The following is a 288,358-nucleotide window of genomic DNA, read 5'->3' as shown; positions in this document are numbered from 1 at the left end:
AAAATTTATGGAATTATAATTTTAAAAAATGTCATATTATGCTATTTTTGTTAAGGTTTTGGACTTGTTTTGATTCTTTTATTGATTTTTTTGTCACAATTTGATGCTTAGGGAAAGGAAAAATAACATATTACACAACATGGTGGCCATAGTATCATGCGATGATGGCATTGCATATAGTAGTGACCCTATAACCATGTGTAAAAAGACCCTCAAGAGCATCAATCTACAAATTCTTAGACTTGTGATGGATCCAAATCCAACAGAAGAGAAAGAGGCCACAAGATATGAATTGTGTCATAGAGCACATTGTCTAGAAGTAAGAAACAATGGATCTTTTGCTAGGATAATAGTTCAATAAAGCTTTATGTTTTATACTAATTTATGGATCATGAACCACAATATGTATATTTTGTTACAAAAATTTTTGATACCTTACCGAGTTATTCCACTTGACGAGGGTACCAGTGTAGCTCCTATAGGTATGTGATTTCAATTCTCAATCATCATAAGGGACATTATTTTCTTCATGATTATTATTGACAATTTTATATTATTGTTATCATGTTTTTGCAATCCATATTTTAAAAATAAAATACATTGTGTGTGTGTGTGTGTGTGTGTGTGTGTGTGTGTGTGTGTGTGTGTGTGTGTGTGTGTGTGTGTGTGTATGATTATTTTTTAGGTGTTGATGATGTGCATACACCTCCTTCCACTAGGCCGACCAGCACTCTGAGATTGCCGACTGCAGAATCGACAACAAGGACCATACAAACATCCACAACTACTACAACTAGAGCTAGTAAATCCTTGTTTTGTTGCATTTTTTTATGTGTTAAATATGATTGTTTTTGTACTTTCTTGTTCATTTGAGTATAGTATGACATTGATTTACTTTGTGCAAGGACGAGTACACCTTCTCATGATGATAGAAAGGATACCAGTATTGGTGATAATTTACCAGCCTTTCTTGGAGCAGCCCATGTTACTTCTACTAGATCGTTGGAGGCATCATTGTTGATGGCCGAGAAAGATATGATTCCCTTAAAATTGCCTAAGCTTCTAGGTACTTTAAAATTGTAATTAGTTAGAGTGTAATTGTAGTTTACTTATTCATAACTCATTTTTGACTAATGATCCCATGATGATTTTGTAGGGAACGACCTTTTTTATGAAACTTTTTATGATTTAACATTGAAGATATTTGGGCCCACACTACGTAGCAAATACGTAGCTTGATATAATTGGTTGCTACATTTTTTCGTTCATCCATTTGTTGTAATATGTTCAAGGTACATAGCTTGAACTAATTTTTTAATCTAACAATTTTAGTTTTTGTTAAAAGGTGGAATGAGCAAGGCCTTGAATTAAAAGATAAACTCATAAAAACTATGGAGGAGCTCTTTGGTGAAAATATTTTGAACGAAGTCCAAATTCTTAAAAAAGTTTGCAAACATCTAAAGGCTATGAGAGACCAATACAAAAGGGCTCTAAAGCTCAACCCAAAGTATGAGTGTCCTCCTATGGTTTTAGAGCTAGAGTGGAATGAAATCATTGAAGAAGAAAAAGAGATAAGACTAAGAGATAAAAGAATTAACCCACCACTCAAAAAAAAAATAGGTATGTGGTAGTATTAAAGTAATTATGCACAAATTAGTGATCTTTATATTTATATAATCTAACATATTTCAAAGTTTACATATACAGGCTACAGGACACATCAAAGGCTACATAATCTAAGAAAAAGAAGGTTGGTCAACATCATCTTAGCTCTGGTGGATATATGAAAATTTACTCACACCTTGTAAGTAGCAGTGACTAAAATTTCATATCAATTTTTTATATAAAATTAAAAATAAGAAATACATTCAATATTGAAAATATTATGCAAAAAAATGTAGGGTGTTGAATTTAATCTAGTGTCTAGAGAAGAGGGCAAACAAATTGGCTTCAAGCAAGGCTATAAAGTAGTGGTTGTTCGCCACCACACGAAGTCTAGTGGCTAAAGAGATGTAGAAGATTCAAGTACACCGGTTCACACTCAAGTAAATCGACCTAATGAATAATAATAAAATTGAGAACTTAATAAGAAATAATCTATTTGATGTTAATTTTGAACAATGATAACAATGTGTGCATGACATTTCACTGCAGCCTACTACTCCCAGCACAGATCTTCCTCATGATGATGAAGGCATGGATCCTACACATGACAAAGGCCTTGATGTGCATCACAATGATACAAGTACAAATTCAATTTATATTGAAAATTAATTATGTAATTATTAATAAAATTTAACATCTTGAATTGCAATTGGTGTAACCTTTATGTGGAATTGTTTTAGTATGTAAAGTGTGATGTTAGTGTTGAGCATGTTAAGGTTGGGGCTGAACAAAATGTGAGAGTAGATGATGTGGCACTATCAGGTAAAGAAAAATCCCTATTATGTTATTTAGATTAATGAAATACTTATAACATTAAAAAAATGTTTAGAATTAAACCCATTTATTTCTTATTGCAGGGGCACATCAACCTTGTCTTGAAAAAAAGAAGAGGAAGCCATGTCATAAGATCAGAACCACAAGAGCCATAGGAGAATATCGAAGATAGTCATGATGTGCCTATTAGCCTTTATATTAAACAAAAGAAGAAATGAATGTTAAAAACCTTGTTTGATGATGAATGTGTTGATATTTTTTATGAATATTTCTTATTAATGAGTTTTATGTCATGTTATTTATTATTGCTATGTGATTATAATGATTTATGTCTTCACGAATTAGTGATGAATGTTTATAGGTATTAATGAATTATATGTCATGTTAATGAATGTTATGTGAATATAATGATTGATGTGTTTACAAATTATCGATGAATGTTTATACATATTAATTAATTGTATGTCATGTTAACGAATGTAATTATGTGATTATAATGATTCAATGATATACTTCTAAAATGAATGAATTAAATATTTACTTTATTGTTAATAGGGAATTTAGAGTGATTATGTGGGGAGGGGAGGCCAAATGAGCCTCCACCTTCATGTGGGTGGCCTTGTTAAGTAGAGAATATGAAAGGATTCTCGAAACCAAGTGAAGCTCAAACTAAACCTATCAAAACTAAAAAATAATAAATGGTCCCATCAATTCTTCCCAAATGCCTTACCAACGTGACACTCAAATAAACCTTCACTAAATCTCATCATAACACCTAAATAGGATCAGATGGATCAAACTCATTTTCTTATTACAAAGGCTTTATGAACAAACTCCCAATGGAAGCTTCACTATTTCCATCAAAATCTGATTTGAATGTCATATTGTGACTATGGCATAACAATGACACATGAAAGGATCCAAACCTTCCCAATGTACACTTTAAACCAAATAAATAACCTCAATGCACTTGAACTATACTGATCTTGAGCCATATAGATATTGAACAAGCTCATTTTCAAGTTTGTCATCCTTTTCCTACTTCAACCCCATCTTCCTCTCCATGGCATCAAGCCTCATTATCTATCTCTTTCTCGATAGTATAGCTCTACCTCCTTTCCTCACACAATTTTTTCCTCTTCTCGTCTCGTTCTCTTTTCTTCTTTTCATTACTCAACGATCCCTTCAATGCGTTGTAATATTAGTCAAAACATATATATATGCTTTAAATGTTAATTATAAGTGTAATTTCCTCTATAATAGAATTCCTTAGTGACTTAAATGCAAAAACTTAGGAATGAAATATATGATTAATGGAGGGTCCTCTTGCGTGAGGCATTTTTTATTTGTAGGTTTTTCCCAAGGATGGTTCCATTCATATATTTCAACTTACAATAATGAAATTATTCTTCTAAGATTTGGATTAAATTTGTATTTTGGATGAAATATGTATCTTGGATTAATTTGCTTCATCCATCTTGGTTTCAGGCAATGTAGAAGAAGGCTCTAGTTCAATATGCAATCTCAATTGATATGCATGGCACATCAGGTGGAGCTAAAAAATGCAACATGTTTGCATTTTTTATACATGTCATTAATGTAAACATGTTGCATTTTTTCAGCTCCTCCTATTGTACATGCATATGGAATGTTGTTGTACATACATTCTCGATTCAAAGTGGTTGAATCTTATTTTGGATGGGAGGGAGAGAAACCAAAGACATATGGATGCTTAACTGGCTACAGACAATGATTCTTCACTATTTACATTCTATCACTAAGTACCTTTTTTTGACTATTGCTACATTCTACATTTTGATGTTATTAAAATTAATGTTTTCTTTTCTTTTTTGAAACATGTCATGTCTTCATTCACTAAAATTTATCTTTGCAATTGCAACCATATTGGTAACATGTTGATCTTAGTCTTCTTAAAGTTGTTGTTATAAATGATGAGAGCCAATTACAACCTATTTAATGTCATATTTTAATCCATTTTATGCAATTTCCTACTTACTTCCCTATTCCATTTCCATTCCCTTTCGTTCCATTTTACTATTTTATGTTGCATATGGTTTTATATATATAAGCAGTATTTAATGAAGTTTTGGGATTAAAATATGGAAAATGTATTATTGATTTCTTTTACTAACTATTATAATTACAACATGTTGATTTATGAGTATAGATGTTCCTACTGCCTATTTTACAAGCTCTTCATGTCGCACTTCAGACAAAGAACCAATGTATGTGGTTGATAAATAGAAGATCATTTCTATTTATCACATTATCTTGGTGCTACAACTACATTTATTAGTGTGACAGCAAAATCATCTACATAGCTGCATTTATCCGCTTATTTACTATTAAAAGAAGATTTTACCATCTTATTTTATGGGTGAGAAATCTACAAAGTATTATTACCATAAGATTCAAGGGAGTTGTTACTTCCAAATTTTTATAACTCCTTTTATATCTAAACAAAGGAGGGGAGTCAATTTTGTTGTATAATGCAAAATGTGCAAACCATTTCATGCCTAAATCTGCTCCTTTATAAAAAAAAATAGCAAAACCACCATATATGTCAGTTTGATATTAGTGATTTTAATTTGTACAAGTTGCTAGTTTGTTGGCCTTCAACCAAGAATAGACTATGCATTTTTATACGTACTTGATGTCTGGTATATATAAGAAATGCAATATAGAGATGTCAAGACAATTCTGTACTATTCCTTTCAGAAATAAAAGACTATCTATTGTGTTGATGAACCCCATGCTCAACGTGTTCTATCTCACCACTTAATGGACTAAGGAGGGGGGCCACTTCTCAGGACATCTGGTGTGTTTTATGGTTTTTATTTAAGTGTGTTATGTTTGTATTTCATTAATATCAAGTTTTGTTTGAATTAGTAATTGATTTGACTGTTGTCTCTGTATTAGGTGGTAATCTTATTTGTATTAATATGATATGTTTTTTATTCATGTAGCAATTTGTAATCTGATTTGTATTGGTATAATATGATTATTGTTTCCTTATAATTTGAATTACTAATGTTTTATCATATTTTTGATTTAGTGAATAGAAATAATTATATTGTTATTGTTGGTAGAAAGACGTTTTGATTTTTGATGTTTTTATTGTCCAAATCATTTTAGCAGGTTTCAGTCAAGTTCATGTCGCAGTTTGATTTCAGTTTTTCATAGATTCATTTTTCGTAGTTTTATTTCAGTTTTCCATAGATTCACTTTTGTGTGTTTTAGCTACATCCAGAATCGCTCAAATCTCAACTATCATCCCTTGATAGCATATTGCTTGGACAACTTTCGCAAGCTTACGCTCTCGGATTGACACATATAGACCAATAGAACTTCATCTTAAATTGTTAATTATTTCATAATATTTGCCCCAATGTTAACCTATCAATAAACGCTAATTGATGATGATTTCATTGTATTTGGTTATAGGGTACTAAGCAGTAGAACTCAAAAAATTAAGCTGGAGTACCCAAGTTTGACAATGATACTTGAGGTTTGTTACTACACTAACAATCCCTTTTATTAATTTATGATTTGGTTAAAACATTAGTGGTTTTAATTTCCCCATTAAAAGAATTTTAGTTATAACTTATTTTTGTATCATGTCATTATTATCTCTCACAGGCATTATTGTCATTATTGCAGATGGGGATGCTTGAACTTTGAAGTCTCCAAAACATTTGGATTGCTTTTGAGTTTTAGTTTCTGGATTTGATTGTGTGTAGTATTTTACCATCAACGTTTCAGATCATACTACATGATCCATCATCAAGATGTCAGAGAACAAGAAGAACATGATCCATTTTTTGTTCTTCTTGTTCTTTGGCATCCTGATGATGGACCATGTAGTATGATCTGAAACATTGATGGTAAAAAAATACACACAATCAAATCCAAAAACTAAAACTCATATTCATGGATTGTGGAAATCTCATAGATCTGATGGATCGCTTTTGTAAAATGACAGGGATCAATCACTCTCCCCATAAAAATGTTGAACGTATCATCATTGCACGTAATCTTGTCTTTAATTGATATATTGAAAAATGTGTGGTGATTCATGTGTAGCTTCTTAGAATGTTTGTTTCACTTACTCTTTCATGGAAATCTTAGTTTTCTTTGGTAAAAATAAATTAGGTTACAATATATGCAAGATTTTATTAATCCCTTTTATTAATTTATGTGAACTATATTTTCAATAGCTTGCAATCTTAGTTTTCTTTGGTAAAAAGAAATTAACTTGCAATATGTGTACTAACAATCCTTTTTTTTAATTTATGATTATTAATTGAGTCTAATCAAGTGCTTGAGTCTAATTTGCCATTGAATTTTATTTTTTAAAGTAAACAAAAGGTTTTTTTTGACTAAATTCATGCATTTTTATGTTTATTAGGAGTCTTCTATGTTTTGACATGAATTTGTAGGTATTTGAAGGAATTTAGAGTGAGATTCAAGAAAATTTACATAATTGACAAAAAAAAGTTGTCATGCAATAATTTTTGTTGCTGAACAACTTTTGCCTTCCCAAAAAATTGCAAAAGTTGCTCAACAATAAAAATTGTTGCATGACAACTTTTTTTGTCAATTTTGCAATTTTTATTGATTATCGCTCTAAATCCCTTCAAAATCCTACAAATGCATGTCAAAACATAAACTAAACTCTAAACTCTAAAAAAAATTGTCATGTAACAATTTTTGTTGTTGAGTAGCTTTTGTCTTTCCAAAAAATTGCAAAAGTTGCTTTGCAACAAACATTGTTGCATGCCGACTTTTTTTTGTCAACTATGCAACTTTTATTGATTATCACTCTAAATGCCTACAAATGCATGTCAAATTATCAACTAAACTCTAGACTCTAAAAAAAGTTGTCATGCAACTTTTGCCTTCCCAAAATATTGCAAAAGTTGCTCAACAACAAAAATTGTTGCATGACAACTTTTTTGTTGTCAATTTTGCAACTTTTATTTATTATTACTCTAAATTCCTTCAAACGCCTTCAAATTCATGTCAAAACATCAACCAAACTCTAAACTCTAAAAAAGGTTTTCATGCAACAATTTTTGTTTCTGGCCAACTTTTACCTTCTCAAAAAATTGCAAAAATTGCTCAACAAGAAAAATTGTTGCATGACAACTTTTTTTTGTCAATTTTGCAACTTTTATTGATTCTCACTCTAAATGCTTTCAAATGCCTACAAAATACATGTCAAAACATGGAAGACTCCTAATAAACATTAAAATGCATATATTAATATCATTTAATTACTTTGTAATGATAAATTTGACATAAATGTTTCCATTTAATATTTGTAATGTTTATTTGGAAATTATATTTTCTCATAGGAGCCAACAATGGGAGAACTACCATTAAAATATATTTTTCCCACTACTAAGTGCCATGTTGTTGGTGTAAAGAGTTGGAACTCACAGAAAGCATGGTTAACTACCCATGCGAGTGAGAGGTAAGGACTTAATCACAAATCATATCTTGGCAAATGAAGCTTGTTAGTGCCCAAATAGACTTTCAACATTTCCATAGTTCACTCGTACAATACACCTATCATAATTAATATTATTCAACACAAGTCATTGATATGATGAGGATTGTATTATATATACACTTTTCATTTTCAATTAAGTTGAAGTGTTAATATCTCTATGTATATCAATGAGTAAATGATATTGAATAGTGTTATTAACTTATAATATTTATGTAGGATGGCAAGCATAATTTTTATTTGATTGGGAAATAGTGTATAGTTCAAGAACCTCAATAGCTATCTAATACAGTAGGTAATGTTACCTATTCAGAAACAACCGATGAGATGGACAAGAATTTAAAGGTCCAAAATTCACACATACATTGTAAAATTTAAATGTATCAATCATAATTACGCTTTGGTATGCTCACTATTTAGTTTTCTAAGGATCTCATTGAGTGGATGAAGATGGAATTAGTGATGCATTCATTATTTTTCATGGTAAAACTTGTGACAAGTTGTAGGGTCTCAATTTCAAGCTGCAAATGAGAGGCCTCAAAAAAATTTGATGTCAAGCTAAGAGATTTAACACCCACTTCAAGATATAAATGAATTATAACCAAGTTTAGAGAGAAAAAAATTAATCTTGGATTATAATGGAGTTCTTGAGTTTAATCCTTTCTTGAAACAAGATAATTCAATTTCTTGTCTTAGACATTGAGGATGTGTTCTCATAATAGAGAAGTTTATTGACCCACCACTTACTGAACCAATAAGAAGATGTCACTTGTATTTATACCAAGCCACATCCAAAAATATTATTTTCATTATCCCTTTCCTCTCTCATAAAATTTAGTAAATCTAGACACAACATGATGAATTTCTTCCACTTGGACATTTGGCACATTCTCATTTGTTGAGGATAGGGTTGTTCCCTCAGCATACACATCCTATAAACTTGATAAATAATATATGATGATGAAAAACCCTTTTTGAACCTTCAATTTTGATGGACCATCTTCTCAATTTCTTCAAATCCTTTATGTTGTAATTTTTTCACTTGGCATCTTCTAGATTATGTTGATCTTGTTCTTCCATTGAACTTGATGAGTCTTTATTCGATGTCTTGATATCCTTGTTAGTTTGTGGTGACTGATTAGGAAAGTACTATACATACTTCATAAATTCTTTGGGGCCCCGAGAAAAAAAAATTGGGCCCTATTTTATTGGAATTTTGGGTTGACATGTAATTATTAATTATAACCCTAAAGCGTTAAAAATACTTGTATAAAAGGGCTTAGGGTTAGGGATTGTTTCATAAGGTGATGTGAAAATTGGTTCTTGCGGCGGTATTGAATTGTAAGGGATTATAGATTGTAATCAGGTTGTAATCACTAGATCATAAAAATATTGGACTTGTTACTTGGTGGACATAGCCCAAGGTTTGGGTGAACCACGTTAAATCTTGGTGTCTTGTGTTCTTTTTTGTGTGATCTATAATTTTTTGATATTCGTTAAATTTTCATGTAATTGTTATTTCTATCCATGGATTAATCCTAACAAGTGGTATTAGAGCGGTTGTTTTTCATTTATCCTCTGCAAGAAAGTTTCACAGTTGAGTGGGAGTCTCACAATTGAGTGGGAGCAATGGAAAATGAGGGTAAGCTGAGGGTTGATGGGTTTAATGGGCAGAACTTTCTATTATGGAAGATGCAAATGGAAGACTATCTTTATCAGAAGGATTTATGGAAGCTATTGGAAGGCAAAACCAAGAATCATGGATCTATGTCAAATGATGAATGGGATCTTTTAGACAAAAAAGAACTTGGAAGAATTTGATTATGTCTGGCACCATCAGTGGCATTTAATATTACAAAAGCAAAGATGATAGAAGAGTTGATGTAAACCCTAGCAAAACTATATGAAAAACCCTCTGCTTCAAACAAGGTATTTCTCATGAAGTGTTTGTTTAATATGAAAATGGCAGAAGGTGGATCTGTTGCAGATCATTTAAATGAGTTTAATACGATTACTAGTCAATTATCTTCTACAGGTATCAATTTTGATGAAGAAATTAGGGCTCTCTTAATTTTGTGTTATTTTCCTGAAAGCTGGAATGGCTTGGTAATGGCTATGAGTAATTTTGTTTCTAGATCTAGTACCCTAAAATATGATGATGTGATCAGTGTTGTTTTGAGTGAGAAAACTCGTAGGAAAATCTTAGGTGGATCTACATCAGGAAGTGCTTTGAACGCACAAAGTAGAGGAAAAATTACTGAGAGGAAGTAATTCTAAAAATCATGGAAAACCAAGAGGAAATTCAAAGGGGAGGAGGTCTCAATCGAGAGGATCAAATGACTGCTGCTACTATGGGAAACCAGGGCATAAAAAGAAGGATTGTTGGAATCGAAAGAAAAATGAAGGAGATAAACCATATGGAAACAAGGATGCAAATGTGGTAAGTAAAAAATTTGAAGAGGATTTTTTGTTTCTATCTTTAGAAATTATTGATGATTCATGGGTTTTAGATTCTGGTGCTTCGTTTCATGCTACACCTCATAGAGGTTATTTCATTGATTATGTCCAAGGGAATTTTGGGCTTGTTTATTTGGGGGATAATGAACCCTATCAAATTGTTGGAAAGGGAAAAGTTAAGATTAAGTTGCAGAATGGGAATCATTGGCTGCTAAATGAGGTAAGACATGTTCCAAGACTGAGTAGGAATTTAATTTCAATAGTGCAACTCAGTGATGAGGGTTGTGTAGTTACTTTTAATGATAAAAATTGGAAGGTTTCAAAAGGTTCCCTTGTAGTAGCAAAAGGTGTGAAAGTAGGCACCTTATATCTTTGTAAAGGTCATATTGTTACTTCTACTTTAATTATTTCAGAGAAAAATGAATGTTCAGGAACAATTGTTGCAGTTGAGCAGGGAGAACAAATAGTTGCTGTAGATTTTGATACAACGTTGTGGCACAACAGACTTGGGAACATGAGTGAGAAAGGTATGAAATTACTTCATTCAAAGAAAGTTTTACCAAGTCTAAAATGTGTTAATATGAATTTTTGTGAAAGTTATGTGTATGGAAAACAAAAGAGAGTGAGTTTTGTGAAGACTGGGAAGGAAAATAGAAAGGAAAAATTAGAGCTTGTGCATATAGATGTATGGGGACCGGCTTAAGTATCTTCCCTTGGTGGCTTTCATTACTATGTTACATTCATTGATGATGCAACTAGAAAAGTATGGGTTTATTTTCTTAGACAAAAATTTGATGTATTTCAAACTTTTAAGAAATAGAAATGCTTAGTTGAAAATGAGACTAGTAAAAAATTAAAATGTCTTAGATCTTACAATGGTGGTAAGTATTGCAGTCATGAATTTGATGATCATTGCTCCACTAATGGTATTTGTAGACAAAAAATGCTCCAAGGACTCCACAAGAAAATGGAGTAGTTGAACGCATGAACAGGACTATAATGGAGAGTGCAAGGAGCATAAGGTTGCATGTTGGGTTGTCTTTACACATGTGGGAAAAGGCTATCAATATTGTTGTATATTTGATTAATAGAGGTCCCTCTACTCTTTTGTATTGTGGCATTCTAGAGGAAGCATGGACTGGTCAGAATATGAATTATTCTTTTCTCAAGACCTTCAGTTGTGAAGCATTTGCTCATATAGGTTCTGAAAATAGAACCAAGTTGGAAGCTAAGTAAAAGAAATGTGTATTTGTTGGATATGGAATTAATGAATTTGGTTATAGGCTTTGAGATTTTGAAAATCATAAAATTATAAGAAGCAGGGATGTCATATTCAATGAGAAAGTGTTGTACAAAGATCTATTGCAGCAACATGAGAAGAAAGAAGATGATTATGTAGTGTTGGATGATACTCCAAAAGATAATGTTCCAACCATTCCTCATGATGTGCAACAAGTGTAACAACAAATACCACACACACTAGTGAATATTAGATGGTCAACAAGGAAAATTAGACCTCCAGAAAGATTTTCTCCCTCTTTATATTCAATTTTACTTACTGATGTTGGTGAACCTAAATGTTATGATGAAGCTATGCAGGTGGATACAAAGATTCATTGGGAGTTTGCAATGAAAGACCAAATGGACTCTTTGCTGAAGAATAAGACATGGGATTTATGCAAGTTGTCTACAGGTAAAAGAGATTTACATAATAAGTGGGTTTATAGGTTAAAAGAAGAGGAAGGAGGTAGAAAAAGATTTAAAGCCAGGTTAGTTGTAAAATGATTTTTCCAGAAAAAAAAGAATTGATTTTGATGAGATATTTTCTCCTATTGTTAAAATGACCTCTATCCGTACTATTTTAAGTCTTGTGGCTACTGAAGATTTGCATTTGGAGCAGCTTGATGTTAAAATAGCCTTCCTTCATGGTGATTTGGATGAAGAGATATATATGGCTCAGCCATAGGGTTTTGAGGTCAAAGGTAAGGAGAACTTACTGTGCAAATTGAAGAAAAGTTTATATGGCTTAAGCAAGCACCTTGGTAATGGTATCTAAAATTTGACAGTTTTATGCATAAGCATGGATACAATAGGTGTCATTTAGATCATTTTGTTTATATTAAGAGGTTGGATGATGACAGCTACATTATTTTATGTTTATATTTTGATAATATGCTTGTAGCTGGGTCTAATATGGATCATATTAAGGGGTTCAAACGCCAGTTAGCACATGCATTTGCTATGAAGGATTTGGGGGCAGCAAAACAAATCTGCGGTATGAAGATTTGTAGAGATAGGAAGAATATAAAATTGATGCTATCTCAGGTTGATTATATTGAGAAGGTGTTTCAATGTTTCTCTATGGAAAATGCTAAAGCTGTCAACACACCTTTACCTAGTCATTTGAAGTTGACTAAGAAGATGTGTCCCAAGACACAAGAAGAGGAGGATAAGATATCTAAGGTACCCTATGCTTTAGCTATAGGAAGCTTGATGTATGCTATGGTATGTACCAGGCCAGATATTGCACATGTAGTGGAAGTTGTTAGCAGGTATATGAGTCATCTAGGAATTGAGCATTGGAATGTAGTCAAATGGATTCTCAAATATTTGAGAGAAACATCCAATAAGTGTGTAGACTTTGGGGGCTCTACTACTGATTTACAAGGCTATGTTGACTCAAATTTGGTAGGAGATATTGATACTAGGCAGAGTACTACAGATTATGTCTTTACTGTTGGTGGGGTAGCCGTGAGTTGGGTTTCTAAGTTATAGAAGGTTAATGCTTTATCCACTACAAAGGCAAAGTATGTAGCTGCTACAGAGGTAGCCAAGGAGATGATATGGCTTCAGTTCTTCTTAGAGGAATTAAGAAACCCTCAGAAGGATAATTATTTGTTTACAGATAGTCAAAGTACCATTCATCTTGCAAAGAATTCAACTTTGCATTCAAAGACTAAACACATACAGTTGTGGTACCATTTCATTTAATCTATTTTGGAGGATGGACAATTAAAGCTGGGCAAGATACATACAGATGACAATCCAGCAAATATGTTTACAAAGGTAGTAACAAGGGAGAATTTGAACTCCTCTTCAGCTTTGGTTGGTCTTCTAGACTAAACATGAATAAAAGAACAACAGAGTTCAAGGTGGTTTGTGTAGACACCTAAATATGATTACATCACTAGGTAATCGTATTTAGTCATCTCTTAGGACATTATTGATTAAATATTTACTATTTAATTAATTAATCATCATCCCCTAGTTAATCAATTTATTTAATTAACTATAGTCCAATTGATAAAATTAAATGATAACCCAAAATCAATTTATCAATTAAATCCTTATTCCTCTATTAAATTAAATAAATTCTCAAATATATTTAATTTAATCTCATATCCCTATTTTATTAAATAAATCATTTAATAAAATATCTAAAACCCTTAAAAGCATCCCTAAACCCTATCCTAACCTCTAATCCAACCCATTCACCCATACTAACCTCACTTAGCCACCTAACTAACCCATCTCACCAAAGCTAAATCACTTACATCCTAACCCCCTTTCTAAGCTAATCCTAATCCCCCTCCTAAACATGTGCACAACCTTAAACAAGGATTAAGACTTGCTAACCCAAGCTAAATTCAAACTCATCCTCCCCTCACCCTCCAACATTTATGGCTCTTACATCCCCCTTTATGACTCTTACATGCCTCTTACATACTCAACCTCCCTCTTTACTCCCTTGACCAACCCTTATCCTATCCTCTCACACTCATCCTCCTTGTGACAAGTGTCACTTCCCTATTGGCTCTAAACAAGCACAATCCATGTGCTCTCTTTTGAGTGCATCTTGACCCTCCCTCACTACTTTGTCATCCTTGTATCTTGACCATCCATCTCTCTACCCCTTGGCCTATAAATGAAACCCTCTCCCTTCACAAAGATAATCCACCTTTTATGTAAAGTTATAATACTATTTTGAGAGCCTAAAAACTACCAAAATACCATCATAATATTGAAATCCTTCCATACTTCCATTGTTGAAACCCTCATCCATACATACACTTGGTAAAAAACCATATCCTTTAGAAGCTTGAGCATGTGAACATACATCCCCTCCCATCAAGGACATATCCACTTCATCATGGGTTATACCATAAGGAGCCTACCATTCTTGGTTTGCTTCTTTTTGTGGTGATAACCTTGGTCCTATCTTAAGTGTTAACTATTTAGTTTTATTAATACTCTTATTTAATAGTTAGTATTCATGTTACATTATTAGATTAGGTGATACAGTTTGATCTAGTGGGAGCCTCATGGAGTAGCGACATAGCTACAACATCAGTGTCCAAGTGGGAGATTATTGTTTAGTGTGGAGCCTGATCAGTCCCCAAGTGGGAGATTGTTAGTTTGTGGTGATTGATAAGGAAAGTACTGTACATACTTCATAAATTCTTTTTTAAAAAATTGGGCCCTATTTTATCATGATTTTTGGCCAACATATAATTATTAATGATAACCCTAAAGTGGTAAAAATACTTGTATAAAAGGGTTTATGGTTAGGGATTGTTTCATAAGGTGATGCAAAAATTGGTTCTTGTGGTGGTATTGAGTTGTAAAGGATTACGAATTGTAATTAGGTTGTAATCACTAGATCATAAAAATATTGGACTTGCTATTTGGTGGATGTAGCCCAAGGTTTGGGTGAACTGCATTAAATCTTGGTGTCTTCTGTTCTTTTCTGTGTGATCTATTATTTTCTAATATTGGTTATATTTGCATGTAATTGTTATTTATGTCCGTGGATTAATCCTAACAATCTTGAATTTTTTTTTTATAGTGTTCCTTCATCTTGAGATAAATCTTATCCTTGACTTCATATCATCTTTTTTTCAACATTTTGGAACCATTTATGATCTCATTCTTAATATCCTTTGATCTTGGTCTTGTACTTGCTACTTGAATCCATATAGACAACACCTCACTTGCACTTGAACCATCCAGCTTGTAGCCACCTTTTTCCTTTTATCTTTCACTCTTTCATAGAACTCCATGTGTTAGACTTTCATATTTCATATTAGAATCGCAACATAGTGATTAATGATGAATTTACTTCAAGATGCCAACCTCCTCATGAATTGACTTTATTGTCTAATAATCAAGGTGCCTCTAATATTTGTGCTCTAAATCTGATGCAACATTTTGAATAACATACTACATGAACCCACTCTATTATACAATTATAGAATCCAAGCTCTAAGAGAACCTAAAATTGTTTGACGAAAATTGGATTCAAAGCTCCAATCTAGAAGTAATTTGCAACTAGAGGGATCCAATTTTCTTCTACCCATCCTATTGGTTATCAAACTTGTGATTCCAATGATGAAGTTCTCCAAAATCATAAATATCTATCAAGTCTACAAACTTTCTAATCTAGTATGGGTTCTTGCCTTCAATTTATTTTGAAAAGCCCTATAATATTGTCCAATTGTGGAAGCTCAGCATGTCATTCTAGTTAGATTTTCATCTAAGTTATTGTATTTGTGGTCTTAAAAAAAGAATTTAGGTGCCTATTTATGCTTCTTGGACCTTACAAATTAGAGGGCTTCCTTTTAAGTCTATTTCATTCCTCTTGTTTTTGTGGATTAGAAGCACCAAAGTCTACCTTGTATATGCCTTTGCCTACCTTATTCAATATAATATCTTCCGAATCTTTGAAATGATTAGATTCCTACTAGGTTTTTCCTTAACTCTATCTTGAGGAACAATCCTATATGTTGCTTCAAATAAGCCCAATTTTATCTAATCTACTCTGTCACAATTAACTTTTACTAATTTTATATTGAAATAATTATCAAGTTCATAAAAAGGATAGTGTAGCATATTCTATCTTTGGTGTACCATTTTCCAAATAATATTAACTTCTTCCCCATCTTCCCTTGTCCATCAACACTCTTGTTATTAACAACCTTTATTCCATAATATGATTTCCGACTCAATAGGAACCAAGGTTCAGCAATCATATGACTATTATTAGCCTAATATAGTGAGACTATTTGATTTATTTTTTAAAAACTCTGGATGTTGATGACTCTTAGTCGATATTTCAACGACACCTGCCATCGATGGTATGACAAACTAGTCTATAAAAATTGCATTATCATCGATATTTTGATGTGGTCTATCATTGAGGGCATGGAAAACTTGTCGAAAACAATTTCATAAACGTCAATCTTTCTACCACAATGGTCGTCGATAACCATTGCATAATTGTCAAACTTTTGATATTTCATACTAGTTGTCTGACACTACCTTGTGACATAGATTGGGATGATTTTCAAGGGAGTGGTTCATTGATCAATCAATAGCCATGGACTACGTCAAAATTTTGACAAAATTATAGCGACAGTATTTTTTGACCTTTGAGCATCAAACTTCAACCAACGCTCATCGAAAAATAGGTTCAAATTTATTAGTGATATATCACATAGAATAGAACACAAGACACAAAGATTTAACATGGATCACATGATCCCTGGGCTACATCCACCAAACAATGAGTCTAATATTCATATAATCTAGTTATTACAACCTAATTATAATATGTAGTACCTTGCAACTCAATACTACTAGAAGAAGCTACAATCTCATCATACATGATGAAATCCCTAACCCTAAGCCATTTTATGCAAGTTTTTTGTCGCTTAGAAATTAGGGCTAGAGTAAGTTAAACAATAGAAAAATATAAGTTTTGATGCCTTTTACAATAGAAAATTCATTTTTGGCTTCAGGGGTGTTGCCCCTCAAACCTTCCCTGTATTGTGTTGTGATGTGGAGCCTAATTAGACTTAATTTTTTTGACTTTATTTGGTGTGGGTTTGTTGGAAATATAAGAGGAGTAATTTAGAGGGGAGGGGTGAATCAGTTACTACTAAAATAAATCTCAAATCCCTTAGATGTCAGTACAATAATACAATCTGAAAACTAAATAATTTTGATGCTCAATAAACGTACATAAAATATTGTAACTCGATAATTACTGAAAGTTCTCGGTAAATACTTAACATATAAAATTTATATATTATCTATGATTTCCATTACTTTAACTTAGTTGTAAACACATAAAATAAAATAGCATGAACACATTTGACACCAAGATTTAATGTAGAAACTCAATTTGGAAAAAACCACCTATTACAACTAGTTACTGTTTTCACTCTTCTAAAATGAGCCCTGTTAGGAGCCAACCCTATTAAAAGTTACAAAAAACACTGTTAGGTGTGATCTTGTTAAAGGATGTAATCACCCTATCAGGAGTGGTCTTGTTAGAAGTCTTGAGACAATTCAATAGAACTTCCACCTTGCTAGAGGTTTTACAAATAGCTGTTAAACCAACTCTATTAAGAGATTTAGATCACTACTAAAATGGTTAGAGAGTAACAATGAGATGGTTAGAGAGCAACTGAATTACTGATTATAGATCTTTGTTTTGGCTTATACTTGATCCTTCCTAATTGAATATAGTGTTTCTGCTCCAAAAGGATATTCTGCTTATCCTTCAAATTTGCTTCCTCTCTTCATCTTCAATACATTCATAATATCTTCATTTCTTTCACACTTTGAAACCACAACTTGACCTTATACTTATATCTTTCATATTGTCAAGTCAGCTCAAATACAACTTAGAATAATTAATATTCATCACCTTAGTCGGCTAGAACCAATAGATAAACCAATTAAGCTTAATATGCCAAAATAAGAAAATCCTTTATTAGCCAATCGTGCTTGGTAGAAACTAACTCAAAAGTGATTTCCTATGTTAACCAAGCTCGATTAACATTGCAAACTTGCAAGGATCCTTTGGCAACTGAGTGAGCTTGGTTAGTACTGGTTCCATTCAACTTTCCTTCGTTAACCAAGTGAGCTCGGTTAACACTCATCTTTTGCAATCTTTCCTTTGATGCTCGAGTGAACTCAGTAGACACTACCTTCTGAACTAGGCAACCACAAGAACGCTCAGTAGACACAAAAAACTATCTTCGCTATTCGAGTGAGTTCAACATATACTAACTGATAATGATATGACATTTTTGTAACATCAAAGACAATACACAGTTAATCAATTGTATCCAACAATCTCCCTCTTTGGCATTGATGGAAACACAACATGTCATAGCACAATAAAATTTTGGATTTATTCTTGAGAACTCCCTATGCCAGTATGAGCTCTTCCTTTCACTAGATTCTTCGTCTTTCTACAACAACTATTGCCAAGTTCATTCACAGAACTTTCTCCCTCTTACAGAAAACTTCTCCTTCTTTGAAATGACAAAAATTTCTATGAGGAATAAGATTAAACTTCTCCCTCTTTAACAACACATTCCAAAGACAAAAACTCTATTAATATCAATGTACCTTAAGTATTGATTCATTTGCAATATGCCCTTGCCAATTCTACACCAACTGATTGATTTTCAACTTAGCTCTTGTCGATGCATCACTAAACTTTATTTAGTGAACTTCAAATAGGGAAATGACCCCTAGCTTACCTTTTAGATACTAAAATACATCCTTAGATAATGGCTTGGTGAATATGTCTACAATATGTTCTTTTATATTAACATATTCTAATCTGACTTCTTTATCCTGCACCAACTCTCTTAAGAAGTGATATTTTATAGCAATGTGCTTTGTTTTGGTATGCATCACTGGATTCTTTGATATATTGATTGCACTAGTATTATCATATTTTATGACTATTGGATCCTTGATCTCTATCTTCATTCCTTCTAGAATTTATTTGAACCAAACAATGTTAGAACAATTAACTAATGCTGCCACATATTCTACCTCTATTGTGGATTGAGATGTACAATTTTTCTTCTTGTTTGTCCAAGACACTAGTCTTTTACCAAGAAAGAGTGCTCCACCACTAGTGTTTTTTCTATCATCAATAATTCCTGCCCAATTAGCATCAGTAAATACCTTCATGTCCAAATTGCCTCCAAGTGTATACTATTAGCCATAGTCTTTGATACCTTTCAGATATCTCATGATTCTCTTAATTTCCATCATGTGATTTTCTTTAGGATTTGCTGAGAATCTTGCCACTATTTTAACTACAAGAGCAATATCAGGCCTTGTATGTACTACATACTGCAATTTTCCAATCGTTGATTTGTATGTGGTCTGATCTACTTCTTTGGATCATCATTTTTGGAGAGCTTATGTCCAGTAGACATAGGGGTTCCAACTAGTCTTGAATCTTTTATTCCAAACTTCTTTAGTATTTCCTTTATATACTTAGATTGAGTGATGTAGATAATATTTTTGTTCTATTGTATCTGCAATCCAACAAAGAATTTTATCTCACCAAACATGGACATCTCAAATTCTTTATTCATTTCTTCTAAAAATGCTTTGCACAAGTCATCATTTGTTGTAAATAGAGTATCATCAACAAATATTTCTACCAGCACAATCTTTTTGTCTGGTCCTTCCTTGATATACAAACTACTATTATCATTTTTCTTTGAAAGCCAATCTATACCAAGTAATTATGAAGTCTTTCATACCAAGCTCTGAGATCTTGCTTGAGACCATATAATACTTTGTGTAACTTGCAAACCATGTCTCTTTTGCTAGGATTTACAAAACCTTTTGGTTATTCAATGTAGACTTCCTCATCAAGAATTCTATTCAAGAATGTAGATTTAACATCCATTTGGTATACTTTAAATCCTCTGTGTGCTGCATATGCTAGTAAAGTTCTAACACCTTCTAATCTTGCTACAAGAGCAAAAGTATCACCATAATCAATACCTTCTATTTGAGAATAACCTTTACATACTAGTCTTGCCTTGTTTCTTGAAACTTTTCCATCTTCATCTAGCTTATTTTTGAATAATCACTTTGTGCCAATTACATTTTTATCTTTGGGTCTAGGAACAAGGGTCCAAGTTTTGTTCTTTTCTATCTATTCTATTGTTTCATGTATTGCCTCAATCCAACTTTCATTGTCCAGAGCATCTTTAACATTTCTAGGTTCAAATTTAGCAAGTAAATATGTACCTTTTAATTTTCTTCTTGTCATTGTTCCATCTGATTTGTCTCCAATGATTTGATCAGGTGCATGATGCCTTCTAACATATCTTGCTAACATAGGCACTTTGGGTTTTGAATGAATTCCACTATCTTCATCATGAATTTTAGTTTCAAGCTTGGGTCCTTTTGTCTATAACTCAGGTCCATCAGTCTCAATTTGAACTAGCTCGATAGCTTCTAATGGTGACTCTGGTCCTTCAGACTGTAACTCAAGTTGCACTGCCTACAACTCAATAACTATTGGAGAATTTGGGATATGGGAGATGAAGCCTCCTTTCTTTCAGATAGATTTGGCAGGGTATTAGGTTCATAGTAAACAAATCTTTTGTAATCGTATGGCTCCTCGTTGCTTTCTTCTTCACTCTTTTCTACAAACTCATCAAATTTAATATGTGCACTTTCTATTATTTTATGAGTAGACAAAATCAAAAATTTGTATTCTTTACTTCTACAGGAGTATCCTAGAAATATGTCTTCATCACCTTTTACATCAAATTTGTCTTTTCTAGACTCTTTCAAGATATAATATTTGCTGCCAAATACTTTTAAGTAACTTACATTATGTTTGCAGCCATACCATAGTTGATAAGAAGTTTTGTTTGATTCTTTCTTCAACTGTACTCTGTTCAAGGTATGAACTACAATGTTGATAGCTTCCTTCAAGTATTTAAGAGCAACATTATTTTCAATCATCAGGGTTCTTGCACAATCTATGATAGATCTATTTCTTCTTTCAGCTATACCATTCTGTTGTGGTGTACCAAGGGCTGATACTTGTCTTTTAATTCCTCTTTCAATGCAAAAATTATTGAATTCATTGGAGATGAATTCACCATCTCTATCTGATCTTAAACATTTCAACCTCTTTCTAGTTTCTTTTTCTACTCTTGCTAGATACCACCTGAATTTTTGAAAGGCTTCTGATTTTTCTTTTAGATATATTACAGTCATCATTCTAGAATAGTCATCAACAAAAAGAATGAAAAAAATTTCTTCACTATAACTCTCTATTCTAATTGGTCCAGATAAGTCTGTATGAACAATTTCTAAGACTTCTTCTAACCAATAGTTTTTTCTTTTGAAAATAGTTTTTCCCATCTTAATAATTTGGCAATTCTTGCATAAATCCATATCAGGCTTCTTCAAACTAGGAATGCCTCTTACTCTTCTATGTTTTCTTATCTTAACCAGATTATCAAAGTTTACATGACATAACCTTTTGTTTCATAACCATCTTTCTTCTACTTGAGCAATAAAACATGAACAATCACTAAGATCAAGATAAAATAGATTACCTTTTTTTTGCTTGTCAGATCCAACCAAATTTCATTTTCCATCCAGTAGTTTGGCATGTCCATTCATGAATTCTACCTTGAATCTAATGTTATTCAATTGTGCCACACTCAGTAGATTATGCTTTAGTCCTTTAACCCAATAAGAATTTTCACATACAAGTTCTTCAGCCAAAGGAATATATCATTTTCCTTTTATGTTACAAGGTTCATTGTTTCCAAATCTCACACTACCTCCATCATAATATTCCATGTGCTCAAATTTTATTTTGTCTCTAGTCATATGATGTGAACAACCACTATCAATAATCCATATATCATTTTTTCTAACATGAGAGATAAGTGTCATTTTAACTCCTTCATCATCAGATTTATCTTTCACAACAATATATACCATTTCATCTTCATTGTTATCAGAATATTTAGCTATAAAACAAGATTTCTTACCTTTGTCCTTGTAGTTCTCGAAGCTCTTGAAATCCTTCTTGCCTTTGTGCTTAATGCTTTTCTTTTCATCTTTGATTTCCTTATTTGGACACCTTGTAGCAATGTGACCAACTTCTTCATAGGAAAAGTAGATTAGAGGAACTTTACCTTTTTACTTTCCTCTGTCTTTGGAAAAATTTCTTGCAAGTAGGGCTTCAACAACTTCAAGATCACTATCTAAAATTTCTTTTGATTCTTCTTCTTCACTTCCTAATTGACTAGACTTTGATTTCTTATCCTTTTCTTTAAGCAAGAGTTTACCTTTAAAAGTAGATTCAATAACCTTTGAACTAGGAACATAGTTATCAAAGTTATCTAACTCAAAAGTTGTCAATCTTTCAACTAGAGCATCCAAAGATAATTTATTATTTGGATTACATCTCATATCTTAAATAGAAAATACTCTAATTGCATAAATAGGAAGAAGAGTTCTAAGTACCTTTCTTACAACTATTTTCTCTTCAATGTCTCCTCCAAATGCTTTGATTGCACTTACACTTGCTTTGATCCTTTTCACATATTTTGCAATGTTCTCATCTTCTCTCATTTTTCATATGATCAAAATGACCTTTAAGACTTGCAGCCTTAGCTCTTCTTACATTGTCATTTCCTCCATATATATCTTTTAGTTTGATACACATCTCATGAGCTATCTTACAGTCTTTGACTTCATCAAATTCAGCATAACTAAGAGCAGACGCAATATCAATCATCATGATGTTATGATTCCTCTTTTCAGCAATATCTTCAATAGATAATGTTCCAGCAGTGATAACTTTAGGAAACCCCTCCTAAAAAAAAAATGCCTAAAATGCTAGTGAATCCAACATTTTGTGGGCAGGAAAATTTTAATGTCGAGGGTGATTTTTTTGTTCCATGTAGGGAAATAAAATATTATATGTTGGCAATTTTTTTCTTGCCCTAGAAAAAATCATTTTAAATGTGACAAATTAAATTTTTTTTTGCTGACGGATAAATAAATGATGGCTATTTTTTTCATTGCCAAAAATGAATTAATAATGTTAGAGGAGAATTACTTGTTTTGTAGGAAAATGAATAATAATGGTCTTGGCTAATCTTCAGTGGTAAACTACAAATTTCTTTAATTTGAAAGTGAAATTTGCACATGTATTGGCTAGTGATTGTACTAACTGTTGCGTAGTCACTTCAAGTTTCAACTTGTGTACTGTCTTAAGTGTATTATTATTATTATTAATGTCATAGCATCGTTATGTTAGTGTCACTATTATCAAGTTGGCTACCATCACTTTCATATTGTTAATAGTAAATACAATAGTTTTATTGACCATTGATTAATTAGAGATCAACGATAGAAGATGCATCTTGAGGCCACTCGCTTGAAAAGACTTGGAGTGGCATGAAATTCTCCAAAATGGAGACACGTGGAAAAGTTTGCATGAAAATCATTACTCAATGTTAGGCACTATCGACTGTCCAACATTAATGCCAGTACATTTTGACGTTTCACACACTTGAAAATTAACAGGAATATGAAAAAATAAGTTATAAGAGATCGTAAACGCCAAAGAATTAAATGCAACTGCCATTAAATAGCCTCTGCAATTCCTCTTTCATTATCATTTCTCATATTCTTCAATCTAAATTCAGTTTGTAGTTGCACTTTGCAGAGTTTCTTGAATCTTAGTCATGGATACGCCAATTCGCCTGAAATGCACTACAATGGCTCTGCAAAAGTCTTTTTTGGGCAGGATTCCTAATGATGTCCTTTCCATGGTTTGCAAGCTAGATGCCCGAAGTCCTTTTATCAGCCATGCTATATTTATGAAACTCGACCATGAATTCTTGAGAAATGATAAGAGGTACCGTGTGTCCAAGGATATTACCTTTCGCTTCCTCGTGTCTCTTCTCAACCTTGGAGGTAGTCAAATAGACATGTTCATGCATCTATGTAATGTTTTTAAGGAAACATTTTTAGAAGATAATGTCAAAATTATTGTATTGGTCGAGCAAGTACCAGGGCCAGGCATTGGCATCCCTTTTCTAGACGTAGCAAACAAGTGATGGGAGGAAGGCATAGGGTGCATTATACATAAGCATCATTTCCTACTCAACATGAACGAATGACAATTGACTCACCATCAGAAGTGAGCGTGGCTCGGAAGGGATTTTCTACAGAAATGGTTGTTGTTGGACGATGTCAGCGAGATCGACTTCACATGGCTGGACAAGTTTAGCTGCATCATCTTCTCCAAAAGATTCCTCATGAACAGACTTGAAGACCTTTCTGATTAAAGGCTTCAAGCCCTCGGCCCCTTAGCCCGATGATACTTCTAGCCTCCCTAGTTCCTTGGTTCCCTAATTCCTTGTTCCCTGTTTTCTGAATATTGTTTCCTTACCCATTGCCCTTAGGGTAAAAAATGTTTTTAAGATATTTGTATTTTTCTTTGGATTGAGCCTTTCCCTTTTTTGTAAATTACAAAATAGTAAAACCAGGTTGATTTAATCAGTTATTTTGAATATCTATGCTACGAATTAGTATTATGTACATTGTACAGTCTAAAATATTATCAATGAAAACAATAGTTTTTGGGTTCTCAAATTGTTGTTCTTGTTAGTCTATGACTTTGTACGTTTGTTTTTGGCATCTTGATTCTCAATTCACTGTTGAAATGTTACTGTTAGTCTACGACTTTGTTAAAAATACTTAACTATTAATAATTAACTATTTTTCTTTAATTTGATTGGTTAAAACAAATGGAGCTTCAAGGAAAACTAAAGATTAATAGATTGTAACCTTAACAAAGTTAAATATAATTTTGATAATTTAAGTGTCAAATTTTTATTTCATACCTATTTTGTCACCTATTTCTAACTTTTTTTTCATTATGAAATCTTTTTAAATGATGAAGAATAGTTTATAAAAAATTATCACAGTTTTCAATATATGTTGATAATTTATAGATATTTTAACTATATTATATTTTAATTTTAAAACTAAATAATAAATATGAATAAAAATATAGCATTTGCAATTATATTTTTAAATTGTAATTATTTTATTTACATTAAACTATTATCATTATTATTTCATATCTTGCACCAATTTTATTTTATAAAATTTAATATATCTTCATTGAATTTTTCATATCATCTTTACAATAAAAAGCTTATGATAAAAAAGAAAATCTTTTATTTATATATTAAAACTATTATAATAATTATTATAAATTATATAATATATAATATTTTATATAAATAATTAAATTAACATCATGATTTTGACATGCTCATTGCTCAAGCTTAAAAGTAAAATAATAATAATTAATAACAATTTCTTTTATTTTTCTCTATATTAATTAATATGCTATGTAAATTCTTTTCAATGAAAGCAACTCAATTTCGGGTGAAATTTTAAAAGATTGAAGATAAAGTCTATTTCCAACCAAAATCAGGACACGTCTACTCAAAGATTCTACTCGAAATCTTAATCGTTGCATAAAAGTAGGATCGATGGCCCGAGATGAATTTCGGGCCGATTTGGGGAATACTTTCCTATGTGCCTAGATTCATCCGGAATCGTGACAAGTGTTTGATCATTGCCAATTAGAAGACTTGGTTAATATTATTAATAATTATGTTTATAAACAATTACCACAATTATCGGAAAAAAAGTTTTAATGAACATAGATGGCATGGGAGTAGGAATAGGAGAGCTTTGAACACTAGAAGAAACAACTACCTACAAATGGTGGGGGAAACCTTAGATGGAATGCAGATGTCCAATCAAGGTTCCATCAACATGAAGGATGGTCTTACAAACAACAAATCAGCAATAGATGGCCTCTTAATCAATATAATAAAACTGGTTTCTAGTGATCGATACCCTATCGCCAACGAAATGATCATTTCAACCCTCCACAATAGAGACAAGTCAAGTGGAATGAGAGGAAATGGGGAAACCAGGCCCATGGACAATAGTCAATCTATAGAAAGTTTGACAGATTCGACTCCACAAAGATTGCTCATAAGTTTTACCAGCCAAAACAATAGCAACAAGCCCGGACAACAGAAAAAGATGCAGTCAAAGACTCTCCCCAAGGCCCAGAAGAGCATATCACCTACGAGGTAATGTCCACTGTTCATATAGATAATGTGAAATGGCAAGAAACAATAGGTGAATTAAAGGAAAAAGCATTCTTTTTCAAATGGTTAGGCCCATGGCCCTCTGTAAGAACTATAAGGTTAGGATGTAAAGCTATATGGGGGAAAGACTGTAGGCTAAAAACCCTAACAAATGGTTTTTACATGGGGTTAGCTCCAAGTAAAATAGACAAATGGGAAATCTTAAACAATGGCCCTTACCTTTTAGAGGGCAAAGGAATTTTTATGAAGGATTGGGAGCCAAATTTTGACCTAGATAAAGAAAAGTTGCAGACGTTTCCTTTATGGATTAATTTCTACAACTTACCAATAGAATATTGGGGGGAGGAAATTTTGGTAGAGACACGATTGGTTCTTTTGTTAGAGCAAAGGAGGTTCTAAGCATCAAAGATTCTTCCTCCCACCCAAGGATTTTAATCAATATAAAGGAAGGGAACCCCTGCCCAGACTTCATCACTCTAAGCATAGAAAATGGAGTGTGGAAATAACCTATAGAGGTATGGGAAGGGAAAGAAAATTAAATTCTTGAAGAGGCTTTACAGAACAACAACTTTATGAAAGGGAAAGGGCTAGAGGTGGATAAACTTTTAAAGGTTTTGGAATGGTGGGAAGGCTAGTTGGAGAAAGAAAAAAGTTTAAATAATAATGCTCACTTAAATGATCTTTGTGAAAATTAGGAGTGTCCAATAAACAATAATGTCAACAGTGGTGGAGAACATTTTTCTGGAAAAGGGAGCATGAGGATAAAGAGATCTCAACAAAAGTGGTGACAAAAACCCCTCTGGAACAATGGGAAGCAAACAGGGATGTGGACTTAAATATGAGAAATTTAGAGAATGACAAAGAGTTACAAGAATGGGTAAATGACACTCCTTCTATGCTATTGATGTCAGGAAAGAGCAGATAAATTTCCCAGCCTGAAAATTTAACATTTGAAGGCTTTGTAGGAAATGTTATGGAAACACCCTTGAAAATGCAAGATCATAGTGGGAAGACTATACTGGAAGAGGAAAACCAAGTTTTCAAGGATATAGAAGTTTCCCCTATCCAAAAATTAAGTGAATCCTTTGAGGAAACAATGGAGTGTAGTAGCACGAAGAAAGGAGAAGATTCATCTCAGGAGGCTCCAGGAGAGGAAGACAACCTAAATGACCTAGGCCTATTAGAATGTCCAGGCATTCAGGAGGAAAGATCAATAGAGAAAAAAAGTTTTAAAAAGAAGAAACCAAATGTAGGGAGCAAAAAGAAAAGAGGCCCTAAATCTATCAAATTAAAACTAGAGTTGGCAGGCAATGTTGCAAGCCAATCAAAAATATTGAGATCGGGAAAAGGCTTAGCCTTTTTTTGGGAGCCATGAAAACCTTATTGTGGAATGTAAGGGGTTGCAATGCCCTTGACAAGTTTCGATTGATCAAAAGGTGTCTTAATTAATTGAAACCGAACTTGGTGTTGTTATAGGAAACAAAGATTAAGGAGGAAGATATTACCAATTTCAAAAACAAATTTAGAAGATGGGAATTCTTGCTGACAGGAGCTCAAGGGGCCTCAAGAGGTATGGTTATTTTATGGAGATCAAACACTTTAGAAATAACTAAATTTGTTTTGGATACTTACTGGCAATGGATTAAAGTTAATGTTAAACAATTACATTGTTCTTTCTTGGTGTTTAATGTTTATGGTCCAAATAATAATTCTCAAAAAAGAATTTTATGGCAAACCCTATCCATAAAAGTGCAAGATTTAGATAATAATGTGGCAATCTTAGGAGGGGATTCTAATGCAATTTTGAACCCGAGTGACAAAAACGGTGGGAAAGGCTGGATTTCAGAAAGCCAAAAAGATTTTAGTAATTTTGTTAATGACAGTGGTCTAGTGGAAATTTGGTTCAAAAAAGGAGATTTCACATGGAGAAATAGAAGAGAGGGTTTTGTTCATATAGTGGAAAAGTTGGACAAATATCTTGTGGTGGGTAATTGGGCAAAAGAAAATTAGTCATGTTCAGCAGAAATTCTCCCTTATCAAGGTTCTGATCACTTCCTTATTTTCTTGAGGATTCAAGATGAAAACACTCTAGATAGGTGTCCTTTTAAATTTGAGGCCATGTGGATGAAAATGGAAGGCTTTGCAGACCTCATTTTTGAATGGTGGAAAAATGCCCCAACAAGGAAAGGTAATAAATCCTTCATCTTCTTCAAAAAACTATAATTTCTCAAGGAACAGCTGAAGATTTGGAACAGAGAACATTTTGGCAATATTTTTTATTAAAAAAAAGGATTTAGAGGAGAAACTAAAAAATTCAAGTCTTAAAGTCATAGAAAATGGAATGCTTGAGGAGGGCTTTAAGGAGGAGAAATTGCTTAGAAAGGAACTAGAAGCATGTCTAAATAAAGAAGGAATTTACTGGAGACAGAAATCAAGACAGGTATGGTTAAAGGAGGGGGACAAGAATACTAAGTTTTTTCATAATTTGGTTAAAATCCAAAGGGCAAATAATAAATCTATGAGATTCAAAATGCTAAAGGGGCTCTCGTCCAAGATAAAGAGGCAATTAATCAAGAAGCAGTAGATTTCTTCTCCCACAGAGGACAGCAGACTGTTAAGAATCAGAATGAGGTGGATGAGGTGTTGAATGTTATCCTAGAGTAGATTACAGCTTCCCAAAAAAAAGCACTAATGGACCCAGTCAAAGAGAGTGAAGTTGTGGAAGCTTTAAAAGGTTTAGGACGGGACAAAGCCCTAGGCCCAAATGGTTTTCCTACTATGTTTTTCCAAAAATTGAGTCTTATTTTACAAAAGGATTTATGGGAAGTGGTAGAGGAATCTAGTCAAGGTGGTTTCATCCTTAAATATTTCAACAACACCTTTATAGCTTTAGTGCCAAAGAAAGAAACACAAATAACCTTTGAAGATTTCAGACTAATTTCTTTATGTAACATAGTTTATGAGATTATTTCGAAGGTTACGGAAAACAGACTTAAACAAGTTCTTAGCTCTATCATTTTGACAGAATAGAGTGGCTTCTTACTAGTGATATCCATATTTGAAGAGGTGGTGGTAGCACATGAGGTAGTTCACTCTATTTGAACCTCAAAAAAAAAAAACATGATGGTTAAATTAGATATAAAGCGGGCTTATGATGAAGTTGACAGAGATTTTTTGTTGAGTGTGTTAAGGAGGTTCAAGTTTGGTTAGGAATGGTTACAATGGGTAGAAAGTTGCATATTTACAATGCGCTTTTTAGTGCTGATTAATGGAAGCCCTCTGGGCTTCTTTGAACAAGAGAAAGGCATTAGACAAGGGGACCCCTTATCCCCCTTCCTCTTTATCATAATGGCGGAAGTGTTAGGAAGGCTAATTCGTAGACAATGGGAGCAGGGATTATGGAGAGGAATCAAAATTGCAAAGACAGTGGAAGCCCTTACTCATTTACAATTTGTAGATGATACTTTTTTAGCAGGAGCAACAAGTATATAAGAAGATAGGATGATGAAAGACACTCTAGAACTTTATGGTAGAATCTTAGGATAGTTTATTAACTAGAACAAATCAAAGATCTTTTTCTTCAACACCCCACAAAATATCAAATTGAGAATATGTCGGATTATGAACATAAAAATAGGGTTGTTGCCAAATAAATATCTAGGGATTGCCTTTTTTTCAGGTAGAAACAAAGTGGAGCTATGTGATAAATTGATATAGAAATGTCAAAAAAAGATGGAAGGATGGAAAGGAAAGTGGTTATCTTCGGCAGGCCGAATCCTTATGCTCCAAACAATAATCTTAGCCACGCCAATTTTTGCAATGATGTGTCTTGATCTACCCAAAAAAATGGTCTGTATTCTAAAGAAGAAAATGAGAATTTTTTTTCTTGAATGGATCTAATGAAGGTGAAAAAAGCCCCCTACTAGCATGGGAAAAGATATGTCAACCCAAGGAAGAAGGGGGTGTTGGGATAAGGAATTGGCAACGTATGAATAAAGCACTAGGAGCCAAATTAATATTGGAAATGTTTGAGAATCCACAGCTCTATTGGGTGAGAATATTGAAAGGTAAATATTTAGACTCAGATGAAGCTCAAAGGATCTTGATGATTCGAGACCCACCAAAAGGTTCAGCCATATGGAACTTCATGCTCTCTTGTAGATAGCTTATAGTGAAGCGCATCTCTTGGCGTATTGGGGATGGAAAGCAAGCTAAATTTTAGGAAGACTCTTTGAATGGGTATAAATTTTTAGGGGAGGAGGATGGTAATTTGGATTTAAAAGCATACTTCAAAGATAAGTGGGGTAATCTAGTAGCGGACTACATGGCAAAAAAGGTTGGTCTATTAGGGAGGGAATGGTGTTGGAAAGATGTTTCAAATGAGTTAACAAATTTACAAAAGCAACAAATGCAAAGCATATTCAAAGAAATAAATTTGATGGTGAGTCTCAAGAAGGATAAAATAATCTGGTGTGGTTCCTTATCAGGTAACTACTTAGTTAAATTAGGATATAATATTCTGGCTGAAACAAATAGGGAGATCTTCACTTCAAAAGATCTTTGCTAGAATAAGGACATTTTACCTAAGGCCCCACCTTTGCATGGTTAGCCTACAATGGGAGAATTTTAATAGTGGAAATACTTAGGAGAATAGACATTATAGGTCCATCAAGATGTCCTTTATGTGAGAAGCATGAGGAAACAGTAGATCATCTTTTAATTCAATGTCAGTATGCAAGGAAATGTTGGGATATGGTGCAATTCAAATTAAGGTGGCAAGGCCCAAGAGCTCAAAGTGTCAAAGGGGTTCTTGATGGATGGCCAAGGGAGCAAAGGAAAACAACACTCTCAAGCATATGGAAAGTTACTCCATCTTTGATGATTTGGGAATTATGGAAGGAACATAACAGAAGAATTTTTAAAGGGGAAAAAAAAAATTTGAGAAGATGCTTAAATAGAATTGTAAATGCAATAGAAGACATAGTTAGCGTCTCAACTACAAAAAGACAAGCAATGTAGATTCCTTACACAAAAGAAGATAGTGTGCTATAATCTTCATGGCCAAGGATAAGGTTCAAATCTCCATTAGGGGCATTGGTAACCAAAAAGAAAAAGGCTAAGCCAGAAAAGATTAAGTGGAAAGTTCCACAGGAAGGATGGGTGAAGGAAAATTTTGATGGAGCTGCAAGTGGCAACCCAGGGATCTCAGGAGTTGGGATTGTGCTGAGAGATAGTGAAGTTCATATCTTTTGAAAGGTGCAAAAGAACTACCTACAAGCACCAACAATATGGTAGAATGTCAAGCAGCATTGCTAGTAGTAAGGTTAGCAAGAAAGGAGGGGATTAAGAAGCTACATTTGGAAGGCGACTCTCTTATAGTTATGCAGGCATTAGAAAAAATGCAAATCAGCACTTGGAATCTTCAAATGATAATCAATTTAATTGTGGAAGAATTAAGTTATTTTGAAGATTTTAAAATCACACATATCAAACCGGAAGGAAACGTAGAGGCAGATATCTTGTCAAAATGGGCATTGTCTTTAAATGATGAAACAATTAGAGTAAAACAAACAAATGAGGGAAAAATATATAAATTATAATTCAAATGATAAAGGAATGTAAGTAACCTCCAAGCCAACCAATGCAAGGACAAGGAAGTCGGAAAGGAAGATTTAGAAAGATTTATTAAAGATTTTACATCTTTGTGAAGTGTGTGTGTTTATTATGTTGTGTGGCAGTAGGATTGTTATTAAAGGGGAAGATAGTGGCAATGATAACGCAATAGAGACGATGTCAGCAAGAGTGTGTGAAGCTCTTTAAAACATGGAAGAAAGCTTTGTCATTAAAACCAAATTTTTCCATTGAGACGGAAATTTGGTGCAAATTTCATGGAGCCAACCTTCACTTTCAAAATAATGAAGCAACAGAAAGCACTTTTTGGGTGCGTGGCAGATCACCGTCTCAAGAAAATGGTGAAATTCCCTTCAGATGTAGTGATTCAAGCTATACAATAGACTTTAGGCCCTTTCTTTCATGAAGCTGACCACCGTTGGAAGGTTCAAGTGGATATAGCAGCGATGATAATGGCTTGGGATTTGCATGTTGAACACAAACAAATTGTTGTATGGGTGATGAGGGTGCTCTTTAAAGAGGCTCCAATTCTAAATTTGGCAACATTACTAGAATGGGTGCATCCAAGATGGGCCTTCGACTTTAGTGAGGGCTACGCAGATGAGGAAGGAGGAATAGAAAAAGGGATTTTTCCTTTTGTAAACTGGCCACATGGGCAGATTGACAAGGAAGCCTACACAAACGAGCGATGCCATGCATGGAATGCACTCAAATCTACAATCCTAGCCTACAATGAACAGAAGAAAGGGGCCACTTTCCCAAAAGATTTCCCTAAAAGAAAGAGGTCAGCAAGAAATTTTCATCTTGTGTGAAGTAAAGGAGGGCAATGATCATTTTTGAAATGACAAATGTAACTCGTGTTTTTGTTGGATGGGAATGCAAGAAGATAGTGGAATAGTGTTGCCTCTTAGCTTAATAGAGGAACTGTTTATGGAGAGCAGGAGGCTAGTAGGAATGGAAGAAAACGCAGATAAGGTCGTTTTGGCTCTGAAATGGAAGTTTTTGATATAAACATGCAACTTCAAAATATGTGTGTTTTTTGAGAAGACACTCAGTGAAAATGTTTTTGGATGCATCAAGGATATACTGGATGATGGTCTAGGTGTTGCTTTTTCAAAAAAAAAAAGGAAGATATGCTTTAAAGAAAATCAGCCAAGTAGAGGCTTTTTGTGCCATAGATGTATAGGAGAAATATATCATATTGTAAAGGATGGTCCTATAGATAGAATTAAGGACCTTATAATCTTGATGTAATTATTATTATAATATTAATAAAATCAAACTTATTATCGACCAAAATTTTTTTATCACAATTATCAATATATGTTGATAATTTATAGATAGTTAAACTATATTACATTTTTATTTTGAAAATAAATAATAAATATGAATAAAAATATAACATTTGTAATTATATTTTTAAATTTTATTTATTTTATTTAAATTAAACTATTGTCATTATAATTTATTAATAATTATTAGTACTTGCCGGTAGGTACTAGGCTTAGGGCTAAGAGCTAAATATTTCATTTTCAATGTGATTCATTACCATTAATCTTTTTACTTTTTTAATGTAAGTGCATTGGTTTATATTTTATATTCTAATAATATAATTTTTTTAAATTATAATATGTTTTTAATCATTCAATTAAAAATAATATTACTTATATTATATAATCATTTAAGATTTATTATTATTATAAAAATATTTTAATTTTTATTTATAACTATTTATTATATAATAGAACATATAATATAATTATTTATAATATAATATAATTATAACCATATGATATATATGTAATAGAACATATATATCAATCATTATATAATATATTTATTAATAAAATTTAAATTTAAATTAACATCATTATAGAAAAATATAATTATATTACATTTTTATTAATTAAAATATTTTATATATTATAATAAATTAATTAAATTTAAATTAGATTTATATAAAAACTAAAGGCAAGTACTAGTGGCACTTGTTTCGTATCTTGCACCAATTTTATTTTATAAAATTTAATATATCTTCATCGAATTTTTCATTCAAAAGTTTATGATAAAAAAGAAAATATTTTCTATAATAGAAAAGAAAATTATTTATTTATATTATATTATAACTATTATAATTATTATTATAAATTATAGCTTAGCTAATAAAGGTGCCGATGGAGAAAACTTACTTATATATAACCAAAACATAATAGGATAAATTTTCTTATTAGTTATTTATTTTATTGCCCAACTCATTCCCATTTCAAAATCATAAATATCATTAAATTGGGCCTTGTACCAAATTATGAAGCATATCTCTCTTCATAAGTGAAAATTCACATAATTATGATTTGAAGTGACATTTATGGACCCATTAGGACGTCCTTGTCATCATTTCGATTCTAGTTTTTTTCCTTGCAAAATCTATAACTAGTGGTTTCAGCTCGGAAGTGTTTATTCTCACTGTAGCCCTTAAATGTTACTTTGCTTCTCCATGTATACAAATATCTGCCTGTATCATGCCTTCGAAACCTGCACTATGGCCTTCTGCGGCCCTATCAAGCAAGAAAGATGGAATAGGTTATTTCGGCCAATAGATGATATGAGTCAAATTGTAGTTATCAAAGCGCTGGGTGAGGGGATTTTCGAGTACGAGTATTCTTGAAGGACTAATAGTCATATTATAGGGCTTTGGGTAGGCTGCCTTGCTAGGACAGGGGTGCAGACATGGGACATTGTTAGGCTGAGCTACAACCTTTTTGACCCATGTTGGTTGCTAGGGTTGGAGATAGTGGTAGCTAACATCGATGAGAGGCTATGGATCCCCCTCCCAGAAGCATACATGGAATATGAATTGGATAGTCCAGAGCTAGCTAGAAGCCCTAGGCAACTGTGTCTACTAATCAGTGACAACATTCAATTCTTCAAATAGTGGTTGAGGATGGAAGCAAGCATTAACTCCCTACTAAGATGGAGAGGTATAATTGACGATCTTGGTAGAGACTAGCTCCTGAATTATTTGAGGGCCTTTGATGCATACATTCACCCAGATGCAGATCTCTCTGATTTGGACAATGTGGCATTCTGCATTCCAAATTATGATAAATCAAGCAAAGGCAGGATGGCCTACAAGTTTCCTCTAGGTTAAAAGGCCACAAATCTACATGAGGCTTCTGAGATTATCATGGTTTTTAAGAAACAAAATTGACATACTTAGCTGTAATTCCAGGTCATTTTGGTAGTACTATTTTGACCCAGTTAATTATAGGGCATCGTACTTACATTTAGGTATCGATTATTTACTTCTCGCTAATTGGTTTCCAGTTATAGTTTCTTATTTGACAAGTTGTAGTAAGGCTGCATTTTATAAGTAGTCCTCTTATCTGCCCGAAACTATCCTGTATACAATTTTGATATGTAAATACCATTATCAATATATATATATATAGTGACTTGTTACATATCTTCCTACTTCATAATCTAACTTATGGTCTCTGTAATTTTGGCATATGGATATCATCTGAGTTTGTTAGTTTGGGTTTTTTTTCGATTGCATGTGTGTCACTTTCCAAATCGTCTTTTTGCCACGTACAATTTTTGACATCTTTCCTTCCTTTATTTGTATCGACTTTGCAGAGTGGAAAGCACTTTAAAATTATGAATTATATTTTTTATATATATAAAATATTTTATATAAATAATTAAATTAACCCGAAATTGGGACACATGTACTACAAGATTCTACCCAAAAATTGAAATCCTGACCATTGACTAAAAGAAAGATCGACGACTTGAGATGAATTTCAGGCGATTTGGGGAATGCTTTCCCAAGTGCCTGGATTCATCCAAAATTGTGACACGTGTCCTTGACAAGTGTCACGATTGACACATGTCACGATTTCATATGACTCTTGACAACAACGATATCACTCCACAAATTCACCCGAAAATCATATCGAATCATTGATAATTAAGTTCTATTTTTATTTATTTATTTATTTAAAATGAACAAATTTATTCAAATGTGTATCAATGTAATAATTTTTTACTTTTTTTTTTATTGTTATGTACATTACTAAATTATTGAATCTTGACTCTTTATGTTGTTTACATGTACATTGTACATACTATTAGTAAAGTACCTAAAACCATTAATTACTTAATACTTTCTTTTTAACTATTAACCCTCTATGTTTTTAGAGTATGAAGTTGAAAGCTCTCCAATTCAAATTCGATACGATAGGGTTTTAAAATTTCAAATTTTCAAAGACTGACAGAATTCCATTTTGTGTTCTAAAGACTGAAAGTGTGAAACTTCAGTATCAGACAACACCAATTATCCAATCTCGATTCCAGGTATTTAATTTTTTTTTTTTAAAAATTCATAGCAATTTGTAGCAATAGAAATCTTGATTTTAATTGTCTTAGGTTTACACTTTACAATTATTTTAAATAGGGTCTGAAGAAGAATATTGCACAATAACCAATAGCAGGCATGAGAAAAATAAAGTCAAAAACCTCCCGTACAAGTGCAAGCATAAAGGAAAAGAAACACATTATAGAACTCAGGCAAGTGCTACAAACCCCAGGTTTCATCGATGAAAGTCATGATATTTTTTATCCTGTTATCCATGGAGACTCTGGAATCATGGGAATTAGACATTTATTGTTTAATAAGTGGAAAGATCCACTGAAGGGGATAAATTATTACAAATATAACAACAGTATTCTTGCACATACAAATAAACTAGATGCTCTAGTTACTGGATTAACAAACCTTGGTGTACCCAAAGTATTCCCTTGCCCTAAAATTGTAATGCTATGTGCTCAGAATTATGATGAAAATAGAAAGGAAATTGTAAACCAAAACACTCAGGAGGAAATTTTATCCATAACTAAGAGTGAATTTTTCACTCTGTTAGACCTAGGGCTAGGGTTTAAACAAGAAATCTTTAACGAGCACATAAAATTGGATAAACTAGCATAGGCTTATGACAAACTTGAAAGAGTTTTTCAAAATTCATTTATTAAGGGTTTAAAAAACTCAGAGTCCTCTACTAGTGTTACACTAGACATAGATCATAAGCCTCCTTATCAGTATGATATTTTTGTGCCATGGGTTTAGAATACTATTTCTTTGTTATCATTTTGTTTGGGATTGGATGGTAACAAGGAAGTGGGGGCCAGTGTTCTTGAAATGATTTATAATATCCATTGTCGAGGTTAGTCAATTGAGAAGGTATATGTAAGATATAATTTTGTTTAGCACATTATTGAATCTATGAAACAACAATTACTAATAATTAAGAAAAGTACAACTACATGCAAGACGAAGACATTTAGGTTCACAAGTTACTTATGCTACCTTCTTTTAGCAAAGCATCGACCAATATTTGAGACATAGAACAACAACCTTGATATTGAGGTCTATAAGTTTGATGAGAAAACTTAGAAAAAATCAAAGACTCCAAGTCCAGTATATGAGTGGACACATAAGATGAGGATGACTACTGCAAATAAAAACTACAACCATTTTGTAGATTTCTTTTTGGCACCTATTTACCAAAAAATCACAGGCACTTTGATTCCTAGATTGCCTATGTCTTGTAAAGCTTACATTCAACTAGGAAGTCAGATTCAATTGGCTGACTGGTTCTTCATGGAAGAGTACACTATCTTAAGATTTTACCGTTCAGCAGTTGAACCCTACAAACTTCCAATGCATGCTATAAAAAGGGTTTTTGCACTGGAATATGTACAGCAGATGAAAAATGTAGATAAAATTTTCAATGGACAACAAAGGAAAATGATATTTCTTTCCTTGCCTTTTGCAATTACAAGCCTCACATTTGAGAGAAAGGCTTTCAAAGTGGCAAATGAATTGGTAACTTCTTTTGGCTTTGATTTTGTCATTGGAATTGTGATCCACTGAACATAATAAAAAAAAGACTTATTGCCAATGGGAACTCTGCGAGAAAATATCAACATCAGGAGATTCCATTGATAGAAGAGTTAAAAAATAAGGATTCATGGGATGAGGTTAAGAAAGAGATGGAGAAACATGCAACAGAGAATAATATTTCAATGCAAGAATTGTCATCCCAAATTATGACATTGCACAAATCAAAGCCTCTGACATACTTAAATTTCTACAAGAAAGCATCTAAACCTTCTAAGTGGTCTATGTTAAAAGAAATTAAAGAGGCATGTGCATCTGCTTTGTGGTGTCAAACCAAGATGACTAATTTTTGGAAAATGAGGCAAAATTTGGGTGAATCAAGGACATCAACTGGTTTTGATGAAATTAAGGAGGATGAACTTTACAGAAATTATTGGAATAAAGAGCATCCAACTATACTATATGATTTTGGCAATGATAGTGATAATGAAAGACCGAAGGACCTCAAGTTTGATGTTGACATTCAAGGTATTCAGGATTTCGGGTCAACCAAGGGTAGAGATATTGTAAAAGTTCAAATGAGTGATTATGTTAAACAAATGTATAGTAAAGGGGCAACTATGATACAAAAAATGGGTTATGCAGGCATAGGGCCCATTGGTGCAAGTGGTGAAGGGATTTGGAATCCAGTTCCAATACCAGACCCACCCAAAAGAGGATGTAATCCAATCATTGGACTCTCTGAGATTGAAGATGAGTCATCTAGAAAGGGCAAAAAACATTATACTTCTGCTTATGAAGGTCATCCCAACACATTATTTGTTAAATCTTCAAATCCAGTTGTAGTTGATCCCACTGGCACTGGCACTAGCATGGATGAACCTTGCGCAAAAAAGAAAAAAGTTATGACAATTACATTGCTAGTAATGTCAGCGGTTACTTCACCAATGTATGTACCAGTAACTTCTATACAAAACCCAGAAAATAGTCCTAAAACACCAAGATTTGGAATGGACCATCTTTAGTCTGTTGGCAATACTCAAAATACAATTGTAGTTGGAGTAAGTTTAACTGGAGTTGGAGGAGCATACAATGATACAACTAATAATTTACCTTTCAAACACTCAATTGTGTCAACAAATCTAGATTTTAGTTTGAACGAGTTTGCATCAAAGTTTGAATAGACAAGCAAAACAAATAGGCAAATTATGAAGACTTTGAAAAGTGATGCAGTTGTTGAATGTTAGGGATCTACTAACAGAATATTTCCAATATATGGTCCAAACAATGAAATGATGAACATCATGGTTGTTATGTTGTTGGGTAGAGATAATAATCCACCAAAAAATTTAATAAATCGTAATGATATACAAGTTACTAGTCTTCAAATGGATTTGTCAAAAGTGAAAAATATTGACAAAATCAATATATCAAAAGAGAGCAACAAAATAGTCTACTTTACACTTCTGAACGTGAAAAGGGAAAAAAAAGGCTTACAAAGAAAATAGAAAAGTTATAGGAAAACCTTGATAATGTGAAGGCCAAGGAGAAAGTAGCAGACAATAGGTTCAAAGAATTGCAAAACAAGATAAAGAATTCTTCTCCTATAGAGGCAATTGTCCAACAAGAAAAGATGAATGAACAAGTGCAAAATTTGACTAAAGAATTGGATGAGTTCCAAAAAAGACTTCAGCATGAACAAGCCTCTACTGTACAATTGTTCAAGTCTATAGAGAGTAGTGCATAGATCAACAATAAATTGAAAACTGATATGGAAGAAGGAATTGGAGAATGTGAAGAAAACAAAGTCTAGTGCTACTACAAGCACTAACACAATCCACCATATGAGGAGGGAATTAGAGAATGCAAAGAAAAAAGAGGAGTTAGCTGCAAAGAAAATCCTCGATTTGAGAAAGGAATTGGAGAATGTGAAGAGGAGTCTACTCAAAGACTCCATGATTTGAAGAAGGAATTGGACAATGCGAAGAAAAAGGAGTCCACTACAAAGACAATCCATGATTTGAAAAGGGAACTCAAGGATGAGATGAAAAAAGAGGTAACTACTACAAATACAATTCAAGATTTGAAGAAGAAATTGGAGGATGAGAGGAAGAAAGCAACTAATTGGCAAGCTCAACTAGAGGAAATATAGAAAAAGAGTGAAAAAGAGATGTCTGAAATGAAGAAAAAGATGGAGAATGTAATTGCACAAAATAGAACGACCTCTTCCGAAGACCATCATGTGAAGGATACTATAATAAACATGATTAAGTTTATCAAACAAAAAAATTGGGACAAAATAATGAAGAACAGTAATAGTTTGTTTGAATGGATTGACTTAAATAACAATCTCAGACTTGTCTTTGAAAATGTAAAAAATGATGTTCAAGGTAAAAGACAAATCTTCATCAATTCCTTAGAAAATCTTATTGATGAAATTTTGAATAAAGTAAAGAGATCCAGTGATAAGGATTTGGAAAACCATGGAATAAATAACCACTTGTATGCATCTATAATTACCATTGATGTCTGTCACAATTGTGAACAAGTAACAGAAATAGCTCAAGCTCTCAAAACTACTTCCAAAGACTTGATAAAGATGAATAACATCATACTGAACTTGATAAATGTTAGATTACCAAATCTAGCTATCTCATATAGAAAATTAATTGGAAAAGAAAATTACATGAAAAAGTGGTAGGACAACATGAATTCTGATTTAGGCAACTTGCCTGAGAAAACCACCCCAGAAAGAATTGCAAGTTACATCAAACCACTGTCAACAATGAATGAATTTATAGATAAATTCCTCGATTCATGTAAAACTATCTCTCAAAAGTATTCATTGTTGATGAGGTTACAACTATTTGGCTACAACCTCAAACAAATGGAGCTTCCAAATGATGCAGAATGGAGCACCCTAAACAAATTCATTGAAGTTGGGTTATCTTCTCAAATTGTTACTGTTATTGTCAGTGATAGTCGTAGCTAATAGCACTAAGAAGTAATAACTTAGTAAGTGATAGTACTATAATCGTTTTGTTACTTGTTACTCTTTAATTTCAAATTTTGGATTTAATTTCAACTTTGTTTAATGTTAATTGTTACAAGAATCCAAAGCCCGCATATCAAGATAGTTGGGCAACCAGGCAATGGCATACTATTACTACACAGAGCATATGGAAAATGTTTCCGTGCTAATTGAAAAAATTGTACAATTGGCAATGTGACAAATTGGCAATGTGATTGTATACCACAGTAACAAGAATCAAAATTAGATCAGAATCAGCAAGCTCGAATCAAATTGTGAATCAAATCATCAAATCGTGTGAATTGTGTGAATCGTCATGATTCTTGGAACTATGTTGTATACATATATTGTATTATGTAGTAATAATCTGATTATATATACAATTAGAAACCAACCTACAGCTAGTGTTGCTCCCTTGTATTTGCAAAAGGGAATTCAGGGTCAATGGTTATTTCAATTTGACATTGAGTCATTTGCAAAGGGTTGTAATTGTTTGTAACTGTTAAATGTATTATAGAGCATGAAACAATTATCCAAATTTTTGTCTAATTTGTTTCTAACCTTTGAATTTAGGAAGCCCAAAGTACTAAAAACTCTCTCATCCTCCACTGAACCTAATGTCATTGTCAAACATAAATTGGTAAGCTTGAAATATTCTGGTATTGACTCTCTCAACTGATTGCTCTCATCAAAGTTTTTCCAATGCTTTGATACTGCTACCTATTTATTTGGATTCTCCATAAGAACATATTGTAATAGCATGGATCCTATGTATCGATTACTACCATTAGATGAATCAAAGTTTGCAAAGTGGATAGAAATCACAGATTTGAACAATCCTCAAAAAATTTTACATATTGGTACAAATGATGAGGTTTATGCAAGGGTATGTGGAGTTGACATACCAATGCAGTACTATAACTATGTCAACCCTGACTCCAACCCCAACGAAGCAAGAAGAAAAGTTGAATCAGAACCAAAGAAGGTACTTTTATGTGTTACAAGTGAAGACTTCAAGAAGATCAAAGACTCTATGCTTGACTTTGTCAAGTGAGTTTGCTACAATCTTTCATCAGAAATTAGATTCAGATTCCCACCAGAGGAATTGCTCGAAGCAATGTCAATTGTCTTTCCATAATATTGGCCTCTAAACTATCCGACTAATTTTTGAAGAAGGGTGATGACTTTGATTCACAATTTTTGCAAACCTAAAGTAATCAATGGAGTAACTATAAATGGGAATTTAGATGAATCTAGATTAAGAGATCAATCATATTCTTTTGTAAACATAATGAGAGAACAATGTGATCTTATGGAGAACCCAAATGAAGAGGGAGAAATAACAAAGCTTTGAAAAAATCTTGGTGAGAGCAATTAGTTGAGAGAGTCAATACCAAAATATTTCAAGCTTACTGATTTATGTTTGACAATGATATTGGGTTCAGTGGAGGATGAGAGAGTTTTCAGTACTTTGGGCTTCCTGAAGTCAAAGGTTAGAAACAAATTAGACAAAAATTTGGATAATTGTTTCAGGCTCTATAATTCTAGGTTTGAGGTAGATAGTTTCCCTTATGGCAGAGCTCTTAGCATTTGGAGAAACTAATGTCAAAGAAGAGGGATTGCCAAAATTTCAGACCCTCAACATTTGAAGAAATCAATGTCAAAGAAGAGGGATTGCCAACATTTTAGACTCAAGTGGCAGTGGCAGTGGTAGTGGTGGTGGCAGTGGCAATGGCGATGGCAGTGGCAGTGGCAGTGGTGGTGGCAATGGTTCATGTTTTGATATTGGAAGCAATGAAGATGATGTTGACTTTGGCATGCATATTGATGTTGATAGTGAATCTGAAGAAAACAAAATGAACAATGAAATGTTATATGTAATAAATGAGGAGGATTCTAATGATAGTGATGTTGAGCCTGGTTTGATGATAGTGATGTTGAGCCGGTCCAGGTGGATTGGCAACTATAGCAGCTTCTCAACCTCAAGTTCTAACTTCTGCATGAGTCAAGTAGTAGGCCAGTAGTAGTAGCTTTGATCAAAGACTCTATCTACTAATTAATTATGTTTGTAGAAGTCAATTTATAGCCTTCATTCACTATCCTTTTATAGATGCTTGATTATTTTTTTGAACATGTTGATGTTACAAACTTACATGTTGAGATTTTCATTGATTGTATTTTTTTAACACGTTGAGATTTTCATTGAATCTAGTTTCTTTGAGAAATTGTAACATAATGCATTTAACAGAATAAGCTCTATTTAAAAAAAATTGTATTACAATTTATAATTATAAATCAGCCTATAACATAATACATTTGACAATTACAAACAATTACAACCCTTTGCAAATGACTCGATGTCAAATTGAAATGACCATTGACCTTGAATTCCCTTTTGCAGATACAAGGGAGCAACAATAGTTGTAGGTCAGTTTGTAATTGTATATATAATCAGATTATTACTACATAATACATTATGTATATACAACATAGTCCAAGAATCATGGTGATTCACATGATTCGATGATTCAATTTGAGCTTGTCGATTCTGATATGATTATGATTCTTATTACTTTGGTATACAATCACATTGCATATTTGCCACATTGCCAATTGTACAATTTTTTCAAGTAGTAGGGAGATTTTTTCCATCGGCTCTATGTAGTAATAGTATGTCAGTGCTTGGCTGCCCAACTATCCTGATATGCTGGCTCTTGATTCGTGTAACAATTAACATTAAACAAAGTTGAAATTAAATCCAAATTTTGAAATTAAAGAGTAACAAGTAACAAAATGGTTATAGTACTATCACTTACTAAGTTGTTACTTCTTAGTGCTATCAACTATGACTTCCACTGACAGCAACAGTAACAGTTTGAGAAAATGACCCAGCTTCAATGAATTTCTTTAAGGCGCTCCATTTTGCATCATTTGGAAGCTCCATTTTTTTGAGGTTGTAGCTAAATATTTGTAACCTTGTCAGCAATCAATACTTCTAAGAGATAGTTTTACATGAATCAAAGAATTTATCTATAACTTCATTCATTGTTGATAGTGGTTTGATGCAACTTGCAATTCTTTTTGGAGTGGTTTCCTCAAGAAAGTTGCCTAAATCAGAATTCATGCTATCCTTCAACTTTTTCATGTAATTCTCTTTGCCAATGAATCTGTTGTTTGAGTTAGTTGGATTTGGTAATCCAACATTTAGCAATTTCAGTATAATGTTATTCATCTTCATCAAGTCTTTGGAAGCAAATTTGAGAGCTTGAGCTATTTCCATTACTTGTTCTCAATTATGACAGACATCAATGGTCATTATAGAGGCATCCAAGTGGTTGTTTATTCCATGGTTTGTCAAATCCCTGTCACTAGATCTCTTTGCTTTATTTAAAATTTGGCCAGCAAGATTTTTTAAGGAATTGGTGAAGATTTATCTTTTGCCCTGAACATCATTTTGTACATTTTCAAAGACAAGTCTGAGATTGCTATTTAAATCAAGTGATTCAAACAAACTATCATTGTTCCTCTCCTTCACATGATGGTCTTAGAAAGAGGTCGTTCTATTTTGTGCAATTAAATTCTCCATTTTTTTCTTCATTTCAAACATCTCTTTTTCTATATTTCCTCTAGTTGCCCTTGCCAATTAGTTGCTCTTGTCCTCTCATCCTCCAATTTCTTCTTCAAATCTTGGATTGTATTTGTAGTAATTACCTCTTTTTTCTTCTCATCCTTGAGTTCCCTTTTAAAATCATGGATTGTCTTTGCAGTGGACTCCTCCTTTTTCTTCACAATATCCAATTCCTTCTTCAAATCATGGGGTCTTTGAGTGGACTCCTCTTTCTTCGTGTTCTCCAATTCCTTTCTCAAATCGAGGATTTTCTTTGTAGTTGACTCCTCTTTTTTCTTTGCATTCTCCAATTCCCTCCTTATATGGTGGATTGTGTTAGTGCTTGCAGTAGCACTAGACTCCATTTTCTTTGCATTCTCCAACTCCTTCTTCAAATCAAGGATAGTTTTTGCAGTTGACTCCTCTAATTTTTTCATATTCTCCAATTGCTTATTCAAATCGTGGATTGTGTTTGCACTAGACTCTTCTTTTTTCTTCTCATTCCCCAATTCCTTTTGCAAATTATAAATCATCCTTTCCCTAGAATCCACTTTTTTCTTTTCATTCTCCAATTCAATCTTCAAATTATTATTTTCTTTGACAGTAGAGTCCATGTCAGTTTTCAATTTATTTTTGACCTGTGCACTACTCTCTACAGACTTGAACAACTGTGCAGTAGAGGCTTGTTCATGCTGAAGTCTTTTTTGGCACTCATCCAATTCTTTAGTCAAATTTTGCACTTGTTCATTCATCTTTTCTTGCTGGACAATTACCTCTGTAGGAGAAAAAATCTTTATCCTATTTTGTAATTCTTTGAACCTATTGTTTGTTTTTTTCTCCTTGGCCTTCACATTATCAAGGTTTGCCTATAACTTTTATATTTTCTTTGTAAGCCTTTTGTTTTCCCTCTCCACTTTCAGAAGTGTAAAGTAGACCATTTTGTTATTCTCTTTTGATATATTGATTTTGTCAATATTTTTCACTTTTGAAAAATCCATTTGAAGACTGGTAACTTGTATATCATTATGATTTATTGCATTTTCTAGTGGATTATTATCTCTACCCAGCGGCATAATAGCCATGAAGTTCATCATTTCATTGTTTGGATCATATGTTGGAAATATTCTATTAGTAGATCCCTACCATTCAACAACTACATCACTTTTCAAAGTCTTCATAATTTTCCTATTTGTTTCACTTGTCTGTTCAAACTTTGATGCAAACTCATTCAAACTAAATTCTAGGTTTGTTGACACAATTGAGTGTTTGAAAGGTGAATTATCCTTTCTATCGTTGTATGCTCCTCCAACTCCAGTTAAATTTTCTCCACCTACAATTATATTTTGAGGATTGCCAACAGACTGAAGATGACCCATTCCAAATCTTGGTGTTTTAGGACTATTTTTTGGGTTTTGTACAGAAGCTACTAGTACATACATTAGTGAAGTAACTACTGACATTGTTGGCGGTGTAATTGTCAAAACTTTCTCTTTTGTGCAATTTCCTAATTTGGGATGAAAATTCTTGGATTGAAATATTATTCGTTGTTGCATGTTTCTCCATCTCTTTCTTAACCTCATCCCATGAATCCTTGTTTTTTAACTTTTCTATCAATGGCATCTCCTGATGTTGATATTTTCTCATAGAGCTCCCATTGAAAATAAGTCTCTTTTTTAGTATGTTCAATGGATCATAATTCCAATGACTGAAAAAATCAAAGCCAAAAAAAATTACCAATTCATTTGCCACTTTAAATGCCTTTCTCTCAAATGTGAGGCCTCCAGTTGAAAAAGGCAAGGAAGGAAATATCGTTTTCTTTTGTTGTCCACTGAAAAGTTCATTTGCGCTCTTCATCTGTCATACATATTCCAGTGCAAAAACCCTTTCTGTAACATGCATTAGAAGTTTGTAGGGTTCAACTACTTAACCGTAAAACTTTAAGATAGTGTACTCTTCCACGAAGAACCAGTCAACCAATTGAATCTAACTTCCTAGTTGAATGCAATCTTTACAAGACACATGCAATCTAGGCATCGAAGTACCTATGATTTTTTGGTAAATAGGTGCCAAAAAGAAGTCTACAAAATGGTTGTAGTTTTCATTTGCAATAGGCATCCTCATCTTATGTGTCCACTCATATATTGGACTTGGAGTCTCTGATTTCTTTTGGGTTTTCTCATCAAACTTATAGACCTCAATATCAAGTTTGTTGATCTCTATCTCAAATGTTGGGCGATGCTTTGCAAAAAGAAGGTAGCACAAGTAACTTGTGAACCTAAATGTCTTCGTCTTGCCTGTAGTTGTACTTTGTTTAATCATTAGTAATTGTTGTTGCATAGATTCAACAATGTGTTGAACAAAATTATATCTTACATCTACGTTCTCAACTGACTGACCTTGACAATGGATATTATAAATCATTTCAAGAACATGGCCCCCACTTCCTTGTTACTGTCCAATCCCAGACAAAATGATAACAAAGAAAAAGTATTATGAACCCATGGCACAAAAATATCATACTAATAAGGAGGCTTATGGTCTATGTCCAGTGTAACACTAGTAGAGAACTCTGAGTTTTTTAAACCCTTAATAAATGAATCTTGAAAAACTCTTTCCAGTTTGTCATAAGTCTATGCTAGTTTATCCAAGTCAATGCACTTGTTAAAACTTTATTGTTTAAACCCTAGCCCTAGGTCTAACAAAGTGAAAAATTCACTTTCAGTTATTGATAAAATTTCCTCCTGAGTGTTTTGGTTTACAATTGCCTTTCTATTTTCATCATAATTCTGAGCGCATAGCATTACAATTCCAGGGCAAGGGAATACTTTGGGTACAGTGAGGTTTGTTATTCCAGTAACCAGAGTAGCTAGTTTATTTGTATATGCACGAATACTATTGTTATATTTGTAATAATTTCTCCCCTTCAGTGGATCTTTCCACTCATTAAACAATGAATGTCTAATTCCCATGATTCCAGAACCTCCATGGATAACAAGATCAAAAATATCATGACATTCATCAGTGAAACCTGCGGTTTGCAGCACTTGTCTAAGTTCTATAATGTGTTTCTTTTCCTTTATGCTTGCTCTCATACAGGAGGTTTTTGACTTTGTTTTTCCCATGCCTACTACTAATTATTATGCAAAAAAATTCTTCAGGCCCTATTTAAAATAACTGTAAAGTGTAAACCTAAGACAGTTAAAATCAAGATTTATATTGCTGCAAATTGCAATGAAAAAAGTTTTTAAAAAATTAAATACCTGGAATCAAGATTGGATAATTTGTGTTGTCTGATACTCAAGTTTCACACTTTCAATCTTCAAAACACAAAATGGAATTTTTTCAATCTTTGAAAATTTAAAATTTGAAAACCCTATCGTATCGGACTCAACTTGGAGAACTTTCAACTTCATACTCTAGAAACATAGAGGGTTAATAGTTAAAAAGAAAGTATTAAGTAATTAATGGTTTTAGGTACTTTACTAATAATATGTACAATGTACATGTAAATGACGTAAAGAGTCAAGACTCAATAATTTAGTAATGTACATAACAATAATTTTTAAAAATAAAAATTTATTACATTGATATACATTTGAATAAATTTGTTCATTTAAAGAAATTAATTAATAAAAATATAACTTAATTATCGATGATTTGATATGATTTTCGGGTGAATTTGTGGAGTGATATCACTGTTGTCAGGAGTCATCCAGAATCATGACACATGTCAATTGTGATACTTGTCAAGGACATGTGTCACAATTCTGAATGAATCTAGGCACTTGGGAAAGCATTCTCCAAATCGGCCCAAAATTCATCTAGGGCCATCGATCTTTCTTTTAGTCAATGGTCAATATTTCAATTTTTGGGTAGAATCTTGTAGTACACGTGTCCCGATTTTGGGTTAATTTAATTATTTATATAAAATATTATATATAATATAATTCATAATTATAAGTGCTTTCCACTCTGTAAAGTCGATATGAATAAACCAAGGAAAGATGTCAAAAATTGTATGTGGCAAAAAGATGATTTGGAAAGTGACACACATGCAATCGGAAAAAAACCCAAACCAACAAACTGAGATGATATACATATGTCAGAATTACAGACACCATAAGTCAAATTATGAAGTAGGAAGATATGTAACAAGTCACTGTTTTTATATATACTGATAACGATATTTACATATCAAAATTATATATAGGATAGTTTCGAGCAGATAAGAGGATTTCTTATAAAATGCAGCCTTGCTACAACTTGTCGAATAATAAACTATAACTAGAAACCAATTAGCGAGCAGTAAATAACTGATACCTATATGTAAGTACTATGCCCTATATTTAACTAGGTCGAAATAGTACTACCAAAATGACCCAGATTTATAACTATGTCAATACTATTTCTTAAAAACCATGATAATCTCTGAAGCCTCATGTAGATTTGTGGCCTTTGAACCCAGAGGAAACTCGTAGGTCATCCTACCTCTGCTTGATTTATCATAATTTGGAATGCAGAATGCCACATTGTCCAAATTAGAGAGATTTGCATCCAGGTGAATGTGTGCATCAAAGGCCCTCAAATAATTTAGGAGCCAATCTCTACCAGGATCCTCAATTATACCTCTCCATCTTAGTAGGAAGTTAATGCTTTCTTCCATCCTCGACCACTCTTAGAAGAATTGAATGTTGTCCCTGATTATCAGACATGATCACCTAGGGCTTCTAGCTAGCTATAGACTATCTTATTTGTATTCCACGTATGCTTCTGGAAGGAGGATCCGTAGCCTCTCATCGATGTTAGCTACTACTATCTCCAACCCTAGCAACCAACAGGGGTCGAAAAGGTTGTAGCTGAGCCTAACAATGTTCCATCTCTCCACCCCTGCCCTAGCAAGGCAGCCTACCCAAAGCCCTATAATATCACTATTAGTCCACCAAGAATGCTCGTAATTGAAAACCCCCTCTCCCAGCACTTTGCTAATTGTAATTCGGCTCATATCATCTATTGGCCAAAATAACATATTCCATATTTCTTGCTTGATAAGGCCGCAGAAGGCTATAGTGTGGTTTTCGAAGGCATGATACAAGCAGATATTTGTATCCATGGAGAAGTAGAGTAACATTCAAGGGCTACAGTGAGAATAAATGCTTCCAAGCCAAAACCACTAATTATAGATTTTAGAAGGAAAAAAACAAGAATCGAAATGATGACAAGGACGCCTTAATAAGTTTGAAAATGTCACTTCAAATCATAACTATGGGAATTTTCATTTACAAAGAGAGATATGCTTCATAATCTGGTACAAGGCCCGATTTAATGATATTTATGATTTTGAAACGGGAATGAGTTGGGCAATAGAATAAATAACTAATAGCAAAATTTATCCTATTATGTTTTGGTTATATATAAGTTTTCTCCATCGGTACCTTTATTAGCTAAGCTATAATTTATAATAATTATTATAATAGTTATAATATAATATAAATCAAGGATTTTCTTTTCTATTATAGAAATGATTTTCTTTGCTATCATAAACTTTTTAATGAAAATTCAATGAAGATATATTAAATTTTATAAAATAAAATTGGTGCAAGATATGAAACAAGTGCCACTAGTACTTGCCTTTAGTTTTTATATAAATCTAATTTAAATTTAACAAATTTATTATAATATATAAAATATTTTAATTAATAAAAATGTAATAGAATTATATTTTTTTTGTAATGATTTTAATTTAAATTTAAATTTTATTCATAAATATATTATATAATCATTGATATATATATATATATGTTCTATTACAATATCATATGGTTATAATTATATTATATTATAAATAATTATATTATATGTTCTATTATATAATAAATAATTATAAATAAAATAATTTTTAAAATTTTATTTTAATATAATAACTAATAAAATGGTAAGCAAAGTGAAAAATACAAAACATGCAAATTTTGCGAATTTGAATTATGCAGGCAGGCGATTAACCAAAAGGTTTTCAAAAGGCAGAAAACTAGGGCTTGTCAAATCGAATCCCTGGTATTATGCAAGCAACCCTTTAAGACAAAAACATAGAATAGGAACAATAAACAAAGGGCACCGCAGCGATGAATCAAAAAATTCCTTCACCCTATTGGCAGGTTTAAAAGATGGGGATTCCAATAGGTCTGTAATTAAAAAACCTAAGAAGCTTCTCCCCAACCAATCGGTAGATTCGCAGATTAAGTCAGATTCAAGTATCCATACCCCAGAAAGCTTAGATAGGCAAATTACACGCCATTGACATTGTATTTCTTGTTCTCTTACATTTGTAACGTACTCTACTACCATGTTGAATTTCTGGGATCGTTGCAAATGTACTAAGCAAAGCCATGAATTTGGTATGTGTTTTCCAAATGGCAGCGAACTCTTATTTATAATGAGAAAAGTGCCAAGAAGAGACATGTCCCTTTATGGGACATGTCTATTCGTTAATTTGACAATTAATATAATAATAAATATAATCATAGTTATATATATTGTTATTATGTTAATTTATCTCATATCTACCAAACATCAACATGTACGATCCCATACACTTCTAATTGTCTGACCATTTTGCATGCCAGTGTACAGCCTTTTTCTTTCACCATACCTTGTTTTACCACCACACGGTCTTCATTTCCTCTGTACAGTACTATCCACCAAATATGCAAAGCTAAATTTGAATCCTTTTTACCTAAGGCAAAAGGTTTTCAAATTCTACACACACGCTGTAACCCCTCTACATCAGCAAGCTGCAGCCAAAATGTAGTCATCTGCTTTTTATATCCTGCCACACTGTAGAGAGCATTCTACAAACCAGGGAATACAAAACCCCCCTAAGAATCCTTGACTCCACTTCAAAGATTGTGAAGAAAACATTTTGATTATTAGTAATCAAGAGAGTGAGGAGTGTTGGCGTGATTGCCAAGATTTTGATCTCTTCGCCTACTAGAACGGCCCTAAAGCACATCTTCAACTTTTGATTGACTGGATGGAGGACCTTTGTGGCTACCAAGTAAGTATCTCTCTATACTCAGATAGATTAATTTTTCTACTATGCAAAAATGAAGAAATTAAAGGAGAATTTTTAAATATTTTTTATTGTTTTTTCAAGGGACATGCGTTGAGTTTCTTTGATTGGATACCTAATTGTAGAGAGGATAACTTAGACCTAATTACTCCTACATGGTTTGAGCTTAAATCTTTTCCACCAGAACTAAATGTCATAGAAATAATTAGAAAAATAGGTAGAACAGTAGGAGAACTTATTGGATTGGATGCTACTTTTGAAAGTTGTAACAATTCAAAACTTCTTATTAAACAGAAGATTAATATTTCAAACCCCAAACAGGTAAAGGTAATCACAAACATATCTATATATAATCTGAATTTTCAAAGGTATGAGGGTAGAATTTCGAAAATCATCAGATTGGATGATGACAAAAGGCCTTCATTCAAATTTCTTCCGAGAACTACCAACCTAGAAGACTATTTGGTTAAGATTGGAGTAAGGCAATAGAACTGTGAACAGGAAAAGTAGAAGTTAGGAAAACCTGGGTTATCCAATATTGTAAATGATTCTATAAATTTAAGGGTAACCAACAGAGAGGATAAGTATAACAAACAAATACAGGAGGAAGGAATTCCCAATAAGGCAGATTTACAGGGTTGGGGGTCTACTTCAAACAAAGAAAGGACTTCAAAGGAGGATACTGGTAACTTGGAAGAAGGATTTGAATCCAAGGATCTCTCCTTGGATTGGGTAGATCAATAAGATTTCTTAAATTTTGGAAAAGAGTATTCAGAAGAATCAAATAGGAAAAGACTACAAAGAATTATAGTGGATGATAGGAATCTGAAGAAGAAAAGGGTGACCAAAGGCTTTATTACTAGTGAAGAAATCCAGACATAAAGTAAGAAAAAGGAACATAAGGAGTTAGCAGTCTCCCCAAGGATTTTAGAGGATAAGGAACAAGAACTATTATTTGAAGTAATAGCAGAGCAAGGCAGAGAATTAAGTGAACACACTCTAGTAAGCCAAAGGATTGTATCTCCTCAAGTAAAGGGCTCTATTGGTATGGTTCTTGTTAAAAGGTTGACCAAATTCTAGCAAACCCCATCCCCAAAGAAGGACCATTCATCCGGTTCTAAAGTTGTACTAGAAGATACTTTCGAAGACATTCCTATTAAAGATTTTCAAAAGTTTCTGAATCAGAAAGAGGATAAGAGGAAAGAAATGGAAATAGATCAGCTAAATATGGAGGAGTGTGATTATATAGAACAATTGTCAGAAGAACTAAGTAGAGTTTTTGACTCTAACAATGAAGATCAAGATAATATGACACAAAAAGAGGAACTCTTGAAGAAGGTCCTATAGCTAGGAGGAGAAAATTATACATTTACCAATCTTAAAAGGGATTTGCAAGTATTTGATCAGGAGGATAAGAGGGTTAATCAGGAAGAAATGAAAAATACACTTGAAGAAATCGAAGATATAGATACAACATGTCAAAAAGATCTATCTGAACAATGGCTACAAGAACTTAATTCGAAGGCTATCACAGAAAAGGAAGAAAGTGAAGAAAAGGAAATAGTCAAATGTGCACAAGAGACTATGGAATAGCTAGGTATCTCAAAGAACATGGAGGGGAATAAATTCCCTAACTGTGAGAAGACAACAATAAAAAGAGGTAGGAAATCACTCAAGGAACTTAGAAGTAGATGGTAAAGCCTGGGAATAGTAGAAAATCAGTTAGATATTTAATAAAGGGAAGGGGAAGAGCCTTCCCACAGAGCCATGAAGATCACAACATGGAATATTAGGGGATTAAATGCCCCTAATAAACAAAGAATTTTAAAACAAAACCTAAAAAAAATTGAATCTGACATTATCCTATTACAAGAAACTAAACTAAATAAAACATAAGGTATTGTTTTAGGTAAAAAATTAAGCTTTTGGAGTAGTAGCTGGCATGAATCTTTAGGATCTTCAAGGGGTTTAGGGTTTATATGGAATCACATGAAAGTCTATTTACATATCTTAATGTCTAATAACAATTGGATTAGTGGATTGGTAAGTAGTGTTAAATTTAGTATTAATTTTATTTTGTTTAATATTTATGGTCTAGTTAATATAGTAGAGAAAATATAGTTTGGACAGAAATTAGCTCCTATATGGGAAATTTTCAAAATATTCCAATAATCATATGAGGAAATTTTAACACAATTTTAAATCTAAATGAAAAAATGGGAGGAACTGTAGGAATCTCTCAGCCCATGAAGGACTTTCAAGAATGATGCTCAAACAATAATCTAATTGATATCCCTTGCTATAACGGAATAGTCACATGGAACAATAGGAGGAAGGATTTTGCATATATTGCAGAGAAACTAGATAGGGTTTTTATTAAAGGAGATCTAGATATCAACAATTTGAACATCCAGACTGAGATATTGCCTTTTGTAGGCTCTGATCATTTTTCAGTTAGATTGGAATTAACCGAACCTCAAAAACTCATCAAGAGTGCATTTAAATGTGAAAAAATGTGGTTTCTGAATGCCAGTTTTCTAGAAAATATTAAAGTATGGTGGTCTAAGGGTGACTTTGAGGGTTCAAAAATGTTTTTTTTTGTGTCCAAAATGAAGATGCTTAAAGAAAACATACTTATATGGAACAAAGACCACTATAAGAACATTTTTAAAGAAAAACTTGAAACTAAAGAGAAATTAAAGGAACTTAATATAGAATTAATCAAACATGGAATGAATAACGAGAGTTATGAATTGGAAAAGGAACTATTAGCAAAACAAGAAGACATCCTGACTAAGGAAGAAGTCTTCTGGAAACAAAAATCTAGAGAAAAGTGGCTGGAAGAAGGAGATCGAAATACTAAGTATTTTCATAACTCAACTATATATAATAGAACAAAGAATATAATAACTAGGATCAGAAGTAAGGGAGGTCAATTAATCGATAACCCTCCCGAAATAGCTGAAACTCTTGTAAATCATTTTCAGCAACTCCTAAACAATATGGAGGGTTCAAATAAAATAGAACAAGATAAAATGTTGAAAGTAGTTCCCAAACTGATAACCCTTGAAGACAAAAAATCTTTAAATCAACCTATAACACTTGAAGAAGTTAGAAGTGTGGTCTTTAGCCTAAATCCTAAAAAGTCACTAGGACCAGACAGTTTTCAGGTTTTCTTTTACCAAAAATGTTGGGAAACCCTCGAAAAAGATTTATGGGAGGCAATAGAAGCCTCAAGGAAGGGTGGATCCCTTTTGTTAGAAATTAATCACTCATGTATCACCCTAATACCTAAAAAATCAGAGCCTGAAAATCCTAGTGACTTCAGGCCAATTGCATTATGCAATATTATCTATAAAATCTATTTTAAAATCCTAGCAAATAGACTTAAGCATGTCCTACCTAAAATTATATCAGAAGAGCAAATAGGCTTCGTACTAGGTAGATCCATTCTGGATGGCATCATAATTATATAAGAAGCCATTCATTCAGCTATTAAGAATAAAGAAGCTTGTATGTTTATGAAGTTGGACATACAAAAAGCTTATGATATGGTTGATTGGCAGTTTCTTTGCAAAACTTTAGAAGCCTTTGGTTTTTCTCGTCAATGGATCAAATCTCATTTATAAGTGTATTTCTACCACAAAGATCTCGGTCCTCGTAAATGGGTCACTTGAAGGTTTTTTCGAAGTCTCAAGGGGAATAAGACAAGGGGATCCTTTATCCCTGTTCCTATTTATCATTATGGATGAGGCTTTTGGTAGAGTTATTAAACAAGCTCAAATAAATAAACATATCAAAGGGGTGATGGTAACTAGGAACATTCCAAATATCACCCGCCAACAATATGCGGATGATACTATCTTTCCAGGAGAAAGTTCATTGAAGGAGGTAGTTAACTACAAATTGATTATAGACAGTTACATTAAAGCGTCAAGACAAAAAGTTAATGAAGTGAAATTAGAAAAAAAAATTCCTTGATACAGAAGAAAAAATGGAAAATAAAATCTATCAAATAATGGGTTTCAAAAAAGGAATCTTTCCATGTAAATATCTTGGCATTGATTTGGAAAAAAATTTGAAATCAGGGAAGGTATAGTACAATACCTTGGGTAAAATGGAAGCTAGGATTGACAATTGGAAAGACAAATGGCTTACAAAAGCTAGTAAGAGTGTTAAGATAAGAACGGTACTATCAGCGATTCTGACCTATCCCCTCTCATGCCTCCCTCTACCAAAACATTTGTTCCATAAGTTTGAAGCTAAACTAAGAGATTTTTTATGGAAAGATAGTGAAGACTCCAAAAAACTAGCTCTCATTAAGTGGGATAAAGTATGTAAACCAAAAGAGCTTGGACGATTAGGTATCAAAAACCTTTTATGGAAAAATGAAGCTCTAGGACCTAAATTGGTGTGGCTTCTTTATTCTAGTAAAGATCAAAAATAGGCTAAGATTTTGTACAATAAGTACCTTAATTCAGAGGATCCCAGTTCTATATTTAGAATGAAGTCTCTCCCAAAGGGTTCAAAAAGCTAGAATTTCATGAGCAAGTGTCGACACTTAATTTGCAAATTCCTAACATGGGATGTCGAAAATGGCGAAGAAGCTCTTTTTTGGGAAGATTCATGGGATGGACACCCTCCAATAGATAAGGATATGAATTTAGTTAGTCTTAAACAAAAGTTAATTAATCTTTGGGGTAGAAGAGTTAAGGATTACAAATCTAGGTCCACCTTGGACAATAACTCTAGTGGGAATTGGAAATCAGTGGAAGGAATAGATCTGAATCCCGAGGAGATTAGGGCATATAAAGAGATCATATCTTCTAGGACAATCAAACAAGTTGATAGGAAGGGCAGTTTAATTTGGGAAACTTCTAATAATGGAAAATATAATGTCAAGGATGGGTATAAGGCCCTTATTAATTCCAAAAGATGGGAAGAAGTGGAGATGCCTCTTCAGTTATGTTGGGACCTGACTTGTTTACCTAAAGCAGGCTTTTTCCTTTGGCTTGCTTTTCAAAATAGGATTTTGACAGCAGATAGACTCAAGAGAATTGGTATGGTAGGCCTGTCTAGATGCTATCTTTGTAAAAACAACTATGAAGATGTCGATCATTTGTTCTACAATTGTCCCTTTTCTTGAAATTGATGGGAGTGGCTCTTTCACAATTTAGGCTAGTCTACGGTGCTCCCTGAAAATTTTAAAGATTTCCTCAAGGGATGGAAAACTAATATTTATAAAGGCATATATATAAGCTGTGGAACATTAGTCCATCCATCCTCATGTGGGAAATTTGGAAAGAAAGAAATAGGAGGATTTTTCGCAATGAAGAGATGACGGTAAAAGAATTGTCTCTTAAGATAGAAGCTAGTATAGTCGAGAATATGAATTCCTATCTTAGAATGTTAGAAGGCTCCTTTTCTATATGGGATGGTACTATTAAGAAGTGGTGGTCCAATTTGATTAACCCCCCTTTGGTATACTCTAAGGTGGATAAGGAGGCTAGGAAAAATTGTAAATGGTCACCTCCACCGAAGGATTGGACCAAGCTCAATTTCGATGGTGCTACCAGAGGCAATCCAAGGAAGGCTGGTATTGGATGCATTGTCAATAATGATTCAGGCAATTGGATAGCTAAAATAGCTAAACCCTTAAACCCAACCTCAAATAACCTAGTTGAATTCTCAGCCTTGGAAGAAGGTTTGAATGTTTGCCTTCAGTTAGGGGTAGCTAAGATGATTATTGAGGGAAATTCTCAAATTGTAGTGAATGCTATAAGGAAGAGATCAACTCCTAATTGGATTCTCAACTCAAGACTACAAGAATTCATCCTCTTGTTAGACAAATTCAAAAAGATTAGAATTTTTCATATATACAAAGAAGGAAATGTAAAGGCAGATTCATTAGCTAATATAGGGGCCGATGGTAAACAATTATTCATGTCTAGATTAGAGGCCCCTTTTAGTTAGGATGTTCTTTCATATCTGCATTAATATTACTAAAAGAAAATTCTTAATTAATCCCTTATTTCTCTCTAGTAATGCTTTCGTTTACTAGTTTTAAGGTTGCCTTTCTATAAAGGGTCGACGATTCATTTTAAGTATAGGCTTAAGCATGGTTTAATGGTATTTCATGTGTTAAGTTTCTTTCACAAGTTTTGGTAGTTACTGGTGAACTAGGACAATGCACTTATTAGATAGAATGGGGTATCGCTTAAGTACTTGACAGCCCATTTTCATCATTAGGTGGTAAATTCCTAAATTCAGTTTCAAGAGTCTTTGATTCAAGATTTGGGGCTCTATTTCTTTGAATTGTTAGCAAAAGGTAGGGTTTGTAGTAAGATCATGGATACCAACATATGTGTATTCTATACTTCTAAGGCAAGAATGATGGCTTTTATGGGGAATCTGAAGCTAGAACACTGGAATAACATTCTTAGACTAGTGGATGGAAAGACTCGAATTGCTATCAGTTGTGCAATAGGCAAAGGAGTGTTCAAATTGTTAGAATTCTTTAGAATAATTGAGAGTGGGGGGGTGAATCAATTATTCAAGGTCCAAATGCCCTAATAATACTTTTTCTACACTTTTAATAAATCCATACACTTTTCATCCATCCAAACTTAAATCAACCATATTAGTAAGTTACAGTAAATCAACATGCAGAGATGAAACATTCAAGATCAACACATGACACAATGATTTACGTGGAAACCCAATTTGGGAAAAAACACCAGTAACATGCTACTTGATTCTCACTCTTCTGAAGTGATGCCCTGTTAAAGGCTTACAACACACTATTAAATGTGACCTTGTTAGAGGATTTCACCAAACTATTAGGAATGGGCCTGGTTAAAGGACTTTAGAACATTCACTTGGAATGTCACCCTATTAAAGGATTTATCTCATGGCTATCAAACCAACCTAAGTCCATAGGATTTAAACGAACTGTTACAATTGCTAGAAAGTAATGATAATGGCCTTTTGATCTGATATAACGTACAACATACTTTGCAGATTTCATATCACACTTTTAGTTCAATCCTTATGCTTGGCTTCAATCGCTTCAGCTCTAATTTCTTGTCTTCTTATCAAGCTTCATCTCCTTGAGTCTTCTTACTCATCATGTAAATACATCCATATCTGGGGTCTTCTTATTGAAACAAAGTAATTATGCTCTCTTTTCTCCTTAGCACCTCCTTCAGCATTTTATGCTTTCATGCTTGACAGCCTCTCTCTCTCTTTTCCTTATGAACTTATGACTCCTTAAATAGAAATCTGATTTTGCCTTTGCCGCTCAATTCTTCTTCTCTAATTTTAGGGTTTCAAAATGCATTAGGTAGGATACAATGTATTTACCTCATATCTTGTTCTCATCTAGAAATTTTGTCAGTTGTATCCTTAAAAATGTTTTACATGGTGTTCTGTGCCACCAGCTCATCATTCTTATCTTCCATTTAATTTACAAACTTCTAAATAACAACCTTGTCGGTTTAGATCTAGCAAATCTTCGATTTTCAAAATAATGCAGCAGCTTGGCATTATTGTTTTTACTGGTGCTCGACATCTCTGTGTTACTCAACACTATTGGTTTTTCTGGTGCTCGACTCTTTGAAGTTTATTCGGCACTTGATATCACTCGACACTTGAAGTTTACTCGGCACTTGATATCAATCGGCACTTGAAGTTTACTCGGCACTTGATATCACTCGGCTTCAACTAGCTTGCTCGGCTCCCTCTCTCTAATGAACTTTAGTTAAGCTTTACAGTTGTCTTAGCTAAAAACCTTACATATTTGATATGTTTCAATCTGCCCATTCTCTGTGTCTTATAGTATGTCATCAACACACTTTTTCATCAATGGCTTAGCTAATCATTGTACTTCATTGCAACATCATAACTTCAACCTTTCTCTTGGTGTACTAGTTATATCTTATTGATTGCCTCCTCCTTGTCAATCAACTAATTGATAGTATTTGGATCACTAAAGCAATTGTCATTCCTACAAATAGCAAGTTTGACATCAATGACAAAACAATGATTGAGAACGTTCTTTACCATTTCCATATATCATTCCAACAACTTTCCTCATGATCTTTTCAATCATTTCCAACAATCTCCCTCTTTGGCATTGATGGCAAACCAAACTGATCAATTGATCAACTTAGTTACCACCAAGATTGTATACGTTATCTGCTACTTTTCTTTGCTGGCTTCATCTTTACTAGCTGATCTCATATATCTCCCTCTTTCATATATATTTCCCTCTTGCTTTGTATTGACTAGGTTTCACATTTCTCCCTCTTTGACATAAATGCCAAAGATGTAGCATCTTTATTATGCAAAATATGAGCTTTGGCTTCTTGTTGTTTTCTCCCTCTGTCACCATGCTTGTGACTGATTTGGAGTTTCTGCTCCTACTGTTATCCTCTACATCATTCTTCTGATATTTCAATGATTAATTGCTAGTGATGGAGAGCAGCTTCCTTGCTACTTTAAACTGCTTGAGTTAGGGGTATTACCCCCAACTTGCCTCTAAGATATTCATAAGCATCCTTTGGCAATAGTTTGGTGAAGATATCTGCAGTTTGTTCCTTTGTGTGAATGTATTCCAACTTCACTTGTTTGTCTTCTACCAGTTCTCTAACATAATGATATTTGATTGCGATGTGCTTGGTTTTTGCATGCATTACTGGATTTTTGGATATGTTTACAGCACTTGTGTTATCACAATACAATATCACAGGTTTTGTTACCTCTTCTTTCATTCCTTCCAATAGATGTGTGAGCCACACAATGTTTGTGCAATTGACTATTGCTGCCACATATTCTAACTCTGCAGTGGACTGAGATGTGGATGTTTGTTTCTTGCTAGTCTACATAACTAGCCTTTTGCCTAGAAATAATGCACCTCCACTTGTGCTTTTTCTATCATCAATGTTGCCTCCCCAATCTGCATCTGTATATGCATTGAGCTCAAATTTTCCATTCTTTTTGTAGTATAGACCAAAGTTATCAGTTCCTTTAAGATATCTCATTATTCTTTTTATTGCTATGAGATGATTTTCTTTAGGATTAGCAGAGAATCTAGCCACTATTCCAAGTGCTAATGCTATGTCTAGTCTACTATGTACAACATATTGTAGTTTTCCAATCATGGATATGTACATTGTTTGATTGACTTCAGCTGATTCATCATTTTTGAATAGCTTATTTCCTATTGCCATTGGTGTGCTGACCAGTTTGGACTCCTCTAATCCAAATGTTTTAAGAATTTCTTTGATGTACTTTGATTGTGTCACAAATATACCATGTTTGAGTTGATGTACTTGCAATCCAACAAAGAATTTGATTTCTCCAAACATAGACATCTCAAATTCATGTTTCATTTTGTCAGCAAAGCCTTTGCAAAGCACTTCCTTTCCACCAAACACTATGTCATCCACAAAGATTTCAGATACAATAATGTATTTACCTTCTTCTGCTTTGATGTAAATGTTGTTGTTATCATCAGTTCTTTCAAATCCTATTTGTATTAGATACTTGTGAAGTCTCTCATACCATTCTCTAGGTGCTTGTTTCAAACCATAGAGTGCTTTATGTAGCTTACAAACCATATCCCTATTGTTTTCATCAACAAATCGTTCTGGTTGTTCAATGTAGACTTCTTCTTCTAATATGCCATTTAAAAAAAGTAGATTTTACATCCATCTGATAGACTTTAAAATCTTTATATGCAGCATATGCAAGTAAAGTTCTTACTCCTTCCATTCTAGCAACAAGGGCAAATGTTTCCCCATAGTCTATTCCTTCTTCTTGAGCATAACCCTTGCATACAAATCTAGCTTTTTTTCTGGTAATTTCACCATTCTCATCTAGCTTGTTTCTAAATACCCACTTGGTGCCAATCACTGTCAACTGGTCTGGGAACCAAACTCCAGGTTTTGTTCTTCTTTATTTGATCAATCTCTTCTCCCATAGCTTTGTACCAGTCATCATCTTGTAATGCACCATATATTGTCTTAGGTTTAGATTTTCATATTAGACATGATTCATGTCTTAGTCTATTCCTTGTCATTGGTCTTGCATCTTTGTCACCAATTATCTATTCAGCAGGGTGATGTCTTTTTACATATTTGGATAATCTTGGTTCTGTCCTTGTTTCCATGTTTGATATTTCTGATTCAGGGTCACTATGTACTGAGTTTTCAGGTTGTTCTTCATCTCTTTCATATGTACTGACTTCAGAATCAGATTGTGCATTTTCTTCATTTTGCAACTTGGCTTCTGAATGCAACTTGGCATTCACTGGTTGTGAGTCGGCTGAAACTAAAACTTGTTGTTGAGTTTCAATTTGATTGTCATCATCCTCATTAGTCATTCCTTCATAAGAATACACAAAGGTTCTGTATTCATCCATTCTTTTTGGTTCTTTAGCTTGGACTTCTGTATCTTCATCAAAGTTTATATTTGCACTTTCCACAATTTTATTATTGTTAGTATTCAAACACTTGTATGCCTTACTTCTAGTGGAATAACCAAGGAATATGCCTTCATTGCTTTTTGCATCAAATTTTTCATTTCTAGCATCTTTAAGGATAAAACATTTTCAACCAAATACTTTTAAATGTTTTACATTAGGTGAGTGACCATACCATAATTCAAAAGGTGTTGTATTTGTAACTTTCTTGACTTGTACTCAGTTCAGTGTATGAACAGCTACACTTACAGCTTCTCTCCAGTATTTTAGAGCAACAGTCTTTTCCATCATTAATGTTCTGGCATAGTCAATCACAGATCTATTTCTTCTTTCAAGAATTCCATTCTGTGGGGGAGTTCTAGGAGCTGACGTTTGTCTTTTTATTCCTTTATCATTACAAAATATCTCAAATTCATTTGATGTGAATTCACCACCTCTGTCTGATCTTAGGCATTTCAAGCTTTTTCCTGTTTCCTTTTCAACTCTAGCCACATAACATTTAAACATTTGAAAAGCATCAAATTTTTGTTTTAAGAACATAACAGTCATCATCCTGGAATAGTCATCAACAAACAACATTATGTATTTATCTCCTCTATAGCTTTGTACTTCCATTGGACCACATAAGTCAATATGAACTAGTTCAAGTACTTCTTTGGATGTATAGTTTTTGCTTTCAAAACTTGACTTTATCATCTTTCCTAACTGACATTGTTTGCACATGATATTATTAGGCTTCTTCAATTTTGGTAAACCTCTGACTTTCTTCATTTTATTGATCTTGACCAGATTGTCAAAGTTGACATGACATAATCTTCTATGCCACAACCATTCATCATCAAATTTTGCAATAAAACAAGAAAAATCATCCATATCAAGGTAAAACAAATTACTCCTTGTTTGATCTCCTTTTCCTATCAGTTTACCATCAGTATCATAGATTTTTGCAATTTTGTTTCCAAATTCTACTTTGCATCCTATATTGCCTAACTGTGAGACACTCAGCAAATTGTAGTTTAATCCTTCAACATAGTATGCATTATCACATGAAATTTGTTCTGTGAGCTTAATGGAACCTTTTTCTTTGATTTGACATGGAGCATCATTACCAAATCTAACACTATTTCCATCATTCTAAGTAAAGTTAACAAACTTACTTTTGTCTCCTATCATGTGATGTGAGCATCCACTGTCTATGACCCACCTGTCATTCTTGTTCATACATGTTACCAGTGTTGTGGGCTCTTCTTCGTCAGATTGATCCTTCATGGCTACATAAACAACTTCATCATCATTGTCATCAGAATTTTCTTCAACAATATAACACTTCTTACCTTTTTCTTTGTAATCTCTCTTGTCATCATCTCTTCTGAGTTTGTTTTTGTTGCCTTCCTTGTAATCCTTTTTTTGTGTACACCTGGCAGCAATATGACCTACTTCATTGCAATTGAAATAAATGATAGGCATCTTACCTTTGAATTTTCCTTTACCTCTGTGAAATCTTCTAGCAAGCAATGCTTCCAGTTGTTCCACATCTTCCTCATCAGTGCTACTGTCACTAGATACATACTTCATTTTTCTTCCTTTCTTTGATTTCACCTGTTCAACATCTTTTAGTGATAACTTGACCTTAAAGGCAGATTCAGAATTCTCTAGTCTATAGTTGTCAAAATTAGATAACTCAAATGCAGTGAGTCTACCTATTATACCTTCAAAACTTAGATTGTTTCCTGGTATACATCTTAGTTCTTGTATTGATGATACTCTAATAGCATAGATAGGGAGCAAGGTTCTTAAGAACTTACTATTAACAGTATCTTCATCTAGTTGACCAGTTAAGCATCTTATTTCACTTACCACTTCTTTTATTCTTGCGCCATACTGAGCAGCATTCTCATTTTCCTCCATTTTCATATCATCAAACTTTCCTCTGAGACTTTCTCTTTTTGCTCTTTGTACATTCTGATCTCCTCCATAGATGTATGATAGGGCTTTCCACATTTTGAATGTAGTGTCACATCCTTTGATATCATCAAATTCAGCATAGTTGAGTGCAGAGGCAATCTCCAGCATTGTCTGATTGTGTTCTTGCTTTTTTTTCATGTCTTTTGAAGTAAGGGTACCAGTTGGATCTAAATGTTCAGTGACAATTGAATTTTGGGCATAATATCCTATGGATCCAAGATAAAGCTTCATCAAACTTTTTAATGCAACAAAGTTTTCTTTGTTGAGCTTGGGAACTTCTCTCTTAGGCATTTTGATCTTTTTTGCTTATAGTTCCTTTAAACTGAATCAGCAGTTCAACTCTGATACCAATTGTTAGAATTCTTTAGAATAACTGAGAGCGGGGGGGGGTGAATTAGTTATTCAAGGTCCAAATGCCCTAATAATACTTTTTCTACACTTTTAATAAATCCATACACTTTTCATCCATCCAAACTTAAATCAACCATATTAGTAAGTTACAGTAAATCAACATGCAGAGATGAAACATTCAAGATCAACACATGACACAATGATTTATGTGGAAACCCAATTTGGGAAAAACCACCAGTAACATGCTACTTGATTCTCACTCTTCTGAAGGCCTGCCCTGTTAAAGGCTTATAACACACTGTTAAATGTGACCTTGTTAGAGGATTTCACCCAATTGTTAGGAATGGGACTGGTTAAAGGACTTTAGAACATTCACTTGGAATGTCACCCTGTTAAAAGATTTATCTCATGGCTATCAAACCAACCTAAGTCCATAGGATTTAAACTAATTGTTACAATTGCTAGAAAGTAACGATAATGACCTTTTGATCTGATATAACTTACAACATACTTTGCAGATTTTAGATCACACTTTCAGTTCAATCCTTATGCTTGGCTTCAATCACTTCAGCTTTGATTGCTTGTCTTCTTATCAAGCTTCGTCTCCTTGAGTCTTCTTACTCATCATGCCAATGCATACATATCTAGGGTCTTCTTATTGAAACAAAGTAACTATGCTCTCTTTTCTCCTTAGCATCTCCTTCAGCATTTTATGCTTTCATGCTTGACCGCCTCTCTCTCTCTCTCTTCCTTATGAACTTATGACTCCTTAAATAGAAATTTGATTTTGCCTTTGCCACTCAATTCTTCTTCTCTAATTTTAGGGTTTCAAAATGGATTAGGTAGGATACAATGTATCTACCTCATATCTTGTTCTCATCTAGAAACTTCGTCAGTTGTATCCTTAAAAACATTTTACATGGTGTTCTGTGCCACCAGCTCATCATTCTTATCTTCCATTTAATTTACAAACTTCTAGATAACAACCTTGTCGGCTTAGATCTGGCGAATCTTCGATTTTCAAAATAATGCAGCAGCTCGGCATTATTATTTTTACTGGTGCTTGGCATCTCTATGTTACTCGGCACTATTGGTTTTTCTAGTGCTCGGCACTTTGAAGTTTACTCGGCACTTGATATCACTCGGCACTTAAAGTTTACTCGACACTTGATATCACTCGGCACTTTAAGTTTACTAGGCACTTGATATCACTCGGCTTCAACTAGCTTGCTCGGCTCCCTCTCTCTAATGAACTTTAGTTAGGCTTTATAGATGTCTTAGCTAAAAACCTTACATCTTTGATATGTTTCAGTGTGCCCATTCTTTTTGTCTTATAGTATGTCATCAACACACTTTTTCATCAATGGCTTAGCTAATATTTGTACTTCATTACAACATCATAACTTCAACCTTTCTCTTGGTGTACTAGTTATATCTTATTGATTGCCTCCTCCTTGTCAATCAACTAATTGATAGTATTTGGATCACTAAAGCAATTGTCATTCCTGCAAATAGCAAGTTTGACATCAATGACAAAATAATGATTGAGAACATTCTTTACCATTTTCATATATCATTCCAACAACTTTTCTCATGATCTTTTCAATCATTTCTAACACAAATATGACCATACCTGGAGGACAAAAAACAATGTTATTGGTACTTTTATAGGCTACATGGAAAGGATTGGATTTAGAAAGTGGGCTATGATTCAGCTGTGTCTAAATTTATTTCAATCCACTTGGTGTAAAGGCATAGAGGAGGCGATAATGGATATTGATGAAAATCTGTGTCTTCCACTCCCTAAAATGTAAATGAAGCATTCCCCGGGGAGTCTGATCATTGCAAATATCCCGAGGCATCCTGCTTTAGTTATCTGAGATAGGGTAGCATTTGAAATGGCAGGGCCCAACATGGAGCCCTGTTTCCATTTTCTAATGGGGTGGGGGAAGATTATTCCGGTGTTAGGGCACGAGTGGCTGGTTAAAATTCACAAGGCATATATCCATCTAGGGGTTTCGTTTGAAGACCTTGACAAAGTTAACTTCTATACTCCAAACATTGAGAAGACCAGTAGGGAGAAGAATTCATTCAAGTTCCCTCCATTTTTTAGGGCAAAAAATCCAAGCAACATCGCTGAAGTGATTATGATATATTGGAAAAAGTAACGAAGGCTACAGTGCAGTTGGTCATTTTTATTGTCTTAGTCAGTTTAGTTTAATGAAGCGTAAACGATTCGAGGGTCATTTTGGTCTGTGTATATTTTTAGCCCTATAATATAATTTTAGTCTTAAATGTGTCGATATATAGTGCTTATGGAAGTAATCAGTATTAGTATTGGATGTCTTAATAGCATCCCTGGTTGTAACTTTTTGTATTAATAGACTGGATATGGTATAGTAATTATGATCAATATTATGTATAATTCCTAATTTCATATAGGATCAACTCTCTGTAAAACAATTATGTGGTTTATGGATAATATAATACTGGTTTAAATAATTTGAGTTTTATGGACTCTCTCTAGTATAAATTCAATAGGTTACCTTAGAAATGTGAATGGCTGGTCAGTTTTCCTTATAATTTACAGTGTAGTAGGTTTTAATCTTTCCAGGTGATGAATTAAATGATGGAATTTGTATTGGTTCCTGCTAGTCTTTAATTAGGTATAGCTTGTTTGGCATCAGATTGCCTCGTTATTCTGAGTTATCATCTCTATTAAGTTGGTATAATAGATTAGCTCGGATCCTTTGTACGTAAGAGTTTTTAGTAGGATATTTGTAGGTAGATCAAATATAATAGACTGAATGTGCTTTATAGTTTATAGCAATAATTTTATTTATGTGTTATGGATTTTAAGTCTTAGGATCTTTTCCCTTTGATTAAATGGTGGAATGGTGTCCTAGTTATTTAATTAATATTAAGGATACTAAAGAATTTTTTCTTGAAACGCCTTTTCGATAGCAGTATAATAAATACTAATTTGGAATTTTAGTTATGCATCAATAGATGTATGTTCCTCTTTGTTGAATTTATTAAAGCAGGATATTGTGAGGGTGACGATCCCGTTGCTAACAATTGGTTATTTCCTTATTACTTTATGATCTCTAACGTGTGTGATTGATAAGTTTAGTAGATGAAGTATGTTGTCAGCACAAGAGGCTTGGATAGCTCAAAGGTGGAATTAAGCAGGCTTAATAAAGATCCTTTATTTGACATCGATGTACTATAGAGGAGAATGCTCCCACAAGCTTTGTAATGTAATATTTGTAAAATTCACTGGGTATGCCCCTTTTAAAATGTAATAATACAGGGCCGATGTCCCGAGCTAGACTGGAGGTTTTCTTCCCCGTTCTTTCCTACCAGTGCCCATTTGAACGAAGGATAGCTATTGTAATTTCTATTTAATTTAATAAAATTTATCTAGGCCTTGGGCATTTACCGATCAAATATATATATATATATATATATATATATATATATATATATATATATATATATATATATATATATATATATATATATATATATATATATATATATATATAATTATTATTTTATGATTATTAAAAATCTTAAATGATTATATAATATAAGTAATATTATTTTTAATTTAACGACAAAAAACATATTATAATTTATAAAAAAATGCATTATTAGAATATAAAATATAAACCAATGCACTTACATTAAAAAAATAAAAATATTAATGGTAATGAATCACATTGAAAATGAAGTTTTTAGATTTTGGAAAAATGTTGAGCAGAAAAAGACATGCAAAAAATTTGAATCGCAGGAAACGAGTAAACAATCTCAAACCCTCTTCGAGGACCAATACAGGAAAATATTTCTTGTGACTTCCCCCAACACTCAAACAGTTTGGAAAATTTTTGCATAATCCTCGAATCCAAAGCAAGGAAAACAACTATGGTTACTTCGGTGCAGCGAGGTTCCATACCTCAAATCACTATGTTTTTTTGGCAGATATGCAGATCGAGAAGGAGGAGAACATGATAGAAAGATTCAGCCAAGAGATGCCATCCAAAATATTCTCGGTCTCAAGCTTAGACAAACAGATTGCGATGTTCAACTCAACTAAGTACACTAGCCTCAACCAAAATCTTCCTTGCCTAGGGCATGAGGGTTTCACTCATCCTCATCAATCAAAGATTCCTTTTCATCCATCAATCCACCCGTCTTCACTTTTGTCCCCTATCTACATACCCCCACACCGCAGAGCAAGCATAAACCCCCATCTAAACCCTAGACCCTCCCAATCCCCCCATCATCCTTTCGCAGATCCAGAAGACATGATTCTCATCATCAATGATCAAGATAGTGAAGAGAAATGGGTAGAATGTCAAGAGGTAGGCCTCTTCGCCTATTGGAATGGCCCCATTACTGATTTGCATAAATTGATCAACTAGCTTGAAGAGTTCTGTAGCACTCAGGTATGTATTTCTAAATTCTCTGATAGAATTCTTTCCCTCCATTGCTATGATGAACTAGTTAAAAAGGAATTTCTTAAAGTTTATAATTGCATGTTTAGAGGTCATGTGATTTGTTTCTTTGATTGGATACCTAACTGTAATGAAGGTGATTTAGATTTATCAATTCCTTCCTAGTTTGTAGTTCACTCACTACCTCCAGAATTAAAGCACATTAACATCTTAAAAGGGATTGGTAGATCACTAGGAAATCTCATTGGATTGGATATGGATTTTGAAAAAAGCAATAATGTTAAACTCCTAATTAACTGTCAAACAAACAAATCCAATATCAAACATTTAAAACTCATCGCTAATAGATCCAAGTATGATTTAAAATTTCTCAAGTCTGAGGGAAGAATATTAGATATTATCAAACTTGATGATGAAAGAAGGCAGTCCTTCAACATGTTGGAAAAAACATCAGATCTTAGCAGATCTTTACCTCTTATCAGAAGTAGACAACTCAAGATGCTTCGAGAAGGACAAGATTCAGTGGAAGGCTTTATAAGAATTGGTTTAGACTTTACTAAACCAAAGCCAATCATGGAAGATCACAAGATAGGGCATAAGGCAAAGTGCCACAAAGGCATTACAGATAAATTTGAAGATAGGAGTACCCAATCAGATGAGAATGTTTTGGAAACCAATGGTAAATCCTATCAAGAGGATGTTAAAAAAGACAAGGATAATTCCTCTAACATATCCAGCAGACCCAGGTTACAAAGCATCATCGTGGACAATAGGAAATAGAGAAAGAATGTAAAGAAAAGGAAAAAAGGAAATAGCAGAGACAGAAAATATCAAATTACTCAGGGACAAGGAAATATGGATAATAGGGAGGAATCTCTTAGGGCCACCTTAGCCAACCACAAGAAACTTAAGGAGATACCTTCTGAGAAAGGTTCAAAAGACAAATTTTATCAGACACATGAAGATGATAATCCAGAAGTGATCCTTGGCATCCAGCAAGCAGGTGCTTTAGAAGATAATAAAAAAGGACAACTAGAGGAGCTTGGGAATCTCATGTTGTTTACTTCTTGTAAGGTAAATGAAGAAGAAGAATCCCAAAAGGAAGCAGTCTTACTGAAACTTAGTCACATTGGGTTGGCTGACAATAATTTGGATACTCCGGTCAAGAATAACAAATTTTGGCAAACTCCATTTGTAACAAGTAGCTCTCTATTCACACATATTAGTAGGCATCACCATAGGGAAGGAGACAGTGAACAAGCAAACAAGCTACCAGTTAAAGAACTTCGAGAATTTCTAAATAAGGAAAGCTACTTGGAACCAACAAATGTTGAACTAGACATGATAGAATCAGAAGAAGAAAATCTAGATCAGCTCACAGATGAATTAGTTCAAGTTTTCAGTGCAGATAGAATTGACAAAACCTCAGCAGCTCAAACGAAAGAACTTATTCAGAGGATCCTTAAACTTGGAGGGGAAAACTACACTTGTGAAGATCTCATAAAAGATTTATCAAACATTGAACTGGAAGACATCTATGCTATTCAATTCCAAATGACAATATTAGATCCCTCTGCATGGCAAAGACACAATGATACCTCTAATGATAGTAAATTGGGTTGTAATTTAGAGTATATTAATCAAGTCGATTGCTCTCCTCAGAACATTTCAAAAGCTGACCTTAAGGTACAGGAACAGTCCTCAGTAGAGAAGATTGATATAGTACAAAAGGCGAAAGCTAACCTAGACCAGCTAGGTATCTATATGTCTCAAGAAGGGCTCAAATCCCCCAATTGTGGCAAAGTTAAGGGCAAAAGAGGAAGAAGATCACTAAAGGAGCTTAGGGAAGCAGATGGCCTCAGCAGGGAATAGCAGAAGATAGATCAATTTTTCTACAATGGGAAGGGGAAGTGCCTTCCCAATCAGGTATGAAGATCTCTACTTGGAATGCTAGGGGTCTCAATGCCCCTAGCAGAAAGAGGTTATTAAAACATAACCTCAAATCCTTTAATTCTGATATTGTTCTAATTCAAGAAACTAAATTAAATATAGTAGAAATAGCTAAATTAAGTAGGATGTTAGGATTATGGTATTCTATATTTCAAAAATCTTCAGGGGTATCTGGAGGACTAGGCATCATCTGGGATTCCAAGAAGGTTAGCATCACCATACTTCATAGTTCTAACAACTGGATTAGTGGTAATGTTCAAAGTTTAAAATCAAACCTTAAATTTATAATCATAAATGTTTAAGGCCCGATTGATAATATTGAAAAAAAATTATTATGGAATGACATTGGTCAATTTATGGATAATCATAATAATGAGTTATTTTTATTAGCAGGTGATTTTAACACTATCCTAGACATCAATGAAAAGGTAGGAGGGACTCAGACACTATCACAAGCGTCCAAAGACTTTAAAGAATGGTGTGCTTTACATAATTTGATTGACACCCCAACCAATAACAGCACTTACACATGGAACAATAGGCGAAAGGATTTTGCTTATATCACAGAAAAACTTGGCAGGTTTATGTTAAAGGGAGATCTAGATGTGAGCAATCTAACCATTCAATCTACCATTTTGCCTATAGCTAGGTTTGATCATTTCCTAGTCAAATTCAAATTCGTTGAGCCCCTCAAACCAGCTAGGAACCCATTCAAGTGTGAAAAAATGTGGTTCCTAGACCCAAATTTAATCAATAATATTAAACTATGGTGGGCCAATCACAGTTGTGAAGGCTCAAAAATGTTTTTATTTGTCAACAAATTAAGAATGCTTAAAGAACGTATCCTTAGGTGGAACAAAGAACATTTTAATAACATCTTTAAGGAAAATTTGGATATAGAAAGCCAACTAAAAGAACTAAACACTGAAGTAACTAACAAGGGCATGGATAATAAGAGCTATCTTCTTGAAAAAGAATTGCTAAACAAGAAAGAAGACATTCTATCCAAAGAAGAGATGTTCTGGAGACAAAAATCTCAAGAAAGATGGCTAGCAGAAGGGGATCGCAACACTAAATTCTTTCATAACTCCACATTATACAATAGAGCTAAGAGCAGAGTCACGTGTGTCAAAAATCATCAAGGTGTCTTTACTGAAAAACCAGGAGAAATAGCAGAAACCTTAATTAAACATTTCCAAAATATACTAAATAACCATGAAGGCTCAAGTAGAACAGTGCAATCAAAACTTCTGGAAGGTATTCCTAAAGTTGTAACTCAAGTAGATAATAAAAACATAATAAAACCTATCACCTTAGAAGAAGTTAAGAAGGTGGTTTTCGATATGGACCTGGATAAATCTCTGGGTCCAGATGGATTCCAAGCATTTTTCTTCCAAAAGTGTTGGGACATCATAGGTGTTAACCTATGGAAAGCAATTGAAGCATCCAAAAATGGAGGTTCTCTTCTTACTTAAATCAATCATTCATTTATCACTTTGATCCCAAAGAAGTCTGATCCGAAATCTCTTTGTGACTATAGACTGATTGCCTTGTGCAATACAGTCTATAAAATTCTCTCCAAGGTACTAGTAAATAGGCTTAAAGAGATCCTTCCCAAGATTATTTTGAAAGAACAAACTGGATTCACGCCGGGTAGATCTATTCTTGATGGTATCATCACCATTTAGGAAACCATCCACTCCGCATGTTCAAACAAAGAATATTGTATGTTCATGAAATTGGACATCCAAAAAGCATATGATATGGTTGATTGGAGGTTTCTATGTAAGATAGTAGAAGCATTTGGGTTTTCCCATCGGTGGATTAATCTAATCTTCAAATTCATATCCACTCCTAAAATCTCCATTCTAATCAATGGTATGCCTAAAGGTTTCTTCGATATATCTAGAGGTATTAGAAAGGGGGACCCTTTATCCCCTTCCCTATTCATTATCATGGCAGAGGCTTTTGGGAGAGAAGTGATAGATGCATATAACAAACAAAAGATCTCAGGTATCATAGTCACCAAAAATCTGCCTAATATTACCCACCAGCAATTTGTTGATGACACTATTCTACCCAACAAAAGTTCGATTTCAGAGGCCCATGCTCTTAAATGGATTATAAATACGTATATGGAAGCTTTAGGACAAAAGGTCAATGAACTCAAGTCAAAAAATTTCTTCATTAAGACTAAGCCAGACTTAGAGCAACAAATTTGCATGGTAATGAGTTTTAAGAAAGGAACCTTTCCTTGCAAATATCTTGGTATTGCACTAGAAAAAGGGACTAAATCTAGTAAGATTTGGGACAATACATTAGAAAAACTAGATTCCAAACTTTGCAATTGGAAGGATAAATAGCTCACAAAGGTAGGAAAATGCACAAAGATCTGAGCGGTCTTATTAGCAATTCTAACTTTCCCTCTATCATGCCTCCCCCTTTCTAAGCAGAATCTCCAAAAAATTTGAATCTAAAATGAGGAATTTTCTTTGGAAAGATCGAGATGAAGATAATAAATTGGTTCTTATCAAATGGGAAAGTATTTGCAAACACAAAGAATTAGGTGGCTTAGGGATCAAGAATCTAATTTGGCAAAATGAAGCCTTAGGGGCTAAACTTATTTGGTGCCTATATGACAAAATAAATCGTAAATGGGCCAAGATTCTTTACAATAAATATCTCAATGCAGAAGATCCACTCTCGATTTTTAGAGTTATCACTCCTCCTAAGGGGTCAAAAAGTTGGAATTTCATAATAAGATGTCGAAAGCTAATTTGTAATTTTTTAACCTGGGATGTAGGTATGGGTGATGAGGCCCTTTTTTGGGAGGATTCCTGGGATGGTAAACCTCCCCTTTCTCTCAGCAGCATCTCTTAGTTCCTTAGAAACAAGTTGTCTAATCTTTGGGGTAACAAAGTCAAGGATTATAAGACCTTGGTATATATAGATGGTACCCCTAAATGGACATGGAAATATCTAAATGGATTGGGTTTTGATGCTGAGGAGGCCAATAATTTTGAGAAGATTCTAGAAGATAGGAAACTCAAGCAATTTGACAAGAAAGACATCTTAATTTGGGCAGCATCTAATGATGGGAAATATAATGTTAAAAATGGATACAAGGCCAATTTAGAAGCTCACAAACCAACTTTGGTGGATATCTCATTAAAGCTCTGTTGGGACTCTTCTTGTCTCCCGAAAGCAGGTTTCTTCCTATGGTTAGCTGTTCAAAACAAGATTCTAACTATGGACAGATTATACAAACTCGATATTCAGGGCCCTTCCAGGTGTGTTCTTTGTAAAACAAGCTCTGAAGACTCAAACCATCTTTTTTTAACTGCCCTTACTCCCAAAGTTGTTGAGAGTGGCTCAAGTGAATGTTGGGTTGGTCTACCCCTTCCCCAAATCCTTGTTTGATTTGCTTAGAGGTTGGCCTATGAATCTAGTGAAGGGTGTTTACAATAAGCTTTGGAACATCTCCCCTTTAATCATGGTCTGGGAAATCTGGAAGGAAAGGAATTGTCGCATCTTTCAAAATTTGGAATTCAATCTTGAAGATCTTATCACCAAAATAGAAGCCAGTATTGTAGAAACTACCAACTCTTATTTAAGAAACTCGCGGCTAGAGGAAGGTTCTTTCTCGAATTGGGATGGACTCATGAATAAATCTTGGCCTAATTTAATTAATCCCCTTTTATTCTACTCAAAGAATAATAGGGAAGCTAGGAATAATTGTAGCTGGGAGCTGCCACCTATTGGTTGGGTCAAGCTAAATTTTGACGGAGCTGCTTGTGGTAACCTGGGTATAGCAGGCATCAATTGCATAATAAATACTGACACTGGGTGTTGCATAGCTAAAAAATCTATGTCAATACATCCTACCTCCAACAACCCAACAGAACTTGAAGCTCTCTATCAAGGTATTCAGTTATGTCTCAAGCTTAAATTAACAAAAGTCATCATTGAGGGAGGCTCCCAAATTATCTTGAATGCCATCAGGAAAAGGTCCACCCCTAAGTGGGTTCTCAATTCCCAATAAGAGAAGTTCCTTGTCTTAATAAACAAACTTGAAGACTATAGGATTTTTCATATATATAGGGAAGGTAACCAATTTGAAGATTAGCTAGCAAACTCGAGAGCAGATGCAGTCAATGCGTTGATTTTCAACGATGGCTACTCTCCACCTCTCTAAATTTGTGCTTTTTCTCACTTTATGTCCCCTCTTTTTCTAAATTATTTTTTAATCAAGATTAAAATGTTTAATATTTATTTGACAGTTCTATGTCGAGGGTGTGACTTCACACTTTATACACTAGGTCAGACTTCTTTGTTTCACTCCCTAAGTGTAATGTTATCCTTATTCATTTACCCTAGGTAACATTTGATTTTAAAGTTTATATCACTCGACTAGTTTTTGCACATTCCTTATCATTACTACGACAACCAAAGTTTTAGGCTTCACTAAGTACCATGTAATTATGCCTCCTCTTATGGTGATTCTCGTGTCTTGGTACTCTGCACTTTATCACCACTAATTGATTTGATCTCAATGACATCACGACTTTAGTTTCCATGATTGCATCCAGACGTTTCCATTTGTTTTACTTGGGTGCCCCCATCAGTGCCTTTCATTATCATCATCACCGTTAACCATGGATTCAAATGTTTATCTGTTTCATGCTACTGAAAGTCAAACCATGGCATTCTGTGGGTCAGTGAAACCATAGAGGTGGAATCAAATTTTGTATTCTGTGGATGACATGTCTCGAATTGCAATTAGCCGAGCTTTGGGGGAGGGAGTCTTCGATTATCAATATACTTGGAGAACCAACAGTGATATCATAGGGTCTTTTATCAGTTGCCTGGCAAGAGCCAAAGTGGGAGCGGAGGATATTATTAGGCTCTATAGAGATATGTTTGTCCCTACCTGGAAATAGGGCTTGGAAAAAGCGATATATAGCATGGATAGCAAATTCAAGATTCCCCTTCCAGAGAAGTATATGAATCTACCCCTGGGGCATCCAGACTTAATAACTGCTTATCATCATCCTTCTCTGGTCGTTCGTGAGGGCTTAGCATTTTCTCGAGAGTGGCCTAAAATGGAGGCCAGTTTGCACTTTCTCCTTAGATGGTGGGGGATCATTGCAGATGAGAGCAAGGAGTGGCGTCTCAACTATCTTAATATCTTTAATGCATACATTCAACGAGGGGTGACATTTGACAACCTCAATGATCTAGACTTCTATACCCTGAATACAAAAAAAACCAGCCGTGCAAAGTTTGACTTTGAATTTCCTCCAAACTACTATGTGGAGCAGCCCAACGACATCCCTAAAGTGATTATGGTGTACTAGAAGCAAGGCAGGGGCCTGGCTTGATCGAGGAAAGTTTTCTATGGTTAAGGGTTAGTACTATAGGGCTTCATAGTTTTTCAGATAGTTATCAGATTGCTAGTAAGCTTTATTATCCGTGACATTATCAATTTTTTGTATTAAACCCATAGCACGAGATTTTGTTTCTCTCGGATTAAATCCCTAAGACTTTATATTATGTATATCTATGAATAATATTAATATTTAGTACTTGGTATTTGGACTTTGCCCTAGTTTCCTAATGGTTTCTTGATTTATGCATTCATTCTAATTATTTAGGGTTAATTTTTACACTTCGAATTAGATGGGATGAAATTATCTAGTTGGATGGTTCCATTTAAGTAGGGTTTTGATTCCTTTTGGCTAGCAACATAGATTATATGGTTTGGTCAGGAACATTTCTCAGTTGATTGAAACAAGACCGTTGTCAGGATATGGATTCATTTTATGTCGATGAGGTCTTTGCTTGCCTACCATTTTCGATGATCTCTTTCTATTTGGTTTTTCATAATTGTGAATGTTAAATTGTCAGATCCCCTTTACCAAGACTAGCTGGTGTATTATGGAGCTCCCTAATTCGGGATTCTAAGGTAGCTCAAGTGATACCTTGCCTGCCAGGCAAACAAAATTGTGGAGGGTAATTAATGACAGTCTTTATATCATGTTTGGTTTAGCTATTCAATCTTTTTATGACAAAGCTAGGGATTTCATTTGAAATAAGCACTAATGAAGTTTTAAATTTATTTTGTATTTCTAAAAGATAAGCATTCTGGATTATCTATGTGAAACAAAGTCCATGCTCTGTCGCTGTATTGTGTACTCTTTGGCATAGTCTTAGATTAACCATAGTAATCTAGTGAGAGCAATGTTAAAATGAATTATAAATTATTATTTTACGTGCAACGTGAGCGAGCAATTTGATTTGGAGGTCCATGAGAATTGTGAACTTTGGTAGTATTATGGTTTTTCATTATCTGTTGATGGTGATTTGTTGTTATTATAGTTAGATCAAATGAGCGTCTTATTTTCCTTGCTTTGTGGGGTTTTGACATTTCACAGATCTGCTAATGTTGCTTACATGCCTTAGTAGTTTCAGTAACTTCTTTTTAGAAACATGATGATATCTATTATCTCTCCCATTAGGTATGTTTGTTTTATTTTATTAGATCTATTTCCTCGAGATTGATTTTTAGTCTTTCTCGAGACTTCTTTAACTTTGTTTCCTTTTCTCTTTTGATAGTTATGATAGGTTTTATTATATTGTTCTTGTGTGCTTATATCCTCCTAAGATTCTTTCCTATGTCATAGGTAATTGTAATCTATTTTAATTAGGAAATTAGTCCCCTTGGTAATAAGGATGGTGAGGTGTTTTATTTAGCTTATTACTATGCTCTTCTAACAAATGTTTTAAGTTGACCAGGCAATATAAGGGATTGACCTGAGCAAGATATTCAAATTCAAAGGTTTTCGTTTTATGAGGGCTCAAGTTTTTCTATGATGTGATATATGGGTCAACGTCTCTTAACATCAGGGGTATGCCCCTGTCCACAATGTATATATAAATGAAAATGAAAATGTTAATTTATTTATAAAATTTCACTAGGGTATGACCCTTTTAAATTGTAATAATATAGGACATCTGTCTCGGGCTAGACTGGAGGTTTTCTTCTTCGTTCTTTCCTACCAGTGCCCATTTGAACGGAGATAAGCTATTGTAAATTGTTATTTATTTTAATAAAATCAATTAAGGCCTTGGTCGTTTACTAATAATAATAAAAATCACATTGAAAATGAAACATTTAGTTCTTAGCCCTAAGCCTAGTACCACTAGCAAGTACTAATAATTATTAATAAATTATAATGACAATAGTTTAATTTAAATAAAATTTAAAAATGTAATTACAAATGTTATATTTTTATTCATATTTATTATTTAATTTCAAAATAAAAATGTAATATAGTTTAATTATCTATAAATTATTAACATATATTGATAATTGTGATAATTGTTTATAAACATAATTATTAATAATATTAATCGAGTCTTCCAATTGGCAATTACGGGACATGTGTCACGATTCTGGATGAATCTAGGTACATGAGAAAGCATTCCTCAAATCGGTCTGAAATTTATCTCGGGTCGTCGATCATTCTTTTATGCAATGGTCTAGATTTTGAGTAGAATCTTCGAGTACATATGTCCTAGTTTCGAGTAGAAATAGACTTTATCTTCAATCTTTTAAAAGTTGGCCTGAAATTGAGCCACGATCATTGAAAAGAATTTACATAGCATATTAATTAATACAAAGAAAAATAAAAGAAATTATTATTAATTATTATTATTTTACTTTTAAGCTCGAGCAATGAACATGTCAAAATCATGATGTTGATTTAATTATCTATATAAAATATTATATAAAATATAATTTATAATAATAATTATAATAGTTTTAATATATATAAATAAAATATTTTCTTTTCTATTATAGAAATGATTTTCTTTTCTATCATAAGCTTTTTATTGTAAAGATGATATGGAAAATTCAATGAAGATATATTAAATTTTATAAAAAAAATTGATGCAAGATATGAAATAATAATGCTAATAGTTTAATGTAAATAAAATAATTAAAATTTAAAAATATAATTGCAAATGCTATATTCTTATTCATATTTATTATCTAGTTTCAAAATTAAAATATAATATAGTTAAAATATCTATAAATTATTAACATATATTGAAAATTGTGATAATTGTTTATAAACTATTTTTCATCATTTAAAAGATTTCATAATGAAAAAAAAGTTAGGAATAGGTAACAAGATAGGTATGAAATAAAAATTTGACACATAAATTATCAAAATTATATTTAACTTTGTTAAGGTTATAATCTATTAATCTTTAGTTTTCCTTGAAGCTCCATTTGTTTTAACCAATTAGATTAAAGAAAAATAGTTAGTTATTAATAGTTAACTATTTTTAACAAAGTCGCAAACTAACAGTAACACTTCAACAGTGCATTGAGAATCAACATGCCAAAAACAAACTTACAAAATCGTAGACTAACAAGAACAACGATTTGAGAAGCCAAAAACTATTGTTTTCATTGATAATATTTTAGATTGTACAATGTACATAATACTGATTTATAGCATAGATATTCAAAATAACTAATTAAATCAGTCTGGTTTTACTATTTCGTAATTTACAAAAAAGGACAAGGCCCAATCCAAAGAAAATATAGATATCTTAAAAACATTTTTTACCCTAAGGGCAACAAGTAAGAAAACAATATTCAGGAAACAGGAAACAGGAAACTAGGAAACCAAGGAACCAAGGAGGCTGGAAGTATTAGCGGGCTGAGGGGTCGAGGGCTTGAAGCCTTTAATTAGAAAGGTCTTCAAGTTTTTCCACGAGGAATCTATTGGAGAAGATGATGATGCTGAACTAGTCCAGCCATGTGAAGTTGGTCTCACTGACATCGTCCATCAACAACCACTTTCGTAAAAAATCCCTTCTAAGCCATGCCCACTTCCAATGGTGAATCAATTATCATTCGTTCTTGCCGAGCAGGAAAGGATGCTTATGTATAATGCACCCTATGCCTTTCTCCCAACACTTGTCCGCTACGTCTGCAAAAGGGATGCCAATGCTCGACCCTAGTACCTGCTCGACCAATATAAGAATTTTGACATCATCTTCTAAAAATGTTTCCTTAAAAATGTTATGTAGAAGCATCAACATCAACATGTCTATTTGACTATGTTAGAAACATTAATCTTCCCTTGGATGTATTTAATTGAGATATTCCAAGGATCCCTAAATGTAGTTTGTCCTATTGTACACATGTGGAGGACATGTCATTATTTTTTCTTTATTCCACATGTGAGGACAACTCATTTTTATAACTCTTTTATTAAGGAATTTAGTTTATCCTCCTTAAGAGGATTGTGACACTTTGCACACACCTATTATGAATGTAGCATTCATAGAAATGGGAGTTACACATGTAACTCCTTTCTCATCTCTTTAAAAGAGATGCTCCTCTTTCTTTCTTCTCTATACATCACTTTGATGTTATTATATTGATCTATTTTGCTCCACCACTCTCTCTCTCTCTCTTCTCTGGGCATTTGCCTTCATTCATAATACTCACAAGGGGTTTTCTTTGCTTTCCCCTTATAAATCCTTGTCTCCATTGTTGAACTATCTTGGTGTATGCTCTTGGAGTTTGCGTATCTCATGGTAACATTGTTTCACACTTAACTTACTTGGATTTTTTTTTGTTCCTTGCTCTATCCTATCGTTTCTTTCATGGTATCAGAGCTTGGTTACTAATCCTCGTTTTAAGTTTTTTGTGTTGATGGTTGCCATTCATTGGAGCACACCTTATTTGGAGACGTCATTGAGAGAAGAAGTTTGTGTTGTGGTTGTTTGCTCATTCTAACATCTTGTGTGTGCAGGTTTTATTTTATCGTCTTTTATCAATTTTTTTTTAACTAACCCTCTTTGGAAGGCTTGCCGCCAAAGGGTTTTCCTATAAAAAAATTTAATTTTTTTTGCTCTTGTTTTGGAACGCATGCCGCCAAAACAAGGAGCATTTATCATTCATATTATAGCACTCATTTATTATAATTGTGCAATTTTTTAATTTTAATATTTTAAATATTTATTCTAGTGTATTTAAAAAAAAAAAACCTTAGAACACACAAATAGATTAGTTTAACTTATGCATTTTGTTTTAAAAAATTTTAAAACATTTCCCATTTATTTATTTAAACTCTAAAATATTAACTATTTTTGAAATTCAAAACTCATTTTTTTAAAAATTTATCTTAAAATATCTATTTTGAAATTTAATTTTTTAAATCTATGAGATTTTAATTCTTTTTGGTATCTCTGTTTTTCAATTTTAGCAACTTTCCTTGTCGATTTCCTTTGTAAATCTTCTCTAGCATCTTTCCTATTTTTTTTTTTGTTTTTTCTTATTCGTATATCTAACCAAGCTTTTTTCCTATCTTGTCTTCATTCCTCAAATCTGAATTTCTACTCTAGTTCGTGCCTCTTTCGACCTCAAATCTAGATTTTTGGTTCGGCTTACTACTTTTTTGTTTGGCCCTAAATCTGGCATCTTCACCTTTGTCGTGATTGACTTTCAGCAAGGTTCGAACTTGCACAGGCTTATCCCATTTGCCGTAACCCGACTCGATTTAAACCCCCTCACTGCCTCAGTTCGGTGCTTGATTTGTGCTTGGTCTTTATAAATTTAGTCTTGTAACCCCAGCGAACCCCAAAATCCTTTTTTATTGCGACCACATTCTTCAATCCACTGCTGGTTTCGTCCTCGTCGCCCTTTGATGGCCATTCGATCTCTGTGACGACAAAAGCCGAAGTAGCTGCAATTTCGGCTTCAAGTTGAGCGCCGAGAGCAAGGTTTTTTTTTGGTTTTTGTTTGGATTATTCTTTTTGGTAGTTTTTTTTTAAGTTTTATTGTTTGCTCAAAGGGTTTTACATTTTTCATAATTCGGCTTCAAGTAGCTATAAAGCGTTTGACGTTTTTTAAGTCATTATGCATTACAAAGAAGGGTGTAATTTTTTTTAATTACGTTTTTAGAGTTAAAAGAATATTGCATTTTTAACGTTTTAAAAAAAAGTGTATTAAGTTCTTTTGAGTTTTGTTTCTTTTAAAACTATTAAGGGTTGTTAAAAAAATTTAACTCTTAATCTTATTATTATTTTAATCTTTTTTTTTAATCAAAGTTTTTACTTTTGGTTTCAAATCAAACCTTTTAATAAAGTTTTCTTTACCAAATCCTTTATATATAATTAGTTATTCATAAGTATTTATAAGTTCTTTTTTCTTCAATCATTCTGAATCATTAGGGATCCTAATTATAGCTAATTAGAATCCTGTGTTATTTTTTTTGTAATAATCATTTTATCCTTAAAACACCTCTGCTTTATTCCTTATTAATTATTCTAAAAACACCTCTGCATTATTCTTTTGTTATAGATTAATAATCATTTATAACATCTGCTTGCAGGGTTCTATCATTCTGTTTCACCTTCATGATTCGTACTTATTATTCTAACATTTGTCTTGCAGGTTTTTTTAGTTCCATTAGCAAGTTTTTTTTAATATTCCAGTTAACTTTTACGTCATATTTCTATTGGGGGGGACATTTTTTTATAAAAATGTCAACCTTAATTCCAGAAATAAAACTTAATCATACTAATTATCATTCTTGGAAAACACACATTTCATTTATTTTTCATTTTAAACACCTGTTCGAGATAGCCACTGATCCTTCTATTGAACCTGGCTCAACAGCTACCCAAGATGAAAAAGATACTTGGAAACTTAAAAATGAAGAATCTTTAGGGTTAATTGGTGTTTCCATTATTCCAGATTTATATGTTTTAATTGCACATTGTTCTAAAGCCCATGACGCCTGGTCAATTTTACAAACCAAATATGATAGTGCAGATGAATCCCGCAAAATGCAATTGCAGGATCAACTTGAAGATCTCAAGTATATAGATTTTAAGACCATGGATGAATTTTTGTTAAAATTTGCTTCTATTAAAAGTCAACTTGTTGCTTTAGGTGTTCAGTTAGATGACATTCACTTAATTAATATTATTCTTAAAAAGTGTCTTCCTAGACAGTTTCAACAGTTCATAACTAATATTCATGCTCAACTTGCTATTCCTACATTAACTTCTCAGTTAACTTATGTTATTTTTCAAAATTTATTAAGACAGGAAGAAGCTAAGCTAATTCAGTTTGGTACTCTTAAATCAACTGAACATGCATTTATGTCTCGGAATTCAAATAATAATAATTTTCATTCAAACAATAATAATAATAATCATAATAACAAACACTATAATAATAATTCTAATAATTTCAATAATAAATCTCATGCCAAATATAACAATAATAACAATAACTATAACAATCATCATAACAACAATCGTAATAATAATAATCAAAGGAATTATTCAAATTCCAAACCTCATTGTTCTTATTGTGGCAAAGATGGTCATGTTGTCAATAACTGTTTTAAAAAGAAAAATGACAAAAAACCTACGAATAACAGTAACCATAATAAAAAATCAAATCATAAAAAAAGTAACTCTACCGGTTCCAATTCTCGTCATGCTTTTACTTGTAGCTTTAATGTTTGTAGACCTTTAGAATGGATTGTTGACAGTGGTGCATCACAAAATGTAACTTCTCATAAAGAAATTTTTGATTCTCTGCAACCTGATATTGCTAACATTCCTATTTAGTTAGCTAATAATCAGACTTGTAAAGTTGAAGGTTTAGGTGATGTCACTATTCCTAATGGTAAATTGCATGATGTATTATATGTACCTGATCTGAAAACTAATTTGGTTTCTATTTCAAAGTTATGTCAGGACTATAAAGTTGAATTCTATAAAGATACATGTTATGTCATAGATCCTCAAACTAAACAAGTGATTGCTCATGCTAAAATAGATAATGACAACTTATTTAAATTCCATGAATTTTCTAGTTCACGATATTCTTTACATACTTCCATTGATTTCAATATATGGCATGAAAGACTTGGCCATTTAAATTTAGATTATATTACTTTAATGAAAAAAAGCAATATGGTTGATGGCTTGCCTCACATTATTCCTTCTAATATTTCTTGTACTAGTTGTATGAGTGGTAAGATGCATAGGGAGCCCTTTCCAAGTGGTAAATCATGGCGGGCAACTCATAAGTTGCACCTTGTCCATAGTGACCTTTTGGGCCCCATGGAGAATAACTCCATCCAAGGTTCTCGGTATGCACTTACCTTTGTTGATGATTTTTCTAGACGAACTTGGATCTATTTTTTGCATAGCAAGGATAAAGTTCTTGATATATTCATTGAATTTCAGTTACATGTTGAAAGGCAATCTAATTTTAAACTTAAAATTCTCAGAAATAATAATGGAGAGGAATATGTGAATAATTATTTTCATTCTTATTTGAAATCATGTGGAATTAAACACGAGCTTACTATTCCTTATAGATGCATGTTACATGCTAAGAATTTGCATTATAAATTTTGGGCTAAAGCCATGTTTTGTGCAACTTATATTCTTAATAGGACTCCTACCAAAGCTCTCAAGGATATTACTCCAGAAGAGGCTTGGTCTGGTAGGAAACCTAATTTACATCATTTGCAAATTTTTGGATCTGTTGCTTATGTTCATACTCCTAAACAGAAAAGACATAAATTAGATGCTAAGTGTTCTCCTTATATTTTTGTTGGTTATGATGAAAATACTAAGGGTTATCGTGTTTATGATTCTACTACTAACAAAGTTCAAGTTGCTAGAGATGTTTGCATTGCAGAAAATGGTGTTCATGACTGTTCTACTACACATGATGCAGAATTCAGTGGCACTAAAATTGTGCTAGTGCAGGACCAACCTCCTTCTCTTAACCCTACTCCTCCTCTTAACCCTAAAACTCAAGCACCACCTATTATTTTTGCTTCTACTAGTAATGATATTCAAGTAGCTACTAATGATGCTTTTATTGATAATGATTCTTCCTCTAGTGATGATTCCATTATAACTAAACGTAAACCTAAATGGGCTCAAAACTTAATCAATGAAAGTGATGACTACATTTCTAGATTTGGTGGAATTAAACATAGAAGGATTAATTATTGTAATTATGCTTTGATGACTACTATTATGAATTCTAATGATCTTAAGTCTTTTGATCAAGCTAACTCTCAACCTCATTGGCAAAAGGCCATGCAAGAGGAATATGACTCTTTAATTGCTAATCAAACTTGGGACTTAGTCAAGTTACCTCATGGCAAGAATATAGTTTCATGTAAATGGTTATACAAAACAAAATTGAATGCTAATAATGAAATTAGTAAATTTAAGGCTAGATTAGTTGCTAGAGGTTGTTCACAAATAGAAGGATTAGATTATAATGAAACTTTGGCTCCTGTTGCTAAAATGCCTACTATTAAATTAGTTATTGCTTTAGCATCTAAAATGAATTGGCCTGTTCGCCAAATGGATGTTAAAAGTGCCTTCTTAAATGGTGATTTACATGAAGAAATCTATATGGCTCAACCTCCTAGATTTGTTAAGAAAGGTAGTGAAAATCTGGTTTGCAAATTAAAAAAATCTATTTATGGTCTCAAACAATCACTTAGAGAATGGTATTCTAAAATTAATTCATTTTTTATTTCTCAAGGCTTTTCTAGAAGTAAGAATGATCCTAATTTGTTTATTAAACATATTGAAGATGATATTATCATTGTTATTGTTTATGTAGATGATCTAATTCTCACTTCTAGTTCAGATGCTTTGATTTCTGATATTAAGTTTCAACTGAAATAGAAATTTCAGATGACTAATTTAGGTATTTTACATCACTTCTTAGGTATGCAAATTTGGCAAACTCCTAAGGGTATCTTTCTTTCTCAAAGCAAGTATGCTCATGACCTTTTAGAAAAAATTAAGATGAATGATTATAACCATGTTTCAATTCCATGTGAATTAGGAACTAAATTAATGGCTGATATGAATACTCCTTTTGTTGATGAAACTTTGTATAGGCAATTGGTAGAAAGTTTAAATTATTTAACTCTTACTAGACCTGATATTGCTTATAGTGTTGGTTTAGTTTCTAGATTGATGTCTAAACCTCAACAAACTCATTTTAAAGTTGCTAAAAGAATCTTAAGGTACATTAAAGGAACTATTAATATGGGATTATTTTATGATGCCAATTCTGAATTTATTTTACTTGGCTATACTGATTCTGATCTAGGTGGGGATCCCAATGATGGGAAATTCACTTGTGGCTATTGTTTCTTTGTTGGTTCAGGTGCAATTTCTTGGAAAAGTAAAAAAGAACACTCTATTTCCCTTTTCTCAACTAAAGCTAAATACAAAGGTTGTACCAATGCAGCTAAGGAAGCCTTATGGCTTAGAAGAATTCTTGAAGATTTGGGTCTACCTCCACAAGCACCTACCCCTCTACATTGTGACAATCAAAGTGTTATTGCCTTGGCAAAGAATCCAGTTTTTCATGCAAGGACCAAACATAATTCACTTCAACATCACTTCATTCGAGAACAAGTTGAAGACCAGCAAGTTACTCTTCTTTATTGTAAAGGTGAACATCAAGTGGCTGATATTTTGACAAAACCACTTTCTAAAGAGAGATTTCAATTTTATTGTAAAAATTTGGCTTTACAACCCTTTGATGTAAACTCCCCAAGTAAAGATTAAAGGGGGGTGTTAGAAACATTAATCTTCCCTTGGATGTATTTAATTGGGATATTCCAAGGATCCTTAAATGTAGTTTTTCCTATTGTACACATGTGGAGGACATGTCATTATTTGTCCTTTATTCCACATGTAAGGACAACTCATTTTTATAATTTCTTTAGTAAGGAATTTAGTTTATCCTCCTTAAGAGGATTATGACACTTTGCACACACCTATTATGAATGTGGCATTCATAGAAATGGGAGTTACACATGCGAACACATGTAACTCCTTTCTCATCTCTTTAAAAGAGATGCTCCTCTTTCTTTCTTCTCTACACATCACTTTGATGTTATTGTATTGATCTATTTTGCTCCACCACTCTCTCTCTCTCTCTCTCTTCTCTAGGCATTTGCCTTCATTCACAATACTCACAAGGGGTTTTCTTTGTTTTCCCTTTATAAATCCTTGTCTCCATTGTTGAACTATCTTGGTGTATGCTCTTGGATTTTGCTTATCTAATGGTAACATTGTTTCACACTTAACTTACTTAGATTGTTTTTCGTTCCTTGCTCTATCCTATCATTTCTTTCAGACTGCCTCCAAAGTTAAGAAGAGATGTGAGGAAGTGGGAAGTAATATCCGTGGACACATAGTACCTCTTATCATTTCTCAAGAATTCATGGACGAGTACCATGAATATAGCATGGCGAATAAAAGGACTTCGGGCATCTAGCTTGCAAACCATGGCAAGGACATCATCAAGAATCCTGCCCAAGAAGGGCTTTTGTAGAGCCATTTTACTGCATTTCAGGCGAATTGGCGTATCCATGACTAAGATTCAAGAAACTCTGCAAAGTGCAATTGCAAATCGAATTCAGATTGAAGAATATGAGAAATGATAATGAAAGAGGAATTGAATAGGCTATTTAATGGTAGTTGCATTTAATTCTTTGGCATTCACAATCTTTCATATCTTATTTTTTCGTATTCCTATTAATTTTTAAGTGTGTGAAACATTGAAATGTACTAGCATTAATGTCGGACAGTCGATAGTGCCTGACATTGAGTAATGATTTCCATGCAAATCTTTCCACATGTCTCCATTCTAGAGAATTTTGGGTCACTCCAGGTCTTTTCAAGCAAGTGGCGCTGAGATGCATCTTCTATCATTGATCTCTAATTAATCAACGATCAATAAAACTATTGTATTTACTATTAACAATACAAAAGTGACGGTAGCCTACTCGGTAATAGTGACACTGACATAATGATGTTACAACATTAATAATAATACTAATAATACACCTAAGACAGTACATAAGTTGAAACTTGAAGTGACTACTTAGCAGTCAGTACAGTCACTAACCAATACATGTGCAAATTATACTTTCAATTAAACAAATTTTTAGTTTACCACTGAAGATTAGCCAAGACCATTATTATTCATTTTCCTACAAAACAAGTAATTCACCTCTGACATTATTAATTCATTTATGGCAAGGGAAAAAATAGCCATCATTTATTTATCCATCAGTTAAAAAAAACATTAATTTGCCACATTTAAAATGATTTTTGCTAGGGTAAGAAAAAAATTGCCAACATATAATATTTTATTTCCCCATATGGAACAAAAAAATTGCCCTCAACATTAAAATTTTCCTGCCCACAAAATGTTGGATTCGCCAACATTTTAGGCATTTTTTTCGAGAGGGGTTTCTTAAAGTTATCACTATTCAAAAACGTTGGATCTTGGAGCATTTTTAGGGCATATTTTGGCATCTAGCACACAAAATGCCTTATTTGTTGCCCTTTCCCATTCAAATTTGCAAAGTTGGAAAAAATCTTAGTATTTTTGGAGAATTTTTCAACATTGGAGAATCTTTTTCCTTCATTTTTGGCACTTAATCTTCATGTAAGTGGACTTCTTCTTTCTTGCTATTTAATTTGTGCTTATCTTGCTGATTTTATGTACATAATTTCTTGATGATTGCCACTTGTTGAAATCTATGTCATGGAAAGTGCATTTTTCCTTTAAAATTGAAGAATTTGTTCACTTTAAAGTTTTTGGTTCTTTCCTCAAGCTCTAATTTTGAATTTGTGTGTTGAAGTGCTTTGCATCTTAGTATATTTGAGTCACTTTCCAAAGGTATGATTTGATTTTGAAGTTTTTTTTTTTTTTTTGTGCTTGCTTTCCGATTTTCTTCACTTTGGAGAAGTCACAAGTTCTTTCCTAAGAACTTGTTGTTGTTTCACTTCATGCAAAAGCATCATCACATTTCACTTCCATCTTCCATGCCACAACATCTCACATCTCATTTGACAAGTGTGATTACATGTTTTCCATATCATGGATGCACATGCATGTAATCTCATTTTTCGCTTCCATTTTCACTCATATTACTTTTTGCATCCACTCGCACAACACGATTACATGAAAAGCCTTATGTATAATTACATCTCAAATGTTCGATTTTGATTAAAAGTCACTTTTTGAAAATTAAAAAAGATGTCATTTTTATCTTTCATGCACTTTGACTTCAACTTTTCACCAAAGATGACTATAAAGTTCATTATCCCTCTCCCATTTTCCATTTCCATCTCTCCATATGCATTTGAGCCTTCGTGAACAAATACATCTTTCCACATCTTTCCATGCTTTCCATCTCATCCATCATTTGCACTTACATGTAAGATCATTCTCTATCCGCATTTGCATGTCATCTCACTTTCTATTCTTCATTACATGTTGCATCTACATGTAATTATTTTTCATGCAATAATGCCTTGAAAGCTCAAGTCACCTTTGAAAACCAAAAGTTTTCATTTGCATGCATTCCCATGTGCCAAGAACCTTCCTTCAAAAAAAAAGAGTTAAAGGTGTTGATGGAAAGTTATTCTGAGTTTACATCTGGACATCGTCAAGTAGGTTTTCAAAGTGTCAGAGAATCCAGAATGTGCCAATCTACAAAGGAAAATTCATGACAACTTGAGCAAGAAAAGCTTGATCACATCAAGTTTTCAAATGACAATGGACAATTCAACAAAGAGAGTCAAGCTATCAAAAGATGTAACACTGTGATTATCAAGGTGAATGCAGTGACACAGAATACAGGAACTCCCAATCCTGTTATTATTTGGGATAACATCGCCAAGTACAAGGCCTTTCAAGATAATCCCTAGGATTTTTTCAATTATCTTCCGTCTTTCTTCTTCTTCTTTCATGTTTGTAATGAAAATGGTGTATTACATAAAAAAATGTAATTACATGTAATGCAAGTTACATGTGTATCTAAAAGATGTAATGCAAGTTGCATGTGCAGTTGCATATAACCCTATATTTTCTCTTTTAGTTAGACTAGGTCAAAATTGGTTGAGTTGCTCCCACTTTTTCCTCCACCTTTTTCTCAACTCTTGTGCCTATTTAAAGGAGTGCCCCCTCATTGTAAAAATGATCTTTTGTTGTGTGCAAGAAAGCTCTACCACATTTGTGCGAGCGTAACTTTGATTATGTAGTACAAATTTAGGAGAAAAGTGAATAAAAGAAGCAATTGTATTCAAAGCTTTGACTGGAAGCAATTGCAATAGAGAAAATTAGAAGCTTTTATTGTAATTTGTGCCTATTTTCTTGATTCATGTTATTATTGTGTGTTCAATAAAAGAGCATAGTGATTTAAGAAGCAATTAGAGCTGAAGCTATGACTGGGAGTAGTTGTGGAAATATATAGCTAGAAGTTTTGTCTATAGCTTATACTTCTTTCTTAATTTGAAAAATAGTTAATTTATTCTTACTTTTAGGAGTCTTTTTGCCCTAATTGTAAAGCTTTTCCATATATAAGTACGACCAAACTTAGAACCAAACAAGGTACATTTTCAGCTAGCCTTTAAGTTAGTGAAGGTTTATAGGTATCACTATTTCTAGCTTTTGATAGAAGTGTAGTTAGTGTTAGGATTAACCTTCGACATAAATAATAGTTACATGCAAATATAACAAATATCAAAAAATAATAGATCGTGCTAAAGAGAACACAAGACACTAAGATTTAACGTGGCTCACCCAATCCTTGGGCTACATCCACCAACAATAAGTCCAATATTATTATTATCCAATGATTACAACCTGATTACAATCTGTAACTTACAACTCAATACCATTGCAAGAACCAATTTTTGCATCACACATTATGAAAATCCCTAACCCTAAGCCTTTTTATACAAGTTTTTTGCCGCTTACAAAATTAGGGCTAGAATAATAGAAAAAATAGTAGCTGACACCTTTTACAATATAAGATCATTTTTGGCTTCAGGGGCGCTGCCCCCCAAAACCCCCGCAGGGGTGTTACCCCTTGACCCCACCCTATACTGCAACAAGGACCACACCTGGGGCAAACCCTCCTAGAAATAATATGGGGAGAAAATCGTGCCCAATATACCTTTGAGTTTGATTAGGCTCCACATCACAACAATCTCCCACTTGGAGACTGATCAGACTCCACAACAATAACCTCCCACTTGGAGACTGATCATAGCACTGATAAACTTGTAGCTTCCACTAGAATATATCAAACCACCCTAAACTCTGTTGTTCTTTTATTCTGTTCAGTCAAGAAGACCAACTGAAACTGAAGAGGAGTTCACATTCTCCCTTGTTACTACCTTGGTAAACATATCTATTGGATTATCATTTGTATGTATCTTCTCTAGCTTTAACTGTCCATCATCCAAAACTGATTGAATGAAATGGTACAACTGTATGTGTTTTGTTTTTGAATGTAAAGATGAATTCTTTGCAAGATGAATAACACTCTGGCTATTTGTGAACAAATAGTTATCCCTCTATGGATGTCCCAACTCTTCCATGAAGAACTAAAGCCATATCATCTCCTTGGATGCCTTTGTAGCAACAACATACTCTACCTCTGCAGTGGATAAAGAATTAACCTTCTATAACCTAGAAAGCCAGCTCACTACTGCCCCACCAATAGTAAATACATAACCTATAATACTCCACCCAGTATCAATATCCCCCACCAAATTTGAGTCAACATATCCCTGTAAATCAGTAGTAGAGTCCCCAAAATGTAAACACTTATTGGATGTTCCTCTCAAATATTTGAGAATCCATTTAACTGCATTCCAATGCTCAATTCTTGGATGACTCATATACTTGCTAACAAATCCCACTGCATGTGCAATATTTGACCTAGTAATACATCAAGCTTCCTATAGCTAAAGCATAAGGTACCTTAGACATCGTATCCTCCTCTTCTTGTGTCTTGGGACACATCTCCTTAGTCAACTTTAAATGACTAGGTAAAAGTGTGCTGACAGCTTTAGCATTCTCCATAGAGAAACATTGCAACACCTTCTCAATATAATAAGCCTGAGATAAAGTCAGTTTCCTATTCTTTCTATCTCTACAAATCTTCATACCAAGGATTTTTTTTGCTACCCCCAAATCCTTCATGGAAAATGCATGTGCTAACTGACATTTCAGCCCCTTAAGGTGATCCATATTAGACCCAACTACAAGCATATCATCAACATATAAACATAACATAATGTAGCTGTCATTATCCAACCTCTTAAAGTAAACACAATGATCTAAATGACACCTACTATATCCATGCTCATGCATGAAACTGTCAAATTTTAGATACCATTACTGAGGTGTTTGCTTCAAGCCATATACACTTTTCTTCAATCTACACACTAAGTTCTCATTACCTTTGACCTCAAATCCCTGTGGTTGTGCCATATATATCTCTTCATCCAAATCACCATAAACGAAGGTTATTTTAACATCAAGCTACTCCAAATGCAAATCTTCAGTAGCCACAATACTTAAAACAATGTGAATAGAAGATATTTTAACAACAGGAGAAAATATCTCATCAAAATCAATGCCTTTTTTCTATGCAAATCCTTTTACAACTAACCTACCTTTGACTCTTTTCTTACCTCCATAATCTTCTTTTAACTTGTAAACCCATGTATTTTGTAAAGCCCTTTTACCTGCAAGCAACTTGCATAAATTTGAGGTCTTATTTTTTAGCAAAGAGTCCATTACATCTTTTATTGCGGACTCTCACTGAATCTTTGTATTTACCTACACAACTTCATCATAACATTTAGGTTCACTAGCATCAGTAAGTAAAATAGAATACAAAGAAGGAGAAAATCTTTCTGGAGGTCTACTTAGCCTTGTTGATCGTTGAACATTCACTAGGGTGTGTGGTATTTGTTGTTGCGGTTGTTGTAGATCACGAGGAATTGCTGGAACATCAGCTTTTGGAGTATCATCTAGCACCACATAATCATTTTCTTTTTTTTCATGTTGCTACAACAAATCTTTGTACAACACTTTCTCATTGAATATGACATCCCTGCTTCTTAAAATTTTATGATTTTCAAACTCCCAAAGCCTATAACCAAATTCATCAATGCTATATCCAACAAATACACATTTCTTTGACTTAGCATCCAGCTTGGTTCTATTTTCAGAATCTATATGAGCAAATACTTCACAATCGAAATTTTTGAGAAAAGAATAACTCACCTTCTTACCAGTCCATGCTTCCTCTGGAATACTGCAACCCAAAAGAGTAGAGGGACCTCTATTAATCAAATATACAATAGTATCGATAGCCTTCACCCATGTGTTTAAGGGCAACCCTACATGCAACCTCATGCTTCTTGCACGCTCCATTATAGTCCTGTTCATGCATTTAGCCACTCCATTTTCCTATGGAGTCATTGGAACAATTTTTTGTCTACAAATACCATTAGTGGAGCAATAGTATTCAAATTTATGACTGCAATACTCACCACCATTATCAAATCTAAGACATTTTAATTTCTTTCCAGTCTCATTTTCAACCAAGCATTTCCATTTCTTAAAAGTTTGAAATACATCAAATTTCTATCTAAGAAAATAAACCAATACTTTTCTAGTTGCATCATTAATAAATGTAATATAATAATGAGAGCCACCAAGGGAAGACACCTAAGTTGGTCCTCATACAACTGTATGTACAAGCTCTAATCTTTCATTTTTCTTTTCCTTCCCAATCTTCACAAAACTCACTCTCTTTTGTTTTCCATACACACAACTTTCACAAAAATCCATATCGACACATTTCAAACCTGGTAAAACTTGCTTTGAATGAAGTACTTTCATACCTTTCTCACTCATGTGCCCAAGTCCGTTGTGCCACAACACTATATCAGAATCTACAACAACTATTTGTTCTCCCTATGCAACTGCAACTACTGTTCCTGAACATTCATTTTTCTCTGAAACAATCAAATTTGAAGGAACAATATGACCCATATAAAGATATAAGGTGCCTACTTTCACACATTTTTCTACTACAAGGGAACCTTTTGAAACCTTTCATTTTTTATCATTAAAAGTAACTACACAACCCTCATCATCAATTTGCCCTGCTAAAATTAAATTCTTACTCAGCCTTGGAACATGTCTTACCTCATGTAGTAGCCAATGATTCCCATTCTACAACTTAATCTTAACTTTTTCCTTTCCAGCAATCTTATAGGGCTCATTATCCCCCAAATAAACAAGCCCAAAATCCTCTTGGACATAATCAATGAAATAACCTTTATGAGGTGTAGCATGAAATGAAGCACTAGAATCTAAAACCCATGAATCATCAACACTTTCTAAACATAGAAGCAAAGCATCCTCTTCAGATTTGTTACTTACCACATTTGCCTCCTTGTTCCCTTTCGGTTTATCTCCTTTATTGTTCTTTCGAGTCCAGCAATCTTTCTTCTTATGCCCTATTTTACCACAGTAGCATCAATCTCTCAGTCCTCTTGATTGAGACCTCTTCCCCTTTGACTTTCCTCTTGATTTTCCATGATTTCTGGAATTATTTCCTCTCTCAATCATTCTGCCTCTGCGTTGTGCATTCAAAGCACTTCCTGATGTCGATCCACTTGAGGTTTTCCTATGAGTTTCCTCACTCAAAATAATACCAATCACATCATCATATTTTAGGATATTAGATTAAGAAATAAAATTACTCACAACTATTACCAACCATTCTAGCTTCAGGGAAAGAACACAAAATCAAGAGAGCCCTAATTTCTTCATCAAAATTAATACCCACAGAAGATTATTGACTAGTAACATTATTAAACTCATTTAAATGATCTACAAAAGATCCACCTTCTGTCATCTTCATATTAAACAAACACTTCACGAGAAATACCTTATTTGAAGCGAAGGACTTTTCATACAATTTCCCTAGGGTTTCCATCAACTCTTTCATTGACTTCACTTTTGTAATGTTAAATGTCACTGATGGTGCTAGGCATAACTGAATGCTTCCAAGTGCCTTTTTGTCTAAAATCTCTCATTCCTCATTTGTCACAGTTCCCTGGTTTTTAGTTTTTCCTTCCAACGGCTTCCATAAATCCTTCTAATAGAGATAGTCTTCCATTTGCATCTTTCATAACTGAAAGTTCTGACCATTAAACTTGTCGACCCTCGGCTTACCCTCATCTGCCATCGCTCCCACTCAACCGTGAGACTCCCACTCAATTGTGAGACCTTCCTACAGAAGATTGTTAAAAAAAATGATGACCATCTGGCTCTGATACCACTTTTTAGGATTAACCTTAGACAGAAATAACAGTTACATACACATATAGCCAATATTAGAAAATAATAGATGGCACAAAACAGAACACAAGACACCAAGATTTAACATGGTTCAACCAATCCCTGGGCTACGTCCACCAACAACAAGTCCAATATTATTATTATCTAGTGATTACAACCAGATTACAATTTGTAATCCCTCATAGCTCAATACTGTTGCAATAACTAATTTTCACATCACACATTATGAAAATCCCTAACCCCAAGCCTTTTTATACAAGCTTTTTGCCATTTACAAAATTAGGGCTAGAATAATAGAAAAATAGTAGATAAGTAGGAGATAATTTCCATAGTAAGTCAAATTGTGATATTGCTATCAAGATTTAACTGTGGGATTTTGAGTCAAACTGATTGACCCGTGTTTCATGAGTAGCTATTCAACATTAATCCATCTCTCATGAGAATAAATGGAACACTTAACACTCATTGGATCTAGGTGATGCTTACATGGATGAAGCATCGAGACTTCTCGAGAGGTCACCCATCCTAGTACTACTCCAGCCTGAGTGTGCTTAACTACGTAGTTTCCTCCATGGTTAAACCCAAAGTTTGCAACACCATTTGCAAAACCTTCACCAAGTGTTGTGCCTTATGAACCATTCATTAGAAAGCCCCTTAAGCTCATCAATTGATGAGTAGGAGATAATTTCCACAAGAGAAAAATAGTAACTGACACCTTTTACAATATAAGGTCACTTTTGCCTTCCCGAAAACCCCCGCGGGGGCGTTGCCCCTCAACCCCACCCTGCTGCCATAGGACCCCGTAGGGGTGCTGCCCCCAAACCCTCGTAGAAATAATATGGGGAGAAAATCACGTTGAATAAACCTTTGATTCTGATTAGGCTCCACATCACAACAGTTAGAGATTCACCCTACCCATTACTTGCTCCATGAGTAAGTGAATTCTTTCTAGAGAGATGAGAAGAAAGGATATTGGTAATACCCATTTTATAAAACCTCTCGACTTCTTGCTTATCTTGAGCTGATCTAAGGAACAGTGAGAAGGGGGAGCCTTCCCTTTAAGGTAGGAGAGACTCTGTCTCACACGTTGTGGCTAGTCATCCTATTTTGCAACTGGATTTTTACCCAAAACTGTCGATTGCAAAATATCCACCCAACATATCACATGGGTGAACTCTCAATAAATCCTAGTGCTTCACCTCTGTGAGCATCACCTAAATGCGATGAGTGCAGAGTGTTCCATCATTCTCATGAGAGATGGGCTCTTGTGAACCATTACTCATGAAACATGGGTCAATGCATTTGATTAAAAAACTACATAGTTGAATCTTCATAATAACATCACAATTTGACTTGTTAGGGAAGATATCCCTTACTTGCCATTTAAAAATAGTTCAATTATTCATATCAAGAGTCACCACCTAATATTCTTTTTAAGACTTGCAAATGATTTATAACAAGGGCTCAGTGGAACACCAATCCCTGCATTTGGCTAGATTTATGACATGTGTCTGTTCGTTGGATAGGATGAATGAATTGAAGGGGATAGAAGTTAGTTGAGCAAAATGAATGGATAGAAGAGAGTAGTAGTGGTACAATATAAGATATGGAAAGATTGTTGGAGTCTGAGATTTAGTGCATAGTCAATTGCACGAAGAGAAGAGGTGGTTGTAAATGCAAGTATAAATAGCCATATATCAGCAACGAAGCCCATTGATGTAAGTGTGGAAATCAACTACCATATCCTTAACAAAGATGAGGAGAGACAATTCCTATAGCTAGATGAGGTTTGGTGCACCTACCTTTAATTGGTTCTATAACTGGTGGCTTCCCCTACCATCCTAAAGGTGTAGGACCCATGCTTATCAATACAACACTTGTCAATGTAGGCTAATGCTAATGATTGTATGAGGTCCTTTTCTTCATCAAAAGAATGAAGAATTTGAGTCGTGAATTTAATCATGCTCATTAAGTGCAAAGCCCATATGAAGACAAAGGAATCTAACTAGACATATCAAGCATTAAAGCAAGAGATCTACCAACATGTTCACTCTTCTAGTTTATTGTAGATCATATCATGTGATCATGCAATTGAGCCTTTTCGATTTCGCTTGCTGAATGGAGGAAGTACTATGACATCGAGTCAAGGAAGTGGAGTGCACAAAATTCATTTGTCTAAATGGAATAGTTAAATAGTGTGTCCAGGAATCATAACAGACCTAGATTGTAGATAATTGTCCGATACAGTTTTTACAATATGGGTGTGGAAATAAAACATAAAATTTAAGTTTTTTTACAATAAATGATAGAATTTTATCATTGCCACCATGAATAGCGAATCAAAATCTAGTAGAAAGCATTGAACTATTATAAAATCCCTTGTGGAGATGACAAGTTCAGTTGCAAAGCCATCTCTTAGCTTCCTGAGAGGTGGCATCTTCTTAAGTCCATTTGTTTCTAATTTTAGAAATAGTGAAATTATATTAAGAAAATATCACCTAGTACAAAAGATATATATGAGCAAAAATTTGTTGTATATTTCAATATCCATTGTCAACTCCATGTTTTCCCCTAAGTAAGTATAACTAATTACATTGTCCAAATTGAATGGCTTTCAAACAGAGATAACCATTGGACACTCCCAAAAGTTGGATTTTAATTTGCCCAAAAACTAAACTCTTGACTAAAACCAAAGCTACAAGAGAATGCCCAGTATATGTGCATCTTGTACTTTTTCTCAGCACAGCATGTGGAGGATACCTCATAGATGAAAGAATCAAAAAGAGGAAAGTTAGGAAATAGCGAATCGAATGATATTCTATAAAGACTGCTATTGGGCATGTACTCATAAATCAGGAGTCTTTCTTGGCCTTGTTTGCAACATCTAGGTAAATGCATAAGATATATGTGATGGACATTGGAAATGAGTTTTGCTTTGCTTTCGAATTTAGAAATTGCACTGGCAAAAGGAAATAATGTGAACTTTTCTACTGCAACAACTTTGCCATTTTAAAACTTATCTTGCAAATATCAAGTAACCCATCATTTTAATATGTTAATGTGCAAGCCTAATGAGGAAAGCAAATAAGTGATAATATTTTACCTTGAATACTTCACCAAACACTCCTTGTCGAGCTTATTTGCTTGAGCAAAATTGTCAGTTGCCTTTTTCAGTACATTGAAGTCAAAATCTTCTGGCCCATAGAGTTTTGTTGCTCCTTCAATTTTCATTGTTCCATATATTCTAGTTTGTTATATTAGTCATAATAGAGATCAAATTAGCGTGCAAGAATTTTTCTCCTTCTCATAATATATTAGATTTAGCCTTTAAGAAAACCTTGACATAAGAAATGTGTGAAGTAGGTAGTCGCATTGCTTGGAAAAAAGAGTTTGAAATCTAAACACAAGTTGCAGCTGGCATCAACAGCCTATCCCTAGGAGTGAGGAAAGCATATATTAATGTTGTCCTGGGCAATATCAAGACACTATTGGCAGGAGTCCCTAGTGAGGGAATGAATACAGGAGGCATAAAGAAGATAAGAGTAGAAAGGCATGAGTGGGCTTGGTGAAAAGACTATCATTATTACTCACCTAAAATTTTGTAGAAATTGGGTAGTGTTGAAGAACCATCCTAAAGTAGCGGGACGCCTAAAAAAGAAAAACATACTAACTTGTTCAACTCTACTTTTTTTTTTTGATGAATAGTCCCTTCCTTATATTAAAAAAATACAATAAAGTTACATATTCACAAAAAAAGGGGTCGGGGGATACAGGATCACCCCGCGCGTTCATACGGCCACTGGTTATAAATTAGGCATTCATCAAAAAATTGTAGAAAACAACAAAAAATAAAGAAATCCTCAAGTTGTCAGTGCAACGCTAGTCGAGGAAGGAGGATCCTCATCATCAGAGCCCCACCCAAAAGTGGGGAGAGTAGATGGCTCAGGGGGAGCCCAACCATCATCCGCAACAACAACATTATCTTCGTCTTTCTCTTCCTTAGGTCTAGGAGGATAAATGGCTAAATCTAGTTGAGGAAACACCCACTTGGGGTCTGGGTGAGTAGAGGGCCAACCAGTAGTAGGAGGATCCATTAGGGACCACCTCGAACGAGACCTCTGAGGAGGCGAGGCTGAGCGGTGTCAATCACCGGAACCTCCAAAAATGCAGCGCTGACCAAAAGCACCACCACTGGGAGAGTGGTGCTGTTGAGAGCGAGGTGTGTGCAAGTGATGAGCAAAACTGCTACATCCTCGATGATGACCACGAGGAGGGGTACAGTCGCCAGAGACCAAATTTGGCAGAACACGAGCAACCATACAGGAGGCATTTCCCCAATAAGCCAAAAGCTCCTATAAGTGAGCCACCTCTAGAGCCACTTTATTCATCTGTACTTGAATCTACAACATGACATTGTTATAAATACATGCTTTAGAGTACATAGCCACATTAATGTCAAGTGTGTTGTGAGCATAAATGATTGCATTGAGGTCTTTCCAAATGGAAAATAAGATCTCCAATTTGAAAGCGTGCCATATTTGGGCATATTTGAAGGAAATCAAGGTATTGTCACCTAGAAGAACCATATGCCAAGAAAAAGGTTCTGGGTAGAAGGGGCGAAAGATATCATGGATCCATCGCCAATAACACTAAGCTCGTCTACATAACCAAAAAATGTGCAAAAAGGACCCTGGTTGACCACAAAAAGGTCAAAGGGGGTCAACAACTCCCAGATGCCATAGTCGGGAGCCCAAAGGCAAGCCTTGGAAAAGAATACACCAAGCGATGTGCATAATTTTGGGTTCAGTAACGGTGTGCCACATAGTGGAGAACCTATGACTCCAAGTGCGATGTAAAGAATGCAAATGCCAACGTTGGTTGAAAACATCAACCATGGGCAGGTGAGGAACCAACCATTGGTAACCCATCCTAGGTTTATAGCTGGTTATTGGAGTGTCTAGATACCACTTCCAATCTTTCCACCAAGGGTAAGAAGACTAAATGCCCACTTTGTGTAAGAAATGTGAAGGCACCATAGAAACTAGAAGATCAAAAGTCTGTTGATCTGGACGAGTGAGCTGGAATTGCACTTGCATGTCTTCCCATGACCGCAAGCTCATAGTAACTTTGGATAAAAGATCTTTAGGGGTCCTTATGCTGCGTTTAAAAAAATGCAAAGCACTAACCCCGTGCATCTTAGCTAGGGGAACACCTTGTATAGCAAATAAATGTGACCACCAAAGATTATGCTGGTTCAAGGAAAGCCCATCTCTGAATCCATTGCCAACCCAGCGAAGCCAGGGCTTAGCTGCTTCCTAGGCTTTCCAAATACTCTTGGCAGCAAAAGTTCCCTGAATTTGAATAGGTTCACGGGTAATTAGAAGGGTTTGAAACCCAATCCCCTTCCAGGTTGGCTGGTGAACCGAAAAGCTTGAAGAAATACAATGCCTTAATAGAATCTTCTAGGCTTCATTGCCAGAAAGAGCTCAAATCACCCATTTGGCACATAAAGTAGTACCTTGCTTCTGGGTGGATAGCAAGCCAAGGCCACTAGACTCCTTGAGAAGACAACATAAATTCTAAGCAACTTTATGAAAGCCCTGGTGAGAAGCATTTGATGCCCAAAGGAAGTCACGCAAAAGGTGTTCAAGTTTGAGGTATGAGGCCTTTGACGGAGCCCAATAGGAAGAATAATAAATATGGGTGGCGACTAGCACTTTGGAATAAATTTGGAATTTTCCTGCAAGTGAAAGAGGTTTGGTGATCCAATACTCTAGCTTCTTCTCTATTCTAGCAAGAATTGCATTCCAAAGCTCAACAGCTGAGGTTTGGAATGCAAAGGGGATACCCAAAAAATGAAAAACTTCCCCCATGTTGAACCCATTTCTATTGGTATTGCTCAAGCAAAGTAGGACGAGGAAGGTAAGATTGTCTGTAACAAAGGGTTTTGTGCCACTGAATGGCAAACCCTGAAATAAGACAGAATGTGTCAAGACATTGCAAAGCAAAGGCAACATTCTCTTCATCCTCAATGAGAGTGAGGAAAGAGTCATCTGCAAAGTGACCATTCACAAGCTGGTCAGGGGAATCCGAAAAGGAAATACCTAAGACCCTTCTTTGGGAGATGGCATTTGTGAGCAAATACCCAAAACCTTCTGTTGCCAAGACATATAATGAGGGCACTAATGGGTAGCCTTGGCAAATTGAATGATAAAGCCAAAATGCTTGAGATTGACGACCATTAATGGAGATGCAAGTAGAGGCATCTCCAAAGAGCATTTGGATTGACTGCAAAAAGGTAGGGCCAAACCCAAGAGCTTGAAGCATGGCCATAATGAAAGGCCACTCAATCTTGTCATAAGCTTTAGCAAAATCAATTTTGAGAAAAATGGCCTATTGCTTGGAATGAGGAGCCCATTCCATCCCTTCCCACACAAGAATTATATTATCCAAGATATGATGGGACTTGATAAAACCCGTTTGTTTAGGGCAAATGATTTGAGGAAGAAGATGACGGATTTTAAGCGAGAGCCTTGGCAATGATCTTATAGGAAACATTCAACAATGTGATGGACCTCCAATTGCAGATGTCTTCAGGGTCGCCTGCCTTAAGTATGAATTTAATATCCCCTTTGTTAATAAGATGACCCAGAGAACGAGAATTGTATGCCTCGATATAAACCTTATGTAGGTCTAGACCAATCTCATCCCAAAATGCTTTGTAAAATTCACAAGGGAAGTTGTCGCAACCAGGGGCCTTATCATTTTCCATGGAGAAGACAACTTCCTTGAGGTCCTCCAGAGTGAGCTTCTGCTCACATAACACATATTGTTTTGGATCGAGTTTTTTAGATGTGACAGCCAAACAAGCCTGCAAGACTTGGTCCCTGGCCACTGAGGGACCCTGAGCTATGAAAACTTTTCCATAGTGGCAAACAAAGGCTTGAAGAATATCAAGAAGCTCACAGAGGGTATGCTAACCCTCCCGAATGCACTTGATCCCCACCATAGAGTGGCATGCCCTCAACGCATTAAAAAATTCCTTGGAAGCTTGACCACCAACCTCTAGCCGAACCTGGAGATCTGTATCAAACAGATTCATGGCAAGAACTTCAGTGGCCGTACAAAGATCTTTGATAGTGGCCTCATAGGATCTCTTGCAGTACATAGCCAATTGCCTCCCATAAATGCAAAGAAACCTCGTAGTACAGTTGATGGCATCATTCCACCACTGGATCCACCTAAAGGATGAGTGGGGCCTAGGTTTAAGGTTCCAAGTTTATAAAATATGGGCGGCGATGGGACACCATAGAAGTATTAAGGTAAAATTGAGTTTTACAATTAGGAGGGGCAGAATGTTAGGTAATGGAGAAGTGGATGAGAAAATGGTCCAAAAGAGTCACGTTAGGGAGCGAAGTGACAGGTAGCAGACTCATGTGAGAAAAAGAAAAAAAGGATTGAGTAGAAATCATAGCACGGTCCAACCTTTTAAGGACCCTATCAACTCCCTCTCAAAAGTTGGATCATGTGTACCAGACGCCATCAGTCTGACGGCGATGAACATTGCGATCAAAAAGATCCAACTTGTTTTGCATGTAGAACTAGGCTTCTCGCTCACCAACTGACCATCGAAAAGGCAGAAGGCCCACTTTATCAACAACCAACTCAATCATATTAAAATCCCCACAGAATAACTAGGTGGCAGGTGGCAAAGAATCAGCTAGCCACCTCCACAAGTGTGAGCGCTCAATCACATCATTAGAAGCATAGATATTGACAATGCCAAAAGAATGATTTTGAAAAGACAAAAAAATCTAAACTACTCTCTAGATGCGGTCAGAACCATGAGAAATAACAAAAGGAGAAAGCTGAGGGGAGAGGAGAGTGACTACACCACCTCGACCAGCTTCATGCTGAGAAGCAAAACTAACACCATTTGACCATATCACATGGCAAGTTGAGTTGAGAAGGAACTTAGAGACTTTAACTTCTTGCAAATAGAGAACATCAATATTGCTAAGCCTATGCTTGGTATCACAAACATAATACTTTCTAGGGAGGTATGTTAGCCCCCACACATTCCATGAGAGAAAATTCATCATAAACCAACTTGCATATTCTCCTCATCCTCAAGTGAGGAAAAACTGTTATGCAAGAAAGCAGAGGGTTCAAACAAAGAGTCACCCAAAGTGATGGCTCTTCGCTTATTGCCTTTAGGGCTGTGTGAGCGACGGGGAGACAAAGAAGAAATCATAGAAGTTGCTTGAGGTACCTGAACCCAGGCACTCGTACCTCCAGCTTAGTTGTCCTCTGCGATGCAGGGTTTGAAACGGGTGACAATGACACACCTAGAGGAGCTAGGTTCTTAAGAAATAGGGTTTGGCTTAGCAGCGCCCTTGCCTTTCTTAACAACCATTGTCCACTCATCTTTTTTAACAGCTAGAGCGGGCTTGGGTTCCTACACTAGAGAGTGATTGTGCTCAAGAAGAGGACAATCCTTGATCTTGTGACTCACAAATTGACAACAAAAATAAGTATTTGAGAGATTTAAGTAAAGAACCTTTTGAGAAAAGGTGGTAGCACCAATCTGAATTTCCACAGTCTCTTTAAGGTCCTTAGAAAGGTTGACCTCAACACAAACTCTCCGTTGAGGACGGGCATTAAGAAATTTGTTCAGTTCCACGCAAATGACTTTTCCCATAGTTTGGGCAATTTCAATGAGAAAAGACTAGCAAGGGATGGGCAACCCAGGGAACTCTACCCAAACTGGAACCCTAAGTTTGCGGTCATCCGAGACGCAACTCTACATTGCTGGTGACTTCTGCTTCAAGTTCACACTCTCACAACAGTCAATGTATTGAGGATACAGAGTTATGGCTTCTTCCCATTTTTCCCTCAGAAGTAGCTCATTGGGTTTGGATCAAATCTGATTGCCATCTTCTTGAATCTGCATGGTCTGCACTTCATAAGAGGCGAAATGATTATAGCAGATGCTCTCTCACAAAATGAATTACTCAAAAATTTGCCATTAGAGATGCAATAGAAGATGATCTGCCATAGGAATGATGAAACAATTCTCATTCACCTAGTTTTTGGAAACACTCATGCCTTGTAAGCTATGCATGCACCCACTAACAATGCCTATTTCGACGAAACAAGAAGGGGCCATGAAAGTAATGTTAGAGGCACTAGCTATACGCAAGAACGAATAGGTGGAATGCAGGCTACAATCAATTGATTTTTATGCCAACAAAATAAAAAAAGACAACCAGGAAAATTGTCATCAGCCAATAAAAATGCACGAAAATTCAGACAAAAACAGTGATAAATAGAAATGGAGTAAGCAGTTGGAATTTTTTGACATTGTTATAACGTTTTGCCCTACTCTCGAGACATGGATTAATAGAGAAGTGCATTGAATACATTAATCCCCACCTATGGGAGGCGGCAGGGACTAATAATTAATATATACTTATCATACCTTCGATCAACCAAGTCAATTTGTTTAACTTAATTTAATTAATGCAGATATAAAAAAGTCACGCAACATCCTTGTTTTTTTAATTCAATTTAATTAATGCAGATATAAAAAAGTCACGCAACATCCTTGTTTTTTTAATTCAATTTAATTAATGTAGATTTTAAAAACTCACACGCGACCATCTCCCCGCGCTCTAAGATAGATTACAGTTTTTTAACTTATTTATTACCAGAGCTTTATACGTATAATTTTCTTACCGTAGTGGAATCTATTCTTCACATCTAAATCATAGAACAGTACTACTTACAAGAAAGAGTTCTCTTGCGGAACCGCATATCCAGGTTCTGGTTTTTTGGAAAGGGAAAGAGGAACAATTTACTTGGAATTGGCTTCGACGTTAATTTGAAGATGAATGATAACTACACGGGCCTTTGAATTAAGTGAAAACGTCTTTGGCATGGCATCGCAGCAGCGATTACTGAATGCTTCTTTCAATCAGGATAACAGGTAATTAACCAATTGGCGTTTGTGCTTAGGGTTTATCTTGCCTTGTAAGCATGGTTCTGCTTGTTTGTCAATTTTTTCATTCCAGCCGATATAGGGAACTTTAAGAAGTCTTTTCATCTTTTCGAATTTTAGAAATTATTGCCGATCATTTAGCGTATGATTTTTTTCATGTTCTCAAATTATTGATACGCATGAGAGACAATTGGCAAAAATAAATCTTGACTCCAAATTATTATCACCACGGGTTAGTAATGAGTGATAATCGGAAAGAATTAAAAACAAGATCACATTGGTGATTGTTAATCCCAATTTTATTTTTGGTGTGGTTTTGGTTGGTAAATGGATGATTACAGACTTCGGTAGTGTAGTCATTGTGAAGTCTCCGGCGTAGCTTCAACATTTTAAGTCATCTGCCTACTTTGGAGCCACAGGCCTCGGACCTTTTAAACATGAGTTATGTGATGGTGTTGATTACTTTTAATGTTATTTCAACAAAGTTGGTTTATATGACCTATCGATATCTATACCTGATGCAGTTAATGCGAAATGGTCTTGTAAGTTGTCTTGTGCACGCTTATTTTTGGAAGCTGAATTGTACTGAGAAGGAAGCAATACTCATAATGCACTTAACAAAACAGTAAAATAGTAGACGATTATACATAGATACCCCAAAAAAGAAACAGTTGAGAGAGAAAATGCTCGTAGGATTTTGTTGTACAGAGTTGTGTTGATAAATCTTTCTTAATACATGTACTTCATTCTATTTATAGGTCAAGTACTGTCAAGATGGCAGCTCCCGAATAAAGATATTGAACAAAAGGAGCCAAAGAATTACCTTATATAGAGATCCATCAGACCCTTAAAAGGGTGCATTTTGTTTTAGGTTTGAGTCAGTATTGCCTTTTTTGGAGTGACATCACAAAGACATCGTATGGGACACGTTCTTGAGGCTATCTTTCTTTTTCCTTTGAACCACTTTCCACTCAGAATATTTAGATTGAGATGGGGGGGATCCATTTGAGGAAAGGATTCAATGACCGTGCCAGCCTCAAAGGAAGCATCAACATTCTTATGCTAGGGAAGGAGGAGCATTTAACTGTGAGATCTTGCTTTGAACGGAATGAACAATTTCTTCAATATTCAACTATTTTTAGGACAAGTTAGGCATTGGAGAAAGATTGGGGCTGCGTTCTCCTTTACATTATTCTCTGGTGGACCATCCATAGAAAAATGTTGTAGCTTGGCATTATGCCACCATGTTAACCTTGACTTGAGGGTATTTCTTTTACGTTATTCTCTGGTGGAACATCCATAGAAAAATGTCATAGCTTGGCATTACGCCACCATGTGGCTTGGGTACCATTGTTAACCTTGACTTGAGGGCAATCAACAATAGTGTGAAATATGGTGAAGGGTCATTGAATGCACGACCTGATAGAGGTTTTATCACTCTCAAGTGCTAATGGAATCTGGAATGCCTGGTACGGCTTCTTGTCTGTAGATTCTAGCAAACACTAGTACAAATGAATCGCAGTTGAGGAGCAAGCTGATTATGTAAGAAATCACAGGTACGAACCCACGACACTATAGGCGCAGTCTAAGAAGAGAGCCAATGAGATATGAAATGATAATACCAATGTGGAACACGATACTTGAATTTGCAGTTTCCAGCAGAGAACTTATGTAATATGAAAAATGCTATTGCAAATAGGGTGCACGACACTACATGTGCAAATCGCAACAGAGTAATATGGAAATGCTATTCAAATAATATTGATTCTAATCAGTTATGAAGTCTGAGTATATTTCAGACTGTATATTAAAACTGCTAACTGAATATATAATCTGATGTGATTGTAAATATAACTTGCTACTGTGTTTGTATCACTGGAGAGAAGGATATCGTTTCCTTTGTTATTGATGGTTCCTCCAGCAGCGATTTCATATATTATATGTATGTAGTAAAGAGACATGTCCCTGTAGGGACATGACCCTACGTGGTAATGTCCTTTCATACTCTCTTGAGATGTGAACAGGTATCATCTTTAATGATATCTATTAGGAGAATAGGTTATTAGATTTACAATGCTTAGATACAATGATCTGAACTAGTTCATCAAATAACCAAAATCACAATGTCATGAACTCTATCATGACAAGTATTATGATCTCTGGCACTCTGGGACAACAACTTAATGAAGTTTGATCATAATACGTTTGTTATCAAGACCCAATTATTTGGAATAACAACACAATCTTGTGAAGATAACAGGTCTATCACTTGTAAGATTGTCACCTTACAATGGTTACCTTTTGATTATATATGTCAATGAAAGATTGTCACCTTTCATTACATATCTGATGCAACCATAAGATAGTGGCATTTAATAATGAATATACATAAAAAAAAAGAGAACTGAAACCTGATTTCAGTGTTTATAATTATAATTTAATCATTCCAAGTTTGTCTCTGAAATATTCCAATTTGGGCTTGGCAAGAGGTTTGGTAAGTACATTTGCTGTCTGTTCATTTGTACTTATGTATTCTAGCTTGAGAACATCTCGATCTACCATATCTCTAATATAATGATAAGGTATTTCAATATGCTTAGATCGATTGTGAAAAATTGGATTCACTGAAAGCTTGATACAACTTTGATTATTACAGTGGTTGACTGTAGGCTTCAAGGGTTTCCCGAATAATCCGATTAGCAATTTTCTTAACCATACCGCTTCTTTGGCTCCCATGGAAGAAGCTATGTATTCTACTTCAGTAGAGCTTAAGGCGACTGATGATTGTTTTCTGCTAAACCAAGAGATCATAGCTGACCCGAGGCTAAAACAACATCCTGTAGTACTCTTATGATCAGTAGAGCTGCCTGCCCAATCAAAATCTGAATATCCATGAAGATTAATTTCAACTTGATCATATTTGAGACCCATACCAATTTTACCTCGTAAGTATCATAAAATATGCTTGGCTGCCATGAGATGTATCTTCTTCAGTTCACACATAAATTGACTTAAGGCATTAGTTGCATAACAAATATCACGACTAGTATTTATCAATTACATCAATGACTCGATAATTTGCCTGTAGTAAGTAGGATCAGTAGGTTCAGATTCAAATCCATCATTCTTTTGTTTATGTAGATTTGCTTCCATAGGAGTAGTTAAAGGTTTGCAATCCATCATTCCAAACTTAGTCAGAATGTCAACAATGTATTTTCCTTGATTTAGAAAGATGTAGTTCTTCTTTTGCCAGACTTCTAGACCTAGGAAATAATGAAGAAGTCCTAGATCTTTCATGTCAAATTCTTCTGTCAGTTCCTGTTTGCATTTTGCTATAAGATGTTCTTCACCTGTTATTAGTAAATCATCAACATATGGTACAAGAATAATCATATCACCTTCAACTATTTTGAAGTATATGTAGGATTAGCTTCATTTTTGGAATATCCTAATTTTGAGAGGTAGTTGTCTATTCTTTCGTACCATGCCCTAGGAGCTTGTTTAAGACCATACAATGCTTTCTTCAGTTTACATACATAAGAATTTTTGTCATGAGTGATAAATCTTTCAGGTTTTTCAATGTATACTTCTTCAATTTCACCAATTAGAAATGCAGTTTTAACATCCATTTGGTGTATCTTCCACCCTTTGGATGCTGCAACAACCATAATGGTTCTGACAAAGGTGTACCGGGCGAAAAGAGCAAAAGTTTCTTCATAATCTATTCCTTCCTTTTGTGAGAATTCGCGAGCTACAAATCTGACTTTGTATTTTTCAGTGCTACCATTTGGTGCATGCTTGATTTTGAATAGCCATTTAGAAGAGACAAGTGATTTAGCTTTGGGTCTGGGTACAACATCCCACACATCATTTTTTTAATATGGATTGATATTCTTCAATCATTGCATCTTTCCAAGGTTGGCATGATAATGCTTCTTCAACATTTGTTGGCTTTGTTTTGATGAGTTCAGGGAGTAGTGCTGCATAGCATGAATGGTTCCTTGTTCTCTTGTTTTCGCTGACTACTTCACCAAGTTCTATATGATTTTCTTCTATCATTTTTCTTGCCCAAAGTGGTCTCTTTTTATTGTTAGGATTTTCAGTATTCTCTGAATTTGGAATAGGAGGTGCAAGATTTCCAGTATCAATCTTCCTCTCATTCTCAACTGGAAGGTTCTCATCTAGTTTAGTAGTAGGTTCTGAGTATGATTCATCAATGTTCTTGGAGAGGTTAAAAGCAATGTCTTCTTCAAATTATACATCTCTACTGATTTCAATGGTTCTTTGCCCGGGGACGTAGATCCTGTAATCTTTGGATGATTCATTGTATCCGCTGAATATGCCCTTCTTTCCTGATGGGTCTAGTTTATTTCTCTTTTCTTTAGGAATGTGAGTATATACAAGGCACCCAAATATTTTAGGTGGCTTAAATCTGGTTTGTTGCTAGTAAATATTTCTTCAGGAGTTGTACTTTCCAATATTAAGTGAGGACATCTATTTTGGAAATAAATTGAGTGTTAGAGGCTTCAGCCCAGAAGGAGGTGTGACAATTTTGATCATGCATCATAGCTCTGGCTGATTCAATAATAGATTTGTTTTTTCTTTTTGCGACTCCATTCTATTGATGATTATATGGTACAAAAAACTCCCTGTTAATCCCAACAACGATGCAAAAATCTTTAAAAGTTTCTGAAATGTACTCATCCCCATTATCTAATCTTAGGGTTTTGATTTTCTGTTTAGATTGGTTTTCAACTAGTGCTTTAAATTCTTTGAATTTGGATAACACTTCGGTTGATTCTTTTTGTTTAAGGAAGTAAATCCAAGTTTTCCTAAAATAGTCATCTATGAAAATTACATAGTAGAGACATCCGCTTAGGGAAGGTACATACATTGGACCACATAGGTCAGTATGAACGAGTTCAAGTAGAGATTTGGATTTGTGTTCACTTTTGGGGAAGGACCCTTATGTGTTTTTTTTACCTAGGGCATATTCTTTGCAAATACCAGAATGATCAGGTTTTAAACTAGGAAACCTTGTTACTGTATTTTCTATGGATGATAAAGCACGAAAATGAAGATGACCTAATCTTCTATGCCAGATTTTGTTCGTGTTTGAGATTTTATGATTTAGGGCTAAATTTTGATGGTTACAAAGTTTGTACAAACTTCCATCTCTATATTCGATGGATATAGGCTGTAGCATTCTTAATTTTGGAGTTCTTTGGCCAGGATAGTACTTTATCTTCTTGGAATGTGATATTATACCCTTGGTTTGCAAGGTCAGAGATGGAGATCAAATTTCATTTCATACAAGGTACAAACAAAATATTCTTTAGTTGAAGAGTGATACCTGAATTTAGTTGAATTGAACACGATCTAATACCTTTTACCGGGTATGTAGAATTATCCCCAGTAGTTACTTCTTGAAAGGAGTATCCTTCAAAGCTTTCGAATTTATCTCCAAAGCCTGTGATATGACGAGATGCTATATTTTCTATAATCTAAGTATTTTTGTCAGAGTTTAGTCCACTTGAGAGTGCTAAGTAGAATGCAAAGTTTTCATCTTTTTCATCTCTGACTTTTGCTAGAGCTGCTTGTATTTTCTTTTGTTCCGGACATAAGTTATGAGTATGACCAAATTTGTCACATTTGAAGCATTGTAATTTTGACCAATCTCTTTTCTTGTATGTTTTGTCGAATTACTTTATTTTTCGTTTGAATTTACCTTTCTTTCCTTTATTGTTGGTATTAACTTAAAGAGCTTGAATATCTCCTTCTTGATTTAAACTAATTCCTCTTGAAATTCCTCTTGAATCTTCTTGAGTACATTCGTTATTAAGTTGTTTAAATTTAGGAAGTTTAGGTCGTGAGCTTAGTCCACGAATAAAGGTTTCTTAAGACAAAGGTAGTCCTTTTAGTGCTATAATGAAGGTAGTCCTTTTAGTGCTATAATGCAAAGTTCTTTGTCATCCACTTAACTTCCAATAGTTGCAAGTTGATCTTTTAACTTTGAGATTCTTAGGGAATAAGATGTAATGGATTCTCCATTGATCATTTTGATATATAGTAGATCTTGTTTTATGTTAACAATCTACTAGTGTTATTAATTTCGAATGTATTCTTAATAGTAGAAAACATCTCATAAGTTGTTTTAAGGCTTGATATAGATGGGAGGATGTGATCTTTGACCAAATCTATAATGATCTTCATAGCTTTATTGCTATGTCTTTTCCAAGTTGTTTTGTTTGGATCACTTTCTAGCATAGATTTATTTTCCTCTATGTATCCTTATAATTCCATTTCTCTTGGAATAATCATTACTTGTATTTTCAATGATGCAAAGTTGGAGGCTCCTTCAAGTCTGTCTTCCAGTCTTACGTGATTCATCATCATTTTAGATTGAAAATAAATTTAAATCTATTATAAGACTGACTGAATTTCTTTATGAGCGTGGCTCTGATACCATGTAAAGTTTATGGATCTGTGATAGAGATCAGTAGTTCCTAATCTTTCAAATAATATTGATTCTAATCAGTTATGAAGTCTGAGTATATTTCAGACTGTATATTAAAATTGCTAACAGAATATATAAGCTGACGTGCTTGTAAATATAACTTGCTACTGTGTTTGTATAGCTGCAGAGAAGGATCTCATTTCCTTTGTTATTGGTTCCTCCAGCAGCAACTTCATATATTATATGTATGTAGTAAAGAGACATGTCCCCGTAGGGACATGTCCCTACATGGACATTGGAACAATCTATATGCATGTAGTAAAGAGACATGTACTCGTGGGGACATGACTCTACGTGGCCAATGGCCATGTAGGGTCATGTGCCTATGTGGACATTGGAATAGTCTTAACGTAGAGTGGCGATGGTTCAAGCTGCCCGATACAACTTACAATATATCGGAGGATATAATAACAAGCTCAATACCCATAATGATGTTTAGAATATACTATATATATATATATAATTTATTTATTTATTTTCTTTTGAAATAAGATAAATTATACATATGATCAATTTCAACACTATATATATATATATATATATATATATATATATATATATATATATATATATATATATATATATATATATATGTATACTTATATGTGTGTGTATATATATATGTGTGTGTGGAAGAGTCACAATTCATATATTAGGTATAAGGTGTACTTTACTTCTACTAAAGCTACACTTTAACAGGTAGGTGGTGCCCTCACACCCTTTCCTTTTTTGACAATGCTTCCCCCCTTCATCGTGTTCCTGCAAAAGAAATTTACCATGGTAATAACATATTTATCATCATTTAATCAATTCAAAATTACTATAACAAGTGTTTATATGCCCATTTCCAATTCATATAACATCATAATGATTAACCATTATTCCAAGTCCCACGAATTTATAACGAATAGCCAACACTTCCATTTCACATGAACCATAATGATTCACTAATTTAACCAAATCAACCGAAGTTCTCAATGATTGTAAAGAATATTTTATATTTAAGTAGAAATAGGGATGTAACAAACCTAGAGAGACAACCAACAAAATTTAAAACAATTAGAAATTGTAATACAATAGAATTTAAGAGTGCTAATTCTACAAGCTAAGTGGCCTTCAAAAAAGGAAAAAAAACTGTGAAAACTTACTTGTAATAGGATCTTAATGGCAAGAGGCTAAAGGTACATATAATCTTGCCCATGTAGTTACCATAATCCAATGTCATCCATTCTATTTTGGTCATTGATTGCATTGGGGTTTGCATTTTTTCCTTGGACAAACTCTGCAAACTCTCTCCTAACATTTGATGCCACCTCAGGATCGCCAAAGAGCCTACTCAATGCCTTCTTATCCAACTAGCAACCTCAGGATCTTTGTATGGTCGAATTCTACCAGGAATAACAAGTATCTCACTGTTAGAATACTTGAGAGAAAGTGCACATGCTAGGAAATGTAAAGGTATATTCATCTCGTTCCAGCAATGTAGAACAATTGACTCCACCTTTCTGTACAAGGTGTCCTCAGGATCCTGCTCTCTCCTATGAATGACTTGGGATGTCAAAATCATGTTCATGTTAGTTATCTTAATGTAGTGTTAATTAAAATTAAAAATTAAAATCTCTCAATAAAAAAGGATAAAGTATTGTATAAAAATTTAAACTTGCCATTTTCACTCTATCTAGCATGGAGTCCATGGCATCATAGATGTCCCCCAAACAAGGCTCATTAGTGTCAGCAAGTTGAAGCATAAACATGATGGGCTCAGGGAATTCTAATACATAATCCACTTGACCCCACCAATCATCATCCAAGATGCCTTTACCTTTGAGCCCTTCTTGTATTCGATTGCTTCCATACTTTCCATTGGTTGCTAATAACTATTTGGGACAATGCATCTTTCACCCTCACAAGTCGTCTAAGGACGATAGTGTGTGAATGTAATGATCCCTCCTTGGTTCGATCAATAAAACTCTAATTTGAACTGACTGACTTTTTGTCAAGCAATTGGTGCGTAATCAATGGATTTTAAACAAGCACTATTTTAATATCACTTCATTGATTTACAACTCAGGTGCCAAAGAATAGTTATATTATCCATGAAATGGTGACTTCACTAATTTACCACTGTAATAATCCCTGCTTGTTCTGATCACAAAAAGTCAAACTTGGACTCGTAGAATTTCGTCAAACAGTTGGCGTGCAATCAAGGAGTCTTAAGCAAGTACTACTATAACAACACTTTACTAATTTCCAAAACGAATGCCATGGAGTAGTTGTATTATAAATGAAATAGTGACTTTCGGATCGTACATTAATACTGATATAATAACAACAATTTGAAATACTGATTCATGACAGTAATGACAAATTATCATCTGTTGTTAAAGGCACCATTGACTAGGCTTAACTATTTGAGGATTTACATAGACAAACAATACTGCAAGTGCGGTTTGGAGGAGGAAATACATACCCGATTGCAATGAATGTATACTTACTAGCGGTTGGGGAATGGACTATTCTTGCGGCTTTCGTATGGAGTCCTTGTTAGACCAGCATATGACTCCCGTAATCTTCTTCGATTTGCTTACTGTCTCATCGTCAACTCCTAATTGCTACTGCTGCACTGAAGGTGACCCTGTGTGAAGTGTACCTCGTAGAATAGCTAGGTGTCGGCCAACTGCTGCCCACTGTCACACGCATATACTACTGTCGGTTCACTGCTGGGAGGAACGTAGACAGTGAAAGGCCTCTGTATGACCTGGAACTGGACTCACGCCAACTCTATCTCAGCTATGTAATGGCTCTCCAGTCTATTTGCTGTTCAAACTCCAAACAATCAGACCATGTCCTGTACGTGCCATTGTTCTAGACTGATTCCTCATGCCCAATCTTCTATCTGATGTAAACTCCAACCTGTTTGAACCTACTGCCTGTACGTTACCACTATCTGGTATGAACTTCAAATCTCTATTGCTTCTACCTACTACGGAGACTCCAACTTCTGGTGCACCAATGTATCAATTCAACTCTCAGCTTTGAAAATGCAATGTGAGTACTAGGTTTGCGTCCACACTCACTATTTTCCTTAAGGGTTTTCGTCCTCAGAAAATATCCAATCACATTTAAGCAACCTTTAGGATTTATAAAATAACATATATTTGTTGTAACAATCCGAATGCGAATGCTTTCCTTTATAACTTCGAAATGAGGAGAGCTACGAACAACTTAGCAGTGTGGGATAAAAGATTATTTCGTCTTTTAGTCACTTAAGTTACTTTTGTCATAAAGTAGCTTTAAATCATAAAGTAATTTTATATTTGCACTTTATAATATTAGAGTGACTTTATTATTATAAGTTACTTTATAACTTTATAATAACATTAAAATATTTAAATAAATCGCTTAAGTCACTTGAACTTTAATATCTCTTGAAATATGAAATACTTGTCTGATTGCCATGTCGTCTGAAATAGGAATCTCTCCTCATAATTCCCCATGTGACCAAATACACTTTCTAAAAATAGAAAGGGTCTATCTCTATTACTCCTAACTTACTATACATAGTAAGTATGGCAAATGAAGTCCAAATGATATCGAATGAAGGCCAAATCTATAAATCCCTGAATGTTGGAGATGAATCAATCCTCATAAGACCCTCTAACCATTCTCATTAGCCTACAATGATCAAATATTAGGCTAATCCTTGAAATTCTGATAGTGGCAACAAATGGGGACATTACAATGAAGCAAACTGAGTTATACCAACCTATTACCATGTTAATTGTAAGTTAATAACACATTTCAAATATGTAACAACACAAAAAACATTTTATTCAATTATGTAAAGTATGACACAAAATGATAAATGAAACTAAATAAGGGTAAATATTTACCTTTAATAAGTCTAAGTGGGAAAAAGATTTGAAAATTGCTTGTGATATATGGTGGTTTCTTGCAAACATTTGGATCTCCTCACCCTCCTTGCACACTTTTTTCACGCATTCAATTTGCGTGCCAATTGCTTTCATCACCAAGTTCAAGGAGTGGATGGTGCATGGTGTCCAAAAGATATGATCATATTGTGCTTCTACCAAGCACTCGCAGCCCTACGAACTTTAGAATTGTCTATTAATGCTTGGACAACATTGTCAACGCCCACGTACTCTATGGATTCAATGAGAATTTGGGCAATAAATTTTGCATCCTTTACCAGCCCTTCACAATCAACCGCCTTCAAAAATATTGACCCCTTGGGGGAGACATTAGTCACATTTATTAATGTATGGTTTTTGCAATCTTTCCATTCATCAAAGACAATACTCACTCCCATTTGGACCCAAGGATCTCTTATTGGTTTGAGGGTGTCTACATTCTTTCTCTCACTATGCAGTAAGGTGGTTCTCACCTTTTCATATCTAGGGCCTCAGTGACCACAAGGTGCTTCATTTATTGCTTCCACTATCTCTTTCCAATAAGGTGATCTCACTAGATTGAATGAAAGACCATTCAAAAAGAGGCAACACCCTTTATGCAACATTTTCTCTCAATTCATTTTGAAATGCCCTATCTAATGGGCCTCTCTTGCGAGTGGTGGTTTGGGTGTTTCTACTTCTCCATCCGTAGAAGAGATAGGCAAGAAGGGATGATGTGTAGTGGTTGTTTGAGAGGGTGGTGTTGGTGGTTTGTGCTTTGATTTTTCTTGTTTCCTTCGTTACACTAACCTATCAACATCTTGTTGTCATTTTAACATAGCTGCTATTTGAGCAGCCAACCCCTTCTTATCTCCTTTTGAGCCCTCAAACATGCTGATCCCTTTATCCCCAAGGCCTATTAAATGATGTTTAACTCGGTAATAGGAGCTTCTATATTGTGTTTTGTGAAAATTGCATTTCCATATATAGCCCCCCCTTTAGCACATTGTTCAATTCTTGTTGTATACTTCCACAAAGGAGAACTTTTTTTAAATTTTAAATTTTTGGGATCCCTTCCCACCCATTGAACTCTTACTACTCATTTTTGCAATCTATAACAAAAATAAAAAGAACATATAAAACTTATACAAAAACTCGACAAAATTTAGAACAATAAAAAAGCATAAAACAAACTATGAAAGAAACAAAAGGAAGGATCAAAAGCATTCTTGGAACACTCAACATTGATTATTGGAAGAATTTGAGACTCCACAAACAATCTCTACAACCTTCTCTTCGAATTTGCAAAATGGACACGCTAAAATGAGAGAGCAAATGGGAGATTAGATGAGTGGTTTTTTTTATTAGTCTCTTTTTAGGTTTACATTAAAAAAAATTAAGAAAACATTCTTTAAGTTATTTTTTTTCATTTTTTGGACCCTATTCCCACGGGTCCTCTCGGGTTCACCATGGGTCCGTTTGAGTTCACTTGGGTTTGCCATGGTTCACTTGGGTTAGCCTGAGTTCACTTGGGTTTAGGTAGGGTTCGAATTTCAGACCGCGAATCTGTCTGGGTTTGCACCAGCACGGACTTGGACATACCTACAGTCCGAAATCTAGACCTAGCGCGGACTTGAACAGACCCACAATTCAAAATTTGGACCTTGTGCTGACCTACAGTGAACCTGGATGCGAATCCGGACCTACATGAACTCGAACCCGAACCTAGGTGGCAAGGTTCAAACCTGGTAACTTAGTCTAGAAGTGATGAGGCAAAGGTAGGAAGGAAGCTTTTTATGATGCATAAAGTGGGCATATCTAATAAGGGGATTGAGATACAACCTTATTTTATTTATGGAGATCTTTGGAGTAGGAATATCTCTTGAATTAAAAAATTGAGCTTGATTTTGCTTGTTTTTATGACCACAATAACATAGAGTTTGGAATGACATGGTTTTCTAGATTCAGATCCTTCTACAATTCTTAGTTTAAGGATGAGGCCTCTAAAGGATCACTTGAAAAGTCAAATGGATAAAGTGCGACAGGGCTAGTTAGAGGTTGGTGGCACTGGGGGATGGAGGAATATCAATCATGACTTTGAGAAGTGCTTTTGGCATTTTTGGTTTATGCATTGTATTTTACTTTTCATTTTAAAGTTCCTATAAATTTAAATAATTCGTGTGTTGTGAAGATTCATTTTTGAGATAGGTTCACTATTGTGTTGAGCTCAATATGAATTGTTGTACAACAAACTTTAGATTTTATGATTGAGAATTATACCCTTTCGCAGTCATTAGACAATGATAGAGATTTATCATATCTCTAAGGGATCATTGTCAAATAACTCAAGACTATGATTTGAGAGTTCGAGATTGAGAGCTTGAGAACACAAGTTGAAGCTACATTATTCCGAGTGTTAAGAGATAGCTTGATGGAGCTTCGCTTGGTTGAGAGTTTGTTTCTTCAAGAGATGATTCTCAACAGTATTCATTTATGTAATTACCCAAATTTGCTGCGTATGGCTTAAGGACGGTCTCTAGGGTAAGGGGAACTTGATTTTTTAGAATCAATGTATTAAGGCGGGGTCTGGGAGGGGAATGTTGGCATAAATACCTTGATTGGGTAACTCCACTGCAATATCTGTATAATTGTTGTTCAATTGTACTCAACTGTCTGTCTTCCCCTGTACATGTCTTTGCATTTGCATCATATGGATGAATAAATTGAATCATTCAACTCTGTTTTTATCAACCATAAATTTTAGTCTGCACTTGAGATAAATTTTTGCAGCTTCTTCCAATTAATCAACCGTATAGTGCACTTGATAGCAACCTAAGGCTTCTTCTAGCCATTGTTTTTACAATTTTTTGGGTAGTTTCTTTATTTGATGTAATTCAGTTTTTTTCTCTAACTCCAATTTTTTTTCACTAAAATGAAATAATTTTTGGATTGCATGTGAGATAAATCAGAGCAGGTTCTTCCAGATTCTTCAACATTATAATGTATTCAATGGCAGTATTACATTTCTAGATATGATGTATTGGGGCAAAGGTTTCCCATTAATAAATGGTGATCACCATCTCATGGCTTCACATTTCAGTGGTGTAATTAGAAGCACATTTAAAGCTCTTAATTGTTTTTAATTGCATTCAAAGATAATTCATTTGGGGATTTTACAAGTCATGGAATCATTAACCTACAGTTATTTAAGTTTTTTGAAGCTTAATTAGCTGCAATAATTTCTGCAATACATGCAGTTAATTAGGTCATGCTTCTTTGAGGACAGGGTTATGTAATGAGTTGCGATACAGGACTAGAGTTTATTTTGTTGTTATGCATGTGTAGGACTGATAGCTAAATAAATAAGAAAAAAAGATGACTTTTGAGTTTTGACTTAAATTGAGAGTCACTGTTTGATATTGCATTTCCTATTTAAGCTGCAAGAATCCTTGATTTTAAGAGAATTTTTTTTTTGAAGGATTTAACTTGTCTATTGTCGTTGAGGAATAGGTCTGTTGACTCCATTGAGCAACTTCTGTGATTTACTAGGAGATAACCTCAGGAAGTGATTGACTGCATGCTATTGCTGCCTGTTCAACATCAATCTTCATAATCGTCTATTATTGAGTCGTAATCTGAAGTACTGCCCCTGATCTATCTCTGAGTTGGATATTACTATCACAGAATAAAAGAAAGTGATAAGTGTTTTTGCAACATATGTTAAAATAAAATATTAAAATAATGTCTTTGTGGTTGAAGGCTTGAAGCACATTACGGTGCCACTAATTCCTGACAAATATTGTGCTATTGCACTCAAATTTTGCATGTTACAAACTCCATACAAATAATTAATATTCTGGGTAATTTATCATTTTCACTAGCATCAGCAAGTGAAATTAAGTCACTTTATTGAGTTGGGGAAATTGAAATAACTGTCTTGGGGACCACTCCCTTCATAATATAAAATATTAAAAATACATATATTTCAACTGTGGTTTTTAAGACCGCAGCAATCGAGTATAGCACTCCCTATAAACTGCACTGCGCCAGGTAAACTTTATAGGTACCACGTCAGTTGGGGAGGGGCTAGACCTCTTGCTTTACCACAGGTAGCTCTCACCAATCGAGCCAGTCCCCCCAGCCCCACTTTTCAGCTTTTCTTAGAGACAAGATCCATATAAATGTGCAAGGGAACAAACAAAAGTCTCTAATAAATTTGATTCTATACATAAACAGTTTTAACTCCCATCCACAGGCTGTCTATATTATTGTATGTATCGAGAGAAAATGTAGACAGACCCCTATCAACGATGAACTTACTCTTCCTGGGAGTTTTTGGTAATAAAAACTGAGGAAGGCTATTCCTTCTGTCATCTTAAACCTTAAAGCTTGTTTTAGAAAATCTAAGCCTTTCTCTGCCTCGGTTTTCCTCTTGGTTTTGTTCTTTAGCTACCCTTTTTAAATGAATGGCTTCCATTTTCCCCGAATCATTCTGTTGGTAGCTGTCAGATTCTTGTCCAGAGATGGTAAATCTGCGTCATAAACTGCTTATGCAATGATGTTCTCAATTCACCCAGAAATGTAGCTTTGAATGAGAGTTATAGTGATATTCTTTATGGAATCTTCACCTTCCCTAATAGCCACAAGTATTGAGGAGATATAAGAATTTACCTTGCACAATGATATGCTTCCAGGAGTTCATCAGTCAACGCCCACTGAATAAACTGAAATAATAAATTGCAGCACATTTTGAAAATGCATTTCAGGCTATTGTCTGATATTTCACCGAGAGAAGCTATTATCTTTGACTACTCACTAATCTCACTGCCGTATCCATTGAAATGCTCAGAAGAAAATGGGATTTGATTTCTCCATTGTGGAGTCTTCTTGAGATCTTGAGAAATACACCTATTATAATCCTTAATGCTTCATCTAAATGGTCTTGACCATATCTAAAAATAGGGGAAATCCTTTTCTGGCATGAGCTGATATGTCATCCTTAATGATGATCATAACTTGCCTGCCTTAGAATTTAATTGCATAATAAGTCTTGATTTAAGATATAGACATCTAAACATCTGAGTTCCATCCTTATAAGTTTGAATTGAATGAGCTCATTTTGTCATTCACACTTGTCCAAGAATCCAAGTTAGTGCCTATTTTTTAGATGTCTTATTGTTTTTGTATAATTGGCAAGAATATCAGCTTCAACATTGATTCCCCTGTAAACATGGTCAATGGTAAACTTTCTAGTAAAAAGGCTAAACTTGTAAAAGAAAGTTTTTAATTTTGTAGTTTGGATTAGTTATCTTTTTAACTGCATTGATTATAATTTATAATCATTGAACCACCTTCTCTTTCTACTTTTGGGTTATTCAAAATATTGTGAAGTTCAGTTTGCGTTTGCTTGGGTTCATTCAAGATGAACCCACAAACAAAAACAATGCTTTGAGGGAATACTGGAGTGATTGAGCTGGGATTCAATCCAGGTTCAAACTAGACTTGAACCTGGGGTCTTGGGGGAGCAAACCAGTAAAGTAGCAAGAAAATAACTGAAAATCAGGGAGAAAATTAAAAAACTGTAAACCATAGCAGCTGGAATGAAGGAAATGAAAATAAAAGAAGTGTTCTGTACTTCTCAAACACAGCTCATAAATTCTCTGAAATTGATTAATGCTGGCTTAGAATTGTATATTATTGCTTGTCAACAAATGCAGCCCACTCAAATATGCTGAAAGGTTGAAAGTTCAAATGAAACAATGTGTAAAATTAGTGAATCTGAGTGTCTTGAAGGATAGATTGGTCTTTGTATATCCTGCTGCATTTTTCTCAGGCTTGCAAGATTTTGCTGATTTTCTAGCTGGTAATTTGTCAGCCCTGTTTGTTGCATGAGTACTTAGTACAAACAAGGGTTAGCGTAATCCAATAATCTTATTAGAGGGATTCAATTAACTACATGAAGATTATTAGCAAATGGAATGCTTGAAGTTCTTCCACACAGAATACTAATAAAATATTGGCGAATTTTTTAAGCTCTTTTAAAATGTTCAAGTTCATCCAATGTTTTAACTTTTTTTTGATTGTTAATAGGAAGCCATGTTTAAGACTGCTAAACACTCAAGTATTCAAACCTGTGAGCTAAGCAGCCTAGCGTAGACACAAGCCTTAACCACAACTGTCTACCGGGGATTTGAACCTTACTGGCAATTGAACCCTACTGGCAGCCTCACTAATGAAGTGTTTTCACCACTGTTCTAAATGGGACACCTCTCAAGTTCGTCAGGACTTAAATATAAAAGAGATTTGTATAAACTTATATATTATAATTAAAATCAAAGAATATTAACATCAATAGAAAGGTTGATTCATTATGAGATATTGAACAAAGTTCGCAAGCTTGGACTTGGCTCGGATCGCCAAGACTGACTCGACTCGTGAATCGGCAATGATTTGACATGAAATTTAGAGATTTTTATCGATTCAAAATTTGTTTCAGGCACCCATTATTAAATAAAGCTTAAAGACACCATAACATAATCAAATAGAAGCTAATATGATCACATACATAAACATACATCCATCACATACATACAAATGTAAATTGTAGTTGAAGGAAATAGAAAACATGAATATATAGAATTATAAATGTTGTCAAATGTATATAAAATATGTGAAATCCATGACACGAAATGTTCCCAAACATGTGTGACTGTAAACAAAAACAAGTCTATGGCTCAGACTCTAGCTCATGCTTAGCCTCAAATCAGCCTCAAAGTAGTATGTTTGCCTCCTACAAAGGCGTCTAAGGTAGGTCCTGGACGATTGAGTAGCCATAGTCTATGCTTGTGAAGTGCTATAGTGATCAACATCAGTTGTGCTTGTGTTGGATTGTTTTCTATCCTCCTCCTCTTTTATAGCCTCAGCCTCTATGTTTGCTTGGTCAACCCACTCATGGTTCTCACTCTCAGTGCAGACGGGATCTATAGACTCAGGGAGCACTTAGACTCTAGATTGATCTTTGCTAGACTGATTGAAGAGGAGTCAGTGTCAAAAATCTATCTAGTCCTAAGATAGAAGTTATAATGAACAAAGACAAGCTCATTCAATATCTCCACAATCAATCTCTATTATGCCTCTTTGAATGGATGTGCTCAAACATGGACCAATTGCACTTACATCCATAAGTGCTCAGTGGCTGACTTAAAATACGGATGGCAAATTGTTTTAAGGTTTGAAGTTGAGGGCCTGAATGTTTGCCACCATCTATTTGAAATAATGAAAAGAAAAAAATCAGTCTCATTTCCAACTTTAAGGCTAGATTATAAAATAAAAAACTAAAATGCACAAGCCATAAAATTAAGAATCTTTACATATATTTCTACCTGGCTGAAATTGTGTCCAAGCCTGTATGCAAACATTGCTTGTGAAGATCACCTTTTCTTGATTATTATATTTATCTAGTTGGAGTGTTGCACTTGAGGCTGTGCCATCAATACACAACTTTTGTACCATTCTATCCACCTTGATGTCGTCTCGGAAATGAAATGCTGAATTGAAGTAATATGCTGTTGCATGGATGGGCTTGTGAGGCTGGTTTTGCCATCTCCTATCAATAATCTCTCAAATGGGGCCATACTTATCCTCAACTAGACCCATTTGAGAGATTATTGATAGGTCGAAGTATGCAAGTTTCTTATCTTTGTAAGATTGCCACCGCACAAAGATATTCATTTCATAGGTGCAAGGAAAATCACCACGAATTATCTCATGTGATGTTGTCATGGTTTCACACACACGAAACCCACCATGAACCATATTAGAGGGTGGAATAAGGTTTTCTCACCTCAAAACTTCTTTTTCATAGACAAGAATGCATTACTGGGAATTTCACCTCGAACTTCTCTTTGTTCAAGATTGCTGCCTGTACGCGTAGATTGCTGTCTGACCCCCTAGAAGCAAATCGTGTCTTGAATGCTTCTCGATCCGACAAGTATCCATCTATCTAGGAATGTTATAACCTAGATATCTGCTTAAAGACCTCCTAGCCTACATACATGGAACTTCATCATATGAATCATAGTCCTCTGAGTGTTGATCACTAGAGAAACCATCTTGACCTGGTTCACTCCCTCTGAATCAACATGATCAAGATCCTTGGATATCAAATAAAGTTGGATATCAAATAAAGCAAATTCTCTAGCTGCTCCCTCTGACACCAATATTCTTGTAATGCCCTAAAGGTAACTTTGTAAAATTACAAAAAAAAAATGGAGCAGGCGGGAATGAGCAAGAAGTAGGCCAATGACTTAGGAGGACGACTAAATCTGGACTGCAGGTATGCTGGAGATGGTCAGCAAGACTCTGGGGACCCATAGACTGTGGGGACCCCAATGTGCACTCAGCATGTAAGTTGGGGCCCTATATGGATCCTACTCTTCCACGCGTTAGAACCTGTTGCGGGAGGCCTCCAAGACAACTCAAGCTTTGGGGCCCAGTCTTCTAATGGAAAGGACGGTTCTTCGAGTGGTGTGGGAGAGTGGTTGTATTGGGACAAAAAGATCCAAATCCTAAATCTTGGACACTGCTCTTTGGGGTCAGACCCTCAGAGAAATCCTCCTTCCCATTGGTTAAGAATATTTCTGATTCGGCCAGTGTCCCAGACCAGTTAGTGGATCATTCCATTAGTGCTATGGCCTTTACCTTGGTTGGAAAATTCTCTGGACCTTGTCCCAAAATAGATGTGGTTCGAGGGTTTGTGAAAAACCAATGCAAAGTGAAAGGGAATGTTGAAGTGACAACCATGTCTAAAGGATACTTTTTGTTTGCATTCTTGAATAAGGATGATCTTGAATACGTCCTATGCGGTGGCCCCTGGACTATTGACAGGTCTACCCTGGCATTGAAAAAATGATCACCTAAGTTGGAGATGAACGATTCTATATTTGCCTCTGCTCCGGTGTGGATTCACCTACTTGGCCTTCAACTGGAATTTTGGAAGGAGGATGTATTTAGAGGTATAGTTGGTTCCCTTGGAGACTTGTTTTCTATTGATGCTATGATGACAACCAAGACAAGATTGGTCTATGCTCGACTATGTGTGTGTGTGTGGGTTGATATACTGACCTCCCAACCTTGGTGGATTTGGGTATCTAAATTGGACAGAATGGTGCAACTAATTGAATATGAGTCCATCCCCTTTGCTTGCTTTCTATGCAAGAAAACAAGGCATTGAGCAAAGAAGTGCCCATTAAATGTTGAAAAAATATAAACTCAAAAAAGACAGGAAATAAGAAAAGATGGATTAAAGAGGAAAAGGCTTACCCTGTTGAACAATTACAAGGAGAAGGTAATGGAAAGAGCATTGGAAACAAGGAAATAACGGTTACGCAAGAAGGTATTGATTGGAACTCAGACCTTGATTCTTGTATCTAGGAAGGTAGAGTGAGCTCTAAGGAGACAAAAGTGATTGAAAATGAAAAAGAAAACTCTTCTGATATCTCTCCTCCCTCTCTGCCAGATTTTGGGGTAGAGGAGGGAGAGATCTCAGTGGACGACCTCTCTTTGACTCTTCCATCTATGCTACTAGACTCTCACCCTTTGGCTCCCTTTGAGGAAGCTCAACAGTGTGGCGTGTTGGGGGATGATATTTGGGAGGATTTTGTGGCTGCAACGCCTACTAGATGGGGAGATATTGAGGAGGAAAATTAGAGTAAAGATGAAAATGAGGGGGGTTGGTCAACAGTCGACAGAAAGAAGACAATCCAAACAAAAGATAGCTCAATGTAGGGACTTGGAACAAAGTCAAAGCATGGCTCAATATCCAATGAAAAAAAATCAGACTAAGCGTCAAGCGAAGCAATATGGTGGAAGGGTAACTAGGAACAGGCCCAAAGTGGATGTTGGGTCTCCCAAATCCAATGTGGGAAGACCATCCAAAGTTGCTTCTCGAGATAAAGAGAGTAAGAGGGATATGGCAGATGGTAAGCTTACCATCATAGAGGTACGTTCCCTTGTAAAACCATGAAGATTTTATCTTGGAACATTAGAGGGCTAAATGATCCTCATAAGCAAAATATTCTTAGAAACATATGTAGAGACCATAGACCTGATATTTTGTTTATCCAAGAAACTAAAATGAGTAAAGAAAAAGTGGAAAAAATAAAAAATTTAAAGAGGAATGTTAATTGTAGGAGGGGATTGTAATGGGGCGTCCGATGGTACTGCTGTTGTTTGGAATCCCAGAAGTGTGCATGGTGAGACTGTGTTCATTAGTGTAATATCCTTATTATCAAATTCAAATGTCTTAGAAATGATTTTGTTTGGACTGCTGCTACTATTTATGCACCCAATGCTAAATATGCTAGAGCTAGATTCTGGCATTCTCTATCTGATGCAATTAGCTGCTTTACTACTGTCTTTTGGATGGTTATGGGGATTTTAGTACTCCTTTGACAGAGGCAGAAAAATCATGAGGTTTTTAAACCAACTTGGATAGTAGATTGGATTTGCAGAATTTCATTAGCAGCAATGGTTTTTATGATTTGGACCTTTATGGAGCGGACTTTACTTGGAGTAATCGGAGAGAGGGGGATGATTGTATTCAGGTTAGGTTGGATCGGTGTCTTCTTTCTTGTGACTAGATTGCTAAGTTTCAGTTCTCCCTAGGGACCCTTCCCAGAATTGGCTTTGATCATTTCCTTCTTTTCTGCAGTGCTTCTTGTTGGCAAAGTCAAAAGGCATGCCTCTTTCAGATTTGAGCGTATGTGGACTCTCCACTTGGACCTTTCTAAGTGCATCCTTTGTTGGTGGAACAGTGGTATCCGTGGCACTGCCATGTTCAGAGTGTCAAAGAAACTTAGGAATGTGAAAACCAACATTAATATGTGGAATCGGGTGGTGTTTGGGGATATCTTTGAATCTAAAGGCAAGGTGAAGCTGGATCTGTTCAATGTTCAGGAAAGTATGCAGGCTGATGGAGGTAACTCTGACCTGATTCAACTCGAGAAGGATCTGCTTGTTGCTTACCATGATATTATTTCAAAAGAAGTCTTTGGAGACAGTGATCTAGGATTGTTTGGTTAAAAGCTGGAGATAGGAATACTTGTTTCTTTCATCTTACTGCTTCCAAGCATAAGGTCTCTAATAAAATTTTAAGAATTGTTTCTGGTAAGAAAATCATTTCCAGGGAGGACATTAAGGTTGTTGCGGTTCAATTCTTTTCCAACCTTCTTTCTACTGAGCTTCCTTAGAGGACTGCTGAAAAATATTCCCCCTTCCATTTCTAAGGAACATAACAACATACTATGTGCCATCCCTTTGGAAAAGGAGATCAAAGATGCTGTGTTTTCATTTGAAGGGGACAAAGCCCTGTGAAGAGATGGATTCCTGATGTTCTTCTTTCAAGTCTACGGGCATATTGTTAAATTGGATGTTGTGAATGTTGTAAAGGAATTCTTTGGGGCAAGATCGCTTCTGAAAGAACTTAATGCTACTTTTATAGTGCTTGTCCCTAAAGTGCCAGGTGCTGATATCATGGAGAAGTTTAGACCTATAAGCCTTTGTAATTCAATTTATAAGATTATGGCGAAGTTTCTAACCATAGTTGGAAAACTCGTCAAGTACTCGGCGAGTTTTAAAAACTCGCCGAGTTTTAAAAACTCGCCGAGTTTCCTAGCTCGGCGAGTTTTTAATCAGTTAACTCGTCGATTCAAAAACTCGGCAGACTGGTAAAAACTCGCCGAATACTCGGCGAGTAATCGCGAAAAACTCGTGATTTACAGGTGAGATTTTCGCCCGCGACTTGTGACGGATTAAAGTAGCAGTGAATGTGTTTTTTTCTCATTTTTTCTTGTATTTGGATTGTTTAGAGCCTTGAGGAGTGAAGAGAAGAAGGTTTGGAGGCATTCTTGGCTGATTGCAAGTGATTCAAGGCGGATTTGAGTGGATTGTAGAGGATTCTAATCGATTTTAGAAGACAAATTTCTTTCCAGGTATGTTCATCTTATCATAGTTTGAAAACTTTTTATAGTTTTATAACAAATGTTCTTTTGTTTTTGTTGTTGTTAACTTGTTTGTAAATGTTTTCAAATCATTTAAAATCATTTTGAATCATTTTGATTTGAAACCCTAGCTTCTAAGGATATGGTTGAAGTTTGTTGTTTGCTAAGGATATGGTTGAAGTTTGAAGTTTGAAACTTTGAATCATTTGAAACCCTAGCTTCTAAGTTCTAACTTTGTTTATTCATTTTTCTATATATTTATGTGTAGGGCAGCAGTCAACCATTAAAAAAATGACAAACTCGCAAGAAGAGTGGCCATTAACACCATGCCCATCTGGATATATAGGCACTCGGCCTAAAAATGCAAGAGATAAGGCATGGCGGTATGCCTATGAAGCTCCAAATCCAAATGATATTGGGAAGGTGATATGCATTCCTTGTGAGAGAATTATTTCTGGAGGCATAAACCGCCTCAAATACCACCTTGCAGGCATAAAGAAACATGACTCAAATCCTTGTCTCAAGGTAACTGAGGAAGAAAAAAGATTCATCCATGCCCTACTTGCAGCTGCTGAAGAGAAAAAATTGAATAGGGAGAGGGCAAAATTAGCTATGAGGGCAGCCATAGCTGAATCAGAAGGAGCTCCTTTTGATATGCAAGAGGAAGAAGAAGCACTTGAGAACATACCAGGATCTCTTCGTGGCCCACGGATCCGCAAACAAAATTTCTCATTTACCGGTTCCACTTCTTCTACATCTCCTACTTCTTCATCATCACCATTCGGATCCCCATCAGGGATAGGTGGTTATTTTGTGCCTAGGAACACACCTGGAGCACAGCCATCATTAGAGGGCACTGCATCGTTTAAGGAGGTGCATGAGCAAACTGATATTGCAGCAGCTGATTTTTGGTTTTTCAACAATATCTCAATGAATGCCGCTGATAGTCCCTATTGGGTCAATATGGTGAATGCAATGACAATATCAGGCAAAGGGTACAAGCCGCCTAATCGCAAGAATATGAGTGGAAGGTTAGTATTTTACTATTTAGTAATTGTAAATAATTGTGATTCACTTTAGTTCATTGTTATATTTTAAATCTTAATTGTTATAACTTATTTCCTAATTTTTTACTAACACTTACACTTTATTTAATATTACACCTAAATTTTGTAGGTTGCTTGACGAAGCGGTTGGTAGGGCAACATTGTTGATAGAAGACCAAAAGAAAGAGTGGAAGAAGTATGGCTGCACCATTTTATCTGATGGGTGGACAGATGGAAGAAGTAGAACCATTATTAACTTCTTGACTGCTTGCAAAGATGATGTGGTGTTTTGGAAATCTGTCGATGCCTCCAACAAAGTGAAAAATGCAGCCACATTGGCTTTAATGTTGGAGAATGTTGTCATGGAGGTGGGAATAGAGAATGTGGTGCAAATAATCACAGATAATGCAACAGCATATGTGGCAGTAGGTAGATTTAATTTTTTATATTTGAATCAATATGAATCATGAATGTAATGCTATGGATAATGGTATTATTCAATTTAGATTTGATGTAATTTGTAAATTGATAAGTAGGAGATAATTTCCACAGCTTGCAAATGGGGTTGCAAGCTTTGGGTTTAATTATGGAGGAAACTTCGTAGTTAAGCGCACTCAGGCTGGAGTAGTACTAGGATGGGTGACCTCCTGGGAAGTCCCGGTGCTTCACCCCTGTGAGCATCACCTAGATCCAATGAGTGCTAAGTGTTCCATTTATTCTCATGAGAGATGGATTCATGTTGAATCACTACTCATGAAACATGGGTCATCGAGTTTGACTCAAAATCACACAGTTAAATCCTGATATTCATATCGTAATTTGTAAATACTAAATATAGAAAGTTTATTATTGATTATTGATTTTTTGCTAATCTTTTAGGTAGAATCCTCCAAGAGAGGCATCCCACACTTTTTTGGTCACCTTGTGTAGCACACGTCCTTGACCTTCTTTTGGAGGACATAGGAAAACTTGATTGGGTGAGTCCAATTGTGGAAGATGCTAGGCGAGTCACGAAATATATCTATAATCACCCATGGGTTCTCAGTTTGATGAGAAAAGCCACTAAAGGCAAAGATTTGATGAGACCTGCTATGACAAGGTTTGCAACGGTCTTCTTGACGTTGCAAAGTATTCTTGACCACATATTGGCTTTGAAGCAAATGTTTGTGTGTGCTGATTGGGTTGCTTCACCTTACTCAAAGAAGCCCGAAGGAGAGGCTATGGCACGAATAGTCTTTGATGATAGCTTTTTTGCAAAGGCTAAGGAGATTGTGGAGGTAACTTCATTATATTTTTAGTGTATTCAAGTTTCATTATCAATTCATAACTTACTATGTTATTAACTAATTTATATTTTTCAAATTTCAAATGTAGATGTCTCTGCCCCTGGTTCTAGTCTTGCGCACATGTGATGGGCAGCAATCCCCAATGGGAGGTCTTTATGAGGCCATGGATAGGGCGAAAGAGGCTGTTAGAAGTTACTATCACGGGGATAGTCTCAAATTTGACCCCATTTGGGAAATAATTGATAGGAGGTAGAACAATATGCTCAGGCTACTTCCTTAATCCCAAATTCAGGTACTATGATAATTGATTGTCCTTGAAGTTGGGATTTTAATAAGTCTTTATTTTACTTTACTTTTTAAGGTTGTGTAGTAAGACTTGATATCATTTTCTATTTGTTTTAGGGCTGATGATTCCTACTCAGATCCTAATGGAGAGGTCATGGAAGGTCTCTCTAAATGCATTGAGAGAATGATATCAAGTGAAGAGGAGAGAGACCTTATTGTGACCGAACAACAAATTTATGTGGAATCAAGGGGTCCTTTGTTCTCTTCTATGCTAGCAAAGAGAGCAAGATCTACTCAAGCACCAGGTAAAGCGTCAAACTTTAAAATTTTTGCTAATTGATAAGTTGTGCTTTTGATTTTTTTTTTATTGCTTTATAGCTTTTTTAATTTTGTTTTGCAGATGCTTGGTGGGCAAGTTGGGGTGGCAATACCCCCAATTTAAGGAAATTTGCTCTCAGAGTCCTATCCCAACCTTGTAGCTCATCCCATTGTGAGCGCAATTGGAGCTTATTTGAGTCCATCCATACAAAGAAAAGAAACAGATTGACTCAAAAATGGCTTAATGACCTTGTTTATGTGCACTATAATCTTAAGTTGCGCATAAAAAAGGCATAGCTCTTAGAACTACCTGGTCCGCTTGATCTAGATGAGATAGATCCTTATTCTGATTGGACAACACAGGAGCCAAGTCCATTGTTTACACCAGATGAGATCGCTGATTTGGAGAGGCAGGCCATGGAGGGGGAGGCTAACGCTGATTTTCAGTTCACTATGGATGACATTGAGGATGAGGACGAGGATGATGATGATTCAGGCGAGGATCAGGCATTACCATTAGGAGGAGATGCATCCTCTTCTAGGACGCCGAACCAATCAGAAGGGACGTCGAGCAAGGGGGCACAGCCACAGAGTTCATAGTCACGCAACTCACGCCCTATCCCAGTGCGGGGCACTTCTTCTAGGACTAGACCCCCTCGCTTTCCTACTAGTGCAAGTGGAAAGAGGAAGATGTGATTGACATTGTCAAATTGTATTGATGTATTTAGACTTTTAGTATTTACTTCTAGTTTGACAGATTGAAACTATTTAGTAATTTACTATTTTGCTTCCTACCATGAGCATTCTGCATGAGAATGCAATTTTGTACGCATTATACATTTATATATATCTAAACTTCGTTTCTTTCTTTTGTATTGTCTTTAATTAACTTATTAGATGCATCTTTTCATTAAATTTTGCAAAATAAATGTATTTTAAATTAAATTTCAGCGGTTTTTTAGGTTCCCGAGTTTTTCCCGAGTTTTTTTTTTAAATCGCCGAGTTTTTCCTGATTAAACTTTTGGGGGGCTTGGCGAGTTTTTGTATTTGGCGAGTTTTCCAACTATGTTTCTAACTACCAGATTAAGTAAAATTTTGCCTTCCCTGATTTCTATCCATCAGAATGGGTTAGATCTGGTTAGGCAAATCTTCGACGCTATTGTCACATTCCATGAGAATATCCATTCCTTGGCTCTTGCTAAGAAAGAAGGCTTCCTTCTCAAATTGGATATGGCCAAATCCTATGATAGGGTTGATTGGGGGTTCCTCATGAATGTCCTTTCTGCTTTTGGGTTTTGTTCCAAAGTTAAGGAGCTGATTTTCCAACTCATCTCAACAATATCTACTTCTGTACTGATTAATGACTCTTCTCTTTTTTTCTTCCCTTGAAGAGGGCTGAGACAAGGGGACCTTATATCCCCCATTTTGTTCATTATCTTGGCGAAAAGCTTCGGAAGACTTATTCAGTCTTTCATCAATAAAGGTATCTTAGAAGGACTAAGGCCTTCTTCCTCTAATCTCATTTGCTCTCACGAGCAATTCATGGATGACAACATTACTCTAGGCATGACTACGGTGGATGAGGCTAGCGGGCGATTGATATATATTGTGAAGGGTCAAGACAGAGTCAACTGGAGCAAAAGCATTATCTTCTTTATCAATACCTTGGATTCGATGTAGTAGAGAATCACCAACATCTTTGGATGCTCTGTAACTAATTTTTCGGCTATGTATTTGGGCCTTCCTCTGGGTTTGAAACCGGATGATACTTTTTGGAGCTTCCTAGTGTATAGATTTCAAAGGAAACCTATGGATGGGAGGGAGCAATCCTCAGTCAGGCTGGTAAATTACAGCTCCTCAAGTCCTTGCAAAATTTACCTATTTACGCAATGAGTCTCTTCAAGATCCCTCACAATTTCGCTAATTCTATTGAGAAGATTCAAAGGAACTTTCTTTAGAGTGTGATGGAGAGTAAAAAACAGTTACCTGTGGTGGTGTGGGACTTAGTATGCAAGCCTAAGAAGTGTGGTAGTTTGAGAATTGGAAAAATTAAGGAATTCAATCTGTGCCTCCTTTCGAAGCAAGCGTGGAGAGTTTTTATGATAAAGGCTAGGAATTGAACAAGATCTGGAAGGAAAAATACCTCTCTCATTGTAGGTGTTACATCCCAAATTTTGCGCTAAATTTTAAACTGATTATAGCCGTTGTATCAATTTATTTCTTCCTGATCATGTGAAAGTGAGTTAGTCAATTATAGCCATTGTATCAATTTATTTCTTCCTGATCATGTGAAAGTGAGTTATTTAATTATAGCCGTTGTATCGATTTATTTCTTCCTGATCATGTGAAAGTGAGTTAATTATAGCTGTTGTATCAATTTATTTCTTTCCGATCATGTGAAATGAGTTAGTTGAAATATATATGATAATGAGATATTTTCATAAACATCTGAAAAGAGTTAGTTATTCTGATGTTGATGAAATCTCTAACTGTCACTAGATGATTTTGAATTAACAATTTATAAATCTTGAATTGATGGCTTGGTGAGAATGTTGTTTGAATGATTATAGGAAGAAGACTGAAGAGAGAGGGGAAGCATTGCTAAATGGGGTCATCGAAAGGGGATGGTCGAATGGTCGAGTCATCAAAATCGACAGGTTTGACCTAAGACTACCTTGGGCAAAGTTACTAGGATTTGACAACATGTTACATGGTGGAACCGCATGAGCTATAAAAGGAACATTGTAATAAATAATATAAAATAAACACATTCTTACCTTTAAAGAATTATCAAAAATTATTATTATTTAATTATTATTATACATTCTCAAATACAAACATATGTATATAAAAATAAGATGACAACAATACATTATAAATTATAATCTAATGATGCCACCTTATCAATACGTACACATGAACGTAGATAAGAATAGATAATAATAAAATAATAATAACTCTTTAACTTCTTATTTTTCTTTCTTTTCTTCCCTCCTTTTCTTTCTCTATAATCGATTTGAATGGCTATCGAATGGATTCTTGTAACTGAAGGAAGCCATAGAGTCAAGCTTTTTTCTTTTTATGTAGTTTCATGATCATATCAAAACAATCCTTCTTTCTCCTTGCTATTGGGCTCTCTAAGCGACTGAGAACAGTTCCGATTGAGAATAGTTTCGACTGAGATAAATCCCAAATGAGATTAATACTAGTTGAGATTCTGCCTTGCGTATTTCTTCTTCATGTTTCTTGCCGTGGGAATCAGAACCAGTAAGTGGAGTCCGAACTCCCGATTTCAGAGCAATTCAGTATAACCAAAGTGTCAAGTAAGATTACTGTCGAACCATGTATGTCCCTTTTGTATTTCTTTATAATGCTTGATGGGTTTCATGTAGTACCCGAAAACTAAGTACATATATTACAGAAGTTGGTTGTCTATTCATTTCCATATAGCACACCAGTCATATCCTTATGCCCTTATTACATAGAATCCATATTGTTGATGTTTACTTATTTGCAGATAGAATGCAAGGGAATAACGTATAGATTTTAGAATATGGAGTTGTTTAATCATTGATGTTATTCAGTCAAGCAAGCATATAAATCATGTTCAATAAATATCAGCTCAGAATTTAATACATCCTTTTATATCTGATCCAAGATGGAATTGAAATCATGTAATCTGAACATCGAGGAATTCACCGGTAGTATTGCCATAATAGGTGAATAGGTGTAAAGCAATAGCAGTAAACTCACGAGCACCTAGGAATCATTGGCTTGGTAGCCTGAAAAGGTGAGGAGGTGTAGAGAGTCTGCACAAATAAGAATGGAATCAGATCAAATATATATATATATATATATATATATATATATATATATATATATATATATATATATATATATATAATATGATTAAAAACTATAATAGCTCATGCATGTTCCAGTTATGTAATATGTTGTCAAGTCGAGTGGTGGAGATCGGGTTTGTAGACCCAACTTGAAATCCTTGGCCAGGGTAGAGATTAGGCAGATATGCCGAACATGTGATCTTTGTTGATTGTCTAGACGCTTCAGTTATTTTGGAGAATAACTGTTGGAACTTCAACCCACTTGATTACTCTGATGACTGGGCTTATGAACATCCCAAGCCCGATCTTGAGGTAGGGAGGGCCGTTCTAGTAAATTAGAATATGTGGGGATAAGTAATGGTCTACGGTTGGGAGGTTAAGCCTATGTCAATGCTTCTACTCTCACCAATGCCAAGGTTTGGACAACGAGTTAAAGAGGTTCTTTTTTATTACTGTATGTTCCTTTCACTTTTTACCTCTGTAAAAATAGATAGATAATTTCATTTAAGATAGAGAGAGCATTTACTTACATATTGAATAAGCTTACAGTTGATATAATTAGTCGTTACTTTATTTTCAGTTGAATTAGAAATAGTTAAATTGATTAGCAATACTTGGATATCTCTTTTTGTTTCTCATGAAATTAGTTGAATATGTAAGATAGATAGAAAAGGGTTTCTTTCAGTTATAATCAGTTGGTACAAATCATTGTCATGTGAAATGAATACCGTTACTTGTGAAATTAGTTTAAATTCAAGATCAAAATTTGGTTATGAAAATTCGTATGTTACAACAAGGATCTTTGGGACTTCCTAGTTTTTGAGAATCTCTCAAATCGATCTACAATTTAGAGTGTGGTCTAAAGCACCAAAGAGATCCTCAGGAAAGGAATTAGATGGAAGGTTGGGGATGGTAGAAATATGCGTTTTTGGGAGGATATTTGGGTTTCGGATTCTGCTTTCAATGCACATGAGGAGTTCAGGGATGAAATGGAGCCTTTGCACCAACATATATGGTGGTCTAGTTGTGGACTACTGGAATAATGGCAGATGGGTTGACATTTCTTCCTTGGACCCAAGGCTTCAACCTATTAAGAAGATTCTCAATTTCTTTTCGGTGGCTTAGGATGGGTAGGACTTTTTAGTCTGGAAGGGTGAGTCTAAGGGAGTTCTCTTGGTCTCCTTTGCTTTTATGCTCTTGCAAGAGATGGGTGCTACTCCTTTTTGGATAAAATGCTAGTACAAGATTTTGATTCCCAAGATAAACAATTTTTATTGGATATGTATTCAAGGGAAATGTCTTATTATAGACAATTTAAGTAAAAGAGGTTTTATTATTTCGAATAGATGCTATCTATGTATGAAGGAAGCTGAATCGGCCATGCATCTCCTTTCCCATTGCCAGGTTTCCATGGAAGTTTGATCTTTCCTTATAGAGAAGTGGAATGTTCAATGGGTCTTTCCAAGTTCCCTTTAGGGGTTTGTTCTTCAATGGAAATGTCCTACAAGCCACCTGGTTTTGGCTTCTCTCTGGGATATCATGGCCCCTCATACTATTTGTGGGATATAGAAGGAAAGAAATAACATAATCTTCTATGATTCTGCCCTTCCCCCTAAAATTGTAGCTTTCAAGATTGCTACTCCCATTAAGTGAGAATATAAATATTTATGGCCCTCACCTCAAATGCCCCTCTTTCAACGAAGCTGATCTTAAGATTGCTTATCTTTGGGATCTTAATACTAATCAAATGAACAATAATGTCACAAAGATAGATCGTATGTCTCATTGTTGGATGTGCCCTCCAAATGAGTGGATTAAAATCAATTTTGATGAGGTGGCCAAGGGAAATCCTGGACTTACCGGATGTGGGGGAGTGTTTTGTGATGAAAATGGAATGGTTTTTGCAACTGTGGCACTCCCATTGGGTACCCAGACAAACCACATTGCTGAAGCTATAGGTGCCTTACAAGGACTCAAAATTGCTAGAACATTGGAGCTGGGAATGTTTGGATTGAAGGGGACTCTGTGAACATTATAAAGTGTTTTAGAGGCGATAGTCCCGCATCCTAGGCTATTGATAATAGTATTAGGGAAGCCAAAGAAATTTTAAGAAATTTTGAAAAATTCAAAATATCCCAGGTATACCATGAGCACAATATGGTGGCTGATCACTTTGGCAATGCGGCGGTTTCAAGTAATCACGTGCACATTTGGGAAAGGGAGAACGAATTTAATTATGAATTAAGGAGCCTACTATCTTATGATAGGGCTCATGGAGGGCAAGCATGCAACAAGTACGAGAAATGATGATTTGGAGGTGCTTGGATATCAATCAGATCGACATTTATGGAAGGTTTCAAGTTAAAGATTACTTGTCTTGCCTTTCACGCTTTTTGGACGCTTTTGGCTTGTTTCCTTTTGGGTCTCTTTGTCATTTGCAAAAACAATTTGCAACGGTTGGAGTTTGAGATCATGGGGGGAGACCTGAAAAGATTGGAACCGACAACTTGTGAACATGTCTGCAGAGACAAGGAGGTTTGGGAGAAGCTTGAGAAGGGTCATTTAACGTGTCTCCTGGAGAAATTTGGTGGTCATGACAGAAATTTGAGACTCAATTGTTGGTGGATGATTGGGATAAAGGATGCTTGACCATCCAGGGAAGGAAATTCACCATAAACAAAGAGCTCATAGCTGAAGGTACTGACCTTTCCATGGACGGTGAAAAGTTCTACAGTGATCGCAAACATGCTGAAAAGGCTTTTGAGAAATTACCTAAAATGAAAGAGGAGAGACCTAAGTTTGATAAGGGTTTCCATACGTATTATGATCCTGCACAGCTTAAGCCCTTTTGGCAATGTGTTTTGAAGGTTTTGCTTGAATTCATTACCATGGAAGGAAGGTATTCCATGCCCCATACCTTTCATTTTGTTCTCATAAATCATTTTAGGTACAAGATCAGGATTTCCTTCCCTTATTTCTTGTTTTCGTCCATGAACGCCAACATCTGTGATCATAACAAAACCCCTAAAAAAGCTATCTTGCATCAAGGTCTTATGGTAGTCATCTTTAATTACTTAGGGCTAAAAATAGTGTGAGCCCTGCTAATTAGGTGCATTAGGTTGAAGATACTCCTAAGAACACTCCAAAGGGTGATCCCATCAAAGAGTAAAACTATCTCCAACAGTGACAAAATAGAGGATAGCAACATGGGAAGCCTAAGAAGAAAAAATAGAAATCTACTTGAAAGATGGAGGATGAGAAAAGTGAGGGTAACCATATTGATGATAGTGTTGCCAGTCCTATTGGTAGGACCTCTAAATCACTCTCTTGGGAAGGAAGCTTTAGAGGAGACTCCCAATGCTAAAAAGACTGTCGAGCAGGGGACGAAGGTCTCATTTGTAATGTGCATTGGTTCCCCACCTTTGGTTAACTTGAAAGGAAACCTGAAAGCTGGTAGGATGAAGAATCCTGCCAAAGGAGAGAAAATCCCCCTCTTCAAGGATTATACGAGCAATGTCATACATGATGTCCCTGTCTCACCCAATGGGTCTAATAATGCTAAGGATGAGAGGCCGAAGGAAGTGGTAGCAGACTTTTGGTTTGATGAGATGGGGGACAAAGTTGAGCCCCCTTTTGGTGTTCTACAGACTGAGAATTGCACTGTCCTTAATGATTTTCGTCCTAACATATGGATCTTTCATGAGATTAAGAGCCTCAACCTGAAGTATCGGGCCCTCTCATCGAAAGTGGAAAACAACTTAATGGATAATGAGTTGGGCATAGCTGTTAATGAGGCAAGGGTCACTTGGATTAAGGAGACGAAATTAATTCTGAACTTTGTTGAAGCTGAAGGCTCCACCAGGGGGTTTTGGAGATGAGGCTGGACTCTCTCACAAGCAAGGTCAACAAAACTGAGGAGGCTCTAAAGAAAATCCTAGACCATAGCCTCAAGATTATGCACTCTTTTGCTGATAATATGAATACACTCATTTAGAGGCTGGAAAATCACATGGAGAAAAGAGCAACCATGATAGAGGATGACGAAGACTTGGACGTGGCGGTCGGGCTTGGGAAGCATACTTGAGCCAGTAGAAAGAAGCCTATGGCTACAACCCCTCTCGATGACCTGGAGGACCTCAAGAAAGTTGCAAGGAACATGACAGATATCAGCAAGAAGGTAGCCCTTACCTTGGCAGGGCTGTAATTTGTTTGTTTCTGTTATTTTTTGCTGGTTAGTTCTTAGCTGTTTCTATGTTCTTTTTGCTGGCTTGCTGGCGTTTGGGTTGCTAGATTTTGTTTTGGTCTAGCAGGTTGGTCTGTTCTGAACTTAATTGACCTTATGCTTAACAATCTTGTATTGGGTTTCGGGTCCCTATAAAACCCGTTTTTTCCTTAATCAAAAGCTTCCTAAAATTACGACGATGGACATTACATATGGTGCTATCTCAGAATATACTACATAAAGAAAATTAAATCATTGTGATATTTTTATGATTATAATTTAACCTAATATGAAAGATTCTAGAGCTAAGGAGGGAGAGACATTAATTAATTATTCATTATGACTTATCCATATTATATCTCTCATAAATTAATCAATTAATCTATTGACAATCCATAATGGTGGATATCACTTGATGTGGTATCTAAGGACAGCCATAATGGTAAATATAATAATTAGTCATAGTAATACATGGTGACATAACTTAAATGAATTCTTTCCTAGCTAAGAGGGAGTGTTGAAGGTAGTGTCGGGAGGGCAAGCTTGAAGGCATCTGATAATGATTGATTATCTATTATTGTGAAGGATTCCTCGCTAGCTAAGAGGGAGTGCTGATTTTATTGTAGCTGTGGTAGGAATCTGAAAGCCATCATAGATATCATAAAGGTTGTGATTATATTTATATTATTATTGTAAGATAACATAATATAATATAAAATAATAATTATTATGATAATAATAATTACAACTACATTATAATTTGATATATTATAATTATTATATTATAATAATAATATAGTTATTAATTTATGGGGCCACATGTGAAAAGTGGTAACCCTTGGTGAAAAGTCTCTTACATGTATATGAAATATATGATCTCATTCTCTGAAAGAATAAGATACACACATAATCAGTATATAATTAGAATTTCAACATTTCAAAGGGTGGTAATTGTGAAAGATTGTCTCTTTCAAAGGGCAGGAATGATGGAGGGTTGTGCTTTTTTAATTGGTGGTAATTTGAAAGGTTGTTACTCCTGCGAAGTGTAGACATGATGAAGAGGTATCTTATCCCTCACATTGGAAGATATAAAGGGTAGAAGGTTTTATTTGACATCCAAGGGAGATCCATTTTGAGAATACTTTATTATTCTCAAAAGGTAGAAATGAAGGGTGGTGACTCAATTCTTATAAAAGGTGGTAACCCTTTCTCTAATAAAGGAGAAATAATTCCAAGCACTCAAGTATCACTTTTCACTTATCACTTACCACGACATCAAATTAACACTCAATCATTTCGTCACTCTATGAATTCAACATTTGTTCAATCATCATTCACCAGTACCACAATGTTAGATCATCAAAACAAAGGAAATCATTCAATTATTTTTCAATCATCAATTAGGAATCATTAAAATCTAGCAAACAAAACAACAATCAATTTCTCTATCAATTTAATTAGTTTACTATCAATCATTCAAACATCCATCATCCAAACATCAACTATTTAAGCATAAACCATTTTATCATCAAATCAATTATATATCAATCATTAAAGCAATAATTCATTTTAGTATTATTTAAGCATCCACTAAAAAATCCTTCAAGAAATAATGATAAAGAGAAATCAAGCAATCGACATTACCCTAGAAAATTCACTAACCAATCATTTTCAGATTTAAGAAGGTGTCTTGCAAATACGAGTGATAGCCGATCTTTTGAGTTCACAAGATATCAAGCACACGACCTTGAGATGGATGGATAAGTTTCGTTTCATGCTTGTGGGTGAGGGGATTTTGAGGCACTAGAATTAAATCACCCCATTGGGCTTGAGGGTCTTATCAAGCATTTCGCATGAGATGGATGCATTGGAGATTCTATAATGCTTGTGGATTGTGAGGTGAACGAGTGCTTCTGGGCTTAATCGAGGAGGATGATAGGCCTCTAAGGTAAATTGAGGGATGTGGTGGAATTAAGATCCTGTCATGTTCGTGGGTTAGGAGGTGAATTAGTTCTCTTGGGTTTGAGGGTCTTCTCAAGTATGCCCTTCATCATGGATGGTCCAGGAGATTGCTCATGCTTTTGCAATTCAAGGACAACCATCCTTGAGATTGCAGTTTGCATGGATTTCTCATGAGTTCCTAATTTGGTTGACCATAAGGAGTATATCATGATGTATTGATCCTACATTATTGATGCTATGATTTAGTTTATTTAGAGTTTTATTGAACTTTAACAAGATTGCACGAATGAGAGTGCGCAATAGTTCTATCTTTTGAATTGTTCTTGGATTGTTAATTTGAATATTATTCTTAGATAAAATTATATTTATTTATAATTACAATTCTCAATTTGGAATTGTTGTTTTAGGCAAGTAGTAGGAATATCCTAAGAATGAATATTACATGTATTTAATGGTAAATTAGAAGACCCAAAAGTAGTAACAATAACATTCTCATGCTTGCTAGTCGAGTTTTCAACATCAAGTGCAATAAAGTAGGAAGTAGAAGCATCCAAGTCAAATATGTTTTGGCTTGATAGCCTTCATATTGACTTGATGGCCCTCTTCCTTATGTCAACTTACTTGCCACTTTATTTGTGGGAAAGGAGCTGCAAGCTTGAATGCACATTCTTTGTCATTCGAGAGTATATTGATTTTGCTTTGTGAAGTGGATGATTTGTTTGTTGCAAATGAACTAGCAACCCATTACGATAAATTTAGATAAAAAAATTTAAATTGTAAAATGTTTATGAAGCTTAAAGAATTTCTGTAGAACTTGAAGTAAAGTTTTGATCTTAAGAGGTTGCAGGTGTTTCAATGATAGGCCATGGAAGTAACACCAACTATGAGCATCAACCTTATACTTATCCCAAAGAGCACAAATAGTAAAGTCATTGGAGCATATAAGATTTATGAACCTCATAATTGTTGCAACTTGCATGTTAGGATCAATAAAGAATTCACAAATTGCGACATTGTACCCTGATTGACTTCAACATCTCTATATCAAGAAATTATTGTTGACACAAAAATGAGCTCAACATTGTAAATTGTAATATTTGAGGCTTAATGCAAAGGCAAAATATAGCCGAGCAATTATTTTGTTCCATTACTTTGTAATGGTTGTTAGTTGTTTGAAGAAATGTTTTTGGGACCTGCTCTTTTGCACTTATGAGAATTTTCATCTTTTCAACCATTGAGTCAATGGCATCATATATCTTAACCAAGCAAGGCCTATCCACGTTAGTATAATGGGTCATGTAGGCTTTGTAAAATTGAGGAGTGATTCAACATGAGCCCACCAAATCTCTTCTAGGATCATTTGCCTAATTTTGCTGCCCTCAAAGTCCTAGATTGTCTCCTTATAAACTGATTTCAATTCATGATCATGTCAGAAAGTGTGGCACAATCATTCACAAGTTATTTCAAGACAATTGTATTGGAGGCAAATATGTCTCAACTTGTTTGGAATCAAAATTATTACTATTTTTATTAAGTTTACTAAAGTAAAACATATCTAACTTACCTTCAATGATAATTTCAAGAATATTTTTATAAGAATTGTATTAAGGCAAATGATGAAAATGTCATGATCTAGAAGCTCATTTGATAGCACAAATAAGAGAGACAAAATGATATTATCAAATGATTGATTCAATATTGATCAAATGATAATGGATACAAAATCAATGAATATAAAGTAGATGTGCTTGAATAAATAGAGAATGCATGATAACTAGGAGTGATGCAAGAGATACCTATCAACCAGACAAGGTGTAATCACATGTCCACCAATGGTGGATCATCCTCCATTCTACAAAAAAGTATGTGCAACAATAAGAGGATGGTAATGTGATCTGACACACAAAGAGATATATAATGAGAATTATCTCTATGTCAAGTAGATTTCTCCTAAACCATGTGCCAAAATGAAATGCAAACTCCTATGTGTCTACATGACAACTAGTATGCAAATGCACTATTCTAAGTAACTTAAATATAATTAGTGAATATTTAATTACACCAACACTCCCCATCAAGTGCTACTTAGGGGAATGCTCATAAATTCATAATACTAGATGGCAATGCATGATGGGTCCAACTACTAGGTCATGATAGGTACCTATGTACAATATGTAAGTGCAAAAGATATGCAATGCAATCTCTCATAAAGTGGAGAAAGAGGGAAAACCCCTCCCCCCAAAAGGGAGATGAAAAGAAGATGCGTGGATGGATGGAGTAATCAAGAACCCCCATTATGATATACATCATGCATATGCAATCAAATATCCCCCCATAGTAGAGAAGGAGACATTATATGCCCTCAAAATACTGAATCTACTGCAAAAGTGGTCCAAGATGTTGACCAAAATTCCTCCATAGGAAGAAAATAGCCAATGTTGCACTAAGAATGTCAAAGTGTGACAAAATTAGGTGCCAATGTCGACGTAGAATGACCGATGAAGTACCTGCTAAGATATGATAGAGATGAGGCATAAAGACACTGGCAAACACCAATTGGGTACACTCAATTGGCATGCTGGTACACTTGAACTTGTACGCTGCTTCCATTTACTGATTGGAGCATAACTTTCAAGGACCACGTCCCATGATATTCCTAATCTACTAACATAGGGATTACACCAAATATGTCATTAATGACCAAGTACGAAAAAATGTGGCAGTTTATGATAATGTGTGCACATCATTGTTCATGTTAGAGCATACATCAAATACAAATATGCAAAAATTAGAAACATGAAGATGATGAAGCTACTAAATAATAACCCTATCAAATACTGTAGAGAATATGGTCTCCAGTTGGCCTCTTTAGTCAAAAAGTCTTTGGTACAAAATTGTCCTCCCCCCTAGTTGCTGATTGGTTAACACTGCAAGATAGGTATGATGTGAACAAAGAAAGTATCGAAGTATTGTGTTCCCAATTTGCATTATTTATTTAAAATTTTGTTTTTCAAAAAACAAGGTTTAAGAAAAACAATATATTAATCACCCCCCCTTAAAAAAACAAACTTTATTGTAAAGAGAATAAACACAAGTAGTTTTGTTTCATTTTTCATTATTAAATAAAGAAAAAAGCATTTGTTTTTATTTTAAAAATTTAAAACTTTTTTATTAATAAATTAATAAAGAAAAACATAAAATGTTTTATTAACAAATTTTTTTATAGAACTTAAACATTTTAAAAAGTAAAATAAATTTAAAATAAATTAAAAACATAAAAAAATCCTTGTGGGACATGCAGGACAGCTTGTGGGCCAATTTTTAAAATTCTTTTAGAACAAACCCTACAATATATATTTTATTTTGTTTTTTAAAAAAGAACTTAAAAGAAAATTTTATTTTATTTTGAAAAACTAGAAGTTTTAGAAGTCACTGCAGATGTCTATACGACACTCGGGTAGGGGATTTTTCTCCTTCTAGAGAAGTAATGTCTCTAATCTGGGTGAATGAACACTTGTTTTTGGGATATTTGGGCATTTTGAATGCAATGCTAGTGTTATATCAGGCCAACCAAACTCAATTTGCTAATTTTTTTGCTTTAAATTTCACTTCTGCCCGAAGTAGCCAAATTTATAGTCAAATTCACCGGATGGCTACTATATGCAATGGTGAGGTTAGATCTTGCTTTAGACACTTCCACAAACTGCTGCACCTCCTAATCTGAATTATGACTCTCCAAAATACGAAGCAAATGGATCTCCAATGGCTATGCAATGACACTATACCTTTGATACCATGTAAGAATTTACCTAAAGAAGAAGTATAAAATGTCAAGATCTCGAAGCTCAAGTGATGGCGCAAGTAAGAGAGGCAAAATGATAAGATCAAAGATTGATTCAATATTTGTCAAATGATAATGGATACAAAGTCAATGAATACAAAGTAGACGTGCCTGAATATATAGACAATGTACGATAACTAGGAGTGATGCAAGAGATAACCTATTGACAAGACAAGGTGTAATAACATGTCCACCAAAGGTGGACCATCCTCCATTGTACAACAAAGTATGTGCAACAATGAGAGGATGATAATGTGATAAGAGCGCTAAAGGTGGATCTCATACACAAAAAGGTATGGGATGACAACTAACTCCACTTCAAGTGGATTTCTCCTACACCATGTGCTAAAATGAAATGCAAAATCCTATGTGTCTACTTGATAACTTATATGCAAATGCACTATCCTAAGTAAACTTAAGTACAATGTCATTAGTGAATACTTAATTACACTAACAATTTTGAATATGGCTTGTGACATATGTTGATGGTGACAAACGTTTGGATCTCTTTGGCCTTAACTTACACCTATTTGATCCAATCAATTTTGTTACCAATTTTTTGTAGCATAAAGTTGAGGGAGTGGACAATATAAGGTGCTCGGAAAATGTTTAAATAATGCTTGTGAACCATTAACTGAATTGCACAAAAATTTAGGGTATTGTTTTTTACTTGCACAACATTTTGAGGGCCCATTTCCTCCATGACTATCATGATAATTTTAGTGGTAAAGGCTCTACCCTTCACTTCCCCTTTAGAATCCATTGCTCTTTAATGGGACATTGTAATAACATTGATCAATGACTAATCTTTCACATCTTTCCATCCATCAAAAACAATGGACACACCCCTATTTCAGCCTATGAATCCTTGATGGACTTTAATGGCTTTACTAATTTAATCTTTTTTGCAACAAGGTGCTATGCACCTTCTCAAAAATCGGGCCCTTGTATCCTTTTAGCATCCTATTAATTGCTATCACCATTTGTTGTCAATATAGCGTGCAAACAACGTTGAATGATAATCTGTTCTATCCGTATAGAGACATCTTGATGTATGTTGAATGAAAATCTCTTGAGACTCATTTTGAAATGTCATTTGCAATGGTCCTTTTGATCTCTTATGTATGAAGACCATTGGTTGATCTTTAGGTGGGAACAAAAATGGGCAATTGTCTATAGGTTGAAGATTAGAGGGCAGCGAAGATCTTAGTTCCATGAGATCCTTTCTTTACCAAAGGATAATTTGATTTACAAGTAGTTGCTTGATCATGCTTATTAATATATGCCATGATTTGTGCTTTGGAATGGGTATTCCAGCCTAGGTATGATTTGATGCCTAGTCTAGGGATGTGGCACAAATGGCATTTCACTTAGCAGTATGTGCTTGAATATCTAACATTGCACCCACTACAAATCCAAACATAATCGTCACCACTTGAAATTTGTTGTAACATTTTAACATAGTTTCAAAGGGTACACACACACACACATATATGTATAAGTGTGTATATATGTGCGTGTGTGTGTGTGTATTCTTAAGAATACGCACACACACATATACATATACATATACATACACACACACACACACACACACATACATATAGATACATATATACATATGTATGTTGTGTGACAAGCACGTGTTATAGATTCATAGAAGAATACAAACAAAAACAAATTCAAAACAAAACAAGTGTTCATTAGTAGAAATTTAGAAAAGAAAACCAAAAACTTGTAAAGAACCTACCTCTTATGCAGAAATCTTCTGGTATGATCTCTTTGGCAACAATTTTCACTGATCAATCTTTTACTTTATTCATGCACTTGCAAGCAAGAATCAAAGTTCAACAAGGATGAATGATGCTTTTGTTTTTCATTCATAATATGAGGAATGAGTTTGTTTTTGTTTTTAGGATGTCTTGTATACCACTTTGTAGGTTTTTCGGGGTCGGGGCGGGGGTTTGGCAATTTTGCTTCTTGGTGAAAATTAGAAGGCTACTTTTGTTTACAAAATTGTTGCTTGGGCATCAGTGCCTCCACATTTTCTGTGGGTACACTCAGTTTTGTCTTGGAGGGATCTTCAGGCAAAAGGCAAGAACCTTGGTGTCTGCCAGGGTGGATTGGATCTGGACCTGGATTGGGACTCATTTCCTTGTGAACCTGTAAATTAGATAACTAGCATATAAAGAATATGTTTCCCTGTCTAAGGTGGAACTGGCAATTAGATTAGAAAATGTACTTGGCTATCTTATTAATTCTAGTTCCTTTTGCATTTCATTACATGTTTACAAGTTTTTAACTATGTTGTTCCTGAAACAGATTATTAACATTGCATTCATAAGGTTTTTTTCCCTATATTTTCATTCATTTTGAATGATGGTTCGTATCACAGATTTTTTTCTACTAATAATCTTATGCTGTGCATGGGCAGTTGCTTCTCAATTTGTACAAGGGATGGTTATAAGATTTTTAATTGTGAAGGTGGCAACTTGTGTTATCAAAAAGGTAAGCATTATAGATTTGGTTTGCAAAATCACTTGCAATAAAGCTTAACAAAAATATATTGATTGTGGACGTTACTTCATTCTGGAATGTTTCCTAAAACTGTAATCATGCATATAAAATCAAATTATAATATGCTGTAAGGTATCCAAAATCAAATTTTGGAAATTATTTATATATTTTTTGAATTTGTATGCTTCATTGGGTTAGCAATAGCAACAGAATTCTGGCAATACATCAAATTTAAAAGAACATAAATAAACATTTCTTCCTGTATTTGTATTACTGCTAATAAATTTAGATTCTTTCAATGCAGAGCTTCTTTTAATCAATTAAATTAATATTTATTAAAAACTGTACAAACCTGATCAATGGAGTTGCACACAATTATATCTTTGAAGCAGGAGAAAAAGGAGTGCTTAATTGATGCCCGAAACAATTAATTGATATAAAGTTTAATCAAAGCAAAAGGAAAACACAAATATAATGTCAAAGTATGCAATTTAGTTTTAATAATAATATGGAAAAGTCCCAAGTTCGAGACACATGTGGTGATCATGTTTGTGCATTCAAATAATTGATGTGGTTGTGACCTTTATTTCTGGATGGCTGCATGTGGAGAAACATTTATAAGGGCACTTGTAGCCTGCACCATCTTGAGTATAAGAATGTGATCTTATGATCTTTAACTGAAGTGGTTATATTCTCAAATATTTATCGTGACTGAGTAGTAGTTAGTGGATTAACAACACACATAAGGCATTTCTTATTTCTGAAGTTAGAAAAACAAGTGTTAATATTAGATTGTAAAAATTGCAAAGCAGGTCAATGGGACTCAAAAAATATGGCAAGTACAACAATAGGATAAGATAAGATAAGATGAGATAAAGTTATTAATGTCCAACAAGAGATCATAAGGGTCTAAGGGACTGAAAAGTGTACAGCAAGGAAAAAACCAACAATGGGAGCACCAAATGGTGCTTGATCAATAAAGGAAAGCAAATGAACATAAACAAGAAAAAAGATTAAATAGTCCTCATAGGGGAGAAGTAGTCCAAAATCGAAGGATATGGTCCAGGCTGAGGGTGTACCCCAGACCATCTCGAGGACCCGCTGGAGATAGGGTGGTGCTGCCAAGTGTACCCTCTGTGAGGTCTCACAGATTTAGTGTAACCTGAAGTATGGCCAAGGGACCGCTTTGTCTCTCAGGTTGGAGACCCAGTAGCGAAGAAGGTGATTAGCTAGTTTGAAATTTGTGTCGACAGTAGTTGAAGCTGTAATGTGTGATCATAGAGCCGCAAGGCCTCTTGGAGATAAAGGGCAAGATACTGTTGATTAGTGTATCTAAAGAAAGTTGAAAGGGATTTGCACTCTCTAAACAGGCAGTGAAACCTCCTCCTGATCTCATAGAAGATGGGGCAGTGAGAAACAAAATGGGTCTCTGTCTCTGCCTCCCCAAGTGGGTAGAGGCGACAAATCTTGTCCTCTCTATCGATTTGATGGTAAGTTTGAATATGTAATTGATGAGAACCCACTCTGAAAGACCCCAACGAGATGTGAGGGCATGACTTCAGCGGCGAGTGAGCTACCAAGGGTGCAAAATAATCCTATCTTGAATATCCATATAGTGCTCAGCATAATAAGCCATCCTCAAGTGGAGACCACTTGGAGGGTTACTTAGAGTTGTGATAATATATTGCCTATAGATGTTAGTCCTGGTGTGCTCATTTAGCTCTTGTTGAGAGGGAAAGAGGTGAGTGGGCGCATCTAGAGAGAATTGGAAGGGGAGAAGACGGTCCATTGTGATTCCAACCAAACCAAGGAGAGCAAAGGCCTGGGCGAACCAACAATGACCTTGCAACATGATTATACCCATTATACACCTAAAAAAGACATTGAAATCTACAAGAATGGTTTTGATCCTAGATTGGTATATGTTTGAGGCTACATGTTCCATTTGAATGTCCCTACCTTTGAATTGTGCCCGATATGGTTCTTATTGGTTCCAAAATGTGTTTTGGTGGCTTGTAATAATGGCCTCTACAAGCTGTTGCGACCCTCAAGAATAATGACAAGGCTTGCTTAGGGTTTGAAATATATCAACCTTATTAAAGATAGTTGATGTTATCTTCCTTTTTTGCACACTTGGGTGTACTTGTGGAGTCATGCTCCCATGTAAATAATGTAATTGGCGATATGATAACACAAGTAGAGCCACTTGTTGAAATAAGCATTACAAGGCACTTATTTGTTAGGTGGCAGGTGGAATAAACAATGAGAAATGATGGGAGTGGTTGGAGTGATATGATGGGATGAACAAATTTGATGGCTGAAGAGGAAAAAGGAGTGAAGGTGAGGAATGGTTGTGAGGTATGCTTGACTAGGGAAGTCTGAAATCTTGATGACAGGGTTGAAGAAAAAATGACTTGCTATAATGTTCATGTTGGGAAGGGAAATTCCACAACACCAATTGTAAACTTTTAAAGTCGTTTATTGGTGGAGACTTGTATTGAAAATAATGAATCTTATGTGAAGATTTCAGATCTTCTTGAATATCTAAGTTCTGATTTATTTAAGCATATATATGTGTGTGTGTGTATGCAGATCTGAATATGCCTGATAATGTAATTCCTTGTTATTGATATATTTTCAGAATTCACAAATGCATACAATATATATATATATATATATATATATATATATATATATATTGAGATATGTTTACGTAGGGTTTTGACCCTACGTAACCATACCTCAATACAAAACAATATTATTAATATCCTTTAAAGTCATCGATCAAATGTTTAACCACTTCATAACAATTGTTGTAGACTTACCAAGTCTTACACTCGACAATGCACCGATTCAGTTATAACAGACTTGTTAACATCGGTATATGTAACATGATCGGTATTCATAATACAAAGAGTTTGATCGCATGTATAAACAACTTGATCGGTACTTTATGAACAGCACTGATTGGTATTTAAAAGGATGAATAGAAATATACACACACACACACACACACACATATATACATACATACATACAGGATTGAGTATAAGAGCATAAGAAAATAATATATATAAATCTGTACACATATATGTATGTGTGTATGTATGTATGTATATGTATGATCAAATTAATATATTGATTTATTATCAGATATATATATATATATATATATATATATAAGGATATATATACATAATTTTGCTTCAATTTCCATGAAGCTAATCTTCTTAACACTCCCTCTTTAGCAATGAGAGAATTGAAGAAAAATATAATACAAGGTTATGCATCACTTTTAAAATGGTTTAACCAAAATTATGGTGTCCGGCAAAATCCGGCCCAAAGAACCATGATGGTCATCAATGTGTCTGGCAAAATCCGGCCCGAAGAACAATGATAATGCATACTTCAACACTTTTGGTGTTAGAAGATAGATCAACTATAAATAAGGTCGTCACCTTACAATAGTGATCTTGCACATAAGAAAGGTGGTCACCTTTCATAACACAAGTTTGCAAACATCTAGTTTTATTCATAAATATAATAATTTACAATTGCATTTACAAATTTGTCATACCAAGTTTACCTCTGAAGTACACTATTTTCGACTTTGCAAAAGGCTTGGTGAAAATGTCAGCATTTTGCTCATTTGTGCTAATATAAATTAGCTTGATAACATTTCTGATAACATTTCTGTCAACCATGTCTCTTATGTAATGATAGGGAATCTTGATGTGCTTCAATTGATTGTGGAAAACAAGATTTGCAGAATGTTTGATGCAACTCTGGTTATCACAATGAATCATTGTAGGACTTAGTTGTTTTCCAAAGAGTCCAAATTATAGCTTTCTTAGCCATACTGCTTCGCATGCTCCCATGGAGGCTGCCATGTACTCAGCTTTAGTGGAACTCAAAGCGATTGTAGGTTGTTTTCTAATGAACCAGGATATCATTGCCGATCCAAGACTGAAGCAATACCTTGTAGTACTTTTGTAGTTTATAGAACAACCATCCCAATCAAAATCAGTATATCCTTAAAGTTTAATCTCTACATTTTTGTACTTCAAACCAAGACTAGTAGTGCCACGTAGATATCTCAAGATATGTTTGGCAACCATCAAATGAACCTTTTTTGGTTCACACATAAAATGACTTAAAACATTTGTGGCATAGCATATATTAGGCCTAGTATTTACAAGATACATAAGTGATCCAATGATCTCTCTGTAAAGAGTGGGATCAATAGATTCTGAATTCACGGCTTCTTCTTTTAGTTTGTGTAGATTAGTTTCCATCGGAGTTGTTAGAGGTTTGCTGCCCATCATTCCAAGTCTAGTCAAGATGTCCTAAGTGTACTTCCCTTGATTTAGAAAAATATGATCTTTCTTTTGACAGACTTCTAGGCCCAAGAAATAGTGTAGTAGGCCTAGATCCTTCATTTTAAATTCAGCTATGAGATCTTGTTTGCATCTTTCAATCAAGTGATCATTACCTGTTATTAATAGATCATCAACATATAAAACAAGTATTAACATGTCATCTTTAGTGTTAAGTTGTAGCTTCTGTCGGATTGAACTGTTTTAGAGTTAATCCTTCTATGGTTATTGGCAATCATTAATTAGACATACTCTACTGGATATATATATATATATATATATATATATATAGTATGCTACATATTATATATAATATAGATATGTTATAATTAATAATGTTTTAATTAATGATTAATTAATATATATAACCATAGAGACTGTCTCTTTGCAAGACATGCCTCTTGAAGATATATTTATATATCTTGGAAATCTGCAATTGAAACACATAGAATTAAAATAATGTTATTACATTTGCAGAGATCCTAAAATTAACATGGTATTAGTGCCAACTGCAAATGTGATAAATTGTTCAAATGAATTTGACAAAGAGCGAGTTTAAATTGATGACAGATAAATTGTAATAAAAATGTTAGAATCATCTCTATCATATCATGATGCTTGCATATAGTCGAAAGGAGGAAATAATAAATATGATATGCTTTGACTGTATATCAAGATAAATACCACACGTAGATTGGGTGGTAGGTATCTCCGAAATGCAACAAATTGATACCAAGATTTGAACACGAAGCAGAGGAGGTGAGGAGATGGCAGGACCAAATCACGATAATTATATTGAGCCATGGACTCCATATCATCAACGAGAATATCAAAATGAAGGATTTAAATTCCAGTTTGCACTAATGAAAAATCCCAGGCTTCTACAGCTATTTCCCAAATATAAACCATAATTCAATACAGAAAAATGGATAATATAGATTTAGGCCAAGTATTTTATACCAATTTATTTGTTCAAATTGACAATCTAACCTTATGCAAAGATGTTGTTCAGTCTAATGGGTTCTAGAAGAAATGAACAAATTAACACCATGGATTTATTTATTAAAATGGAACATTGTGCAGCTGATTATTAGGTATGCAACAACTGGTATATTACGTATATATTGATGCTACTGACTAACTTCCTTCAATGCATTCTGCTGGAGATCATTGACCGGACTTGTTACTTCTCCTCACTGAAATATCATCCATGTTACTTGCACATCGATTCTCTTTCATGTTGAGTGGTAGGCATAAGTCCAGATAGAGAGTCTTCCATTCCAATCAAATGGAATGCCAAGATAGTCGCCAGGTGTTTGAAGTGAGCAATTCAATTGATAACTATGTAGTCCAATAACCTTCTTGTTACCACTTGATGATCTGTGAATCATATGATCATTTTCTTGCTTCCTTATCTCTGTCAACAACTAATCACAACAAATTATATATTGTTGTCTTCACGTGGTGTGGTCTTTGATGCTAGTTTGAAAGCCTCAACAAAATATATATGTCAATGTCTTCCTAGATAAGATTTTTTGACTTCTGCTTGCTAAATCTACCGCATAAGACACCCTTCCATTGATTATTTCCTTGCCTCGTTTGCTAGTACATCGTGTCACCTAAAGGGCTAAATACACTGTCACTTCCACCATATGAAACAATGTTTATTTTTGTTCTCTTGCTATAACAACGTGTTTGAATATACACTGAATGCCAACAACCTTTTGTCGTCTCTCCACTAGGCCTGCCTATACATGAAGCTGACTAAAGGAGTCAGTATAGTTCTAGATCGAACTATATTTCTAAAGAAAATAGGACAAATAGAGAAAATAAAAGAATGAAATGTATTGCAAACTTATTTGATAGAATGCCTAAGGATGTTTTAGGCAGATTAATGAGCAGGTCCATTAAAACACTGCATATCATATTGCAACTTGGTTCTAGGAGTGATGGTTTCAATCCAAATAGGGAAACATTTCTTAGAATCCTTCAAGCTTTGGCTATGGGAACAATATCTCCACTAGAGAAGAACATTTAAACCTAATACTAGCGGCATATTAAGGAATGAAATCAATTACGGAAGTCGCTGATACACACATGGGACTTGCATTGAAGAGTCAGAGTCTTGAATGACAGGTATAACCTTGGCAAGAAGCAAATAACATATAATATTTCGAATAGAATACATTAAGGATGGGATCGGGCACCCATCGTTTCTATAAGGAATGATATCAAGACTTAGAGGGAGTTTAACACTTCTTCAAAAGCAATCATGGATAAAGGAGCTCAAATAATTATATTCAAAGGGAGTTCAAAAGTTGTTATGAGTAAGAAAATGATGGGCCTACACCTTGTGAACAACATAAGAAAATGAAAATTCCTTAAATAACTTGCATGATCATACAATGGGTACTAAGTATGTAAAATTGTTCAATGATATAAGAGTTGGAATTTCACATTGTGGGGGGTAAATATAATAAGCAATGTTTGAATTCCCACTTGAAACCATCTATAGAGAAGAGATTTAATGGTTTGACATTTATGGATTGTCATAGAAAGATAAGTAATTATTACTCTCGAGTATTATAGTTATCTACTTACTGTAGTCTCTCTCTTTCTTTGCTATTAATTTATACGTACTATAAGAGTTAATTTGCCTTGACCTTTTTTTTTCCTCTATGTCTGAGGATGTTCTTGCAGGAAAAGAAGGTCCGTATTTACGTATGCTACCAAATATTGTGCAGACTCAATCTTATGAAGTAGCTCCAAAGAAGTTGTGATCTAGAATTCATTAGTCTTATGATGATCAAGTTGGATAATGTGAGGATCTTGAAACAAATATCCATGATGATTGAGATTATGAGTATCCTTCTTTATTAAGAGGGAGTCTAACATTTCTTCTAAGGCAACGTTGGAGCTCAAAAGATTTATAATCAGAGGGAGTATAGAAATGCATGGGTGTGTCTTCGTGATTTTGATGGGCCTACCAATGCATGGGTGTGTCTTCGTGATTTTGATGGGCCTACCTCTATGTACATCATAAGGAAGTATTGACTAATCACCTGAAGGTTGAAAAGATTGATATTAGATTTAGGAGTAGACCATATCACTTTAGAGATAAATTTGATATGATTAATGTTTTTGTTTATTATGCACTTATTGACTAACATCACATGATTGATGATTATATGCATACAGTGATAAATCTACTTTTGTAGAAAATGCTTCATGACTTAATGTCATGTGACCTTGTGATATGTATCTTAAGAGTGATACTGGTGCACTCATCACAAGGATGAGTTATATCATTTAGTTGATATGGTGGTGTACTTGCATCATTTAGTTGGTGCGTATATGTCATGGAAGGTGACAATCTTTCATTGACATATGTGTTTAAGGTCTCTATTATAAGGTGACGATCTCATCAATAGATGACCCTCCTTCAAATGTGTTGAAGGTAAATTGGTGTCATTGTTCTTCGGGCTGGATTTTGTCGGACACATTGATAACCATCATGGTTCTTCGGGCCGGATTTTGCCAGACACCATGAAAAATCTATTATGGTTCTTTGGGCTGGATTTTGTCGGACACATTGATAACCATCATGGTTCTTCGGGCCGGACTTTGTTGGACACCATGAAAAATCTATTATGGTTCTTCAAGCCGGATTCTTCTAGACACCATAATTTAACCACATTTTAAGTGGTGTATAACCTTGTGTTATAATTCTTTAAATTTCCTTTGCTAAAGAGGGAGTGATGAGGAAGTTAGCCTTATAGTGAATTGAATTAAATTCCCTATGTTGATATATACATGTGTGTGTTGATGGATTTATATTGATATTCTTAATATGTCATTTTAGGAATATCATTCTAAGATCATATCTCTTCATATACTCAAGAGCATAATGTGTTATATTTCAATCTCCGCTAATTAAGAGGGAGTATTAAGGAGGTGAGCAATTCTGTATATTGAAACTACTGGTGGATATTCTATCAGCCACATTTGAGTGGTACTTATACCTAGTAGTATGAAGATGTTTCAAACCCTCATTGCTAAAGGAGTGTTGAATATAGTTTTGATCAGATTTAATGTTTGATGAAGTATATAGACATGATTAAATCAGTTTGGATATAATGCTTTGCATTAGTATTACAGTCAGATTATTATCTTGACTGTAATATTAATGCAGATCGCTCTCCTTAAAATTGTTCTTGTTTAGCCTTTAATAGAACTCCTTGTGTATTTGTATGGATCGATCTTGTTAAAAGATGATCAAATTAAGGAGATGTTAAATAAACTAATCTATTAGTTAGTGGGTAAAGAATAGACATGATCTATGTGTGGCCATAATCATGAAGAGTCATGATTCTTACTCTTACTAACCCTTTGTATGATATACATAAACATGATAGAATTGTATCATAATTAATTCATTAAGTGTTGTCTCAAACTAAGTCAGATATCATAATATCTAAGGCTATTATCATGACAAGACTACATTAATTTGTTGTCCTGAATTGTGTCAAAAGCCATGGAAGACTTAGATTCAAAAGGTATTACTGAAATCATCTCTTAAGAGGGAGCGTTGAGATAGCCTCGATTGTATCTAAGTCATAGCTGTGGTAGAAAACAATTGATATACATAATCATTGTTAGAATTAGATATTGTTGGCATGTTTATACTGACACATTTTGTGAAGCAATGTCTACTATAAACAGAAAGATTACAACTATGATATGATTAAGACTTCTTGTTGAAAAATATATTATCAAAGGATAACATCTAGTGTGATAAGTATATATTGATGTCTTTAATATGACATTCTAAGATTATCATGATAATATATTCTATAACAATCCTCCTAAGCTAAGAGGGAGTGTTAAGTTGTAGCTTCTGTCGGATTGAACTGTCCCAGAGTTAATCCTTCTATGATTATTGGCAATCATTAATTAGACATACTCTAATATATATATATATATATTGTATTCTATATATTATATATAATATAGATATGTTATAATTAATAATGTTTTAATTAATGATTAATTAATATATATAACCATAGAGACATGTCTCTTTGCAAGACATGCCTCTTGAAGATATATTTATATATCTTGGAAATCTACAATTGAAACACATAGAATTAAAATAATGTTATTACATTTGCAGAGATCCTAAAATTAACAATTAGAAATTTTAAAGTATATGTTTGGATCAGTTTCATTCTTTGAGTATCCTAGTTTGGTGAGGTAGCTATCTATCCTTTCATAGCTTGTTTGAGACCATAGAGAGATTTCTTGAGTTTACATACGTATTTACCCGTGTCTTTTATAGCAAAACCTTCAGGTTGTTCAATATATACTTCTTCATTTATGACAGTATTTAGGAATACGGTCTTGACATCCATTTGATGTATTTTCCAGCCTTTGGATGCTGCAATTGCAATAATTGTTCTTATAGAAGTGTATCGAGCAACTAGAGCAAAAGTTTCCTCATAATCAATACCTGCCTTCTGAGAGAACCCTCAAGCAACAAACCTTGCTTTATGCTTTTCAATACTGCCGTTTGAAGCATATTTGATTTTGTATAACCATTTTGATGAAACAACTGATTTGTCTTTAGGTCTAGGTACAATATCCCAAACATCATTTTGTAATATGAATTTATATTCCTCAACCATAACATCTTTCCAAGCTTGACAAGTTAGGGCTTCTTCAATAGTTGACGGTTCAGATTTAGTAAGCTTAGTTACTAACGTAGTGTAACAAGGTTTGTTTCTGGTTTTCTTGCTTTCCTTGGAGATTTCATCTGGCTCAACATTATTTTCTTCAATCATTTTCCTCGCCCATAATGGCCTTTTCTTGATGTTAGTGATGTCTCTATTCTCTATATCTGGTAATGATTCATTCTCTTCTAATATGTTCTCCCTCTGAATTTCAGTTTGTAGATTTTCATCTAAGTTGGTGATGGGGTCATCTTCTGTACTTGTAGATAGTTTTAAAGCAGTGTTTTCTTCAAATATGATATCTCTGCTTACTTCAATTGATCTTTGTCCAGGTACATAGACTCTATACCCTTTAGAGTTTTCACTGTACCCAACAAATATCCCTTTCTTCCCAGATGTTTCTAACTTGGTTCTTTTTTCTTTAGGTATGTGAATATAAACAGGGCAACCAAAAATTCTAAGATGACTTAAGTCAGGTTTAGTTTCTGAAAAAACTTCTTCAGGTGTTATGTTTTCTAGTATTGATTATGGGCATCTGTTTTAAATATATAAAACAATATTTGTAACCTCTGTCCAAAAAGAGAATTGTAGGTTTTGATCATGAAGCATGGCTTTTGCTGCTTCAAGAATGGTTCTAGTTTTCCTTTCTACTACCCCATTCTGTTGAGGATTATAAGGTATTGTATACTCCCTCTTAATCCCAACATAGGTACAAAAAACTTTGAAATTTTCAGTAGTATATTCTCCCCCATTGTTTGATCTTAGGTTTTTAATTCTTTTTGAAGTTTGATTTTCCACAATTTCTTTGAATTCTTTAAATTTTGATAGAACCTCATTTGATTCTTTGACCTTTAAAAAATAGATCCAAGTTTTCCTAGAAAAATCATCAATGAATATTATGTAGTAAGAGTAACCTCTTAGAGAAAGTGTTGGTATAGGTCCACATAGGTCAGAGTGAACTAGTTCCATAACTGATTTAGACTTGTGTTCACTAGGAGGAAAAGGTCTTTTAATGTTCTTTCCTAGAGCACATCCTTTATAGATGCCTATATGTTTTGAACTTAGGCTCGGTGTTCCAGTGGTGATTTTCTCTACATTTGGAAGTGAACTAACTCCAATATGTCCGAGTCTTCTATGCCATACTTCATAAGAACTTGTCACTTTGATGTTGAGAGCTTGCTTTTGAATGTTGCATAGTTTATACAGGGTTCCATCTCCCGTCCCTATGGTGATAGCTTTTTTTAGATTAGTGTTTTTAGGCCTGTACAAAACTTTATCTTTGTTGAAGGTGACTTGAAACCCTTCATCAGCTAGTCTAGAAATTGATACTAGATTTCTTTTTATGCCTGGTACAAAGAGAACATCTTTCAATTTTTGTGTGATCCCAGTCCTTAGTTGAATAGAACAGGTTCCAATTCCTTTAACTGGATAGGTGGAGTTGTCTCCAATGGTGACTCCTTTAGTGAGATAATTTCCAAACGTTTCAAATTTATCTTTGAATCCTGTTATATGTTGGGAAGTACCACTATCTATTATCCACACATTTTCGTTGGATTTCATCTCACTTTATAAGACATAGTAGAATAATAGATTTTTTCATCCTTCTTTGTTTCGGCAAAAGAAACTAAGATTTTTTTCCTTTCTAGACAATTTTTGAAGGTACTCCCAAGTTTCTACTTATAACACTTAACTTTGGAGAAGTCATTTGTTTTGTAGTTATTATTCTCTTTCCTTTTGTCATATTTCTTTCCTTTGAATTTTCTCTTTTTCCTTTTGTTGTTAGAGACTAAGAAGAGAGCTTGATTTTCTGCCTTTTGATTTGAGATAATCCCTCTAGAGATTAGTCTTGATTCTTCTGATGTGCACTCATTTTTTAGTTGATCAAAAGTTGTTATTGAAGGTCTGTTGATGACTTGGATGAATGCTTCCCAAGACATGGGTAATCCTCTTAGCGCTATTATAGATAGTTCTTGGTCTTCTACTTTGCTTCCAATAGAAGATAGATGATTCTTTATTTCAGATTTTTTTCCAAAATAGGATGAAATTGATTCTCCTTTATTCATTAGTTGATTTTTTAATGTAATCAATCTACTTGAATTGTTGATTTCAAATGTATCCTTAATTGTCTTGAATACTTCGAATGCTTTTTTTAGATTTGAGATGGATGGGCGAATATGATCTTTTACTGAATCAACAATGATTTTTCTAGCTTTATTATTCCGTCTTTTCCAAGAGGCTTTTTCTGCTTCATTTTTAGGCGTTGAGATATCTGATTCAATGAAGGATTCTAGTTCTAATTCTTTGAGAATTGTAATAATTCGTATTTTCCATGAGAAGAAGTTTGCTGCTCCTTCAAGTCTGTCCTCTACTCTCACATTGCTTGACATATTGTTTACTTTTGTTTCAAGATTTTGAATTTGAAAGTCTCTCTACCAACTAGGCTCTGATACCATGTAAACTTTTAAGATCGTTTATTGGTGGAGACTTGTATTGAAATTAATGAATCTTATGTGAAGATTTCAGATCTTCTTGAATATCTAAGTTCTGATTTATTGAAGCATATGTGTGTGTGTGTGTGTGTGTGTGTGTGTGTATGCAGATCTGAATATTCCTGATAATGTAATGCCTTGTTATTGATATATTATCAGAATTCACAAATGCATACAATATATATATATATATATTGAGATATGTTTACATAGGGTTGTGACCCTACCTAACCATACCTCAATACATAACAATATAATTAATATCCTTTAAAGTCATCGATCAGATGTTTAACCGCTTCATAACAAATGCTTTAGACTTACCAAGTCTTACACCCGATAATGAACTGATTCAGTTATAACAGATTTGTTAACATCGGTATATATAACATGATTGGTATTCATAATACAAAGAGTTTGATCACATGTATAAACAACTTGATCAGTACTTTATGAACAGCTCTGATCGGTATTTTAAAGTATGAGTATATATATATAAGATTGAGTATAAGAGCGTAAGGAAATAAGGATACATACACACACAAACACACACACACACACACACACACATGTACAGATTTATACATATATGCACACACACACACACACACACACACACACATATATATACACAAGGAAATAATATATATAAATCTGTACATATATGTATATTTATATATATTATTTCCTTGTGTGTGTGTGTATATATATATATATATGTACAGGTATAATCAGATTAATATACTGATTTATTATCAGATATATGTAAGGATATACATAACATAATTTTGCTTCAATTTCCATGAAGCTAATCTTCTTAACACCAATGGCTTACATTAACCTAGAAAAGTGGCCATGCAGTTTTGGGGATCTTAAGTAGATGCATGGGGGATGAAGGGAAACAGACCGTACACAAATTTGGATCAGGGGTAATGCTGGTGATAGGAAATGGGAATTCTGAACCACAATACAGATTATGGAAAAAGAGACATGACAAAAGCTAGTTTGTTCATCTAAATATTTGTTGTTACAACTACAAAAATATATATACATGTAAGACTAGTGAAAAATTGGAGTCTGGTTTATTGAAGAGAAGACTAAAGGGAAAACAATAAGTTACGCTGAAAAGTTTTAAAATAAAAATAAATTATAGTCAATGCAGCACTTTTATTCAATACATATAACAAGAAGAGACATTCTTTGGAAGCTCTGGACATCCACTCAGGCAAATGATCTCAGAGTTGTATAGGTTGTGCAACTGGTCAACAGATTGTCTATTGTACTTTTTAATACAAGACTTAAGAAGGCATAACTTGGCACTATATTAGAGGGAACAAGCCCCAAAAAAAATGTAATTTATGATACTGAAGTGTCTCTTGGTCTAATGTGAGCAGGCAACACAATATATCCTTAATCCATCTGCAAACTCATCATCACATATTGCACTTTTGTCTTATTGATAGCTGTCCTATTAAATACAAATGGACTTTTCTTATAACAGCAGTCTTGTTACAGATATTTTTGAGTTGAAGACTAGGCATTACTCTAATTACTCATAGCCATAAAAAATGCAATGTTTGGTTGCAACAAAATTAAGATTTTTTTTGAAACATAGGCTATTTGTTGATTGAAATATTTTTAATCCTGGCTTCCCAAAGAAAATAAACATTTGGGGCCTTATCCATTTGCTAAGAACTATCATGCTTCAAGTTTGAACAAATGAGCAACTGTGTTTGCAGCCTTTTTCTATGTGCCTATTTCAAGCTGCGAATAATGCATTGCAAGTGAAGCTCAATATCTATCCCAGCATTTCTCTTCAAGCAGGGACAACAACTTTATGATGATCATGCCAGGAGAAATTTTACAATTGTTGCTGGACGGTGTGAGGTTGTAACAGTATACTTCCTTGAGTTGGAAATACATTTATCGTGCGTGGAGGAGCTGACATAAAAACTTTTGTTTATAAAGAGAGGCTTTTCTGTAGTAGGACATGAATATTTCTTTTGCCCCTTTAAGAGGAATTATATATTTATAAAAAGGTAAAAGTAATATACAATGATCATATGGTGCATGTATATGTTTTAAAATTGTTTTGACTTTTGGAGAAGATAACTTTCTTTCATATTGACTAAATGATGTGTCAATACAGAACATTGCACTTAATAATATAAAATGTGATGTTCCAGAGCCAATTGAAGTTGGGCCTTTGAGTGAGGATATACAAAACAAAATGGTCTATTGGGTACAATTAAAATCTTTTCTTTGCTAGGTAAAAGAGGAGTTGGATCCCTCAACATTTAGGGTGCTATTAGTATTAAACTATTGATCTATAGCTAACTGGTTTGTTTTTAATTTGTTTTAACAACACAAATAAAACTTGAAGATGGGTGTCTTTGAGTCCCCAAGGTTGCTACCTGTTGACATTAGACAGGTTCTGTATTTAAGATATCTAAGGTAGTCTCTAAACATTTCATGAGTGCTGCATGATACTTTCTGGATAATATTGTCACCGTTTCCAAGAAATTTCGAAGATGACACTGAAAAAAGCCCTCTCATTCTCTAGATCTTCTAAGCTGTGTATTTAATGTAAGGGTTGTCAACATGAATCACAATTTGGTACAATGACTTGATTGGCTTCTCCTCATACTATTTTCAACATTTAGCTTCGTATCCAGTGATGATTTGAACTCTAAGTTATGCTCTCTTTGTGTATAATGTTTGGCAGTCCCTAGGAGGAAGTTTTGTTAAAAAACTCCATGCTCTCTTTAATTTTTACATGTGCCAATGTGCACAAGAAAGTGTGTTTCGATAACAATTGTTTGGGTCCAATTATAACTGTGTTATAACTTAACACATAATCTAAAACTGGAAATGCTGGGAAAATATCTGAATATCTTAATGCACTGGAAAATCAGAAATTGAAATATTGAATTCTCAATTCTGAAAATGTTGAAGAAAAGAAACTAAAAATTAGTTTTGCTATAAAAGACCTTTGTCAAAGTAAACCGAAAGTGTAGTTCTGAATTGACATCTGAAATATGTGTTTACTAATATTAGATTCTGACAAAATAAAGCAGAATGAAAGATTTTTCTTATGTTAAATAGCAGCCAAGATTTTGATGAAATGAAAGAAAGATGAACTTCAATATTCAGTGGACATTAAATCTAAAATTCTCTAGGAAACTTAGAAAATGAAAGAACATTCCTGGGAATGTACGGATGCCGACTTGCAATTTCGTCTACAAGTTTATGGATGATGCCTCTGTTGTAAACACCATTGTTTGAGGCTTGTGCATGACTGCTGCTATCCAAGATAATAAAGGATTTCTTGGTCTAAGACCTTGTATAGTTAATTTTTCTCTAAACACTTGCTTTGTGTGTTTGAACAAATGAAATTTTAAGAAGAGAACAGTGCCGGGAGGGGTACAGATGGTGAATTACATCAATGCTTTCTCAAAAGCTGTATAATGCTGCCCCTGTTGTAACACAATTGTTGGCACGACCACTGCCATCCATAATATAAAAGCTTTTTTAGGCCCAATGGCTTTATATGCTAATTCTCCTCTCAACTGTTTGCTTTTTGCAGGTGGAGAATTAAACTTTTATGCAGCACTTTTTTAATCAACAAAATGTACAATTGATTCTTATAAAATTACATTAAAGAAAAAATTTCACTAACTCACAGAATTCCCTGGACTTAAAAAAACTAAAAGGTAAACTTCTAATTATCTTTTATGACTCACGGAATAAAGTGTATTATTTTTGTTAAGGTGTTTTCTTAGAAAGTTACCAAGACAGTTAATTATGGGTAAGAACACTCTACATGCATGGATATTAAATGTTATGCGGCTTACTGCAGTCTCTTTTCTCTCCACAAAAACTGATATAATGTTCTTCAATATTACCTTGTCACAATATAAAAAGACAAGAAACATGCCACTCATGAAGAATGATGGATGATTCAAATTTGTCTTTGATGCCAATTTTATTTGTACTAGATGATGGGGCTATAAACATTGTGGAGATGCTCTACAGTACAAGCTTGCTTGCCATAGTTGGAGCTGGTGAGCAGGTAAGCTTTATTTGTCCAATTGATTTCTCTGAAATGTTTTAAGGTTACTTAGGTACATATTTGTAGATTCTCATTCTATCTCATCCTTGACAGCCTGCATTATCTCCTCGTAGGCTCTGTTTGTTCAATACCGAGACAGGAACTTTTCTCAAAAAGCTAAATTTTGTCACAGCTATTCTTGCAATTCGACTAAATAGGAAAAGGTACATGCTTTTACTCTTGTTTGGATGTTGTTTTGGCAGTCTTATCATGGTTCACTTGTATTATTTGGGGCATTGTAGTCATACACACTGCTATTTTTTTGAATCTAATTTTCTAATTTTTGATTGTGCAAATTAGCTAGAGTGTATCTTACAGAATGCTGCAAATGCCAGCAGAAATGATTTGATGGCCGTATTCATGCTGTGTCATAGACCACTATCTTCTATTCGTGTCTTTATTCTTGTGCATCTTCTGTTGAATTCTAAAAGGAAAAAATCAACCATAAGATGTAGTCGGTGGTTGTCTCAGGATCACAATTTTAACACTGTTATTTTATCCCATTTATAGAATTACCAAGTGTTTATGGGTAACCTGCATTTTGTTTCAGGGTACCCAATCAAGTTCATCTATATCCATGTGTTGATTTCAATTGAGTTAATATTGAGCAAGCTTATGGTGCCTTCAAATGCATGGATTGTACCTTAAGTTTTGTCAGTAATAATGCTATGTACCATAAGAAGCTTTAATTGAATTGATTGAGTTGCTGTAAGGTCTTTTTCTGCATTTCCAGATTGTCTACATGCATGTTTTTTGAATTCGATTCATATGACATGCATCTCCTGTTGAATTCAAGAAAAAAATCAATTATATGACACTGGTCAAAACCGAAATCTTGTTAGTGTGTTATATTACTGTTATCCTATGACTATAGGCAGGTTATTTTGCTAAGCATTTATGTGTAAGTCGTACTTTTTTAAAGGTATCAGATCATGTTGAGCATGGCTGTGTGTTTTCTTCAGTTCAGTCTATGATGAGCATGCTTGTGGTGTCCATAAGTGCATTGATTGTACATTAAGTTGTGCCAGTAATGATGGTGTGCCATTGTGTTCCTTAAGGGGCTCTATAGTCTTCTTTTCATTGTGATCGAGTTGCCGATTCTCTTCATTATTTTCAGATTGACTGAATATGAAAAAAATCAAAATCTGCATTGTATTAGGAAAAAAATTGCATTATATTAATAAAAAAGAAGTAGAAAATGATGAACAGAAGGACCTGATATTAGAGGTTCAGATCCAGATCAACCAAACTAGATAAGAAAAGAGATAATGATTCATAATAGGTTCCAGATTATATGCCAGCATCTAAATAAGAAGCTAAACATAATATCTATGCCAAAATAAGACATAATTTAAGATTCCAAAACTACATCACACAAACTAAAACACAGTAATTCCAATTGATCTGAAAGGTGTATCCGCCTATTAGTTGGATGATGAGATCCTATTTAAATGTTACACTAATATATTGAGTTTTGCATGGTGTGACTTAGAGTATCTTTGTTCATTAACAACTGCATACATGGTAACTGGTTGAGTGATTCTGGTTACTAAGTTGGATAGGAGCCGGAAGTGTTCAGTGGTTTGGGAGGCATTTTCCTCTTGAACTGGCATTGCATTTCCCAGATTCTCAAACTGTCAATATCAGCTTATTGGTGTATTGCCATGTAGAGTAGGCTCAATACATTGGTTGGGTGTTTAATATTTATCCTTTTGCTGTTGGTTTGTGATTCAATCAATGTGTCCATTGTTAATGTTTATGATAGCTGCAAGAGAGCTCCTTCATACCTGTGTATTGATCCTTCTACCTCAGTTTGGTTCTTAATTCTGGTCTATCTTTTTCCTGATTGAAGCCGCTATTATATCTGCCACTCTCTTCTCTGTTTGTCACCGCCCAACTATTATCAATGTGCGACTTCCTCATCATGATTGTTGGTTATATTGCTATCAACTTCCTTATTAGTTCTTATTCTATGCGTCTTCTTAATCTCCAAGATTGGATGACTTGGCACTGGTTCGCCTTGCCGTTGGTTCAAGGAAGCACAGTTGTCTAATATCAGTGAAGAGTCTTCATATTGAAGTTTCGTTGGTGTTTATAACTGCCACCTCTTGATATTCCGTGGGAGCTCTTTAGTAATGGAGATATTTGTTTGTATTATGTAATGGGAAATAAAAGTCACACAGACCTCATATTTCTTGGTAGTTTTAACAAGAGTTTTAATGAAGACAGACAGTGTTATTGCCTATTGGCAAGGCCTGTAGAGTCTATGATTGCAGAAACTTCTGTGTTTGTTCAGTGCTTACCGTTTAGAGAGTTTGATCTGTGTATGATCAATCTATATATTTTTGCAAGTTTTTCATGTTTTAAAGGCATCTGTGAGAAATTTTGTGTTTCTATTCTGATCAATCTGAGAATAAGATGAATAAGGCTTAGTGATTGGATATTGAGAGTATTCAATCATAAGCATGAGATCACTGTATTTGTTTTGATCTTTCAGTAAAGGGATCAATTTTTTTGGTGTGGCTGGGTTTTTTCCAGGATAAGTGATTGTGTCAATCTGTTCTTTGTGTTTTAAGCTATCTGTTATATGTTTTATTAAATTCTGGTTTCAAAACATTAACATCCATGACATTTGGAGATTGGCATGGGATTGGACTTTCATGTGCTTGATTCATTGCCCACTCTCAAAGAGGGAGTCAAATTTGTTCCAGGCACTCTAGTTTGCAAAGCTGGTTCTTGTTGAGAGTGACTAATCCATGCCACAACATGTTGATAAGATCCTTTTACCATGTATTTAGTATTGGTTCTTTCAAAGGTGGAGTGGGTAGGGGAGTATTGGTCCAATATTGGACACATATATGAGAGTCAAGCTTGAAGCTCCTCACTAGTTTAGCGGCTTAGCTTCATTCTTAGAGGGGTTGTAATTTGATGGAGGAGCACTATCTTGATCTCATGTCATCAATGCTATAAAGCATAGTTTGCAAACTCTCTGAGTACTCCCTGAGTTTCTGAGTACTCTCCATTTTTTTGCTGGGCGAGTACTGTGAAGTTTAACTCATGTTTTTATAGACACAAAAAACTGGGGTAAAAATGTCAATACAAGTAGAATGATGGTAAAAATGTGTTTTTCATGTGCTGTTTTTGCCACAAAACCATGCATTTTCTCTTGCAAGAGGTCAATTTTTAATTTAATAAATTTTGTAATTGAATTTTACAAAAAAACAATGTTTCTTTAGTTGAATTTAATATTTAGTTCTTCCTAAGTTGCCGAGTTTTTGTAGAGTTTTCTCCGTGTATTTGCCGATTTCAAAATTTTGGGCTTGTCGAGTACTCTTCGGGTCTGAGTTTGCAAACTATGCTATAAATTAAAGAGAGCAACTCTTGTTTGTGAGGGATTGTCAGTTCTTTTTAGGTAATACAAATTAAGAGCCAAAGAACAGAGATTTTGTAATGACTCTTCTCAGGCCTAGTTAGTTTTTGTGACTGTTAGCCTTTTCCAAGGTTCTTGTAGGCTATTTGGTAGTGGTTAGGGAACTCCAGTGTTCTTCGAGAGTTTGGTTTCAGTTTTTCTTAGTTTTTGTTGGTGGCGTTGTGATCAGTTGGTGATCTGTATTATTGAGTTGTTCTCCTTAGTACTTAGAGAAAATACCTATTTTTATTAAGTTCCTGTTCTGGCATCTATCATTATCCCTCATTTTCTTAGTTTTTGTTGGTGGCGTTGTGATCAGTTGGTGATCTGTATTATTGAGTTGTTCTCCTTAGTACTTAGAGAAAATACCTATTTTTATTAAGTTCCTTTTCTGGCATCTATCATTATCCCTCATCTTTAGTTTCTTCTTGGAATGGTCACTTTTGCCTTTCGGTCCCTTGGCAGCACTTTCTGCTACTGGGTGGGGAATATTTGAGTTTTGCATTCAAGTTATAAGCCTAATGCTATATTATATTGCTTTAGAGTTTTAATTTTATAAAGCAACCTAAAGGGGAAACCTGAGCGTAGTGGACTAATACATAAGCCTATTTTATATTTCAAAAAAGGTGTTTGAGAGTGAAATATTTTATTTTTAAAAATTCATATTGGATTTTTTTTTCCGCCAACACATAAAAAAATGTCCTGGGCTCTCATTTGAGTGATAGGTTGCTGTTGGATTGGATCGGAGAGTTCTTCCAAGGATTAACTGGGGACGAAAGCCTTCACCAAATCACTGGTTTCAGATCTGAGTGATGGTTCCTAGCAGGTTGGAGTGATTCTATGTAGGAGTCACCATTGCTTTCGCAGAGTTACCATTTGGGGTTTCGAAAAAATGAGGATTTATGGTGTTTTGATTTGCAAAGTTTGAAGGTGTTTTTAATTAATCTGAGGTTCTTTCTTGTGAGTGTTTGTTAGCTGGTACCATTGCCGTAGATTTGGCTGTACTGCCATATTTTGCTCAAGGAATTCTTACAGGGTTGCAAATTTATCAAATGCTGTTTGGGTTATTTAATTCCCTGCTGGGTGAGCATTTTGAGATACATATTCTAATGCTAATGTTCTGTCATATTTTCTTTGAGGTGTTGTAGAGTTCACCAGGCCCTACAAGTACTGCTGAGCATGCTGTGAGACTCCTTAGGTGTAATGCACAGCCTTTTGGGCTTTTAATTCCTCCTCAAGGGAGGTCTAGCACTCTAATATCCATTGCAACATAATTGCAGGCAGTCTTGCATTTTGCAGCAATTTTCCGTGCAAGGACATGGGAATTAATTTGAGTGAGATGTGGAAGAGGGGTGAAGGAGATGGTCATAGTGACAATAGATGCTTCAAGGATTTCTTGTGTCATATTTGAATGGGATTGTTTAAGTAACTTTTTTGTGCAGCATGGTGGTAAAACATTGGAACTCTTTTGTTCCAATGCTGTCTACAAACAAAGTTTATTAATGAAACGAGAGAGATTGGTTAGAGACTTACACGTGATGTTAGTATAGAATGTTAATTTTCTGTTAAGTGCTAAGCATGGAGCTATGATTCCCTGCCCTCCTATCTAGATTTTGTCTAGCGAGTATCTTTGTACCAACTCCAAGATAGGTCTATATCATAAGCTTTATCTCCCTTTCTACGTGCACTGTTGCATGTGAGGGGTTTATATTGGTCTTCATCTGAGGTTTCCAAATTTCACAAGGGGCAGAATCAGGCATTGTATGTTGAGGTCTTAAAATAGGATAGTCGTCCTTATTAAAATAGATAGCAATTGCAAGTAGTATAATGCTTGATGCAGATATTCAATTGCAAAAGTTTGCATATTTCTTTTGATGCTTTTGTGAATTTCCCTGCTTATAAATTTTCTCATTCTTATCAATTGCCTTAGTTTAAGAGGAGCTTAATTTCTGTTGCAACTCTGATGGTGTTTCTTTCTCCCTCTAATTTTAGCATAGTTGGCATTGGCTAGTTTCTAGAAGTGGACGATGCACTTATCCTTTGAGTGATTACAGCAGCTGATTTATTTCATATTGTTTATTTTATTATATTCTTCAACCAGGAACATCTTTTTTATGGCATGTCTTTTAGTTCTTTCCTCTTATTATTAATTCTCTTGTTTGTCTTTTGCAGACTTGTTGTTGTGTTAGAGGAGAGTACATACATTTATGATTTAAACAACCCAATCATTTTGGATTCAATTGATACTGTCCCTAACCCAAAAGGTATGACTTCTAGATTAAAAGAGAAAATTTTCAATTCTTTTATTGTTTTGACGCTTTATGATAACAAATAAATATGCTATTTGCATTAACACTTTTCTGTCCATTTTTTTGAAATCCCATATATAGATTATCCATCGAGATGATATCTTGTGTTTTTATTCTATCCCAATGGAAAACTCTAATTGTCAATACCATTTTTTACTCTGTTTGTAATCCTTATAGTTTATCAAGGGATTAATAATTTAATACAATATTGTTTTTGACATGTCAAATTGCTCTGTGCGTCTTTGTATCAGAGGCTGAATTCCTCAGAGATGGGTTGTGATGTATCTTTTGCCTTATAGCTATGATCTATTAATATGATGCATGCTATTTGTAACCAAGCTTCAGATTGTGTCCAACATCCTGTTTTTTGTTTAACTACCAAGATATTGTATTTTGAGAATTTGACTTTTGAAGGATTGGATGTAATGTCCCCTTTTTTCTGGGACATAAAAAATTGATAGGCTAATTCAATATATGATCTTTGAGGACTTAATACAGAATTATTAAGTCAATATTAATTAAAGGGGAGTGAATAAGAGATGAGTGGCAGGAGGGACAGGGACAAGAATACAAAAGCTGAAGAGTCACAGGTTGGGTCTTTAAAAGGCGAAGGAGAAGATCATTTCTTCATGCTTGGTTTTATGCTTCAGATTTCAGTTTCTCTCTTGAGAGAGTTATTTGGAAAGCTTCAGCTTTCATCCAACTTGAGGACATAAACCCTTGTGCTGGTAGTTAGTGGATGCAAACCCATTGTCCATATAGACGTCACACTAGGTGTCTCACATGTGCTTACAGGTTCGTTTCTTAGTATTCCAATTTGACTGTAAAACTGTGTTTGGGATTGGATTTTGAATGCTAGTTATTGTATTGCTGATGTATAATGCAATAACATGCTCTAAGGTATTTTATGAGAATCTATTAGTTTATATTGTTGGTTTATAAAGCATCTTCATATGTTTATGTTTGGAAAATTATCTTGAGATAAAATCGGGCCAATATCCATTTGGGATATTTCATTGGATGGCTTTGAGGATGTGTACTTTTATCAATGAACCCTAAGTAGTTCATAATGACGTTTTGCTAAAATTTGTAAATAAGTACATTGGGATGGGCACTTTTGTGGGATGTGACCAAATAACAAGTGTGCTAATCAATTATAAGATGGAATAAGAATAATTTGAGCCAAACTCATGAGCACTCATGAGCCAAACATGTCTATGATTCACTTGCGGAAAATTTTGCCAACAATTTCTTTTATTAAATGGCTGCGATTTATTTTCAAAAAATCATGAAAGCTTGCCTAAAAACAAGCAAAAGCTTGGTTGGAAGAAAAGCATAAAACAAAGCTTCCAAATTTGAATTTTTTTGATATCATTTTGATGCAATTAAAGGCAATATTCTTCAGCCCCAGACATGACTTCTAAATTCACATAATTTAATATTTCTTGCTTGCAGTTTAGAAAACCTAATTTTGACTATCTCTGTTCTGTTTTTCTGTGATTTTTTCAGCCTGCAGGGAAACATTTAAACAAAATGTTTCCCCACACTCTTTATCATTGAGTTTTTCTCGTCTAATGCCTTGCACAACTTATCATTGCTGTCCGTCAAACCCATTAGGGACTCCACTCTGAAACCCCAGCTAGTTATTAGGATCTCTTGTCATATAAACTCTAACATTGATTTATATACGATGGAAATTGGTGATATGCTGAACAAATTAGTATTTCAAAATGTTGGATAATTTTGTGCCAGAATTGGCATGTTCTGATGGTTAAGTTGTGTTGTTGTTCTTGCCATCAGGGTTCAAATCCCATTGGGGATGAGGTCCCCTATTTGTGGCCTCACTGGTTCATCTCTTTGGATTGAAGCATTTGCCCCAGTATAAAAAAAATGTTAGATAAATTTGCCGAATTACTCCCAATTTTTCCCGTTTTTGGCAAGTCCCAAGTTTTTAATTTTTTTGGGCCAGCCATGTTATTGACAAGTTTGAGATTTTCAACTATGATTTAGATAGATACACTCATGTTTTCTCCAGCAGCCATAACACCTACAATAACAAAAATAAAAACGGAACAGTTATCATGAAAAACTTCATTCAAATAGAGCAATCAAATCTAGGTAGTCAATACCCAGTTTGCACAAATTGAACCAACATCTGTTGCAATTTTTTTTAATTAATTTAAATCTGATCATTAGAGGAAGAGGGGCTGCTCGGACAGTCCAATATATTGGCAGCAGCAATAAACTCAATCTTGAACATTAAACTCACCCCCTATTGGATCATGCACATTGCCGATGGATGCACCAAAGCTCTCCTATCTTCTCCCTAGAAAAAAACTGTACCCCCAGCTCCTGGAAATGGTCTCACACACAAAAAATTAAAATATCATTAACAACAGCACTCCCACAACAAAATTATTTGAAACCAAAATTGCTCATCTACACAAAACTGGGTGTTTTCAACTTTCCATAGTGCAAATTTCAACATCACATTTCAATGTCTCACCCAAACAACACATAAAGATATTACAGATCAATATTTTAGAGATGACATAGATCCTCCTACACAACAACAAATAGTCCTTCTGACAATCTGGAAATGAAATTCCAAAGCTCAAACCTACACACTAACATTACATTAACTTTCCCCGATCTGCACAATCTGATGAAGCTCTTTTGCATATTCCTGAGTGAGAATGGTCTCCAAAATCAAAGGGGTTTCATCCTCTAAGCCTCATGACACATGGGTTTTCATCTTAGGGATTTCATCCATGGAAGATGATTACAGAAAAAAAAGTTCATACAGAAGTTAAACTTTGTCAAAGGTCCATTCGTCGATACCAGCTAAGAATTTATAGGGAATTTTGCCAGCTTTGGACCCAAGAAAACCAGCAACAATTTTGGTTGGAAATTTAGATTTGAATTTTGCATTGAATACTCGACCGTGCCAAGTTGAAGGGAAAAGTGTTGTCATGAATTCTTGTTATAACCAAGAATCACCAAAAAAAAAAAACATCTCCTTAGCTCACTGGAGATATGAAAAATGAGCTGAAGTCCAATTATTTGGTTTTTTAATTAATTTGGGGCATTCCAATTATCAATTAATCCTTGACTCTGCACTGCATCCAAAGTCAATTGTTGTCTTCTCAATCAACTTGTAGAGGTTATCTTGTCTCTGGTCTTTTGTATTAACAATTTCATTCAGAAAACATGATCACATCAGAGCACCACGTGGTAAAACAATGGAGTAGAACAAGGACAAAAATTATGGCAATTTTTATGGCTTTTCCATCATGTGAGCAAGGGCAACCAAGAGAAATAAGTAAAGGTTGGTGCTATTTGGTAATGCTTCTCTGGGGAATTTTCTGGTTAGGTTAATAAAATATGGTGAAAGGCATGTAAGGCATGCCAAGGTATCATCAAAGATGCGAGTTTAAAACATGATGCACAAATCAGTTAGCAAGGAAACTGCACCCAAGAAGAGGATGGAATGACAAGGACAATATGATCAAAGAGAGATCTGCCAATGAAACAAAATTGCACATTTGTATAGGTGAGGCAGACTGATTACTCTGCCATGTATTATCTCCTTTGGCAAGCTTATTTGTGAAAGGCACCGCGCATATGAAAAGATGAATCAGCATAAGTAAGGAATATTTATATGGTTCCAAGTTGGCAATTACATTATTAATCAGTGCTTGGCTATTAAGGAAAGAGAAGATGACTGCGAATGTTTTTCCAAGTATACCTTGGAGGGTACCCCCCACTATCAATGGCATTGCCTGGTAGATCAATTGTTGGGTATGTTGAAACTAAAGCCCAAAATCAATGAAGATAACCAGCAAAAATAAAGAGAGAAAACTGAAACAAAGAACACGAGAAATATCCTGGGAAAACCCTTTGAGAATGAAGGGAAAAACCCAGCCACACAACAAAATATATCTTTATTGATAATAAAAGTTCAAGTGTTCAATGTTTATCGCTTAATGCAATATATATAACAATAGGAGAGACTCTTCACATTATAACCGAAGGTCTCTTGAGATTCTCATAACTCCTATAATAAAATATGACTCTTCGAATAGTCATGCCTCAATGCATGAGAATGGCACGTCATTACATTCAATATTACAATTTAAACATAAGTGTCCTTTTCAGCTGAACGTAACAATAACGGTAATAACGTTCATATTTCCAAAGATAAAGATCTCTATCGCAGCTACCATCTTCAACAGGGTACAGCTGAAAGGTGATGTTCTTCCAAGTATAATTAGTGCCTAAAATGTGGCAAAGACCTTAGTGAAACATGCTCAGATGAAAGAGGTTTATAATTTTAGAGACAACTGCAGCTGTGGACTGGCAATGCTGCCTAGAAGCTCCATCAAACGTAAAACCACTTGGAAACAACTCAAGTGGACACCGCTAGCACCTGAAGTTTAGAAAAGAAGAGATTAACTAATCAATGGCTTCGCCATCTAAAAGTTCCGTCCTGAAAGTTGGAAATGGGCCAAGGCTTAAGTGATGTGTGCCCCTGCTTAAATCAGTCAGTTTTATTGCAAAATATCCAATATAAGCATGCAAGAAAGAGGTCTAAAGATTATTAAAGGAAGTGATTCTCACTCAAAGACTAGGTAATTCTTTTCTGCTGTTCATAGTGGAAAAAAGACTCTTTTTTGCACTACTTCGAGAAGTTTTAACAATCTTTTGCGAGAATTTTCTCATAGGACAGCATTAAAGATTTTCAAGATTGGCAATTTGGCAGCAGTTTTGCAGAAACTTCAGTGACACCCTTCCTATTCATCCTTTTTTCCTCATTTCTGTTATACTGTTCCTTTATCCAAATATGCAGACTTAATCAAAATTTGAATATCAAATGCATTGGTATATTGGAGAGGAAGTCATCCTACATCCATCACGCTTCAAGTTGTCATCACAGAAGGATCAATCAAATTGTTGCTGAAGTAAGGTTTCAAATGCAAAGAATTGGCATACCATCAAATCTAGGGTTTCATCAAAAGCCTTAAGCAAAGTGCAGAGACTCAATGTATGGTTTCAAGTTGGTATTGGCATGGTATCCATCAGATTCATGGTCATAGGTTTGTTTCCAGTTTTAAAAATTATCAGCATTAGTAGTGGATATTTTATTTGGGAACAATTTTCTTTAGGAGTTTTATTTCCACTTTTTTTAGGATAGGGGTATTATTGCTTTAAATCAACACTTTTTTTGATATTTACTTGATATTTTTTAATCCTTTGGCAAGCTTTGTAGATAAGTTCGTTGACCACATAAGTTAAATTGATAGTTGGAAGTCAAACTTATAATGTAGAGATTGTTGTTCAAAAATTGCAGTTGAGACTTGTAGTTATTGTCTTGTTTAAGGCTTTTACAAGTGAATCATTGTAAAGGTTGGTGTTAAGCTTTCAATTAACGTTAATCTTTCAAGAAACCATGTGTTTGTGTAAGTGGTTTTTATTCCCCAAATCTTGCACCACATTTCATTTGTTTAACTTCTTTTTATTTTGGTAGATCCTTTCTTGTTGATGTAGGTCTAGTGGACTCTACTTTAGCTAGTAGTAAGCATTCTTTTGTTTTTTTTGTCCAATATATCTTTATTGCAATCAGATGTTGGTTTTTTCTTTAGCTAGTAGGAAGTTGAGCTTTATCAATTTGAGCTTGATAGTTTGTGCTCCTTGATATTTGAAAATCTTGTTGTAGTGTGTAATGTCCCTTCCCTAGATTACCATGTAATATGATTTAAGTCCATAAAATCCAAATGAAACAATGAGCACAATATAGTTCGAGATACCACCCTAACCTAGGAATAAGATGAGATAAGCCTATCTATCCATAATACATGTAAGATATCCATTTTTAGGGTTAAGAGAGAAATACTTATAGCACATAATTCTCATGGACTCAACCCTAATGGGTGTTGAGATAGGAAAGACATTATAAGGTACCCTAATTATCCTCAGTCCTAGGCCCAATTGTAGAAACTTTACCCCTCTTGGTCTCATGTGGTTGCAACCATACTCATGATGTGGTGTGCCTAGTGGAGCCTATACACCATTCCCCTTCATGATGCTATCTTTCTCCTCTTTGAGAATACCTTTCTTAGTTACCTCAATAACTAACACTTATAGGCTCGGAAGGTACCCTTAACCCTAGACCCAAGAGTGGAATCTCTATCACCCTTGGCCTCATGTTGTCCTCGACCGATTTCATGAAATGGTGTAGATAGTTTGGCTTCACATTCCCCCTCCTTGCACTTCCTTTCGTGCCCTAATAAGTTTAATTATTGCAACAGTTCATTTTGATAAATGCATAGATATTTAGATTCAACATTTATTTTCTGCATATGATCAATATAAACATATATATTCAAATCTATATATAATTGACATAAATAGATAACTTTTCTATCATATCACAGCAATCTAAGAGATTATAAATCGATTATTGTGCTATAAATAGATTGTTTTGCCATATGTATCACTGCTTCTATTGTATGTATAATACATAGCTGGGCAGCGATTTAAATCTGCATATAGTGTGTGATTGGGCGTCCATTATTGATGCAGGGGCATCCAAGGATCAACTCTGTTGACTCAAATGTGGGTTTTGGTCGAGATTTACTTCCGAGGGTCATAACTTTTGACTCGGATGTGGGTTTTGGCTGAAATTTTACAGGCAATTGCATGAGGAGTTATTTGGATTACCGATCGAGCTCAGCTCGATAGGTGGCTGTTTTGACATTTTTCCGGGAGCCTGAAATATCGTCTTGAGATTTTCGTCTTGACTGTAACCCTGCACACCCGACTGTAACCCCTGCACGTCTATTTGGGCGTCGTTTTTGAGCTTTATGCCCGCGAGTCATCTCTGAGCTTCATGCCCGTGTGTGTTAAGGCGTCATTTCTTAGCTTCATGCCCGCGCGTCGTTTCTCAGCTTCATGCCCAAGTTCTCTGCGATTGTGACTGTGACTGGGTCTATGATTGGAACCCGCGTGGCAACCATTTGTTTGCTACTGTGCCTGTTGTGTGTATTTCTAGCGACTGTTCATGCGTCTGTAACCATCCCGTGTTTGTGCCCTTCGACTGTGATGCAATGACCTCCAGTGACGCGTGTCTCTCCCGTGGCGACCATTTGTTTGCAGTTCGTGTTTTCTCATGGCTCCAATGATTTGCTACTGGTCGGGTTTTCTCAGGCATTGCAGGTCGTTTCATTTTTGCAGATATTTTTGTTACTTGTTCTAGCAGGGGTTACTGCTGTATAGGCAGGCAGTACTTTTCTCTCATACGGTGATCTCTGCTATTTTGGCTGTGATTCTGCTCCCTGTCTGTTATGGCAGACTGTATGGAATCAAACTCAACTCAGAGCTAGCAGATCAACACTTACCAGAGGAGGTTGTGTGACTGAATTGCAAAACTTGAATCCGACAATGTTCAGTTGAGAGAACAGATTTCCTCCCTTAGTATTACCATTTCCGAACTTAAGGGTGCCACCACCTCTAATACGGCCCGGTTTCAATGTTTCTCAGATACCTTTTCTAAGGAGACAACGGGTTTGCAAGTTAATATCAGTTTTATCATAACACAATTGGAGGGTCTTGATGCCATTAAAGAACAACAATCCATCATAGCAGCTAAACACTCCTCTCATTTCTAATACAGAACAGAAAGTCAAGACATGGGCCTCTCTTTATAGTAACATAGATTCTCAACCTCTGGCCAATATTGATAAAATGGTGCAAGGTAAGATTGAGGATGAGCGTGTGAGGCGGGTCCGTGAGCTCAATCTGTGGGTTCGTGGACTCCCCTCTACCCATGATCCTCTCGCAGCAGGACGCTCTTTCCTCTGTGATCAACTTGGTCTTACCAAGATTACGTTGGATAGATGCTGGTTTGGACATGGGGATGTCCTTTTTATCAGATTCTTTTCACTTGTAGACAGGCTTCAGGCTCTCTGTGCTAAGAGGAAGTTGTTTTCCCTTCCTTTGAAGATCTTCTTGGATGAAGATCTCACGAAGTCCCAGGTTGCAAAGCTCAAACATGCTTGTGGTATTGTTGCTAAAGCTAGGCAGGATGGTAAATGGGCTGTTATCAGAAATCTGAGAGCTGTTATTAGAGACTCTCCCCCAAGTGGTTGGGAAAAGAGGCAGGCCCCCAAGGCCAAATGACGGTCCCACCAGCAGTCGGACAAGAGGGAGGCCCCCACTTGCTCCCTTCTTGTTAACTGCTGGAATGGTAATGGATCTTTATGGTCCTTACCTAGTCTTCTTCTTGATGTTGTAGGTTCTGCCGATATTCTTGTCATATCAGAGATTCATGAGAGTCCTGTGCGTCCTCTGCTAGGTGTCACGGGTTTCCAGTGGTTATCCGTTTTTAGGGAGGAGGTTCGCGTTTCGGGTGGTGTGCGGGGTTCAGGGGGTGTGGCCTGTTTGATTAAGGATGATATTTTCAGTAGCACTTCTATCGTACACTTAGATTTTTTTGCTAGATTTATGTGGGTCCGTATTGATCGTAAGTGTTATCATCAGAGGGATATCTACTTGGCTGCTGCTACTTTCCACCGGCTGTCTCTCACTATGCTATTCATGGTACTGATGATGGTGATCCTTTTATTGATCTTTGCGAGACTATCACTCAGTTTACTGCTTTAGGGGACATTATTATTCTTGGGGATTTCAATGCGAGAACCAAAGCACTATAGACTCCACTTTATGATCGTTGCTCTGACCCCATGTGCTCCACCGAGATTGAACCTACTTCTTTAGGGCTTCATAGACTTTCTGAGGATGCTCTTGGGCCATTATCCGTGTATGGTAGACATTTGTTGCGGTTTTGTGAGTCTTCTGGTTTGGTGATCTTGAATGGCCTCTCTTGCTTCCCTAGTTCTGAGATCTTCTCTTGTTGGCCTCATGGTGGTGGTGCTAGTGTCGTGGATTATGTTCTTGCCTATCCCTCCTTCATCCCGTGTTTTTGCAGTTTCACCATCTTGCGCCTTCCTCTTGCGGATCACTCTCTCCTCAGCATTCATTGTAGCCTCTCCCCTTTTTCTGCGCCCTCACTCATGTCACCTCATCATTCTTCTATTATTGCTCACTCGCCCATTCGCTTCCATTTCATTGATGGTGACTGTGAGCTCTTCTTCGCTCATCTTTCCAAACTCCTCAGCCCTTCGGGGTTCTCTGACTCGTTTGAGGCCACCTCCATGTTTGACTTACTCGCATCGACTATTCTTAAGTCTGCCACCCTTTCCATCCCTCACCGCCCTCCTTTGCTCCTTCACAGCAAGCGTCGTAATACTTGCCCCATGAACCAATGGTTTGATTCAGACTGCAAATCCTTTCATCGTGCTATGCGCTCTGCTTTTGAGGCTCACTCCACTGACTTGGCCAGTATTCGCTCGTCTTATCTCTACTTGCTTCGGAGTAAGAAGCGTAACTTCACTGCCTCAAAGTGTAAATCACTTTGCTCCACACTGGTTAGCAATCCCCAACTCTTTTGGCGTACTTTTTTCCCCCGTCATCCCCCTCCGCCTTCCACCTTTGACTTTCACTCCCTTGCGTCGCATACCATGGCTCTTTATGATAGTCCTGGGCATTCTTCCATTCACCCCCCCTCGCCTCCTTTCGTCCGCCTTTTCACCTCTTCCCACATTTATGACGCTATCAGATCCATGAAATGTAGTAGAATTGCTGATGAGGAAGGTTTTCAGGTTGAGCTTTCCAAGTTCGGTGCCTCAGTTCTGGGTCCCTACCTCTCTTTTCTTTTTAATAGAGTGATTCCCACTGGGTTTCTGACTTCCTGGTCTAGGCACTTGATTCATCCCATTCACAAGATTGGGCCTGTTTCTGATCCGGGGAACTACAGAACCATCATGATTAGGCACACTTTTGCCAAACTGTATGCTACTGCTCTTAATACTATGCTATTAGTGGAGCTCGACAGGATTGGTTGTAGGGCTAGAGGACAGGCGGGCTTTTGGATGGATTATCAGACTATGGACCACATCTTCACGCTGCGGGCTATTATTGAGGAGGCCAGACACAGATCGGAAAAGATATACTGTTGCTTTGTTGATTTTCGCAAAGCTTTTGATTCTGTTCCTAGGGTGGCTCTGTTTGAGAGACTTAGGGAGATCGGTATTTCAGAGATGCTACGTATTGCTATTATGAGATTATATGAGACTGTGGTCGGCAGATTTCAGACTCCTGTTGGCTTCTCGGATCCGATCCATTGTACTATTGGGGTTAAGCAAGGTTGTCCTCTCTCTCCTACTTTATTTGGGTTATATATTGATGAGCTGGAGGACTTCCTGTTGGAGTCTTTGCTCCCGGGTGATGGTTGTTATCTTTATCAGGTTCTGATCTCGATCCTTCTCTATGCGGATGATATTGTTCTTCTTGCTTCCTCTCTTGACAGGTTACAGAGACTTCTTGATAGATTGCCTGTATTTTGTGATCAGAGACAGCTGGTGGTTAACTTGGGTAAGACTCGGATCATGGTCTTTAATTGTTTAAAGACCTCTCATCTTCACTTCACATTTCGGGCCCAGGAGATTGAGATTACTTCATCCTATTTGTATCTAGGTGTTATGTTTTCCAGACCGTGTTTTAGCATGAGACCTGCTATTCAGCCCAGAGTTAATAAGGGCATGGGTTCTCTTGCTTTGCTTGAGAAACAGTGCTTCAGACATCACTTTTAGGATACCTCGTCTAAGCTATCTCTCCTGGATGCTCTTGTTCGATCGACTGTTCTTTATGGCTCTGTGGTTTGGGGTCCTTCTCTCCTTAGCTCTGATTGGGCCTCGATTGAGCGGGTCCAAACTTTGTTCTTGCGGCGCATTATCAGATGTCATAGATCTACTCCTCATGGTATCATTCTTGTTGAGTTCGGGGCTCATCCTTTCAGACTTGCGGCCATTTTTGACTTAGTTTGGTTTCTTCATCGCCTTCGTGGGTTTGCTGATATGGCTGGAGACCGTGATTGCTACTCCTATTTAGCTTACTGCTCTTCGGTTTCCATGGCAGCTGCTGAGTTTGGTGCTTGTGCGCGGTGTTGGTATGCACAGGTCTCTTCTTTGCTGAGTTCGATTGGGATTGATATTGATCGTCTCCCCCTTTTTTAGTTTTCTTTGGATGCCCCTGCTCATCTTCTCCCTTCTTGGCAGGAGTTGAATGAGCATGTTCGTCTTGATATTTATAGACGTTACATTACTGCTACCTGGGTTAACCCTCCTGGTGGATTATGCCCACGGATGTCGTTTTATGTGACACTTTTTGGAGATCTCAGATGGGATTATTGCCCGGCCTAGCTATCTTTCACGGCGTTGGTCTCATGCCTTGCGGATCTCTTTAGGTTCTTTCAGAGTTGGTTCCCACCGTCTTCGGGCTCAGTCGGATCATCATATTGACAGGGAGGAGCGGACCTGTTTGTTCTGTTCTTTAGGGGAGGTGGAGGATGAGGCTCACTTTCTTTTTCGATGCCCTATTTATTATGAGATTAGAGGGAGGTTCTTTTGTTTGTTTAGAGAGTGCTTCTCTCTCTATGATTTCTTTAGCTATTATGATCAGAGATGCCTTGCACTGTATTTGCGTGAGGCCACTATGCTTCGGGATAGCATGATTCAGACTCTACTTCCACACCGGCACTCATCTACTCAGCTCATTATTGCCTTTTTTACACCTTTATCCCCCTTGCGTGGTGTGAAAAGACCCTCTAGCTCTATTCGGCCTAGTGAGCTTTCTAGATGTGTCAGATCCCGTTCTGCTTATAGGCACCAACGACACTCTTCTGGGACAGGTCGGAGACATTGTAGTACCTCTACGCATCGACATGTGTATCATTCTGTGACTGATTTCTTCTCACCCAAGAAAGCCTCCTAGTGCTTTCTGTTGCTTGTATTTGTTTTTTGTTGTTGCTTTTCTTCGGACACCTTTGTGTGCTCCTGCTGGCTTCAGCCCTACTTTGTTGTAATCGTTCAGTCCCATAGACCTCTTTTTGGTCTTTTGTTAGACATTAATATCATTATCTTATCTTATCTAGTTTTTTTTAGAAAGTTGTTTTTGTAATAAATCTGAAATCATATTTTTGATTTCGTTGATTAGTTGGCAATTCGTCTTGCCTTAGTTGGGGGCTTTTCTTGGGAAAAATCGAGATTTGTAGGATGAGTTTTAAAAATTACCAAAAATGGAGAAATCCATTTTTCCCAAAAATCTGCCAAATATGGTAATTTTTGAAATTGTAATAAGTAGTTGTTTTCTTTTATTGTAGAGGCAGAGTAGAGTTGCGAAAGTTTTTAATGAAGCATTATGGCATTCAGAAACATCTGTGTTGTGCCAATTTCTGATTTATTCTTTGACGGGATTGGGTTACATCAATTATCCCAATCAAACCTCTATAATTTGGACGTCATTGAAGGCATTTGTTCGCTGTGAATACCTCACATTGTTGGCATGGGTCTACATTACGGTTGTGGCCTTATCTTGACAGCTGTGACCTGCGTTATTTGAGCTTGGCGTTACCTTGTAAGGCTGCATCTATCATATGCATAGCAGCATTTGGCATTGGGCTGGAAGAGCACGCAATTGTATGTGGTCTTCATCAATTTATCTGCTGCAAGTTGACCCATATAGCAGTTATTCATAGGTTCTGTAATTATAATTGAAATTTAATTGAGATTTGTTATAATTATCTATTTGGTCTTCATCAAGAGCTGCCTCGTAGATATTTTGGTTTCATGCCAATTGTTTGTGTTAATGTCTAGTGGCTGTAGTTGCACTTTTCATATGTAGAAATCATTTGGATACATTTGAAAAGGTTAAAAGGGATTGCATTGTAACTTAGTTCTTTTCCTAGACTTCTTGGTAAACTTTTGTAAGCATTCTAATATCATCCAAAACCATTCCAAACAAGTAAACACAATCTGAAAACAAATTATTGATTCACCATAGTCTTGGGTGAGCCAGCAGGATTTTTACAGGGTTGGCGGTGACATGTCTTCCCCCTCATATCTCTTCTTTCATGCTGACCTTTGGAAGTTGACACCTTGACACTAATTAATTGCTGTTTATTATTAATGTGTCGGCTTTCATTTTAACTGTCACACCCCTTCATTAGTTAGCCTTGTGTTATTATAACTAGTTTTCATTCTAATCATTGTTTAGTTAAGGGGAATCTGTCAATCCGAACCAATAAATCTATGCTGTTGGTGAGTGTCTGAAAATTGTGAAGTCTTACCAGTAAGACGATCTTCTAATGGGTTTAATCTGGATTGGCTTCTAAGAGAGGGTGAGTTAATGCCTCTTGAAAGGGTTTAAAATTTACAATTCCTCCCAGCATGGTGGGCGGTGTAAATTTTATTAGATCATGTTTGGTGTAGACTTATCGAAGTATTTATTATTTATTCTGATATATTAGATATTCTGTATTCTGATATATATATGTTGACCACTTTAATATACTTGCTGTAATTGCAATAACTTTCTTCCATATCAGTATGCACGTTGTTATTGATATGATCTGAAGAATGGAAATAATACAAATATAAATATATGTTGAAACATGACGTGATAGAGTCATGACTCTACACGTACATGTCTCAACACATACCGATCCATTAACAAACACCAAACGGTGTGTTAAGATCACTCATTAATAAGCATAGTGATTATGACATCCTGATATCAAAGATCGCATAGAGGTTGAAGCCACCCAATAACAATTGAGATGGCGCTTCAGAACAACTAGCGATAAACATAATCAATAGAACAATAAACAGACTTAGTAATGCTACCACCCGTCTGTTAATGTTTAGGCATATAAACATAAATTAACTACTGTATTATGATCAATATATATATATATATATATATATATATATATATATATATATATATATATATATATATATATATATATATATATATATATATATATATATATATATATATATATAGTCTTAACACTCCCTCTTTAGCAATGAGGGATTTAAACTTCTGTATACAATTGAGTAGGCTTGATTATATTTGATGTATTTTCATGATGTCCGGACAAAATCTAGCCTATAACCATGATGGATATCAATGTGTCCGACAGAGTGGCATATAACAATGACATCGATAATTTTCATGATGTTCGGACAAGATCCGGCCTATAATCATGATGGATATCAATGTGTTCGGTAGAATCTGGCATATAACAATGACACCAATAATTTTCATGATGTCTGGACAAGATCTGGCCTATAATCATGATGGATATCAATGTGTCCAGCAGAATCCGACATATAACAATGACACCAACAACCTTCAATACTTTTGGTATTAAAGATTGGTCATCTATTTATAAGATTTTCACCTTATAATAGAGACCTTTAAAGAATATGAAAGATCGTCACCTTTCATTTAACAAGTTTGCAAAGAAAAATTAAGATAATATTCATGAATAAAGTTTACAAAAAGTAATTACATATTTGTCATTCCAAGTTTAGATCTAAAATACTCTATTTTCACTCTTGCAAGAGGTTTAGTGAAAATGTCAGCATTTTGATCATTTGTGTTAACATAAATCAACTTGATCATATTCCTGTCAACCATGTCTCTGATGTAGTGGTAAGGGGTCTCAATGTGCTTTGACCAATTGTGGAACACTGGATTTGCAGAAAGTTTGATGCAACTCTGATTGTCACAATGGATCATAGTAGAATCTAATTTCTTCCCAAATAATCCAAATAATAACTTCCTTAATCAAAATGCTTCACATGCTCCCGTGGAGGCTGCCATATATTCTGCTTCAATAGAACTCAAGGCAACTGTAGGTTGTTTTCTACTAAACCATGACAACATTGCTGATTCGAGACTGAAGCAACATCCGGTGGTACTCTTTTGTTTTAAGGAACAAACAGCCCAATCAGAATCTGTGTAACCTTCAAGTTTGATTTCAACATTTCTGTACTTTAGTCCAAGACCAATAGTGCCACGTAGATATCTCAAAACATGTTTAGCCGCCATCAGATGTATTTTCTTAGGTTCACACATAAAGTGACTTAGAACATTCATGCGTAGCAGATGTCAGGTCTGGTGTTAACCAAAAACATGAGAGATCCAATAATTTGTCTGTAGAGGGTAGGATCAATAGATTCTGAATGTGTGGCTTCCTCTTTTAGCTTGCGTAGATTAGTTTCCATTGGAATCGCAAGTGGCTTGCTAACCATCATCCCAAATCTATTCAAAATATCCTAAGTATATTTTCCTTGGTTTAAGAATATGTAATCCTCCTTTTGACATACTTCTAGGCCCAAAAAATAATGTAGTGAACCTAGGTCTTTCATGTCAAATTCAGCAGCAAGGTCTTGTTTGCATTTAGCAATCAGATGATCTTCACCTGTTATTAAGAGATCATCAACATAAAGAACCAATATAATCATATCTCCATTAGATATCTTGAAATAGATGTTAGGATCAGCTTCATTTTTAGAGTATCCTAATTTGATGAGATAACTATCAATTCTTTCATACCAAGCTCAAGGGGCTTGTTTCAAGCCATACAATGCTTTCTTTAATTTACATACATAAAATTTTTTATCACCAAACCTTCAAGCTGTTCAATATAAACTTCTTCATTTATGACTCCATTTAAGAATGCAATTTTCACATCCATTTGGTGCACCTTCTATTTTTTGCTGTTGCTAAGGCAAGAATTGTCCTGACAGAAGTAAAACTAGCAACTGGGGCAAAAGTTTCTTCATAATTAATACCTTCTTTTTGTGAAAAACCTCGGGCAACAAACCTTGCTTTAAGTTTCTCAATGCTTCCATCTGTAGCATATTTGATTTTATATAACCACTTAGAAGGAACAACAGATTTGACTTTAGGTCTAGGTACAATATCCCAAACATCATTTTGAAGTATTGATTGATATTCTTCAACCATAGCATCTTTCCATGCTTGACAGGTTAGAGCTTCTTCAATAGATGTAGGTTCAGATTTGGTGAGCTTAGTTACTAGTGTAGTATAACATGATTTGTTTCTAATTTTCTTGACTTCCTTAGTGATTTCATCTGGTTCAATATTATTTTCTTCAATCATTTTTCTTTCCCACAATGGTCTCTTTTTGTTATTTAAGATGTTTCTATTTTCAGCATCTAGTACTGAATTCGTTTCTTCTGATATATTGTCCTTCTGATTTTTAGATTGTGGATTTTCATCTAAGTCTGTCAAACTCATTTCTTCTAATATATTCTCCCTCTGAATCTCATCGTTAGTGTTTATGGATAGTTTTAGAGCAATGTTTTCCTCAAATATGACATCTTTGCTTATTTCTACTAATCTTTGTCTAGGAACATAAACTCTGTAACCTTTGGAGTTTTCACTATACCCAACAAATATTCCTTTCTTTCTTGAAGGTACTAACTTAGTTCTTCTTTCTTTAGGTATATGTATATACACAGGACAACCAAATATCCTGAGATGACTTAAGTTAGGTTGATTCCCGGTGAAGACTTCTTTAGGTGTTGTATTTTCTAGGATAGAGTGTGGACATCTATTTTGAATGTATATAGCAGTAATAGTAGCTTCTGCCTAGAATGAAAAATGTAGGTTTTGATCATGAAGCATAGCTTTAGCTGCCTCAACAATAGTTCTAATTTTCCTTTTTGCTACACCATTTTGTTGACGATTATAAGGTACTGTACACTTCCTCTTAATCCCAACAGATGTACAAAAAGCTTTGAAATTATCAGAAGTATATTTTCCCCCATTGTCAGATCTTAGAGTTTTAATTTTCTTTGACACTTAATTTTCTACCAATTCTTTGAATTCTTTGAATTTTGATAGCACTTCATTTGATTCCTTAACTTTTAGAAAGAAAATCCAAGTCTTCCTAGAGTAATCATCTATGAAGATTATGTAGTAGGAGTAACCTCCTAAGGAGAGAGTTGGCATGGGCCCACATACATCAGAGTGAATTAGTTACAAAATTGATTTAGACTTGTGTTCACTAGTAGGGAAAGGTTTTTTAATGTATTTCCTAGAGCACAACCTTTACATATACTTGTATGGGTAGAATTTAAGTTTGGGATTCCAGAGGTGATTTTGCCTATCTGAGGTAGTGAACTGAAACCAATATGTCCAAGTCTCCTATGCCATATTTCATTAGAATTTGTTATTTCATGATTAAGAGCTTGGTTTTGAATATTACATAGTTTATATAAGGTCCCATCTCTAGTCTCGATAGTGATAGCATTTTCCAGACTTGTGTTTTTAGGCCAGTACAAGACTTTGTCTTCGTTGAAAGTGATTTGAATACCTTCATCCGTTAATCCAGAGATTGAGATTAGATTTCTTTTTATCCCAGGTATAGATAGAACATCTTTCAACTTTAGTGTAACTCTAGTCCTTAATTTAATAGAGTAGGTCCAAATGCCTTTGATTGGATGAGTGGAGTTGTCTCCAATAGTAACTCCTTTAGATCTGTAATTTTCAAGTGTTTCAAGTTTGTCTCTGAATCCTGTTATATGTTGAGAAGCACCACTATCTATTATCCACACACTTTCATTAGAGTTTGTCTCACTTGACAAAGCAGAGTAGAAAACTAGACTTTCATCTTTCTTACTTTCGGCTAATGATGCTAAGATTCTTTCCCTTTCATGGCATTTGCTAAATACATGTCTGAATTTCTCACATTTAAAGCATTTAACTTTAGAGTGATTAGTAGTGTTGACCTTATTATGCTTTTTCTTATAGTCATGTTTCTTTCCTTTAAATTTCCTTTTCTTTCCTTGATGATTAGGAGCTGAGAAAAGAGCTTGATTTTCACCCTCTTGATTTGATACAATACCTCTGGAAATTAATCTAGATTCTTCTGATGTACAATCAGTTTTTAGTTGATCAAATGAAGGGATTGAAGGTCTACTGACAACTTGAATAAATGCTTCCCATGATAGTGGTAATCCTCTGAGTGCTACTATAGAGAGTTCTTGATCTTCTGCTTTGTTTCCAATGGAATTTAAGTGATTCTTAATTTCATAGATCCTTCCAAAATAGGATGAGATTGATTCTCCCTTATTCATTTTAGTATTCATTAATTGATTATTCAGAGTGATCAATTTGCTTGAGTTGTTTATTTCAAATGCATTTTTTATTGTAGTGGATACTTCAAAGGCTTTCTTTAGATTTGAAATGGAAGGAAGAATGTGATCCTTTACGGAGTCTATTATAGTTTTCTTGGCTTTATTATTTCGCCTTCTCCAAGTGACTTTTTTAGTTTCATCTTCAGGAATTGGATTATCAGATTCAATGAATGATTCTAGTTCTAGTTCTTCAAGAATTGTGGTAATCTGGATTTTCCATGAAAATAATTTTACAGCACCTTCGAGTCTGTCTTCTACTCTCACATTATTTGAAATATTTGCAGTACTTTGATAAGTAGGCTCTGATACCATGTAAATTTTATTAGATTGTGTTTGGTGTAGACTTATCAAAGTATTTATTATGTATTTTGATATATTAGATATTCTGTATTTTTACATGTATTCTGATATACATATGTTGACCACTTTAATATACTTGCTGTAACTGCAATAATCTTCTTCCAGATCAGTATGCACATTGTTATTGATATCATCTGAAGAATGGAAATAATACAAATATAAATATATGTTGAAACATGATGTGATAGAGTCATGACTCTACACGTACATGTCTCAACCCATACCTATCCATTAACAAACACCAAACGGTGTGTTAAGATCACTCATTAATAAACATAGTGATTATGACATCCTGATATCAAAGATCGCATAGAGGTTGAAGCCGCCTGATAACAATTGAGATGGCGCTTCAGAACAACTAGCGATAAACATAATCGGTAGAACAATAAACAGACTTAGTAATGCTACCACCCATCTGTTAATGTTTAGGCATATAAACAGAAATTAACTACTGTATTATTATCAGTGTGTGTATATATATATATATATATATATATAGTCTCAATGCAGATGTTTCACTACTCAAATGCTGACTTTCTTAATAGGCAGGGGGCATGACATAGGGTTTGATTGTTGACAATTAAGCACTTGCATCTTAGGCAACAAACATATTGCGTACCCTTTCACCTCCATTTTCCATAACACAAATACCTTGGGCAAGCTCATATCATCAATTTTTTAAATACTATTGGTAGTTCATCAATGTTGAATGTTAGCAGAGGTCTATGTAGAATTGGTTGCCTCCTAAAATTGTTCAGATAGGGCCCATTAGCTTGGACTTTCCTCGAGGAGTGTTCTTAGACTTGACAGTAATAGTCCTACAACCATAGATGGTAACATTAATGGCTTCTTCAATCTGCCTCAACATTTCTATTTATAGTTTTACTCGTGTGGGTTTATTCTTTTTAGTTAACCCTTTTTAAGGCTATTCACTCTGCTTTTCTTTTGCTTCATGTCTATAGCCCCTAGTTCTTTACATCATACCTAATGTACCTTTTACTAGTCGCTTTGATCTATTTTTGTTATTGAGGACATTAATATGTTTTCTTTCTTTTTTAATAAGTCAAAATTTTAATTTATTTTTGATCAAGTTTTTATTTGCTAGAGATTCTGAAATGTCACCTCCATGTGTGGTGATGGTGTGACTCTGCTTGTAGATGCATATATTTGTCTTATTTCTATATCTTTGGTGCATGGAAGTTTGTTCTTTTCTACCTAATAATACACTCAAAAGTGGGATAACACCACCTGCCTCTGATCCCATGTTGAAATTTATATGCTGCAACATACTATTAGATGCGGAGACATAATTTATGTGATTATTTTTGCATCTTGTGAACTGAATCATTAGATTTGAAAAATATCATAGATAAACCCTTTCTTGTGTATTTTACTAGATTATTTGTAAACAATACCAATTGCAAAAATGCTCACCGAATCTGATGCCTTCTCTAGAAACAGCTTCCAGAAAGGAATCTTTTCGATATATCAAGTGAGGTGTAAAGGACAAAAGTTTTAACATAATTCTATTTGATGGTCATTAAGACATGCTATTGCCTTATGATGAGTATTGATTATTATTAGCTCCAAATGTTTAGAAACACTTTTCTGAAAATTGTATTGTCTGAATATTTGATGATCGTTCATGCAATTACTGCATGCTGGGATGGGAGGAAACCAACTTGGCAGTCACATCAAGCAGCGAGAGATGGGGTACACAATCATTGAAGTACTTCCGCTGTTTGCAGAGTATATCTCTCAGAAATATGTTGCTGTTTTACTGTTCTGCACAATTCCATTTCTGTTCTGTAGTATTGATATATTTGAGGAAAGAACACCTTCCCAGAGTTCAGCAGGTTTTGGGAAGGAAGGAGAACATTTTGAATTTCTGTTTCTCAAAAGAGAACACTAGTGTATAATTGTCAAAATCACTTAAAGTTTTTGGAAGATAACAATTACAGATAGTATGCCATGTGAGTTTGCTGAAGAATTGGTTTTGTTCACTAAGAATTTGAAGTTTCCAGATTTCAACACTAACAAGTCCATTTTTAGGATTAACTTTCTGGATTATTTAAAACTCGTGTCATTCCTTCAAAGACACATTCGACTCAAGCTTAACTAGTCCAGCTGGCTCTGGTTACATTTTACTAGTAGATGCTTATAGGAGTGAATATGGGGGGGGGGGGGGGGGTAATGGGTGTTGCATACATTGCATAATATTGTTATATTGTATTATTTTATTTTATTATGTAATGTTGCACCTAGATGAACGTGCAACATATAAAGATTCTTATGAGATATACTTGATGAATTGTATTGTTACATTGTGATAATATTTCATATAATTATTTAATATTAGGGAAAAGAATTAAATTTTCAATATTAAATGTGGGGTCAATGGGTTAGGTAGCACATGGTTTATGTAATACCACTCGGTGGTTTCGTGGGACTTGCTACTATATAAGGAGCCACAATGGTAGTTGTTGGGAGTGAGAAGAAGACAAAAAGGGAAAGAGCCAAGCAGGACAAGGCTTGACAGGTTAGCCAAGGGAGCATTTGTGAAGGTTGGAAGCATGGCATGGGATGTGTGGATTCATGCTTGTTCATCTGGATTGCTTGGTTGTGGCTATGGCTTTGAAGGCTTCCATGGTTGTGTTGCAATGGTATTTTTGCTGAATAATACATGGTGATGGATGCATTTGGAGATTGGGTCTTTCCCTCAATGAGGGTTTCCCATGGTATATCTTGTTTCACATTTTTGTGGGTATGTTGTTTATTCTCTTGCATGTGGATTTTAATTGCATATTTGTTTCAGATCTATTATGGGTTATGTGGAAATGGTTATATTTTTTTCTGGCAAGTTTCATTATAGGGGGGAGGTGGAAACCATTGGGAAATGAAACATCACATAGCATCAAGCCTCAGGACTTACACACTCAGCTCAGTACTAAACTGACTCAAGTGCACTTAACTTTCAACTTTTGTTTACAACTTTACAGTTAAACCCACTTAGCTGTACTATGATGTTTGCGTCTGATCATTTATTTTTTCCTCCAAAAATTTGGGGTTTCTCTAGTGTAACCAAAGTAATGAGACTCGGACCCAACTTTGATTTGGCAAGGGCAATTCAATCGGCTCGGACTCGGTTGTGACTTGGCAAGCTAGGGTATATAAATAGAAATACCTTATTGAAATATGTCGTCTGTAAATATTGTGTAGCTGACAGGGTGTTGTAGCTGACAGGGTGTTGTCTTCGATAAAGATTTTGTAGTTGACGGGTTCATGTCGTCGGTAAAGATTTGTAGCCAATAGGTAGATCAAGATTGTTTTGTAGCCGACGGACCCCTTCGGGAAGGTTCGGCGAGAAGTATTTATACCCCGTCTGGGATCATTGTAAAGCATCTTATCTTATCTTATGCTTTGTATGTAATCTCTTGGCATATGCGAATAAAGTAGTACTGCTATTGTTGTTCTTGTTCATTGTCTGTGTGCATTAATCAATTAATCTATGCGGTAAACATTTGGCACCGTTGCCCTATGAACTTGGAAGGAGGGAGGAATGAAGATTAATGCCAAATCAGCTTAACAAGGATCAAAATAAGATAAAGGGAAAAGATGAAATACATACTGCGCAAGAAAATTTAATTTTGGCACAGCAAGCCGAACGCAGGAGGTTGTAGAAGATTGCCGACGGACACAGAAGTGCGGAAGAATTGTTGGAGGAGACTTGACAGCGGGTGGAGTTGGTGGAAGAAGTAAGGGAGGAGTTTTTGAATTTGTATTCGTTGAGGGAAGAGAATCCAGACGGAAGGGAATCGACTCGTACGGCTCGAAGTGCCGAGGGAGCACGAGCGTGGAGTGAACTCTTCGTCTGGGATACACTTCTGGAAGGGACAACTTCAAAAGATCCTTCACCAAAGTTCGCAGCTATTGAGACCACTGGTGTGGGCGAGCAAGCCGGTGTAGGAGAGTAGACCGCTAGTGTGGGAGTGCAGACCGTCGGTGTGGGAGTGAACAACGCCAATGTTGCAGGACCGAACAACGGCCGTGCACAAAATCCAGTAGTAATGGCGGGACCAAAGGAAAAGTTGCCGAAGTTTGATGGCGATGGTACGACCCATCTGATCCGACACTGTAAAACATGAGAAACGATCTGGAGGGCGAATGGCATAACTGATACAAACGAATGGGTCCAGTAGTTTCCGGCAAGCCTACGGGGTGTTGCAATCGATTGGTTCGCCGATGCATATCCCCAAAATTTAACCACTTGGGACAACCTTAAGGAGTTTACTGTTGAATTTCAACTGTTGTGCAATGACAACGAAATTGTCGCAGAGATATACAATATAAAACAGGGGAAGAATGAAATAGTCCGAGTTTACGCCAGCAAGCTGAAAGACTTGATCAATAAAATGGAGAATAAGCCAGTTGATGGGTTACATAAAAGATGGTTCATTGAAGGCCTTCACCCGAAGCTGCGAAAGAAGATGAAGATCGTGCCGGCATCGTCATACATTGAAGCGTACAATCAAGCAATGAACCTGCAAAGCGAGCAGAAGACGAAAAAGAAGAAGAAAAGTAGCTTGTTGGATTCAGATGATGACACATCTTTAGCAGAAGATAGTAGCAATGATGAAAATAGCAGTAAGAAGGTCTGAACCCTCCAGAAGGACATGATTCGTATGATGAAGGAATTTAAGAACATGCATAAAGAAACAAAGGGCAGTGAGCTATGGTGTACGGAGTGTAAGACAGAAGGTCACACCAAAGGGTCTTGTCCAAAGAACCAGTTCTGCGACATTTGTCAGATCATGGAACATTCCACAAAAGAATGCCCCTTCAACATGAAAACCAGAGGACCTCAATAGGTGTTCCTGGCACAAGCAACTTCCAATCGGGAGGGAACGGAAACACAAACATTGATGGTGCCACTTCGGGTGGGTACAAAAATAATAGCGGAGGGAAAAACAACAACAACAATGCAAACAATAACAATAACAATGGTAGCCGAAGTCGAATTTAGTACGATGCAAACGGTCGAACGATGGTTCAGCGCGAGCATGCAATTTGTGGGGCCACTTCGCTCGTGATTGTACAACGACAAACACACCAAAATTATTATGCAGATGGTGCGGATCCGGTGATCATGAAGATGCCAAGTGCTCGAAGTTTGGAGTGAATCTGATCATCGTCGGGACGGACGAAGAGGAGGTACTGGCAATCACACAGAAACAAGCAAAACTATACCTCGACCTAGTGGAAGAAAAGAAGATGTTGGAGAAAGTATGGAAGGAAATTGAGAAAGCAACACAGGCGGAGACATCTCAGTTGAAGGACACTGTGAGCACCTCACCAAGGAACTCCGCGGAACAGAACATTGTACGGCAGATACTGCAAACTAAGGTACTCGTCAAAATAAGCGATCTGTTGCTCGCAATGCCTCAGCTCCGATCGACACTCACAAATATCGCGCCAACTGCCAAGTAACCAGGAGAACCAGGAAGAGGGAAGGAAATTGCCACCGGTGGAGAATACCCAATGTTAGTAGCCCTCACATCCGAACGACATCCGACGGTCATCGAGATAGGAATTCTCGGAAGTGTGCTGATGGACACAATTGTTGACAGAGGGTCTAGCGTGAATGTCTTACCCGAGGGTACCTGGAAGAGGTTGGGACAGCCGACGTTGTGGCCACCTACATTCCAGTTGTTGACAGCGGACCAACAGGGCTTTAAACCTCTTGGCGTTCTGATGGCACAACCTGTGACAATTGGCACATAGCCGTTCTTGCTTGACTCTGTTGTGATCCCACTGAAGAGAAAAGGATACGACGCCATTCTGGGCCATGGATGGCTTATTCAAGCTACGGTTAAATATGACGGGAAGAAAACCACTTTATCACTTGAAAGCAAAGGGAGGAAATTCGTCATTGATTTGCACACCCAGATGGTGGGGGAAGAAGCTTTGTCCTCAGATTCTGAAGTAGAAGATGAAGGGAGGCAGCAAGGAAAACACATTGCACGGTCTGCACAGGAAACAAAGAGAACAGGCTTAATAAAAACTTCTGCAATACAGAGTAAAGGTTCTAAAATCAAGAATACAGTTATTGACGGAAAGGGATGGTAGCCAACGAAATTGTAGGCACAATGGGCCACAGAGGTGATACAAAACAGATGCAAGGCGTGACACAATAAACATTTGAAGCTAAACAGGTTTCATTTGGGCTAGTTGGTGTTGAAGTATGACTGACGAAATGAGATCAAACCAGGAAAGTTTAAGGTCAAATGGGTTGGGCCATACCAGATCTGGGAGGTAGGTGACAATGGAGCAATAAAATTGTGAACTTTCGACGGACAAGAAGTGTCGCAGGCAGTGAACGGGTTGAAGCTGAAGAGGTACTATGCCAAGAAGACTCCCGCGTTGTCACAGAATGATGAAGCCTGAACGACTCCGTCATCGTCGCAGAATGGCCAAGTCCGAACCACTCCCTCGTCGTTGCAAGATGGCGAAGGCTGGAGGAAAAGTTGAGTTGTATTTTTTTTGTATGAATAAAAAAAAAATTAAAACAAAAAAAAAGAAAAAAAGAAAAAAAAAAAGAAAAAAAAAGAAAAAAAGGAAAAAAAATAAAATGAAAAAGCGGCAAGCAAAGTGTGGCCACGGGCAAGTTGTCCCGTGGGTGGCCCTGTGGACACCCCATGGCATCATGGTTCTGCAGGCTGTTATTGTTTTTTCCGTGGGTGCCTACTGTTTTTCGTGGGTAGGTGGCTCTTGGCGTCTCCTTTTTGGTTCTGCTCACATCTTTCCTAACCTTTCGCAGACAGTGGTTGTTTTTTTGGCGTCGTGCTTTCTTTCCCACGGACGGATGTGGTGTTTTCCTGCGGACGTCTTTTCCGCGGACTAGTTCCTCGCTTCCTTGCGGCTAAGCTTTCTCCACGGGTGCTTGCTCTTTCTTGTGGACATTTATGCTCTCCCTGCGGATTGGTTTCCTTCCGTGGATATCTCCTTCATGACCGCGGCTAAAAGTCTTTTTCCTCCTTGCGGATTTGGTTGTTGTTTCTCGCGGTTTAATGCCCCTTCGGCATTAAAAGAGAACCGACAGGAAAGGAAAGAGGCACCGAAAAGGAAATAAAACGACAAAAACCCGTATGAAAAAAAGGAAAGCCATACATCGGAGAAGTGGGAACATTTTCAATGCAGGAAGGGAGCCATTCCAGATTGCAGTTCGGAATGAGTAACGTAGGTGCCAAAAGGAAGGGAAAACATCAAAGGTTGCCAGAAAGAGTGTGCTATCAAAAGAAAATCACAGAAATGGTGTGTTCCATGCGATGCCCCCTAGACCCCCAATCGCTACGGTTATCAGTCGTGGGAAGTGTGACCAGTTGATGAGCTCTGGAGTTATTGCAGGCATGGAGTGTCTGTGTACCAGAGGCACTTGGAGTAGGTGTTGGACTTGAAGCTGTCTTGGTGGATGCATAGAGAGCTTGGGAGGAGCTGATCATCCAGTTGAAGGCAGTTCAAGGACACTTGGCTCAGGGTACCTAGGAGTTGGAAGTAGAGAAAGCAGCACGGGTGACTATCAAGGTCAGCTTGCTAAGGAGACAGTATTGCGTTAACAGAGGTTGTAGATGCAATGTGGGTTGGAGACCAATTTGTTGCAAACACAGGACAAATGTGAAAGTGATGTGACAAAAATAGATCTATCTTGTTGTAGTTAGCTAGTTAATTTATTTTATTTGTTAATTTGTCTCGAGATATTTTGTAATTGTCGTCCGGAGATGACTTTTTCTTTTGGGGGGGATGATGTCGTCTGTAAATATTGTGTAACCGATAGAGTGTTGTCGTCGGTAAAGATTTTGTAGCTGACGGGTTCATGTCGTCAGTAAAGATTTGTAGCCGACGGGTAGATTAGGATTGTTATGTAGCCGACGGACCCCTTCGGAAAGGTTTGGCGGGAAGTGTTTATACCCCGTCTGGGATCATTGTAAAGCATCTTATCTTATCTTATGCTCTGTATGTAATCTCTTGGCATATGCGAATAAAGGAGTACTGCTGTTGCTGTTCTTGTTCATTGTTTATGTACATTAATCAATTAATCTATGCGGTAAACAAAATATAAGATATTTGATGACTTGGCGGGTCATGGTCACGGGCACTTTGAACCAGCAAGGGTGGCCCAACTTGCCAACTCGGGTGACTTGCGGCGAGTCACTTTACTATGAGTGTAACATTACCAAATATCATTTTTTCAGGATTAACCTAATGGATTATGAATACTCAAATCATTCCTTAAATGATGCATCTTTGATGATAGGCAATCCATAGATGAGCAATTGTTCATGTCCTGGACATTTTGAGTTTCTGCAAAGTCGTAAAAAATGCCACTTTCAGATTTCAATCCAAAACTAAGTCTTTTAGCTACAGTCTGCACGACAGTTACACAAATAAAATATGTGAACAATAGTAAGTGAAAATGCATTAAAATGTTTTAATTACAGAGATAAAGGCTTGGCTTTCTGCTTTAACTACGAGATCACAAGAAGACCAGATGAAAATGGAGAAATGAAACAAAAACATGAGCGGAAATAGTGGGCACATTCAACACTCCAAAAATATGCTCAGCTCATTTTCTAAACGGTATTTACATGTGCACATGTATATGTATCTATTTGTATTCTCTCACATAAACACGTGAGCCTTATTTTACTGGGTTTTGCTGAAAAGGTCATTGTTCTGATCAGATTTGATTTGGGTTTTGGTTCTGGGCTGGGAAAACCTAGGTTTGTCTAGGGCTTGACTGCTCTAGCTGAACCCTGGGTGAACATAGTCTGGATCTACAAGTTACCAATGCTAAAATTTAAAAATACTAGTAGTGAAAATCTGTTTTTAAAAAAGGAAATATAAACAAAAGCATACTTGACAGTTCTAATTTTGTCATTAGATGCTGGGGTTTCGATAGACCCAAGATAGGGTATAATCACAGAAATGTTGCATGTTCAGTGGCAGTCCTTGTAGTGAAAATTCAAGTCTTCTCAGAGGACAACTGATTGCAGGGGTAGGGTAAATATGTTGGTGCATCAAGAAATTAAAAAAAATCAGAAGGGTCGCACAAGCAGAAAGAAGCAGCATTGTAAGCGTAAACAGCTTGTTCATTTTGTACAAATTTTGAAGCAATTAGAGTGGAAGTGAAATAGCATAGCTATTATCTGTCTTTCCTCAACATATACCTAAATTATTATTATATTTAAGTCTGTGGCAATAATTATTTCTTTCACCCAACATATACAAGGTTATGACTGCGATTTATAGTTTTTTAACTATTCATTTTATGTTAAAAATAATAATTTATCTTATGCTATATATTATTACTAGATTATACATTATAATTTTAATATATAAGACCATACTCGAACTCAACCCTAGGAAATAAATCTGCCATATTGTATACTCACTGTGTAAGCCTATATAAAATTTCAGGGCTGTCATGAAAATACAGAAGCAACCTATGAATTCAATGACTTCATCAAATGATGTGCATTTTTCTAAAGTATTTCATGCCCATTAAGTGGATGACTATAGATGCCAAATTTGGTGCTGATTACATTAAATTTTAAGTAAATTGTTAATATATTGTGGCATAAAATAATTTGGACACTTAACCATGGTGGTGCTTGGTTCCTTTAAGCCAATAAATTCATGTTTCATTAGGTTTTCTGAATTGTTTTGTGTCTTCTCATGGCCAATAGTCATTTCCCTTTGGCTGATCACGCAATGTTAAAGTGAAAGTATGATGCTTTTCAACTTACAAACTATATTGTAACTGTATAGATGTTCAGCAGTTTCTATCATGATGTTAGTGGCTATCATCTAATTTGTTATGTTTTTGTGATATGAAGTTCTAATTTAATCATGTGGGATGCAGGTCTCTGTGCTTTCTCCCCCAAGGAGGATAACTGTTATCTCGCTTTACCAGCGAGTACCGACAAAGGAGTAGTGTTGATTTACAATGTCAATGAACTTCATTCTCATTGTCAGGTTGGTGCCAGTTTTGAGCTTTCAGTTCCAACATAAGGTGATTAGAAAATCTTACTGGCATATTGCAAAAATAATGCTGAGAAGAAAGAAAAAAAGATAATATTCCATAGATGACCAAAAATAGATCAACAGAACTGGAACATACAGCAGTGACAACAGCAAAGGACTCTGGCAAAAAAGGACCTCAACATAAAGCACACACGGGCTAACTTAATAAAAGGCATGCCCCTGAACAAGGATAATAATAATTAAAAAAGGGAGAAGATGCCGTAAGGAACAAAAAAAGACCGTATAGGCAAGAATTTAAAATCACCAAGTGTTAATTTTTTGAGATGTGCTCGGGAGCCAATGAAAATGTCAATCATCGTGGGAATACTAATACAGAGTTTGGGAATACCTGTCAAGGAGAGTCACAGTTAAGTGGGACAGGCTACAAAATCCTAGGAGGGAATCAATGCCATGTAGAACTACTAGTAATGGGAAAAATCTTGTGATGTAACCCTGCACTGAGATCTGTAATGTGGGAGGAAGGTGAGACAGGATTGTTGATGGTGAGATGAGATAGAGCCACAACCATTGGAGTGAGAGACAGGACGCTGAGAAGCCTTGATTAAACTATATAAAAAGGAAGAGAAATGCCTTAAGAGTCTATCCTCGTCCATATGTGTAATGTCCCCTTTTTGGGATTGCCTTAATTTTTCCCTAAAACCATTTAAAATTAAGAATTGTAAGATTGTTAGAGATATTTTTTAACACTTAAAATGCCTTTTAGCAAGGCAAGTCATGGTTTAGGTCCTGCAATCATCAAATAAGGGACAGTTGTACCTATATGTACAAACTAATTGTATTGACAATTGTTAATGTAACATATTCCACCCTAAAAGTTACAATTAGATGATTTAAAAGAGATATATGATTCTAACTTAGGGGTGACAACAATAATCAATGCATATTTGGATTTTAGGAATCCTACTTATAGCATTAAACTGCTATATAGATTATCCCTCACAAATTGGTGCCTTTGTATGATGTACCCTATGCCCATTCCTCTACAGGCCTTATCTAGTGCATTTGTTAGATGTAGCACAATCCATTCCATTGCAGGACTTCCTGCTTTGTGAGGTACTAATCTAGTAGGTACTCTATCTTCCATATGTCTAATTATTAGAGATTGATGAATATGTATATGCATATGTGTGTGTGTGTGTGTATTACAATATAAAAGAAGACCCATATATGCTATATATTTATGCAAATATATGTTATAAGTATAAAGACTTTCATCTGAATTATACTTTGCAGTGTATGATTCTTGCTGTAGATAACACAGGCCTGGTCTCTGTTTTAGTACCAGTCTACCAGATATTAGCAATAAACGGTATGTATTCCTTATCAGCCGCTAGTGTGTTCTTGGCTGCTTGTTTGATCCCCTCAATGTCAACGTATATTCTGTTGCAAGTTATCTTCCACTTGCTTAAGCTATTCCTTTGAATATGCAAACATGGTGTTGTTGTTGCTGCTTTCCTTATTGAAGTATGCAACCTCAAGGATCCCATCATTAGTCCTCAATGAAGTGTCTTCAATAAAAACTGATATCTAGAGTGCGACTCAATCATGGCAATAAGGAAGTGATAGTATCAACAGATTTTGTATGAATGAATAGGAGGAATCACTAATTGATATTGGTGCTTCAAAGATGAGATTGTACAATCACGACTCTGCCTATATTCTTTCTCTACAACTCTGTGGGAGATGGAAATGATATATGTGCCTTCAATATTTAATCAAACACTTGATCATTCTTCATGATTATGTCAGTTGCTCTGGAGACACGATATACTCCAAGTAACAGGTAATTATGGATATTGCGTACTGAGGAATGGATGCCCCATTCTGTACAATACCTCTGAATACAGTACTCCGTTTTGTGCTCCCAAATTGAGAGCTTGCCAAATTTCACAATCAATAAGACTGATGGAATATAAGTTACATAACTGATTAGTCTATCACAAGAAATATCATGTTATAATCTCGAATATTATGGTGACTCAAATGCACATCTGGTTATGGTTATATAGCCAGCTGTGATATCCTCCAGGTCCTGCATTTGAAGAGTCCTCTCAATAGATTATATATAGCTCACATACTTTATTCCATGTTGTTAGGTGCTTTTCTCTGTAACTTGTGTCCCCTGTCAGACATCCAATTCAATGTTCTTTATATCGCGAGAGGATGACAATTTCACCTATCAAGAGACGAGACTACTCTTGTTGAATGAATATATCTTTAATTCTGACTAATAATTTGTAAATAATCTGGTCAAGGTTTAATATTCAAAGAATATATGTACTATATTAGCTTTAATATTATTATTTATTATTTTTTACTTATTTATTTTATATTTCTAATATCATTATTTGTTTATATATTCATTATAACTTCTATTATGGTATTGATTATATATTATGTAATTATATTAATCACATGTTAATTTTATGCAATGTTGCTATAGTGATTATATGTCATATTTAATATTAATATTTTGATTGGTAGTAGGTCGGAGTAGATATCAACACGAGGTTCGAGTAGACTCGAACCCAAGACCTCCTAGATGTGAGGCTCACAACTTAATGATCTATTATATTATAACAATATATCATATTTTTATATTAATAATAGATTTATTATTAATCTATTTATTTACATTTGAGTTTTATTATTACTTATCTATTTATATTTAATATTATCATCTATTTATTAAATTCTCCTTTTTGAAGAGGACATCAAAATGGGGGACATGAGAATATTTGGACCTCAATTTGATGGAAGTATTGTCATTGATGTCAAAGAGTTTCATGAGAAATGAACTATAAGCGTTTGTACTATCAATGTCAAAGGTATGAAAATGAAGTCGTCATTAAAGTCAAATATAAGAAGTTGATTAATATTAAAATGATGAATAAACATAAGGCATGCCACTAATATGGGATAGACTAAGGACCAATAAAGTGTGAAGAGAATCAAAGGATATACTCATATATACTCACATTGAGATGATGAATGAATGATAGAAAGAACAACTATAAACATGATAGAAAGAGTAAATTGGATAAAAGTGAGCTTGTGTGTACTTGATGTCAACAGATGCTACATCAAGCAGGATGAAGTGATGTTACAGGTAAAGAACACAATTTCATTAATAATGATAAAAGACACGTATTCTTATTACTGAAGGCTGCTCTAATAATATAGAGCAAAGATCATAAACAATAGACAAAGAAATTTTAATATATATGACAGCACGGTAAAGCAAGAGATAAAAATATTATACAACGATATAATTTCAATGGAATTCAGCTTTCAAAGATAACTTCAATGCTTGGTGCAGAAATAACGTAAATCTAAAAGCAGCAACTGTTCCAAGACACGAGTGTATAGGAGAAAGCCCAATTAATTAAAGAAGAATATTATGCTAGAAGATGCCACTAATGCAAATAAGGAGAATGATAAATCCACATCTACAAGGAACGGTGGGTCAAGATACTTCCGATTGTCTGAACTAGTATGCAAAGAAGGCAGCAGTTTGATTTAGTTTGTTTGATACACACAATAGAAGGCCATATCGTTTCATGAAGATGGTAATTTTAAGGAGCAGCTATTCAGAATTTTATAACAAAATTATTATTCAAAGACAAAAAGGCAGGGATAAACAAAAAATCCCCTGTAGGTTGTTCACAGATGCAAATGAGTGACACGTGAATAAGAATTTGCATCTTTATAATTATTGAAACGAATGGGGCATAGATAATGTTCAGATGTGCCTTCAGGTATATTGACAGAATTGAAGACACGGAAATGTTGTTACCATACAGATAAAATAAATCTTTTATGACAACTAAACTATCAAAACAATTATCCATGATATACAACGTCAAATAGCTGCTTGGAGCCAAATAAAATAATCAAAATACATGTACCCAGTGGAGCAATGAAAAGTCTGTGTCGATAAAACAACGGTCAGGACAAGTATATAAAAATAATAAGTTATTGTGGGCCAAGAATAGTTTCTGAAGGTACCATCGGGAGTTATTGAATTATTCAAAGGAAGACCAACCCAAAGAAAGACAAGTGATTAAATAGTGATTATGTGCTGTCAAGCCTATTAATAAGCAGCGATATGTGGTGGACATTCATATATTAAGAGTTCCTATAAGGCTGTTTTTATATTTAAATCATGCAAGAATGGTTATGGCACACGTCGACATAGTACAGACTTAAGTTTGGAATTCATATTGTATATAATTGGATTCAATCAATAAACAACCTGTGTCATCAAAGATCTCTAGGATACCTTCATGTATGTGTGTGTGTGTGTATATATATATATATATATATATATGGAGCTAGCGTATGAGTAATAAGGAGCCAGAGCATTGGAACTGCATTCTGATGAACATTTATTTGCAGCAATATTTATTTTTACTATACAGCGATAATATGATGAACGACTATATTGGTGACACCTTTCATTTGCATGTCTGTTGCGTCATGAATTTCTGGACACATTTGTATATGTCAGCGGAGTAACAGGCATCAAAAAGTATCAAGTGATTAGTGCAGGAGTATATTATGATGATACAGTACAAGCTGGCAGAATTAAGGTAAAATAGATATGAAGATAACGCATTATGAAGCACATATACCTATGCGTGTGGCTACATATTAGAAATGAGGAGTTTGATAATGTAATTAAAAACAAATTGGATCATTCTAAAAAGTGATTAATGTTACTTCAAGAGAATCAATTAAAAATAAAATATGATGTTCATAAGACACATCTCTTTATCAAGAGACATAACTCTTATCTATCAAAAGATATTAATAAAGAAAGGATAATGGACAAATAGAGATGAATGTGTGATAGGAGAATCAGAAGAGTAAAAGAAATAGAATGGAGAGCAGATTAGTGAAGCAGAGGAAATGAGAAATATACAAGGGCAAAGAAATATAGAAAAGTGCAGATCTTTAAATATAATATATATTAATGAGTAAGTGAAATGCAGAATTAGATTTGGGTAAAGTCAGCAGTGAACTAAAATAAGGAAGAGTAAAATATATATATATATATATATATATAAATCATATATAAATCAGTTTTCTAATCTTGTTTATATGTAAGAATATGAGTGTGGAGTATGTGGACAGATAAAAGTTGAAGAAAGGAATGTGTGGAGATACGAAATAGCAAGAAGAGAGTATACGCAAATTTGGATACAAGTATATATTAAGAAAGAGTTGAACAGATTTAAGAATTGTTTATAAAAGGCCTGTGATCAGATTTATTGAGGAAGAAAATTAAAGAATCCATTATCAGTTGAAGATAGCAACATTGTGAAGGTGGAAAAGCAGTTTGAGTGCAGTGGGTTGGTGCTCACAAAGATAGCAGAGGGAGTTGGAGCTTCCAGTAGGTCAAAGCCTGCGAAATGTGGGAGTTGGAGCTTGCAGTGAGTCGGTGCTCATAAATGTAGAGGTTGGAGCCTCTTGTAGGTTGTAGCCTACTTTTCATTGTAAAAGAACAAAGTTTATATAAAAGCATATATTGTCGTGGTTTTCTCCCACATTGGGTTTCCACATAAATCTTGTTTCATTGTGTTCATGTGCATAATTGTTTGTTTCATCATTTGAAGTTAATTGTTGGATAAAAGTTTAAATTGGAAAATTTGTTAATATACTGATTTACCCCTCCCCCTCTCAATATATTCGTGTGCTCTTCACAATCAATAGTGTCTAAAGGGGCTTATTGCACCTCCAATAATAGGGGCGGGTTGAATGAAATAAGTAATTAATCTTAGCATTTGGAATTGACATAGAGATATCTAAGTCTGAAATGTAAAGTTTCTGCAAATTCTGAACAACCAAACTGATATAATGCCTTTCTTGACTTGCTGAAGACGGTCTTGAATATTTCAGACCTGTATATGAAGTGTTATTTGGTGTATAATAATTATTCTGCAAATGTTTTATACCTGCTACAAATCGTATAGGACAATAATGCTAAAGGAGCAGACCTTATGTTTTCCATGTGTCCTTTATCCACATTCACACCCTACATAAATATAGCAACCAAGGGGCATGCCCTTAGAAATGAGATGTCCTTATCTAGGTCGGCCTTAATTACTTTCTTCAAATCGGCGTCCAAGAGAGAATTACCTTTAGTTAGTGATTAAACTAACTAAGTTGATTAAGTTTGTCTTTAATTATATTGCCCCAAGGAGACGCCGATCAGAATAAAGTGAATGACAATTATATATAGGCCTTTTATCTAAGAGATTTCATGCATTATAAGATCTATACAATCTGTGTAATCAGACCAGTATGATGTCAGATTTACAGATTTAACATGAATTTGGAGTATCAACAAGAAAAAGAGCCAAGCTCCTCTACATTGGGCAATGGGAGAAAGTGGAGAGAGGTAACAAAATATCTATATAAACAACACCGCCTCACATGAGAGAGGTAATAAAATATCTATATAAAAAGTATTGCTTCACATGGATTTCATATTAGATTGGATACTAGAGAAAAACAATGCCCTTGAGATTCCACCTCTTCAAGAGAACAGAGGTGACATAATCTTTCACTAGACAAAATATTGTGGTTCATCTCAACATGAAACCTATGAAAACACAACGTTAACTAAGGCACCAAAGGGAATCCTCAAACTATGAGAACAATGATGCCGAAGATGGGTGGCTCGAATAGTGCTCTCATCAACAACCTATAAAGAATGCTCAACATAAAAAGCCATTTTAAGGTTAGAAGAAGTCAAAGTCGAGTTTCAGTTGAGAAGGTAGAATTGCCCATGAAAATTAAACTCTTTAACATGCAAATTAAACTCAAATTAAACTCTTAAACATGTATAATTAGTGGTTATCTCCACAAGATTTCCTTTGTGTAAAAAATGACACCTAGAAAGAGCATCCTTAGGTAAAGCGCTCTCAAATTTCTCTAGTTGAGTTGTTCCCTAGGTGTTACTTGAATTGAACAATCTTTGTCCATGTGAGTGTCTTTAAAACTAATTTAGTTTAGGAATCTAATCAGTGCAGACATTAATCACTTGGCATGCATGCACATAGGACCAAAATACTTGATTTTGCACACCAAGTGTATTGAGGTAGCATGATGCACCTAATCACACCCGGAATTTGGACTTGCAAAGTTAATTTTTCTGGATGTTCCCAATCCACTTACAAATACACATCTCAATATTGAGTAGGAATAATCGTTGCTTGACTTTGAGCATTGACATCTCCACTTTATATGGCGAAGGCCTCTAATATAGATTTTTTTCTCGTCTTGACTCATGATTATTTTTGTATTCTTATGCAGATGACATACAAGAGTTGCTTGATTTTGTAATTTGGAATTACGTTTAGTGACTTCTTCTTTTTGACTTTTATAAATATTGGCCGGTTAATGACATATTTTGATGCATTGGTTTTCTATGATAATCTTATGTTTTAAGTTTGATGCTAATATGCCCATATATCTACCTTGTATATTCCTATATGCAAGTGTACCTAGGATATGGTGGTCTATCTCTAGTGTTGCATGCTTGTGTGTCATTTATCCTATGTTTAGTTGGATTGATGTAATCTTGATTGTTAAGACTGGTGCATTTAATTGTGTTAAGTGATAGCTCATTTTGCTCAATAGCTTATGTGCAAAAGGGAATTCTCAGGTTAAACCAAAAATAATAGATAATTTATTCATTGTTAAACGAGAATGATATATAATTTTCTTCTCGTTTCCTCTTGTTGATAGATTAGGCAAGTTTGAATATGTTACTTCTACTCAAATTCCATGATTTCAAAGTTTTTAGTTTGTCAAAATCATCTAGAATTTCATGTAGCTTCATTGCCTACAAATGTGCACAAGTTTACTTTGGTAAAGCTAAATTGCAACATTGGTCCATAGGGGTGCATCATCAACACTTTGGAATGACCAGGGTCCTACGTTGATGATTTGGAATTCGGAAATGGAGCAACTAATCCCTTAGTGTACTGAATTATGGTTTCTTTGAATATTAGTCATTTTCCCCAATCCATCATATTGTATGTTGTTTTTGGAATTTATTGTTTTATGTTTTGCATCAACATTTTGGATCACACTTTGTGATCCTGGATAGATGGCTGACCAAGGAAGGAATAAAAGAAGGGGCTCAAGGAGAGAGACTTACAAGGATCAAGGTAGGAAATAATAGAAAAAAGAGATTAAAATAACATTAAGTCTAACACAAATAACAAATAAGAGAAAACAAAAATAAATTAATAAAACAAGTCAACAAGTAAATTAATTAGAATAAGATTATAAATAAAAATAAAATTAAGCTAAGATAAGATAAATTTATTAATGTATATCGGAAGACCATAAAGGGTCAATGGGACTGCTAAGTACAACAAAAAGGGGCTAGCTAATAGCAAGGACACCAATCAAAAGCATATTGAATTGGAGGAAAGAGAGGACCCACCCAAACCCACTTAAGGGTCTTGAACAACCGTGAAGAACTCCTCGATAGAGCTAGTCAGAGCCTTGGGCCGCCTCAGAGTGTGCCTAGGAGAGAGAGGTTGCCATAGATAGGAAATAATCCCGAATCTCACAAATTTGGAAAAAGGCGTAGTGCCCAACAATCTCTTGGTACCTCATGTTGAATGAGTGCTTGTGAAGAAGGAAGTAATAAGATGACAAGGCAGAGGCATTGTGGGACGTTGGAGCTAGAGTGTGTGGTCCCAAAGCCTAATGGATTTATGAAAATATAGGGCAGGGCGCCTCTAGTCCATGTATTTGAAGAAGATGGAGAGCAACCGTGTCTCTGTAAAGAGGTAGTCGAATCTCTCCCTGATCTCATAGTATAGAGGACAACGAAAGATAAAGTACACCTCCGTTACAACCTCCCCCATGTTGCAAAGTTGACAAATCTTGTTCTCTGTATCCATAAGGCGATTAGTCTCGCAATGGAGCCTATGTGAACCCGCCCTAAAGGAGCCAAGAGAGGTCTTGAGGGAATGAGACTTGAGGAGGGATACGTAGGAAGGACGGACAATAAGTTTGTCCTTCAACTCCAGAAAGTTCTTTGCATAGAAGGCCATATTAGGGCGAAGCTCCCTACGAGTTTTAAGCACTTATAGTCAAATGCAAAAAGAAAAAGGAAAAACAAGTCTGGATAGAAGCATATTAATGCATGAATTAAATAAAAATAAAAATGTATAACATATATATATATATATATATATATATATATATATATATATATATATATATATATATATATATATATATATATATATATATATATATATATATATATATATATATATATATATAAATTGATGTAAGACTATAAATTTAAAAAAAAATATGCTAACAAAAAAAGAAATCAAGAAATCAAAAAGATGAGGGAAACTGTGAGAGATTTAAAAAGAAGAAAAAACTAAAAAGAGAAGGAGAAAACCCACTAAATACCTAGACGATAGATGAACCTAAGAAAAGAAATAAAGTAGCCTCAAGGGATGTCAAGGGAAAGATCGGGGTAAAGGAGACTAGGAGTAGAGAAAGTACAAGGAACCATAGGATGAGAAGAAGAAGAAGAAGAAGAAATGGTGTCTGTGAAAAGAACAAACAAGAAAGAAAAAGAGCAAAGCATGAAAAGAATAGGAAGACTAAATACTCCTCATAGGCGAGAAGTAGTCTAGAACTGAAGGGTAAGATCTACGGTGAGGCTGTGGCGCAGATTGTATCGAAGAACTGCTGGAGGAAGAGTGGAGTTTTCTATTGCGCCCAATGCGACGTCTCACGAATTTGGTGTGACCCGAAGGAGGACCGAGCGATTGCTTCTTTCCCCAGGTAGGAGACCCGAGCGAGAAGGTGATGAGTTGGTTTGAAGACAACCTTGACAAGAACATAGTCTGAAGGGTATGATCTTGAAGCCGCAAGGTTTCTTGGAGATAAAGGGCTAGGCATTGCTAATCAGTGTAGCTGAAGAACGAGGAGAGGGACTTGCACTCTTTGAATAAGTAGTAAAACCTCCATCTAATCTCATAGTCGATAGGCACCAAAAGGTAAAATGGGTCTGACTCCGCCTCTCTCAAGTAGTAGAGGCGACAAATCATGTCCTCTTTGTTAACGTGGTGATCTGTCTGTATACGCAAACAATGAGAACCCACTTTAAAAGACCCTTGAGAAATACAAAGTACATGAGACCTACGACGAGTGAGATACCAAGGGCAGCCCTGTCTTAAACAATAATGTAGTTCTGTACCTACAAAGCCATAGTCAGATGGAGTCCCCCAAGAGGGTTACACCAAGTCATGATAATATATTGCCTCTAAATGTTGACCCTAACATGCTCATTCAACTACTTTTGGGAAGGAAGGAGGTGAGCTGGGGCATCCAGAGAAAACAAGAAAGGGGGAAGGCGGTACATTGCGATTTCAATCAAACCAAGAAGAGAAGAGGCCTGGGTGAACCAACAATGAGCTTTGCTAGAAGGCTGGAAACCAACAAGCACCTTGGATGAGCAATAAGCCAAGAGTACTTGTGATGACTCTCAACAGAGTCCGTGAAGTTTCAAAAAGGATGTGCTCCAAACTTGGCCACTATAATATTGAGTTTTGGACAATGACATTTGATGATGTGCCGAAGGAGGGTTTGGACTCTCTCAACCAAAGCCCAACTACACTCAAGGATAGAGGGCCCCCACAAATAGGGTCATAGAGAACGGTGGGCCTGACCAAGGAGTCCAAGAGGGACAACTTGGTCAAAGTATCTTGGAAATGATGTCTACTGAGTTATCTCTCAAGCATAGCCAGGGAACCATGTCCCTTGTTTACTTGGGGTTGCATGGCAGGTCAGATTGAAGTGGGGACTAGAGGACTTAACCCCTAGGTATGTATTGGAGGATATGATCTCGACCTCTTTACCCTGAAAATAGAAGTGGAGATCCAAAGTCTTCAAGCAGTTGAAGACCATCACCCAGGTCTTGCCGAGGTTCACAACTAGCTCTTACGAGTTACAAAAAATGCCATCCCATTAAGAAGCCATTGGAGCCCCTCCGAGGAAGAAGCCAAAAGAACCACATCATCAACAAATAATAAAATGGAGATCAAAGTTTGGTGTGAGTAGTAGCCATTGCTAGGGAGCAATAAATCCCGGAGGAAAGCCTCGAGCTCGTCAATGTAAATCCCAAAAAGTGTAGGGGAGAGAGGACAACCTTGCTTCACCCCGATGGTGCTCAAAATGGGACCCAAGAACCCTTGCGGGGTCCTGAATCTGCCCAAAATACGCTCATAAGGCCTCATTATAGCTGCACAAGAGTCTTAAAAACTCCAATGTCCTGTAATGCTGGAAGAGAGCTACCTGAGGAACATAGTCAAAAGCCTTGCAAAAGTCTACAAAGAAGCAGTAGACTTTCACAGAGAGGTGCCGAACCTCCTCAATGATAGCATGCAGAGTCAGAATATGCTTCATTGTTTGAAAATCGATGTGGAAACCGACTTGTCGTCTAGCGCGACAGTGTTGCCAATCAAGCACTCAGGATAAAATATTGTTCAACACAATGGTGTAGAGTTTGGTGAAAGTATGCTTGATCATGATGGTCTTGTAGTTGTCGGGGTTTGAGGCCGACCCTGTCTTATGAATCAGATAGATGATATGCTGCGACCAAGAGTCAGGGAAGCCAATACGCACAACTTTGTTGAAAGAGCATAGTGAGAAAAGAACCCAAAGTCGTAATACCAAGCTTGAAAAGTTCGACTTGGAACCCTTCCTCATCCGTTGTCCTACTCCTGTTCAGGCATTTGATAGCCTCACTGAGGTTGGAGGAAGTAAAGGGTAGAGGCATGGGAGACAAGGTAGCCATGGTCCAAGGTGGATGTAATGACCCTCCTCAAATCTGCCCTCAAAAATGCTGATGAAAGCTCAAGGAATTTTGTCAAACACTTTGCATACAAGGGGTCATATGACTGATATAACTTTTCAGGTTGCTGCAATAACTCTTGTTTTGATTTGCATCAAGGAGAATGCTTACAAAGACTCCAGATTTGTCTAAACAATGACCTAACATGAATGTGCAACTAATTTTTGCAATATTCAATACAAATATGTGACTTAAACTACTTACAATATGCAGCTACAGCAACTAGTGATTATGACAAATACTTTGGATGCAACCTAAGATGGCATTATGCACTTACAACCAAGTGGCATTAATATAAACACTTAGTATGCAAAATTATGACATTGTTTATGCCAAAAAGAGAACTTACAGCCAATTGACATTTTGTCAAACAATTGGCATGCAAACTAATAAGTTGATCATCAAACTCTAGGTTTGCAATATAGATAGTCTAAAAATTACAATGCTCTTTCAATTGCAAAATCCTTGCCTTCCTTTGATACCAATAATGCCAAATGGCAAACAAAGACAAGTACAATATGAAAATAGTGAAGTGCTGATGCTATATTTTGTACTCAGCTGAAAACCTACATTTCTCAGAAAATATGCCAAATGAGAAGTGAAAAACCTGATTGTAGATGGCTGTAATAATTTTCTACAATGCTGCCCCTTCTGCTTTGCTTTTTCCGATTTTCTTTTTCGACTGCTTTTTCGGATTCACTTTTTTGAACTGCTTTTACGGATTGCTTTTTCCGCCTGCTTTTTCAGTTCCGCTTTTTTCGGGCTGCTTTTTTGATTTCGCTTTTTCGGGCCGCTTTTTCGATTCCGCTTTTTCAGGCTGCTTTTTCGTATTTGCTTTTTTCAGACTGCTACCTTGTTGAATCTCAAGACCATATCTTTCAATGGCGTCAAGATTTTCAGCTTGAAGGGATTTCGTCCTTCAAACTATTGAGACATGATCTCCAGAAAATTTTTCAATTTCTTTGATTTTCCCAAGCATGCTTAAAAGAAGCTCTTCCATTTCTTTTATAGTGTTCTCACAAGAGCTCCATCTTTCGTTTTCTCAATATGGGATAAAACATAACTCCCTTTATGTAACTTATGTCTCCAATGTGTTATAAAATAAAGGGGACTATTTTAATTTAAATATTTCCCACAAACTATAGTCTATGCATTAATAAAGTTAAATATTTAAATTTAACTTTATAAAATAGCTTTATCAATGCAAAACAAATCTTATCAATGATAAACAAGTCTTCTTGCCGATTTTAAACAATTACCATCGACATACCGTTGCCACTGGATGTCCACCCATGCCCAAGATGACTTACTATAAATAGTAAGTATGCCCAAAGTTGCCTCAAAACCCCTTAGAAAGACCTGCAACTGAAACTATCTAGGCCAAATGGCCTCTAAGCCCCTTTAATGTCTTGGTTAGCCTACGGGACCATGGGGAAATAGGCTAACGACAACATCATGCTATGAATGCTAAAAAGGGGACATTACAGTCCACCCTTCCCAAAATTGCTTGTCCCCAAGCAATGGCTGAACAACAACCCAATCAATCCACCTGGATCCCAAATGTAGTCATGAACTATATTGCTGTCAGTCAACATAGGCTCCTGCAACAACCTGTGAAAATTAACCAAGAGGAATCCATAAATGAATCGTGAATCACGGTGCAACTGAACTCCAAATCCACTACTGCCACAGTCGGGAACCCACGAGACACAAACTCTCAAAATATTAGGCCCCAAGTAGAGTAGATCGCCCAAACTGTCAACATAATAAACACCATCCACACAACCCACCATGTTATGTGGAATGCACACTCCAACTCTGCTACAATAGTGACCACTCCCACCTGAAACTACACCAAATACAGAGAATCCACACATTGTACATCTGCTGCAGTTAACACAACTCTGCAGATTACCGGCCACTGTCTCATAACCATAACACCCATGCACTGTTGATGGTGAATAGTCATTACACGGTAGATAGCAAAAATGAGAGCCCAGTCCAAACCTGTTTGCCATCAACTCCTCAACACATGGATCAAAAGCAAACCGATGAACATATCCTTTAGTATAATGCCAGTAAAAAGAACCAATCATAGTCAAAGACTCATCCTGCAGACGTGATATGACCAACTGTGACTGATCATCAGCTAAGTCAGAGGATGATATAGCCAAGAGTGCAGAATCAACAACAACATCACTAGTCTTTGTGCCCTCCAAGTCAAACATATCACAATGCTCAGCTGCAGTGCCCAACTCAGTTGAACCTGCCTCCAGTGGAAATGGACCAAATATGCCAATAGCAGTATCGTGGACAGATATATCCTCATCTCCATTACCTCTATCAACCTCGACCATGGACATCCGCGGATCACCAGACACCACGGTCTGTGATTGTACAGAATCTGGTAAAGACTGAAGTCACTCTAACTCCATGGTCACCTTAGCCAGATGAAATTGTGACTCCTCGAAAGCCAACTGTGTACTCTCAAGAATCTCAGAAGTCACCTCGAGCTGCTGAGTAAGCTCACTCACCTCATCTTCCTTGGCCAATAATGCATCGTATGCTGTACTCCCCCACTCCATAAGATAATCTCTGTCGGCTACCAACTGCATATAATTTTGTCTCAGAATCCGGATAGCCTCCCATAAAGAGTGGATCTCTGTCAAGGAAAGATAATTGCCTCCCTGCTCATCACTAGTAGGAGAACCCCATCCATAAACTGCTATCAATTGACGAGCAGCATCGAAATGCTCGCAAGCGATAGAAATGTCTCGCTCGCCAACTCTCAGCTGACTAGACACATGATTGTGCCGACTAGTCGAACTCCTATACTCTATCCCTGGCACACTGTCCAAAGGAGTAACCTCGGAATAGCTATCATCTGTAATACTCGGATCCTGGGACTCTTCTGTAAACTCTGTCATATCTGAGAGATCATCAACCCATTCCAACAAGAATGGTCGATTGGATATATGAACAATGCCCAACACAGGTGTGTAAAAACTAATTCCAGCATCAAACAAGTTGTTGGCATGGATGAGAACTACACCTGGCAAACTACTAATCAAGTCCATGATGGTGCAATAGATACTACTACCAAGGAATGATAGATATCTCTTGTCAAAACGATCCCAAGTACTAAGATAAGGATCCCAACATCTAATCCATGAATGGAAACCAGTTGGCAATTCAAGTAAACTTCTCACCTGAGTAATGTGAACAATACCAACTGACTTCACGCACCTGTCTACAATCTTTGAATCCGGAGTGTGAATGCTAGACATACTCATATCATCATCATGTGACCTAACTGTAAAAGAAAACTGAGTCCCTGCTATACGCGCTAACTTCCGAACTGAACTCACCTCAAGACAAAGCTCGTCCACGTGTCTCTCAGAATCCTGGAGAGCCAACCGAGTACACACCAAGGAATTTCGAGTATCCTCCAGCTCATGAAAAAGCTGGTCAACCTCCTTCTCCTTCTTCATTGCATCTTCCTTGATCTGTTGTAAGTTGTCACAAGAAGAACCTGTTGTGACTCCTTTCTGTCTCTCCTGCAGTTGAATCATCCAAATGTGATTCTCAATCAATCCATGTATCCTGTCATGATGAGATAAAGCCGTGACAATATCCTTGTCCCTTGTCTTCAGCTGGCTTGCCAAACCAAGTGAAGAGCTACTAGCCTCTATCTCATGTGAAGAAGTGTCCAACTGTGCTTGATACTCATTTTCTGCAAAGTCCTGAATGCTCACTTTCTGATCAACTGTACTATCCTCAAACATGACAGTATCCTCAACTGCTGTAACTTCATCTAGCCCAACTATATTGGAATCACTATCTGTGTCAATCATGCAATCCGGTGTGCCTATGATATCACCTTCTGATGCAACTGGCTCAACCTGCACAACATCTGAAACCCCTTCTGCCTGTGAAGATGATGCAGATAAACCATTACCTGAAGATGTGCTGAAGTCTTCCTGTATCGAATCTGCATGTCTGTTAAACTCCTCATACAAGTTTCTGCCTGTCATAGGGAAAGTATGATCCTTAGGCCTATCAAAGCATTCAATCAGTCTCTTCATAAACTCCACATATGAGGTAATGTGTGCATGACCCATAGTGACCATACCATGATGCCACCACTTGTGTGCTAACCCATCCAAGTGAATTGCTGCATACTTAATAGCTTCTTCCTCAGGCATAAGGTTCAATTGTAAGTATGTGTCAAGCTTTTGAACCCAAACTCTTGCTGTAGACTTCTCCGAGCCATCATAATATGGTAACTGAAGTTTCCCTACTTTCTTCCGTAGCTCATAGCTCTGGTTCCTGTCATGTCCACGTGGCATATGCTTCATCCGCACATCTATATACTCTCTAAAGGTAATCGCAGCAGTAAAATCTGGACCTCCGGCTTCCCAATCTCTCCTCAGTTGGTCCTGTATATCAGTGATCTGGGGCTCTGGTACAGGCTGCTCTGGAGCTCTAGGAGGAAATGTGGGAATCATGGGCCTCGAACTCACTGTCCTAGCTTGCTGGGGTGCATGACCGAAATTGTTCCCAACTTGTTCACCTCCATTATGTGTCCCACCTTGATTATTCCCATTCTGATTGTTACCATTTTGATTATTTCCTCCACCTACGTTAGCATTCAACCCCATTTGACAAGCCATCCTCTGCATCATAAGCTCCAATCTCTGACTCTGTTCCTGTGCTCTTTGCTCTGCTGATCGCTGTCCCTGTGCTAAGGTGTCTAATAATTGTAAGAATCTTTCCTTTCCCTGATCTGGACTGGCATTCATTTTGTCAAACATTTTTCTCTCTATCTGGGTAATCCAAATTCCCAATAAGACCTCCACAGGATGGCAGGAAACTGCTCTGATACCACTGTAATAACCCCAATAGGTTATAACTTCTTCAAACACCAAAAATCTTTATACTTCAGTTGTTTGACATTTCGTGAAACACTTTGCAAGCAAGCTCTGATACCACTGTAATAACCCCAATAGGTTATAACTTCTTCAAACACCAAAAATCTTTATACTTCAGTTGTTTGACATTTCGTCAAACACTTTGCAAGAAAGCTCTGATACCACTGTAATGACCCTCTTCAAATCTGCCCTCAAAAATGCTGATGAAAGCTCAAGGAATTTTGTCAAACACTTTGCATACAAGGGGTCATATGACTGATATAACTTTTCAGGTTGCTGCAATAACTCTTGTTTCGATTTGCATCAAGGAGAATGCTTACAAAAACTCTAGATTTGTCTAAACAATGACCTAACATGAATGTGCAACTAATTTTGGCAATATTCAATACAAATATGTGACTTAAACTACTTACAATATGCAGCTACAGCAACTAGTGATTATGACAAATACTTTGGATGCAACCTAAGATGGCATTATGCACTTACAACCAAGTGGCATTAATATAAACACTTAGTATGCAAAATTATGACATTATTTATGCCAAAAAGAGAACTTACAGCCAATTGACATTTTGTCAAACAATTGGCATGCAAACTAATAAGTTGATCATCAAACTCTAAGTTTGCAATATAGATAGTCTAAAAATTACAATGCTCTTTCAATTGCAAAATCCTTGCCTTTCTTTGATACCAATAATGCCAAATGGCAAACAAAGACAAGTACAATATGAAAATAGTGAACTGCTGATGCTATATTTTGTACTTAGCTGAAAACCTACATTTCTCAGAAAATATGCCAAATGAGAAGTGAAAAACCTGATTGTAGATGGCTGTAATAATTTTCTACAATGTTGCCCCTTTTGCTTCGCTTTTTCTGATTTGCTTTTTCGACTGCTTTTTCGGATTCGCTTTTTTGAACTGCTTTTACGGATTGTTTTTTCTGCCTGCTTTTTCGGTTCCGTTTTTTTCGGGCTACTTTTTTGATTCCGCTTTTTCGGGTTGCTTTTTCGTATTTGCTTTTTTCAGATTGCTACCCTGTTGAATCTCAAGACCATATCTTTCAATGGCGTCAAGATTTTTAGCTTGAAGGGATTTCGTTCTTCAAACTATTGAGACATGATCTCCAGAAAATTTTCCAATTTCTTTGATTTTCCCAAGCATGCTTAAAAGAAGCTCTTCCATTTCTTTTATAGTGTTCTCACAAGAGCTCCATCCTTCGTTTTCTCAATGTGGGATAAAACATAACTCCCTTTATGTAACTTATGTCTCCAATGTGTTATAAAATAAAGGGGACTCTTTTAATTTAAATATTTCCCACAAACTATAGTCTATGCATTAATAAAGTTAAATATTTAAATTTAACTTTATAAAATAGCTTTATCAATGCAAAACAAATCCTATCAATGATAAACAAGTCTTCTTGCCGATTTTAAACAATTACCATCGACATACCGCTGCCACTGGATGTCCACCCATGCCCAAGATGACTTACTATAAATAGTAAGTATGCCCAAAGTTGCCTCAAAACCCCTTAGAAAGACCTGCAACTGAAACTATCTAGGCCAAATGGCCTCTAAGCCCCTTTAATGTCCTGGTTAGCCTACGGGACCGTGGGGAAATAGGCTAACGACAACATCATGCTATGAATGCTAAAAAGGGGACATTACAGTGGAGGGGGCAGCATGGTATGCCAGAAAAGCTTCAGAGACTGTAAGAGAGAAGCACAAAGGGATCTACAATGTGATGTGTGAAACAACTTCTTATGGCAAAGAGTGTGGCGGTAGGCAACCTTCGACTAGGTAAAGGCGGGGAAAGTTTAATGAATCAAGCGATGAAAGGACCTGTAATCCTTGTCAAACCACTAATTTGTGAAAGAAGAAAAAGAAGAAGAAAGAGGAAGGGGAGAAGAGGCACAATGAAAGAGAAAAGATAGAGGTCAAGGATGTGATGCTTAATTTCTCAAAAAGGATAATAAGGGTTTCCATGAACGACTAAGGGCCCCCGCCCCTCAGCTGACCACTCCTTCATCACCAAGCACCTTGTTTTCCTAGAAAACAGTCAAATCTTATCCAAAGAAGAGAAGCCATTCAAAAGCAAAATCAAAGAGGCCATTAAAATTATAAACTAGCCCCCTAACCATAATTGTGACGAAGGGTGGATCCTTAATCATTAATAACGACCCTTTATAGCCTTCCTGAAGATTTAAACGTGACATTCATGACCTATTTCCTTTCTCTATCATTTTCCCTCTGCTCCCCCCCCCCCCCCTCGTCCTTTGCTTCCTTGTAGTTTCTCTCCCTTTTGATATTCCCCCCACCTTTCCCCCCAAGGCTCCTTCGTTTATTTTCTTAAGTTCGTATGTTGTTTAGGTATTTGGTAGGTTTTCTTCTTTTTAAATTTCTTTCTCGCATTTTCACTCGTCTTCCTTTTGGTTTCTTCTATTATCTTTTTCCTTTCGTTTTTTTCTCCGTTATCCTTTTATATTCTTGGACCTCATTGCATTATTTAATTTTTATATTTATTGCTATTTTTGTCTTGCTTATATGTATTTTATTTTTCATTTATTTACTTTGTTGTATATTAGAGTGTGTGTGTGTATAGACATATGATTATTATATATGAGCAACTATCTAAGCATGAGACATAATGCAAGAAACATACAAAGATAGCCAAATGCATAGAAGCTTAAAGCATAATCTGTATAGTAGAAACTAACATGCAACAATTGAAGTCTTGAGATGTACATAAAACATTAATGAAAACAAATAAATCTTTGAAAGGAAAAGGGTTACAAAGTGACAAGCATGGTTTGATACATTTCATTGATTCGAAAATGCTTGTCATAGTCTTAAGGCTTGCTACAATAGCCTTTCTAATAAGAGTGAAAATCCTCCCAAAAGATTCCCACTTTACCATACAATGCTTTGCATTCTATATAGCCAAGGTGTTGCCAGAAAGCCCTAATCAATAAGTGAAACTAATGGTGTGTTGAGTACTACATCTCGCAAAAGTAGAGAGTCAGGTCACATTGCCACCATCAAGGTTTATAGCTAACCCTCGATCTACGGAGGAAGTCAGATCTTCATCTGTGTGCAAGGACACCATTTCTCTTCAAAGACTGCGGTTTAGCTACCATATCTTTTGTAGTCATTGTTACAAATGTAAATGGCGGAAAATTTGAATGAATTAATTAGAGATCAAACTGATCTATATATACAAAGAGGAGTGTCGAATAGAATAGAAACATTCTATTCTAGACTATACTAAATATTAGAAACATTCTAATATTTACAGAGATATAATAAGATACAATAGTGAGCATTAAAAGGAAACATGAAGGTTATTTTAATAGTCATGGCGGTAGCTTTACTGAAAATTGTGTAAAAATTTAGAAGAAACCAAGAGCTCGCGAAAAGAGATGCATGGAAGCATCTGGTTGAATAGGAAGAACACATAGTACACTATTGCGAAGACTAATGTTTTAAAACTGCAGTCTTATAATCCTTTGTGAGAAACACGCATATACATCCTAACAAAATCCTACAACGCACTTGCAGAAAGCACTTAGTATGGAAAGAGTATAATACACAACACTCAGGCATTGGGAGTTGCTGCTGAAGAAAACCAAACATCCTCAAGAGCCCACGAGATGACCATGTGTCACGTTATGTAGCATGGATGTAATTTTTAGGTAGCACCCGGGTCCACCGACAAAAAGTGGAATGCATTTAGTGCTTGACAGACACATGTTGCACAAGCGTAGCTTTCGGCGAAGAGTAGAGGAGGCTTGTCCCAAAATACACTTGATGGCAAGTGGTAAGCTTGTGCAACTTGAGAAAAATTACTTTGAAGAGGAAAATAAAGCAAAGGTAAGAAGTTTTCTCTACAAAAAAGTGATTGCAGGCTACACATGTGGCGCGGTGGTAGGATTTCTAGCAAGAAATCTCCCTTTCTTTCAAAGCTTCGCAGTGCTGATACGTGGAACTCTTTGCAATGAGCGCCCTTTGGAAGATGAAGTATTTGAAGGAAAAGAGGTTGTGGACTTTGGAAGAAACCACTCTATTCATTCTATAGCAGATTTCTTACAAGAGCAATTACAATTAGCTTTATATGATTTTTGGGAAGTAGTTGAGAAAACTATATTACCTGTATTCAATCCTATTAATAATTAACAATTATTAAAAAATATTATTTAGGGACCGATATTGAAATATGATGATGTTATAAACATCAATGCTGATAAAGAGCACAATTTCAATAGTAACATTCTAGTTTTCTCTGGTGAGAATTTTCATTATTTACATTATGAAAATAATTAAATATATTAATATACAAAATATAGAAAATAATATATAGGAAGATATATGTCCGGCCAATTCCAGCTTCTTCTAGGTTAACGCTCCAACCAACATAGTGAAGGAAGCCGTTGGGTAGACAGAGGTAGGAGCTAGAGAAACGATGTAGTAAAGACGGTTTATTCGGATCCATATTAAGTTGATCAAGTTAGACCTGTGGAAACACTCTTATATGTGAGTAAAAGCCCGATTGATTGGGTTAAAAAGTCAAAAAAAGCATCTTGTTGCGTGCAGAGGAGACAGGGATGGTTTGCAATGAAATGTTAGGGAGAGGCTTCTGCCATAGAATAGTAGGGTCCCACAATTTTGATAGGCTTGCCTATAGAATAGTAGAGCCCGACCTGTAGGGGATCGAGGTGATGGTAGTCCAGGATGAACGGCTATTTATGTGCGGGTGGGAGGCCCCGACCTGTTGGGGATGGCCATTTTTCAAATGAAACAAACCCTGCGATAAATCAACTTAAAGAAAGGCCGCCTAGTCAGCAGCATATCTAGTAGTTGAAACAACAATACCCATTGAACCAACATCACCAAGAACAAGGGAAACCTATATGGAGACGAAGTTTCATTAGCGATCAATTAATTTTTCCGTTCTTGTGGTGGGATGAATGGTTTGAAAGGGGAAGGATGAATGGGCCCCCACCCCCCCCCCCCCCCCCCCCCCCCCCCCAAAAAAAAAAAAAAAAAAACAGAGTTGTTTCACTCAATTCTCTATAGCTAGGCCATACTAGCCAGGACGAAGTTTGGCATTTTATTACCCCAAGTTTGGAGGGTCATAACTTTCTATTCATTGCTCAAAACCCGTAATGGCATATATCGTTGGAAAGGTCTTTAGGAGATCTAGTTTTAATTCCTCGTCACTATGTCTTTAACACATCGTGCCAAGGGATCAACACTAGTTTTGATCCTAAATTTTGCTCTAAAGGCTTTAAAGAATGCAGTTCTTTGAAACATAGGAAAATATCGAAAAGTTGGATTTTTTTTTTCCTCGATTCTGCTGATTCTGCGACTTTTGCAATGCCTTGTTCATCACCTAAAATGCCTTTAGAATGCTTTCAATGAAGGTTGCAGATAACATCTACAGTTTTTGCATATAAATTCCCTCCTCAAAATCCCAATGGAGAAATGTTGTTTTAACATGTAACTGTTCAAGATGCAAGTCTTTTGCAGCCACAAGACTTGGACAATTCTAATTGAAGTCATTTTTACAAATGGAGAAATTTTATCGAAATCTATACCTTTTTTTTGTGCAAAGCCTTGGGTTTGTACCTTTTATGCCCTCCATCCTCCTTCAACATGTAAACCTATTTATTTGGCAAGGCTCGTTTTCCTATAGGTAATAGGACTAAGTCCAAGCCTGATTTTGCGCCAAGGCATACATTTCCTTTTTCATGGACCTGCATTGTGTCTTTATATCCTTTTGGTTCACTAGGGTTAATTAATAAAATAGAATACAGGGAAGGAGAAAGTCTTTCAGGTGGTCTATTTAACCTTGTAGAATCCCTAACACTTGTAGGTTTTTGTGGAATATCCTGTTGTTGCTGAGCATCAGGTATGAATGGCATTTTATTTTGTGGAATCTCATCGAGCACCACATATTCCTTTTTCTCGTGTTTATGTTTCTTTTCTTGCATATGTTTTTTATACAAAACCTTCTCATTGAATTTTCTGATTTTCAAAATCCCATAAGTGATAACCAAAGTCTTCTATTCCATAGCCAATGATGGTACGTTTCTGAGATTTACCATTAAGTTTGGTTATGTTTTCTTTATTAAGAAGGACAAAAGCTTCACAACCTAAGGCTTTCAAAAAAGAATAATTTACATTTTTACCAGTCCATCCTTCCTCTAGAATGCTACCATCCAAATGATTTCAAGGCCTTTGCTTATCAAATAAACAACAATATGTACAATGTATGCCCAAAAATGTAGGGGTAGTCTAGCATGCAATCTCATGCTCCTTGCACACTTATGATAGTCTTATTCTTTCTCTTAGACACACATTTTCTTGTCGGGTTCTTGGAACAGTCTTGTCTTTGGATGCCATTATAAGAATAATAATCTTCAAATGCTTTGTTGCAATACTCGCCTCCATTATCAGATTTGAGACAATTTAACCTATTTCCTATCTCATTTTCAACCAAAGGTTTCCATTTCTTAAGAGTTTCAAAACCATTTTTTTTTGTTTTAGGAAATACACCCATGTTTTCCTAGTTGCGTCATCTATAAAAAATAACAGAATAACAAGAACCGCCAAGAGTCGATACCTGTGTTATGTGTTGGATTAGGAATGAAAATAAGCATAAAAACATCAAAATATAAGCAATAATGAACAACAAGACTCAACAATTTATCTTTGGAAAACCTTTAACTTGAGGGGTAAAACCCAGTCACACAATAAATTCACTTTTATTGAAAGAAAAAGAGTCTTGAGTACAATATGCCCAAACAACAATGGGCGTCTATATCTTATCCAAGAATATCTTAGAGAATCACATAACCATGGACATCCAACAAGTCATACAGCCCCAAATGCTTGTAAGTAAAAAAATACACGTCATCCTAATCCTTGACTTGCACATACAACAGTGACATTACTCAATATTAGATCACATGAGTATCCAACATAATCATAAATTTTTCTAGCATTACGGTAGCAACAAATTATTCTACAAAAATCTCTCATTAATACATACGACAGAGAACCAAATGCTACAGCAAGCACACTGCAAAGATCACAGTATTTATGATGGTAAAACCATCACATTACGTGGAAAGAAAGACCATATACAAAGGAATATACAGGTATCCACACAACAATAGATACATCTCGAGCTAAACAGTGAAAATAGGGAAGACTAACCATGAATAAAAATAAGCAGAAAAACATCAGAACAAAATCAATAATGAACACTAAGACACGACAATTTATCCTAAGAAAATCCTCCAGGGAAAAAACCCAGCTACACAATAGAATCACTTTTATTGAATACTCGAGTCTGAGATACAGTATGCCCAAACACTAGGCTCAAAACTGAAGAAATATTCTAAAACACAATATCAATCTCCATCACCTATAAATTACTTTTGTAGAATATATAAAATTGCCTTGACCATTCATTATCTTGACATTACAAAGTGAAGACCCCTTCATTGTCTTTAACCTTCATTGTCTTGACTCTTCAATATCCATACATGGTCTCTTCATTAGCTAATGCTGAAGACTCTTCATGATCTTCAAAAAACGTGACTCTTCATATGAAAGATCATTCATAATGAAGACTCTTTGCAACCTCATCATATTAAGGATTAGACAAAGCAGCAACGAGTATCTCAAATATAATGCTGATGCAATCACAGGTACATAGATATCTTCTGCAACCACCAAACATTAACAACATTAGCTGGTCCTCATACATCTGAATGCACAAGCTCTAATTTCTCAATCATTTCCATTCTGCAACTTGATTTTTACATTTCTTTTTCCAACAATTTGACAATGCTTATCATAACCCAAATATACGTGTCCACAATCACCACGAACATAATCTGGAAAATAATTCCTATTAGGCATGGCATGAAATATAGCCCCTAAATCTATTAACCAATAATAATTAACAATATCCAAACTTAGAATTAAGGCATCTTGTAAGGCATTACTTGTAATGTTGGCTTCCTTACTGTCATCTTAATTTTCATCTCCTTGTTTGTTTTTCCATGACCAACAATCTATCTTTAAATGTCTTGGCTTTCCATAATAATAGCAATCCTTTCTCCCTCTTGATTGAGAGCATCCTTTCTTTGGATTCTTCGTGAATTGTCACAATTTCCAAATCTTTTTCCTCTTTCCTTTGGTCTTCCCTCATTCACTACGTTCAAAGAGCCACTCAATGATGTAGAAGTCCCACTCGTGCTTTGCTGTGGCATTTCCTTGCTTAGGATATCAGCAACAGCATCATCAGATTTCTTAGTGCTTGAACCAAAGATAGAGTTACTTACAATCATGACCAAGCTATTCCAACTTTCTAGCAAATAATATAAAATTAAGAGAGCCCTAACCTCTTCATCAAAATTAAGAGAGCCCTAACCGTGTCAAATTCATTGAAATGATCTGCTATAGATTCTCCTTCACTTGTTTTCCATTAAACAAATTCTTGTTAAGAGATACCTTATGAAGCTGAGGGTTTCTCATATAATTTAGCTAATGCTGCAATTAGGGTTTCAGGCTTTCAGCCATTGTTGCTTTTGATTTATTGAATGCTTCAGATGATGTAAGGCACAATGGAATGGTCCCCAAAGCATTTCTGTCTAGAATAACCTGGTCTTCATCTGACATCGTGGTAGATTTCTTTGCCTTCCCTTGTAATGGCACCACATATCCTTTCGATATAGGTAATCCTCCATCTGTATTTTCCATAACTAATGAATTGGGATGTTGAACTTCCCAACCTTGAATTTGGTTTTGTCTATTTGCTCTGCATCTATTAAAATCATAACAATTGGTATCAAAGCCAAATTCACAAATGAAGAATAATTCACAACACAAAGGACAAAGATTTAATGTTATTCGTCCAATATGGGCTACATCCTCTAGAGAAATAGCCATCCATTTATTTTTATTATCCAACAAAGAGAGAATTACAATATGTGATATCACCTATTACGACATTTTTTTAGCCACTTATTTATAAGCCCATTTTTGACAATTTACAAAAATTTTCCTAACAAAATATACCTAACCCTAAAAAGTATACTTGTAATCTTTTCTCGTACCAGTATCCTTGTATTCGTATTCTCATATTGTCATACTTGTATGAGAATTTTGGTTTGGCCCCCTTCCCCACTTGATGATGTACAATATTATTATGATCATTCGCCACATTCTAACAATGAGGAATGCACAAATTAATATGCTTCCATCACTTCTTTTTCCATTTTTATTTTTGTATTTGGCTCTAAGTGCTTAGTTTAACTTTTTATTTATGTATAAGCTTATTCTAATTAATTTAGTTGCTGGCTTGTTTTGTTTTGATTGGTAATAGGCATAAGTCATATATTCTGTATTAATTTTCAATTTTGTACATTTTTCTCCATTCAAAACAGGCATTGGTAGGGAAGAACAGAGTCAAGAAAATCTCCAATTTTGCTTGGGGAATTTTTCCACTCATCAATTACAAAATATGTAATAGGGGCATTCCCCTATTTACAAAATAATAACACTTGAGGGAACCCCCTCAGAGTTGCAGAATTTTCATAATAGCTTATGAGGTTTTCCTTATTACATTAGAGAACAGGACATACCCTTTATATTCTTTGCAATTTTATCTACATAAATTTAAATACAAGTGACATTTTCCTCCTTTCATTTTGTCCAATGAGAAGTATATCCATTTATTTCCTTCATGCCAAAATTCCTGAATATTGTATTTGCACAAACTACATCATATGCTTCTAAACAAAAAGTTAGATCATTAGAGTAAAAACATTTATAATAATTGCCTAGATTGAGATTTCAGCATTTCAAGTTTCAATATTATTACCTTGTTTGGATAAATGGCCAAGTAAATAAGATATCATCTTAATATTTTGGGAATGACAATTAAACTCTGAATATAGGTTTCTACTCACTAGCTATCCTTTCTACCTCTTGATTGAGAGCGTTGTTTCTTTGAATTCCTTTGCGACTTCTCACAATTCCCAAGGCCTTTTCCTCTTTCCTTTGGTCTTCCCTTGTTCTCTACATTCAAAGTGACAATCAATGATGTTGAAGTCCCACTCGTGCTTTGATGTGGCATTTCCTCACTTAGGATATCACCAACAACATCATCAAATTTTTTAGTGCTTGAACCAAAGATAGAGTTACTTACAACCATAACTAAGCAATTCCAACTTTCTAGCAAAGAATATACAATTAAGAGAGCCCTAACCTCTTCATCAAAATTGGCTAGTAACTGTGTCAAATTCATTTAAATGATCTGCCAGAGATTCTCCTTCACTTGTTTTCATATTAAACAAATGCTTCATAAGCAATACCTTATGAAGCTGAGGGTTTCTCATATAATTTAGCTAAATCTTCCATTAGGGTTTCAGGCTTTCAACCATTGTTGCTTTTGATTTGTTGAATGCTACAAATAATGTAAGGCACAATCAAATGGTCCCCAAAGCCTTCCTGTCCAGAATATCCTTGTCTTCATCTGACATCGTGGTAGGTTTCTTTGCCTTTACTTGTAATGGCCACCACAAATCCTTTTGATATAGATAAGCCTCCATCTTATTTTACATAACTGATGAATTGGGATGTTGAACTTCTCAACCTTGAATTTGGCTTCGTCTATTTGCCCTACATCTATTTAAACCAAACAATTGGTATCATAGCCAAATACACAAATGAAGAATAATTCACAATATAGGAGAAAGATTTAACTTTGTTCATCCAATATGCATCTAATTATTTTTATTATCCAACAAAGAGAGAATTACAATGTGATATCACCTATTATGACAACTTTTAGCCACTTATTCATATTCTTGTTTGTCATACGTGTACGAGAAAATTTTGGTTTGTCCCTCTTCTCCCACCCAATGATGTACAGTATTAGCATGATCATTTTCCACATACTAACAATGAGGAATGTACAAATTAATATGCTTCCATCTATAGACTTCTTTTTCCATTTTTATTTTTGCATTTGGCTATAAGTGCTTTGTACAAGTTCTTAGTTCAACTTATTTATTTATTTATAAGCTTATTCTAATTAATTTACTTGTTGGCTTGTTTCTTTTTGATCAGTAAAAGGCATAAGCCATAATATTTTTTATTAATTTGAAATCCTGTACATTTTCCTCCGTTCAAAACGGGCACTGGTAGGGAAGAACAGAGTCAAGAAAACCTCTAGTTTCACTTGGGGACTTTGTCTAATCATCAATTACAAAAATAAGTTATAAGGGCATTCCTCTATTTATAGAATAATAGCACTTGAGGGCATTCCCTTAGAGTTGCAAAATTTATATAATAGCTTATGAGATTTTCCTTATTACATTAGAGAACATGGCATGCCCTTTATATAATGTAGTTTTTCAAGAACTTTTAATAAAATATTACTTTCGATCATCCATTTCAATGTCACTGTTAAATAAAATTTTTGAGTTGCTTTTACCCCATGCTAGTGCTAATACTTTCTGGCCCTTTAAACACTTTTATGACATGACCCACCCTTAAAGTAAATAAATAAATATAAGCTACCTTGTAATATAAAGTCCCTTTAAGAGTTGTATTGTAGTGTTTGCACACTGCACCCACACACTTGATGTGCTTGTGGGTGTGAGCCCAACCTTGTGGGTGTGCTAGGGTGCTTAGACTTGTGCACCTCTACACACCCACTGGGTTGGGCGCACACCTTGTACACACCTAGCCCACACCTAGGTGCAACTGTGAGCCTACTCTACAAAAGTGGGTCTAAAACTCATACAAAGTACTTTTATGAATTTCTTTTTGTGCTAAATTGTAAAACGTCCCAATATGAGGCCTTCAAACATAAAAAAATTTCATTTGACCTCTTATTTTTCTCTCCATCTTGACATTTTGAAGGAAGATGATTGTATTCAAAGGAGATCGATTGTGGAGTGCCAAATAGCTTCCACATAGGCTTTTTAAGGTATACATTTAAACCCTTTTCTTTAGTCTTATGATTAATTTTTCAAGTTTTTGATGAGTTTTTACAAGTTTGTGAAGATGTTATGTATGTTTTTTTTCCCATTTTTATTATAGGCAAAGTTTTGTGGGTGGCGAGGGAAGTCAAAAATTCAAAATTGGTAAAGGATCTCCTTTATAGAGACATACAACAATAATTTCACAAGTTATTGGAGGTGGAGGCTTTATTTGGAAGTATAGTTTTTGTAATGTAAAATGTAATAGCTCTTATTATTGAGTGAAACTTCATTTTATAGGCCTTGGTGGTTATGGGATTAATATGTGTGATGGCCTAGATAAGAAAGGGTTGTCTCTTGTACAAATAACAAGATTTATAAAAGAACAAGAGAATGCTGACCAATTGATTGCAAAAGGAAAACAAAGTTGTTATAGTTCCAGAAAGAAGAAAACAATGATATTGCCCTTTGAGATAGTTGCAACCTCCAAACATCCTTCTTGCCTATGCCCTCTATGGAAGATGAAGAAGAAATCTCCACCCACAAGGGAGGTCTATTGGAGAGGGCATTTAAAATGGAGGCAAGAGACATTGTTGAAGCAATGTTCTTCCATTCAACTTGGTGAGATCACCATATTGGTGGGATATGATGTTAATAGTAAATAGTGTACCTTCTGGTTTCACAAGTATTGGGTATGGGAAGGTGATTTTTGAATTAAAACATGTCTATTTATTGTTTGTGATGGTTGAAAAGATTGCAAAAGTTGTCCATTGATCAGTGTTATTACAATGTCCTCCAAGGAGACAATGTTTTTGAGGGTAGTTGATTCTGAAGGAGAAGTGAAAGATGCAGAGTTCATTTCCAGGATTCTCATTGACTCCATAGAGATGGTGGGTAACAAAAATGTGGTTCAAGTAATTAATGACATTACAAAATTTTGCAGGGCTACAAGTGCTTTTATAGAGGCAAGATATGAGCACATTTTTTGGACATTGTGCATTGTACACTCTCGATTTGGTGATGCAAGCAATTGACACTCAAATACAGTGGGTGAAAGAAATATACTGGGAGATCGAGAACATCCAAATGTTTGTGACAAACCACCATATGATACAAGTAGTTTTCATAAATTTTAAAGATTAAGATTGTTGAAGATAAATTTTATTTATTTAGTTTCATTTATGTCATGTTTTACATAATTGAATAATGTTTTTTTGATGTTATTTATATATTTTGAATGTGTTATTAACTTACTATTAATATCTTCTTAGGTTTTTGAGACCCAGTTTGAATCTCACACAATTGTTCTACGACGATTTGTGAAGGTTATGGAGGCATTGGGTCAAATGGTTACTAACAATTTATGGGGTATGGAAGCAATTAAGTTTAGAGAGGTTCCAAAAGGTTAAAGAATTGATCTTGGATGACGATTGGTGGGTTCGTGTGGAATATGTATTGTAGTTCATTGGACCTATCTTGTTTATGCTCCAATTTGCTGATACAGATGAACCATGCTTGAGAGATGTTTATGATAACATGGACACGATGTTGGAGAAAATAAAAGTGGTTATACAAAGGAGGGAGAATGATCCTAAAGACGCCTTTTGTAAAAGGGTGGAAGCAATTTTTCTTCATTGTTGGAACAAGATGACCATGCCATTGCATCTCATTGCATATGCCCTATCTCTGAGGCACTATAGCACACAATTGATTTCTATCCTAGGGAGGGTACCACCATATCAAAGTAACGAGAATCAAAATCAGATTGGAATGGACAAGGCCGAATCGAATCATGAATTGGCTATGAATTGACAAAATAAAAAAAAACCGTTTAAATTTAGAGATTTAACAATTCAAAACTTATTTCATGCACCCTTTATTGAATATAACTTAAACACACTATAACATCATCAAATAGAAGTTAACATACATAAACATGGAATATAAATGATAAATCCATCACATACGTAACTATGTTACATGTAAAATGTAAATTTTAGGTTGTAGCTGAAGTAAATAGAAATCATATGATCATAATGATCCAAATCATAGAATGTATGTAAGATGAGGATCCATAAGACATCAAATCATAAATGTATGTAAGAATCTAAGATGAAGACCCATGAAACGTATGTCTATCAATATTTGTAAACAAAATGAAAAAACAAGGCTTTAGCTCAAGCCTCATCATCATCCTCAAGCTCGATCGTAGCCTCAGCCTCAACCTTTGAGTATCTAGTCTGCCTACTAGAAAGGCGTCTATGGTAGGTCCTAGAGGATTGCCAAGCCATAGCTCCCGCATGTAAGATGGGCTCACGAACATCATCACTACAGCCTGTGTCTATGCATGCGCGTGTGCGTCCACCAGTGCCTGAACGTGCTCTAGCTGCCTCCTCTGCCATGGCTACAACCTCAGCCTCTCTATCCACCTAGTCAACCCACTCATGGTCTTCCTCAATGAAGACTGGATCCATAGCCTCAGTGAGCCACTTTGATTTTGGATCAATCTCCCCCAGAATGATTGGAGAGGAGTCATCGCCCAAAATCTGTCTGATCCTAAGACGAAGATTGTAATGAACAAAGACAAGATCATTCAACCTCTGCACAGTCAACCTATTTCTCTTGTTCGAGTGGATGTGCTCGAACATGGACCAACTGTGCTCATATCCAGAAGCGCTGCTTGGCTGACTTAGAATACAAATGACAATTTTTTGAAGTTTTGGGGTTGTGGGCCCAAATATTTGCCACTATCTATTTGAAATAAGGGAAAACAAAAACAGTTAATCTCATTTACAACTTTAAAATTACACAATCAACAATTAAAATGCACAACTTATAAGTCATAAACTTTAGATTCATGAATACATTATTTATTTTTTACTTGGCTGTATTGTTGTCCAAGCATCTATGGCCATCCTGCCAGAGAAAAGTGGCCCTTCTTTATTATTGAACTTGTCGAGCTCAATGGTTGTAGCTGCGCTATCCTCATCACTACTCAACCTCTGGATCACTGTATATAAGCCGGTGAGAACCTCCTCATTTGCCTTGAAGTCAGGATGGAAACAAAATGCCGGATTCAAAAAGTAAGCTGTTGCATGGATGGGTCAGTGGAGCTGATTCTGCAATCTCCTATCAATGACATTGCAAATAGGGGCATACTTCTCCTGCACTCTTGCATACTAGGCTCAAATGGTCGCCTTGGCCCTATCCATGCCCTCATATATGTAGCCCATAGAGGGCTTCTCCCCATCAGTAGTTCGTAGGAGAGATACAAGGGGCTCAGTGGCTTGCATATAATATATAAAAAACATTTGAGTCAAAACTTAAATATAAACTAATATAACTAAAAGTAGAACTAAATCATTAAACAATTAAATATTAAATATTAAATAGTAATATACTAAATGTTAAATTGCAATAAATTAACCTTAAGGATTTCTTTAGTAGATTTCCAAAAACCATCATCATCAAAGATGCAATTCATCACATCTACCTTGTAGTGGTCGTAGCATAGGAAGATGTAATCCACTCCCGCCCAACAAAGCATGCTCCTCAAATCGTCCCTTGATGTCAAAAAGGATTGCAATGTGATAAAATTCAATGCAAACCTTGTGATGCGTGGACTCCTTGCCTCCTATGTAGTCCCTCATTGTGCTAAGGATGAATGGATGATTATAGATAAACTTGCATATGTTTTTTGCCCTTTCAACACATGATTTGACCCACTCAAGCTTGCCAATTTCCTCCAACATGAGGTCAAGGTAGTGTGCCACACAAGGAGACCAAAATATGGTGGGGTGCCTTTCCATCAAAAGTTTACCTACAACAATTTTAAGTTAATTAGAAATTCAAACATGTTAGGACTTCGGAAACTTAGAATTAGAAAAAGTTCAAAATTCAAATAAATTTATTTTCAAAACTTGAAAAGTTAAAAGTTTACCTGCAACAACATAACTTGCTGCATTATTCGTCACCACCTGCACCACATGTTGTTCCCCCACCTCTGCTAGGACTTCCTCAATAACCTCACATAAGTATGTGGCATTTTTTATATGAGCGGAAGCATCAATGGATTTGAGGAATATGGTATATCCTACAAAACAATGAATTATCATGGATCATCAACAAATTAGCAATCAACAAATGAAAATTTGAAATATTCAATCATGATTCACAATTCACTGTATGTAGAAAAGTAGAATGATCAATCACCTCCACAGGAAACAAGAAAATTAAGGAGTGTTCTATTCCTCCTATATGTCCAACCATCAGTCATGATGGTGCAACCCTTTTCGATCCACTCCTTTTAGTGCTCCTCAAGCTCAACCTTCATATCCTCTACCATTTCATCCAAAAGGTATCCATTCAACTCAGCCTTAGTTGGGGCTTTAAACCACGGACCGCAAATAACAATTGCATCTATCATGTTTTGCCAATAAGGAGCCCTATCACAAATAGATTATGATTAGAAATTTAGATTTCAAATCATTATGTAAGCTTGTAAAGTCAATATATGATTAATCAATGAATCATAAAACAAGTTGATATAATTAAAGTTTTAGTTGAACCTTAAAGAAAACAAAGAAAAAAGAATTAATTACCTAGCTGCAACAAATGGAATGTTGCAAAAGTACCAAAATTTGCAAATCTCTTTTCTGGCAGCATCATGAATCTCCTTGTTCAAAACCATGCCCTCAAGCGTGGGTTTTGAGCCAGGAGTAGTGCGGGGCACAAAGTAACTATCCAATCTGTTTTTCCACGCTCTAGGCTGCAACAAGTTGGAGTTGGACTCAATCTTAGTATAAGACTGACTAGCACTAGCACTAGCATGAGCACTAGAACTAGGACGAAAAGGAGGCCTGAAAGAACCCTCTCCAACACAACTTACGGATGCGGAAGCTGATGCAGATGCGGATGCGACTACGAGAGCATGGGAGCCAATAGCCCTTAATCCTTCCAAGTTGCCTTTTCTTATTCAATTTCTCTTGTTCATATTTTTCTAATGCCACTAAACAAGTATGTTTTGCCTCAGTAGTTTGTTGAGTGCAAATTGTAATATCATGTCCAAGTATAGAAGCAATATGGTATCTGAATCTATAAACACCACCAGAATTTTTTCTTTACAAAAAATACATTTCGTTTGAAATTTGTTTCTTCTAGAAAACTCTTTGGCATATTTCCAACATTCATCCTTTTTATCCATTGCGGAAAATGAAAGCAAAGGGCTGCTGCAATAAGAAAATTCAAGTAAAACTTCAAAGTTTGAAACTAATAAACGAAAGCTACAAAACAACAAACCCTAGTTTGCAATTTAGTAAAACTAAAAAACATTCAAGATTTGCAAATGAAAACTAAAAAAATTTAACCAAAAATGCATAATACACTAACATGCAAAAAAAAATCAACACTTACCTCTTGCAAATGAGTTGAGGAGTGTTGTTATCGACTCCTTAATGCTCCCAATGTAATCTTATGGCCTCCCCAGATGGACTTTTGATCTCTTTGGTGCTTTTCCTTCTTGCTGGTTGGAAATTTGTGGTTTTTCTTTTCTTTTCTTCTCTCTCACTTTTCCTCTCTTCTACTCATGCTTAACAATTAGAAGGCCCTTTAGGGTTAAAGCAAAGAGGAAAGGCCAATAAGAAAACCAAAAAAACATGTGTTTTAATTAAAGAAAAGTCCACTTTATGCCTTGTTGCACGACAGATTCATGGAGCTAATTCAGGTGATTTTTTCCATGAATCGCATGAATTAGCGATTCATGAGAAAAAATCGGCTGATCCGATTCACGACTCATAAAAAATCGCTTAGGTTGAATCGAATCGCCATACCGGCGATTTAGGTGATTTCAAGGCGATTCTCAGAACTCTGCACCATATAGAGATTTTGAAGTTGCTAATGGGTACCAATAGACATTTAGTGGACTCTTTAAAGATCCATAGGCGGAGACAAGTGTTAGGAAATAATTTGGATTGTTTGTCTTGGGTAAAAAAGCATACGCCTTGTGTTGTCAAAGACCAATCCAAAATGGATGCTATTACATGATGGTACCCAAACCTGCATGGTCAAGAGTTTATGTACCTCCAACCTCTTACAATCAAGATCCTCTCACAAGTAAGATTTGTTTTCTTCTTGTATTGTAAATTTCTACACTTAATATTCTTGAATTTATCTTGCATTTTTAATCTTATTGTTGGTTTTCTCTCCAGGTTGCAAATTGTTTTGTAGCTGAACGGAATTGGAGTGCATATTGTAATATCTTCTCAGTGAAGCCCAAGCAGCTGGAGACTTGGTGTATGTTGATTCCAATTTGCATATTTGGTCATGTAATGATCCCCAAGGTGACAGCAAAGCTTTAGGATTTAGCACTTGAGTTTGCTGATTTGGATGCAAGCATTGAGGATCTTGCTAGAGCCACTATGGATGATGATGGTGTACCATATGGTGCATCTAGTGTGAGTGGAATTGCATGGGGTTCAAATGATGATGATGATCTTGAACTTGTAGTTGCTGAAAATCCTATAGAGGATATATATTTTTGATAATCCTTTTGATGATTGATGAACATTGAATCATATTTTATGAACTACATTTTGTAATTTAGTAATTGTAATGATTTTAATTGGAATCGTGAACATAGACATATATGATATCATTGATATGGCTTATTTGAGTATTGCTCAACTATCAATTGACATTTACTATTTATCTTTGACATTTGGCATTGATCAATGATAAAGTATCATACTATAAAATGATTTATTTTTACAATTCCATCAATTCCTCTTATGTTTTGTATATTTAATACACATACACACAAACACATTCCCATACACACCCAAACTCCTTAAAAATTTCACAGTCACGTACCCACGTACCGGGTTCGCTTACCCACACTTGAACCAGTGACTTACTATAAGACAAATTATTCAATTAATTATTTTCATCTGCACATCTCGAAGTCTTAGGAAAGTTGGTGGCTCCTAGGATGTTGGAAATCATTGAGTATGGAATGCTTCTTGAAAATTGGATATGCACTTGAATAAAATCATTTTATTCATGTTGGCTCTTGGAACACACTGTGTTTTTCAAAAAGTTATTCCCATAAAATTGGCAATCTCGACGAATCATGGATTTTTCTAAAAATGTTGAGGTGGACCCAAAAATGAACATTATAGTGTACTACGAGTAACCTACTTGTCCCAATGATGAGCAGTTTGAAAAGAAAAATGCATAAGGAACATGCATTTTGAAATTAGGAAAGGTAGAACCAGATGATTAAAAATCGAGCAATGATAAGGAGCTTCTAGGGTTTAGGGAATTCACATTTGTTGTGAAGCAATGTTTAACAAGCTTCTAGGGTTTACGGAATTCACATTTGATAACGACCCTAATTATTGAGCTTTCTAATCCATGATTGGTTTAGGGTTTTGTAATGACTAAAATCTGATTTTTATGGCATCTTATTTTCATTTTGTCATGGAATTGTTTCACGCAAACTTTTGTGATTATTTTCATGATACAAATCATATATTTCATATTTTTATATGTCAAAATACAATATTAATTTGTATTGTTCAATGTTCGAAACTTCAATTTTGATTAGAACTCTTGTAATGTTTAATGATTCTCAATTGTAAAATATTGAACTGGTATTGAGAGGATTTTATCTTGAGGGATTTATTATTGTTGGTTGTACATATCAGATAAATGCTCGTAGGTTATTATTGTTCGTATTTCATGATACAAATCATATATTTCATATTTTTATATGTCAAAATACAATATTAATTTATATTGTTCAATGTTCGAAACTTCAATTTTGATTAGAACTCTCATAATGTTTAATGATTTTCAATTGTAAAATATTGAACTGGTATTGAGACGATTTTATCTTGAGGGATTTATTATTGTTAGTTCTACATATCAGATAAATGCTCATAGGTCATTATTGTTCATTCTTCAATATTGGATTAGTATCAAAGTGTAAAGTTTTTCTAGCATTCTGTGTTGATTGATTTGTTGTTGTTTGTTCATGGCAGATAAATGCTCATAAGTCACCATTGGCAGCCATGGCTTTGTCTTCAGATGGATCATATTTAGCAACAGCTTCAGAGCAAGGAACTGTTATAAGGGTTTATCTAGTGTCACAACCTTCAGAGGTAAATGTTGTCACGATTCACAATATCTTTATCCTATTTATTTTATAAGTCAACATTTTCTTTGTCACTTAAGTAGGCCATTCTCTGGAGTGCAAGCATAAGCATGCTTATTCTCCTTTTCAAAGCATGCATCTAACATTTCATCATTGAAACAGTAAAGATGTGTGAGGAGTCGTCTAGTAGCCATAATGATGCCTCCTTCTAACAGAACAAGGAAGGATGACATCTAGGTTTTGGTTACGAGTGTCTTTAAAGGTGTCAAGATTGATATTCTTCTGTTTCAAATTTAAGTGGACCAGAGTATGCCGTGTCCAATGTCATCAGAAGATTTTTCATCTCATTATTTCTATTGTTCCAATTGCAGAGATTCACTTTCCGGAGGGGTACATATCCAGCTGTTATCTATTCTCTTTCATTTGGACCACCTTCACACCTTCCTCGTCTACTTGCAGCAACCAGCTCCTCTGGTTCTGTGCATATTTTTACCCTTGGGCTGATAACTACAGAGAGGTATAAAGTTGAACTTATTTTATTCGTTAATGCCTTGTACCGATTCAACTTTTATTTTAGATACTCAATGCACACAGCCCATATATATTTTGAAAACCGTAGATGGAAGTCCAAGAACACTACTAGTTCATTCACTCTCTTCAATATGTTGAGTCTTTATTTTTACTATTTAAAATTGATGTCTTAGCACAATCTCAGTATTAGCTATACCTTAAGTTGAACTTCATAATGAGATGAAATTCATGATGTTCTCATGAAGGTATTTAAAAATTATTTAATGTTCCTTATGAAACTATGTCATAGATCATTCATTTCTGTGAAGAAATATCGAGATTAAATTCTCTGTTAAAGTATGTGGAAATTGCTACTGTGAACATTAAAGAATACAAACATCTCAGAACTGTCTCTCTCCATCTGGCTGGTTTTACTGATAGTTTTATTATTATTTGCATTTTTGCAAGGAAACTAATATAGTGTTGTACAAAGATATGGCACATTTTCAAGGCCCCTTGACATAAATGGCATTTGTAAGCATTCGTGAACAAACAAACCCATGCATATATTCTACACGTCAAAATGGAGACCATAATGTTTAGAAACATATGGTTGTATTTTTTGATATAAATGTATTTGTTGAGAACATTTTTAAAAATTCTTATATGTTCCATTGTTTTGTATTATATCAATCTATTTACAAGCTTAAATCATATACAGCTGTGGACATCATGCTATCATATATAGATATATTGGTGTGTGTTGTAATACACAAACTATTAGAATGTTATAATGTTTCTTTAGTGATTATCTTAATTAGTATTTAGTTTATTGGGCAGTTTCTATTTTTTGTCTTCAGTATCTATACAAGGAGCTTTCATCTATTAGAGCAGGTTGATGGAATATCATAAAATTTGGCAAACTTTTTAAGGAAAAATAATCGAGTCTCCTTTGATCTGGAACTTTTTCCAGAAATTTGTTTTTTGATTTTTTGAAACAAAAATCATCGGAGGTATCTTATGAAATTTTTTGTGGTTTGTCGTAAAAGATTTTTTCAGAAAATCGCAAGCCTGATTGAGGGTTTTGATCGTGCAATTTCTTGATTTGGGCCATTGTTACACCACCTTGGTGGAAAGAGGGACAGTGGGACAGGTTTCTGGGCAGGGGGGATAAAGGGGCATCAATTTGGGGTGATGAGAGATGGTGGGGGGCGAAGATGTATATACTATATACTATACATGTGGTACTTAAAATGCTAGTCATGAAAGATGTATAACAATATAAGACATAAAGATGTAAAAATAAAAAATACCAATTTACTAAAATTTAAATACTTGAACATTCCATTGGGTAGCAAAATATGTCTCAGCTCAAGATGAGACAAAATTTACACAGGTAGTGAAATGTGTCTCAGCCCAAGATGCCTTTTATACTTAGCCGAATTTATCTCTTCTTTTAGCATCACTCCTAATTTTGTTCCATCTCTCCAACTAGGTCAAATCCTCACTTCAATCTAAATGCAAACTCATCCCTTCATAATTAAGTCCAATGCCAAATCTCTATAACTAAACTACTACAGCAATCCAAGCAAAAAAACAAAAGAGGGGTTCCCCATTTGCAATGGAGTGATGGTGTGAAAACCTCACAACATCTAGCACACACCCAAAGATTCCTCAACATTTCAAGAATGTAACTTACTTAGAATTAAGAACCTCCGGTTAATCCCGTTTTACCTATCCAATGAATATAAATTGTACTCAAAATGGGTGAAACCACAAATTGAGCTCAGAATCTTAATCCACAATTACTCGTGTGTGCAAGTGATTTATTCCCCACTCAACAAGAACCTAGAAAGTATTTCAGATCCGTTGGGCTTAGCTATTTTGATATCCTTACTCCAAAATCATCCTCGATAGAGCCTCGTTGCCAATCAGGCGTCCATAGCCTCGACAAGGTTATCGCAATGGTCAACCACAACCATTGCTCTACATTTTGTGATTATTTGTATAGCACTGGTAGATATGTTTGCACACCCAAAGCCAAACTACTTCATTTTTCTCATTTTTTTGTTCCTTTTCTTTTGCATTCATTCATGCATTTCTTTTCCTTTTATATTGCCTTTTCTCTTTTCTTTTGATATTGCATTTTTTTTCTCAATCTTTTATTTTTGGCTTACAAGCAGTGAAGCTTAGGGTTTGGAAAATCACATTGGCGCTAAAGCAAGTGTAAGATTTTTACTAATTTCAACTTCACTTTGAAAACTCCCTAAGAACCTAGAGCAATTAAGTTGAGTAAAATGTTGTAATCGAAAGACTCAGGTGCCTTAAACACAATGAATGTATTTCTAATCCAAGGTATCCTCGCAAGTGGTATTCAAGAAATCAACTGAACAAATCTGCTGGGTGAACACCAAAGTGTGTGAGAGAACACATTACCCTTCTCACAAATTGGAATCCCTTTAAACTAAACTACCCAAAGTAGATTACTAAACTAAAGCGAACTAAGCAACTACTACCAAACAACTTGGGTCAAATGACTCAAGACAAAGCGACACACCTAAACTAAAGTGACTAAAAGGGTAACCTACAGTGCTACACTAACCCTCTTGAGACAAATGGTTCAAGACAAACCTATTCTAACTACGTACAAGACTCCCAAAGGGATGACACTGACTAGACTGATACATATGTGTGTGTGCGTGTGTGTGTGTGTGTGTGTACACTTGGTCTAGCATGGTTTCTCAAAAAGCTCAGGAGCAACAAGGATTGGGTGATGGTTTTGAATTTTGCAAATTTATTCTTGTACTTTGAAAAAATATTTACTACCTCATTTTCAAATTCAGGAAAATCATTAGTTGGGGCAATTCATTAGGACCATGATTAATCCACAAGCAAGTTGTCTTTACCAAACCTCCATAATCAAAATAATAACTTTCCAATTTTCCAACATTAGAAGCAAGGAAAGAAACAACCTGGTATATCTTGAGTGTTAATTCATGTTGAAATCCTTGTTGATCATTGAAGGCTTCAAAAGGTCCTATTTAATGATGGATAACCCCATGAGCATTAACATTGAACTCTTGGGTGGCCAAGGTAGGATCAATGTTGCATTCAAACCCATGAAATATTGCATTAGGCTTGTCCTTGTATGAAATGAATCATGCATCCTTGTGAACATTGCTAAGGGCATCCTCAAAAATCCAGCATTCCTTGATAATCTCTCCTTCAACTATCTCCCCAAGTTGTTCAAGTGCAATATCCATCTATAGCATCGATCCAAATTGCTCTTCATCCTCTTCTCTCTCAAGGCTGCATGTAGAATCTTGCTTAGCAACATCTTTAAATTCTTTATATAGAATCTCGTTAATCAAAGCATCCTTGCAATTAGAAGGAAGATCAACCATTATCTTCATGAGCTCCTCATTGAATTCAATCGCAAGCAGCAAGACCTCTAGAGGTCGAAGCTAATGGTGAATTATGACACTTCTAGTATTCATGATAATAATATAATATTTCGCCCCCCCCCAAAAAAAAAACAAAAAAAAAGAGCTTGGTGCTGATGATGTCTTTTAGTACCTTATCAAATTGCTCTTTGTATCTCGATTCATTCATGATTGCTTGCAATTCCTTGTTCAACTTGTCCACTTGACCATCTTCCTTTCCAAGTACTTGGAATTCCTTTCAGTTCATCTTCAAGAATTCAACCTTGCAGGATGAGGGAAAGTTTATCGATGATTTCTTCTGCAAACTTTTGGTCTTCTTTTAGTTCTTCATGTTGTTGATCTCTGTCTCATATGTCTCCTCTTCCTTGGATAGAACTGATTGTGTCCTTGATTTTCTTTTCAACACCTTCTTCTGAAGTGATGCACAAAAGCTCTTCCCCTTGATTATCATTGTCATTATACTCAACCATGCTTCCTTGATGCAACTGATTTCTTTCTTTAACCTTCGGTTCCTAACTTGAGTGATGACTACTACCTTAATTTGACATCCAACTTGGGAGCTGGAATAAACCCTTGCCAACCCCCGTAGATATTAGCTCATACCAACACATTTGAATCTTGATCAAGTCAATAGTTAGAGAGATCAGATTTCTACAATCCATTAAAATTATTGATAATTGTTTCTAGATTCGATTGTGTTGAATTTTTTACTAGCAACGTTTCGAATCATACTACGTGATTCATCATTAAGATGAGAGAGCAAGAGCTGGAAATCAAAGTGTCTTGACAAGATGGGCAAGTATATTCTGAATGGGAGAGGCAATGTACACCACACCAAGTATTTCCACCAAATCTACTTTGTTTTCTATTGATATCTTCTTTGAACTCAAAAAACTTTGCTTCTGAATTGATTAGTACCACAGACTCATATACTTTTGAAAAATAAATTCTACCTCGTAATACCAAGTCCACTCTCAAGAGAAATATCAAACAGTGCATCTCCTCATGTTTAGTGGTGCCATGTATCCTACATTGCCTTGTTGCTGCAAGTTGAGCCAAATCACATGGATGCAACCTCTTGTTCAAATCAAACCAAATCAAAAGAACATCCACTCACCTTTCCATTGAGATTTTTTTCAAAATTTTCATTTTTTGGATTTTTTTAAAAAGAGATCTCTTATCTTGAATATACTTTAAAGCTCATTGCTATTGATAATTCCAAGAATATACTTTGTTTATGCCCTCCCAGCGCTAATTTCTATTGATGTGAGTTTTGTTCCACTTCAACATGCATAATCAAATGCTTAATGCTTTAAGGAGAAACACCAAGCACTCAATCCTCTCTTGATATAAGGTGATCTCTCATGCTAAGCTTACAATGTAAGATCATAGGATGACGTCAAGGTTCCTTCTATCGTGGATACTCGCTTAGTGAAATAATGTGATTTGTTGGTTATCACAAAGGGACTTACGCTATTCATTCAATGGATAACAACTCTTGCACTTCTAAAGATTTGGCTTTACAACGTGCAATCAAAATATAGTTCAATTTTTCCACTTCAACTCCAACTTAAATTTACTCCTACTTCTACCTCTAACTAGAAATGAAAGGAATTGTGGATGACTGGACTCTACTAGATGCAACTTAATTAGGGACTCCAACCACCTAGTGCAAGCTTTTAAGGATATACTCAAATGATTTTCAAATCAATATCTACCTTCTTTAGTCCCATTGATGGATGTAAACTAAAGACTGGATATCAATTGAAGTTAGCTACTTTTACTAGCTCACCACACAAGGCACTCCTACCATCTGTAAGAGGCTAGTGGCCTAGTTTATATTTGAGTCAAACAAGTAAACATCCACAATTCTTTTTTCCAACTTGACTACTTCTGAATAAAATGAAATAAAATCCTAAATTAAGGGAGGAAATATGGATTGCCATGCAATAATGCAAGCTTGGTCACTACTATTCACCATGTAAGACAAGAATGAAAAGCAGAGAAAATTTGACAATATATTAGCAACAATTCTCCAACAAATCTGTTTTGTAAATGAGAGGGGTGGGGTTTATATAGGAGCCCTGAATTACAATGAACAACCAAGATTGACTTGAAATCAAGGGCCAAGATTAATCCACATAAGCCCTAATTAAGGTTTCCTAACCATAGCTACAAACGTTAAATGCCCATACAATTACAATGAAGCACCACCTTGTGGGCCAATGAAACATTACACTGCCTTCATTGGCCGATGAGAAAATTCAAATCCATGACATTTGGATAAGGATGAATGACAATGGATCAATGAGAAGAGAGCCCATTGTTGCCAACACCACCTCATCACTCCTTATCCTGCAAGGAAAACATCCACTTGTAAATAATTGTAAAATTTTAAATGATAAATGCAATAAGTCTTAGAAAATCATCACAAACTTTCCGTTTTAATTTTCAATAAAAATAATTTAATTGGGGAATGCAAATGTGATTGAAAACTATTTAATTTATTAACATTTATGATCTATTTTCTATTAATTTAATTCTCCATTTGTTAAAGTCAATATCATTTGGATAATTTCAATGCAACAATGGATGAATTAATTAATTCATATTTATAATCAATCTCTATTTTTCAAAATCAAGGTAATTATAAATCTCATCTCTCTTTTTATTTTTTGATGCAAAATGGGTCTTACCTTAATTTGAAAGTAATTTCTATCTCGATTAATGTCGTTAGAAATATTTAATTCAAATCTCAATGCTAGGTTTAATTACATTAAATGTTTATCTTCTAATGGTAAATTCAAATTTTACTCCCCCATGCTCATACATTATTTTCCAAGGTTGTTTTGCCTCAAATTTTGGGCCCAATGTCATTTAAAAAAAGGCCACACACATTTATGACAAACTTCTTGGCTCAACCTCCCATTTCAAGGTTCAATGATCATTTCTCTCAGATTGGGTTGCAACTCCAAGGCTTGAGATGGGATGATGCTTCATACACTTGCCTTGAGACGAGACACAAATTTCATGGGTAGCAAAAGGAGGCTCAACTCAAGAAGAGACACAAAATTTTAGGCAAGAAAAAAGGCATGGCTCTAAGATGAGACAAAATGAAGCAAAATTTACATGGGTAGCAAAATATGTTGCAAGTCAAGATGGGACAAAATTTACATGGTTAGCAAAATATGTCTCAGCCCAAGCTGCCTTTTATACTTGGCCAAATTTAGCTCTTCTTTTAGCATCACTCCCAATTTTGTTCTACCTCCCCTACTTAGCCCAATCCCCATTTCAATCTAAATGCGAACCCATCCCTTCACACTCAAGTCCAATGCCAAATCTCTATAACTGAACTACAACAATCCAAGCAGAAAACAAAAGAGGGGTCCCCATTTGCAATTGGGTGATGGTGTCGAAACCTCACAACAAGTTCCTTGTATCTTTTCATCCATCGGAAACAGTAAAAGCACCTGAGGTTTTCCAAGAATTTCTAATTGGTTGAAGAGATCTCTCTATAGAAATGCTTGCCTTAGGCGCTTAGATCTCCTTTGTGGAAGCTATCTGACACCACACGAACGATCCTCTTCAAAAATAATCACCTGCCTTTAAAAATACCAAAAAGGAGATCAAATGAGAATAGAGCAAAGTAGTAAACAAAATGAAATGAAAAAAAAGAATGACCTTTATTAGGGCCGTTTTAGGGTTTAGAGAAAAAATATTAAAAGATGGAAAATGACACATGTTTTAAGTGGTTTTTTTGGTTTTAATGTCAGAGATAACCTTTTTCTTTTTGCTGGCCCTTGAAAGTTCTCTGGAGGCACCTAGGAAGCACATCACAGGGTTGTGGATGCCCTGTGGATATGCTCCAACGCATCCACAACCTTGTGATATGCTTCTTGGGTGCCTTCAAAGGGCATTTGCTTCTGCCTTGGGATGCACTATAGTTTGCATCCAGGGGGGGCAGAGAGAGAGAGAATCAATATCTGAGATTGTGGGTATAAGCTTCTTTGCATCTTTACAATAATTTCATCTTGAATCCTGTTACGCAACCCTCGTCCCACCTAAGTTAAGTTAGTGAATTAATTTCTAGAATTACAGACATCACAAAAATTCTTCACATATAATGTTTTCAATTTCTTTTAGTAGCAATTTTATTTTCATTTTAGAATATTAAAGTGAGCTGTTTTAACATAGTCAAAAGTGGACTGGTCAGACCCAATGGAGATGTAATGCATTTTTCTCGAGTTTTCAAACTACATGAATTTGCAGTAAATATTTCCAAATTTTATTTATTCATTTTAGTTTTTAAGGTAAGAACTCTATTTATGAGTTTTTGCTCACTAATTTATAACAACATGGAATATTATTTTCCAGTCTTGACATACATCTCAGTCTAACATAGCACTCTGAATTTCGCTCATCCTGTTGGAGGGTTATGTTTGCATCTACTTCATGAACCCTAAACTCTTGGTAGAAAAATTGTTGAATCTTCAAATGTAGAATCATGGCCATTGTATTGATGATTTTCAAATGCAGATTTGGATCTCATATAAATATGAGAGAAGACATGTTTCTTCAAGAGACATGTCCCTATAGTTAATCATCATTTAGTTAATAAATAACTATATGTATAACTCACCTTTAACCATATATATAATATTAATATATTAACCATATAGGTGTTCTAGCATAAGCTTATATTATTACATAATAATATATAATGCATAATACATATAATATATATTATATTACATATATAATATATATAAGATATATAATACATAATATATATATTATATATATATATATATAATATAATATATATTATATATATAAGATATTTATCTTAAAGATAATTTACCATTAATGAGGTATCTCATGATAAAATCAATCTGACAGAAGCTACAACAAAGTCATGTCCCGTAGAGACATGACTCTATTTGGAAAAAAGGCCACGTAGGGTCATGCCCCTACTTAATCACCGTGGGTGTATAAGCAAATACAATTAGTTTGCTTCTTAATCTACAATCATGTGGTGGTAAAACAATTACATTCAGGAACTTTATAACATAATAGTCTCTTCTGATTATAAGAGCCCGATTAGTTAAGTAAAGTCATTTATAAATAAATTCACACACACACACACACACATATATTCTTATCAATAATATGAGACATAAAACAATGTTCATATAAATCATGAATACAAATACTGAATGTAATGAGTATATCACTTCGACTAATGCTATACTTCAACACTCCCTCTTAGCAAGGGAGAAGTGACAAAAACATTTTATGAGATATCAGCATTGAGGATATTTATACACAACATATTATTTGACTTTAACATTCTGAAATAGTGACCTGTCAAATAACTACAATCACAATGTTATGAACACTATCATAACATATATTATGATCTCTAATTGTCCGAAACAATATCTAGAGTAATCATAATGCTTTCGTTATCAATGACTTCCGGTGTATCCAGAACAAAATTGTCATAATAATAGGCCTATCATTTGCAAGATTGTCACCTTATAAATATTACCTTTTGTTTGTTCGTTATCATGATGTCCAACAAAATCCGGCCCAAAGAACCATGATAATAGGTCTACCATTTATAAGATCATCTTATAATGGTTACCTTCTATTTATATGTCAATAAAAAATCGTCACCTTTCATTACATATCATATGTGAAATAGTAACCACCATGAACCTAGTCGTAGGGTGGTACAAAGGTTTTTCACCTCATATTTCTCTCTCATAGAGGAGAGTGCATTATAAAGAATTTCTCTTAGAACTTCTCCTTAGAGAAGATATCATTCACAAAGGATTGCATCTCAAAATTTCTCCCTCTGAACATCGATCCTGGGAAGTCAAGTCCTCTAGTTACTTACTCAGAAACTCTGTTTACCCAAGGATGCCTATCGAACTCATCACTCCCTCATGATATACGTAGGAGTAGGCCCATCAACATCATGCAATCACCCACATGTATCTCTAGACTCCCTCTGAGTAGAAATCTTCTAAGCTTTTGCATTCCTTTTGAAGAAGTGTCATACTCCTTCTTAATGTAGAAGAATCTCATAATCTCAATCATCAAGATGAGAGCCTTATTTTATCCATCTTGATCATCAAGGTCTTTGGAGTTACTATCATTAGGTTGAGTCTGCCCAATATCTGGTAGCATGTGTAAAGTACTGACTTTCTTTTCTTGTAAGAACATTCTCAGACATAAACGAAAAGATCAAGGCAAACAACCCTTACAGTATGTATAGAATTACAAATAAGAGAGATAGACTACAAATTAGATAAATGCAAAAGATAAGAATACTTATCTGCACATGAAGATTCAGAAATTGTCTTTTTAGATTATTTGAGAATAGAACATCTCCCTTCTAAGGAAGGTTCAAGTGGGAATGTAACATTGACTATTATTCCCCCCACAATATAACATTCCCACTCATTCTTATATTTTTTTGTATCAAATATGATAACTTGTTTGTAAGTTCGAACTTGCTCTTTTTATCCATTGAAAATCCAAACATTCATTTAGCTTAATAGTAGAAACGAACACAAACTCGTCCACAATACGCCAATACCTTGATTGAGTATGATTGTGCCACTTGAATGACTCTACAACTCATACGTCAAGTATCATTTATCATTTATCATAGATGATTCAAATGAATTCACTACTTTCATATGATGTACACAAGGATTAGGCCCATTTAGATCACATAGTTGCATGAATTATAGTCCTCTTGACAGTTACAATTTATCGATCATTGAAGATTCTATCACATGGTTTACTCCCTCTGAATCAATATGATTGAGATCTTTGAAGGTTGACGAAACCATATCCTCTATCTACTCCCTCTCTTTCAAGGTTGCAGCTGAAATGTCAGTCTCCCTCTTCCTGCAGTAACAATCTCGAAGGAAAAGATCAAGGCACATAGCTCTTGGTTGTATGCATACAAATAAGAAAGAGAGACTACGATAATACTCAAGGATAATAAATAGTTTTGTATAATTATATAAGATTATTGAATGAAATATAGATAAATGTCTTACATGCTTTGAACATATATACTCAATCCCCAATATATATTTTAATCTATATTTAAAACATATTATTTGATTATCAAATAACTAACAATGAGTATGAAATTCTTATTCAAATAATAAGGAAGTATTACAAACATAGTTATTTACATAACTGAATAATATTTTAGTCACCATAATGATAATATAATTTACATAATATTTTCTCTATCCTCAATATAATATAACTATTGTTTTACAATCCATGCAATTATGTAATTAAGATAAGCACATGTATAATTCAAAATATAAAAATTATGTCATATATCATATATATATAATATAAAATATATCATATATATAGAAATAGTATAAACAAATAATTAATTCATAACATATCATACCTTATATCTTTGAATTATTATGTCCCATGGAATGAGTATTAGCACAAACATATACCTCACTGCCCACCTTTCAACATCGGTCCTTGATGCCTCTAATACCTTCGCATTATGCTTGTCAATGTTTTCTAATAGCTTCGCATCATGCTTGTCAATGTTTTATGGTGAGTATCGATTATACCTCCTTTATTCGATAATGCACGTCACCACAGAGTGATGACTGGACGAGCATTTCTTTTGTCCCTGCCCAATGTGGTTTCTATAGCTAATGTTTTATGACTTGAGTGTCTCTTTCATCTACACTTTAATTTTCTTCTCTCTACATTTTGGAGTGGTGGGTCTGCCTTTTCTATAAGGTGTGCAACTTTCTCTTCAAATCATTCACCATGATGATATGGATTTCCACGTCAGTTATTTACCTTGATTGCTAATGGTCGATACAGGGTTTTTTTTGTTTGTTTTAGTTTTGCAATGCTCACATCTCATTAAATTATGACTTGCCTGTATCCTCGAGCCATTGAGTTTAAAATAATTTTTGGGACCTTCATATGGGTGAGCTCACCAGTTTGATCAAAGCCGTTCAATTGTCTCTCAAGAAAGGCGTTGATCCTTGGCATCTCAACGAGTTCTCTGGTTAATATGTTTGCAATAGGTGCTGGACATGTAGACCTTGAAAAGGTAGTGGAGATGGGCTTGTCGATTCCATTCCTTACCTTTGCGAACCAATGATCCTGAGAGTATGCGCTCAATAAATTTAAATTACCCTTCTTTCTTTGTAGATTTTGGAGGAGTGAGAGGGGTGGCCTCAACTACCTTTTGACGAATTGTGACTAATGTTGAGGTGATTGGGTCTAGTTATGTGCCTCTATCAGGGACGTTAGTACGAGTCCATCACTTTTAACCTTCACTAAATTGGTGAAGAAGTAGAGTTACGACATCACATTCATGACAAGCGCTCCTTCAATGCGTTCATTTTCTCAAGGTTCTTTTAGTTGGGTTCTCATTCTTGTTACCAAGTTAGAAACCCCATATCCATCGCTTGGTCTATATTTTCCAAGTAAACAAAAAAATATTTTCCATTCCAAATAAATATTCTTCTTCCTGGCTACCATGCATTTTGGTTACATTTGTAGTTGGCTCTGATACCATGTTGAAGTAACTAAGATCGTTTCTGCAAATGTAGAATCATGGCCATTGTTATTAATGATTTTCAGATGCAGATTTGGATCTCATATAAATATGAGAGGAGACATGTTTCTTTGAGAGACATGTCCCTATAGTTAATCATCATTTAGTTAATAAATTACTATATGTATAACTCACCTTTATATATATATATATATATAAACCATATATGTAATGTATTATTATATTATTATAATATAATATAATGCATAATATATATAATATATATTATATTAAATATATAATATATATTATATATATAAGATATATAATGCATAATATATATAATATATGTTATATATTATATATATAAGACATTTATCTTAAAGATAATTTACCATTAACAAGGTATCTCATGATAAAATCAATCCGACAGAAGCTACAAAAAAGTCATGTCTTGTAGAGACATGACTCTACTTGGCCAAAGGCCACGTAGGGTCATGTCCCTATTTGATCACTGTTAGTGTATACAATTAGTTTGCTTCTCAATCTACAATCATGTGGTGGTAAAACAATTACAATTACTTTGAGTTTGTAGTCATGCCTTTCGGTCTGACCAATGCACCTGTCACTTTCCAGTCCACTATGAACAGAGTTTTCCACCATCAGTTGAGGAAATTCGTGCTGGTGTTTTTTGATGACATTTTGATCTATAGCCGATCATGGCAGGAGCATCTAGAGCATTTGGAGACAGTGTTGAGCATTTTACAGAAGGAGTCCTTGTATGTAAAAGAGTCCAAATGTGACTTAGGGATGACCGAGCTGTTATATTTGGGACACATTATTAGTGCAGATGGAGTGCGGATGGATCCTGAAAAGATTCGCGCTATTGTTGATTGGCCTCCACCAGAGAACCTTACACAGTTGAGGGGGTTCCTTGGTTTATGTGGTTTCTATCGCAGGTTTGTCAGTGGCTACTCACGACATGCAGCTCCCATGACAGATCTACTGAAAAAAGGGGAATTTGTGTGGACTCAGAAGGCACAGGACTGTTTTATGAGATTTAAGGAGATAATGACTACGTGCCCAGTTCTAGCATTACCTGATTTCACGAAGCCATTTGAGCTTCAATGTGATGCATCTGGAGGGGGAGTAGGTGCTGTACTTATGCATAATAAGCACCCCATAGCTTATGAGAGCAGGAAGCTCAGAGGCCTCGAGTGTTCATTTAGTATATATGATAAGGAGATGTTGGCCATCATGCATGCTTTGGCCAAATTCAGACAATATCTTGTGGGTAGCAAGTTTTGTATTAAAACTGATCATAACAGTTTGAGGCATTTCTTGGGACAGCGGGACCTGAATGATCGCCAGCAAAAGTGGGTAAGTAAGTTGCAGGCATATGATTTTGACATCTCATATGTCAAGGGAACTCAGAATGTTGTTGCAGATGCTCTATCTCGAAGGCCACACCTCACTCTTATGGTTCAGATATCAGAGGATTGGCGACACTTGATTATAGCAGAGTATGCCAGGGATACATGGGCCTCCGATATAGTGGAGGGAACAGTGATTGATACCAGATACACACTTGTAGATGATTTAATCATTTACAAGAACAGGATTTACCTAGTCCCAGGATCGAAGGTTAAGCAACTGATTTTGAGAGCATTTCACGACTCACCGACAGCAGGCCATCCCGGGTACTTCAAGACTTACAGGTCAGTTCGAGAGCGGTTCACTTGGAAGGGGCTGAAAGCTGATGTTTTGCAGTACGTTCGAGAGTGTCTTGTTTGCCAGCAAAACAAACAAGAACACACCTATCCGGCAGGGTTTCTACAGCCACTTCCGATCCCTGACAAGAAGTGGGAGTGCATCTCCATGGACTTTATCACAGGTTTGCCCAAGGTACAAGGACGGGATTGTATTTATGTGGTGGTAGATAGATTAACAAAATATGCTCATTTCTTTCCTATCACCACTACCCACTCAGCAGCTCAGGTGGCAGAGGTTTTCTTTCGGGAGGTTTTCAGATTGCACGGATTGCCTCGGAACATTGTGAGTGACAGGGATAGCCGTTTCATGAGTAATTTTTGGCAGGAGGTATTCCGGTTATGTGGCACGGAGCTTACACCCAGCACTAGCTATTACCCACAAACCGATGGTCAGACGGAGATTGTGAACAAATGGGTGGAAGGGTATTTAAGGAATTATGTGGCAGCTCAGCAGCGAGCTTGGGTCAGATGGATATATCTCTGCGAGTATTGTTACAATACTACATATCACATCACTATACAGATGACACCCTTCATGGCACTTTACGGTTATGAAGCACCTAGTTTCTTGGATTTGTTGTTGGGCGACAGCCGGGTACCCAGTGCAGGAGAATTATTACAGGAGAGTAAGGATACAGTTGCTACTCTCAAAGATAATATTGCGAGAGCTCAGAACCAGCAGAAGCAGTATGCAGACCGGAAGAGGACTGAGCGTAGTTTTGAGGTGGATGATATGGTTTACCTCATGTTGCAGCCATACAGGCAATCTACTCTTAAGAAGAGTGGTGCAGAGAAACTCAAGCCACGCTATTACGGACCATTCAGGATTATCAGGCGAATTGGTGAGGTGGCTTATGAGTTGGAGCTTCTGGCAGACAGCAGGGTGCACAATGTGTTTCATGTGTCCCGCCTCAAGAAGGCGTTGGGTCAGAATGTGGTGCCTTCCGCAGTATTACCTCCTTTAGACGATGAGGGAAAATTGATTTTAGTGCCAGAATCCATCCTGGAGAGCAAAGAAAAGCAGCTTCGCAGAAGAGTGATCAGAGAATACTAGGTTAAGTGGAAAGATCTACCTGTTGAGGATGCTACTTGGGAGGGGGAAGCTATTTTGCAGCACCCGGCGTTGAGATTGCTTGAGGCCAAGCAATTTCAGGAGGGGCGGACTGTAATGTCCCCTCTTTAGTTCGACATGACATTGATCATGGATTTTGCCTATTCCAGACTCTCGTAGGCAAATGGTGTGGAGAGAGAGTCAATTCTGCGGATCAGATGGTCATATCTTGCTCTTGAAGAAGTGTTAAGAGGTTATATTTTATTATTATGTGTTATTGGGGCCTACATGTTATAATTTTAAGTTGAGTTGCACTTTTTATTTTATAAAATTACTTTATTATAAAAAGTGCATTATAATGAGATTTTATAAAGGATGTTTCTAGAAGTTCTAGAAAAAGTGCATTATAATGAGATTTTATAAAGGATGTTTCTAGAAGTTCTAGCAACTTCTTAGAAAAGTGAATAAATAGAGGGCTGGGCCTCTCATTTTGGACATGCTTGGATTTGAGATTTCTTCTACTTCTTCCATTGTGGAGCAAATTTGTAGTCTCTTGGGTCCGCAAATTATTATTTGATCTTTGGGAACGAATCACTCCCTTGGATTGACGACTTTGAGGGTGTGAAATATCACCTGAATTGTTGCATTTGAGGAGTTGGTAATTCAGCCATCTCATTTGGACTTCATTGAGATTCAGTTATAAGGGTTTACTTTGGTTGGAATAAGGGTTTCAGTTGTGCCCTAGCATTTGTGGATTGATTAACAGGGTTTGAAGACACAGTTGTGCATTATTTTCAGACTGCCAGTCAAGGGTTTGGACCCACGTTTTTGCTCAGAACTCCTAATTGGCTTGATGGATGAATTTCATATTTTAGGGGGTTATTCAGCAACCCTAGGTGCCCAGATTTATTGCTTTTGGAGTGACAAAAAACGCTACAATATTTTTATCTAGCAGCCGTACCAGGCCGTACCTGTACGGCCTTGTTAGTTGGGCAGCAGCAACAATTTTGTGAGTCGGTTTGGGGCAGATTGTGAGGTCTTCGTGTGGCATTAATTCAGCATTCATATCCGGCAAAATTGGAGCTATTTCAGGTGCACAAACTGAAGTTTTGATTGCCAAAATATTGCATGTTATGGATTAGAACAGTCAGCACTGTCATTGCATAAATAGTTATTTCCAGTCATTAATAACTGTTGTAAAAGTTTCGTCCTTTGCATTCCAAATCTGAACTGGGTTATTGTTCATGTCATAACATTGCATTGTCAAGAGCTTGATGTATTAGAAGTGCATAGTTGTCTCTCATTGTAATCAGTTCTATTTGCTGTCATAAAATCAGAATTGCATTGGACTTCATATTTGAGTTTCATATTGTCATCTATCTCTTAGATTAGTAGTGTTATAATCTGGAATTGTTGTTCATACATTATTGGCATCATATATTGAGGTTTCGTTGTACAACAATTAGTAATATTGCAGCCTTATTCGGTTACATGCCAACTGTTTGACAAAATTCTTAAGTCCAGTTTGAGGGTTTCAGTGGCCTTTATAGTAAGGGTCATTACATATCATAGGGTTAAAACTCTATCTTTGAAACACAAAATGTGGCAATAAAACAAATATAGTCCATTACATAACATCTGAATATATAAAAGAATGCCCTAATACCAAATTGATTTTCCTCATATATGTTTGCAAATTCTATACCATGAAATGCCATTTCATTTCAGTCCATTTGGTTTGCATTTTAATTCCATTTCTACATGCCACTTATTCCCATATAGTGGCTCATGGAATAAATACTTATATTCGCATTTATATGAATCCCAAATGGAATTTGATTTCCATTTAAAGGATACTGAGTTACTTTTAGCTTCAATTTTCATTGCAACCAAAGGTTGGGTATTTAAGAAATACTTATTCTCTTAAATAATGAGATATCCACAATTTATAATAAATAGCTCCTTATATATATATATATAATATGTAATGTACTTAGTAAATATATTTTATATAGATGCACTTTAAACTTGGTTTTATATTAAAAAAAAACAAAACTTTTTTTTAGGAAAAGTTTGAGAGTGCCTTGCCCTGCCCTGTTGACGGACATATAGGAGTTTTTGAGACATCCAAGCACCCCCCGATGGCCTCCCTCTAGAAAGAAATGTCTCTTCCTGTGTGGAAAGCATCTCCAAGCAGCTGAGAAACATTGTGGAGGTGGAGCTGCAGCAGAGAAACATTTTGGACGAGTCATCCCCCCATCCTCGAGTGTCCCTGTCTCAAAAACTTCATTTTTTTAGGGAGGGACACATCTCTGTGGAACACCTCGTTAGATTAAGCATCCAAGGGTAGTTGTGGATATATTTTAAATATTTTTCTTACCTCCATCACAATTTTGACCCCCAAAAGTTCATCAATATTCTAGAGGAGTAGGTCAATGCAATGAGTGGCACAAGGGCTCCAAAATAGAGGAGGGTGCCTTGTCTCTAGTTGCCTATTGGCTGCCACAAATGCTATTGCATTGTCTATCACAACTTGCAGAACATTCTGCATGCCCACCTCCATGAGAACTTCATGCTACATGTTGCATAGCATGTCATATTTTTAACTGCACTAGAGGTGCCTATTGACTTAAGTAATAACTGATAACTCAAAACAAAAAGAAAGTAAATTAGATTGGAGGTCTTGCCATCCTTCAACCCATTAGACAAAGTAGTGTAAGTCCCTTCTTTGCCAAACCCTCTTGTTCTTCCACGAAGTCCCTTATCTGTCTAACAGTAACATCCAACAATGGCTTGCTCAAGTCATAAGAGGTCAATAAGGGCAGCTAATGTTGATGCAATGAAAATCAAATCCCAATAAAGACTCCTAGAGCTAATGCAATGACAATTGATTCCTAATAAGAGCTGCTCGCATTGTGAAAGGGTATGTTCTTGAAATACCAAAAAATGGCTTTTGCCAATCTTGTATTATGCTTACCTTTGCTACAAGAGCACTTTATCCATGGTCCATTACAAGAACTCATTACTTTGGCCTCAAGAGGAGGACCCTTTCCAACCGTGATTGTTGTAGGTGTCCTTTATTTTTAATTCCCCATCTCATATGAAGTAAGGAGATTATTAACCTCTTGTGTGATGTTGGGTTCCATTTTATTACAAAGTGAAACATCCCTTCCAGAGATCCAAACAAGATATTTTAGGGGGGTGATGTATTGTCATTTTCTGTCCCATAATAATTCCACAAAATTGGTGTTGTTCAACTATAAAAAACAATGTCAAACCTTAATCATAAACGATTTATCAAATGGATAACCTAGCAGCTAGCTAAACAAGAAAATAAGTAAGTAATCAAACCCTAGAATGAGAAGAAAAACAAAACAAAAATCTGAAAGATGGAAAACAAAGTGGAGACATTGTTATTTACCTGCCAACAAACTCATTATCATCCCAAGAGCATGGGAAATCTGTTGAAATCACCTTCAACTGCACTGAATGTCGTCAAAGCATCAAATGAGTGAGATTTGGGAAATAATTTTTTTTTGCGCTTTGCAGACTGCGGAATGCTTTCTTTGTGATGCCAGGCTACTTTTTTGTGTTGAACATGAGAATTTTGATGATTTTACTTATAACCAAGTATACTCAATTAATTCAGTCATCATTTTAAATTTTTAACGAGTCAGATTGTTTGAATTTATTTCGTCTTCTGTCATCTCCACAATCAATAATTGGATCAGAAATTTCATCAATCAACTTTTTAAACCAATATTTACATGCCATCTCTTTGGCTAAGTCAAAATAGTCACCATGAAGAAAAACATTCTGTTTCACTCAATCTCTGCTATCTTCAGCTATATTGAGCGAACTCAAAAATGTTGCTGCATGCTGAATTATAGAATGATTTTGATTCATAAAATATAAAGCCCTAGTCTTATGTTTGACATAGACTAGTCAAGTTTGTCCACGATTTATATGCAGCTGGTTCACTTTGAGCTTGGGGTGATTGATTTGTTGATCTATCTTATGGCAAGGATTGCACGATCCTACTGAATGTACTATATTGTCTCCAATACTATCATTATTAATGAGAACTCAATAAAACGGTGTCAATGAAGAAGAGAGGCACTTTTGAAATAACATATGGTAATTTTCACCTATTTATTTAATTTGTGTATTGTAACCAGGTTAAAGCACTAATTTGTTAAGTTCTAACATTTGCTTAGTTGCTCCAGGAACAAAAGATCTTCTGGGTTGCTTGCAACTGTAATACCAACTTCTCTCAATGATGCATTAGAACCTTCTTATCATCATGTTGTGCTTCACAGTGTACTCCCTGCAGGAGTCAAGAGGTGTTGACAATATTGCTAGCGCTGCTCTTATATTTTAGATTGCCAATTATAAGTATCAAATACTAAATTTTGTTATTTAGTTGCAAACATTATCTCCATCGCTGCCTCAAATCCTTGAGTTGATGAGTCATAATGTTTGGATTTTACAGCCGAGCAATAATTTGCAATGTTGAAGAAGTTAGCATGGTAAAGGTGATGGGTTTGACAACAAACATACTAAGGTAGTTTTATATTTTGTGTTTAAATTTGTGCTTCATTTATATATCTGGGCACTTACCGTGTTTGTATAATCCCTTATAAAATGTCTAGAATTCAGATATATGATCTTACAATTTGTTTTTCTGCATGAGTTACAGGGTTCGGATACTCAGTATTACTTATAATGGCTATTTCAATGATTACAGTGTCATATTAGATGATGACAATAAACACCCATGGAATTTAGAGAGAGAGTGTAATCTGCTAGCAAGTCCTTCTGAACAAATTTCAGCAAACTTTGTAAAATAATATTTTTTGTCCTATGCTTTAATGTTCTTTCCATTCACTTCCTTATAAAGGAAGGTTAAAAAGAATGTAACAAATTAAGAAATCTTCATCCGTGATACAATCTTTCTTATATGATTAGTCATATCAGCTGTATGGTGTGTCTTGTGGAAAAATCCTCAAAAGTTTTCTTTATTGGTATCATTTGTAATATAAGGGATCAGTGTATATAAAAAATGTGAAACTGAACACAACCTTGTAAATAATTAAATTAATTTTCTTAAAAGGTGTATGAGTGATTGAATTTGAATGAATTTTCTTGAAGATGGAAAAAACAAGCACTGAATTCCATTTCACTTGATAAAAGAATCATTTTGGTTCCATAAGAGCCAAATCTTGAAAAGTATTGATTTCTTAATTAGATTTTACTGTCTATTGTAATTGTAAGTCCAAGGAATACTAGAGTTAACCATATTTTAAATTTCTTTAAGCATGAATATAGTGATATAACTTGAGTAAACGTGAAAGGTCAGTAGTGTTTGATGCCAACAATTTTTTGAGGTAATATTTTAGGTATTTTTTATGTGAGAAGTTCTAATGTGGAAAAAGAACAAAAAAAAGTACCAGTAGATTTTGAATCCGTTTCTTGGTTGAATTGCATGTTTAAGTTATTTGAAGGAGTAGCGAATTTGAGAAGATTCTCATGGACGTTTCACTATCTTCTTTCTCAATGAGTAAATATTTTGTTGACGAATTATAAACAACTGTTTGACAATTGGTGAACTAATAATTAGTATAGCGGACATTATCAAGAGGGTAGAATTAGATTAGATTATCCTTGCCCATGCTTTGCAATAAAATGAAAGGTCGCATGGTTATCTAGATTCCAAAAAAAACTAGGCACATCTTTAGTTGGTACTGAGGATGGAGCAATGTGGTATTAAGAGTTGGATTTTTTCAAGTGGTACAACCTTATATAATTTGTTACGAGTAGGAATCAGGAGAAGCAACTATAACAGGCATTGTTAAGGGGCAAGATGTCAAGAATTCAAAAGAGTGGTAACTAGTTGATTGACATTGATTATTATCAATCACAAGAGACTTACCTAGTTTTATCTCAATTATGTGCATTAATTATCCTCATTGTTATAAAGAGACAGATTGGCAAGCCATTTGTACAACAAAACTAACTATTTCCCCAAGCTTCTGAAAAAGAAAACATTGTGTTTTGGCCTTGTCAAATTGATGGACTACCTTCAATTATCCAATAGATTTCAACACCCAACAAATGGACATCAAATTCATTCAAAAGGGTCTTTGTTTGGAAAGATTGATCTCATCCTTTTATCACTTGTAACAGTTCATGGCGTAATAATTGCACCCACAAACCATTGCCTTGTTGGGGCATGAAGCCCAATGGTCACATGATTGACTGTTCTCCCTTAACTCTTATTATTTCAAGAGCTCATTATAATGTCTGTGTGCAGCCAATGTATTGTATCAAATATTTCAATAATGCATTGATTCCCTGCTTGAGTGTGGATGAACCATGATAAATACCCGTGTTCTTGCATTTTGTCTTCTTTGTTTATGGTTTATTCTGTTTCTTTGCTCATTTTCTATTTACAATTAGAATCAAAGCCAAGGTGAGGCTAGAGTAGAGATGGAAGAAGGTGAAGTTGATTTTGTCATCAACAATTTTCTTGGAAATTTGGAGAATGAGGTTGTGGCAATTCTTGAGTGCACAGGTGATTTGCAACACAGGGAAGTTGTCATGAAACTAGCAAGGCTGTAAAACACTTGGTGTTAGCCTTCTATGACACGACTTCTCTGATTTCTAGCTTCAAACTGGATGATTTGAATATTTTTGCTTGTAAAAGGGAAAAAATTTTACAGTTGGAAAATTGTATACGACCCTAGAGAATGAAAGTCTGGGACAGACGAGTTCCTTGTAGAAGAAGATGAAGTGGCAAACAAGAAGTTCACCGTGGAAGAAGATGAAGGGACAATCGATGAAGGGGCAGAATATGTGACTGACATGATGGTGAATAGGCATGACTTGGCATCCATCGATGTGGATAGGTCGACACACTCTCATATCTAGGAGGAAAAGTGGTTCTTCTCCGCACCTAGGTTCCTGGCAATACCTTTGTTAATACAAAAAAATTGGCGATGATAGACAACAAATTATTGATGGTAGCAAATGAAGAGGAAGTAAAATTGCCTCTTCATTTGGGGAAATATTAAACCATGTCCTCGTCTGCAAAAATATCGAAGGTGTATGACTGTACAGAGAAAAGTAGAACACATGGAGCGATATCTTTGGAAGGGGTATTCACAACTCCCTTTGAAGAAGGGCATGGCAAAAAGTTCACATTGACGACATATACGAAAGAGTATTTGACCAATTTGAAGAATTAAATACAAAGGGTGTCGTAGCACTAAGGTTGCTGATGACAATTGGACCACAAATACCTGTTGAAATGAACTCATCGCAGTTTGTTCCTTGTCAAATTCGAAAACATCATCTCTGTTAATTTAAAACTACCAACATATCACAATGCTAACATTGGGTTGAAATTGGTCATTAGGGTGGGCAACTTGGTAAGCAATGTGGATGGAAGGGGCTTTTCTCAAGCGGTTGGAAACAACAATGGCTTTAACTCGCAGAGTATTACTTTGCCTAATATACAATTCCCACCGGTACATTGTGGAAACAAAATGCAGTTTTGTTATTTAGTTGACTCGAGCCAAACCTTAGCGACGACTAGTAGTAATAATAATGGAAATATTGTCTTCAACGAGAACAATCATAAGAATGATGCAAATTATGTGAGCAACCGAAGGGCAAAGAAGGATTTCAGGGTACTCAAATCAAAGGGTGTCCTTTATATAAGAATGCACAACATATATAATCAAGTAGATAAACACCTTACAATCCTTCATAGTGAATTGTGATAGTGTCAATATGAGATTTCTAAGCTATTAAATGTGCTCTAGGGTCTCTAGAGTTTGGATGGCATAACTAATAACATGCTAAAATTATTAGATGAATTTAAGGCCTAAGTTTTAATGGGCATCAAAAGGAAACTTACGATTCATTAGGGCCGTGGAAAACACTCTTTATTAGATAGAAGTTTAATTGGCTTGGATAGTAAGATTTTTATCTAATATATCGATTATGACTATTTTAGGCTAGCTTAGGGCCATGACTTAACACATTATCCAATGAAAGGAGAGCATTATTTATAAATGAAAGGAAAACACTCTTTATTAGATTGAAGTTTAATTGGTTTGGATAGTAAGATTTTTAGATAATACATTGATTATGTATATTGAAGGCCACTTACACATTAGAGCCATGACTTAGTGTTAACACATTATTCAATGAAAGAAGAACATTATTTATTTATTAGACATATGTTTAATTGTTTTGGATAATAATAATATTTATGTTATTATATATAATAATAATACTATATTAAAATATGATAATAATAATATTTATGTTACTATATATAATAATAATACTATATTAAAATATTTTTATATAATATTAAGTTACGATTAAGGCAAGGGATGTAATTAGACTAGTGTTTGATGCAACCATAATCAAGTTTAGGGTTAAATTTATAAAAATAAAATCTGGGTTTAGGTTAAGGTTAGGATTTGTAGTAGGTTTAGAATTATGGTTGGAGATATAGTTTTGACGAGGTTTACTTAAGACATCAAATACATTGTGATTTTAGGGTTAAGTATTGGGTTGCAGCTAGAAAGATAAATAGGTTTATCATTCAATTAATTGAATGGAAACTCCCTAAATCCTGACCCTAACCTTAATTATAATATAATCCCAACTCTTATCTAATCATAACTTTAACCTTACTTGAAGCTTAACCATAATTAACTCTAGCTCTAAATCAAATATTTTTCCTAAAACTCACATTAAATTATCTCTATCCTTAAGTGAGTCCTAATCCTAACCTAAACCCAACCCTAGCCCAACCCAAGCTTAAACTAATCCTTATCCCAATCTTTCACCTCACTACAAATCTAACCCTATGTATTATTCTATCCCTAATATTGATTGTAACCTTATTTGTAATCGAACTCTAACTATAACCAAAATCAAACCTTGCCTTTAGTCCTAATTAGCCCTAATCCTATTTGAATTTTAGCCCTAACACCAAGCTTTATCCTAGATTTCCATTCATAAGACTAATCCTAATTAAAAGGCAACATGAATGAAACTCTAACCCTTACCATACATTTAACCGTAATGTTAAATATGATCTAAATTATAATCATATTCCTAATTATAACCCTAATTCTAATTTAAATCTTACTTTCAACTATAATCTTAAAGAAGTGCTAATCATAATCTTAATTCAACCGTAGCCTTTATTTAAAACTAACCTTAACTTAAAAAGTTCTCCTTAATAAGACCTCAACCTAATTATAAAACTATTTAAGCCTCACTATAATTTAACCCAACCTCTAACATTAAGTTGAAAATCTCCCTCAAGTGTAACCTTAACACTAGTTAAACCTTATTTCTAGTTGAAACTAATGGAGCTTGCAAAAATGTCATGTCTTTATGTTAGAGTTGGAGATATTCAATTTTCTCATGTCTTTGCTTACCCTAAATCTAGGTCTTAGGCTTGCGGAAAATTCTCCGAGTGTCCCTTTTTACCCTTGAAAACATTTATCGTTATGTTACTCTATTCTGTCATTTGCTTGCATGTTAGGTTTCTCTGTTTTTTAAGTTGTTATTGAAAGGTCCTTCATCGTCTGTTAATCGACCCCTCCTACTCCCTGACCATCTCTTACAATTTATGCAAGAAGCATCTTTGAAGGCGTGGTTTAAATATTAACTATCCTCATTAAGTTTTATGCCTAATCAAATTCCAAGGCTCGTATTACAGAGTGTAAGCATGCGATAGGTCTATAAAATGAGTTGGAATATCTCGTATTGCAGAGTGCAAACATGAGATAGGTCTATAAAATGAGTTGGAATATTTTCATTGGCTTTGGCTGCACAATGTAAATATTATCTCACAAAGCTATGATATTCTGATGAGTCAGATTTTTTAAACTATGCTCATGCCAACATGATGAAGATATGGTGCAAATTTGAAGTAATTGTGACCTTTGAATCTCAGCTTTTAATTCCCATGCAACATAAAAGCATCGAGGAAGGAGTTTTAAAACTAGCAAATGACTACTTGCGCGTGTATGAAGCACACAGATTACAATTAAGTGGACATGGCTAGTAATAGTCTGTAAAAATTACTCGCAGGCCTATAATTGTGCTTCTAAATTCAAGGTAATTCGCCAAAGCATTTTGAGCAATTTAGAAATTGGAGCAAAAGAAATTCAAATGTAACTAACTGGATCCTCTGTGTTTTTAAAGAAATTCCTTGTAAATTGTAGAGTTGAAAGAAGACTTGTTATTTCTAAATTAAGATAAGTCTCCTAACCAGTTGGGATTTTGTTCTCTTTATAAAAACCCCAAGTTGTAGAAGTTTCTTATAATGTACAATAGGGGAGAAACTAGTAAAAATGACCTACTCAAGAAAGAGATGAGGGAATATTGAAACAAGTAGATGTTAAAAGAGTTCCGCATAATGTGCATAGATTTGGAGGTCTACAAGACAAATTATTGGTCAATTTTACTAGGGTTTGAGATGCAAAATTGCCAAAGTTTGGTTGGGAGATTTTTTATTATTTCTATTGAAGAAGAGTATCCATGGATATTAGACTTGGCTATGCTCATTTGTCCCAATGTATTCATTGACGTTGACTTTATGAGAAAACAATGGTTAAACACTACCATCCAAGACACAAATCCATTTTAGCTGAGAATGTTGCAACTATGGTGTTCATAATTGGAAAGCAATTGCAAAATCTTTTTTTTTTCTTTTGGCTTTAAACAAGCAAACGTCCATTAAAATAAATATGAAGTTATTTGTGCACAATATAAGACAATATATTGGTGAACCTTGATCCCAAAGTTTAGATTGAAGGATCAAGATAGAAGACTAGTAACAATTTTACAATTTGAGGAGGCATTTGAAGATTATTTTATCAAAACATATTTTGGGTATTGTCTAGAGAAAAATCAAGTGTCGAAGATTCACTAATATTTCGTGTTGGCATTTTGAAATGGTGAATAATTGGAACCAAATGGGGTGGCAAGTCCAACTTACCTTTATAAATGTTTTTTGTCAAATTTACTTCCATTTGTCTAATTTGTCTAATTAATTAATTGTATTGCAATGAAAATCTATCATTTTCAAGTAGTTTATTTAATATTTTTGCCTACAATTTTAGAAGCATATTGTAATTGACCACCACAATTTACCGAAAGCCATAAAAAAGTTCTATTTGCACGGGGACCTTATTCACTTGACATTTTTTGGAAGTGTGTTTTAATACATTGCAATATTTTCCAATTCTATTATAAGTTCATGCTGCAGTGGCAGAGAAGAGAAACACTATAGGAGGCAACATTGTTGAAAATGTAATAGGGAATTTAATGTTATGTTTTAAATGCTTTTAGTTTTTGAAGTTTGTAATAACGTCCTACATGTGGTGGAATACCTAGAGTAGCAGTTCGATAAGCTCTCCAGATATAGCCACCTAGGACCAGGTGTGTGGATCTTAAATTAGAATAGTTTTTTTTAGTTCGTAGGTGGAGTGTTTAATGATTTTTAGAATCCAATAATAGGTAGTAGGCAGTTTTTGGAATATTCCTGACTTAGAAAACGACTGTCTAATATTGGTAGAAAAATGTTTCAGATTCTTATCCTTTTTTTGGATAGAAGACATTCTTCTTTTCTAAAATAAGAAAAAAACGTTTCACATCCTTTAATAGGAAAAAGAAAGTCAGTTTTAAGGGTGAGCCAGTCGGCTATGTAAGACACGAATCGAATTTGGAGAGATATGGAATGTTTTTTCATTTTGTCTTTGTGCAAGTTTTCGATGGTCTGAGTTTTGAACGGATTTTTCTTATCTTCTCACTAGAAACAAGTTGATAGTTTGCAGAAGATTAAAAAGTTTTAGTTTTGGGTCGAATTCGGTATGTTTGCAGAAAATTAGTCTCAGTGCATTGGTAATATCTCCCAAATGCACCGTTGGATTTTCATGAGCTTTGGATATGTTATTATAGGCCTAATTACGCCCATCTTCACTAGAGGGATCGAAGAGTTCTGATCTGGTTCAAAAGTTATTCATGTTTGAGTGTGGGTCTATCCGAAGGCCGCAAGAAGATATTTTGGGGGATTTTATTTTCAAAGTTTTGTTTATTGAATCTGATTTTAGTGTGTGATCCTGAAGGTTGTAGATGCCCCTTGAAGCAACTCAGTTGAGTGATTGAATCCTCCTGAGTTTTCCAAGGTGTGGCTCTGCATCATTTTTGGTATCAAAGCTCAGCAAAAAGTTTGGAAAAAAGTAGTTGTGTATATGTTTGTGTGATTGTGAAAGATTGAGAGAAATAGTTTGAGAAGAAGTCCAGGAGACTAGATAAGAAGAAAATAACCTAGCTGAGGAATGATGGGACAAGAAGAAGCAACTTTATAGTATCTTTTTAGAAGGTATTGGCAGAGAAAGGATTCTAAACAGAAGGAGATAGAGGAAAAGAAGAAAAGAGAGAAAGAAGAAAGGAGAAAACAAAGAGAAGAGCTAAGCAAGATAGAAGAGGAAATAAAAAGTTTGAGAAGGAAACTTGAAGAGAATGAAGCTAAGTTGAGAGAAAATAAAATGCAGAAAGAAGAAGTGCAGCAAGTAACTATTGGTGAGAGCAGTAATGAGACAAGTCCTATGGGATTTGAGTGTGAACAATTTGTGGTTGGAACAGTAACATGTCCTTTGAAAATAGAGAAGAGTACAATGTTGGAAGGTACTCCTATGGAAAAGATTTTGGAGGCAACTGATGAAGCCTTAAATATGCATAATGAAGAAAAATGTCAAGAGGAATGGCATGAAGATGAAGCTAAGGAATGTATAACAGCAAGTTCTGAAGAAGAATCTGATTTATGGAAAAAATTTGCAGCCATTGTGGGAGAATGGAAAAGGCATGGCGGTAGTACGGAAACTCAGCTTGAAGAAGAAAGGAAAGAGTGCAATACTGTTATTGTTCTTGAGCAAAGTTGTAATAAGAAAGAGATATTCGAAAGTGAGATTACTACAGAAGATCAAGATGATGATAAATGTTTAATAAAGGAAGAAGAGATAAATACGATTCTTAAGATTCAAGATGTGAAACTGGTTGATAGTCAAGAAGCATATAAGTTTATGGTTACTATTGATGAAGATAGATATGATGCACATTACATGGTGTATAAGGAAGCTCATATTCAAAAAGAGAACTCAAATAATCTTAATGCTGATGATATGTTTTCTTCTAATAATGTTTATGCAGGGATGCGGATTTCATGTATAATGAATCATGCTGGAGAATTTTCTGTGACATTTACAACATTAAAGAATCAAAGCTACAAGGTGGAGAAGTTGGATATTATTTTTGTTTTTCTTGTAGATATGCTCATCCTAGTTCAAAGAAATTGGAAAGTTCGAAAGAAGAATGAGATTCATTTCTACAACACATCATCTCAAGAGGACTTGAGATTCATTCTACAGGGGAGTATGCTGCAGTGGCAGAGAAGAGAAACGCTATAGGAGGCAACATTGTTGAAAATGTAATAGGAAATTTAATGTTATGGTTTAAATGCTTTTAGTTTTTGAAGTTTGTAATAACGTCCTACATGTGGTGGAATACCTAGAGTAGCAGTTTGATAAACTCTCCAGATATAGCCACCTAGGACTAGGTGTGTGGATCTTAAATTAGAATAGTTTTTTTTAGTTCGTAGGTGGAGTGTTTAATGATTTTTAGAATCCAATAATAGGTAGTAGGCAGTTTTTGGAATATTCCTGACTTAAAAAATGACTGTCTAATATTGGTAGAAAAACGTTTCAGATTCTTATCCTTTTTTTGGATAGAAGACATTCTTCTTTTCTAAAATAAGAAAAAAACGTTTCACATCCTTTAATAGGAAAAAGAAAGTCAGTTTTAAGGGTGAGCCAGTTGGCTATGTAAGACACGAATCGAATTTGGAGAGATATGGAATGTTTTTTCATTTTGTCTTTGTGCAAGTTTTCGATGGTCTGAGTTTTGAATGGATTTTTCTTATCTTCTCACTGGAAACAAGTTGATAGTTTGCAGAAGATTAAAAAGTTTTAGTTTTGGGTCGAATTCGGTATGTTTGCAGAAAATTAGTCTCAGTGCAGGGTAATATCTCCCAAATGCACCGTTGGATTTTCATGAGCTTTGGATATGTTATTATAGGCCTAATTACGCCCATCTTCAATAGAGGGATCGAAGAGTTTTGATCTAGTTCAAAAGTTATTCATGTTTGAGTGCAGGTCTATCTAAAGACAGCAAGAAGCAATGTTTTGCAGAAAAATGTACTCTGATGCGAGGTCAATATCTCAAGTTTGAACCGTTGGATTTCTCTCAAATTTTCATAGGTTGTTTGAAACTTAGTTACGCAAAATATCAATGGTTGGATTGAGAAAATATTGTCTAGTTCAAAAGTTATACATGTCTATTCCCAGGTCTATCTAGAGACAACAAGAAGCAATTTTTGCAGAAAAATGTACTTTGATGCGGGGTCAATATCTCAAGTTTGAACCGTTGGATTTCTCTCAAATTTTTACATGTTGTTTAACATCTAGTTATGAAAAATATCAATGGTTGGATTGAGTAAATATTATCTGGTTTAGAAGTTATTCATGTCTGAGTGCGGGTCTATCCGAAGGCAGCAAGAAGATATTTTGGGGGATTTTATTTTCAAAGTTTTGTTTATTGAATCTGATTTTATAGTGTGATCCTGAAGGTTATAGATGCCCCTTGAAGCAACTCAGTTGAGTGACTGAATCCTCCTAAGTTTTCCAAGGTGTGGCTCTGCATCAGTTCATTCCAATGAACAATCCATAAATTTCTTAGATAATTAAACCATATATTCTTTTGCAGAGGTTTTATTCGTCCTATGTGTAGATAAGATGTGTTAGAATTAAACATGATTGACCAAATATATAAGCATTTTTTTTTTTTTTTGAATTCACCAAATACAAATTGGTATACATAAGATTAAAGATCACTTATATTTATACACAATTTGGTTGGTTCTGAGCTCTCAGATTCAACCAATAGCCAAGTTTTAGACCAAAAACCATTATTGGTGCATTTCTGACTGCTAGTGCTACTCACTAAGAGTCTAAACATAAGTGATAACCTTTTACAAGTGTTATAATAATACTCATCTAAATCTATTTACATTTTTTTTTTCATTCTTATTATGTGGGGAGACCTTTTAAACATCTAGATTGTAGGTCATGTGGCCAATGAATCATATAGTCTATTATAGCTTCTTAATCAAGAAGATTTTTTTTTGCAGACTTAATTTTGTTGGAGATGTCAAATAGGAACAAGGGAAAGACTCGAACTATAAGATTCATAATCTTAACTTTAACTAATTACTTTGGTAGTGTTTATGGTCAAATCGATGGTGCATCATCACAACTATAAAATTCACTACCTACATTGAATAGTAAAGAAGTCAATGAACTTAATATCTTAGATGACAATGAACTTGAATAATATTTTCTATTTGATACCTAGGATAACATGAATGAGATAGTGATGATGAACTTGAATAATATTTTCTATTCGATACCTAGGATAACATTAATGAGATAGTTGACTTGGGTGACAAAGACAATGTCACAAGTGATGATGATGCACATAAGGGGGGGAAATCTAAAAGAGGGCCAAGAGTGTAATATGTTGAAGAATTTTTAAATTGATTGGGTGTCAAAGAATCCATTCATTGAGCCAAAGGAGAATCCAAAGAAAGGTGAGCCTCTAATAGAATGCAAGTGTAAGATTTGTAGTTGGAAATATAAAAAAGAAAAAGAAAATGCAGCTAAAACTTGACACCATAGAAAAACATCATAGATAGTAATAAAAAAATAAGTGATAAGATGAAAATGAAGGAGCAATGTCAATATGTTAAGAATGCCTCAGAATATAAATTGCATTTGAAAATAACAATGAAGCTTGCTAAATGTAAAGGTTATATTGAAGCTATTTTTGGAAAAATATGGTAGTTGAACAATTGACATAAGCTATTCAGTTAAGCAATTTTTAATATTTTGAGCAGGGAACATGCTGTGATAGATGATGACGGCTAAACTTGAGAAAAGAATGAACATAAAAAAAGATATTCCTATTATCTAATTGAAGAGATCCTGTTACATGGACATTAGAAACATAAAGTCAAAGTACACCACATACCATATCACTATACAAATTACATAAGCTCTAAAAAAAAAACCTTTTCACAAAACCTAACCTTCTTTGCCAAAAACTACATTCCAACCTTGAAGCTAGATCCAAAGTAACTCCTTTTTCAGTTTACAACCAAAATTTGAAATTTGGCATTTCGAAACCAAAATAGAGAATTTGTAATTCAAATTTGAACCAAGGTCAAAATATGATAGTTCCCCAAAAATGGTCTAAATTTTGGGAGGCATAACTTTTGATTAGAATGTTCGATTGATGAATCGTTTACACCATTGCAAAGCTCTCTGAACAACCTACATCCTTAGAGATTAACTTTGTTAGTCCCCACATTTTTGAGGCCCTACAGGTCTGTTTATAGCTTCAAACCCAAGTTTTAAGATTTTTTATCCATGTTTGAAAAAATTAAAACCTTAATCAATTTCAAATGGTGAATGGCTTTAATCTGATTATTTTACCAAAGTGCTCATTTCCAATTTCAAGCTTCCCTTAAATTTCTACCCCCACCTACCTTAAAATCAAAACTTACTAAAAATAGAAGGTCAATCTAAAAATGCTACAATAAAAATCTACAAGCTGAAATTGCTAATTCATCCAAATGGGTATCCAAAAATGTAAAAATATCAAACAAAAATTAGCAAAAAATAACATTTTTGGGTGATGTGAGATTTCTCTAACATTGTTGGGTGCTCCTGAATCAATAGATTGCTTAGATATGCATTTTTTATTGGACTTTTTGAAAGTTCCTAACTATCCTAATAGTCACTGGCCAGTAAAAAAATGGACGAGAATAGAAACATTGTGTTGCTGAGGTTGGAAAAAAAGGTATAAATCATTACAATAATTAATCATATATCTTGGGTATACATCATTATTTATTGTTAGTGAAATAAGATTTGTAACCTGTAATAGCACTTGTGGATTTTTATGTGTTTTCCAAGTTACTATTGAACACACACACACACACACACACACACACACGATATAAAGAGGCATGTCTCTTTAATATATTAACTTACATTAGTTATAGTTATAACACAATTAATATACCCTCACTATATAATGGTTAGTTATATATATATATATATATATATATATATATATATAAGTTAATTATGTATAATATTGGTCATATACTATATATCTCATATATATAATATAATTTATCTGACATAATTATAACATTAACACTCCCTCTTAATGAAGAAGGATAAAACACATAGATATTACACCATAGGTAATATTTCAAAAATAATACATATAGGAAATCTTTGATCAGAAGATTTCCAGTATATGATATCATATAAGTATTGGCCTATCAGAATATCAACAATTTGATATTCACCAAGCTCTTAAGATTCATGGCCTATCAGAAACATCAATTGAATGATGATCACCAAGTACTCTGTGTGGTATTGGCCTATCAGAATATCAAGGCAAGATATTCACCAAGTACCGAAAATATATCTATACAAGCAACTTGTAGATAATCAAATTAATGATATCAAACACCTAGTTGTTGATTTATAAGATAAAGCCTTTACATGAAATAATTTCACAAACTAAATCATGCTACAAGTTATTGTAAGGACATCACTTTACAACTTCTCCTAATACAAGTGAATCATTTAGAAGTCGTCACTTCTTCATGATGTACACAGGGTACAACCTCATACATGTATGACATCAAAAGTTCGCATGAAGTCTCAACGAATACTATCATGTGGTGTTGTCACAACATTCACCATGAAACATATAAGGTTTCTCCCTCTTAGTTTGATATCAACTTTTCTGACCTCTTAGCACAAGGTTCTCTCCAATGAAGTATCAGACTTCCTTTGAATCTATTATCATCTTTCTAACCTCTTGGTGGCAAGTCATGTCATGCTTCCTTAGTTCAATGGTTATCCTAATAACATAAGGCCTTCCAGCCTACATACATGAGACTTTATCCCATAAATCATAGTCCTTTAGCTATTATAGTTTTTGACTAGTGGAGAATCTATTAACAAGGTCTACTCCTTCTAAACCAAGATCATCAAAATTTTGATTGAAGCATTTATTATTTTTTGCTCCCTCTCTTTCTCCAAGGTTGCCTCTAATGAACCGTCAGACTCCCTCTCATAATTTCAATCATCAAGGATATTTGCTTCAAGAAACTCACTTTATCCAACCTAATCATCAAATGATTCGTGAATCCTAAATCATAGCTTCTTTGGAGCTAATATCATAAGATTGAGTCTGCACAATATTTGGTAGCATGCCTAATGTTCCAATCTTCTTTCTTGCAAGGACATCCTCAAATACAAAAGAAAAGATTAAGGAAAATGACTCTCTATAGCACATATAGAAGTACAAATAAGAAAGAGACTACAATGAGTAAATAAGTGTAATACTAAAGGATAATAAATACATATCTATGCATCCTTTATACATGAAGGTCCATATCTAAAAATGTCTTCTTAGATCCTCTTTTGAATTAGCTCCTCACTAAGGATGGTTCAAGTGGGAATGAAACAATGTTTATTATATTTCCCCCACAATGTAAAATTCTCACTCTTATGCCATCAGACAATTTTATTTTTATTTTCACATTAAATATGATAGGCTCCTTTCTATTCTTCTTCTTCTTCTTTTAACAAGGAATCATCCCTCAAGATGCTCATTAACATCCTTCCAAATGCAATTTGTATCTTTCTTCCTTCCCTTTTGTAATGTATTTTAAAAAAATTCCTCGTTGTCCTTTAACAACTCGAAGGGGAGTACCCATTTCAAAAGAGAAGAAAAGCATGTCTATACATGAAGATATACATGTAGCCTATATGCAACACGCGAGAAAAATCTTGGCTATATGTGAAGGCCCATTGTTCTATAATGATCTTAAGCTATCCCTCATTGACATAAAATGTTGAATAAAAAATTCCATGGTTCAATAATCACCTCATCCAAGAACATAGTTATCATCGCCATCTACTTAATTTCTTTTATATTTTATTTACCCTTGTCATTGTTGATATCAAGAGTAGTTGTTGCTAGTCACTATTTACCAAGGCTTGGAGTGTATGTTCCATAAACTTTTCATTGCACATATGTGTCAACCAACATCATGAATAATTCAATATGTATAGTAGTCACTGCTTTTATTTCATGCCATCAATTTGTTTTGAAAACTTTCATTTCAATTGATGTTGTAGTAGTGATATATTATCACTTTACCTTGTAATACCTACAACATGAAACATAAAGGGTAGAAAGTTCTGCAAAGATAATCATAATTGTTCCTTAGTCTCTCAATAATATACAATCTACTATGTGCTTCTTCACAAAGGCCAAACCACTACTCCTTGGTGCTATGAAAGGATCCCATTTGCATCATATATTTATAGCTCAATTTGTGGCCCCAAGATCCACAATCAATGGTGATCAAATTCTCAAATTTCAGTTACTACTCTTCATGCTAGATGTTGCCTTCTAAAATGATGAACAAATTACAATAGATGATTGAGATGTAAAACAGATAAAGTGTAGATGCTTCCTCTTTTCTTTGCCAATATATTGTCCTCTATGTCACAGTGGGTTGAATCATAGGGGTTGCCCTATACTTCGAATATATTTCTTCCTATACTTCTACATCGTCACTATGGAACGTCATTTCTTAAATGGTCACATCGTTTGATTTGGCATTGATATTTCACTAGAAGCCATGTCAACATTTGGTATTTGCTACTTTGTACTTCCAATTGTCTACCCCTTTGGCTATAACCGCAACCCTACAAAGTAGTCACACTGCCAAGTAGTGAGTCTTCTCAGATATGTGTGGATACTTGGAAGGAATCATGGCACCAGTATATATACGTTGCCTCAAAAACCTCCTTCCTCAACCATGGCAATGACTAGATGTCTAAAATACAGATTTAAGGTACGACTGTGATGAATCCTTAAGCCGTCTAAATCCTTACAAAGTTGCAGATGATTTTGCCAATGTCACTACATGAGTGGTGTTTGATCAAAATAGACACACAAGAATGCATCATTGTTTTCATAGTCTATCTCCTTCGGAAGACTCCCACGCAGTGAAGTGGACACCACACATGAGCCTCACCTTCAAGCCTCCACCAAAGTTGAGGTCAAACTGCAAATTGGTAATAGCTATCACCTATGTAGACTGTATCAACAATGAATGTTCCATCTCTTTTGAGGTAACTCTCTGATAGACACTTTGCTTTCCTTTTTAGGTAATATTCCTGATCAAATAATTATTGCTCCTTATAATAATCAAATTAGATTCTTTCATTTTATTTAGGGAAATAAGGAAACTAATCGCTGAAACATTTTAATACTGCAAATACCATCTACATAAACCAATATTTGTAGACATGTTGCTAGGAATATATCCATCTCATATGGTTGCTTCCATCTTTTATTTATTTATTGGGATCGAGCTATCCCTCCGCAAATATTTACGAGATGTACATTTCAGATGCATGTCTTTAGGGGAATCCACAAAGAGAGGGAAATTGAATTTTCCTTTGAATCTCATATAAACAATATGTAGGAATCTCGATTCATGCAACTATATTTGTAGATGTTATCAACTGCAGCTTTGGATGGAGGGCGGGATCATAGCTTCAAAGATTTCTCATATCAAATCATTTTCTTTATTACTAACAGGCTTGAGAGTCCCCTGCTCTGATACCATGTTAGTGAAATAGGATTTGTAACTTGTAATAACACTTGTAAATTTTTATGTGTTTTCCAAGTTACTCTTGAATATATATATATATATATATATATATATATATATATATATATATATATATAAAGAGGCATGTCTCTTTAATATATTAACTTACATTAGTTATAATTATAACACAATTAATACTCTCTCTCTCTCTCTCTCTCTCTCTATATATATATATATATATATATATATATATATATATATATATATATCATTCTTAATATAAGTTAATTATATATAATATTGGTCATATACTATATATCTCATATATATAATATAATTTATTTGACATAATTATAAGATTAACATTTATACTATATAGAATCATGCTTGCCAACCTCAACTAGTCTTTGTTTCTAAAATAAGGAGTGTGATAGTGAAATTTGTATTTCAACTAGTTAAGAGTTCATTAATGAAATATGGAGGTATGGATGACTTGACGATTGCCAAAACTTTTGTATGTGTGGGAGTAGATAGAGCTTCAATAATGCAAGTTCAGAGGAATGGTCTTTGCACAAAGCTATGAACTTGTTGTTCACCCTACACTACTACGATTCACTACATGGTGCATAAAATAAATGTGTCTATTAAAGTTATGAGCAATTATCCTTTAGTAAAATGTTAAAGATTTAGTTAGAGATCTCTACTCATACTTTTGTCAAATTTCCAAAATGATTTCGGGTAAGTGCAGGAAGATTGTGTGCAAAAAGTGGGGTATAAGTGATCACTTTTTTTTTTTTTTTTTTTGAAATTGGGTAAATTTGAACTTCAAAGTGAAATTTGAGGGTCTTCCAGTCAAAATTAGAAGATGAAAGAATACGAATTATAGTACTTCAAATCTAATTTATAAACTACTAACCTTTTTCAACAACATATAAGATTAAGTGGGTAAAACCCTCTACATAAAAAACTATTCCTGTTCTTTTTGAAAAACATAACTATTTTTGTAAGCTCAACAAAAGATATAGTTAAATTTAGTATTTTGAAAAACTATTTGGTAGGACGGTAGTGAAGAATGAGATCTAGAGGTTGTGTATATTTTTTTTTTGTAATTTTTTATATGAATTTTTGAAGTCACCGCATCCCAAAAATATGGTACTTATTCTAACGTTGGGCATAAATTGTATTAAAAAAATCATAGATCCAGCCTTCTTTTTAAAAAAGTGTATAGATTCAAGTGTAGAATAATAATATGTAATTTATTTTCCAATTAGTCAAGTATATCAAAAGTTATTAAAAAATGCTAAAAACTTTTGGAGAGCTCTGTAGAGCGCGGTTACATTTTCAGAAGAACGGTTCTGCACATGAAGGCAGTTGATAGGAAAACTGTAGAAATGCTGGAGTTTGTTTTATTCTTTACCTTGGGCAGTCTACTCCATTGGCACTTTCTTATCATTTGAGGTTCTCGGTTTCTTTCCAATGCTGAATAATGTATTTTCTCTTGTTTCTTCAGCACAATAGTTTGAACGTGTCAAGCTTATGAATGAAATGAATTACTAAGGAAGCTTCTGTAAATAACAATCTTGATTAAGAAGCATAGATTAGTTAACTTGTCTTGCATTTAGTTGAAAGATGGTCAAACACTGCTCAAAACTATGTGAAATGGCAACTTCCTTGCTGTCAATTTTGTCCATTGCACTTGGTGTGGGATCACGAGTGTGCATTATGCCTTTTTGAGAAATCTGACAACCAATCCATTTCAACTAAAACTACTGCAATATACCTACCTGCTTTTATCTTCCTGCCATGATTTTCAATAGAATCAAATTAGATATAACAGATGATTCCATTATTTGACGCAATGTGAAGTGCTTGTTCATCATATTCTTTACAACACATCTAAAGCCTATGAAGAATACTGTAACTTGTCTGTCATCTGTCTTTCAAACAGAGGAAATTGCAATAAGATGGACAGGTTTGGCCCTTCCTTTTAACGTGGAGTGTAGCGATTTCTGTGGCTTTAACTTTCCCTGGCGTGCTATGTTGGGGAAAAAGGAGGACATTATGCCACTCGTTCAAATGACCAATGTGCCCAATTAGGTCACAACCATGTTTCTTAGTTGTACCACATAGCAAAAGTGTAAGATTTCAATTGAGATCAGTAGACTTGGATCCAAAATTTCTACCAGTTTGTGAATATAAATGAATCAAATGCAGTTGTCTTCCAAATATTTCTTGGAATATAGTTCCCTGCTAAGAAGTTTCAATCATGTCTATTGGATGTAATGGAATACGAACTTTACATCAAATTCCTCTTGAATTGTATGTTTTATCGATCTGTATGTTATCCTCCTTCAGCTTGGTGTATCGAATCATATTGAAGACTGCAAAACATGTTTCTTTTGCCTCTTGATTGGGCTACCACTTACCCGATCCCTTGGCTTTAGCGTTAAATCCTATGTGCAAAATCCATGCTCTGTGTGAATCCTGGGAGAACTATGTTTATTCATCATGTCAGTTGGGTGTAGCTGCGGCTGTCTTCAAACTATTACCTTGTTTAGAATCATGAGGTGGACAATGCTCAGCATATTTTTTTGTCATCTTACTTGGTCCCTTTCGTGTGACCCATTCATATGGATTGTTTTCAAACCAATTGTAAATCTCATCTAAGAGGCACAACCGAAATGCTCTGTTCACTGTTGTGTATTGGAGCATTATGGAGATGGCTTAAACATCACACAAACTAAGCTTCATTTCAACACTAAAAGTGACTTATTTTTCCTAAGCTTAATTTTCTCCTTAGTGTGTGTTGTTTAATCATTATGCTTTCTCCCTTTCTCTCTTTTTCACATCTTTGGTAAAAGTATCACTATTGAATTGTGTTGCAAATGAGCGTTGCAATCTTTGTTGCCATTAAATTAATTCTTTCATGAGAAACTATATCTCTACTGAGATTTGACCACGTGAATCCTTGTTTGACCATATATTCTCTCACATGGGGTTTTGACTGCAAAACTGAAGACACAAGGCTCCTAACATTTCTCTGAATGCAAATATGGGTTAGGTTCTCTATGACTATTAATGTGTTTGAATACTGTTGGATGAATCCCATATTGTGTTTGAAGTCCACAACTTCTATATGTGAAATACTGAAAGCTTCAAGTAATTTGAAGCATTTTTTCATTGGCAAGTTGTGAATGGTTAAAAAAGAAAAGAAAAGAAAATGTTTTATAATTGTGAAATACACAGGTATATGTATTCTTTAAATCTAATGATAATTAATTAACTAATGTTGACTGATCAATATTCAAATGACTTTGACTCTCTTTGATTTCCACATTTTATGGAGATTGCTGATGTGACATTGGTTTTGCAGGGCTAGTCTTTACATAGACCTGTCAAGGCACAGATAAAGACAATTAAATTTCACTAGGTTAACGTTGTCCAAAAATTGAAAAATTTATATGGTTAGAAAGATTAGAAGATGTCTGAAATTATAGTGGTAATTTTAGAGATAACTACTTGATCATTTGTGAACCTAATGAGGATGAAGTTGAGAATTGATGTTGGAAGATGCAAAAATGTGTAAATAGACTAAAATATAGAGGGAAAATGTGCTTTCAAGCTTTAGTGTCATTTACCAAACTTTTTTTCAAACCAAAAATATTATCAGGTTTTGGTGTCCATCAAAATATGCTCAAATTTTGAAAAGAAAAAAGTACATTTATAGTTCTCCATAATGCCATTTTTCTTTTTAGATGTGAAGGCATTCTTCATCTTTATCTCTCTCATTTCCTTAGTCATCAACTTCTCTATCAATTATTTGAGTCACAATTGGCCTTCCTAATCTTTATCTTATCTCTCACCCTCCCTCTTCTCTTTTCCTCATGTATCTCACACTCTTCTCCTTCTCATGCCCAGGTGTTTGTCACCCTCTCTTCATTTTCTCTATTGCTATCCCATTGTCTCCTTACCCCATCTCTCTCTCTCTCTCTCTCTCACACACACACACACACACACACACACACACACACACCCTCCCTCTCCCATCCTCTTTTTTTCTATCCCCCCCCCCTCTCTCACTCCCCCATTTCTCCCCCCTCCCTCCCTTACTATCACTCTCTCTCTCTTTCTTGTCTCCCTCCCTCTCACTTCCCCTCTCTTCCTCCCCCCCTCTCATTCCCTCTTCATATCTCTCTCCCTCTCTCAAAATCCTATTCTAATTCTCTCTCCCTCCCTCCCTCCTAACCTCCCCCTCTTTCTCCCGTCCCTCTAGTACTGGATTTTTATTTTTAAAGAACATGTACATGTTATGGGAATATTTTTAACATTGGTATTTGGTTTCCATAACATGAATGTGTTATGAGAAAACCTATATAATATACTCGCAATGACCAAGAAACCATCAACTCAAGTTGTTTGAAGGTCCCATTGCTGTTTGACATCAATATCTAAGACCATAATAGCTAGGTTTACAATTTTTTGTCACTTTTAATTGGAAATGATTGATTTGAACTATTTTTTAATTTTTTACTTTATATTATAATAAAATGATGCTCATTTGTTATTGTCTTGCTATTTGATTTTGGATATTCATAATGATGTTATGTATATGACCCAATATTAACAATGGGAAAGAACAAAAGAGGAACAAATAAGCAATGAGAGGAAAAAAAGATGAGGAAAATAAAGTGTCTGGGGAGTTTACGTAGAGGTACATCATCTAATGCACCTAATCAAAATGATGAACATGCACCAATCCAAATTTACATGATAAAGGTACCTAATGCACCAAACTAAGATTATCAACATACACCAATTCAAATGGACATGACAATTGCACCTAATGAATGCAATGCACATACTCCAATCAAAATCAATGCAATGAATGCACATAATGAATTTGAAGAAAATACACCACTTAAATTTGATGAGATTAATGCACATAATGAATCTAAGGATAACCAAGACCATGTACATATCTTAACACATCATAGAAAACCAATGTTTCTAATTGATATTGATGAATATATTGTGAAGCCAATGCATGATGAGATTTCCAAAAGAACCTATTGGAGAATGGTTAAAAGAATTTGGAATAACTATTTTGAAAATAAGCTAAAGTTAAAGATTCCAATTAGTTGTTGAAATGATTAAAAATTGAAAATTTATAGAGAGAATTAGAATTTTGGGGTTAAGAACAACAAAAAAAAAGCAGTAAAAGAATCATTGTTAAAAATCTGGTTGATGCATACCAAGCCATAGTACAAAAGTACATACCAAAGATGCCAATGTTACTTGACAAATTCTCTCATAAACCATATTGGGAAAGGAAATGAAAAAATCTTATTCAACAAGCAAAAAAAGATAGTCATTAAGAATAAGTAGAAAAACATTACATAATGCCTTAGAGAGGCAAGAGAAAATTGAGGATCCTAACAATAATTATATTTAGACATTCTCGGGTAGAATCTCACACGAGGACAAGGTTATTATTGATGCACTAAGAATGTTAATGATTTTTTTTGGCATGAAAACGTAAGAGTTTCACTCAACCAAAGAGATGTTGTTAGAAGGTGAATTGGAATTAGAAATCGTGAGCCACATCCAAAACACTATTTATACATGACTCAAACACAAATTTATGAAAAGTTTCTTTAATGATTTCCTCATATTACAATTAGCCAAACATTTTTTGAGAAGGCAAAACTATTTTATGTTAATATTAATCATGCATTTACTAGGTTTTTTTTCGTAAGTTCCATATTGAAATTTTCATCATTATGATATTTATCGTTATATATGTTGTACTTTTCACACTAAAAATGTTTTTCAAAAATGTGGTCTACAAGAACCTCCTAATTCACCTAGGTAATTATTTCAAGTGTGCTATGTAGATGTGATAATTGGTGCATTTATTATAAGATGATGTGTTTGAAAGTTATGTGTTCTACATGTGGTGGTTTTAAACAATTACTTAGAGTCCTACATCTAGATAGCACACATGGAATTAGTAAGACACTAGTTTCTATTGTAAAATATAAGTCAATCTCATATGATGTTAAAGATGGAAAAAAAAATTGAATAGGTGCGAGTTAGTTAAAAATAAATATGTGTAACTGATTTCATGAAGATGTATAAAGGGAAACTAGTTTATGAGTGCACATGTCACACACATAGAGCTAGGTGGTTAGATGGACATTTCAAGTTGTGTAAGAACACTTTCCCCTTGGTACTATTGGGTTTGTTATTGATTTTGTTGAGAACTATGCCCTAAAACCTCAAAATGAAGTGCAACGACTTATGTATTAGCACTCTACAGAAGTTACAATTTTTGTACACATAGGATTCACGTGGACAAAAAGGTTATAATAGAGTATTACTTCTATACCAATGATGATCATATTAATTTTTCAGAGTTTGCAAAAGGATTCTTTTGTTGGAAATAATCTATTGCTGGAAATATTCTTAAAGGCTAAGTTATTGAGAGGGGAGGGGTGAATCAGTAACTTCAAAAACTTTTCAACTCAATTAAAAATTAATCCTTTATATGAAAATTATGATCTAATTGCATGCATGAGAAATTGAAATCATGAAAACATACATTACACTTTGACACAAAGATTTGGTGACCTAGAAACCTTCCAAATAGAAAGTAAAATTGGGGTAAGGGTGATACTCACAAGCTTTAGTACTGTAGTATAAAGTTGGCCTATTAAGGCTTACATTGATCACTTTTGATGATCTGCCCCGTTAGGAGCAATAAGGATTGCTAGGTCCACCTTGTTAGAGGATTTACAAACATACAATGAAGTATGCACTCAGTAAAGAGATTTGCATAAGACTGTTACATCTACCTTGTTAAAGGATTTGATTGATCCACCTATTAGGATGAAGTAGTAGCTAATCTCTGATCTACAACTTGGTTTGCTGAATGAGATTCCTTTAAGTTTACAAATCACTTTGCTGTGATAGATGAATCTTTGTTGCTCCTTATACTGCTGTCGCCTTTGTAATTCACACTTCTGCTCTTCAGATTACTTATTGATTCTTTTCATATTCAATACATACATTGGATGTGATACAATACATTACATATATACCAATCCAATTATACAACTACAAAGTTGGCCATAATACAAGTTTACACAAATGTTACAAAGTCGGCTCAAATGCAGACACTCGGGTTCTAAAGATTGACTCGGTGAGGTTCTGATACTCAACATCCACTGTCACTGCTTGACATCATCATGCACTCGATAGATGTAGAAGCTTGATCCATACTGATTACTTCCAAGTAGTCTTAAACTCGGTCTGCATTGGTGACTCAACAAATACTATAAAATTTGTCATATAAAATGAATCACTTGGTTACCACTGCATAGCTCGGTAAACACTATCACCTCAAGCTCGGTATAAACTAAGTCACTTGGTTAACACTGAGTAGCTCGGTCAACACTAGTCTAGAATCACATCAACTGCAAACTCAGTAACTACTGTTCAACTTGGTTTGCACTGGTAAATTCAACATACACTAGGATGCTCAGTTTATACTGCTGATTTTCACAATAACTGTAACTACTCAGTATACATTGGAATTTGTCCAAAGGACTTGGTAGCAATTGTAGAATTTGATGACAACTGTAATGCTTGGTTAACACTATTAATTGTACAATAAGCTCAGTAGATACTTACAATCTGAATAAGTGTATGTTAGTAATAACAAACTTGACTGATATGTCAACAATTTCCCCCTTTGACATTAGTGGCAAAAATATTTATTAGCAAAAATTGAATTCAAAAAGTTCCTAAATAACTTTATCCATTGCCTTGTGATTCTAGCTCAGTAGAATATATTGTTTTTGAGGTTTTCCAAGATTGGTTTTGTAAGATATATTTTTGTACATGGTAAGGTTCCTATACAATATATTGTACATCTAAACACATCTCCAATATACACTTTCTATACATTCTTCTTTGAATCATTATTTACATTTATCTCACATCTATCTCCCCCATTTCCTTTACAACTTATGTATCAATTCTTACAACTTTCTCCCCCATAATTCATCATTCCCATATGTTAATATTCTTAGATCTTCTCCCCCTTTTTGACAATAATGCCAAAGATTTATTCTATGTATTTACATATTAATGTCAAAATGCGACAAAAAGTTTGAATGTACCTTGAGTATGATAGCCAAAGTTTTGTCCCAATTACCTTACAAGACCTTACATGTGTGTAGTGCAATCTGCACTTCTACTGATAACTCAATCATGTGGTTTGCTATGAAGAAGTTGTTGTCATGGATGAGGGTTTTTGCATGTGCAATATGCTTCTGTAGTGCATCCATGTTAGGGAGAATAAAATTATGAATGTCTACCAATGTAGATATGATTCTTGCTTCTTCTCTAAGAAATTCTGCCTACATATCTATCAAAAATCTAATCTTATTGGAATTTGCAGAGCTTGAACTAGGGTCAAGTTGCAACTACTGAGCACTCGCCTTGAGATCTTCATCAATCTTGGACAATTTATCCTTTATTTCCTTAGTGAAATTTGAAACATCACATAACTTACCAAAAAGTGATGATCCATTTGTACAAGAAGTTTCCAGAGAGCCCAAAATGGTAGAGAGTTCTACTTGGTAGATGGCAATCTGTTGAGCAATGCAATCTAATAACTTATTCTCAAATTTCTTCTATACCTTCTGTAGTAACTTTTCCTATCCATCTACATCTTCATTGAACTTCTAGACTACTTCGGCTATCTGAAACAAAAATGGCTGAGATGAATTAATCTCTATGCCTATAGCCTTTGCCAAAATATTCTTGGCATCCTCAATGATTTTGAATTCTTTGTCTCTTTCCTCTCTTAGCCTTTGCTGCTTGGCTTTCTTTTGGAGAAGTTCAGCAAATGTCTACATTTGATCTGGATTGAGTTTGGATATGTCCCAATTTGGGATTACTATTTCATCATCAAGGTCTATTTCCTCCTCCTTTTCTTTTCCTTTAACCAAAAATTTTGTGCTCAGTTGAGACTTGGTCTCAACTGTCCTTACACTTATTTTTTGCTTGCTAGGAATGGAAACAATAGTAGACATAATAGGACTTGCTGCAAAAATTGATACTGCAGTTATTGTAGAAATACTAATAGAAATACCTGTAGTAGCCAAAATTGACGTATCCAAAACTAATGTATCCAACATGGTAGAAGAGGGAAGAGTCTGCAGCTTGGTAGATGAAGTGGAGGTTACTTCAGTCAATGATGTACTGAGCTGAACTAGTTCAAGGACTGATTGGATGTTAGTGTTATCATTGGTACTGACAATCAATCCTGCTAAGGCTATTTTCATTCTTGATGTTGTTAATACCTTTCTTGGAGAGTGAGGGAGTGAGGCTATAATCACTACAGCAATCTTGATTGCGTTGGTTTCCTCATCATCCTAAGTTTCTTCCTTGGTAGCCTCTTGCTCCTATTCCTCTTTATTATCAAAATGTGTTGTCTCTTCAACATTTTCCTCTTCATCTTTCTCTTCTTTATCATCAATATCATCATCATCATCTTTCACATCAATAGAAAAATCACTCAGTTTGTGAAGAAGATATATATTCTTCGAGGTATTTGTTGCATTCCTTACAACACGCTCAATATCTTTTATCAGAACCAGACAAGTGTTGAATTTTAGAGTTAATTTCTCCTCATTTTTCTATAGAGATTCCTTAATCTCTTTATTTGTTAAGCTTGGAATAAGATGCTTCAGGGTTTGCCCCATAGATGACTTTTACAGTTTGCATGGCAAATTCCCATCTTGGCTTAATCTTATCCATCAAAATATTAGCAATCTAAGAAGTAATCTGGTCAGTTGAGTATTTCCACTTACTCATTTTATCCAATACTGAATCTTCAATTTTCTTCTGTTCTTCCTTAGTATTGATTTCATACTTTAATGCTTTAAAATTTGTTATACCGGCCCCTTCCTTTAGTTCTTTTAATCTATCTTGGAAGGTGGGTGGAGGTTTTCTAAATATTATATCTCCTCCTTCCTTATCAACTTTCTTCCTTGAGCTTCTCCTGGTAAACACAACAGTGGATGACTTGGTAGGCTTGGTAAAGATTACCTTGCCCTTCTTCTTGAGTGGTTTCTCTTCCTCTAATTCTTCCTCATCATCACCTTTTTTCTCAGTCAACAAAAGAGTAGAACTAGTTTTCAACTTGGCAATTCTTTTCTTGCCTTTGTTTACCACTTGAGGGAGCTTGATCTCCAGTTCTATCCTGGCTTTGGCTTCATCATATGTACCAAAATATGCCACCTTGGGATCAACTAATTCATTTTGAGTGCCTCAATTATATCCTTAGTTTCATCTATATTAACCTCATATCCAAGAGGTTTCACCCATGCAATTCTAGGCCTGACTGCCTGAATGTATACCCCTTCACTATCTATAATGAAACACACATCATCCTTGTAATCTTTAACTAATTTCTTTCGAATCCTGAATCTATTATTCATTTTCTCCTTGAATGCATCAAAATATTTATCCATGATATTGTTATAATTCTCTCCCATCTCATATATTTGATAGAGTACATGCATCTCTTTTCTCCATACAATAGTGCCTTTTGAAGAGAAGAATTTCTGAACATAAAAGAATAAACATGTCAAAAAAGAGCCAAACTTACATGGATTTTTCTTTGACATTTTGATGCTCTCCATGTTCTTGTTGAATTGAATCAATAGCAGCTCGACAAGGTCAAGAGAAAGATTGTTCTTCACTATCTTGTATGCAAGGTCAACTGCTTCACATGACACACTATTCAACTTGCCCGTGCTGTAGATCTTATGTGCAATGATATGAATACCAAACTTTAATTCCATTTCTATGACACTACTTATCTTCATGCCTCTAACATTCCATTCTGCTAGGGTTTTCTTTTCTAGTTTAGCCCAACCTAGAGTTTTGGTCGTTTTAGCTTTGGCCAACATTGGGAGATCAGTGATTCTATGAATCATCTTCTTCATGATCAATATTGGTTGTTCCAACTATAACTTTCCATTGCGCACTCAACTAAGAATAAACCTAATCCATTTCACTTGGAATTCATGGGGCATGTGAGGAATATGGATTAACCCTTTTGTCTCGAGGTATTGATGCTTAGGTTTCAAGATGCCATTTACACAACTTTTCTAGGACTTCATCCATTTCCAAAGTACCAATATCTTGAATTGTGCATTTAATGTCATTAATCAATAGTACCTTTGGAGGGATTTGCAATTGTGCTCCACTCAGATCTAGGGTTTCAACGATTACAGGAGTGAGCTTGAAGTCTGGAGCTTTCCATTCTACACCATGAACTAGTATGTCAGAACCTTGCTTTACCTTGCTGCTGTTGAATGCCATCTTCACTCAGTAGGGTTTGAGAGAATTCAAAATCTTTTGGTAAAAATTCACTCAAATCACTTGGATACTCTTGAAGATCGCACTACTCAATAGCTCTTAAAAATTTCATGGTGAGAATGACATTTGATTTCATTCCTTTTATCAAATTTTTCCATAAATGCTTGGTACGAATGGTAGAGCAAAGTGATAGACTATCATCCGCTTCCTTGCATTGATTACTCAGTAGTCTTCCATCATTTGGTAACCATATGAAATCTAGTTACTCCCGACCTCACTCGGTAGAGTTTGTGACTTGACCTCACTCAGTAAGGAAAGTAACTTGGTAGTAACTAAGGAAAGTAACTTGGTAGTAACTGGTACCATTTTACTTGGTGATCCCTTTGTATCTTGAATACAGATATGGATCTTTTGTCCTTTTAACTAGAGCTAATTTGGATGTCTTCTTTGATAGCCTAGTTCTAGTTCTCCTTTCAGAAATCAAGCAAAAATTGTGGAGCCACCCAATTCTTGAGTGACTTATTCATCATTGTTTAGACTTGCATTCTTGGTAGACTTTGGAACCCATTGTTGTGTCATTTGTTTTCAGATTTTATCAGCCTTTGCCTTCTTTTCATCTTCAATCCTTCTAGTATTCATACAGTTTTTGGAAAGATCACCAAGTTCAATACAAATGAAACATCTTTTAGTAGTATCTCTTTTCCTCATATGATGCTTTACATAATTCATTCCAATGTGTCAAATTCACCACAGTAATGACATCTGCACCAGGTGTTGTAGTCCCAATCAAATATGGATTTTACAATTTGTTTTGATGGATTCAATATCTTGGTTTTGTATTTTGATGATTTGTGCCTATGCTTCTTACATTTGTGACATTGCCTTCAAATCTTGGTCTCTCTTTGCATTCATTTTCTCTATGACCATGTTGATTACAATTGTAGCATTTTCCATTGATCCAACATTTGTTTGAAGTATGACCTATCTTACCACAATGATTGCAAGTAGGTTTTTTATTCTTTTGAGCTCCTTGCTTGGATGATTCTCCTTCTTTTGTATATCCAATTCCTACTTTTCCTTTTTGTAGTTTAGATCATTATGCAATCTTTCATTCTCTAATCTCAGGTTCATGATTTCTTTGTTTGCATTGGTGAGCCGATTAATGAAGTTTGTTTGCTGAAGGGAAAGGTGTTGGATTTCATTTTTCTTTCCTTCTATCACTTATTTTATCTTGTTTTTCTCTTCCATAATTTCACATAATTATAGTGACTGAATTTCTTGTTCTCTTCTTAGTTTTCTTACTTCTTCTTGTAGTGAACCATTCTTTTATAGGAGTTCTTTGATTGCTTCATTTGCTTCATCTGAGTTGATTGTTGAATGAAGGTCTTCAATTCTTTCTTCAATGTAGAGATGATCATTCATTTGAATCGTAAGTTCTTTTCTTCTTTTCAGGGATTGAGAGAGTTGCTCCTTTTCTTTCTTGAGTTGGGCAATAGCCATTTCCAAATCTAGCTTCTCATTGTCAATAGCCTTGTCAAGTTTGAATATCTCCATGGCCTTTGATCTTTGCTCAAGCTATTAAAATTTCTCCTGAGAACCACAATGCTCTGATACCGATTGTTAGAAATAATCTATTGCTAGAAATATTCTTAAAGGCTAAGTTATTGAGAGGGGAGGGGTGAATTAGTAACTTCAAAAACTTTTCAACTCAATTAATAATTAATCCTTTATATCAAAATTCTAGTCTAACTGCATGCATGAGAAATTGAAAGCATGAAAGCATAAATTACACTTTGACACAAAGATTTGAAGATGTAGAAATCTTCCAAATAGAAAGTAAAACTAGGATAAGGATGATGCCCATAAGCTTTAGTACTGCAGTATAAAGTTGGTCTATTAAGGCTTACATTGATCACTTTTGATAATCTACCCTGTTAGGAGCAATAAGGTATGCTAGGTCCACCTTTTTAAAGGATTTACAAACATACAATGAAGTATGCACTGGGTAAAGAGATTTGCATAAGATTGTTAGGTCTACCTTGTTAAAGGATTCGATTGATCCACTTATTAGGATAAAGTAGTAGTTGATCTCTGATCTGCAACTTGGTTTGCTGAATGAGATTCCTTTAAGTATACAAATCACCTTGTTGTGATAGATGAATCTTTGCTGCTTCTTATACCACTGTAGCCTTTGTAATTTTTAGTTCTACTCTTCACATTACTTCCTTATTGATTTTTTTCATATCCAATACATTCATTGGATGTGATACAATACATTACACATATACCAATCCAATTATACAATTACAAAGTTAGCCACAATACAAGTTTACACAAATATTACAAAGTCAGCTCAAATGTAGACACTCGGGTTCTAAAAACTGAATCGATGAGGTTTTGATACTCGACATCCACTATCATTGCTTGACATCATCATGCACTCAGTAGACATAGAAGCTTGGTCCATAGTGATCACTTCCAAGTAGTCTTGAACTCGGTCAACACTGCTGACTCAGTGAATACTGTGAAACTCATCATAACAACTGAATCACTTGGTTACCACTGCATAGCTCGGTAAACACTATCACCTTGAGCTTGGTATAAACTAAGTCACTTGGTTAACATTGAGTAGCTCGGTCAACACTAGACTAAAAATCAATAACCACTATTTAGCTTGGTTTGCACTGGTAAACTCAACATACACTAAGATGCTTGGGTTACACTACTGATCTTCACAATAATTGTAACTGCTTGGTATACACTAGAATTTGTCCAAAGGACTCAATAGCAACTATAGAATTTGGTGACAACTATAATGCTTGGTTAACATTGTTAACTGTACTTAGAATTTGAATAAGTGTATGTCACTAATAACAAACTTGACTGATATATCAACATTTTCAGTGTCTTTTTTGATAGTTTAAGAGAAAGAGATGTAAGATGTACAACAAATACTTAATATAGTTGGAGAATTGCAGTACAAAATTTAGTAATGCAAGGATGTTCTATTGGTTAACTAGGATGCATGTGACAAGTGGTGTACAACATTTTTAGGATTTCACTGAGGTAGGGCGTGGAAAGGGAGAGTATGATGATGTAGGAGTATGTGTCAAATAACTCTCACCAAAGAGGAACTGAAGTACAAAGGTGGCACAATATTAATAGATGAAATAATTATGAAATGGTGTAACTCTATAATGAGACAAAGTTGTTAGAATGATTTAGAATATCTATGAGGGGGGTGAATCAATTATCCATAGGTCTAGATGTACTAGTTGAACTTTTAAACACTTCTAGTACTTTAGATCTAAACATTCAATAACCCAGGCTCTATAGCAGATAACCAGTAACATAAAATTGCAATCCACTGCCCTAATAGTAACAAAATTGTAGAATGTAAACCATTAGCACTAAAACATCTCAAATGACATCCATATAAGTATGACACTAGGATTTAACATGGAAACCCAATTTAGGAAAAACTATTAGTAGCATGTCACTAGTTTTTCACTCTTTTGAAGTGATCTCTGTTAGGAGCCAAACCTATTAAAAGTTACAAAATACACTGTTAAATGTGACCTTGTTAAAGGATTTAACCACCCCATTAGGAATGGCCTTGTTGGAGAGATTAAGAACATTCCATTAGAAAGTTACCTTGATTAAAGAATTTACATATGACTGTTGAGTCAACCTCAATTAAAGGATTTCAAAACTGCTACAATGGTTGGAAATTAATAGTAGGTTGATCTGAAAAATACAATTCACTTTGCAAATACATATCACAATTCAATTCATATGTTGATCAACTGACTAGCTTGCATTGTCATCTCTATCTTTGATATGCTTGGAAAACCTTCAATCAATCATACTTCACCTCTTCACAACGCTTCTCAACCTCTTGCTCAAATTCGTGTTGAGATTGTGTTGTATACATTGCATAATATTGTTATATTGTATTATTTTATTATTTAATATTGTATCTAGGAGCACCTAGATGGATGTACAACATGTAGAGATTCCCATGGGATATACTTGATGAGTTGTATTGTAACATTATGATAATATTTGATGTAATTCTTTAATATTGGAGAAAATAATTAAATGCTGAATATTAAATGCGGGGTCAATGGGTTAGGTAGCATATGGTTTATGTAATACCACTTGGTGGTTTTGTGGGACTTGCTACTATATAAGTAGCCACAAGGGTATTTGTAGATACAAGACAAAAGGGAAAAAACAAAAATGAGAGTAAAACAAGACAAGGTTTGACAGGTTAGCCAAGGGAGCATTTGTGAAGGTTGGAAGCATAGAATATGATGTGTGAATTAATGTTTATTCACATAGGTTGCTTGTTTGTGGCTATGGCTTTAAAGACTTCCATGGTTGTATTGCAGTGGTGATTTTATTGAATAACACATAGTGATGGATGCTTTTGGAAGTTGGGCTTTTACCTCAATGAGGGTTTCCCATGGCACATCTTGTGTCACATTTGTGAGTATGTTGTCCATTCTGTTGCATGTGGATTTTAATTGCTTATTTATTTCAAATCTATTATGGGTTATGTGGAAATAGTTATATTTTTTGGTTGCAATTTTCCTTACAAGTTGTATCAAAGCTATGGTTGTGTTGTAACCGTAGATTGAATCCATGAGAATGCATGAGAGGATAAAAGAGAGGGCAAGGTATATGGATTTTGTAGGTTGATTATTGCAGATCTAAGAGTTTTGAATTTGTTGTTATGATGGGATATTGGTAGATTTTGAGCATGTGAAATTATTCGGTCAAAAAAGTTTTTTGGATATTCCATTAAATGAGAATTTTATGGGGGAGCTTGTAGAAATGATCTCCTGGGCAAAAAAAAAAAAAACCTCACCGATGGATCTGGGTTGTTTTTCTATAAATTTTGATATATAATATGCCCTAGTTTGACCATGTTGATAGAAAATGCAAAAGTTTTTTAGTTTCAGTCTATGATGGTTATCAAATTTAATCTAGTCATAATTTTTATCACCAAAAAAAAGATGAAAAAATTGTAGTGAAAATGGTAAAAATATTGTCTTGGTAAAATGACCATAACTTTCTCTCAAGCTATCAGATTTTAGACTTCTTATATAATTGGAAAGCTAATTTAGAGCACTACAACTTGGTGCAGGTTGGATTCTATGATTCTAAAATTTTGTTAGGGTTTAAGAGTAAAAAATTTAAATGTTGTTTATTTTGAGCACAAATTAGGGTATAACTTGGGCATACAAAGTTGGATTTTGGACTTTGAATAGTCAATGGAAAACTCTTGGAGAACTTTACACATTGGTTAAGATTTGGTATAATTTATTCAGTGATATATTAATCTGAAAGGTTTATGATATATATTGACCATGGTAACATTGTGAGTTTATGACATTGTATATTTTGGAGATTTAGATTTGATGTCATTGTATAGTTAGTTCATATTTCAGATTGGTCTCATGATAATATGGTTATCAATATTTGTTTTGGGTATGTATGATGACTTGCTGGGTCTACAAGTTGGGCAGTGTTGTAAGCAGTCTATACTTATGGATCATATTTATGGCTTGGATATGGGTTGTCTTTTCCAATTTATCTTTCATTATTGATGCATATTCAAATTGGTGGCTTGGATTTGGGTTGTCTATTCCCTTAGTCACATGATTTATTGATTTATCTTCATGTAGAAGGGGATGAAATGTCGCTACTAGGTATAGTCATGGTGGAGAATTGTGGTTGACTATTTTATGCTAACAAGTTGGAAAAATTAAGAGTTATATGACTAGTTTATGGATT

The 288,358-nt window shown here is 35.0% G+C and overlaps 2 protein-coding genes across 5 annotated transcripts; both read left to right on the top strand.

The window, feature by feature from the left end:
• Positions 1–104,895: 104,895 nt before the first annotated feature.
• Positions 104,896–255,399, top strand: ATG18B (autophagy 18 B-like protein). Of its 4 annotated transcripts, none has more exons than XM_089819136.1 (11): positions 104,896–105,168; positions 146,847–146,920; positions 163,519–163,592; positions 163,686–163,795; positions 169,213–169,304; positions 197,763–197,875; positions 234,821–234,940; positions 235,305–235,450; positions 254,514–254,630; positions 254,780–254,851; positions 254,987–255,399. In XM_089819136.1, the coding sequence occupies exons 1-11, from the start codon at positions 105,074–105,076 to the stop codon at positions 255,135–255,137; spliced, it is 1,164 nt and encodes a 387-aa protein (XP_089675262.1). In that variant the 5' UTR covers positions 104,896–105,073; the 3' UTR covers positions 255,138–255,399. The 4 variants fall into 4 exon arrangements, with proteins under 4 accessions (XP_089675262.1, XP_089675263.1, XP_089675261.1 ...); XM_089819137.1 differs by having other exon boundaries at positions 104,917–105,168; positions 255,035–255,399; XM_089819135.1 differs by having other exon boundaries at positions 104,917–105,168; positions 254,505–254,630; positions 255,035–255,399.
• Positions 130,267–131,141, top strand: LOC149565629 (uncharacterized). Its single transcript, XM_089817185.1, has 2 exons — positions 130,267–130,529; positions 130,625–131,141. The coding sequence occupies exons 1-2, from the start codon at positions 130,379–130,381 to the stop codon at positions 130,837–130,839; spliced, it is 366 nt and encodes a 121-aa protein (XP_089673311.1). The 5' UTR covers positions 130,267–130,378; the 3' UTR covers positions 130,840–131,141.
• Positions 255,400–288,358: the final 32,959 nt, after the last annotated feature.

The sequence above is a fragment of the Cupressus sempervirens genome, chromosome 3 (genome assembly GCF_028749045.1).
Source record: "Cupressus sempervirens isolate cs-2001-9-10 chromosome 3, ASM2874904v1, whole genome shotgun sequence".
Lineage (NCBI taxonomy): Eukaryota > Viridiplantae > Streptophyta > Pinopsida > Cupressales > Cupressaceae > Cupressus > Cupressus sempervirens.
This window is presented reverse-complemented; position numbering and strand designations above follow the sequence as displayed.

What these genes read in the sequence shown, in the direction of transcription:
- ATG18B (XM_089819134.1), top strand. Translation starts at nt 105,074, where the DNA reads ATGATAACTACACGGGCCTTTGAATTAAGTGAAAACGTCTTTGGCATG. An exon ending in CTCCCTGCAGGAGTCAAGAG is followed by an intron (nt 254,631 to 254,779) that starts GTGTTGACAATA and finishes TGGATTTTACAG; the next exon opens with CCGAGCAATAATTTGCAATG. An exon ending in TTGACAACAAACATACTAAG is followed by an intron (nt 254,852 to 254,986) that starts GTAGTTTTATAT and finishes CATGAGTTACAG; the next exon opens with GGTTCGGATACTCAGTATTA.
- LOC149565629 (XM_089817185.1), top strand. Translation starts at nt 130,379, where the DNA reads ATGGAAGGTCTCTCTAAATGCATTGAGAGAATGATATCAAGTGAAGAG. An exon ending in AAGATCTACTCAAGCACCAG is followed by an intron (nt 130,530 to 130,624) that starts GTAAAGCGTCAA and finishes TTTGTTTTGCAG; the next exon opens with ATGCTTGGTGGGCAAGTTGG.